General features: G+C 35.8%; 3 protein-coding genes and 1 non-coding gene across 16 annotated transcripts; 3 read left to right on the top strand and 1 right to left on the bottom strand.

Moving 5' to 3' along the window:
* The first annotated feature begins 20715 nt into the window (after window positions 1-20715).
* SLCO1B1 (solute carrier organic anion transporter family member 1B1) lies at window positions 20716-127062 on the top strand. Of its 4 annotated transcripts, XM_055358466.2 has the most exons (17): window positions 20716-20825; window positions 21556-21695; window positions 26551-26664; window positions 37007-37092; window positions 68459-68600; window positions 70394-70526; window positions 72595-72716; window positions 74400-74546; window positions 74746-74844; window positions 83003-83245; window positions 86548-86712; window positions 88533-88728; window positions 91926-92091; window positions 97133-97317; window positions 102314-102378; window positions 104695-104812; window positions 124975-127062. In XM_055358466.2, the coding sequence occupies exons 4-17, from the start codon at window positions 37009-37011 to the stop codon at window positions 125183-125185; spliced, it is 2076 nt and encodes a 691-aa protein (XP_055214441.1). In that variant the 5' UTR covers window positions 20716-20825; window positions 21556-21695; window positions 26551-26664; window positions 37007-37008; the 3' UTR covers window positions 125186-127062. The 4 variants fall into 4 exon arrangements, with proteins under 4 accessions (XP_055214441.1, XP_055214443.1, XP_030856583.2 ...); XM_055358468.2 differs by lacking the exon at window positions 26551-26664; XM_031000723.3 differs by lacking the exon at window positions 20716-20825 and having other exon boundaries at window positions 21294-21695.
* LOC115930380 (U2 spliceosomal RNA) lies at window positions 111242-111440 on the top strand. Its single transcript, XR_004067011.2, has one exon. It is a non-coding gene; the product is annotated as a U2 spliceosomal RNA (small nuclear RNA).
* A 23456-nt stretch (window positions 127063-150518) lies between the features above and the next one.
* SLCO1A2 (solute carrier organic anion transporter family member 1A2) lies at window positions 150519-285986 on the bottom strand. 9 transcript variants are annotated; one of them, XM_055358458.2, is made up of 16 exons: window positions 285888-285986; window positions 285620-285660; window positions 216762-216883; window positions 200938-201079; window positions 196701-196833; window positions 188929-189035; window positions 186474-186620; window positions 183221-183319; window positions 182399-182620; window positions 179442-179606; window positions 177634-177829; window positions 175980-176145; window positions 174216-174388; window positions 161259-161323; window positions 160373-160490; window positions 150526-155694 (listed from the first exon to the last, which is right to left on the bottom strand). In XM_055358458.2, the coding sequence occupies exons 3-16, from the start codon at window positions 216819-216821 to the stop codon at window positions 155475-155477; spliced, it is 2013 nt and encodes a 670-aa protein (XP_055214433.1). In that variant the 5' UTR covers window positions 216822-216883; window positions 285620-285660; window positions 285888-285986; the 3' UTR covers window positions 150526-155474. The 9 variants fall into 9 exon arrangements, with proteins under 9 accessions (XP_055214436.1, XP_055214437.1, XP_018894408.2 ...); XM_055358459.2 differs by having other exon boundaries at window positions 216762-216878; window positions 285888-285912; XM_055358461.1 differs by lacking the exons at window positions 285620-285660; window positions 285888-285986 and adding an exon at window positions 217001-217092 and having other exon boundaries at window positions 150519-155694.
* On the top strand, window positions 237295-260837 carry IAPP (islet amyloid polypeptide). Of its 2 annotated transcripts, none has more exons than XM_063694127.1 (3): window positions 237295-237349; window positions 255536-255630; window positions 260445-260837. In XM_063694127.1, exons 2-3 carry the CDS (start codon window positions 255551-255553, stop codon window positions 260632-260634), a joined length of 270 nt encoding a protein of 89 aa, XP_063550197.1. In that variant the 5' UTR covers window positions 237295-237349; window positions 255536-255550; the 3' UTR covers window positions 260635-260837. The 2 variants fall into 2 exon arrangements, with proteins under 2 accessions (XP_063550197.1, XP_004052899.1); XM_004052851.4 differs by lacking the exon at window positions 237295-237349 and adding an exon at window positions 255078-255180.
* Window positions 285987-288358: the final 2372 nt, after the last annotated feature.

Below are 288358 nucleotides of genomic sequence, written 5' to 3'. Positions count from 1 at the left end.
AATCAAGACCTAGAGAGGTTAAATAATTTGACCAGGGTCGCACAGTTGGTAGAGAAACCTTTGTCTATGGTCAAAGCTCAAGCTGCTAACCTGAACACTAGTTCTCTCTCTCTCCCACGTGCAACCCTAATGAGGAATGTCAGCACACTCAGTCAGCCTTGGTTCTCCTCACTTTCTTTTTACCACCTCTGGTTGCACCAGCACTGATTCTGGGCATCACACAAAAAGCCTGCATGGGCACTCCCCACAGCGCCAACTCAGCGTCAGGCCCACGACAGCCACTTAGGAAACACTTGGCTCGTTGTGAAGGAGTAAAATGCTTTAAATAGAGAAGTGTGGTGTGTGTGTATTGCTGTTTGTTTCCATTTTTCTTATTATTCCATTCCCCTTTTTATGGATCACCGAATACTGGCTGGAGCAAATCCAAGCAAGTTATTGACAGAAGGACAAGGAAACCAAAATGAAGATCATATTCCCCAAATAGGCCCCCACATGCCTTCTCCATCTCCTCTGGAACCTGGTGGATTTTTGAAGAGACAAAGCTCTTACATTTCTGTTATGGGGATGAGATTTAGGGCAGAAATTATGAGGCCTAACTGATGCAGGACATTCTCTCTGGCTTGGGGTGGGTGGGCTGTATTCCCAGCTGCTTGGCTCTTTCCTCTCTTCCTTGGTGACTTCAGACAGGCACTAAAGGAGCCCAGAGATATCTCCAGTGGTCACCTGAACCCCAGCTTCGGCGCCCACCTCTGTCACAAAGACACCGTGCAGAGAGACTTGATTGAAAAAGCATATGTTGAAACCTGATTGAACTTGCTAACCTAAAGAGGCATTAAAGTCAGGAAATGAAAAAGAGATGAGCTGTATTAGTTTACCTTCGGGACCCCAGATAGTATATTTATACAGTCACCATGAGGTAACAACATGGAAGGGTTCCAAGGCTTGGCATGATCTAACCTGCAAGTCTATTTTCTTGTTTTCCGGTCTAGAATCCTCTCCTTGTGGGGGCTGAGTGCTGTCTGGTGCTAAACGTTTCCAGCCAGAGAACTTCTAACCTCTCTCTAGAGACACTCCTGAATACATTAGTAAGTTGGATTCTTCTCTTTCTTTTCACCTCACTGCCACTACTTACATTCTTGGTACCAAGCTAAACAAGTCCCCACTTTGGTGGTTTACACGGAAAGGTATTTGCTGTTTGTTATCATGCTCCCTGAAGTCATTTCTGGGTCCTGGCTCTGTGTTTTTGGTTTCTTTAATCTTTCCTCATAAATCAGTCCCTCCGTTCCCTTCATCTTTTTATTGCCTTTCTCTGAGCTCTCTCCAATTTGTCTACATATTTCTAGTGCTGGGTGTCTAAACATAATTTGCTGGATGAAAAGTCATATTTGGAGGGACCTCATCAATTTATCTCTTGCCCTGAATCTTTTCAAGGGGTCTTGGGTATAGTTCTAAATACCACTGACCTGTTTACTCCATTAATTAATAATAAATATCCCCTAGAACAACCTGATAATGTTGTCATCAGACTGCATGGCCCAAGACTCCCTTAAAGAAGAGACTGTTGTTGGTTTTCTGTTTTGTTTTGTTTTTTCATATCCTCTGGTACACAGTAATTAACCAGCTTGGAGGGACCCACCTTACACCTTGGTACATTTTTTAATGAGTGGTGTTAAAGAAAGATTTCAGGGTATTTTTCACAGGCAACGACAAGCTGATGAAGGAGGGCTGTTTCTAAGTTGGCTGTTTAGATGGGACACACTTCCCTAGAGAAACTGTGCTGTTTGTGGTTAAGCTTAACACCTAGTTCACAAAATATATTTAATAAAGTTTTAAAATGTTCACAAACCCCATTGTGGCCAAGAGTACGGTGAAAGAGGAATTCTTACATACAGGTAATAACTGTGCAAGTTGGCACAACCTTTTGCAGGGTAATTTGGCAACATGTATCCAAAAGTTTTACAAGTACGTGCTCTTTGACCAATGAGTAACCAATGAGGTTACTTCTAGGAAGTTATCCTTAAAAGAAAATTGAAAAGGGGACAAAGGTGTATGTATAAGATGTTTATCCAAGTATTATTTATAGTAATAGGAAAATATTGACAATAGCCTAAAAGATTTTTTTAAAGAGTGATTGGGTAAGTAGAATGGAAATAGGCTACAAAGATGTACATACAAGGATATTTAGCATAGTATTATTTGTAGTAATATGAAAAATTGGAAATAACCTAAAAATTCAACATAGGGTGATTGGTTAAACAATTTAAGGCCTTCCCTTAAATTTTATAATCTTATAAGCACAGGAGTTCAAGGCTACAATAAACTATGGGATAATACCACTGCACTCTAGCCTTGGTGCTGGAGAGAGACCTTGTCTCTAAAAGAAAAAGAAAAAAAAACCTAGAAGCGTGAAACTCCACAACACCTACCCCTATCCCTGTTGGTGCAAACATTCAGTGCTGCCTTGGGTAACGACCCTCCAGCAGCCTCCCAGCTCCACTACCCTTCCTGTGTTGTCTTTCTTCCCTAGGCTTGTTTCCTCATGATTGCAAGGTGGCTAGAGCTCCCCATGGCTAGTATCCCCAGTTCAGAAGAGAAGAAGAAAAATGTCTTCTCAGAAAGCTTTGTTGTTTTATTTCAGAAGGAAATTCCTTCCTAATTAGCAAGCCTCTGCCAATAACTCATTGGCCTAAGGGGTAACCACTGAACTGTAGCCACTAGCAAAGGAGACATTCTTATATTTGCTTCTATTATTACATCAGTAAGGACTGGATTTTATTATTCCTCTTCATCAATCTGCAGTCATCATTTCTCACCAGGACCTGCATTAAAAGCATAGGCAAAAAAACTCTAGTTAGTGACTTACCGCATTTCCATAGGATTTGAAATTAACGAGCACTTTTACTTGTTGCTCTCTAATTCTTTTCTGTGTATATTTATTCATCCTAATAAAAAGATATCAATTTGAATTCTATATCTTACAGCCTAGTAAGTTACCACCTGCCTCCCATACCCACACCAACATGCCTATCCTCTACAATAAAGAAATGAAATGAAATGAAATGAGAAATCAGTTGTTCCATAAACATCTATTGGGGATCTTCAATAACTCTTATAATTTGGGGACTCAGTTTCTTCCCCTTTGATAAAATGCATTATTTCATTTATTATTATTATTTTTACTGATGTGAGGTTCTTTATAAACATGGTTATTATTATTATTAGAGATAGGGTATTGCTCTTTAGCCCAAGCCGGACTGCAGAGGCACAATCATGGCTCACTGCTGTCTCAGTATCCTAGGCTCAAGCAATCCTCTCACCTCAGCGTTCCAAGTAGCTGAAACTATAAGGTCTCATTATGTTGCCCAGGCTAGTCTTGAACTCCTGGACTCAACTAGGCTCAAGCAATTCTCCCACCTTGGCCTCCCAAAGTGCTGAGATTACACACACACATGAGCCACCATATCTGGCCAAGGTGTTATTTTTTAATAATTTTTTTCTGTACTAGAAAAAAACATCAAATGACACAAAAGGAATTGAAATGAAACACAAATGTTTTGTCCTGTGATCCTCCTTATGACTAGTCCAATGCCCAACAGACAAACACTTTTAAGCAGTTTTGTTTTTAGTTCCACTGGTAGTGAACTCCATAAATCTAATATATGTATACCACTAAATCTTTATTTACCAAGTTTAAAACACCTTTTAACTCCATGCCATAAAGTATTAGATATCGCTATTCCTCTCCTTCTATTTATATTTTTCCCAATTTTCATTTTTTGAAGTAGTTTTCAAATTACTGTAAATATTGATTGCATTTGGAAATATAAATAATATGTTAAACCACAGTTTTTAATGTCATTAACTTGAGACTTCTCATGATATTAAATTTAAAAAAAAAACTGACCCTTAACTTCTCACCACCTGTTTTGTTTCTCTCTTCTGCGTTTGTCTGCGGTTATTATCTCCTCCTTCATGAGGGTAGTGCCAGTGCTCAGAATAAGAAATGAACTCCCAGACCTCATGGATGCCAATGACAGAGATCATAAGGGATCCAAAAATGCTCCAACACCCACTTTCTCTGATCTGCTTTCCCCCACCAAGAAGTGTCAAAGGAGAAACCTATGCTTTCAGAGTAAAATACCATCTCCCCCATGAGGGAGTAAGAGTGAGCCCACGGTACTAAGTCCACCATCACGTCCCTCTGGGCCTACATTGCTGCATTGAGGGAGGAGTTTGAGTGGGTGAATTGTGCATAGAGAAAGACAGCTTTCTCCAATCACCTCAAACCTATCAATAGTGGTCAATAAAAGGGCCACAGGTGCTTGAATGAGTTACTACTTTTCCAATTTCCCTCCATGGCAAGGAGTTGCCAAGTAGTCCCGACATACTTACCCCAATATTGACACTCACCATGTCACCAATACTGACTGCCTTCAATCCGTAAGAATTAATCTCATTATGTCCTTTGCTCCCATTTATGTCAGTCACCTGAAAAGCTCCAGAATTGCAAGTTAGTTTTCATTCTTTTATAATTTCCATAACTCTAACCTCCATATACCTCCTATATTCCACCTTTTCTCCCAGCTTACAGTTCATAAATGAGCATTCTGTTCACCATTGCACACTCAGCAAAATCTGCTTCCTCTGAAACCTTATCATACAATGGGTGTTTACTTTGTCTTACAACTCTGTGGATAAAGGGCAAAACCTTGCTTCTCAGTTTAGCTTCCAGAACATTATTCTCGCTCCCTCCTTGCCCCCAACAAAAAGCAGCTTCACATTTCATGTCCTTAGACCTTAATACTATACCTACGTCAAAGTTACATTCCGCTTTTCCAATGATTTGAGCTCCTCTCCCTTGTTTCAAGGCTACCCTCATCTTGAATCTTGATTATTTTTAATACACTCAGAGATAAAGTTTCAAACTTCATGAACTTAAAACTTAAAATAGACATCTGTCTATTTTAAAAATGAACATTTTAATGTTAAATTTGCATAGGTACATAGTAGTTGTATATATATTTTATGGAGTACATGAGATATTTTGATACAGGCATATCACACATAACAATCACATCAGAGAATGTGGGGTAGACATCACTTCAAGCATTTATCCTTTTTGTGTTATAAACAATTCAGGTTTACTCTTTTAGTTATTTTAAAATATATAATAAATTACTGCTTACTATGGTAACTCCGTTCTGCTACAAAGTGCTAGGTCTTATTCCTTCTATCTTTTTGTGACCAATAGCCATCCCCACATTCCCTTAGTGGCACCCCACTAACCTCTCAAGCTTTTGGTAACTATCCTCTCTATTTCAAGAGTTCAATTTTTTTTTTATTTTCCCCTCCCACAAATAAGTGAGGACATACAAAGTTAATCTTTCTGTGCCTCATTCACTTAACATGATGACCTCCAGTTCCATCCATGTTGTTGCAAAAGACAGGATCTCATTCTTTTATACAGTTGAATAGTACTCTATTGTGTATAAGTACCACCTTTTCTTTAACGATTAGTCTGTTGCTGAACACTTAGGTTGCTTCCAAATCTTAGCTATTGTAAATAGTGCTGCAACAAGCATGGAAGTATAGACATCTCTTCAATATACAGATCTGCTTTCTTTTGGGTGTATACTCAGCAGTGGAATTGCTGGATTTTATGGTAGCTCTATTTTTAATTTTATGAAGACCCTCCAAACTGTTCTCCATGGTGGTTGTACTAATTTACATTTCCACCACTATATGAAGGTTCCCTTTTCTCCACATCTTTGCCAGCATTTGTTATTGCTTGTCTTTTGGATAACAGCCATTTTCACTGGGGTGAAATGATATCTCATTGTACTTTTGATGTGCATTTCTCTGATGATCAGTGAGGTTGAGCACTTTGTTGTATGCCCATTTGCCATTTGTATGTCTTCTTTTGAGAAACGTCTATTCAGATATTTTGCCCATTATGTAATTAGGTTGTTGCATTTTTTTCCTATAGAGTTATTTAATGTCCTCATATTCTTGTTATTAATCCCTTGTCAGATGGATAGTTTGCAAATATTTTCTTCCTTTTAATTGGTTGTTTCTACAGTTTTTTTGTCTTTTTTTTCTTTTTAAATTTTTTTTTTTTTTTCAATCAATGTGGACCAGGTTGGCCTCCAACTCGCACCCTCGCCTCCCCGAGGGCCCGAGGGCCGGCGCAACCGGCCGGAGCCACAATGGCTCCTTGTCTTTTTTTTCTGTATGAAAGTCCTTGAACTTGATGTGATCCCATTTGTCCTTTTTTACTTAGATTGGCTGTACTTCTGGAGTACTATTCAAAAAATCTTTGACCACTCCAATGTCCTGGAGAGTTTCTATGATGTTTTCTTACAGTAATTTCATAGTTTGAGGTCTTAGATTTAAGTTCTGAATGTATTTGTATTTCATTTTTGTAGATGTCAAGAGACAGGAGTCTAGTTTCACACTTCTGCATATGGATATCCAGTTTTCCAAGCACCATTTACTGAAGAGACTATCCTTTCCTTTCCAATGTATGTTCTTGGAAACTTCATTGAAGATGAGTTCACTGTAGATGTAGGGATTTGTTTCTGGGTTCTCTATTTTGTGGCATTGGTCTATATGTATGTTTTTATGCCAGTACCATGCTGTTTTGGTTACTGTAGCTCTAGTATAATTTGAAGTCAGTAATGTGATTCCTTCGGTTTAATTCTTTTTACTCAGAATATCTTTGGCTCTTCTGGGTCTTTTGTGGTTTCATATAAATTTTAGGATTGTTTTTTTCTATTTTGGTGAAGAATGTCGTTGGTATTTTGATAAGGATTACATTGAATCTGTAGATTGCTTTGGGTAATATACAAATTTTAACAATATTGATCCATCCAATCCTTGATTATTTTTTATTTTTTTTGGTATCCTCTTCAATTGTTTTCATCAGTATCTTATAGTTTCAATTGTAAAGACACTTCACTTATTTGGTCAAGTTAATTCCTAGATATTTAATTTTACTTATAGCTATTGTAAATGACATTTTTAAAATTTCTTTTACAGATTTTTATTGTTGAATTGTAAAAATAATACTGATGTTTGCATGTTAATTGTGTATCCTGAAACTTCATTGAATTTGTTTATCTGTTCTAATAGTTTTTCTGGTTGAGTCTTCAGGTTTTTAAAAATAGATCATATCATCTGCAAGCAATGATAATTTGATTTCTTCTCTTCCAACTTTCATGACCTTTATTACTTTCTCTTGTCTGACTGTTCTAGACAGGACTTCTAATATTATGTCTAATAGCAGTGGTGAAAGTGATTATCCTTCTCATGTTTCATATCTCAGAGAAAAGGCTTTCAGTTTTGCCCAGTTTGGCATGATATTAGCTGTGAATCTGTGGTACACAGCTTTGGTATACAGCTTTTATTGTGTTGAACTATATTCTTTCTATACTCTTACTTTTTAAAGTTTTTATCATGAAGGGATGTTGAATTTTATCAAATGTGTTTTCAGCATGAATTGAAATGATCATATGGTTTTTGTTCTTCATTCTCTTGATGTGATATATCACATTGATTAATTTGCACATGTCGAACCATCCTTGCATCTCTGAAGTAAATCCCGCTTGGTTATGATGAATGTTTTTAATGTATTGTTGAATTCGATCTTCTACTACTTGGTTGAGCATTTTTGCATCAATGATCATCAGGGATATTGGCTTATAGTTTCCTTTTTTTAATGTGTCTTTGTCTGGTTTGATTATCAGGATAATACTGGCCTCACAGAATGATTTTAAAAATATTCCCTACTGCTGTATATTTTTGGAGTAGTTTGAATAGGAGTGATTTTAAAAACATGTTTGGTAAAATCCATCAGTGAAGCCATTGAGTCTTAGGCTTTTCTTTGCCGGGAAACTTTATTATGGCTTCAATCTCTTACTTCTTATTAATCTGTTCAGATTTTGGATTTTTTCAAGGTTCAATCTTGGTAGGTTGTATGTGTCTAGAAATGCATTTGTTTATTTTAGATTTTCTAATTTATTGGCATATATTTGCTCATAGCTGCCTCTAATGATCTTTTGGCTTTCTGCAATATCAGTTGTAACATCTCCTTTTTCATCTCTGATTTTGTTTATTTGGATCTTTTCTTTATCTTAGTCTGGCTAAAACTTTGTCAGTTTTTTTTTATCTTTTTTAAAACCAGTTTCATGTGGTTGATCTTTTGTATTGTTTTCTTCAGTTCAATTTTATTTATTTCTTCTGTGATATTGTTATTTATTTCTTTTACTAATTTTGCCTTTGATTTGCTCTTACTTTTTTAATTCTTTAAGATGTATCATTAGATTGTTTATTTAAATTTCTTCTACTTTTTTAATGTAGTTGCTTTCCTCTTAGTGTTGCTTTTGCTATAACCCACAGGTGTTCTTATGTTCCATTTTCATTACTATTTGCTTTAAGAAATTTTTCAATTTTCTTCACATTTCTTCATTGACTTTCTGCTCATTCAGGACCATATCGTTTAATTTCCATGTGTTTATATATTTTTCAAAATTCCACTTATTGATTTCTAGTTTTATTCTATTGTGTTCAGAGAAGACACTTGATACAATTTCAAAATTTGTATGTTTTAAGACTTGTTTTGTGACCTGACATATGGTTCATTCTTGAGAATTGTTCATATGCCAAGGAGAAGAATAAATGTGTATTCTGCAGCCATAGTATGAAATCTTCTGTAAATATTTATTATGCCTATTTGGTCTATAGTACAGAGAATAGCTTCTACTGCTCTTTCTCACTTTTTTTTTTGGTTTTCATTTGCATGGAATATCTTTTTCCAACCCTTCATTTTTCAGTCTGTATGGGTCTTTATAGGTGAAGTGTTTCTTACAGGCAACAAATCATTGGGCCTCATTTTTTTCATTCATGGAGACACTGTATGACTTTGGATTGCAGAGTTTAGTACAGCTTCATTCAAAGTTATTATTAATAAGAAAATACTTACTCCTGCCATTTTGTGATTTGTTTCCTGCTTGTTCTGTCATCTTATCCTCCTTTGTTCCTTCCTTACTGTCCTCCTTTTAATGAATTGATTTTTCTGGTGGTATGTTTTAATTTCTTGCTTTTTATTTCTTGTGTATTCATTATATATTTTTTGATTTGAGGTTACTGTGAGGCTTGCAAATAATATAAACCAATATTTTAAACTGATGAGAGCTTAACATTGATTGCATAAACAAATAAATATGGAAAAAGAAAACTAATAAAAGCTCTACACATTAACTTTATCTCCCACTTTTACATTTTTGTTTTCTCTATTTTTTTATTTTACTTTAAGTTCTGGCAGCAAGCCACCATGGCACATGTTGTCCCTATTTATATCTGATTGTACCATCTATGTCTTGAAAAGTTGTTATAGTTATTATTTTTGATCAGTTCATCTTTTACTTTTTCTATAAAAGATATGAGTAGTTTATGCACTACAATTACAGTGTTATAATATTCTGTGATTTTCCGTGTACTTATTATTACCAGTGAGTTTTGTGCCTTCAGATGATTTATTATTGCTCAATTAATGGGTTTTTTTTTTCAGATCGAATAACTCACTTTGCCATTCCTTGTAGGACAGGTCTCATGTTGAAATTCCTCAGCTTTTGTTTGTCTGAGAACATCCTTATTTGTTCTTCAGGTTTGAAGAATATTTTCAGCAAAGATACTATTCTAGGGTAAAGTTTTTTTTTCCTTTAGCACTTTAAATATGTTACTCTCCTGAAGTACCATATTTGAAGCAAGGTTTCCACTGAAGAGTCTGCTGCCAGATATATTGGTGTGCCATTGTTGTCTTATTTCTTTTATCTTGCTGCTTTTAAGAGCCTTTCTTTATCCTTGATTTTGGGGAGTTTGACTATTAAATGCCTTGGGGTAGTCTTCATTGAGTTAAATTTGCTTGGTGCTCTATAACTTTCTTGTACTTCGATGTGATATATTTCCTTAGGTTTGGAAAGTTCTCTGTTTTTTCCCTTTGAATAAACTTTCTAACCCTATCTCTTTCTCTACCTCCTCTTTAAGCCCAATAACACTTACGTGTGCCTTTGTGAGGCTATTTTCTATATCTTGTAGATATATTTCACATTTTTTATTCTTTTTCTTTTGTCTCCTCTCACTATATATTTTCAAATAGCCTGTCTTCAAGCTCGCTAATTGTCTCATCTGTTTGAATAGTTCTGCTGTCAAGAGACTCTGATACATTCTTCAATATGTCAATTAAATTTTTCAACTTCAGAATTTCTGCTTGATTATGTTTAATTATTTCAACTTCTATTAAGAATTTACCTGATAGGATTCTGAATTTATTATCTGTGTTATCTTAAATTTTGTTGAGTTTCTTCAAAACAGCTATTTTGAATTCTCTGTCTGAAACATCACATATCTCTGTCTCCCTGGGATTTGTCTTTGGTGCCTTAGTTCATCTGATGAGATAATGTTTTCCTGAATGGGCTTGATGCTTGTGGATATTTGTTAGTGTCTGGGCATTGAAGAGTTAGGTATTTATTGTAGTGTTCACAGTCTGTCTTGGGTGTCGTGATCTAAATTTTTGGTCATTGCAGCCATAAAATCATTAGTAGGCACCCCAAGCTCAGTAATACTGTGGCTCTCATAGTGTCATAGAGGTACCATTTTGGTGGTCTTGGACAAGATCTGGAAGAATTATCTGGATTACCAGAGAGATTCTTATTCTCTCATCTTACTTTCTCCCTAACAAATGGAGTCTCTCTCTCTGTGCTAAGCTGCTTGGAGCTGGGAGATGGGTAACACAAGCGCCCCTGTGTCCACTACCATTAGGACTGTGCTAAATGAGAACTCAAACCAGCGCAGCCCTAGGTCTTGCCCAATACCCGCACTAACAGCTACCTGGCTACGACCTGTGTTTTCTCAAGGCCCTTGGGCTCTGCAGTCAGCAGGTGGCAAAGCCAGCCTAGCTTGTATACTTCCTTTTAGGGCCATGAGTTCATTTTGGCCACAGACAGGTCCAGAGATACCAGCCAGAAACCTGGGTCTGAAGTCAGAAGTCTTCAAAATCTACCTCTTTCCCTACTCCACTGCAGCTGAGCAGACACCCAAGCCACAAGACAAAATTATTTCTGCTCTTCCTCCCCTTTCTTTTCTCATGGCTACCACCATCTCAGGCCCACAGCAAGTATCACCTGGCTACCACCAGTGTTCACTCCAAGAATAAGGGCTTTTCAGTCAGCTCGTGGTGAATGCTGCCCAGCCTGGGACATTCCCTTCAGATAAGTTGGCTCTCCTTTGGCTCAGGGCAGGCCCAGAAATGCTATCCACAAACCAAGGCCTCCATCAGGGACCCCAAGGGCCTGCTTGGTGCTCTACCTCATTATAGCCAAGCTGGTACCTATGGTATTTTTTTTGTTCCTTATGAAGGTGCTTTTTTTTTTTTTTTGATAGTTTTTAAATTTGCTCTTGTGGAGAAGTCAATCAGTGAAGACTCCTATTTCGTCATCTTATTCCATCTCCTCACACAGACACTTGTTTTTAAGAAAGACTTTAGTGGCCAGGTTTGACTTGCTGGAAAAAAAAATTAACCATCTCTGCCACATGATTTTTAATAATCTGATTAAGTTGGTCAGTGCTATGAAAAAATAAGTAAATATGACATGACTAATAAAGAAAATAAAGAATTGAAAGCATTAGATGGCATATTAATGAGTAATCTATTATATAAGAATCATGTTTGGAATGAATAGGAAGAGTTAAAGAGCAGTTTCTAAATAGAATAAGGAGCTGTAGGCGTCTTTCACATGCAATCGATAAATTTGAATAAACTATTTAAATGTCCACATAAGCAGAAGGAGCATTTCAGTCTCTGAATAATCCTAATACCAAAGTACAAATTCAATGAAATTAAATAGATTTTAATAACAAAACATTTTTAGAAGTGTTTGGAAAACAAAATGTAGGAAACATACCCTTACATTACATGAATTAATAGAAATTGCTGTTTAACATAAAAATGAAGCTGGCTCAAAAGTTTTTTTAGGGGGTTGTTTCAAATGTTCCTCCTATCGAAATCTCAACTGCCATTGATACCTCAGAAATACCATTGGTGAACATGTTTATCTTGAGTTAAAAAAAAATGAGGTTCTTAAAGACAAAAAAATTACCTGCAGTACTTCTGTTGATTTTAAAAAACAATTAAGTTGCACCATGTTTTCCAGTTCTGAGAAGAGTAATATAATAGGGCATTACAGTTTAATTCTCAATTCATCATCATTCAAAACTACGGAATTTTGCTGTACTCATTTTACTTCCCTGTGATTTTTGTCTCTACAACTTCAGTTACTGAAGAGACATTTTCACCAGGTAGGTGACATTTTCTCAAAAGAATTAGGATCAATAAGACTGGAATAAAACTTGATCTTCTTAGTGCTCCTGACAATCCAAGGTAGAAGTATCTATTTTTTATAATGTTAAAACATATTTAATCTTACGTAAACCATGTGGTTAGTGCAAACTAACTTTGCTTACTTTTATAACGTTTAATTCCCATCAGGAATACACAGCTAATACTTTTATACGTTGATCTTGTTTAAGCTCCTTTGCTGAACTTTCTTATTCCAATGTTTGTTAAAATGTGTTTAGGTTTAAAAACATTTTCTATTGAGAAAAATCTAAATTTATTTTCATATTTTCTAATATTTTTTATTATTTTTATTATTTTCTGCACAGAATAGTACCTTTACCTTAAATTTAATACTGACAATAATAGCAGTTACATTCTAGTACTTAATAAGAATGCTTGCAACAAATCACCATTAATTATAATATATGCTTTTCTGGGTTTTTGATAACCTTAATAGGTTAAAGAAGATATTATTTTTACTCTGAATTTTCTTAAAGTATTTATCAGAAATTTGCATAGTATCACCAAATCACTTTTATGCATGTAGTTGAAAGAATATCCAATATTTTTCCACTTTCATTGTGTTAATAAAACATAATACACCAATCGATTTTTTCTGATGTTAGAACATCCTTGCATGCTTAAAATAAACCTTGTCAGTCATTTTTACACATTGTTAGATTCAATTCATTGATTTTTATGTAAAAATTTTTCATGTATGTGTGTAAAATCAGCCTATAATTTTTATATGTGAACTTGTCCAGTGTGATTATTAACATCAGATTATCTTTGTAAAATAAATTAGAATTTTTTATTTTATTTCTTGGAAGAACTTGTATAATATAGGAATCATCAGTCCATTGTAGATATGATATAACTTGCCTTACAAACATGGACTTGGTGTCCTTGGGAGATGGACATTTTTGACAGGTTTACATGTTTAAATAACAATGAAAACAATCATTTCTATATGTTATAGTAAAAATCGGCAATATATATTTGTCTAGAAAATTCTCCACTTAATATAATGTTTCCACATTGTTATATCTGAAATCCCTATATGAGTATTATAAGCATCTGTACTTATACTCCCTTTTCATTTTTTTTTACATTAAGTTCCAAAATACATGTGCAGAATGTGCAGGTTTGTTACATAGATATACATATGCCATGATGATTTGCCACACCTATCAACCCATCATGTAGATTGTAGGCCCCACATGCATTAGGTATTTGCCCTAAGTTCCCCTCTCATCCTTCCTCTCACCCCCTGACAGGCCCGAATGTGTGTTGTTCCCCTCCCTGTGCCCATGTGTTCTCATTGTTCGACTCCCACTTACGAGTGAGAACATGTGGTGTGTGATTTTCTGTTCCTGTATTAGTTTGCTGAGGATGATGGCTTCCAGCTTCATCCATGTCCTTGCAAAGGACATGATCTCATTCTTTTTTACGACTGCATAATATTCCATGGTGTATATATACAACATTTTCTTTATCCAATCTATCATTGATGGGCATTCGGGTTGGTTCCATATCTTTGCTATTGTAAATGGTGCTGCAATAAACATACGTGTGCATGTGTCTTTATAGTAAAATGGTTTATATTCCTTTGGGTATATAAATGTTTTTTCACTGGTTTCTCCTCATCTTCATGGATTTATTTAGCTTTGATCTTTGAGGCTGTTGACCTTTGGATGGGGTTTTTGTGGGCAGGTCTTTTTTGTAGATGTTGTTGTTGTTGCTTTCTGTTTTTTAGTTTTTCTTCTAACAGGCCCCTTTTCTACAGGTCTCCTGAAGTTTGGTGGTGGTCCACTCCAGACCCTGTTCACCCGGGTATCACCAGCGGAGGCTGCAGAATGGCAAAGATTGTTGCCTGCTGCTTCCTCCAGAAGCTTCATCCTAGAGGGGCACTGGCCTGATGCCAGCCAGAACTCTCCTGTATGAGGTATCTGGCAATCCCTGTTGGTAGGTCTCTTCCATTCAGGGGGCACGGACGTCAGGGACCCAGTTGAGGAGGCTGTATGTCTGTTAGCAGAGCTGGTGCACTGTGCTGAGAGAATTACCCTTGTCAGGATCAGAGCTGTCAGGCAGGAAAGATTAATTTTATCTGTAAGCCCCTGACTGCAGCTGCTGCGTTTCTTGCAGAGATGCCCTGCCCTGTGAGGAGGAAGCTAGAGAAGCAGTCTGGCCACCACTGCTTTGCTATGCCGTGGTAAATTCTGCCTAGTCCGAACCGCCCAGTTCGCTTAGCACTGTCAGGGAAAAACTACCCACTAAACCCACAGTAATTATGGTCATCCCACTCTCAACCAAGCTTTATCATCCCAGGTGTCTCCAGACTGCTGTGCTGGAAGTGAGAATTTCAAGCTAGTGGTTCTTAGCTTGCTGGCTCCATGGGAGTGGAACCTGCTGAGTGAGACCACTTGGCTCCCTGGCTTCAGCCCCCTTTCCAAGAGAGTGGATGGTTCTCCTGTCTCACTGGAGTTCCAGGTGCCCCTGGAGTACAAAAAAACTCTTGCAGCTCAGTGCCTGTCCAAACGGCCACCCAGTTTTGAGCTTGAAACTCAGGGCCCTGGTGGTGTAGGCTCATGAGGGAATCTCCTGATCTGCGGATTGCAAAAATCCGTGGGAAAAGCGTATTATCCAGGGTGGGTAGCACTGTCCCTAACCGCTTCCTTGGCTGGGAGAGAGAGGTCCCCAGCTCTGTGCACTTCCCAGTGAGGCGACACCCCACCCTGCTTCTGCTCGCTCTCCGTGAGTTGCATCCACTGCCCAACCAGTTGCAATGACATGAACTGGGTACCTCGGTTGGAAATACAGAGATCACCTGCCTTCTGCACTGATCTCACTGGGAGCTGCAGACCGAAGCTATTTCTATTCGGCCATCTTGGCCCCTCCCTGCCTTTTTAATTTTAATAGTGTTTATTTGTGCTTCCTCTCTTTCTTTACTTGCCTTTCTAGATTATTTTTATTGTTATTATGTTTTACCTTTTCAAAAACATAGTGTTTTATTTTTTGTTACCTCTGTTGTACATAGTCTATTTATTAAATTCTGCTATTTTCAGAATTTTATTTTATTATGAATCATTTCTGTAATATAGAAAAGACATTGGTGATTAGAGTTAAGTCATACTATAATCCAACATAACCTCATTTTAACTTTTAACTTAACTAATTCCATTTGCAAAGACCTTGTTTTCAAATAGGGTAATATCATGAACTTCTGAATGAATATGAATATTTTGAGGAACATGACTCAACACAGTACAAGGTGTTCTATCTCATTAATTAGATTATGAGATATTATTATTAATTAGATTGATTATTAATTAGATTAATTAGAAATTATGAATCTGGATTAATCTCTTCATTCCATATAGATACATTATTTTCCCTTTGGAAAATGATATCCCAGAAACCATTGCCCATTTATAGACTTAGAGCTTGTGCATTCAGCCTGTGAATTCAGTTCTGTTACTCCTTTATGTTTCTGTCTAATTTCTGGAAAACCAGATGTCAAGGACAATGTTTATATTGTCTTTGAACATAGATATGTCCCTGTGGAATTTTAAAAACATATTGTACCAATTATTCTTATTTGAGATAGAAAATATTTCAATATGTAATTGTTGAATTATTTATCAGGTTTTTCTACTTTTTTTTTTTTTTTTGAGATGGAGTCTCGCTCTGTCACCCAGGCTGGAGTGCCATGGCATGATCTTGGCTCACTGCAACCTCTGACTCCCGGGTTCAAGCGATTCTTCTGCCTCAGCCTCCCGAGTAGCTGGAACTACAGGCATCGCCACCACACACAGATAATTTTTGTATTTTTAGTAGTGATGAGGTTTCAACCATATTGGCCAGGCTGGTCTCGAACTCTTGACCTCGTGATCTGCCCACCTCGGCCTCTCAAAGTGCTGGGATTACAGGCGTGAGCCTCCATGCCCAGCTTCTTTCACTTTTAAAGTAGCTTTTTTCAAATCCTAAAGTACCAAATCATCAGGCTTTTAGGAAATAGAGGGAGTAGGCAATGCTCTATTACTTCTGTTCTGTTATGTTATCTTTTCCCCCTCTTTTCTCTCCCCTTTATTTCCCCTTCTTAGTCTCCATCACTAAGCACAATGTCAGAAACATTATAACTATTCACTGCATTGTATCTGTCATAATAGTTTTTATCAAAGTATAGACAATACTGTAATAAACATCTTTTTATGTAATTATTTGAATACATCTGTAGTTTTCTACAGTAAATCATCTTGGAACCACAATTACTGGATCAAAGAATTTAAACTTTTTGAAGTTCACTTTTCAAGTTTCTTTTCAAAAAGATTTTACCAAAAATAGTTTTTCTAGACAGATTGCCCCTGCTTATTCATATTTATCAGACATAAGGTTTTTTCAGTATTCAATAATTTATTCCAAAGCGGTATCTCACTGTTATTCATTTTTATATATATCTGATTATAGATGGCATTTATGCTAATTTGACAGGAATTTATGACAGAGTCCTCTAAAATATTTTGCATGATAGAAACTTTTCTCAACTCTTTCTAGTTCTCTTGGGCTCAAGTCTAGAATAATATTTTTTATACTCAATGGCTAAAAAATGTGTGCCCTCTTGAATAGCACCAATGTGACATTGGTTTACTCTAATAGAAATCCTAATTAGTGCTCAGTTTTTTGATATATGCTCAATAATATAGAAAACAAGATAAAGAGATTGTTTTCTGAAAATTTCAACTTTCTCATAGAATTCTGAAGTCATATATTCTCACATGATATAACAAAGACCAATCACAATACCTCATATTTTCTCTGGAGCAACAGCATTCTCCTGTCCTCAACTCCTGCTAATTAAGTGTCTCCTGAAATTCCAGTTGTGACCTGCTTGGATCATCTTGCTCATCTGCCTTCGACCTCTAAAAATGTGTTCCCTGTTCTGTGGACTGTAAGCCTTCTGAGATCCTCTTGGACACACTGGATATCTATAGCTGCCTAATAATTTTTATGGCACATTAAATATAAAAAACAAGTTTTTATAACAACCCAAAAGATCCCACTAGCTCACCAGCATCCAAAGCAAGCAAATGTGAATTGCCAGAAAAAGAATTCTGAAGGTTGATTATTAAGCTACTCAAGGAGGCACCAGAGAAAGATGTAAATCAACTTAAAAAATTTTTAAAAATTATAAGATATGGATGAAAAACTCTCTAGAGAAATAGATAACATAAATTAAAAAACAATCTCAACTTCTGAAAATTAAAGACAGAGAAATGCAAAACACACTGGAAAGTTTCAACAATAGAACTAAGCAAGTAAAAGAAGGAACTTTAGAGCTTGAAAATAAGACTTTTGAATTAACCCAATCTGATAAAGACAAATAAAAAAGAACTTAAAAAAGTGAACAGCCCTCAAGAAGTCTGGGACTATGTTAAATGACCAAACCTAAAAATAGTAAGTGTTCCTGAGGAAGAAGGAAAATCTAAATGTTTTGAAAATTTATTTGAGGAAATAATTGTGGAAAACTTTCCTGGCCTTGATAGAGATCCAGACATCCAAATACAAAAAGCTCAAAGAACACCTTGGAAATGTATCACAAAAACATCATCACCTAGGCACACAGTCATCAGGTTACATAAAGTGAAGACAAAGGAAAGAATCTCAAGAACCGTGAGGTAAAAGCATCAGGTAACCTATAATGGAAGACCTATCAGATTAACGGCGTATTTCTTAGCAGAAGCCCTACAAGCTAGAAGGGATTGGGATTCTATCTTTAGCTTCTTTAAACAAAATAATTATCAGCCTAGAATTTTGTACCCAGCAAAACAAAGCTCTATAAATAAAGAAAAGATAAAGTCTTATCTAGACAAACAAATGCTGACAGAATCTGCTACTACCAAGCCATTTCTACAAGAAATGTCAATAAGACGTTTTAAATATTGAAACAAAACCTCAAAATACACCAAAATAGAACCTATTTAAAGGATAAATCTCACAGGGTCTATACAACAATACACAATAAAGAAAAAATAAGGTATTCAGGCAGCAACTAGCACGATGAATAGAATAGTAACTCACATCTTAATACTAATGTTGAATGTAAATGACCTAAATGCTCTACTTAAAAGATGCAGAATGGCAGGATGGATAACAATTCACCAACCAAGCATCTGCTGTCTTCAAGAGACTCACCTAACAAATAAGGACTCACATAAACTTAAGGTAAAAGGGTGAAAAGAGATGTTCCATGCAAATGAACACCAAAAGTGAGCAGAGGTACCTATTCTTATATCAGACAAAACAGACTTTAAAGCAGCTGCAGTTAAAAAAAAGGCAAAGAGGGACATTATATAATGATAAAAGAAATAGTCCAACAGGAAAATATTACAATCAGAAGTATGTATTCACCTAACACTGGAACTTCCAAAATTATAAAAGAACTACTACTAGACCTAAGAAATGAGATGGACAGCAATACAATAATATTGGGAGACTTCAGTACTTCACTGACAGCATTAGACAGGTCATCAAGACAGAAAATCAACAAAGAAACAATGGATTTAAACTATACCCTAGAAAGAATATTTACGTCAAATGACCAAACCTAAAAACTGGACTTAACAGATATTTAGAGAACATTCTACACAACAACTGCAGAATATACATTTTATTCCTCTGCACATGGAACATTCTCCAAAATAGACAATATGATAGGACACAAAGAAAGTCTCAATAAATTGAGCTTCTGCACAGCAAAAGAAACTACCATCAGAGTGAACAGGCAACCCACAAAATGGGAGAAAATTTTCACAACCTACTCATCTGACAAACGGCTAATATCCAGAATCTGCAATGAATTCAAACAAATTTACAAGAAAAAAACAAACAACCCCATCAAAAAGTGGGCAAAGAATATGAACAGACACTTCTCAAAAGAAGACATTTATGCAGCCAAAAGACACATGAAAAAATGCTCATCATCACTGGCCATCAGAGAAATGCAAATCAAAACCACAATGAGATACCATCTCACACCAGTTAGGATGGCAATCATTAAAAAGTCAGGAAACAACAGGTGCTGGAGAGGATGTGGAGAAATAGGAACACTTTTACACTGTTGGTGGGACTGTAAACTAGTTCAACCATTGTGGAAGTCAGTGTGGCGATTCCTCAGGGATCTAGAACTAGAAATACCATTTGAGCCAGCCATCCCATTACTGGGTATATACCCAAAGGACTATAAATCATGCTGCTATAAAGACACATGCCCACGTATGTTTATTGCAGCTCTATTCACAATAGCAAAGACTTGGAACCAACCCAATGTCCAACAATGATAGACTGGATTAAGAAAATGTGGCACATATACACCATGGAATACTATGCAGCCATAAAAAATGATGAGTTCATGTCCTTTGTAGGGACATGGATGAAACTGGAAATCATCATTCTCAGTAAACTATCACAAGGACTAAAAACCAAACACCACATGTTCTCACTCATAGATGGGAATTGAACAATGAGAACACATGGACACAGGAAAGGGAACATCACACTCTGGGTACTGTTGTGGGGTGGGGGGAGATGGGAGGGATAGCATTAGGAGATATACCTAATGCTAAATGACGAGTTAATGGGTGCAGCACACCGGCATGGCACATGTATACATATGTAACTAACCTGCACATTGTGCACATGTACCTTAAAACTTAAAGTATAATAATAATAATAAAGAAAGTCTCAATAAATTTAGAAAAATCAAAATTATATCAAGTACTCTCTCAGGTCACAGTGGAATACAATTCTAAATCAACTCCAAAATCAACTCTCAAAGCCATGCACATACATGGAAATTAAATAATCTGCTCCTGAGTAATCTTTGGGTCAACAAAGAAGTTAAGATGGAAATTTAAAAATTCTTTGAACTGAGTAATAATAGTGATGCAACCTAACAAAACCTCTGGAATACAGCAAAAGTGGTGTTAAGAGGAAAGCACATAGCATTAAATGCCTACATCAAAAAGTCTGAAAGAGCACGAATAGGCAATATAACATCACATCTCAAGGTACTAGAGAAACAGGGACAAACCAAACCCAAGCCCAGTGGAAGAAAAGAAATAACAAAGATCAGAGCAGAACTAAATGAAATTGAAACAAAAAATATACAAAAGATAAATGAAACAAAAGCCTGGTTCTTTGAAAAGATAAAACTGAATTATTTGAAAACCATTATCTGTGCTTTCCCATCCTTTGGAAAGCCTTCTCATATTTCTGAGTGAATATCTCACATTGAAGGCCACTGGGATAGAGGATTAATAGCTAAGATAGAAGAGGAGATGCCAGATCTCTTTCTGTGTGCCAGACATGTTCAGAATTCATGAAGTTGATAATGGAGAGGTTTTTGAAGGCATAGTTGATTCATTTATTAAATGTATTCATTTTCTATAATAATAATTTATTATAATATTGTTATAAGGAACTTTATTATAATAAAGCTAAATTTATTATAATAAATTAATATTAATAAAGATTAAGTTCCTTTAATACATTAAGTACCTTAATTTATTTTAATATTAAGTTATTATAATAGTAAATTATTTTCTATGTATAATGATTTTTCTTTCTGATAATATGCCAAGCACTATACTAGAATCTGATGACTGATCAAAAAGATGAAGTTCCTGATCTTTTGTTGATCATATTTACTGGAGAAAAGACAACATACAAACATATTTCATAAAATCATGTAATTTTAAGAGATATGGGGGGTAGAGCAAGAAGGTAGAAATTTACAAATGTTACATTTTTAAGCAGGTCAGGGAAAGCATCTGCAAAGCAGTAATAATTGAGCAGAAAAACAATTGAAACAAAAAGTGGGCATCTGTTGATAAAACATTTCAAGTAGAAGGAAGGATCATGTAGCTTGCTCCATGGTCAAGTTTGACTCTTTAAACAAAATAAATTGTTGACTGCTTCCAATTTTTATCATATGTATTGATGATTGAATAACTGCTTTACATACAATTACAGTCAGCTTTCTTACCATTTTAAAATACTATTGCAGATTAAGTCTTTGTTTTTAACATCAGTTCATTGGTATGCATTTTTAAAATAGATATTTCATTTATTTATTTAAAAAATATTTATTGAGTATCTTCTAGGTATGAGACACTATTCTTGGAACTGAGTATACAGCAGTGAACACAGAAAACAAAAACCTATCCTTGTTCTTCTGGAGATTCCTCTGCAGTGTAACTTCATGGTTTTTGAGGCAAAGGAAGGCTGGCAGTAAACAAAATATGTAAGTAAAATTTATAGTATGATGGTGAGAGAATAATAATTGAGTGTCAAAGGGAGTAATATTAAAAAATTGTTAGAGAAGACTTCGCTGGGAAAGTGTCATTTGTGTGGGTACTAGAATATGGTGAGGGAGTAAGCTATGCAGCTATAGGGAAAGAACATTCCAGACAGAAAGAAAAATAGGAACCAAGATCCTCAGTAGAGGATCTATAACTTATAAGGCCTTAAAGCTGTTCTTTGGATTTTTGAGTGATATGTGAAGCCAATGGGGGATTTGAGCAGAGCTATGACATGGTATGACCCTCACTTATATGTTAAGATTTACACAGGGGAATGAGGTTGGGGAAGAGGGGCTGTGAGTGGTCAGGAGGAAAGCTGAGATACAAGTATGAGGGTATTGCAATAATTCAGGACCAGCCTGAAAGTTGTGGAGGAGGTGAGAAATCATCAGATTCTGGGTATATTTGGAAATTAGAGCCTAATGTGAGTGTGAGAAATAGAGAAGAATGATTCTAATATTGTATGTGGCTGTGCATGTGCACGCATGTGTGCAACTGGAATGACAGAATTACAAAGTATGGGGATTATTGTCTTCCCTGGACAATAATCCCTGAAAATGGGGATTATTACAAGAGGAGAGGTTGGGGAAGGGAAGACAAAGATACCATGTTAGAAAATATTAAGTGTAAGATGCCTATTAGAGATATATAGGAAGATGGTGAGAAGTCAATGGATAAATCTAGAGTTCATGAGTAACTTGGCTAGAGAAAAAATTTTGGAATTATCAACGTATGGATAAGATTTAAAAACATGAGAATAGATGAGCTCACAAACGCACACAGTAAGGTTATTGTCTGACATGCTTCAATTTAGAAGACAAAGATAAAGAATTTAGAGTAAATGAAGTGTAAATAAGTAAGTCAGTGAGTTAGAAGGCAAACCACAAAGGGTAGTGTGCTGCAAAGTTTTGCTTAGGGAGGGAATTCTCAGTTCTGAAAAATGCTGCTAACAGTTCAAGTCAGATGAGGACTATTAGATGTAGCATTTAGGTAATTTATGACTTAGGAAAAGTGGTTTCAGTGGAAATTTGGGGGCAAAAACCTGATAAGAGTGTGCTCAAGAGAGAATGTAGAGAGAGAGATTGAAAGCAATAATTAGACAAGCTATTTCTCTGTAAAAATAGCACAGAAATAGGGCAATATTAGGAAAAAATGGGATCAAAAGAGAGATTTTTGGAAGATGAAAAAGTGACAGCATGCTTACATGCTGATGGAAACATTTAAAAAGAGGATAGTGCTATCCTTAAAAACACAAGGGGAGGAGTCAATATCCTATGCAAGTGGAGATTGGCCTTAGTTTAAACTTGGGTAGTTCACTAAGGCAGACCATGTGGTACTGGGGCTTTACATAGATAAATGTGGTCAAGGGAGCTTTTGAAGTTTCTTCTTTATTTATTTATTTTTTCAGTAAAATAATTCATCAGCTGAAGGTGGGAAAGGGATGTATTAGAATTTCAAAAAAAAAAAAAAAGATGAAGGCACAAAATGCTCAGAATGCAAAATGACGTGAATGATTTCTTGGCAAAATGAAAGGTCCATTTGGGCTTCCTAATCATACGTTTAAAGTCAGCATGGTTGAGAGATTTTCCTCAGTTACATTTAGCTTCATAAGAGAAATGTGCAGAGTTATTTGAGAGTTAAATTTAATCAAGAGTGTGGCTTTGACATGCAATTAAAATAATGCAAAACGGTCAAAATTATATGAAGTTATATAGAAGAGAGTGATTACCGTGACCATTAAATTAACCCAGATGTATAGATAAGGAACACCGAAAACTCTGGCAAAATCAAACTGTAGGTTATACATCCTGGTCAGTGGAAGCATGTGGATCTAGGGTGTTACTGAGTGTGAGCTAGGAATGATAAAGAGTGGTGCTCCAATCTTTGATATTATGGAGAGATTACAGTGGTGTGAAAAGCATAGGATATGCCCATAGTAGTAGGTAGAAGCCAAGATCATTGAGGAGAAGGCTAAAAAATAAAAAGAAAATAAAAAGAAAACAGAGAATTAAAAAGATTCTCTTCATGGTCATTACCATCATGAATAATTAAAATAGTAGTAGCATTTTGAGAGAATGGCTTTGGATCGAGAGCTAAAATTGTCATGAAATGAGTGGGAGTGACTGAGCGTTGATAGATGATTTCAACAAGAGGAATAAGTGATAGAGTCTTTCAATATGAGATCCAAAACTATGGATTATGAGTGTAAAGGGTGGGGAAATGTAAAGAAACTAGCAAAGTGAGGCACATCGGAAACCAGCCCATCTGGTTTGCAGCAATATGGGGGCTAAGGCAACCCCTATGTATCACTGCTGCAGGAGAGCGAGTGTCTCAGGGAAGACCAATTTTTAAGTTCAAGGCAGAAGTGAAGCAGAATAACTCGGAGAAGAGGTAAAGGTAAGGGGAGTTTCAGTCATGACTAGTGATGGGTTCCAGAAAACTCAAGAGAAGAATTTCAGTCCAGGATTGGGAGAAAGAGAGAAGATGGGGGCAAACATAGGAATGTGCAGAGCTCTGTGGGGATTAGAGAAGAGGTGATGAGTCATCAGGGAATCCCTACCTTCTTATGGTGGTCACTACCATAAGAGCGATAATTGCCATGGTAATATTAGTCTTGATGATGCCAGAGCTTGGAGCATTGGTGGGTATAGAAACATGTTTGGAGAATAATATGTAGAATAGGGTTCTTTCCAGGAGAGTGTAGCTTTCTGGAGCTGTCTCTTAATCAGCACCAACAGAAGTGAAATGTTCGGGTAAGGGCGGATCTGCTCGGAGCCTGATGGTTCCCTCTTGAGGTGTGCCTGTGGTACGCACCTGAGAACTCTGGGGCTAAAACCTATTGGACATAGGTTTTACAGACCTACAGGATACAGATCTCAGAGATTTTATTTGTACTCATTTAATATAAATTAACTGCTTTAAAATTTATAATATGCAAATATCATACAATTAATCTAATTAGGTATTGAATCTATAATGTGCCAGGCATTATGTAAGGCACTTTACATACACTAAATCTTTATTCCAAATATAGACTTCTTACTTTATAGATGAGTGCACTGATGCTCAGAAATGGTAAATAACCCACTGATGTTTACACTGCTGGCAGGTAGCAGAGACATATCGGCATTTAAGTCTTTCAGACTTCAAAGGCCATGATATTTCATCAGAGCTGTGATAGCCGTTCCTGAAAAAAATATCAGCTGATTCTTTAAATCAATTTTTGTCATCTAACTGACGCGTGACTGTTAGCATAATATTGATCTTGAAAGATGTTTTGCAACATCTTTCCCCTGGTGTACTCTTGTTTTTCCACGATCCCACAAAATGAGCAGTCTAATTATTTACACAATTAGGAAGAGAAAAGGGGCACAGAGAATGCTCTTTGACCTCTGAAAATATTGAAGAATTTTACAATTGGCACCTTTAGCTCAGGATTATAAAGGTTGTTAGTTTGCACTGTTTTATCTTCATTGTATATAATATATATATTAGTCTCCAAACATGTTGATGTGTTTTCAATGAAATGGATGTCTGAGGAGAAAACCATTAGCCTGAGAAAACCCAAACTGTATTCCCATTGTGAATAAAAGGAAGTCCATAAAAATGATGGAAAATGTTCTGCATTCCTGCTCTGATACCAAAATCTGGCAGTACATGAAAATTTTTCAAAGTGCTTATTTAAAAGGCATAATCTTTGGTCTCCTGAGCCGGAATCTGCTGGGTATGGGACTGGATTGCTATTTTGACAACTCGCCAGTAGATTCTTACTCAGCAGAGTATTTGGAAGCCTTACTCTAATATTTTGGCCTTGGGTCTACATTTCTCAGTTCTGCACAGTCATTCTTCCCCTCTACACTCCTCTTTAGTTTGTCTCATGATTCCAATACTCTCAATAATTAACCAAGAATAGAACTAATCAATCAGATAACTGTGACACAGACATCAAATACATTTTGCGCAACCATATCAACAAATGTCCCATGAATGATAAGGGGTAACCATATTCTCATATATGCATCCTCACATTACCACATATATATATGTGCATAAGTGTATACAGGTAAATGTGTGTATATATGTATACATGTATGTTTGTGTGTATATACACACATATATCTTCACACTTTTCTGAAATATATATATTTATGTGAGAGAAGGGTCTGTGCTTTATTTCAGAAGAGAGCTTAATGTCCAAGGTATAATTGGGAGTCTAAAATGTTTGAGTTATTGAATTAATTAAACTTCATCTCTACTCAAGAAAACTTTTAACTGAGTTAAGCTCTTCCTTTCTCCAAAAGTCAAGTCAATAAAAGGAAACTGTGATATTAATAATTCTTTCAGGTTTTGATGTAAAGAATCTATCGCATAAAGCAGTCTTAATTTCCATCATTCAGAAAAATGGTCTTGCAGTTAATTGGGACTCTCTTATTCCAGATGGTATCTCCAGTCTCCATACATACCATGTTAGAACCATACCTATGTACCAAGCAAAGAGGGTATATTTTAATTTTTAAATGCCAATGTAACCTGTAGGCATATTTTTTATTTGTCTTAAATTATTTCCCATTTGGAAGTTTTAAATACCTGGAATAATTTATTGTACTCATATTTTTAAAGAAAAAAATCTTATGCCACCAACTTAATTGAATAAACAAGTAAAAGCCATTCCCAAAAGTAAGGTTTACTTGTTAAGATTAACAAAAAATAATGTGAGAATTCTGAGAAATATAATCTTTAAATATTGGCAACTGGAGTGAACTCTTAAAACTAACTAGGTTTTATATGTTTGACTAGAGCAATGACATAATAAGGTGGTTAATCATCACTGGACTTGTTTTCAAAAAGCCAACTACTTTAAGAGGAATAAAGGGTGGACTTGTTGCAGTTGCTGTAGGATTCTAAGTCCAGGTAAGAACCATTGAGATTCTCTAATTTTAACATATATTTTATGTAAGAAATTTTCACGGAAGAAGATTTTGATGGTCTTGAAAAATATTACAAATTTTATGCTCTGTGTCTTCCACACGCTTACATTCTGAGCCCTTAAAACATAGTAAATATTCCTTCTGGGAGTAGAAGAGCCTCGGGTTTATATACTGTTAAAAATAAAGTAGAGAAAATAATACCTTTATATATTTAAATATAAAGTTTCAAATCTTCGTCTTATTAATTTCTAAACAAATAAAAATCAAGTCTCAAAAATGAAGCTCTAGTTACCTTCTTAAAATATGCTACAGGATAATTATTTTTGTCAACTACATTGACTGATCACACTAGACTCCTTATTTCTTTGATGTCTTCTTAACTGGATGAAGGCGGCCAAGGGTGGGAGTAGAGGGAAGAGTTAATTGGCAAACATAAAAAAACAGGTGTCTCAAAGTCACATAACCACCTCAATCTCCTTGTTTCAACTCAAGTTTGATACAGGGTGAAGGGAAATATATTTTCTAGATAATTTATCTCCAATTAAATAAGCAAAAAGTCTTCTCAGTACAGTTTTTTTCTTTTTTTTATTTCATTATTATTATACTTTAAGTTTTAGGGTACATGTGCACAACGTGCAGGTTTGTTACATATGTATACATGTGCCATGTTGGTGTGCTGCACCCATTAACTCATCATTTAACATTAGGTATATCTCCTAATGCTATCCCTCCACCCTCCCCCCACCCCACAACAGTCCCCAGTATGTGATGTTCCCCTTCCTGTGTCCATGTGTTCTCATTGTTCAATTCCCATCTATGAGTGAGAACATGTGGTGTCTGGTTTTTTGTCCTTGCGATAGTTTGTTGAGAATGATGGTTTCCAGTTTCATCCATGTCCCTACAAAGGACATGAACTCATCATTTTTATGGCTGCATAGTATTCCATGGTGTATATGTGCCACATTTTCTTAATCCACTCTATCGTTGTTGGACATTTAGGTTGGTTCCAAGTCTTTGCTACTGTGAATAGTGCTGCAATAAACATACGTGGGCATGTGTCTTTATAGCAGCATGATTTATAATCCTTTGGGTATATATCCAGTTATGCGATGGCTGGGTCAAATGGTATTTCTAGTTCTAGATCCCTGAGGAATCGCCACACTGTCTTCCACAATGGTTGAACTAGTTTACAGTCCCACCAACAGTGTAAAAGTGTTCCTATTTCTCCACATCCTCTCCAGCACCTGTTGTTTCCTGACTTTTTAATGATCGCTATTCTAACTGGTGTGAGATGGTATCTCATTGTGGTTTTGAGTTGCCTTTCTCTGATGGCCAGTGATGATGAGCATTTTTTCATGTGTCTTTTGGCTGCATAAACGTCTTCTGTTGAGAAGTGTCTGTTCATATCCTTCACCCACTTTTTGATGGGGTTGTTTGTCTTTTTCTTGTAAATTTGTTTGAGTTCATCGTAGATTTTGGGTATTAGCCCTTTGTCAGACGAGTAGGTTGCAAAAATTTTCTCCCATTCTGTAGGTTGCCTGTTCACTCTGATGGTAGTTTCTTTTGCTGTGCAGAAGCTCTTTAGTTTAATTAGATCTCATTTGTCATTTTTGGCTTTTGTTGCCATTGCTTTTGGTGTTTTAGACATGAAGTCCTTGCCCATGCCTATGTCCTGAATGGTAATGCCTAGGTTTTCTTCTAGGGTTTTTATGGTTTTAGGTCTAACATTGAAGTCTTTAATCCATCTTGAATTAATTTTTGTATAAGGTGTAAGGAAGGGATCCAGTTTCAGCTTTCTACATATGGCTTGCCAGTTTTCCCAGCATCATTTATTAAATAGGGAATCCTTTCCCCATTGCTTGTTTTTGTCAGGTTTGTCAAAGATCAGATAGTTGTAGAGATGCGGCACTATTTCTGAGGGCTCTATTCTGTTCCATTGGTCTATATCTCTGTTTTGGTACCAGTACCATGCTGTTTTGGTTACTGTAGCCTTGTAGTATAGTTTGAAGTTAGGTAGGGTGATGCCTCCAGCTTTGTTCTTTTGGCTTAGGATTGACCTGGTATGCGGGCTCTTTTTTGTTTCCATATGAACTTTAAAGTAGTTTTTTCCAATTCTGTGAAGAAAGTCATTTTTAGCTTGATGGGGATGGCATTGAATCTATAAATTACCTTGGGCAGTATGGCCATTTTCATATTGATTCTTCCTACCTATGAGCATGGAATGTTCTTCCATTTGTTCGTATCCTCTTTTATTTCATTGAGCAGTGGTTTGTAGTTCTCCTTGAAGAGGTCCTTCACATCCCTTGTAAGTTGGATTCCTAGGTATTTTATTCTCTTTGAAGCAATTGTGAATGGGAGTTCACTCATGATTTGGCTCTCTGTTTGTCTGTTGTTGGTGTATAAGAATGCTTGTGATTTTTGTACACTGATTTTGTATTCTGAGACTTTGCTGAAGTTGCTTACCAACTTGAGGAGATTTTGGGCTGAGATGATGGGGTTTTCTAGGTATACAATCATGTCATCTGCAAACAGGGACAATTTGACTTCCTCTTTTCCTAATTGAATACCCTTTATTTCCTTCTCCTGTCTGATTGCCCCGGCCAGAACTTCCAACATTATGTTGAATAGGAGTGGTGAGAGAGGGCATCCCTGTCTTGTGCCAGTTTTCAAAGGGAATGCTTCCAGTTTTTGCCCATTCAGTATGATATTGGCTGTAGGTTTGTCATAGATAGCTCTTATTATTTTGAGATACATCCCATTAATACCTAATTTATTGAGAGTTTTTAGCATGAATGTTGTTGAATTTTGTCAAAGGCCTTTTCTGCATCTATTGAGATAATCATGTAGTTTTTGTCTTTGGTTCTGTTTATATGCTGGATTACATTTATTGATTTGCGTATGTTGAACCAGCCTTGCATCCCAGGGATGAAGCCCACTTGGTCATGGTGGATAAGCTTTTTGATGTGCTGTTGGATTCAGTTTGCCAGTATTTTATTGAGGATTTTTGCATCAATGTTCATCAAGGATATTGGTGTAAAATTCTCTTTTTTGGTTGTGTCTCTGCCTGGCTTTGGTATCAGGATGATGCTGGCCTCATAAAATGACTGAGGGAGGATTCCTTCTTTTTCTATTGATTGGAATAGTTTCAGAAGTATTGGTACCAGTTCCTCCTTGTACCTCTGGTAGAATTTGGCTGTGAATCCATCTGGTCCTGGACTTTTTTTGGTTGGTAAGCTATTGAGTATTGCCTCAATTTCAGAGCCTGTGATTGGTCTATTCAGAGATCCAACTTCTTCCTGGTTTAGTCTTGGGAGGATGTATGTGTCGAGGAATTTATCCATTTCTGCTAGATTTTCTAGTTTATTTGCGTAGAGGTGTTTGTTGTATTCTCTGATGGTAGTTTGTATTTCTGTGGGATCGGTGGTGATATCCCCTTTATCATTTTTTATTGCATCTATTTGATTCTTCTCTCTTTTCTTCTTTATTAGTCTTGCTAGTGGTCTATCAATTTTGTTGATGCTTTCAAAAAACCAGCTCCTGGATTCATTAATTTTTGGAAGGGTTTTTTGTGTCTCTATTTCCTTCAGTTCTGCTCTGATTTTAGTTATTTCTTGCCTTCTGCTAGCTTTTGAATGTGTTTGCTCTTGCTTTTCTAGTTCTTTTAATTGTGATGTTAGGGTGTCAATTTTGGATCTTTCTTGCTTTCTCTTGTGGACATTTAGTGCTATAAATTTCCCTCTACACACTGCTTTAAATGTGTCCCAGAGATTCTGGTATGTTGTGTGTTTGTTCTCATTGGTTTCAAAGAACATCTTTATTTCTGCCTTCATTTCATTATGTACCCAGTAGTCATTCAGGAGCAGGTTGTTCAGTTTCCATGCAGTTGAGCGGTTTTGAGTGAGTTTCTTAATCCTGAGTTCTAGTTTGATTGCACTGTGGTCTGAGAAACAGTTTGTTATAATTTCTGTCCTTTTCCATTTGCTGAGGAGTGCTTTACTTCCAATATGTGGTCAATTTCAGAGTAGGTGTGGTGCGGTGCTGAAAAAAATGTATATTCTGTTGATTTGGGGTGGAGAGTTCTGTAGATGTCTATTAGGTCCACTTGGTGCAGAGCTGAGTTCAATTCCTGGGTATCCTTGTTAACTTTCTGTCTCGTTGATCTGTCTAATGTTGACAGTGGGGTGTTAAAGTCTCCCATCATTATTGTGTGGGAGTCTAAGTCTCTTTGTAGGTCACTCAGGACTTGCTTTATGAATCTGGGTGCTCCTGTATTGGGTGCATGTATATTTAGGATAGTTAGCTCTTCTTGTTGAATTGATCCCTTTACCATTAGGTAATGGCCTTCTTTGTCTCTTTTGATCTTTATTGGTTTAAAGTCTGTTTTATCAGAGACTAGGATTGCAATCCCTGCCTTTTTTTGTTTTCCATTTGCTTAGTAGATCTTCCACCATCCCTTTATTTTGAGCCTATGTGTGTCTCTGCACGTGAGATGGGTTTCCTGACTACAGCGCACTGATTGGTCTTGACTCTTTATCCAATTTGCCAGTCTGTGTCTTTTAATTGGAGCATTTAGCCCATTTACATTTAAAGTTTATATTGTTATGTGTGAATTTGATCCTGTCATTGTGATGTTAGCTGGTTATTTTGCTCAGTAGTTGATGCAGTTTCTTCCTAGCCTTGATGGTCTTTACAATTTGGCATGTTTTTGCAGTGGCTGGTACCCATTGTTCCTTTCCATGTTTAGTGCTTCCTTCAGGAGCTCTTTTAGGGCAGGCCTGGTGGTGACAAAATCAGCATTTGCTTGTCTGTGAAGGATTTTATTTCTCCTTCACTTATGAAGCTTGGTTTGGCTGGATATGAAATTCTGGGTTGAAAATTCTTTTCTTTAAGAATGTTGAATATTGGCCCCCACTCTCTTCTGGCTTGTAGAGTTTCTGCCAAGAGATCAGCTGTTAGTCTGATGGGCTTCCCTTTGTGGGTAACCCGACCTTTCTCTCTGGCTGCCCTTGACATCTTTTCCTTCATTTCAACTTTGGTGAATCTGACAATTATGTGTCTTGGAGTTGCTCTTCTCAAGGATTATCTTTGTGGCGTTCTCTGTATTTCCTGAATTTGAATGTTGGCCTGCCTTGCTAGATTGGGGAAGTTCTCCTGGATAATATCCTGCAGAATGTTTTCCAACTTGGTTCCATTCTCCCCGTCAATTTCAGGTACACCAATCAGACGTAGATTTGGTCTTTTCACGTTGTCCCATATTTCTTGGAGGCTTTGTTCATTTCTTTTTATTCTTTTTTCTCTAAACTTCTCTTCTCGCTTCATTTCATTCATTTCGTCTTCCATCACTGATACCCTTTCTTCCGGTTGATCGCATCAGCTACTGAGGCTTCTGCATTCGTCATGTAGCTCTCTTGCCTTGGTTTTCAGCTCCATCAGGTCCTTTAAGAACTTCTCTGCATTGGTTATTCTAGTTATCCATTTGTCTAATTTTTTTTCAAACCTTTTAACTTCTTTGCCATTGGTTTGAATTTCCTCCTGTAGCTCAGAGTAGTTTGATCATCTGAAGCCTTCTTCTCTCAACTCGTCAAAGTCATTCTCCGTCCAGCTTTGTTCCATTGCTGGTGAGGAGCTGCGTTCCTTTGGAGGAGGAGAGGCGCTCTGATCTTTAGAGTTTCCAGTTTTTCTGCTCTGTTTTTTTCTCATCTTTGTGGTTTCATTTACCTTTGGTCTTTGATGATGGTGACGTACAGATGGGTTTTTGGTGTGGATGTCCTTTCTGTTTGTTAGTTTTCCTTCTAACAGACAGGACCCTCAGCTGCAGGCCTGTTAGAGCTTGCTAGAGGTGTACTCCAGACCCTGTTTGCCTGGGTTTCAGCAGCGGTGGCTGCAGAAGTGCAGATATTGGTGAACCACAAATGCTGCTGCCTGATCGTTCCTCTGGAAGTTTTGTCTCAGAGGAGTACCTGACCGTGTGAAGTGTCAGTCGGCCCCTACTGGAGGGTGCCTCCCAGTTAGGCTACTCGGGGGTCAGGGACCCACTTGAGGAGGCAGTCTGCCTGTTCTCAGATCTCAAGCTGCATGCTGGGAGAACCACTGCTCTCTTCAAAGCTGTCAGAGAGGGACATTTAAGTCTGCAGAGGTTACTGCTGTCTTTTTGCTTGTCTGTGCCCTGCCCCCAGAGGTGGAGCCTACAGAGGCCGGCAAGCCTCCTTGAGCTGTGGTGGGCTCCACCCAGTTCGAGCTTCCCAGCCGCTTTGTTTACCTAATCAAACAACTAACTCAGCAATGGCGGGCGCCCCTCCCCCAGCCTCGCTGCCATCTTGCAGTTTGATCTTGGACGGCTGTGCTAGCAATGAGCGAGACTCTGTGGGCATAGGACCCTCCAAGCCAGGTGCAGGATATAATCTCCTGGTGTGCTGTTTTTTAAGCCGGTTGGAAAAGAGCAGTATTAGGGTGGGAGTGACCCAATTTTCCAGGTGCCGTCTGTCACCCCTTTCTCTGACTAGGAAAGGGAATTCCCTGACCCGTTGTGCTTCCCGGGTGAGGCAATGCCTCGCCCTGCTTTGGCTTGCGCATGGTGCGCTTCACCCACTGTCCTGCACCTACTGTCTGGCACTCCCCAGTGAGATGAACCCAGTACCTCAGTTGGAAATGCAGAAATCACCAGTCTTCTGCATCGCTCACGCTGGGAGCTGTAGACCAGAGCTGTTCCTATTTGGCCGTGTTGGCTCCTCCCCTCAGCACAGTTTTTAGCATGAACTAAGGCCTCAATAAATATTAGTTCCCTTCTCCAATTCAGAAAGTTGTCTGCCTTGATAAGACAATTGTTTTTATTGTGAAAGTAAGGTGGAGATGGGGGAATGTCTCTCCTATAAAAGGTCTAAGAAGTTTGCAAATGCTGTTTTTCCTTTTTGCTCCTCAGTTGCATAAGTACATGGTAGAAATTGGGTCACTTTGCCTAAACCGGTTTTCTATAACCTATTAAGTATTAAAAGCTTGACACAGATAAGTAGAGGCTGATAATATTCTGTCCTGCACCCCACTCCTATCAAATTTGGAAGAACTGACCTCTTCAGGGAAGAATTGCAATGCTAAATCCAAATGCCTATGGCTCTGTCTTATAAACAAATGGTGTCCTCAAAATTCATTTATGTAAATCATTTGAAATTTAAGAAAAAAATATGTTCAGAGAAAAATATGTTAAATGTCAAGGTGAATTAGAAAGTGTGACATTTAGTCAAGCATAAATTAATATTCCAACTTTCTAGTTACTTTGTAGTAACTTATTTAACATTTTGGTGAAATGAGGAACAAAGTGTCCACCTTTTTTTTCTGAATATTTTATCTGAAGATCTAGGAGAGAGATGTGAAATAGTAGTTTTCTGGGGAAGTAGGGGAAATACAAAGAAAAGTAATGACTTCAGGTATATTCTCCACTGGTACAGCAGGGTGGGAGATATTATCAATAGGAGGTAAGTATGAAAATATTGAAGAGGTACAATTTGGATCAGCATTACAACCAAGAGATGGAGAATGACATTCAGGATTGAAAGAAACATACAAGAGGGCAGAAAGCTTTCTTCTTGGGACTGTGGTTTCATGTATCTGTGGGTGCTATGGGTATATTGAGAATGGTTCTAAAAACAGGGGCTTGGTTTAGGTTGTGAAGACCATCAAATAGAAACTGTGAATTTTATTTTGTGTCGTTAAAGGGATCTTTGAAAGATTCTTAGGATAAATATGATATGCATAGGATAGAAAGAAAGGTGGGAGACAGGACAAACAGAAGTTAATCAATTGAAATAAATCAGGTTTAGAGTGGTGGGACAATAGCCTTCAAGACATCAAGAATATTTGTTAGTAGAAAGAAAATCAAAGCCTAAAACTAAAGGAAGACTATCCACCTTGCAAGTCATACAAAGTTATTTGCTATTATATAATTTTTTTAAAAAAAGATTTCCTAATATTTAAATTATGAAGAAAGAGATAGAAACAGATATTCATGGAAAAAATGGGGTGAAATTTATCAAAGGGCAGCTTATTACCTTGAGACTAAACAGCCATTGACTTTTTTCTTACCTCACTGAACCCAGAAACCCGACATATCTAGGTACAGGCATGCATAAAACATGTACACACACAAAATGTAATAATTGGAGTTCACTTAGAGGTACACATGTATGGGTTTCTGTATTCAACCATATGTTGATATATACTCACATATATGTAAGTGATAATATCCTATTTATTACTTCCACATTTATGCACTATCCCTTAAATATGTATTATATATATTTATATTATTCAGAATCCATCAGCCCTTGTTGAATAAATTAGTGAATAAAATATAGAGTCGAGTCTCGTTATTCACAGATTCTATATAAGAAAATTTGTCTATTCACTAAAGTTCCTTTGTAACACCAAAATCAATACTGCTGGACTTTCATGGGCATTCACATGCATGTACAAAGTGGTGAAAAATTTGAGCTGCCATGTTCCCAACTAAGGTTGAACAAAGTGAAGCTCTGTCTTCTTATTTCTGCTCACATATGATAAAGAAATATCCTTTTCACACTGTATTTATTGCTACATTTTTGGCATTTTTGTGTTTTGTGTTTCTGAGTTGAATGTTTTGAATGGGCCCCAAAGATAGTGCTGAAGTGCTCTCCGGTGCACGAGAGTGTCCGAGGGAAAAGATACATATGCTGTATAAGCTTCCTCCAGGCCTGAACTACAGTGTTGTTGACAACTAATTCAATGTTAATGAATCAATAGTATGTATTAAATAAAGTGTCTTTAAACAAAACATACATAAAACACAGTTCTATATTGAACAATTTACCAAAATATTGTGACCAGAGGCAGACAGGCATATAACTAACCCCACATCTCTCCAAGGAACAATGGTTCAATATTTGCTAATTCAGTGTTCCCAGCAACTTTATAAAACATAACTACTGCAACAAGTATCAACTGTACATATAATATATATTAGACATATTGTATAATTACTGCCCTATTAAAAATCATGTATCTATGCTGTGTCTGCTTATATAGATATCTTAGATACATAAATATGTATTGTTTACATACATAGAAGCAAGAATGTATTTCTAAAACTCCATGAAGAACACATTATATTCTATATAAAACAGTCAGTTGAAGTAAAAAGTTAACTCATTTTACTAGTCTTTAAAGTAGGACTTTAATGACTCTCAAAATAACAATTTCTCTTATACATTGACTCCAAAACTTTAGTTGTTGAATTTATTCTGCAGATATGGCCACATAAAACCAAAATGGCATATGATATATTAAGAACATCTTTAATATAAAATGATTAGATACAACCTAAAAGCTGATGAATATAGAACCAGTTGCATATATTATGGACAACTTAATACCCTGCTACCATAAGAAAAATGAGAAAGACTTATTAAGATTAAGTATATAGAGAAGATAAAAAGGTAGAGAATGATGTTTAAGGTATGCTACTATTTGCATTGAAAAGGAAAATATTATGTACTTAATGAAAAATCCACATTATATTTCTGGATAATGGGACAAGAGTTAGAGGAAGAATCTTTGTTTTATTTTTTTAATTTGCATTTTCAACTATATGCATTTTCTCTTGGAAAAGAAATGAACAAAATCAAATAAAGTAACATCATGTTGGTGGTAAGGTCAAGCAATACCAGAGTTGCTCTGAGAAGTACTTGGAGTACACTTTGCTCTTTTTAACAAATCCAAATTCTGTTTGCTTTTTGAGCCTGATTCCAGTGGTGTCTCCTTTATAAAACTGAGGCCATTCTAATTTAATTCTTTATATTATTTTTGTATCCGTTTTGAATATCTACTCTGTGCAAGGGGCTAATAGGCACATTTTAAAACTAGAAGGATAAAGAAAACATATATTTGCTTTTATAAATTTTACAATATAGGTGTGTAGAAAAGATAATAATTTTAATTTCTATAATTTAAAATGTTCATGTAATCTGGTGTGTGATTCTATATTACTTACTTGTTTCAAATTTCTCTCCACAAATTTATTTTTCTATTAAATTATAATCTCCTTAGGCTAGAATTTATGTCTGTCTTTCCTACTTTTGTGTCCAGCATTGACCTAGCAGAGTGGTAAAGACATAGTAGACCCTGAGTGAATGTTAGTGAATGGTTGATTGATTGATGATGATCTTGTGGCTTTTCTTATTTCTAAATTATATATTGTAAAAATAAAATAAACTATACTTTTTCTTCCTTAATAGGTGATTGTTTCAAACTAAGCATCAACAACAATTAAAAACATTTGTATGATATCTATATTTCAGTCATGGACCAAAATCAACATTTGAATAAAACAGCAGAGGCACAACCTTCAGAGAATAAGAAAACAAGATGCTGCAATGGATTGAAGGTAGAACAAGTTTTATGTTTTTGAGCTAAAATAAGTAAATAGGGAACTTTAATGTATAGAAAGGCAAGTTGTTAAAAAGAACATTATATTTCAAATTATAATTTTTAATTGAAGCATATATTGAAATATTAACATAATGATTCATACCTTGATTTAAACCAGTCTTTTAATCTGATTAAGTATTTCTTTGGTGAAATTTTTGATGCTTAATAGTTTATCAATGCAGAAAATTTGGAAATATTTTGATAGCTTCTCTTTGGTTTTGGATTGATCACGAGATATTTACGAATGTGATTAAAATAAAAAATGCATAATGAATAATATTTTAAAATTCTTAGAATTGACATAAACTTAGAATATTAATTCTTGAGACTCACTTTGTGATACTGACTTATTTAAAAATTCTTTTTTAAAAAACAAAAAACAGCATTTAAAAAAGTTCTGATAAGTAATTTAGGCTCATGGAACGGAGGTCTATGATAGTCAAAAACCTGGCCAAAAGACCTGTTTGACGATTTAGAAAAGGCATTTAATGTTTTCATTTGCAAGCTGGTAAAAGTAATAATTCTGCCTTTTGCTTTTGGCACAAACTGTATTAAATGATACAGTTGAGGTATTAAGTGATGCTGGCATTTTTATAAACGGGAATGAGTACTCCTAAGCACAATGCTAAATGAGAAGCCAAGACTCAGAAAAGTTAAGAAATTTTCCTGAAGTCATCTACATTGTGAATTGAAAACCCTGGAACCCAAGACAAAGCCTTTAAATCCCCATACGGAAGTCTTGAGGAAATCAAGAAATAAGGGTCACCTTTTATCAATGTTTTAACTTTTTTATTTAGTCAAATTTGTAATCTTATACAGTTGAATAAAGGCCACCAAGATTGGAGTCAATTACAATAATGTTATAAAAAGTTCCTTTTAGCTTCTTCCAGGGAACATAAAATTTGTTTGTTTTCTGAGATTACTGATAAAGCCTTCTCTGATGAAATATTTGAGTAACATTTAGGCCAAATGGCAGTCATAAGGAAAAAGTATTGGTTAATGCAAGTGAATTATGTTCTATATTCTAAGGATAATATAATGTACTGAATTGTTTTTATTTTTAAATACTGAGTGTTACAGTAATTTCACTGACATGTGCATAGCAAAATGGCAGCAAACTGCCTGAAGCAATAAAATTTCCAGAGTGATCCCTTATAGCATATCTGGAGAAGCTGGGAGTTAGGGAATTAGCAGTGTGTGGAAAGGACATTAACTGCAGCCCAGTAAAGAAGACCAGAGCTAGAGGAAGATACTGGGATAAGACTGGCATCCCTAATGCTGGTATTTCAGAAACATTGCTAAATTGGTTAATCATGTCTACAAGTGATATTTAAAATAATATTTTCACTAACTTAAATTGTTAACATTGATATGTTGTTGAGAAAGAATATTAAACTCAACAATCATTTTACAATAATTCTGTAAAGACTTGTGTGCCTGTAGTCGAAGTTTGTTGCATTTCTGAGCTTACTTTTTATTCATGAGAAATGAAAACATAATGGGAGAAAATTTTTTAAATAAAGGGTATTTTAATTTTTTATGAAGTTTGGGACTTCAAAGTATTAAAAGTTGCTGAAAATATATTGACTTTTACTTTCATTAAATTACATTTTATCATCTAATTTCTTAATTTTCTGTATTTGAAATATTATGATTTAGAGATATCTCTATAGATAGAAAGATAATGAAAACAATAGTAAAACAAATGTAATTCAAGAGCATAAAAAAAGATGAGAGAAACCTTAATAATAGTAGCTAACATTTATTAAGCATTTACTATATGCCAGACATTGATTTAGTGTTTTACTTTTGCTAACAGATTTTTTCCTTACCATAATTCTATCAACTGGATGGTATTATCTCCCCTTTTCAGGTGAAAAAACCTAGATATAGGCAGGGCAAATGTCTTCTCCTAGGTCTCAAAGTTGGTAATTGGTACACTGAAGGTCTGAACTCAGGCAATCTGATTCCAAATCCTATGCTCTCAACTGTATTCCATATTGCTAAAATAAATGTGGATTTTTATAATATTAGTACCCTCAAGATGTTATGGCAAGCAGGGTTTTATAAGTGGTCTCTTTAATAACTTTCCTCATTCCATACTTCTAAAAAATTATCTTAAGGTTAAATTATTGAGTGTCAAGCAACCATGGATTCTAACACTTGCTAACATGCATGCATACACCCAAATATACATGTTGTTACTGACTTACATATACAGACACAGCAGGTGGCAATATATAAGTGCAAATTGATAATATATCCGTGGAAATACAAACAAAACTTTGAGAAATCAAATACTTGAATTCTTTTCTACCCCTTCCCCTCAATTTTTGTACTGAACTAACTACATTACATAGAACCTGCTAGTATACGTTTCATCATTACACTTGTCATTTCTTCTCTTCAAATTTAAACCCGACAAGATACAGGAGAAGATTTAAATGCAATCCAAAGAAAACAGGAAAACAATTCAAGATTTTAAAGATGACATAGTCATTTTAAGAAAGAACCAAAATTAACTTCTGAAATTAAATATTTTACTACAGGAATTTCATAATACAATTATAGTAATTAACAACAAAATAGACCAAGCTTAAGAAAGAATCTCAGAGTTTGAAGATTACCCCTTTGAATCAACACAAGCAGACAAAATTAAAGGAAAAATATTAATGAACAAAACCTCTGAGAAATATGGGATTATGTAAAGAGACCAAGCCTGTGACTCATTGGCATTCCTGAAAGAGGAGAAAGAGTAAGCAACTTGGAAAATGTCTTTGAGGATAAAGTCCATGAAAAATTTCCCAGTCTTGCTAGAGAGGTGGATATGCAAATTCAAAAAATTCAAAGAATCCCTTCAAGATACTATACAAGATGGTCATCCACAAGACACATAATCATCAGATTCTCCAAGGTAAACATGAAAGAAAAAAACCTAGAGAGAAGGGGCAGGTCACTTACAAAAGGAGCCTCATCAGTCTAACAATAGATCTTTCAGCAGAAAGCTTACAAGCTAGAAGAGATTGGGGACCTATTTTCACCATCCTTAAAGAAAAGAAATTTCAACTAAGAATTTTATGTTCTGCCAAACTAAGCTTCATAAGTAAAGAAAAAATATTATTTTCAGTCAAGCAAATGCTAATAGAATTTGTTACCATTAGACCTGCCTTACAAGAGATGCTTAAGGGAGTCCTAAACATGGAAATGAAAGAATGATACCTGTCACCACAAAAATAGACTTAACTACAGAGCCCACTGACATTATAAAGCAATTATGCAATCAAGCCAACATAATAACCAGCTAACAACACTATGACAGAATCAAATCCTCACATATCAGTATTAATCTTGAATGTAAATGGGTTAAATGCCTACACTTAAAAGGCATAGAATAGCAAGTTGGATAAAGAAGCAAGACCCAACCATTTTGTTGTCTTCATGACTCACATGTCATGACATCCATAAGATAGAAGATGAATAAATTGAAATAATATTTATCTCAGAGTTGTCAGGATATTTATAAGGTGCTTAGCACAGTGTTTCATAGAAACTCAATAAATTGGAAAGTTCCAACATAGTAGCATTATAGTTGCTGCACTTTTTTTGAGACAGGGCCTCTGTCACCCAGGCTGGAGTGCAGTGGCATAATCTTGGCTCACTGCAAACTCCACCTCCCAGGCTCAAGGGATTCTCCCAGCTTGCAAACTCCACCTCCCAGGCTCAAGGGATTCTCCCACCTCCTGAGTAGCTGGAACTACAGGCACATGCCACTTCACCCAGCATTTTTTTTTTTTTTTTTTTTTTTTAGTAGAGATGAGGTCTTACCTTGTTGCCAGGCTGGTCTTAAACTCCTAGGCTCAAGCAATCAGCCTGCCTTGGCCTCCTAAAGTGCTGGAATTACAGGTATGAGCCATCACATCTGGAAGCTGTTTCTTTTTAAAATGACTACATTAATTTACTTGATCACGAGTAATATGTAAATGAAAATTTGAGAATACATTCACTCCAATATTTGGAATTATGTGGCTTCTAGATTTTTGCAATTTAAGTAGGCATAAAATGGTACTTTGTTTTGGTATTTGTCTGTGCTCCTTGATTCTTATAAATATTATATTTTGTGAAATCCATTGCTGAATGCAAGTGGTGCTGGTTACATTTGCCTATTTCCAAGTTTTAGTACATTTATTTTTGAAATATATTTTATCAGTTTAAGGACTTGCTTGCAATATCTTTGTATGGTCTTGGTATTAGGTTAATGTTGGCCTCAATAAATGAGATAGGAAGTATTTTTTTCTGCTTCTAACCTCTGAAAAAAACTGTAGAGAATTGATATAAATTAATTCTTAAGTATTTGGTAGAATTCAACAGTGAAACCATGTAGGCCTGTTTCTTTCTGTTTTGGAAAGTTATTAAAACCAGTTCAATTTCTTAAACAGAAATAGTCCTTTTAATATTGTCTATTTATTCTTGTACAAATTTGGGTAGATCGTGTCTTTCAATATATTGGTCTATTTTATATAGGTTATCACAGTTGTAGGCAGAGTGATGCTTATAGTATTTCTTTATTATCCTTTTCATGTATATTGGATCTGTAGTTAAGTCCCTGCCTTTATTTCTGTTATTAGTAATTTGTGCCTTCCCTCATTTTCTTAGGTAACCTGGCTGGGTCAATTTTATTAATCTTTCTAAAGAATTAACTTGTGGTTTTGTCAATTTTCTCTATTGATTTCCTGTTTATAATTTAATTGATTTCAGGTCCAATTTTTATTCTATTTTTTCTTGTGCTTACTTAAAATTTAATTTGCTTTTCTTTTTGATTTTCCCAAGGTGGAAACGTAGATATTGATTTTAGTGTTTTCTTGTTTTCTAACATATGCATTCAGTGCAATAAATCTCTAAGTCTTGATTTTGCTACCTTTCACAAATTTTGATCACTTGTATGTTTAATTTTATTTTTTTCAAGATGTTTTAAAATTTTTCTTCAGATTTCTTTTGACTCATAAGTTATTTAAAAGTGTGGTAGTTAATCTCCACATATTTTGGTATTTTTCCAGTTATCTTTCTGTTATATTCTAGCTTAATTTCATTGTCATCTAAGAGAAGACACTATTAGTTTAAATGTGTTAAGGTGTGTTTTATGGCTTAGGCTGTGGTATATATTGGTGAATATTCCACGTAAGCTTAAGAAGAATGTGTATTCTGCTGTTGTTGGATGAAATAACATATAGATGTTTATTATATCCAGTTAATTGATGATGTTGTTAAGGTCAATCATGTTCTTCCTGTTTTTACCTGCTGGATCTTTCCATTTCTAGAGAGATGTAGAGTCTCCAAATACCATAGTGTATTCATTTATTTCTCCTTGTATTTCTACTGGCTTTTACTTCAGATAGTTTGCTGCTCTGTTGTTTGGTGCCTCTATGTTAAGAAGTGTTATGTTTTCTTAAGAATTGACCCCTTTAACATTTTGTAATGCCCCGTTTTTACCTCTGTTAATTTCCTTGCTTTAGAGTTTGCTGTGTCCAAAATTAATTTAGATTGTCTTGCTTTGTTTTGGTTATTGTTACCATGGAATGTTTTTCTCCACTTCTTTACTTTTTTAAAAAATTACACTTTAAGTTCTGGGATACATGTGCAGAATGTGCACATTTGTTACATAGGTAAACACATGCCATGGTGGTTTGCTGCACCCATCAACCCGTCTTCTACATTAGGAATTTCTCCTAATGCTACTCCCTAGCCCCCCAACCCCCAACAGGTGCTGGTATGTAATGTTCCCCTCCCTGTGTCCACGTGTTCTTATTGTTCAACTCCCACTTATGAGTGGGAACATGCAGTGTTTGGATTTCTGCTCCTATGTTAGTTTACTGAGAATGATGGTTTCCAGCTTCACCCATGTCCCTGCAAAGGACATAAACTCATTCTTTCTTTTGGCTGCATAGTATTCCATGGTGTATATGTGCCACATTTTATTTATCCGTTCAATTATTGATGGGCATTTGGGTTGGTTCCAAGTCTTTGCTATTGTGAATAGTGCTGCAATAAACATACATGTGCATGTGTCTTTATAGTAGAATGATTTATAATCCTATGGATACATTCAACAATGGTTGAATTAATTTACACTCCCACCAACAGGGTAAAAGCATTCCTATTTCTCCACATCCTCTCCAGCATCTGTTGTTTCCTGACTTTTTAATGATCGCTTCTAACTGGCGTGAGATAGTATCTCATTGTGGTTTTGATTTGCATTCTCTAATGACCAGTGATGATGAGCTTTTTTAATATGTTTGTTGGCCACATAAATATCTTATTTTGAGAAGTGTCTGTTCATATCCTTGGCCCACTTTTTGATGGCATTGTTTGTTTTTTTCTTGTAAATTTGTTTAAGTTCCTTGTAGATTCTGGATATTAGCTCTTTGTCAGATGGATAGATTTTAAAAATTTTCTCCCATTCTGTAGGTTGCCTGTTCACTCTGATGATAGTTTCTTTTGCTATGCAGAAGCTTTTTAGTTTAATTAGATCCCATTTGTCAATCTGGGTTTTTGTTGCCATTGCTTTTTGTGTTTTAGTCATGAAGTATTTGTCCATGCCTATGTCCTGAATGGTATTGCCTAGGTTTTCTTCTAGGGTTTTTATGGTGTTAGGTCTTACATTTAAGTCTTTAACCCATCTTGAGTTAATTTTTGAATAAGGTGTAAGAAAGGGGTCCAGTTTCAATTTTCTGCATATGGCTAGCCAGTTTTCCCAACATCATATATATTAAGAAAGGAATCCTTTTTCCATTGCTTTTTTTGGTCAGATTTGTCAAAGATCGGATGGTTGTAGACATGTGGCATTATTTCTTTTTTTTTTTTTTTTTGAGACAGAGTCTTGCTTTGTCGCCCAGGCTGGAGTGCAGTGGCGCGATCTCGGCTCACTGCAAGTTCCACCTCCCGGGTTCACGCCATTCCCCTGCCTCAGCCTCCCGAGTAGCTGGGACTACAGGTGCCCACTACCACGCCCGGCTAATTTTTTTTTTGTATTTTTAGTAGAGACGGGGTTTCACCGTGTTAGCCAGGATGGTCTCGATCTCCTGACCTTGTGATCCGCCCGCCTCGGCCTCCCAAAGTGCTGGGATTACAGGTGTGAGCCACCGCGCCCGGCCGACATGTGGCATTATTTCTGAGGCCTCTGTTCTGTTCCATTGGTCTATATATCTGTTTTGGTAAAAGTACCATGCTGTTTTGGTTACTGGAGGCTTGTAGTATCATTTAAAGTCAGGAAGCATGATGCCTCCAGCTTTGTTCTTTTTGCTTAGGATTGTCTTGGCTGTACGGGCTTTTTTTTTTTTTTTTTTTTTTTGGTTCCATATGAAATTTAAAGTAGTTTTTTCCAAGTCTGTGAAGAAAGTCATTGGTAGCTTGATGGGGATAGCATTGAATCTATAAATTACTTTGGGCAGTATGGCCATTTTTACAATATTGATTCTTCCTATCCATGAATATGGAATGTTTTTCCATTTGTTTGTGTCCTCTCTTATTTCATTGAGCAGTGGTTTGTAGTTCTCCTTGAAGAGGTCCTTCACACCCCTTGTAAGTTGTATTCCTAGGTATTTTATTCTCATTGTAGCAATTGTGAATGGGAGTTCACTCATGATTTGGCTCTGTTTGTCTATTATTGGTGTATAGGAATGCTTGTGATTTTTACACATTGATTTTGTATCCTGAGACTTTGCTGAAGTTGCTTATCAGCTTAAGGAGATTTTGGGCTGAGACAATGGGGTTTTCTAAATATACAATCATATCATCTGCAAACAAAAACAATTTGACTTCCTCTCTTCTTATTTGAATATCTTTTATTTATTTCTCTTGCCTGATTGCTCTGGCCAGAACTTCCAATACTATGTTGAATAGGAGTGGTGAGAGAGGGCATCCTTGTCTTGTGCCGGTTTTCAAAGGGAATGCTTCCAGCTTTTGCCCATTCAGTGTGATATTGGCTGTGGGTTTGTCATAAATAGCTCTTATTATTTTGAGATATATTCCATCAATACCTAGTTTATTGAGAGACTTTAGCACAGCTCCAGTGTGCAGCTCCCAACAAGATCAACGCAGAAGGTGGGTGATTTCTGCATTTCCAACTGAGGTACCCAGCTCATCTCTTTGAGACTGGTTAGACAGTGGGTGCAGCCAACAGGGGGCAAGCCGAAGCAGGGTAGGGTGTCACCTAACCTGGGAAGTGCAAGTGGTCAGGAAACTTCCTCCCCTAGCCAAGGGAAGCCACGAGGGACTGTGCCCTGAGGAAAAGTGCATTCTGGTCCAGATACTATGCTTTTCCCAGTCTTTGCCACCGGCAGACCAGGAGATTCCCTCGAGTGCCTACACCACCAGGGCCCTGGGTTGCAAGCACAAAACTGAGTGGCTGTTTGGGCAGACACTGAGATAGCTGCAGGATTTTCTTTTTAAACCCCAGTGGTGCCTAGGACACCAGCAAGACAGAACCCTTCACTCCCCTGGAAAAGGGGCTGAAGCTAGGGAGCCAAGTGGTCTAGCTCAGTGGATCCCACCCCCATAGAGCCCAGCAAGCTGAGATCCACTGGCTTGAAATTCTCCTTGCCAGCCAAGCAGTCTGAAGTCGACCCGGGATGCTCGAGCTTGGTAGGGGGAGGGGTGTCTGCCATTACTGAGGCTTGAGTAGGTGCTTTTCCCTCACAATGCAAACAAAGCCACTAGGAAGTTCGAACTGGGTGGAGCCCACCGCAGCTCCACAAAGCCCCTGTAGCCAGACTGCCTCTCTAGATTCCTCCTCTCTGGGCAGGGCATCTCTTAAAGAAAGGCAGCAGCCCCAGTCACGGGCTTATATATAAAATTCTCTCTATCTGGGACAGAGCACCTGGGAGAAGGGGCAGCTGTGGGCGCAGCTTCAGCAGACTTAAACTATCCTGCCTGCTGGCTCTGAAGAGAGCAGTGGATCTCCTAGCACCATTCTCAAGCTCTGCTAAGGGACAGACTGCCTCCTTAAGTGGGTCCCTGACTCCCGTGCCTCCTGACTGGGAGACACCTCACAGCAGGGTTCAACAGACACCTCATGCAGGAGAGTTCTGGCTGGCATCTGGCGGGTGCCCCTCTGGAATGAAGCTTCCAGAGGAAGGAACAGGCAGCAATCTCTGCTGTTCTGCAGCCTCTGCTGGTGATACCTAGGCAAACAGGGTCTGGAGTGGACCTCCAGCAAACTTCAGCAGACCTGCAGCTGAGGGGCCTGACTGTTAGAAGGAAACCCTACAAACAGAAAGGAATAGCATCAACATCAACAAAAAGGGTGTCCGCACAAAAACCCCATCTGAAAGTCACCAACATCAAAGACCAAAGGTAGATAAATCCACGAAGACGAGGAAAAACAAGTGCAAAAAGGCTGAAAATTCCAAAACCCAGAATGCCTCATCTCCTCCAAAGGATCATGTTTACTTTTAATCTATATGTGTTTATATATTTAAAGTGGGTTTCATGTAGACAACATATAGTTGGTTCTTGTTACTTGATCTACTGTGTCAATTTCAGTCTTTTAATTAATACATTTAGATCACTTGCGTTAAAAGTGATTACTGATATATAGTCATGTGCCGTTTAACAACAGGAATGCATTATGAGAAATGCATCGTTAGATAATTTTGTCATTGTGCAAACATCTTAGCGTGTACATACATAAACCTAGATATTATAGCCTACTACACACCTAAGCTTATGGTATAGGCTATTACTTTGATGCTACCAAAACCTGTACATTATTGTAGTTTACTAAATACTAATTACAACACAGTGATATTGGTGTATCTAAACATATCTGAGCACAGAAAAGATAAAGTAAAAATATGGTATTATAATCTTATGGGACCATCATTGTATATGCTCTCCAACATTGACTTAAATGTCATTATGACATGTGTGACTGTAGTTAGATTAGTATCTACCATAGTGGTTGCCTGGGTGTTTGCAAGATAAATTTACAAATAATTCAAGTCCACTTTCACGTGATGTCATACCGCTTCATGGGTAGTGTGAGTACCTGATAATAGCAAATTATTTCTAATACTTTCCTTCCATTTCTTGTATCATTATTGTCATTCATTTCAATTTTGTGTCAGCATACATAATCAAATACATTATAGATATTATTTTAAAAACAGTTATGTCTTAGATTAAGAATAAGAAAAGTAATAATTTATATTTTATGCTCACTTATTTCTCCTCCAATGTTTCCCTTGCTTTAAGTAGATCTGAGTTTCTGATTTATATTATTTTATCTTTCTGTAAAGAACTCCTTTTAACACCTTTCAAGGCTGATCTAAAGGCAAAACATTTCTTTCAGTTTCATTTCTCAGAGGAAGTTTTATTTCTCCTTCATGTTAGATGGATAAATACACAGGGTATGGGGAAGGTATTTTTTCCTCTGTATTCTTTTGGGATTTTTTTCCTTTGTCTGTGATTTTCTATAGTTTTAAAATGACATGACTAGGTGTAACTTTTTGGGCATTTATACCACTTGTTATTCTATGGACTTCCAGGATCTGTGGTTTGTTGTCTGATACTAATTTGGGGAAATTCTCGGTTGTTATTGTTTCAAATGTTTCTTTAGTCTCTTTCTATTTCTCCTTCTAGTGATTCCATTATGTATATGCTATACCTTTTTCAGTTGGCCCACAGTTTTTTGATACTTTGTTCTGATTTTTTGTCTTTGTTATTTTTATTTGCTTTTTAGTTTTGCAGATTTTAATTCATATATCCTGAATCTCAGATATCCTTTTTTCAGTCTTGTGCAGTATACTGATGTGTTTACCAAAGGCATTCTTCATTTCTGCTACAATGTTTTGACATTATAATTTTTTAATGAAATTTTTATCTGTCTGCTTACATTGCTCTGTTCTTGCGTGCTTCTTTATTTTACCACTAGAACACTTAGCATATTAATCACAGTTGTTTTAAATTCTCAGTCCAATAAATCCAACATCCTTTCTGTATCTGAGTTTGGTTCTGATTCTTGCTCTGTCTCTTCAAAATTATATATATATTTTTTCTTTTAGATGACTTGTAATATATTCTGGATATCCAGACATAATGTATTGAGTTTTGTAAAACCTGCTATACATAGGCCTTCAATAATTGTTGCTAAGGTGTGGGAGAGGAGAGGCTTTTTTTTTTTTTTTTTTTTTTTTTTTTTTTTGCCTCTGGACTGTAACCTTCTCAAGTGTTTTTTTAGTATTTTTTTTTTTTCCTTCTTAGTCAGAATGGGTTTGGTAGAGTGAGATGGATTTTGGTATTTTCCTTCTGTCACATGGAAGACTAGAATTGGCTGGAGCTGGGTATTTCCTTTCCCTTCGGTCAGTTAGGCTCTAATAACACACCATCTTATGAGGCTCTGATAAACTAGTTCTGCCTAAGGGCAAGCACTAAAAGTCCTATTAAAAACAGAGGGCTCTAGTCTACTTCAAAAATGAGTCTTGTCTCCTCATGCTACTGAAAGAACAAGATAATTTTTCTCCAACATTTACTATAAGAACCTGGTCAAGCTCCTGGAGGGAAAACTCAAAATGTGGAGGTCACCGACTGGGTTCCCTTGGAGTGTTTAGTGCTCAGACTTAACCACACTGAGTGAGACTCTAGCAGTTTATCAATTATAGTGAAGGTATTTCTACCTTGGCACTGGTTCCTGTGCAGTTTCTGTTCATGAGTCTCTACTGCTGTAAGCTGTGACACTTTGTAATCACCTATTTGTCTCTCCAATCTTGAAGGCAGTCGATTGCCATTGGTCCTCACCTCTTTTACAGATCCAGAAAGAGTTGCTGCATTTTAAACTGGTTCAGTGTTTTTCTTGTTGTTACTATAAAATGGCAAGCTCCAAGCTCCTTGAAGGTTTCCAGAGCCTAGAAACCAGAAATACCAGCATATATTTTTTATTGTATTTTCTTATCTCATGTCTTACAGTTCTACATTTTACTTAAGATTTCATTGTGATTGCTTGATTAATATACAAGTTATTTTAAAATAACATTTTCTTCAAATATTTGGAGATTTTTCGTAATAAATTTTTTGCCAGTAATATTTGTCATAATTGCATTGTGGAAGCTATGACAACTAATTTTTGAAATTAGTTGAGACTTCTCTATGTCCTAGTACATCATTGATGTTTGTAAGTCTCCCTGATGTACTTAATAAAAATGCATATTCCATATTCTTTCAATTGTTGGATGTATAATTTTATATGTGTCTGAGAGGTCAGTCTTGTTAATTGTGTTATTCAGATCTTCTATGTCCTTGCTAATATTTTAACTATTTCACTTATCATAATTGAAAGAAAGATGTTGAATTTTTTTCTTACAAAAGCAGTTGTATTGATTCTTGCTTATATATTTTGCAACTACTAAGTGTGTTATTATATAACCGTTTTATCTTTTAGGATGATATAATTCAATATATGGAGGACTTCTCTATCCTTAATGATGTTTCTATGTCTATTTGGGCTATTATTTATACACCTATAAAATTTTCTCTTAGTGGTTATGTTTTCTTATCATTTTACTATCATCACAATTTCTTCATGATTTAGGAATATCTCTTATAAAAAGCACAGAGGTAAATTTTGAAGAAAAATCCAAACTAAAAATTATCTATCTTTAAACTAGCAATTTTCTACACTTATGTTTATTGTATCTATTGATATAGTTAGACTTGCTTTTACTATCTTAGATTATTATGCCGATTTTCCCCTTTTTTAATGCTCCCTTAAAATTCTTTCTTATACTTTTTGAATGTATATGCCTATCTCTCTCATAACAAGACAAACATTCTAGCATGATTCTATGATCTGAATGTTTGTTTCCCCCGACATTTGTATGTCGAGTCATAATCACCAAGGTGATTCTATTAGAAGGTGGAGACTTTGGAAAGTGATTAGTTCATGAAGGTAGAGTCCTCATGAACAAAATTAGTGTCCTTATGAAAGAGACCCAATAGAGCTTCCTTGCCTCTTCTAACATGTGAGGTTGCAGTGAGAAGATGGTTCTCACCAAATACCAAATATGGTGGTGTCTTGATCTCAGATTTCCCAGGCTCCAGAGCTGCAAAGAGTAAATTTCTATTGTTTATAAAGTACACAGTTTTCTTATATGCTATATTTTGCTATATTTTCTTACAGCACCCCAAACAGACTGAGACATATGTTCACATACTCTTTTATATGCCTCCTTACCCTCTATACAATATGATGCTATCTGGATTTTCAATCTAAAATTTTAAATTCTAGACACTATGACTATTTTACCTCCTTTCCTGTTTTTAGTTTTTTTTAAGACATTGAGAAAATTTATCAAGTATTTTATTCACTTTGCTTTACAAATCTCATGCAACACCTTCAGAATTGAATTCTTCTTTTATTTAAGCAATTCTTCCAAAATTGTTTCCAGTATGTGTTTGGTTGCAGTATTTTTGAGGCCTTAGATGCTTAAGCATGTATCTCTTTATAGCTGAGAGGCTGTTTAGCTCAATGTAAAATTATGGGTTCAACGCTCTTTTACTTCAGTACTTAAAAAATATATTTCTTTATCTTCTGTGTACCCACTTTTGCTGTTAGAAAGTGATATACTTTCTTTCCTGAAAGGCCTCAATTTTTTTTCTTGTCTTTGATATTCATAAATTTTAATATACTTCTTCCAAATATGTCTGTGTTCTTACTTATCTCTTGTGTTGAGCATTCAATGGGCACTCTCAACCTGCATTTTTTTGTTTTTTTTAATCTTAGTAACTTATTCAAAAATTTTCATTTATTATTTCTTTAAATATTTCTCCTCTTCAACTTATTTTTTCTCATTTTAAGGCATTAATAATTAAATTATTCTCAATTTTAGTTAAAAACTATGTATATCTTAACCTTTTACCTATATATGCTTTCAATATTTTAAATGAAATAACCAATTTTATTTTCCAATTCTTTCTTGTTTTAAGCCCATGTATTATTTTATACTATTATACATCTTGTACTCCATATTTTCTACTTGTTCTTTTTTGTTATCTTATTTTGCTTTTATTTCATTTTGCTAATATTCTTTTCTTATATATTTTGTGTATTTGTAATGCTTAAACTCCTGTTAAGTGTTTTGTAAAACAATTACTCCTTATGGTGTCTTCAAACCAGTTTGCTTTTTCCTTTCTCTTTTGAAATGTTTTCTCAAAGACATCACTATTTTGCCCTGAAGTCACATTTACTTAGTTATGATAGTTTCTTTTTTATAGTAATTGCACAGGGGAAGAGCTAAAGGATAGAACTCTGTCACTGTGAACCCCGAAAGCTCAGAAAAAGGGGAGGGAGATGAGCCTCAAGGTGATGACCAGTAACCAATAAATCACGTCACTCTGCACTTTGACAAACATTTCTTTATCCATGGCTCCCTCAGTCCCCTGAATGCGAAATTGCTTTGAGGAGATTGTTAACTAGTACTGCAGAAATACTGAGGGGATTACCTGTAGAAGGGAATGCTCAAGGCTAGTCAGCCTTTCCTCCTTTGCTCAGCTGCTCTGATTCAGAGCTACTCTGATTTTACTCTGGAGGACACATGCAACCAATGTCTGAACAGTCATACTCAATCCCTGCATTGAGGTAGAAAGCACTGATTACTAGAGGCTGATCTGAATCATGCAACTGTATTGAAGGCAACAAAAAATAATAAAATAGCCATGTATTTTAATAGGGAAAGTATATAGTAATTGAAAAGAAAAATCAAAATCAATACAACTAGTATTGTGACCGAGAGACAAAGGTAAATTTGAAGATAGGTTTGTGATTTCATAATGGAGACCTTTGAATGCTAGAAGCTACCCCCTCCCTTTGTAAAGAACAACATTAGGTAAATGATTAAAAAATTATGTCAAAGTCTATGATTTTGAAACTCTACCATATTTGAAAATATTATATTAAAATAATGATACTAAACAAAGAATTTATGACAAATGTTCATCTTTTAAGTAAAAGAATCTTAAAATTTGTAAGCAGCTAAATCTAATGATATAGGCAACTGCTAGGATATCACAAAAGAATGGGATTTTTAATAGTGAACTTATACAATTTGCCTGAAATTAATCAAATCAGCACAGAAATGCACAGATGACAAACACTGTAAGATGTAAGAGGAATTAATCATAAGAAGTTTATTTGGCTAAAGTGACAATTGTTAAAGATCGAATTACCTAATGTTAGTTAATAACAGAAAAAATATCAGAAATTTTAAAAAGTGCTGTCTTAATCTATTAAAATTATATAAAGTTAAAGCAAAACAATGTAGGTTTATAAAAAAGAACCTTTAAAAAAGCATAATACTGATGCTTATTACAAATTTATATCTTGAGCTGGGGTACATCATCCAATTTATGCATGAGAAAAGTGTTTTATAATTTTTCACTCTGTAATTCATATTTTAAATTCATCTGAAGTGTATTTTACAGAGGTAATAACAAGCAACTTGGTGCTCAACTCTCTTCCTGTTCTTCTCCTAGTGCTAAAATAATTTGTGTAAATGAACTGTGAATGAATTTAAGTTTCAGAAATAAAATTTATATTAATAGAGAGAAAGAAGGATAAATCGATAGTCTTCCAAATATGATACATGTACAATACAATGATATTCACAAACATCTTCATGAACACACGAACATAATTTTTTTTGAATCTTACCATGACCTTCTAAAATAAGTAAGCTAAATATTCTATATTATACTACTATTTATGAGGAAACTACATTTCTGTGAATTGTGTAACTTTTTCATCTTTATAAGGTTAGCAAGCAAAAACAAACAAATAACAAAATAAACAAAAAACAAAAACTTGGCCCAGATCTGACTTTAAAGTACATTCACTTTTATTGTATCACATACGATCTCAGTCCACAGATGGGTTCCTGATTTAGCCAAGAATATAGTAAAGTGAGTGTTAAGTAGAAGAAAAAAGAAGGAAAATATTAGGTATAGAAACCTACATGAAATAAAATGAAATAAAGAGAGTCTACTCTTTCTGAAATGCACCAGTAAAATGTACTCCTATCTTGTGTATTAAGTTTATAATCATACATTCAATTCAAAATTTAACTAAAACTATGGAAACTGAGAGCTAATAATAAAACGATATACACAGCATTCTAACCAGAAAATCTTCTAAGCAATTGTACAATTCAGATAAGATGAAATAATTACAAATGTTAAGAAATTAAGATTAATTAAGACTGTATAATTTTTTTTTTTTTTTTTTTTTGAGACAGGGTCTCACTCTGTCACCCAGGCTGGAGTGCAGTGGCGCGATCTTGGCTCACTGCAAGCTCTGCCTCCCAGGTTCACGCCATTCTCCCGCCTGAGGCTCCCAAGTAGCTGGGACTACAGGCGCCCACCACCACGCCCACTAATTTTTTGTATTTTTAGTAGAGACAGGGTTTCATCATGTTAGCCAGGATGGTCTCGATCTGCTGACCTCGTGATCTGCCCACCTCGGCCTCCCAAAGTGCTGGGATTACAGGCGTGAGCCACCGTGCCCGGCCAAGACTGTATAATTTGTTCCTGAAGGGCAGGGAAAATGTAGTGGTAATTTTTCAAGATGAATTGGAAGATAAAGAAAGAGAGGTCACATTATTTGTGTTATTCAACTGAAATAGTTTTGAATTTTAATAAAACAAGCTAAGAAATGCCCTTTGTCATCAAATTGATGTGAAGAGTAAAAAAATTGTAAAAACTAAATTCTCTAAGATAATATGTGAAAATAAGATTATTTAAATTTCAACAAACATTTAACAAGTGTATACCCATCCTATGTTCCAGTTTTATCCAACTTCTTATCATTCCTAAGTATATTAATTAAAGTAATAGCTATTAATATGTTGACATCATTAGCAGAAAAATAACTTTGCAAATGATTAAGTGATGACAGTTGTATATCCATGTTATTAGATGTTTAAAATTCAAAAAATAATTAATTCAATAAATTTTTGAAACTAAATCCATAGAATAAAAACATAGTTTTTCAAAATGTATTTTTCAAAGGTAAAAATTTCTCACATTAGGCTAGATGTGTGGGTCATGCCTGCAATCCCAGCACTTTGGGAGGCCAAGGCGGGCAGTTCACGAGCTCAGGAGTTCAAGATGAGCCTGGCCAACATAGTGAAACCCCATCTCTACTAAAAATACAAAAATTAGCCAGGTGTGGTGGTGCCTGCCTTTAGTCCCAGCTACTCAGGAGGCTAAGGTGAGAGAATCGCTTGAACCCAGGAGGCAGAGGTTGCAGTGAGCCAAGACCACGCCATTGCACTCCAGCCTTGGGGGGAGAGTAAGAGTCTGTCTCAAGAAAAAAATATCCTCTCATTATTGTAAATACTATTACAATAGTTAACATAAATTCAAGATTTATAATTATTTTTTTCTGATGCTCATACAAATACACATTTTACTGGATCTTGGGTGTTGTAGTAAAAAACAATTTACTAAAACAAAAAAAAAGAATGTATACCTTAAATACATAGAATTTTATTTGTCAATCATACCTTAATATGAGAAAATAATGTTCTTCTTTTCCAAAGTAAAAAGAAATTAATAGAGCAAAGCTATATTTTACAACAATGTATATATAATCCATAATTCTGTCTAATACTTGATATTCTACTAACTGAATTGAAGCAGTACTTGCCAACATTTACATAGATATGAATAATTGAATTATAAAAGTTATGAGGTGCTGATCTGAATTACAAAAGTCCCTCTGCGATAGTAAACATATGCATAAATTAATTCTATAAAGTGTTATTGCATTTTCTCAAAATACATTGAAGTTCTGTAGTCAAAGTAATCAATAGAGAGCCAAAACTGTTTTTGAATAGTTTAGCATATTTTCATTATTAAAAACAAAACTTGCCAATAGATATAAGAAAAAGAGCTGACCAAATTAGAGTTTAAATAGCATAAAATAATAATTTTGAAATTCTAAAATTGTATTTTAGAAAATCATGACAGGTAGAAAAATTATTTTAATACAGGTCTCATTTGAATTAGATAAACTTATATTCTATACCTGAATAAAAAGTAATTGAAAATACCTATGACTTTGCAGCAATAAAAAATGGCAAGTGATAAAAAATTCAAATTTTCCTTACACAAATATTTGTGAAAAGGGGAAACTGAAGAGAGAAAATATGATAGTTTATTTAAAGTGAAACATTTACATAGTTTAATGTAGATAAAAGTAAATTGAGAAAATTCCTGTTTGGCATTATTTGCTGTGAGTTTACCAAGATAATGTTTTTCTCCATTTTAAAAACAATGGTCTATGGTCAAAAAGTAAGTCAAACTATCCCTGTTTGCAGGTGACATGATTCTATATCTAGAAAACCCTAAAAGCTCCTTCAGCTGATAAACAACTTCAGCAAAGTTACAGGACACAAAATCAATGTACAAAAATCACTAGCATTCCTATACACCAACAACAGCCAAACCGAGAGCCAAATCAGGAAGGCAATCCCATTCACAATTGACACAAAAAGAATAAAATACTTTGAAATATAGCTAACTAGGGAGGTGAAAAATCTCTACAATGAGACTTATGAAACACTGCTCAAAGAAATTAGAGATGAAACAAACAAAGAGAAAAACATCTCATGCTCATAGATAGGAAGAATCAATATAATTAAAATGGTCATACTGCCCAAAGCAATTTATAGGTTCAATGCTATTCCTATTAAACTACCAACAATATTCTTCACAGAACTAAAAAAAAAAAAAAAAACTATTTTGAAATTCATACAGAACCAAAATGGCCAAATAGCAAAGACAATCCTTAGCAAAAAGAATAAAGCTAGAGACATCACGCCATCTGATTTCAAACTATACTACAGGACTGTAGTAACCAAAACAGCATGGTACTAGTAGAAAAACAGACACATAAACCAATGGAACAAAATAGAGAGCCCAGAAATTAGGCCGCATGCCTATGAACATTTGATCTTCAACAAAGCTGACAAAAACAAGCAATGGGGAAAAAAAACCCTGTTCAATAAGTGGTTCTGGGATAACTAGCTGGTCATACACAGAAAATTGAAATTGGACCCCTTCCTTACACCATACATAAAAATTCTAAAAATTCAAATTATAAAAAAGGAAAAAAAAATCAATTCCAGGCAGACTAAGACTTAAATCTAAAACCTCAAACTACAAAAACCCTGGAAGACAACCTAGGCAATATCATCCTGGACATAGGAATGGCAAAGATTTCATGACAAATGACACCGAAAGCAATCAAAACAAAAGCAAATATTGACAAATGAGATATAATTAAACTTAAGAGCTTCTGCACAGAAAAAGAAACTGTCAACAGCATAAACAGACATCCTACAGAATGGGAGAAAATATTTACAAATATGCATCTAACAAAGGTCTAATATCCAGCATCTATAAGAAACTTAAATTTACAAGAGAAAAACAAACGGCCTCATTAAAAAGTAGGCAAAGGGTATGAACGGACACTTTTCAAAAGAAGACATACACATGGCCAACAAGCACTTGAAAAAAAGGCCAATATTACTGATCATTAGAGAAATTCAAATCAAAACCACAATGAGACATTGTCTCACGCTAGTCAGATTATTATTATTAAAAAATAAAAAACTAACATGCCTGGCAAGGTTGTGGAGAAAAGTGAACACTTATACACTGTTGGTGGGAGTGTAAATTAGTTCAACCATGTGCAAAGCAGTGTGGCAATTCCTCAAAGAGCTAAAACCAGAACTACCATTCAACCCAGCAACCTCATCACTGTGTATATACACCCAGAGCAATATAAATCATTCTACTATAAAGACACAGGCATGTGAATGTTCATTGCAACATTATTCACAATAGCAAAGAAAACATGGAATTAACCTATATGCCCATCAATGACAGATTGGATAAAGAAAATGTGGTACATACTATGGAATACTATGCAGCCATAAAAAGAACAAGATCATGTCTTTTGTGGAAACATGGATGGAGCTGGAAGCTATCATCTTTAGCAAACTAACACAGGAAGAGAAAACCAAATACTTCATGTTCTCACTTATAAGTGGGAGCTAAATGATGAGAACTCATAAAGACAAAAAAGGGAATGACAAACACTGGGGTCTAGCTGAGGTTGGAGGGTGGAGGGTGGGAAGAGAGAGAGAAGCAGAAAAAATAACTATTGAGTACTAGGCTTAATACCTGGGTGATGAAATAATCTGTACCACAAACCCCCGTGACACGTGTTTACCTGTACAACAAACCTTCACGTGTACCTCTGAACCTAAAAGTTAGAAAGAAAATATTAACAACTTTAAATTTAGTAATCATAAATGTCAAATTAAAGAAAAAAAGATTTTAGACTCACACTTATAATCATAGCACTTTGGGATGCCGAGGTGGGCGAATCACTTGAGGTCGGGGCTTTGAGATCAGCCTGGCCAACATGGTGAAACCCTGTCTCTACTGAAAATATAAAAATTAGCCAGGTGTGATGGCATGTGCCCGTAGTCCTAGCTATTCAGGAGGCCGAGGCAGGAAAATCTCTGGAACCTGGGAGGCAGAGGTTGCAGTGAGCCGAGATCACAACAGTGCACTTTAGCCTGGGTGACAAAGTGAGACTCTGCCTCAAAAAATACATATAAAATAAAAAAGATTTTAAATAATATTATAAATAAACTAAAATTTCTGGGAACAATTTTTTAAAATCAGAAAAATAAGTCATATGATAATACAGATACTCTCAAGAAATGCATAAAATATATGAATATACATGTGTACTTATTGATGTGCATGAAGATACACTAATATATCCAACAAGAATAATCACATCCATTATTTTATAATATTAAAGTAAGCAATAAAAGGAACACTTAAAAATATTTTCTTCAATTTAATTGACTATATTTTTTTATTTGGAAAACAATTTTAACACATATTTTAAATAGTTTAAATAGAGAAAAATGTAAATAAAGCTGTATTACAAAGATATTCATTGATAAACACTTCAAAAAATTTTTCAACTTCCTTATTTTTATCACGTATTTTGCTCTAGAAAATTTCCATTCCACATGATACATTTGTTGTATAAGAGATACAAAACAAATTCCTACTAGGGGAAATAAAGCTTCAGTAAGGAGGTGGCATTAAGCTGGGCTTTAAAATTCATGCAGAATTCCCGTCGCTTCAAATGGAGAGAAGCAGCAGTGTACCACAGATAAATGAAGTGAGACGTAATAAGGGTTTGGCTCAAGATAATAAGGAGATGTATAATACTTTTTTATGTATAATACTTTTGTTCCAATTCCCTTTATGCTTTACTTCAGTTTTGTTTCTCTAGTTAAATAACTTTGCATCTCTAAACTTTATTATTCTTATTTGTATAATGAAGAGAGTAACTTATGCCAGGCAAAGATTTTGCAGACACTAGAAATAATATATACAAAATAGTTGGAATAGTTCCTGAAAAATAGTAGGTTCCACATGATAACATGATTTATGCTTATGCTCTTTCTGTATTATTTGGAAAGAAATATGTGAAGTGCAGGAAAGTGTGTGAAGTTATTTTTGTGGGATATCTGGTGTAATCCTTCTCTTTTATCTATGTTATCAAATATTTTTCAAAAGCTATATTTCTCATTAGTGCTTTTTGTGAATAAATTAACTAGGAAAATTAGAAGAATGGCCACAATATACACCATAGAAAGGCATAGATTACAAAGAGAGTATATACACAATACCTGTCCAGAAGATGTGGTATAAGCCAATATTTTAATTATACTTATTTACTTCAGATATTGCAAATTTTTCTTATTTTTATACCTTCTTTCTTTTAATGACATTTCCTATATTTTCATTCACTATGACATTGTTTTCTTTATATCAATAGTTATGAAGAGAACTAACGATTCTAACTAGGGAGTAGTTAGACTAGTTATTTTAAAATACTTCATTAAAGGACTACAACGTGTGTACCATCTATGACTTAGTATTGGTTGATTGTCATTTTTCATGATCTTCATAAGTGGGTAATTTTGAACACTGTTATATTATTTCAAAGGGTGTTATTTGTTTGTTCAGATGTTTTACAAAGTAATTAACTTTGTTGGCTTGAAATTGCAAACTCTGTCTCTTGGTGTCTTAGTCAATTCAGGCTGCTATGACAAAAATACCACAGACTGGGTAGCTTAAACAACAAACATTTATTTCTCACAGTTCAGTAGGCTGGGAGACCAAGATCAGTGTGCCAGTATGGTTACCTTCTGGTGACAGTTCTCTTCTTGCTTTCCTGACATGGCTAAAAGAGAAAGAGAATGGAAGTAAGTTATCTTCTTAAAAGGGTACAAATCTCATTCATGAGGGTTCCACAGCCATTATCTAATCACCCCCCAAAAGCTTCACCTCCTGATACCATCACATTGGGATTAGGATTTGACATGCACATTTGAGAGGGACACAAACATTCATTCTATGACAGATGGTAATCGAAGCAAAGACAATGAATGAGTTTGCCCAGCAAGAGTATGTAGAGTAAAAAGAGAAGACGGTATGAAACAAATCACTGAAAAAAAAAATGTAACAGCCAGAATAACATGATCTAAGGATACTTGGGAGGAATTATGCAAAAAATAGGATTTGAGTCATGCAAGCAAACTCTTTAAATTTTTACTGGAAAAGACATGAGAGACAGAATTATGGAAAAGAAAGCATTTGGTGGAGGCAGATCCATTTTTTCTAATAAAATAAATTAATATGGATTAATTGTATAATCATTCCTTAGTAAATTTCAAAACTGCATCCAGGCAAATCTCTTATGCAACAGGCCTGCCTTAGTTGTGTCTACTGGGTACTTGTTTATTTTTAAGCATGTCAAATTCGACTTGTGAAAAGATGATTATATTGTCTTTAATGCTGTCTTCTTTTTCCCACCAAATGACAGTTATTCAAGCTAGAAACTATAAAACAAACATACAGTTATCCGAACTAGAAAACAAAATCAGAATTTACATTTTCTATTTTCCCCACCTCCTGTTGGTTCTCCTCTTAAACTTCTCCTTGTGTGTCTGTAAGCTTGTTATACACTTTTCATCTCTATTCTTTTATTTTCTGAAGTCGGCTTTCTAACAGATCTCTTTTTTGTAAGTTCTTCTTCATGGCTGCCAGAATTAACCCTCTAAAATTTAATTTTGTTATGTAACATTTTAAAATGCATATTGACTCCTCAATGTTGAACATATTTCTATCCTTACACTTCACCTACACAAATAATATTTCTGTTTTTCAAATAATCCGTGTTATTTCACTTCTTAGGGGCTTTTCATGTGCTTCCTATTTTGTTTTAAGTATTTTGTGTCTTCAGTATCTAAGCTTCTATAATCAACTGAAGACTTAGCCCCAGTGTCAACACATCTTTAAGAACTTTAACCTGTAAGGTCAGAATAGTCCCTTTTTCCTATCTGCTCATAACATTATAAACTTATGGCAATTATAGAACTCAATCCATATTATACTGTCATTATTGGTTTATTGCTGCTGGAGATTATAATTTTCAGTGCATTGATTATGTCTTATTTGTTTTTACTGACCTTGTTCCTGTTCCTCTATACCTGCCTCAACTACATAGCTTAGCAGAGTAACTGCTATATTACAGTTGCTCAATGAATGTTTCTTGAGTAAATCAGTTGAGTTCCAAAGCTAATCCAAGTTGTGCGTTTGACAAATTAGAAGCTTGGAACTGTCTTTTGACTTTAAGTTTAGAACTATTGCCATAATAAATTAATGACAGATCTGCCATGATTGCAGGCAAGTAGAGACTTTATTTCTTATCTCAATGTCAGTTGTCTCTTTCTGCCAATGCGCATTTTATTTGATGATTGTGCACATTTATATCTCTGGTTTTTATTTAAATAAATTTAGAACATATAGCTGGAGATGGTAGCTCAAACTGAGGATGAAAATAGACATTTATCAAGGTTATTATGTAGCTAACACTGCATGTACACAGAGGTATTTAGGGAGCCACACATATGTCCAAGGCAAGACATATGCTCATAAAACGTCTGAGAAGATTGTATTCTTTTACCTAATGCTAATCCCCAAGCTTAGAACAAGGCAAGTGAAAGGTCAAAGGGATAAAAAAATACAATAAACAAAATAAAAATTTACAAGAAGGTGTTATGGACTAAATGTTTGTTCCCCTCTCCCCAAAATTGTGTATTGAATTTCAAAATCCAATATGATAGTATTTGGGAGTCTTTGGGAGCTAAAGAGATCATGAGAAATTTGCTCATATAATGTGAGTAGTGCCTTACAAGAAAATGCTGGAGAGCTCACTAGATTTTTTTCTTCCATGTGAGAATACAAAGAGAAGTTAGCTGTTTGCAGCCTAGGAAAGGGCCCTCACCAGAAATTGACCATGCTGGCACCCTTATCTCAGACTTCTCACCCTTCAGAACTGTGAGAAATAAATGTTTGTTGTTTAAGCCATCCATTCCATCATAATTTGTGATAGCAGTCTGAACTGACTTAGACAAAAGTTCAACAGCAAATTTGAGCAGTTAGAACACAGAATCCACAAACTTGAAGATAAGACAATTGAAATGATTAGTCTGAGAAGCAGAAAGAAAAAAAAATGAAGAAAAATTAACAAAACCTACGGAACTGTGGGACACTATCAGGTGAACCAGCATAACAATTATAGTAGTTCCAGAAAGAGAAGAGACAGAGAAAAGGGAAGAAATAATATTTGAAAAAAAAGTGGCCGAGAACGTCCCAAATTTGATAAAATATATGATCTCAACATCGTAGAAGCATAAGAAAATCCAAATAAACTCAGAGATCCACTTTGAGGCACATTATGATCAAACTGTCAAAGGCCAAAAAATAAAAATAAATTCAGAATCTTGACAGCAACAAGAGTAGGAAATAATCATGGGCAAGAGTTCCTTAATAAGACTGACAACTGATTTCTCATCAGAGACCAGAAGACATTGAAATGATATATCCAATAAAGAACTGATATTCAAAAGTATGCAAAGAACATCTAAAACTCAATAATTAGAAAAATAACCCAATGATAAAATGAGGATGAGATCTGAACAGATGCCTCACTGAAGAAGATATAGAGACAACAAATGAGCATGTGGAAAAATGCTCCACATCCCGTCATTGGGGAGTTGTAAATTAAACAATAAGCTATGTCACTATATACTTGTTAAAAGGACTAAAATTCCAAACACAAAAATATACCAAATACTGGCAAGAATGTGGAGCAACAAGAACTCTTATTTACTGCCAGTGAGAATGCAAAATAGTGCAGCCACTTTGGAAAATATTCTAATAGTTTCTTACAAATTTAAAGATAGGCTTACCATACAATCAAGCATTTGTAGTCCTTGGTATTTACTGAAATAAGTATCAAGTGGAAAGCATGTCTACACAACAGCCTACAAAGAGGTGTTTATAGCAGCCTTATTGATAATTGCCATAAGTTAGAAGCAACCAAGGTATCCTTCAATATGAGAATGGGTAAAGCTACCTTGGTACATTCATGCAATAGAATAAGAATATTTTTAGTGATTAACAAGAAATGAGACATAACCAATGAAAAGACATGAAACATTAAAAGTATATTTATAAGTAAAAGAACGCAATATTAAAATGTTACCTACTATATGATTCCAACTATATGACAAATTTTATTTTATAAATGCTTTACCACAAAAGTTAATTCTAAAAATGTTTGAATGCCACCAAAAAACAAACAAAAAATATGGTGGAGATCATCTTTATAGTTTTTTATAATAATCCTCTTGATAAAGATTATATCATAAATCTTGACAGTTTACATTCAAGGATATGACATTTTATTTACAAATTAATGAAATCTAATAAAATGTGACAATGAAAATTTAGCTGAGTATAAAAGAACCTAAATTAGTAGACGGTGAGAGAGGAATGGGGGAGGGGATGTTTATCAAGAAGTTCTACATCAGTACAGAATTTCATAAATTAGTGGATAAGAGTATGGTGAAGAGCAATTGTAAAGCAAATGAAAATGTTGTGGAACTCTTATTAGTATCTGCAGCCACTCTGGCACTTTAAACATATCCAGTAGGAGAGGTTAATTCTCTCAGCAGGAGACCACTCACATTACTTTTTTCTCCCTATAAAATAATGCATCGTTTTGTCATGCTGGTAAAAAACACATAACATTAAATACACCTTTTCAACCAATTTTTAAGTGTACAATTAAAAAGTGTAAAGTACACTCACATTGATGAACAACAGATCTCTTGAACTTTTTCATTTTCCATTGCTGAAACTTTGTATCCACTAAACTATCTTCTCCTCAGTTCTAAGTAAGTACCTTTCCACTTTCTGTTTCTAATTTTTTGACTACTTTAAATATTTCTTTCTTTTTTCTTTCTTTTCTTTTTTCTTTCTTTTCTTTTCTTTTTTTTTTTTTTTTAAGATGGAGTCTCGCACTGTCACCCAGGTTGGAGTGCAGTGGTGTGATCTCGTCTCACCGCAACCGCCGCCTCCTGGGTTCAAGCGATTCTCCTGCCTCAGCCTCCCAAGTAGCTGGGATTACAGGTGCACACCACCATGCGCAAGTAATTTTTTTTCGTATTTTTAGTAGAGATGGGGTTTCACTATGTTGGCTAGGCTGGTCTCAAACTCCTGACCTCGTGATCCGCCCACCTTGGCCTCCAAAAGTGCTGGGATTACAGGTGTGAGCCACTATGCTTGGACTACTTTAAATATTTCATATGATAGAATCATACAGTATCTCTCCTTTCGTGACTGGCTTATTTAGCTTAGCATAATGTCCTTGAGGTTCATCCATATTGTAGCACATGATGTAATTTACTTATTTTTTAAGTCTGCATAATATTCCATTGTGTATGTGTACCACATTTTCTTTATTCATTCATCAATAGACATTTGGGTTGCTTCTACATCTTGGCTGTTGTTAATAATGCTGCATGAATATGCATGTACAAATATCTCTGCTAGATCCTGTTTTGAATTACTTTGACTATATACCCAGAAGAAGAATTAATGGCTCGTATGGTGATTCTATTGTTTAGTATTTGTGGAAACTCCAAACTCCTTTTCATGAGAGCCGAACCATTTTATATTTCCATCAACAAACATGAAGTTCCTAACTTCTCTTACTCGTTATTTTCTATTCTTGAAATAGTGGCTTTTCTGATGGTTGTGGGGTGATATCTCATTGTGGTTTTAATTTGCATTTCCCTGATAATTAGAAAGTTGAGCATCTTTTAATGTGCTTATTGGCTCTTTGTATATCTTCTTTGCAGAAATGTCTATGTAAGTCCTTGACCCATTTTTAAATTGGGTTGTTCTCTGTTGTTGTTTCCTTGGAAAAATCCATGTATTCTAGATATTAACTCCTCATCACTTATATTATTTGCATTTATTCTGTGCTATTCCATAGGTTATCTTTTCACCTGTTGTTTTCTTTTACGTGCAGATGATTTAAGTTTGATATAGTCTGATTTGTGTATTTTTAATTTTTTTGCCTGTGCTTTTTGTATCACATTTTAAAAATTGCCAAATTCAATGTCCTGAAGCTTTTCTTTTATTTTTTTCTGGAAGTTTAAGGTCTTACATTTAGGTATTTAGTTCATTTTGAGTTAATTTTTGCATATAGTATAGGGTAAGGGCCCAATTTCATTTCTTTGCATGTGGGTATCCAGTTTCCCAAACATCATTTGAAGAGGCTGTCCGCTTCCTTGTACTAAATGAATGGTGTTTTGCTGCTGCTTTTAAGAGTCTCTGTTTGTGTGTAACTTTTGACAGTTTGATTATACTGTGTCTTGGTATAGAGTTTTTTAGATTTATCTTATTTGGAATTATTTGAGCTTCTTAAATGTTTAGGTTCCTTTATCTCCTAAGATTTAAAAAATTGGGGGCCATAATTTACAAGTTTTCAGACCTTTCTCATTTACTTCTCTTCTGGTATTCCCATAATGCATATGTTGCCCTGCTGGATGGAGTCCCATAATTTCTTTAGGCTCTTCATTGTTCTTTTCTTTTTGCTCCTGTGACTCTAATTTTAGAAGTTCTGTCTTTGATTTTCCTGACTTTTTCTTCCGCCTAGCCTAGTTACCTGTTGAGTCTTTGTAGTGAATTTTTCAGTTCAGTTACTTTATACTTCAACTCCAGAATTTCTATTTGGTTGTTCATAGTTTATAATCTGTTAATATTCCTATTTTGTTTATTTGTTATGTTCATCATTTCATTTAATTGTCTGTTCATATTCTCTTTTAATTCATTGCACATACTTGACTAATTTCAAGTTCTATGTCTGGCAATTCCTATATCTTCATTTGTTTTTGGTCAGTTTCTGGAGATGTAATTTTTTTTCCTTTTAATGTGTGAGAATCCTTTCTTTCTTTTTATACTTTGTATTATTTTGTTGTTGAGATTTTAACATTTAAAAAATCAGTCAACTCTCCCAGATTTTGTGAGATGATTTTCCATAAGGAGAACTCTCCTCACTAATTCTGAATAGAGATTCTGTGGCCTACTCATGCTTTTTTTCTAGTATGCGATCCTTTCTTTCTCCTTTAGGCTTGTGTGTGTGATCTGTTTGAAAAGGTTTGTTGGTTTCTATAGAAGACCCTCCCCTGGGGCTTGAGGTACAGTGGCCTTTCTGGGGCTCCATTAAATTGTTGTACTGGTGCTCCACCTCGTGTCTCTGTCTGGAACTGCAGTTTTTGGTGTACCTTTGCTTGCAAAGACCGCATTTTTATTAGTACTTGAATATAGGCAAGTCAGAAGCCTGTCCTTGGGCAACCTCCCTAAAAGTCAAAATATTGAACATAGGAGATTTCAATGTTTCCATCCAATTGCATTGCACAGGGTGGAGTGAGAAAGACTCTAGTGAGAGAGACTGGAAACAATCATGATTTTTCTTGCCAGGTTGTTTTCACGATAGCCTGGAGGTTACAGAAACCTGGTAATTGGTTCTGAAGTTCTCACAGAGGCATTTAGTACATATGTTGTTAATATTACGTCTTGCTGTTGAGGTTCCAGGGCTGTTCTGCTCTCTTGCTGATGTCACTCTCTTCCACATTTCTTAGTCCTTTTTAATAAAATGATTTTTTAATGATTAGGACCTGAACAATTTTCATCACTATTCTATGGCACAAAGACTGCATACATTTTTACAAGATGTTAGAATTGACTATCTTTGAAGAAAATCTTCATAATTTTTGTCTAACTCTGTTGCCCCTTTCTCCTGTTTTATTCTTCCCATCATCAACTTAATACAACTAGTTTTGATACTCTTCTACATTTTATGCTGTTTCTTAGATAACTTTTTACATTTTATTTTAAAACTTTTAGTTATCTCTATAAGTTGTATCATTTAATAAATCTTTTGAATTCCTTTTATCTTCATTGATAGCATATATCATTTGACAGTTTCTTATGCAGAAAGGAACACACCCACATTTTGTCGGCTATCAAAGAGTTTTGTTGGGCCTTTTATCTCTGTCCCCCAAACATGGCCTAGGGCCAGACACAGAGTAGATTTTGGTTATATAAATGTTCACTCATTATTTTTTAAGCATCTTTGTGACAGACACTGTCCTAATCACTGGGGATGGAGCAATGAACAAAACAGACAAAAATCTATGACTTGATGGGGCTAATATTCTGCTGTGGCAATATAAAATAAACTCATAAAGGAATAAATGTATTGTGAGCAGAAAGGGGTGCAATTTTAAAGAGATTGGTCAAGGAAAACCTCACTGTGAAAGTTCCACTGAGCAAAACTCTTAAGGGTGTGAAGGAATGAATGACAGAAATACGACTATGGGGAAGAGCCTTTCACGTCAAGTGAAAAGCAAGAACAAAAAGCCTGGAGCAACATCATGAATCTGGAATGCTCAATATACAGCAACAAGGTCTAATGTAGCTGGAGGGGAATGACCAAGGACAAGAGTAACAAAGTATAAGATTAGAAAGATAAAGAGGAATATTTGTGGGGAGGTGGGTGTAAAAAAGAGGATAGGTTGTTTATGGTCTCATAGGTTATTGGAAAAACTTGATATGACTATAGGTTACATGGGAAGACAGAGGGGCAGCATGGTCTATTTCTGATTTGTAAAGGACTTCTTTAGCTACTTTGTTGAGAAGAGACTGTTAGGCAGATGTGCACAGAAGTAGAAACATGGCTCAGGAGGCTCTTGCAATAATTGAAGCTAGGCATGGTGGTGGAAACCACTGGGAAATGTAGGAGGTAATTAGAAGAGGTCGTTTAGTCAGTTCAGGCTGACAGAATAGAATAGACTTGGTGACTTAAACAACAAATATTTGTCTCTCACATTTCCGGAGGCTGAGAATTCTGATATCAGGGTTCTGGCATAATTGAGTTCTGATAAGGGCCCTATTCCTGGTTTCCAGAAGGCCATATCCTCGTTGTGTCATCACTTGGGGGTAGGGGAGAGAGACAGAGAAAGAGAGAAATAGAGAGAATCCCTAATTTCTTGTCTTATAAGGGCACTGATCTTATCAAGAGGGCTCCATTCTCATGACCTAATTGCCTCAAAAAGACCCTATCACCAAACATCAACACACTGGAAATTAGAGTTTCAATATATAAATTTGAGGTAGGGGATATAAACATGTAATACATAACAGGGTAAACATTAATAGTAGAGAGCCCAAAGAAATTTGTTTATGGATATAAATGTGAGCTGTAATAGAAATGATTAATTGATACATTTTATTAACATGAAATTGACAAATAAAACATCTATAACCACTGCATCTTACACTGGATGTCAGTCACTAGTGTTGGTCATAGAATTTTTCTTTGCCTCTGCAAAGTTCTATTTTTCAGCTGGCTTCCTGGAAATGCTGCTTTTGAGAATGTACTGCCACTCCCCTCCCAGTTAGCCAATGCTATTCATATGGAAATAAAGAATAGCTCACCATCATGGCCATCTGAGAACATGATGTAGCTTTCTATAAATCAGTTAATGAGATTAATTTAAAAATAACAACCTTAACTGTAATGCTCTAATATTTTGATATTATAACCAAATTAGAAATGATGCTTTATCAGTGTAGTGATAATAACATTTAAATGGCTGAGTAGTAGTACCTGGTAAAAGGGAAAACTAAGTAAGGTTTTTAAGATACAAATAATGTTTTTAAGTAAAGAAGAAAAGCTATTATAATTCCATGTGCCTATTGACATTATATAGTCCTTCGATTAACCATTTTCCCCCTTTCCTTCTGATTTTTCTTAGATGTTCTTGGCAGCTCTGTCACTCAGCTTTATTGCTAAGACACTAGGTGCAATTATTATGAAAAGTTCCATCATTCATATAGAAAGGAGATTTGAGATATCCTCTTCTCTTGTTGGTTTTATTGACGGAAGCTTTGAAATTGGTAACATTTATTTTCTATTTTAATAACCAAACTTGCAAAGTTAAAAAATATGTATGCTTTACACCACTGGTTATCAACTGGGGTAAATTTATCTCTCACAGGCAATTTGGCAATAACTAAAAACATTTTTGATTGTCATAACTGCACAGGGGTTGGGGGGCAAGGGAGGTGCTACTGGTATCTAAAGGTAGAGGTCAGGGTTACTGCTAAATATTCTATAATGCACAAAGAATGATGTAACTGAAGATGTTGATAGTGAGGATGTTCAGAAACCCTGATTCTACACAAATTCATTTTTTGCAAAGTAACGCCGTGTCATACTTTACCTCCCCTCTCTCAAGATGAAGAAACTTTGGGAGAGGACTGTTATTCTTAAGGAGAAAGGAATCTTTTCAGAGCAACCTACGTTAGACCTCTATTGTTTCACTGAGCACACAAAAATCTTTCCTTTGAAATATTGAAGATATTTTGTTGTCTTCATTTTATGTTGGATTTCTCCAATAACAGCTCGGGGAAAACATTTTCTGGTTCATATTTGTGTTTTTCCCTATTAGTAATTTTTTTCTAGATAATTTATAAGATGAATATTAAATTTTCTGGGAATTTTTCTCTTTGAATTTTTTTCTTCTAAATTTCCATTGTTTTTCTTTATGTTTCATTAATCTTTGATGCCATCATCCATCTTACCATATCAAGTTCTAATTTGTATATTTATCTGTATTTTATATTTACAACAGCACTTTATTATTCCCTTATTATTTTTAGGCTGCCAGTTCTGATTTTATGGATGCAATGTGCCCTTGTACCTGTAAAGGTACTAAATTTTTTATAAAGTAAAAAAAAAATTTACTCATTCATTTTGGTGCTTTTCTTCCAAATTATTTTTATGCTTTTTTTTTTCAGAAGTGCTCAGTTATCCTTAACTGCTATTTGTTTATTGCTATGCATGAGGCTCCAGATGGATTAGAAGTGGTCATGACTTTTTTTTTTTTTTTTTTTTTTTTTTGAGACGGAGTCTCGCTCTGTCGCCCAGGCTGGAGTGCAGTGGTGCGATCTCCCCTCACTGCAAGCTCTGCCTTTCTCCTGCTTCAGCCTCCCGAGTAGCTGGGACTACAGGCACCCGCCACCATGCCCGGCTAATTTTTTGTATTTTTAGTAGAGACGGGATTTCACTGTGTTAGCCAAGATGGTCTCGATTTCCTGACCTCGTGATCCACCCACCTCAGCCTCCTAAAGTGCTGGGATTACAGGTGTGAGCCACCATGCCTGGCCTCTGGAAGTTCTTAATTAAGTTCCGCCTTTCTGTGGTTTAATAGCACCTCTGTCCCTCTATTTTTATCATTAGTATGAAACTTCTTGAAGACAGATGCCATGGTTTATTCTTTTTCAAGTAACTTTCTTATTTCTGGCTCTGAGCTTCACGTCAGGTACATGTTAGAAATTTAAATAATATTAAGAATAAATAAAGAAATGCATGAAGGAGCACCTTACCCTCATCAGGAAGATTCATCTCCATTTTTCTTCATTCCAGTATAATCCAGTCAACTCCAAATTTTTCAATAAAATTTTACGTCACTAATATTGCCAAGTAATTCAAGTGCTTTTTTTTTTGTATTTAAAACAACTTTTCAATGAGTGGTCTAATGTAGGTGAATTCACCTTCTCAATTAAATCACATTGTCTTTGAGGGAAGGCACTATGTCTTGGACTCTATTTGCATCCATTCTGGGGTTTTCAATTCTAGACGCAAAATTGAACTAAGCTGTATCAACATAATTTTGTTCCCTTTCTAGGAAATTTGCTTGTGATTGTATTTGTGAGTTACTTTGGATCCAAACTACATAGACCAAAGTTAATTGGAATCGGTTGTTTCATTATGGGAATTGGAGGTGTTTTGACTGCGTTGCCACATTTCTTCATGGGATAGTAAGTGTTAAAAAAAAAAAAAATCTCTGTGCCACTATCAGTACCTTGTAAATTAGGAGTAGAATTTTATTATTATCCCTTTAAATAGGCAGTTACCTTTTGAGAAGATACCCACTAAGTGTGTACAGAAATGAAATAGTGTCTCTTTGTCTACATAATCATTTTATTTATCGTAGCTTTCATAGAATTTGAAATAACAAAAAGACTAAACTGTAGAGTTTCAAATGAAATAAATAGGCTTTTTATGAATTTTTAGTATAACGTATATACTGTACGTCTTTGCCTATAAGATTTTGATTATTTTTTATAAGACTTCAACACTTACACCCATACCCACTGAAGTATAGTTGTTCCCATCATTTCACTGAAGCTGTTATTCCTAAGGTCACTGTGTAGTTATAATTACAGTCAGATGCTCCTGAGAGAAAAGTTAAAATGGCACATGGGGGAGAAACTTATTTTTCACATTACAGTTAATGTAGCCAGTTCAAGGATGATATGATTCTACCTCTTTCCATCACAGTGCTATGCCTTGCATGGTCTTGGCTTCATGATCCAAATTGTGGCAATGTATTTCCAGGCAACAAGATAGAAGAAGAAAAGAATAAGAAGAAACAGACAGTCCACACAGGCTGAGGCTTAAGAAGCATTTTCAGAAGCAAAATATCTCTACTGACTTTACATTTACCAGATGTTAGTTACATTTCACACATAGATATATAAATGCTGAAAAAAATAGACATTATTCCAAGATACCAAGTTCCTGGTTAAAAATCCCAACTATAATTACTGTGGAAGGAAAGAAGAGAGGATATTAGGAGACAATGAGCAGTTTCTGTTAGAGACACCAATTACTTACTCATTGCCAAATCCAGCAATGACATCATTTGCTCACCATATTAAATCCATTCACCCACCATATTTGGCCCTTATAGGAAGTTTCTTCTTAGTGGTACCGCTCTAGCTTGTTTTCATCATAGTGCACTCTCTTGATTCATTTTCTATCTTTGTGTCTTCTTCATCATGTCCATTTTTTTCATCTGCTTTTGGCACCATACCGTCAGAGTCCTCTAATTTCCTTTTTAATCTTTATTTATGATTCTTCATGAGTTGTATGGAAAATAAACCTTAAAGGCAAGTATCACAGCTTCATCTTCCATTCTACCCTAAAATTAAGGACCACAGTCTAGATCAGCATTGCTCTAAATATGCCATAATATGTGACGCCTTTGCACCTGGTATTTCTACAGCCTTGGATACCTTTGTTTCTTTGTCTACCCTTCTATTCATCTTCCAGATTCGTTTTACCTGTCATTCTCATTTTGATGTCTTCTCTGATCTATTCCTGCAACCTCCAAGCAAAGTTGATCATATCCTTTGTCTTTGTGACAACTCAGGACCTTATATATTAAACTTATTATAACTTTCATCATCTATGTTTATACTAGTGTGAAATTCCCTAAGTACAAAAACTGTGTGTTTTATTTCTAGCTCTTTGAAGCTGAGCATAATGCCTGGAACACAGTAGGCTGCCTTTAGAGCTCACGTGGTACCTGATTATTTATGGATATTAACGTCTCTGTTATTCCTATCAAGTTTTCTCTCATCTAGTTGAAATGGATTAGATTTTATTTTTACTACATTTTGAAGCGTCATACATTAGAGCGTGTGTGTGAATATGTGTCCATGAAAGAAAATCTGACAGACTGATCATCTTTGAAGATAATTCAAAAGGATGAATGGTTACATACAATTAATAATTACTTTTTAAAAAGGTGAAACCAGGATATTTCATATCTTGACCAAGATATAACCACTCCTAGGATAATAGCAAGGTGATAACCCACTTAGCCTGGGGTGTACTGAACTATCTTTCTTGCTGGACACTCCCATTTCACTTTTACCCATCACATCTCTTAAAACACATGCTGGGAAATTGACAGAAAGTACTCTGGTAATTTGGGGAAGATAATGGTGCAAATAAAGGGGAATATTTCTCTGTATTTCTAGAAAAAGTGAAAATATTCAATAGATAGGCAAAATGTTTAGTTCAGTGATGTTCTTACAGTTACAGGTATTCTAAAGAAACTAATATCGATTCATCAGAAAATTCAACATCGACCTTATCCACTTGTTTAATTAATCAAATTTTATCACTCAATAGAACATCACCTGAGATAGTGGGAAAAGGTAAGAATTAATATTGACAGTAAAAAGTCTTCTAAAATGTATAAATTTAATTACATCTCTAAAAATTGTTGTGATATTCATTAGCAAAATTTAATTAAGAATGAATAGGAAAAACATTTGACTCTTACAGACATAATTATAGTGTTAATATACACAGTTCGCCCTTTAACAACACAGGTTTAAACTACGCATTTTCACTTCTATGCAAATTTTGTCCATCTGAACTGGATGATAAACCTGCCGGTAAGAATATCTGACATTTTCTGTATTTGGATTGAACAGGGCCAAATGCAGAACTTAAGTGTGCATGAATTTGAGAACACACAGGCAGCCCTGTAACAAATTCCTTAATATACCAAGGGATGACTGTATTATATGGAAAAGCATTTAGAAGTAGATCAGAAAAGAGAATATTTTCAATAGGAAATTGACAAAGAATATATGCATTAAAGTAAAACAGAAGGAAATGGTATAAATATGTAAATAATATAACTTTGCTTTCATTGCAAAAGGCAAACTATTATATCAGTTAAAGACTTTTTGCCTATTATAACAAATTATAAATTATAATTGCAAATTGTACTGCTAAAGATTTTTTTAACCTATTAAATAGAAAAAGACTAAAAATACATAGAGACGAGGTAGAGGCAAAAAAGGATTTCACATTTTATATATTGCTGGAAGTGTATACATTTGTAAATCTTTCTGGAGATTCATTATCAATATATGTTAAGAACAAAAATATACTTACCTACTTAGTCTGAAATTCTGCTATTATTGATTAATCTTAAGGAAATAACCAGGAAACTGCAAAAGGACTTATTTACAGTTATAGTCATGAATAAAATAAAACAACAATAGAATAAAACAACAAAAAAGAAATTAAAACATAAGATATTGAATAAACACATTTGGAAACTTATGCAGCACATTACTGTCCAGTCATTAAAGTTTTGATATTAAAGAAATCTTAACAACATGGAACAATTGTTATAATATGGTGTTAACTGTGTATACCATTTAATAATATGAACTGGATTTTTAAATATATAATGGACATAATGAATATAATGTATATATTTTGTGCAAATCTAGAAGATACATAAAAAAGCTTGAGGTGATCTTCTGTGTGTAATGTGATTACAGATAATTTTTACTTGTTTGTGCTTTTCTGTATGATATGGCTTGACTGTGTCCCCACTCAAATATCACCTTGATTGCAATAATCTCCTCATGCCAAGAGTGGGGCCAGGTAGAGATAATTGAATCATGGGGGTGGTTTCCCCCATACTGTTCTCGTGGTAATGAATAAGTCTCACAAGATCTGATGATTTTATAAATGAGAGTTCCCCTGCAAAAGCTCTCTTGCCTGCCACCACGTAAGACATGGCTTTGCTCTTCCTTCATCTTCCGCCATGATTGTGAGGCCCCCCAGCCATGAGGAACTATGAGTCCATTAGACCCTTTTCCTTTATAAATTACCCAGTCTCAGGTATGTATTTATTAGCAGCATAAGAATGGACTAATACACCATATTGTCAAAGTTTGCAAAGTGAATATAAATTACTTGTACTTGTAAATTAAAAAAAATAAGTAGAATAATTAAGAGTTTACAAGTAGTTAAATTTGTAATAGAAATGCTAAAATTAATGTTTAAAATGAAATACTCTCTTATCTACATAGGTTGTTTAAAGGAATCTGGGTCATACATGTGGATATATGTGTTCATGGGTAATATGCTTCGTGGAATAGGGGAGACTCCCATAGTACCATTGGGGATTTCTTACATTGATGATTTTGCTAAAGAAGGACATTCTTCTTTGTATTTAGGTAATGTACACAAAATATTAAATTGTATGATCACTTTCCCTTTGTCTACTTTTGAAATAGTAGAGTTACTAAACTTATTATTTTACCTATTAGAACATATATTTGGGTATATGTATTGTATCATATTTCTTTTAAAAACATGGTGAATAAGAACCATGCATTCTTGCCATCTAGTAAAATTGCTTTATAATATTTTCAGGTATATTGAATGCAATAGCAATGATTGGTCCAATCATTGGCTTTACCCTGGGATCTCTGTTTTCTAAAATGTACGTGGATATTGGATATGTAGATCTAAGTAAGTACAACCAGAACAAGGTACCATGATAATGTCTTTCTAAGCACACACGCGAAAAACATTTTTTCAAATAACTGAATTCACTCTTTCAATAGTCCTTTGCTTAATATAATTAGAAAGTTACAAGTAGGAAATAAATGCATTACTAATCAGAATAAATATAAAATCCAGCTCCTATTTATACTATCTTTTATAACTAAGTGTAAAATGAGAGAATGTAAACAAATTTATTTTCATGAGCTTGGTCCAAAATAACCAAATGTAAAAAGTCTCCCTCCCAAACTGACTGTCCAGTCAAGTAAATTTTATTTTTCAGTTGATGGTGGCTTGGATGTTGATGTGTACAACTTAAAGTTTGCTTTGCTAAAGTCTTCTTGTGGCTGCTGCATTGATTTATGGCTGGAGTCATTTGAGAGACTTCACTGTGTATTTTATGGTCATTTTCCCTGGTCCTAGCAGAGGGCTTGGGGTATGGCAATGTTCAGTAAGTACTTGTTGAACAAAGGAATAAAGCAGAGGACACATAAATAAAATCTATGATTTTCTTCTTCATTCTCAGAGCATACTTTCCTTCTTATCTCATAGATGAAAGAGATGCCATGTTATAAAAACTGTCTCAACTTCAGGCCCTTTTCCCTAAAAATATTCTTGCACCATATCTATCTTTATCTTCTTTTTCTTTTTTGCAGCTCTGTGGAAAATATATACATCTGTATCCAGTGTTGATAGATCTAGCTGGAGCTTAGATTCTCCCTTCCCGCTTCTTTATCTCCATCTTCTCTTTTATTCGGCAAACACACCCAAGTTATTTCCCATCTTTATACGTAGATACAGTTTTTTGTACCCCAACACAAGTTGGCCTGGCTGGTCTCAAACTCCTGACCTCAGGCGATCCAATTTGTCTTGGCCTCCCAAAGTGCTGGGATTACAGGTTATCAGCCACCGACTGACATATATAAAATTGTATTTTTATCATGTACACTCTAATGTTTTGAAATACATATATAAGTGGAATAGTTAAATTTAGCTAATTAACAAATGCATTATCTTACATAGTTACTTTTGTAGTGGAAACACTTAACATCTACTCTCTCAGCATATTTCAAATATACAACATATTGTGGTTAAGAATAGTCACCCTGCTGCATAATAAATCTCTGCAATTTTTTCCTCCTAATTGTAATTATGTATGCTTTGACCAGTATCTCCTCATGTGGGAGATCAGTCAGAGTGGTGGAAGAAGCTATAGGGAAGGAAGCAGGCCTTTTGAAAGGTCAGAAGGCTCTGCAAAACTTCAGGGGAGAATAAGCTGAAGATAGCTGTTCTCTTACCCTGAGGCAGAGCGCAAGAAATAGGTATAAGGAAGTATAGGGGAATTTATCTATATAGGCTTGTCTACCCATGTTGTCCAGAAACTGACCTTCGACCATCCGTACACGTGACTGTTCCCAGTAAGGGGGAACAATAATGTTAATTACACAGACTGTGTTGGCTCCAGGCTTTCGGCATTATGTCTGTACTAAATAAAAGTGAGCAGCTCCAGCTTGTCGGGACTGCTACTCACTCTTTGGCAGTCCCCTAGCCACTCTTTCACTGCATACCTGTGTCTGAGTACTCCTTTCATCTGTTGGTAGGCCAGGGTCTACCAGGATGGACCAGGCATCCTCAACTCCACTGTTCTCCCAACCACCTGGCTTTTGGTAGCCACCATTCTACTCACTAATAACTAATTAATTTTTATTTCAATAGCTTTTGGGGTAGATGTTGTTTTTCGTTACATGGGTGAATTCTATAATGATAAATTTTGATATTTTAGTGTACCCATACCTGAGTAATGTACATTGTACCCAATATGTAGTTTTTTATCCCTCAGTCCCCTTCCATCTTTCCCCTTCTGAGCCTCCTAAATCCATCACATCAATCTGTATGTCTTTGTATCTTCATGGCTTAGCTCCCAATGATAAGTGAGAACATACAGTATTTGGTTTTCCATTCCTGAGTCACTTCACTTAGAATAATGTCCTCCAGTTCCATCCAAGTTCCTACAAAATTTTTAATCGTTATTATTTTTTTGCTATTGAGTTGTAGGATTTCCTCGTGTGCTTTAGAAATTAACCCCTTTTCATATATAAATGATTTATAATATTTTATTTTATTCTGCATATTTCTTTTTTACCCCATTTATTGTCTCTGTTCTGTTCCATTGGTCTATATTTCTGTCTTTATGCTGGTACCATATTGTATTAATTACTATAGCTTTAAAATACATTTTGTAATTAGGAAATATGAGGCAGCTTTATTCTTTCTCAATGCTTTTTTGGCTATTTGATGTCCTTCTTGGTTCCGTATGTATTTTAGAATTGTTTGTTATATTTTTGTAAAAATACTATTGGGCTTTTGATAGGTATTGTATTGAATCTTTACATATATTTGGGTAGTATGGACATTTAATATTAATAAATCCTTCAATTAATTAACACAGAATGTCTTTCTAATTATTTATGGCTTCTTTAATTTATTTCCTCAGTGTCTTGAAGTATTTCATGCACAAGTCTTTCACCTTCTTAAATTTATTTTTGTGTTTTATTCTTTATGATTTTAGTGTAAATGGAATTGCTTTCCTAATGTCTTTTCAAATAGTACTTGGTTAATTCATAGAAATATAAGTAATATCTTATAATTATTTTGTATCCTGCAACTTTACAGAATGTGTTTATTCAATTCTAACAGGTGTGTGTGTGTGTGTGTGTGCGTGTGTCATCTTTAGGGTTTTCTATATACAAAATCATGCCATCTGCAAGTAGAGGCAATTTTACTTCTTTCTTTCAAGTTTGAATGTCTTTTATTTCTTTTTCTTGGTTAATTGCTCTGGCATAAAATGGCAGGACTGTGTTGAATAGAAGTGATGAGAATGGCCATTCTTCCTTTGTTCCTGAAAGCTTTCAGTTTTTCACTCTTGAATTTAATGCTAGCTGTGAGCTTTTTAAATATGCACTTCATTTTGTTGAGGCAATTTTTATATATTCCTAGCTTGTTGAAAGTTTTTATCACAAAACATTGTTGGATTTTATCAAATGCTGTTTAACATCTGCGTATTTGATCATGTAGATTTTGTCCTTTTTTTGTTAATGTGTTACATTACACTTGGTGATATTTGTTAAACTTAGCATTTCAGGTATAAATCCCCCTTGAACATAGTGTAGTATCCTTTTTATATGCTATTAAATTTGGTTTACTAGTCATGTTTGAGGATTTTCTCCTCTGTCTTCATCAGATATATTGGTTTGTAGTTTTCTTCTTTTTGGTGTCTTTGTCTGGCTTTGGTATCAGAATAATGCTGGCCTTATAAAATTAGTTTGAAGATGTTCTCTTCTCTTCAATTTTTGGCAAGAGATTGGAATGGATTGCCATTAATATTTCCTTTAGCTATTTAGTAACACGCACCAGTAAAGCCATCTGGTCCTAAGTTTTTTGTTGAGAGGTATTTGATTATTAATTCAATGTTTTTACTGGTTGTAAATCTCTTTATATTTTCTATATTTTCTGTGTTTTATGTCTCCAGGAATTTATTTTTTCTTTCTTATCTAATTTTTGATGTATAATTTCTCATAGTAATCTCTTATGATTGTTTTATTTTTCTAGCATCAATTAAATGTCTCCACATTCAGCTCTTATTTTGTTTGAGTCTTTTCTCTTTTGCTTAGTCTAGTTTAAAGTTTGTCAATTTTGCCTCTCTTTCAAAAAGATCAACACTTAGTTGTGTTGATATTTTTTCTAATGTTTTTTTCCATATTCTTTATTTTATTTATTTATTCTCTAATCTTTTTTTTCTCCTGCTAACTTTGGCCTTAGTTTGTTTTTCTTTTTATAATTTTGTGAGGTGTAAAATAGGTTGTTAGTTTAAGATAATTCTTTACTTTTTACTAGCATAATTATGTGATATTTATCAGTGTGTACTGAGAGCAAACAATGCCAGATGCTGCTAGTGACCATAAATTAGAGAAATAACCTGTGTTTTTTGGATATGGAAATGAAATTTACCCTACAAATGTAGATATTTTTTACTGAACACTTCCTCTTACTACTGTTCTTGCTGCATCTCACATTTTAGAATGTTTTGTTTTTGATTCTCTTTGTATCTAAATATTTTCTAATTTCCCTTTTGATTTCTTTGACAATTTAATTATTGAAAAGTTTGCTAGTATCCGTATTTTTAAAATTTTCTACTTTTCTTTTTGATACTAATTTCCAGTTTTATTCCATTGTAGTTACAAAAGATAATTGGTATGATTTTAATTTTAAATTTATCAAGACCTGTTGCATGATGTAACATGTGGTCTATCTTAGAAAATATTCCATTTCTATTTGAAAAGAATATACATTCTGTTTTTATTGAGTGAAGTATTCCCTATGTGTCTGTTACGTTCAATTGGTCTATAATGTTGTTGAAGTCCTCTGTTTCCTCATTGATTTTCTCTCTAGTCATTCTATTTATAATTGAAAGTGAGATATTATGAAGTCAGCCTACTATGGAGGGCTAACTGTAATACACTATTTTATATAAGAGACTGGAGCATCCTTGGATTTTGGTATCCATAGGGAGTTCTAGAACCATTGTTCACAGATACCAAGAGATGATTTTATTGTATTTCTCTATATTTCTCTTTTCAGTTCTGTCCATGTTTGCTTTATAGCTTTTGGGTCTTTGAGATTGGGTGAATATATTGGGTTGTATATTCTTGGTGAATTAACTTAAAAAATCATTTTATAATGTCCTTTTTGCAACTTGAGACAGTTTTTTACTTAAAGTCTTTTTCTTTCTTTGACAAATAGTTAGGTTGCAAATTTTCCAAACTTTTATGCTCTGCTTCCCCTTTCAATATAACTTTCAACTTTAGGTCATTTCTTTGCTCTTATATCTGAGCATTGCATGTTAGAAGCAGCCAACCTATATCCTTAATGCTTTACTGCTTAGAAATTTCTTCCATCAGATGTTCTAAGTCATCGCTCTTTTTTTTTTATTTTGGAGACAGAGTCTCACTCTGTGGCCCAGGCTGGAGTGCAGTGGTGCGATCTCGGCTCACTACAAGCTCCGCCTCCCATGTTCACACCATTCTCCTGTCTCTGCCTCCCAAGTAGCTGGGACTACAGGTGCCCACCACTATGCCTGGCTAATTTTTTTGTATTTTTAGTAGAGATGGGGTTTCACCGTGTTAGCCAGGTTGGTCTCGATCTCCTGACCTTGTGATCCACCCACCTTGGCCTCCCAAAGTGCTGGGATTACAGGCGTGAGCCACCATGCCCGGCCAAGTCATCACTCTTTAGTTCAAACTTCCACAGATCCCCTAGGGTATGAACACAATGCAGCCAAGTACTTTGCCCGACACCATGCCCAGCTTATTTTGTACTTTATTAGTGGAGACGGGGTTTCTCCATGTTGGTTAGGCTGGTCTCAAACTCCCGACCTCAGATGATCCACCCTTCTCAGCCTCCCAAAGTGCTGGGATTACAGGCGTGAGCCACCACGCCTGGCCTATTTTATTTTCTATAGCCTCATAACAGAGGTGAGACTAATGATTTTAGAGCCACACTTCCTGGCTTCTGTTTTTATTATTTTAATTATTTATTATTATTAATTTTGTTTTTTTGGGGGGGTTGTTTGTTTTGTTTTGCTAAGGCATAACAAGAGTGACTTTTGCTCTAGCTCCCAATAACTGTCATTTCCATTTGAGACCTTTTCAGCATGAACTTCATTGTCCATGTCACGATCTGCATTTTGGTCATAATCATTTATCCAGTTTCCAAGAAGTTTCAAACTTTCCTTCATCTTCTTATCTTCTTCTGAGTCCTCCAAACTCTTGTAAGCTCTGCTCATTACCTAGTTCCAAAGTCAAGGCCACATTTTCAGGTATCCTTATAGCAATGTCCCACTTCTTGGTAATAATTTTCTGTGTTAGGCCATTCTGGCATTCTTACACAAGAATGCATGAGACTGGCTAATTTATCAAGTAAAGAGGTTTAATTGGCTCATGATTCTGCAAGCTGTACAAGCATGGCACTGGCATTATCTCAGATTCTGAGGAGACCTCAAGGAGCTTTTACTCCTGGCAGAAGTTAAAGCAGGAGCAGGCACATCACATGTTGAGAGAAAGAGCAAGAGGGAGGCAAGGTGCCACACACTTTTTAAGCAATCAGATCTTCTCCTGAGAACTCATACACTATTGCAAGGACAGCACCAAGCAATGAAGGATCAACCCCCATGACCCAAACACCTCCCACCAGGCCCTACCTCCAACATTGGATATTACATTTCAGCATGAGATTTGAACAAGACAAATACCCAAACCATATCAGCCTCCAAGTCTTCATGGACTGGTATTGTATAGGAGAAAACTTTCTTCATTCAACCCAAGCAGAGTGTCTGTGGGCCTCTCAAATTTTGATTCTTTTTTAAACTGCTATCTTTTTCTTAGGAACTTTCAGAATCTAGAGTATGTAGGGTCTCATGTGCACTTTTAGACAGTGGACAGAGAAGTCCGTCACTTGGTCAACTCCCAGAAAATTTTGAATATTTCACATGCTATCCAATTTTTTCCTTCCCAAGGAGAATTTGAAAACTGAGGTGTTTTTGTTTTTTGTTTGTTTGTTTGTTTTTCTTTTCTTTTTTACCTCCTCACTCTATATAGATCTGGGAGCAGGGAGGAGCTGTAGCAAGTGCTCATGTGCTAATTTAAGCCACCATTTTTGTGCTCTTTGTAGCCCATTGGAAGCAAGCATATGCCTAGCCCCAAGATAGGCAAGACAATGACCAGCTGCTGGAGTTGGACACAGAAAAGATGAAATGTTAGGTTTGTGGTCGAAATACATCCCTCCCCATAGAGAAGCTGGAGTTAAGTTTTTGTTTCTAATTTTTTTTAGCTTGGTCACTCTGCCCTAAGCTATGGGCCAGGAGCTGCGGGAATGCTTACATACTAGTTCAAGCTGCCTTCTTTGTTTTCCATAGCCTCCAAAGGTCTGGTATATGCTGAGTCCTGTCAAGACTTCAAGATAGGTGATATAGAAGACAGTCGCAAGGGTAGTACCCGAAAAGTTACAATTTTGGATGCGCAGTCTCACTCTGTCTCTCCACAAGGATAAGCTGGAGATGCAGTTTTCTTACATTCAGTCTATGTTGAGCCAGGGAATAGAGCTATTGCAAGTGTTCATAGGCACTTGCAAATTTCTAGTTCCTCTTGAATGCATGGTATTATAATGAGGAGAGGAACAGCAAAGAGGTGTCTCCAATTTTCTTAAAAGTGTCAATGTAGCTAATATTGCACTTTCCTGGGGTACAATGGCCTGTCAACTAGCTTCTGGATTTTCCACTAATGGAATTGATCGCTGTATAATTGTTGAATCAAATATTGTTGAAAGAAAAAAGGGTCCAGTCCTTCCTATTAGGCTATCTTGCTGATAACTCATATTGGCTTTCTTATTACTTAGATTGTTTATTTTATACCTGTTAAAAGAGTGCATTTACACTTGAGATATAGCATTTACATAATACTCTTATTCATGATTTAAAGAAAAATATGACTGAAATAAAATGGTTAAATTATCCTTAACATTTAGAGTCTAACTCTTCAGGGTTACTTTTAAACTCATATTTTCACTGTATTTTCTTATCCTCTGTGCTGTCAGGAGAGTTGGAAATGCTTATTTCAGGCACGGTGGGAAGCCCCTTTATTGGCTCAGTAGATTTCTTGCAAACTGCTAAAATTTCATTGCTGACCCTTTCTTGATTTTATTAGCTTGTGCCAATAGACATTTTCAGATGACAATGAGATGTCATAGTTCTTCCACAGGTAGTTATTAAATGGTCTGCAAGCTTAAATGTCCAGTGATAGAAATTGTCCAGTCATGTAATCAGAAAAGCCATCAAGTGCACACAAGCTCAGACAATGACAACAATATCATGACTTGTTCCTAGACAGTATCTGTTGCATTATGTCATCAAATGTTAGACCGATCCTAGTCTCAGAGATGACAAAAAATTAAAAGAAAAAAATCGTTTCTTGGAATTGAGGAAATGTAGTTTACTTTCTTCATACCATTATTTCCCTGAATCTATTGTATTTCAAAATGATTTTTGACTGGCTTCTTTAATTATTTATTCTAGACACTGTCAGGATAACTCCTACTGATTCTCGTTGGGTTGGAGCTTGGTGGCTTAACTTCCTTGTGTCTGGACTATTCTCCATTATTTCTTCCATACCATTCTTTTTCTTGCCCCAAACTCCAAATAAACCACAAAAAGAAAGAAAAGCTTCACTATCTTTGCATGTGCTGGAAACAAATGACGAAAAGGATCAAACAGCTAATTTGACCAATCAAGGAAAAAATATTACCAAAAATGTGACTGGTAAGTATTTAACATTCATTGTCAGTTTGGAGTTGTTAATCTCAATGAAAAGGAAGAATGAGTATTCCGAAATAATAAAGCATACCCAACTCATCTGGAGTTGGCTTTCTTTTGCACTAAATTTAGATAAATTATTTTTCTAAAACTCCTGTTAAAGTTACCATATATGTCTTGAGCACATAACAAGTGGAAGAGAATTAGGTTTGTACTTTTTAGCAGGGAGAAACCAACAAAAGTTTACAGACATCCATTTTTTATGAGCCAAATAGTAAATATTAATTTTAGTATTATATGGTCTAAACTGGGAGAGTTCAAAGAATTATAATATTTCATTCCTTCATTTATTCTACAAGTAGTACCAGGAACTGTACTATGCCCTGGTAATAAAACATTACCTCTATTTTTCAAGAACCTAGTGGGTGATACTGAGAAATATATAGACAATAGCAATATAGTGCCTTAAGTATTATGGTGAAATTAAACTTAACTATTCTCAGGTGTAGAGATGGATTAAGGAGAAGGAAGTCGGGAGAAGTTTCTCCCTACGTAATTAGAGTAATATTTCTTTTGGTAATTATCTATCTATCTTATCTAAATATTCAAAATAAAGTGGAAGCAAAGGTGGTAGTTAAGATAATTAGAGTAAGTAATGTAAATTAGGATGCATCAGCATTTGACAGTGCCTCCTCTTTTGAATATAAGCCCTGGGACTAATGGAGAACCATTGAGAGTCAGTAAACAAAGAGAATGACTTGGCAGTAGCCAGAGCAAGATATGTGAATCAGTGAGGTGTTGACAGCAGTTTTCAGATTAGGGAGAAATGGTGAAATAGCCAAAGCAATGCAACACCTAAGCCCTCGGCATCTTTTTCAAGTTTTCTTTAAAGTAAGATGACAAATTCTGCAGTGTAGCCTACGTTCTTCCTTTCATCAGGTCTTTTACTTATTACCTTATTGCTATTTTCTTCTTTCTATCACATAACCCAAGAGCAGTGGTGTTCTGGTACTCTTTATATTGGCTCATAGCAGAGGACTGTTAAGTTTCAGCTACACTGGTAGGTTGAAATTGTTCATGGCAAGAGAATTACCATGATTTATTACCATGGAAATTGGGATATACTACAAGTAGAAGTTTGTTTTCCTAAGAATCAGATGTTAAACATTTATGTTTTTAAAATTTAACGTTCACACTAAAAGTACTATACCAATAATTTTCATTTTGTATATGATGTTTCTACTGTACCAAATCAAATCTTTAAAAAATAGATTGTCTAAACCTACAAGGAGCGGGGTTGACTGTGATCCAAAAAGAACAGAGAGGATAATGAAGTTGTAAAAATAGGACAGTTGTAGACATAATCTATATTATGAACAGTTTTTGTAGGTGTGACCCTAATAAAGAGGATCTTAAGTATGTATCTATTAGGAATGGATAAAATAAGAATATATAGTCAGAAAAAATATTGAATTTATTCCATATGCTCTTGAATAGAACTAAAACTGATTAGAATGAAAAGATGATTTCAGTTCATTACAAAAACAGTATGTAAACAATGAGAACTTTTCAAAAGTGGAGCAAATTGCTTCCTGAGGTACTTAGTTTAATGCCACTTAAGTTGTTTATTGATCCACTTATTAATGATATATAGTAGATCACGACTATACAGAAGTTTACACTGGATGACATTGAATTTCTCATCCTCAAAAATGCAATGCTTGTGTGAATGTATATACTCCATTTCTGTTGAAGAAAGGCCACAACTCACTTATAATACTTACAAATCAGGGACAGTTTTTCATGACTGGGGAGACCTGTGGAGAGAATGTGGCACTTTTGCCCAAGAATTTTAAATGTTGTTTATTCCCACTATACATTTTCTTATCTCTTCTTTTTTTCTTTTGTGTGTCTTTTCTCTAACTCCTTCTACTCCTTATTTCAAGCAGATGCAACTGTTTCGTAGCTGACATTAAATGAATGTCTTTGTTCTGACCGTATCTAATGAAAATCTTTAGAGATTTAAATAGAGAAAAATATTTCAAAGGCCGTATCATCCATCTCTCAGTAACCATATCTTGGCTCTGTCTTGATGAACTCTGATACTTCCTACTGTTTTTCTAAGTAGTTCCTTCTACTTTTAAGTCCTATTACAGCTAGTTGACCTTGTGATCACAGATCCAAATGACATAATTTCTACCATGAACAGAAGTTAGAAGTTTGTTACCACAGCTGTTTGTAGGGATAGGTGGTTGTATTATTACTACTATAATACTACTTGGGACACAATATTATCCCCTGGCTGCTTTCCTTGTATCTTAAGACAGAGGGTTAATAATATTGCCAAATTTACTGAGAAAGTATGTTATGGTAGAAAAGCTGTGTACTAGAGAAACAGGAGGTCTGAGTCCTCATACTAAATTAATCTTTAAGAATTTTGAACCTCAATGGTCTTATTTCTGTGAGTTTTGAATTATGCTGTGTTTACATTTCCATTTAATAGTTATATTTTTAATATAATACTTATATCATTAAGTACTAATAAATAAGAAACATCATATGTCTTATTCACTTTTTGTTTGTTTTTGGTTTTTTTTGTTTGTTTGTTTGTTTGTTTGAGATGGAGTCTTGTTGCTCTATTGCTTAGGCTGGAGCGCAGTGTCACCATCTCAGCTCACTGCAACCTTCGCCTCCCTAGTTCAAGCAATTCTCCTGCCTCAGCCTCCCGAGTAGCTAAGATTACAGGTGTGTGCCATCGTGCTGGCCAATGTTTGTATTTTTAGTAGAGTTGGGGTTTCACCATGTTGGTCAGGCTAGTCTCGAATTCCTGACCCCAGGTGATCCGTCTGCCTCGGCCTCCCAAAGTGCTAGGATTACAGGAGTGAGCCACTGTGCCCGGCCTTCACTTTTGTTTTTTGAACAATTAGCATATTGTCTGGTACCCAGTTGAAAACCTAACATTTGCTGAATGAATGAATAAGTGAATTAATATGTTTGCAATAGTATTGTAAAGTACCCAGGATAACCAAATATTAAGTGAAGAAAGCAAGTTACAAAACAGCACTTACGTATGACCCTATTTGAGGGTAAAATAAGCTAAACTAATAAATATTAATATTCATATGGAAAATATTGAAAGAATATATTTAAAAGCTGTGAACAGCCTGTGGTATTGCAGGCTATTCTCACTCTTTGTGTTATGTGTTTACAGAATTTTAAATCTTACATGACTTACGTTCACAAATTTTAGATATAAATGTATATTTAAGTTGCATTCAAATATTTTCTTTATTTTTACAATTTTATAGGTTTTTTCCAGTCTTTTAAAAGCATCCTTACTAATCCCCTGTATGTTATGTTTGTGCTTTTGACGTTGTTACAAGTAAGCAGCTATATTGGTGCCTTTACTTATGTCTTCAAATATGTAGAGCAACAGTATGGTCAGCCTTCATCTAAGGCTAACATCTTATTGGGTAAGATATTTTTTACTTGTGTGCTTAATAAGTGAAATACTACTAAATACTGTATTCCAAGTGATATTTTATTGTGAAAGTGATTTTGTATTTTAGTAATACAGGATAAGTATAATTTTCTTGTATTCTTTCTCAAATGTTATTAAACATATAAAACTTGTGATGTCACTATTGCTCTGCATTTGAAGTTGCATCTTGTTTTAGATGAGTTCCTGAAGAAAATGTTGCAAATAAATGGACAATTTAGAGGTAGTATCTGTATAATTGGATCTTATAATTTAGTGCTAAGATCTGAGACAAACCCTTTTGTAATTATAATCATTATAATTCTATAATTTATGGACTTTGAAATCAAGACTCAGTTACTTACAAAAATACGACACTAATAGTTCCAAAAAGAGTATCAATTTAAATACATCAAAATATGCATAATTCAAAACAAATATATTTTACAGAGTATTTTTTGCTACAATATCTATTTTCAATGGCACATTTAGATGTGCTTATTAAGGAAAGTTTCCTTGTATTATTCTTCCCACAACTCTAGTATTGTAGACACATTATAGAAATTCAATATAAATATATGATGAATTAAACAACTTATCATGTGGTATGTAACTAGGTCATAAGTAAACAAGAAAATGAATGTACTGAAGCAGGAGACCAAGCTTCCAGATGATCTCTTTGTTGATCTTAAGATAAAAGTTTAAAATCTAAAAATAATGTTTTGACTCCCAGTAACCTAGCCTGAGCTTTTTCCTAGAGAAGACTTCATCTTTGTTAACTCTTACTACTAGACAAAGATGTGGAAAAGTTATAGGAGGGATTAAACATTATTAATCCTGCATGTAGAGCGATTTGTCAATTCAGGTTCTGTATGTTTTTTAATAAATGACACAGATATATTAATTTTTTATGTTGTTAAGCTCTGGGCAGATTTAGTGTGAGTTACTGAGGGTTAGAACTCTATCTGAGAGAGGCAAAAGGCTTTAGATGAAGTTCCATAGGCAGAAAGATGGTGTTTTGTTGTTGTTTATTTCCAGAAAAACAAAATTGCCTCATAGAAATTATCTGCTCCAACAAATATCCTCAGCCACACTGCCTTTTGCTATTGAGGAAACCAAACTGTCTTCATTGGCAGGAACAAATTACACAGATCCCATACCACCATGCTGCTATGTCATTCTTCTTTTTAAAAAGTAATAAGATTGGCATTCTACTATAAAGATACATGCACATATATGTTTATTGCAGCACTATTTACAATAGCAAAGACTTAGAACCAACCCAAATGACCACCAATGATAGACTGGATAAAGAAAATGTGGCACATATGTACCATGGAATACTATGCAGCCATAAAAAAGAATGAGTTTATGTCCTTTGCAGGGACATGGATGAAGCTGGAAACCATCATTCTCAGCAAACTAACACAGGAACAGAAAACCAAACACTGCATGTTCTCACTCATAAGTGGGAGTTGAACAATGAGAACACATGGACACAGGGAGGGGAACATCACACACCGGGGACTGTTGGGGGGTGGGGAGCAAGGGGAGGAAGAACATTAGGACAAATACCTAATGCATTCAGGGGTTAAAACCTAGATGACAGGTTGATAGGTGCAGCAAACCACCATGGCACATGTATATGTATGTAACAAACATGCACATTCTGCACATGTATCCCAGAACTTAAAGTAAAATTTTAAAAAGAAGCAATAATATTGAATAAATTTGATTGACATACATTGTGTTTCATCTATAAAGACATATCAGAAAACTCATATATGATTACAAGTTTTTTTCTTTTTTTTCTAGGAGTCATAACCATACCTATTTTTGCAAGTGGAATGTTTTTAGGAGGATATATCATTAAAAAATTCAAACTGAACACCGTTGGAATTGCCAAATTCTCATGTTTTACTGCTGTAATGTCATTGTCCTTTTACCTATTATATTTTTTCATACTCTGTGAAAACAAATCAGTTGCCGGACTAACCATGACCTATGATGGGTTTGTATATATCACTATATTAATTGCATAATATGTTAACCATCAAATTAAGAGTCTCTGTATAAGTAATATAAGGCAGAAAACAATTTTAACTAAACTTTCTTTAAGTTAAGAGAAATTTCGATTTTAAAATTTTTAAAATGTCTGTTTCTTAAGACCTCAAACACATTCTTTTATTCCTCCACTAAAGAGGAGCAACATAGGTTGTAATAATAATAACTATTATTTATGTGGTACTTACAATTAGTAGTGGGTACTTTTATCATTATTTTATGAATGGGAAAAGTAAGGCTTAGAGAAATACATGGATTACGCAGCTAGCATTGTTAAGATTCTAACTCAAATTTGGGTTTTTTAAGTCCAAAACTCTTAGTCTTAACCACCACTGTAATCTTGGATGGATCATAAGAGTTACATAAATGGCATTAGCCAAAAGTGACTAAACAACTTTTATCTACAGTTCATATCGATGTTTAACAACTATCTTAACAAAAGAACACTTTTAATGTTGTACTGAATTTTCTTTTTTGCAAGCTAATATTTTTTTTTCTGATATTATCTACATTGGAAGTAGCATTAAGAAATATTCTATATATAATTACATATTAGACATTGAAGAATCTTTACTTTTCCATGATTACCACGTATAGCAAAGTATTTTTAGTGCAACAGTCTCCACCTCAAATCAAGGGCAAGAATCCTATGCAGTTTTCTGAATAGGATTTCTAATTTCCTGAATATAGCCAACAATTTAAGCTTAGGAAGGTTCACATTCAAGCAACAAGCAGAGATGCTCAGATCACAATTCAGTAACCATGTTCTTTAGTGCTGCTTACTACTGGTGCTGAGCTTTCAAAGTCTGGATCCCATGAGGTGTTGGTTTTAACTTGTCAAATATTCCCACATTTTCTTCTCTAAACATTGTGCTATTCTTGGAGGCTTGCCAAGGTTATCTGAAATTGTTTCCCTGCACACTGCTACTTCTGAACTGTTATTGGTATCTCCTATCCACCATCACCTACTGTAGTAAATTAAAATACATTGTCCTAGAATACTGAATTTTAGAGGTAAAAGAACCTTAGAGATGATGCAATCCAACCCTTGTATTATACTTTCCTTTATTATTGAAGAGTCAGAAAAAATGTAACATGTTGAAGTCACACAATGTCTTTAGACTCTAGACTGATCCTATGTCACACCCTTAGTTCAAAAGCCTTCTTGGTTGTAAGGACAGGCCAGTTTCTTGACAACAAGGTTAGTCACTGTACAAAGTATACAAAAGATGGCAGCAGAGTTAAACAGAATTTGTTTCATTTAATAAAATTTTATTAAGCCTTTCCTTAAAGGTAAATATTAAGGATATTTGTAGGATACATCAGTTCCCTCATGGGACTCATAATCTAATGATAAATAATATAATTAATGGATTCAACATTCATAAAATCCTGTGACTGGGATAAGTTTTTTTTAAGTATGAATTATTGCAGAGTTCTCGGAATGTGTTCTGAATATCTCTAAGGATCCCTGAGACTTTATCAAGGGGTGCACAACTTCAAAACTATTTTTATAATAATACTAAGACATTATTTGCCTTTTTATTCTCATGCTATCCTGACAGTATAGTGATATTTTCTAATGCTCCAAGGTATGTTATTAATTCATTAATCTGACTGCTAAAATATGTGTGCTTATGTACTTTTGTGTATTAAAATTTTCTTAGTATTACTTTCTAATATAGTACATGTCAAGAGGTACAACTTAATTTAACAAAATCCCTTTGGAACAAGCCCTCAATCTTTTATAAGAGTGTGAAGGACTTCTGAGAACCAATTTTTTTTCCAAAAAAAAAAAAAAAAACCCTGTGAGGTTGGCATTATTATCTATGACTTACAAATGGCAAAACTGATTTTAGAAAGAAGTGCCAGAATTAATATAAACACAGATGTGACTGATTGCAACATCTGGACTGGGTCATTGTCTTAGTCCATTCAGGCTGCAAAATTCTAGGTAGCTTATTAATATACAGAAATTAATTTTTCAAGATTCTAAAGGCTGGAACATGTAAGACCAAGGTGATGGCACGTTTGGTGTCTAGGAAGGGCCCATTTCTTAATTTATAGACGGTACCTTCTCATTGTGTCCAGGCATGGTGGATGGGGCAGGCAAAGGGTCAGTAATTCCATTCATGAGTACTCATCCTCATGACCTTATCACTTTCTAGAGGCCTGACTTCATAAAGTCTTCATATACGAGATTAGTTTTCAATCTATGAATTTGGGGGCCACAAACATTCTGACTATAGTAGTCATAAACCATTCTACTTAACCACTCCAAGTAGTATTTCCTCAAGCAGAATATGCTTTTTAATAAAATTATTGATAATGTAGTTTCTGAAGTATGAATCTTAGTTTTTCATTTAACTTATGTGCTCATTCAAAGATAACACATCAATCCTCAATTATTATCAAATTAAACATTTGAAAGAAAATAATTTTTTAAATGTTTAAGCAGAAATGAATTATACAAAAATATATTTTATGATTTTAGCTATGGTATAATCATATTTTATAATTTATAACCATTTCATAAAGGAAATCAGTATAAAGTGTACTATAGTTTTATTTCAAAAATATACTGAGCTTTTCTAGCCTTTTTCAACTGATTCTATTGTTCTTGATTTTTCATTTTGTAGAGGTTCTGCTTTAAGCATGTCTGTTTTTTTCTTACATATTAAAATAGAGATTTTTAAATTCAACCTAGTTAAATAGCATTCGTAGACTCACAAGACTTTACAGTGAGCTGAAAGGAATGTCAGTCTAATGTCATCACCTTACTGAAGAGAAACTCAGTCTCAGAAAAAAGATGTAACTTATCTAATGTGAAGTTTCTTCATAGAATTATAACAACTTCTTGTCTAAGTGTTACTTAACATCTTTGGTTTATTTTTACATTTTGCTTTTTCTAGGTCACAAGTCATGTATTGGCAAAGATGGAGAGCGTAAAATAAATAAGCATTAAAAAAAACTTTGCCATTTCGTCATCATCAAAGCAAATTTCTTCATATAAAGAAAAATTCTTTATCTACTTTTCCTTTTCCCTCTTTCTCTGCTTTCACTTTACTTCTTCCTTCTCCTCCCCTTCTTTGTCTTTTTCTTCTCTCTCTCTCTTTTTGATATATGTCTATCATATATTTCCAGAAATAATCCAGTGACATCTCATAGAGATGTACCACTTTCTTATTGCAACTCAGACTGCAATTGTGATGAAAGTCAATGGGAACCAGTCTGTGGAAACAATGGAATAACTTACATCTCACCTTGTCTAGCAGGTTGCAAATCTTCAAGTGGCAATAAAAAGCCTATAGTGAGTATTAGTTTTTACTTTCCTCTCCTTATTCAAAAGCACAGATTAGATTGAACAATTTTTTACCAAATATTTCTGTAACTAAGGACTCCATTAAAAAGATAAAAGAGAAAGTTCCCAGTATTATCTGTTATTGTGATGGGTGTGATGTTGTATAAACAAAGTTTTATATAAAAGTCTGCTTAGGGCACAATCAGGTTTTTCTGTTACTTGAATTCTAATTGGAGATCACCCCACTTTTTTCCTTTGAGATTGTAAGACTATGACCTTTTAGAATTTGAATGCATTTAGAATATCTAAGAAGCACCTCATTTGACTAAAGCCTATAATTTTCATTAAGTTGGAATTACTTTATCCCTCAGAATTCAGGAAAATGAGTTAACCCATTGTCAGCACTTCCTATCTTACTAAGACAACAGTCAATATGCAATGTTATATGCAGATTCTGATCTGTTTAGCTCTGGGATCACTACCCTTTTTACTTTCTAAGAAATTAATCAAGGCTTCATGCTCACTTGACTGCCCTATTCTTGATTTTCTATTTTGATTTTTCCAAAGCTGGCACTTCTACCCAAGATAATGTAGTATCCTGCTCACCTAATGTCAATATGTCCCATAGAAATGTCATTTATTCCTTCCTGCAAAACCTTTCTTTCCATGTGAACTACAGTTTTTCTCTAATCTCCTGGGTAGCTACCTGTCACTGGGAATGGGTTATGGTGTTTCCCATACCTACAATCCACTCAACATCTCACAAAGTTGTGTAATGTTTTCCTAGGAACTTTTATTATTACCAACATTACTAAAACAGTCAACTATAATTATTGCTCTCTGCCACACCCTTCTGTGTTTGATTTTTAAACATTCTCCATCTACTCTTGCCCATGGATCTACCTACCAATTGTAATAAGGAATGGCATGTAGAACTTTAAAGAATAAAGCATCCTGGACTTTTTGAAGAAAGGCCACAACTTTAATAAACTTGCACAAATATGGCCCAAAGACTACTTAAAAGCCCACATCTTAGTCATGGCAACAATGAATCTTTTGTGCAGTTGTTTCCTTTTCCTTTGCTGTTTATTTTTATTTTGCTGTTTTTTAAAAAAATAATTTAACTCTTATTTTAGGTAAAGGGGATACAAATGAATTTGTGTTAGATGGGTATATTGTGATAAGCTAAGGTTTAGGGTACAATCATTCCCATCCCCCAGGTAGTGAGCATAATACCCAATAAGTAGCTTTTTAGTACTTGCTGTTTTTTTATCTCTCCACTCTAGTAGTCTGTAATATGTATTTTTCCTGTCCTTATATTCATGTGGACCCAGTGATTAGCTTCCACTTATAAGTGAGAATGTGTGGCATCTGGTTTTCTGTTCCTATGTTAATTCACTTAAGATAATGACCTCCAGCTGCATCCAGGTTGCTGCAAGGGACATTATTTCATCCTTCTTTTGGCCATGTAGTATTCCATTGTCTATATGTACCACATTTCTTTATCTAATTCACTGTTGACGGGCACCCAGGTTGAGACCGTGTCTTTGCTATTGTGAATAGAGCTGTGATGACCATAGAAGTATATAAGTAGATGTGTTTTTGGTAGAATAATTTATTTTCCTTTGGGTATATACCCGGTAGTGGGATTGCTGAGTTGAATGGTAGTTCTGTTTAAGTTCTTTGGGAAATCTTGAAACTACTTTACACAGTGACTGAACTAATTTACATTCCTACCAACATAGGATAAGCATTCCCCTTCTTCTGCAGCCTTGCCAGCGTCTGTTTTTTTTTTAATGTTTTGAACCAGTCAGCCCTTCTGACTGGTGTGAGATGGTATCTCCTTGGGATTTTGATTTGCATTTTTGTGATGATTAGTGATGTTAAACATTTTTATGTGTTTGTTAGCTGCTTGTATGTCTTCTTTTGAGAAGTGTCTGTTCATGTCCTTTGTCTACTTTTTAATATTGTTTTTGTTTTTTGCTTGTTGAATTGTTCAAGTTTCTTATAGATTCTGGATATTAGTCCTGTGTTAGTCGCATGGTTTGCAAAGGTTTTCTCCCATTCCATAGATTGTCTTTTCACTCTGTTGATTATTTCTTTTGTTGTGCAGAAGCTCATTAGTTTAATTATATCCCACTTGTCCATTGTTTTTGTTGCAATTGCTTTTGAGAACTTAGTCACAAATTTTGTGCCAAGGCCAATATCCAGAATATTTTCTAGGTTTTCTTCAGTGGTTTTTGTAGTTTTAGGTTTTACATTTCAGTCTGTAATACATTTTGATTAATTTTTTTATATGAAAAGAAGGGGTCCAGTTTCATTTCTCTGCATACAGTTAGCCAGTTATTCCAGCACCATTTACTGAATAATGAGTACTTTCCCCATTGCATTTTTTTTTGCTAACTTCATTGAAGATCAGATGGTTTTAGGTGTATGGCTTTGCTTCTGGGTTCTCTATTCTGTTCCTTTAGTCTAGGTGTCTGTTTTTGAACCAGTACTATGCTGTTCGGTTACTGTGGCCTTGCAGTATAGTTTGATATCAGGTAATGGGATGCCTCTCACTTTGTTCTTTATGCTTAGGATTGCTTTGACTATTCAGTCTCTTTTTTCATATTGAATTTTACAATAGTTTTATTCTAATTCAGTGAAAAATCATGCCGGTTGTTTGATAAGAATACCATTGAATCTGTAGATTGCTTTGGGCAGTATAGACAGTTTAATGATAATTTTTCTACCAATCCATGAGAGTAGAATGTTTTTCCACTTGTTTGTGTCACCTATAGTTTCTTTCATCAGGGTTTGTATTTATCCTAGTAGAGATCTTTCACTTCCTTGGTTTAAATGTATTCCTAGATATTTAATTTATTGTAGTTATTCTAAATGGAATTGCATTATTGATTTGGGTATCAGTTTAACTGTTATCGGCGTATAGAAATGCTACTAATTTTTTTCCATTGATTTTGTATTCTGAAACTTTATTAAAGTATGTCGTCAGTTCTAGGAGGCTTTTGGCAGAGTATTTAGGGTTTTTGAGATATAGAATCATATCATAGTGCAGAGAGATAATGTGAGTTCATTTCCTATTTGTCTATGTTTTATTTCTGTCTCTTTCCTGATTGATCTGTCTAGGATTTCCAGTACTATGTTGAATAGGAGTGGTGAGAGTGGGCATTCATGCTTTGCTCCTGTTCTTAAGAAGAATGCTTCCAGCTTTTGCACATTATATACGAGGTTGGCGGTGGTTTTATCATAGATGGCTCTTATTATTTTGAGCTATGTTCCTTCAATGCCCAGTTTGTTGAAGAACTTTCTCATAAAAGGATGGTGGATTTTATTGAAAGTTTTTTCTGCATCTATTGACATGCTCATATACTGTTTATCCTAAATTCCATTTATGTAGTGAATCACATTTACTGATTGTGTATACTGGACCATCCTTACATCTCAAAAATAAAGCCTACTTGGTCATGATGAATTCACTTTTTGATGTGCTGCTGGATTCAGTTTGCTAGTGTTTTGTTGAGGAATTTTGCACCTATATGCATCTATATTCATCTATATTCACCAGGGATATTGGCCTGTTGGTTTGTTTTTGATGTTGTTGTTGTTTTTGTATCTTGCTATATTTTGGTACCAGGATGATTCTGGCTTCAAAAAAATGAGTTAAGAAAGAGTCCTTCTTCCTCAATTTTTCAGAATAATTTAGTACAGTGGGTACTCACTCTTTTTTGTATTTCCAGTAGAATTTGGCTATGAATGCATTTGGTCTAGGGCTTTTATTGATAGGCAGGTTTTTTCAGTACTGATTCAAATTTGGAACTCTATATTAGTGTTCAGGGTTTCAATTACTCTTTGTTCGTCTTGGATGGTTGTTGGATGGTTCATTTTGGATGGTTGGATAAGAATGACCCAGTTAATACATGCTCCCTCTTTGCACACTAGCGAAGGCCTCAAAGTGATATAATATTAGAACCCTAAAAAGAATTCTGTCTACCACAAGACATAATCTTCATTATACTGGCAATGACTATGCCATTTGGGGGCTACTGCAAAGTTTTTATTATTTATTTATTTGTGTATTTATTTATTTATTACTAAATCCTCAATAATGAACCATCACTTCTTAAAATAGTGTTCTTTGTACCAAAGCTTAGTTTTATTGACCAATACACTTGTTCCGTAAAAAATTCTTCTATATTATTCCTAGTGAAAAAAAAATAGTAAGAACTGTAAGTTTGGCAGAACTGTAGATGTATAGATTTAAATTCTTCTACAATTCTTCCTTCAATAATTGATCTTTAGCATTAATAGATTCAACGTGAGCTTCCCTTAAACTTTAGCCTAGATTTAGAACAGAATTTATTAAAGCCACCTATCTATATAAACTGTCCAACTGATTAAAAATCTGAAATCACTTGTTTCTACATTTTCCACTTCTGTGCTCTAAACACTAGTGGGTCATTCTGTTGTGTTTAACCTCTCTGGTAATAATATCATCTGTCATTTTATCCTTGGATTTTGTTTATGCCTGCTAAATTAAAATTTTAGCATCTCTACCTGTCTCTATTTTTCCTGGACTCAGTGCCATTTTCATGGGTGACTCCAGTTAAATTTTGATTACTCCCAAACTGCTAAATTATCTGAATTCTTTGGATAATTCCTCCTCAGGGCATGTCTCTGAAACTTAGAGATTGTCCAAAAGAGTATGTGTTCTGCAGAGGGTAAAAGGGAATGGAAAATAATTATTAAAGAGAATCTATAGTGATGAGAAAATTGTATACAGAGTTCTAGGCACTAATTTCTGTGTTTCTTAGTTTTAAAATTAAGCATGAACTAAATGTCAATCATGAATTACATTGTCTTATATAGAAAGAAATCCAGAAAACTATTTTACCTTTTATCTGTTAAGCAACTGTATTTTTAGAATCTTCTTACACTGTAAATATATTAGTTTGAACAAGTGAGACTTCACCAAATATAATGCAATGTATTTGCAGCACTGTTAGGTCTTGCAAATTTCTTATGTCATGTTTTATACACAACATTTAAGGTGTTTTACAACTGCAGTTGTTTGGAAGTAACTGGTCTCCAGAACGGAAATTACTCAGCCCATTTGGGTGAATGCCCAAGAGATGATGCTTGTACAAGGAAATTTTACTTTTTTGTTGCAATACAAGTCTTAAATTTATTTTTCTCTGCACTTGGAGGCACCTCATATGTCATGCTGATTGTTAAGTAAGTATGACTTTTAAAAACATTTTCATATGCATGAGACTATAAACACACCTAATGATATGCATATTTTTACATAATATACTGGGAATTCAAATTCATATTTCGTCAAATTTTAATTTTCTGAGAATTAATTTTATTAAAATTACTATGAACTCTCAGGGCCGTAATTAATAATTTTGCCTCTAATTCTTCCATTAAAAGTCCAGATTCCATACGTTTCTTCTCTTACTAAGAATCTGAAGACACAGACTGACAATTCTCTCAGTTGTAAAAGAATCACCCTAGGATTCTAAAAGAACCTTTTGAATTTTGAGTTGCCTTACATCCTAATGAGAGATGCCTTGCATCTCTCAGGGTAAATCTATTGATTTCACTAAAATAAAGCATTTGAAAACTAGATATAAAATATGCTCCATTTGATAACATTCCAAAACTTTTAATCAACTCACAGCATGACTTTTATAATACCCTTGTAGAAAAATAAAAAAATACACAAGAAGAATTAGTTCCTTTCTTGGCTCATTAGAAAAGATACAATGCTTGGTGAATATTACACGGTAAATGAAACCAATAAGATACTTGTTGTCATACAGCTTTCAAAATTACAGGAAAGACTGGTGTGAGATAAATAATCATAAAATCAAAGTACATATTTATAAATTGTTCTGAGTCCTCATCAGGAAAAAGATTTCCCTAAAAAGAAAGATTCAAAAGGAAAGTTAATTTAGGATTGAGGTGGGGGGCTGTGAAGAAGAGGATTCAGAGTACATCTCAAAATAAGTAACATTTATTCTAAAGGTCTAAAGAAAAAGCCAAATGAAAGGGTTTCCAGGAGAGGGTCTTGGTGCTGACTCCTTAATACAGGAAAGAGCTGGTATGTTTGAGAAATGAAAAGAAGCTGGCAGATTGAAACATACTGAATGAGAGGTTGTGACACATGATAAGATTGGAGAGTTAGGAAGGGTGCAGGTAATGCATGCCCTACTGGCCAAGTTGATTCAATCACCTAAAACTTGTAACATGTAAATAATTGCTTTTAGATCTTAAAAATGTACATGTGTAAGTATAGTGACCTGGGTTAACATTCAATTGTACTTTTAAAACCTACATTGTTGATCATAAGTTCACTGTCAGCCAACAGCATGACATGGTAGAGATGAAAAAAACAAAAGCATTTTTAACATGTGTTAACATTAATATCAACCTGTAAATTGAATTTACAGTTGTTTAATTTTGACCCTGACTGCAAATCTTATCAAATTATTTATACTAAATATTCCACAGATATAGCTCCATCTTAATATAAAATGTTGTCTACTCAAAAGAAGTCTTTCATATTTGCCAAATTAAATTCATTAACATATTAAAAATAACCTTAAAATTAAATAATAGTCTGAATATCAACAGGTTTTAGCTTTTTATTTTAAACTCATGAGTTTGAAAAAACACTGTTCCATCATTGATGATAGCAATATCATATCTATTTCAGAAATTGATTAAATCAGCATTACAACTTGTCAAAAATATTTAACCCTTGCTAGCCTTTGATTTTATTGAAATAAGCATTTTGTGAATATGACTACAGAATAAAAATATAAATTTCAGTTTGTTAATAATTTTCTAATGCTTACACTATGAAGCTATTTTTTAAACTTGATTAAGTAGGCAGAAGGACATCCATTTATTCAATATGTATTCATTTTTTATGTCAGGCATAGTTGTATGCACTGAGGATGCAACTGTGAACAAAAGTGATAGAACTTTATAAGCTTTTAGTGTGGGTGGGGAATGAAGGAATGAATGTGTGTAGCAGAAAAAACAGTAAACAAATAAGTGAGTAAATATCTAAAATAGAGTAAGTGTGAAGCACTAGAAAGATAAATAAATCAGAGTTAAGAAAATAGGAAAAAATGAGAAAATAGGTAAGAGATACTAGTTCAGATATTGTGCTTTGGAAGTCCTTTGAGTAAAGACCTGAATGAAGAGATAGAAAACAAAGGTACAAGCCATGCTAAATGGAGACATAGGAGGAACAATCCAGGCAAGGCAGAAGAAAGGTCAGCGTCCTGGTGTGAAGTATAATTGACATGTACAAGGTCCAAAAACGTGTGTGAGGAAGAGAGAGGTGACAAGTGCAGCAAGAGAGCTAGCCTAGTTCAGATCCTATGGGTCACAGGAAAGACTTTGAAATATATTCTAAATGTGTTGAAAGCCCAAGGGGATTTAAGCATTAGTATTTGCAAAGATGCCTTACATAACTAGAAGATCACTCTGGCTGTGGGTGGAAAGTATGTTTTGTGAAAACAATAGTGAAGTCAGGGAAAACAGAAGGCTCGAATTGTTCTTCTCAAGATGGAAGCTTGATTGAGAATGCTGATAGTAGGAAAATATGAAGTAAATGAAATGAGTAAATGAAACAAATATGAGTCTCAGTTGTTTTGCTTTATTTTACTATATATATTTATTTATTTTTGAGAGACAGTCTTGCTCTGTCACCCAGGCTGGAGTGCAGTAGCACAACCTTGGATTGCTGCAACCTCTGCCTCCCAGGTTCAAGTGATGCTCCTACCTCAACCTCCTAAGTAGCTGGAATTACAGGTGCACACCACCGTGCCTGACTAATTTTTGTATTTTTAGTAGGACCTGGTTTTACCACGTTGGCCAGGCTGGTCTCAAACTCCTGACCTCAAGTGATCTGCTAGCCTCTGCCTCTCAAAGTGCTGGGATTACAGGCCTGAGCCACAGCACCTGGCCTTTGTTTTATTTTTTAATGCAAAGCCAGTAGGGTTTGCTGAGACATTGAATGTGGCACGTGAGAAAGATAATTTAAGGATAATCCCAAAGTTCTGGCTTGAGTTCTGGAAGGATGGTGGTACTATTGAACAAAATGGGAAAGACTAAGAAAGGGTAGATTGGGAAAGTGAAAAAGCAAGAATTTGTTCTATCTCTATAAAGCTGAGCAGCCTGTTCAATATCTAGCAATGTCATATATGCAATCCAACGGGAGAAACCTTGATGCCAGAGCCATAAATTTTAGAGTCAGCAACGTACAGATGGTATTTATTTTTATTTTTACTTATTTATTTATTTAGAGACAAGGTCTCATTTTGTTGTCCAGGCTGAAGTATAATGGCATGATTATAGCTCACTGTAACCTTGAATGCCTGGATTCAAGCAATCCCCCAAGGCGGTATTAAAATCCATGGAACTAATGAGATCTTCTAGGGACTGAGTACAGATAGAAACAAGATCCTAGGATCAGTTCTCAATCACTCTAATTTAAAGATCAGTAATAGGAGAAACCAATAACGAAAACTGAGGAGGTTTCATGAGAAAAACTAGGAAAGAACGTTGTCCTTAAACTAATAAAGCATATGTCAAAAAGAGCATAAGTAACTGTGTCAAGGGCTGCTGAGAGTTCACAGGAGTTGAACCTGGGAGGTGGAGGCTGCAGTGAGCCAAGATCGCTCCACTGCACTCCAGCCTGGGAGACAGAGCAAGACTTGTCTAAAAAAAAAAAAAAAAAAAAGAAAAGAAAACCACAAACCAATATCCCTGATGAACGTATGAAAAAATTATCAATAAAACACTAGCAAATCAAATCCGATGGCACATAAGAAAAATGTTATAACATGATCAATTTGTTTTTATTCTAGGGATGAAGGGTTGGTTCAACATATATAAATCAATAAATGTGATTTGCCACATAGAATAAACTAAAAACCAAAACCATTTGATAAGACAAAATTAAAAACAAAAACCATATGATCATCTCAATAGATGCAGAAAAATTATTTGATAAAATTTAACATCTTTCATGATAAAAATCCTCAACAATCTGGGCATCAAAGGAACATACCTCAAAATAATAAAAGCTATGTATGACAAACCCACTGCCAACTTCATACTGAAAGGAAAAAAGTTGAAAGCATTCTCCTGAGACCTGAAACAAGACAAGTGTGTCTATTTTCACCACTCCTACTGCACATAGTATGGGAAGTCCTAGCTAGAGCAATCAGGCAATAGAAAGAAAAGGTATCCAAATTAGAAAAGAGGAACTCAAATAAACTCTGTTCACTGATGATATGCAACAATAACAACAAAAATAGACTAATGGGACTTAAACTAAAAATTTCCTGCACAGCAATGGAAATAATCAACAGAGTAAACAGACAACCTACAGGAAGGGAAAAAATATTTACAAACAATACATCTGACAAAGGGCTAATATCCTTAATCTATAAGAAATACAAAAAAACCCATCAAGAAAAAAATTATTAAAAATAGGGTAAATGATATGACCAGCATGTTTCAAAAGACAAACAGTCAACAAACAACAAACATATGACAAAATGCTCAATATCACTAATCATCAGAGAAATGAAAATTAAAGCTACAATGAGATTCCATTTTATACCAGTCAGAACGGCCATTACTAAAAAGTCAAAAAGCAAGATACCGGTAAGAATGTTGAGGAAAAGGAATGCTTATATACTGTTGAGAATATAAATTAGTACAACCTTTATGAAAAACAATGTGGAGATTTTTCAAATATCTGAAAATAGAAGTACCATTTGACCCAGCAATCCAACTATTGGGTATCTACCAAAAGGAAAGTAAATCATTTTATGAAAAAGACTCATGCTCTTTCACACTTACTATAACACTGACTAGACCACAAAAAATCAGTATCTTCAGAGGCATAATAAAGTCTGTTCTAACCACTTCCTCACAGGATTTTCATAAGTACCATATGAGAAAATATTTTTAAGCCATATTGAAATCATGATGCATTGAATAAATAAGGGAATAATTATTATTATTGCTCAAGTGTTTGCCTTTTAAAACAATTAAAATATAACTTTATATAATGAGGCCATTCAACTGTGAGCTTAATTCTATCATGGAGAAAAACAACACAGGAGAAGGCTTTAATGTTGTTTCGTTTTGATATTTTAATGATATTTAATGTTTCTTTGCCTTTATCTTGTTTCAGAATTGTTCAACCTGAATTGAAATCACTTGCACTGGGTTTCCACTCAATGGTTATACGAGCACTAGGTATGATGAAAAAATATATATATATATACACATACATATATTAAATTTAAGTTATAAATATTAATGTCAAGGATTAAAGACTGTAATGAATCTTTAATTATGATAGTAAATAAAATTAGTATCATTTCTATTTCTGTGATAAATAAAAACAGTAAGAGACAGAGTAAAATTGAGTGATCGACCTAAAGGAGAATTCGATTGTTAATTATACGTAAAGTCAATCTGTTAAGACTAAGGAATTATTGTATTTGTATTACACTCTTTCAAACACAAAGATAGATGGTCCTCCAAATTTTTCTTTTTTTTCAGAAAAATAAGAATACTTCCTCCCAGTAGGCAGAGTGAAGGGCCTAACTTCTAAACTGTGGCATGATTTAGGCAAGGCCTAAAGCTAGCTTGGGAAGCGTGGGAATCTGGTCAGAGAATCTGGCCAGGCTATGGCCAAATTACAATGAAGAAATTATCTAAGAAGCGTATTTGATGATAAAGTCACAAATCCTCAAAGTTAAAAAGAAGAAATATAAAGGGAATAGAAGAGAGGAAATGAGATGCTATAGTATTCCGCTGGTTTTCTTCCCTCCATTCCGTTTTGTGTGTCTCTAATCTCCCAGACTCTGTACATTCTGGCAGGTTTCTACCTTCAATTTCAATGGAGATACCTCTCTGCTAGAACCTGGGTGACAAAAGCTTAAAGTAACATCTGGGTTGTTAGTACTCCTTCTGATAGGTAGAAATGAGACCATGAGAATGGAGTAAAATTTTTTTAGCAATAGAAATAGGAAAAAAAATGAGTTTCACCATTCTAATTCTGAGTATCCTATTTCGATGTATCCAATCTGTGGCACGATGGAACCTAAATGCACCTATGGAAAAAACACACATTTAGTATAAAACTTTCAATTTGCAAACAATTGTCTTGAATACAATAAACGTGTAAATTGTGGAAGGCCTATATATTTATCTGAAAAAGTCATTTAGAAAATAGGTTATGAGTTTTAAAATTGTAGTGATTAGGACAAAGTTTATTACTTAAAACAATCCATTACATTTGTTCAAATCAGTGGCATTATGTGGGGAAAATAAATTGTTAGCATATATTTTTCATTTTTCAAAGGGTGGCTGTGATTTTTGAAACCTGAAAATTTCTCACTCATTTCCTCAGTACCTGGTTTTCTCAGATACATTGGCCTCAGTCCCTTGTCATTTTAATATTTCTCACTCTCAAAAAATTGAGACTGAGGAAAACTAAATGGAATAAGTAAAATTGTGATATATCAATCACTATCATTTTATCCATGGCAAAATAAATTCTGAAAATTATTCACCACAATACAAAAAAGAACAAAGTAAAGTTATGAACACTTTAGTTGCACCATCTTAAGGATAGTTCTCTACTGGCATGTCCCTAAAATTCTTTATCAAATTACCTTTGCCTAGAACCAGGAGTGAATCTCAGGGTTCATTAAAACAGCAGTGGAAGCAGATGGACACTTATTATATAAACAACATATCTGTCTGTGAAAAGCCTTGCATTCTGCTAAATCATGAGCTACAAATAAAAATTAACTAAGAAAAAGACCACTGAAAACTTACTCATCATTGTGATCAGAACACTAACACAAACAAAATTTAGTACCACAAGCCCTAACTTAGCCTAAGCTGCTTCAGGAGGTATTTACAAATGCACAAAATCAATTGTAGAAAATCACTGGACTGTGAGCTCTAATGACATCAATAAGTGGGAAGTAGATGTCTGAGCCCAGAAAAAAGTACAACCTGCCGAAAGCTAAGCACTCTCTGAAGCTCAGCCTATACTTATCTGGGGAGGGAGTTCTGATGAAGCACTCACTTTTAAATTCTCTTAAAATAATGTTAAAAAAAAAAAAAGTCTGCCTTTACAGCAGTTGAGCCAAGATCTTTTTCCTTTCCCCATAAAATTGTAATTCTATTCCATTTCAGGTTTCTTTGCCTAAGAAAAATCCCATATTAACCAACATAACTTCCAAGTTTTACTAACAACATTCTCCTTTTTACCATTCAGGCTTAAGTTAATTGCTATCATAAGAAGAACAGAGTATATATGCATGTATGTAGGGAGGGTACGAGTAGGTAAAAGGTGTCAATGACATTACTACATGATTTGGGTCTTTGAGATTTCTAATAATCTTTATTATTGGGTAGATGCAGAACAAAATAATAAACGAATCCTCCAAATTTTTGAACTTTTATTTAATCAAAATATATCAATGTGGAATATCACACAGTTACATTTAAAATATGTTCCCTAAACTGACATCTTCTCTTCTCCTATTACAGGGGGAATTCTAGCTCCAATATATTTTGGGGCTCTGATTGATACAACGTGTATAAAGTGGTCCACCAACAACTGTGGCACACGTGGGTCATGTAGGACATATAATTCCACATCATTTTCGTAAGTTGTCATAAATATATTTCATTATTTTTTCTTTGACTATATTAATTCCTACAAAATATCATTTTCATTATATAATAATATTAATAATGATAGCCACCATTTAATGAAAACTGACTTTGCATGCAGTATGGTATCAAGCAATCTGGTATCTCATTTTAGTACTCATAGAAACTATAGGAAATGGATATTTTCTTCTATTCTGTTATATACGAAGAAACTGTGATTCAAGGATAATAACCAACTTGTCAAAAATCAGAGATAATAGAAAATGGCTAGGATTTGTATGTGAATCTTTTTTGTTTCCAAAACTCTCCTCATGTTAGTATATGTAAGGATAAATATACACATGTAAATATAGACACACACATATATATATGCATGTGTGTGTATTCGATTGCCTCTTACTTCTCTAGAAAGAAACAGAATGACTAGCTGGGGCTCTGGTCATATGTCAATTAAGAAAAAAAGGGAAAATATGTTTCTATATTACTCTACTCACGGGGAGAGATATTCCATAAGTGACATGAAGATAACTGCATGGGCATCTGGAAAAAACAAAAAGCTACAATTATACTTTACCTCTTAAAAAAAACTAATTTCAAATTCATATATTGACAAATTATACACTTTGAAATGTGAAACTACGTGTATTAAAACTCATAGTATAATTTCTTTCAATTATCTACGAAGCAGAAACTAAGTATGACCCAAATGCCCAAAACCATAATAGAAAAAAAGACAAAATATTTATAAAATCTGCATCATTAAACTTTGAAAAGGAAATTTCAAAGTGAAAGTATAAATTAGGAGAATAATTTGCAACTTGTAACACAGACACAGGCAAATATCCCGAATATATACGGAATTCTTAAACATTAGCAAAAAAACATCCAATGCTGGCAAGGATGCAAAACAACAGGAATTTCCTTTAATTTTTCTTTCATTGCTGGTGGAAATGTAAAAAATAGTACAGCCATGGTAGAAGACAGTCTGGAAGTTTCTTACAAAGAAAAACACAGGCTTATGATACTGTTAAGTAATCACGCACCTAGGTATTCACCTAAGTTAGATGAAAACATGACCCCACAAAAACCTGCACTTGCATATGAAAAAATGGAAGCAAACAAGATGTCTTTCAATAGGTGAATGGATAGCCAAACTGGGGTATATTCATACAATAGAAAATTATTCAGCAATAAAAAGAAGTGACCTATCAACTCACAAAAAGACAAGAAAGAAACTAAATGCACGTAGCTAAGTGAAAGAAGGCAGTCTAAAGAAGCTTCTGGGCCTGGTGTGGTGGCCCATGCCTGTAATCTAGGCACTTTGGGAGGCCGAGATGGGAGGATTCATGAGGCCAGGATTTCAAGACCAGCCTGGACAACATGGCAAAACCCTGTCTCAACTAAAAATACAAAAATTAGCCAGGCACAGTGGTGCACATCTGTAATTTCAGCTACTTGGGAGGCTAAAGCACAAGAATCCCTTGAACCCAGGAGGCGGAGGTTGCAGTAAGCCAGGCTCATGGCACTGCTCTCCAGCCTGGCTGACAGAGCGAGACTCTGTCTCAAAAAAAGAAAAAAAAACATTAAAAAAAATTAAATAAGCTTCTGACTATATTATTCTAACTGTATGACCTTTTGTAAAAGGGCCAAACTATGAAGACAATGAAACATCAGTGGTTGCTAGGAGCTCAGTGGGGAGAAGATAAGGATGAGTAGGTGGAGCACAGGGCATTTTAAGGGTGGTGAAATGATTTTATATGATATTATCATGTTGGATACATGATGTTATGTATTTGTCAAATCTATGGACCCATACCCATACAACATACAAACCACATAAAAAGCAAACTCTAATCTAAAATATGAATTTAATAATAATGTATTCATATTGGTTCATCAATTGTAACAAAGTTACCACACTACTACAAACTGTTAATGATAGGGGAAACTGTATGTGTGAGGCGGGGAGTATACGGGACTTCTTCATGCTTTCTGTACAGTTTTTCTGTAAATCTAAAATTTCTGTAAAAAGTAGGTTCTATTAAAAAAAATCAAATATCTCCCAAAGAAAAAATCACGAATGGCTATTAAATATATAAAAAGGTGCTCAAATTAATTGATAATGACAGGATTGCAATTAAAACTCACCCAGATTATCAACCATCAAAAATATTAAGAAGACATTGTTTTGGCAAAAGTACAGAACTTTCAGCCAGCAGCAAACTTCTAGAAATTTATCCTACAGATAGCTATACTCCCAAATAGATAAAATGGCACATATATAAGATTACATACATGTGTATGGCAACATTGTTTATGATGGCAAAATATTGGAAGCAACTTAAATATCTTTTGATAAGGGAGTAATTAGATAAATAGTTCTACCTGCAGGAAAATGAATAGTCTGATGTCTTGAAAAAAGAAGAAAAAATTATTTGTTTACTAATATGGAACCTTCTTCAAGACACATTTTTATATGAAAAAAAGAACCATGAAGAACGTGTATGGAGCATGCTATCATTTATATGAAAGTGGAGGAGGTTTATTAGTTCAGGATACATCTCTGGAGTAAAGACCTAGGATCAAATTTACCAAACAGACTTTCTTCCATTTAATGTGTAAATTCACTATCTAAAATCCCCAGCAGATAAAATGACCAGCTTTTTCCAGAATTGTACCCCACAGGCATTCTCACAAATTTATTTAAATATTAATGACAGAAAATGTCTCACAAAATGGGAGAAAGAAATGAAATTACAAATGAAAACTTCATAAATTTATCTTAATGACTTTATTTAAGAATGTGTTCATTTTTTATTGAAATCATCGTGTATTTCCAGGACACCTGGCAAGATGCTCCTTAGAATTTCCCCAAAGCAATGACCACAACCTCAAGTATTAATGTAACATTTTGAGATGGCTTTATAATAGTTTGACTATAAAAAGACCCTACAACTATTTTTAAGCCATACTAGTTCCTTTTCGTTCAGTGAAGGTTTAGTTAGAACTAAAATGGAATTTAAAAATATTTTATGTTAATTGATTTATTAATGCATTCTTCTTGTTGAACAACTGTTATAGTATCCAAATTTTTAATATACTGCAAAGACCATTGTGATAACATTATATAGTGTATATGTGTACTATATATATTTAATATGCATATATATGCATATATAAGACAGACATATTATATATATGTTATTCTTGTGTACTTTAATTTATGCTCATCCCAAGACATTAAGATTTAAAGGGTCGGTCTTTGTACATCCCCACATATTTATCATTTTCTTTTCTCTGATTTCTTCTTGCATGTCAGATTCTATCTAGGGTCATTTTCCTTCTGATTAAAGTCGATTTTTAAAAATGTCTTTCAGTGAGCTCTTTAGTGGCAAATTGCCAATTTAAATTTCTCTGGAAGGAACTTTAGTTCAACTGTATACTTAAAGGAAATATACAAGGTATAGAATTCTAAATTGACAATTATTTTCTCTTGTCAGATTGAAGATATTACTCTATTGTCTTCTAAGTTCCATTTTACTCTTGATAAGTAAGCTGTTGCCTGTTTTCTTGTTCCTTTAAGGTAACCTCACTCCTCTGTGGATTCTTTAAATATCTTGTCTTAATCCCTGGAATCTGTAATTACACTATGTTCAGGTTGCAGATGGAATAAGTTTGCTAATTAGCTGAACTCAAGATAAGAAAATTATTTGGTTGGGCCCAGTATAACCACAAATATCCTAAAAAATAAAAAGAGGAGGTCAGAAGGATGTGATGTGAGAAAGGCTCAGTCTATTGTTGCTGGGTTTGAAGACGGAAGAAAGGGGCCAGGAGCCGAGGAATGTAGGTGGCCTCTAGAAGTGAGAAAAAGCGAAGGAACAGCTTATTTCCTGGAGGTCCCAGAAAGGAATATAGCCCTGCTGATACCTTGATTTTAGCCAACTAAGACAAGTATTAGGCTTCTAACTGCCAGGAAATGCTCCGGGCTTAGCTCACACACCCTTTTCTTTCGTAAAGTTCACACCATTCCAACCAGCTGGAAATGACCAACCCTCTTTGGGACTTACCACATTGTAGCTAACTCATGGCCCTTATCACTTTCCTTTTGGTCACTTGTGTTCTTTGCTTGATTGTGTAAAGTGGAATTTAAAAAAAAAAAAAGAGCAGTGCATTTACCAATGAATACATAAAAAGTTAAATTGTTACCTTAAGAATTTTTTAAATAAACTCATTTTTAGAGCAGTTTTAGGATCACAGTAAAATTGAGGAGAAATTACAGAGATTTCCCACATACCACCTGCCCCACACATGCATAGTCTATCCTACCATCAATGTCTCCCAACAAAGGGTGATACAGTTGTTACAAATGATGAAACAACATTAACACATCTTTATCTCCCAGAGTCCACAGTTTACATTAGGTTTCACTCTTGACATTGTACTTTCTATGGGTTTGGACAAATGCATAATGACATATATCTACCATTACAGTATTATACAACGTAGTTTCTCTACCCTAAAAATCCTCTGCTCTGCCTATTCATTCCTTCCTCCTCTAAAACCCCTGGAGACCACTGTGCTTTTTACTGTTTTCATAGTTTTGCCTTTTCCAGAATCATACAGTATGTAGCATTTTTAGACTAGCTTATTTAACTTAATCACATGCATTTAAATTTCCTCCAGGTGTTTCAATTGCTTGATAGCTCATTTCTTTTTATTGCTGAATAATATTCCATTGTCTAGATGTATAACAGATTATTTATATATTCACCTACTGAGGGCATCTTGATGGCTTCCAAGTTTCATGTTTCTCTGATGATATATATGAAGATGTTTGATTCTGTTATATTAACCCTGGATCCTGTGTCCTGAAACCTTGCAATAATTGCTTATTAGTTCCAAGTGTGTTTTTGTCTGTTATTTTAAACTTTCTACTTAGACAATTATGTCATATTGCAAACAAAGACAATTTCTTTCTTTTCGATCTATATACATTTCATTTTCTTTTCTTTTTAAAAATTACATTAATTATGACTCCCAGTACCATGTTGAAAAACAGTGGTGAGACGGGACGTTTTTGACTTGTTCCTGACCTTAGTGGGAAGACTTTGAGTTTCTCACTATTAAGTATGAAGTTAGATGTAGGGTTTTGGCAGATATTTTTGATCAAGTTGAGGAGGTTCTCCCCTATTCCAAGTTTAATGGGAGTTTTTATTATAAATGAGTGTTTGATTTTGCAAATTCATTTTTCTAGATCTATTGATGTGATCATGTCATTTTATTATTCTTCTTTAGCCTGTTAATGTAATGAACTGTAAGAATTCATTTTGAATGTTGAACCAGTCTTGGAAACCTGAGGGAAATCCCACTTAGTCATGATGTATACTATATTTATACATTGTTGGATTCAATCTGATATTTTTTGAGAATTTTTGCATCTATGTTCATGAGAGAAGTTGCTCTGTAGTATTCTTTTTTTTTTTTTTTTTTTTGAGACATAGTTTTGCTCTTGTTACCCAGGCTGGAGGGCAATGGTGCGATCATGGCTCACCGCAATCTCCGCCTCCCAGGTTCAAGCGATTCTCCTGCCTCAGCCTCCCGAGTAGCTGGGATTACAGGCATGCACCACCATACCCGGCTAATTTTGTACTTTTAGTAGAGACAGGGTTTCTCCATGTTGGTCAGGCTGGTCTCGAACTCCTGACCTCAGGTGATCCGCCTGCCTCGGCCTCTCAAAGTGCTGGCATTGCAGGTGTGAGTCACCATGCCCAGCCCTCTGTAGTATTCTTTTCTTGTAATGTCTTTGTCTGATTTTGGTATTAGGATAATGCTAGCCTCACAGAATAAAATAGGAAGTACTTCTGCTGCTGCTATCATCTGAAGAAGATTGTAATGATTTGGTATAATTTCTTACTTAAGTGTTTGATAGAATTCACCAATGAACCTATCTTAATTTGATGCTTTGTTTTTTATTATTATTATTATACTTTAAGTTCTAGGGTACATGTGCACAATGTGCTGGTTTGTTACATAGGTATACATGTGCCATGTTGGTGTACTGCACCCATTAACTAGTCATTTACATTAGGTATATCTCTCAATGCTATCCCTCCCCCCTCCCCCCACCCCACGACAGGCCCCAGTGTGTGATGTTCCCCTTCCTGTGTCCAAGTGTTCTCACTGTTCAATTCCCACCTATGAGTGAGAACATGTGGCATTTGGTTTTTTTGTCCTTGTGATAGTTTGCTGAGAATGATGGTTTCCAGCTTCATCCATGTCCCTACAAAGGACATGAACTCATCCTTTTTATGGCTGCATAGTATTCCATGGTTTATATGTGCCACATTTTCTTAATCCAGTCTATCACTGATGGACATTTGGGTTGGTTCCAAGTCTTTGCTATTGTGAATAGTGCAGCAATAAACAAACTTGGCTTTTTGGCTAAGATCAAGTATAGTATCTGTTCTTTTCAGTTTAGTTTGATGCTTTCTGTTTTAGAAGGTTATTAAATATGGATTCATTTTTAGAGAGTTCTATCCTCCTTCAATGCCTGGGGTTCCATGAGGAAATCAGAGCTTTTTCCCAAAAATGATACCTCCTATTTTTCCCAAGGACTCCTCGTCTGTTAGAAATGAACTTAGTTCCTTTCATGTGGTCATCAAGAGGGGCAAAAAGACAGACTGAGGAAATAATTCACTCAAGTGAGAAAAATAAATAAATAAAAACTTCTTCTCAAAAAAACAAGATCCAAGAAGAGAAAAAGCACAAAGGTCTTGTATATAGATATATACACACACAGACACACACACATATATATACATATATGTATATGTGTGTATATATGTATATGCTATATATACATGTATATATGTGTATGTATATATACACACAAACGTATATGTGTGTCTGTAAAGAGAGAGAGAGAAAGAGAGAGGGAGAGCGAGAGAGAGTATGGGAGAGCACTTGGATATCCATTTTTAATTAAGCTGACTTTTAGCTATAGTGCCCTTTAAAAAAAAATCCTTTATATCTCTTATTATCTGACTTTAGCAAGGCCAAACAGCCAGTATTTCTGGCTTTTGAACTTCTTTAGAAATAGTAATCTCCTAGGTGAAATAAATAAGCCTTAACTAAGGTTGTAACTTAACCATGAGTGTATGAGGTATTTTCAAGTAGGTGGTAAGCAGTTTTTACAAGATCTAGAATCTTCAAAGGTAACTCAGAGAAACGAAAATTCAGGAAGGGAAGCCAGAAGTTGGTCATGGAGGAGCAGAGAATCAACAAATGGAAAAAGCCACAAGAATATCAAATCAGAAAGCATTCATTCCCTGGGCCAAGAATTGAGTCCCAGGCCACCATTGTGAAAAGACAAACCCTTAGCTTCTGAGCTATAGCATTGGATAGTCTTCATTACCTTTCCCAGAAGGATTCCAGTGCAACCAATTTCAAGCTTGCAAAGTCTTTTAACTGCTCGAGATAATTTTTAGAGCTAACTATGACATTAACTACAAAATTCCTGTCCTCTAGATGGCAGAGACCAAGAGTAAGTACTGCCACATGGTTACAAGATCAAGCTCCCAAGGACATAAAACAAGATGAGAGGGAAACCTCATCCAGTATAGGTTTCAGGAACACACAGCAAAGTTTGTAACCGACCAGCCCAAGAGGCTGGCTTAAAAAGTAGGCTTATAGGAATCCTAAGCCTACTTTCTACATTCTTTCCTATGACACCCCTCTCCATTACAGAACAACACTAAAAGACAAATTCTTAGCACAAAGTACACCAGATTTGCTAAAGCCTAAGACTAGTCTCAAAAATTCATTTTTCTATTAATCAGACCACACACAAACACACACAGAGAGAGAGAGAGAGAGAGAGAGACAGAGAGACAGAGAAAGACAGAGACAGAGACAGAGAGACAGAGAGACAGAGACCAGAAGCTTGGCTGGTAACAAATTCTTACCCCTTTTGCCAGCATACCACGTTTCTGGGTTCCCTTCCTCTGCAGCTTCCAGAAGAATGAAGTGGCTTTTGATGACCCTGCTCATTGCACCATAGCTTTGGGGGCCAAGCCACTTTACAAAAGAAAATTATCCTTTTCTGTTTTATAAAACTATAGGCAAAAGCTTCTCATTTTTGCAAGATGCTGCCCAATGGGCTGCATGAGGAATCAAATTAACATTTTCCACCCCAGCCTAGCAAAATACACATAACAAAACAGACATTTGTCACCTCATTCAGCACCCAATATTGACCTGGTGAGGCTCAAACTTTCTTTCATTGGTCCCTATCATCTCTGATCCACTCAAGATTTGGAGGGCTAACCTCCAACTGAGAATTCAGGTCTCTGGGCAAGATGAAGAAGTGGACAGTCACCCCGACTCAGGCCTTTTGAGCTTCCTTCAGGACTCACTGAATGTGACCAGACAAATAATGAGGGTTTTCTGAGTTAGGTGTCCTAGACTTCCATCAGCAGTTCCTTTAGAGGTCTCCTCCACATATACAAATACACACAACAAAGACAAGACAGACAGAAGGCCTTCCAAACCACGACTTCTAACCAAGAATTCCGAGTCTTCCTCCCAAACGAACCTTCTGTTCTCCACCTGAGAATTCTCCCTGAAATCTTCTTGATTGAAGAGAAATCTCCTGAACCAAGACTTCCTACTAATTAGAGAGAGCAAACCAACACCTCCAAAGGAGCTGAACTGAGACCTCAAAAAAAAAAAAAAAAAAAAAACAAGAGCCCCAAAGGAGCCAAACCAAGGCCCCTAAAGAAGCCAAATCATGATCCCCAAAGGAGCCAAACAAACTGGGAGAAGAAAGGAGGTGTTGGCAGTGCCTAGAATACTCACCAAATTAGTTTGGAGACAGACATCATTTCCAGGAACTATTTCTCCATTGCAATTAAATCCATGCACATTGGGTCAGCAGCACCCTGCCAGTAGAGACAGTGCCAGAGTCAGCCCACAGTCCAAGAGAACTAGGCAGCCACTTGGGCTGGCCTCTGGATCCATCACCAGGGCAGGGCTACTGAACCATGGGCAGGTAGGCACAAGGGCAATCCCAGATGAGACCCCTAGTGTGTAACCACCTAACGGGTTCACCTTGCCCACTGCCTAGACAGAGCTTATTTATCAAGAAAGATCTTACTTATCAAAACAGAGAAATTGCAATAAAGAGTAATTCATGCAGAGCCAGCTGTGCAGGACACCAGAGTTTTGTTATTATTCAAATCAGTCTCTCTGAGAATTTGAGGACTGGAGTTTTTAAAGATAATTTGGTGGGTAGGGGGGCCAATGAGTCAAGAGTTCTGATTGGTCAGGTGAGAGATGAAATCATAGGGAGTTGATACTGTCCTCTTGTGCTGAGTCACTTCCTGGGAGGGGGCCACAGGATGAGATAGGCCAGTTTATCAATCTGGGTGGTGTGAGCTCATCTGTGAAGTTCAGGATCTGCAAAATATATCAAGTATTGATCTTAGGTTTTACAATAGTGCTGTTATCCTCAGGAGCAATTTGGTTAGAGTCAGAATCTTGTAGCCTCCAGATGCATTACTCCTAAATCATAATTTCTAATCTTTTGGCTAATTCGTTAGTCCTACAAAGGTAGTCTGTTTCCCAGGCAAGAAGCTGGTTTGTTTTGGGAAAGGACTGTTACTGTCTTGGTTTTAAACTCGAAGCTATAAACTAAATTTCTCCCAGAATTAGTTCGGCTTACACCCAGAAATCAACAAGAACAGCTTGGAGGATAGAAGCAAGATGGAGTTGGTTAGGTCAGCTCTCTTTCAGTCTCGGTTATAGTTTTGCAGTGAAAATTTCATAAGCATTTAGTGCAATAAACTTTCCACTTTATGCTGTTGAAGCTATATCCTACAGGTTTTAAAATACTTTGTCTCGATTTTCATTTGTTTAAAACAAAAAAATTGTGTTCTGCTCTAATTTTGTTATTTACCCAAAAGTAATTCAGGACCAAGTTATACAGACTTCTTGTAATTGTGTAGTTTCGAGAGTTGCTCTTGATACTGATTTCTATTTTTATTCTGCTGTGGTTCATGAAGATGTTTGTTATAACTCTGATTTTTTAAAAAATTTATTGTGACTTATGACTTAGAATGTGGTTAGTTTTAGAGAATGTTTTATGAACAGATAAAAAATGCATTTTCTCTGATTTTTGGGTGAAGTATTCTCTAGATATCTATTAGATCCACTTGGTAAAGAGTCTAGCTCAAGTCGAATTTTTTTTTTTTTTTTTTTTTAGCTTTTGGCCTTGATGATGTGCCTGTCTAGTGTTGTCAGTCTGGTGTCGAAGCTTATTACTCATTGTATTACTTTCTATCTCTTTGCTTAGGTCTGGTAGTATTTATTTTATAAATATGATTGCTTCAGTATTGAGTGTGTATATATTTAGATTAGTTAAATCTTATTGAATTAAATGCTTTATCATTATGTAATGCACTTACTTGGTTTTTTTTAAACTGTTGTTTGTTTAAGGTCTGTTTTATTTGATACAAAGAGAGGAATTTCAGCTTATTTTTGCTTTCCGTTTGAAAGATAGATCTTTCTTCATCCTTTTACTTTAAGTCTATGGATGTCCTTACATACGAGATGGATTCCTTAAGGGCAGCAGAAGGTTGCCTTTTTTTTTTTTTAATCCACTGTGCTACTCTGTCTTTTATATGAAGCATTTAGGCAATTTACATTCAAAGTTAATATGATATGTGAGATTTTGTACCTCTCATACTGTTGTTAGCTAGTTGCTTTATAGTTGCAATTGTGTAGTTACTTAATAGGATCTATAGGCTTTGTAATTATGTGTGCTTTTATGGTAGCAAGTATTGGTCTGTTTTTTCCTGTTTTGAACTCCTTTTAGCATTTTTTCTAAAACTGATCTGGTGGTGACATATTTCCTTAGTGTTTACTGGTCTGGGAAATATTTTATTTCTACTTTATTCACAAATCTTCATTTGGGAATTTATGAAGTTCTTGGCTGTCATTATTATTATTTTTCTTTTGTAAGTCTAACAATAGGCCCCCAATCTCTTCTAGCTTGTAATGTATCTGCTGGGAAGTTCACCTTTAGTCTAATGGTATTTCCTTCATAAATAATTTGGCCCTTTTCTCTAGCTGCCTTTAAGATTTGTTTTTTCATGTTGAACTTAGGCAATCTGATGACTATATTCATATAGTATCTGAATAGTTGTTTTGTATAGTATCTCATACTATAGTATGTTTTGTATAGTATCTCATACACTGTTGCATCCACAACAGTGTACGGTGGAGAGAGTGGGAAATTACCCTCTATCCAGATTCATTCCTGAGTGTTGGTACTGCCTCCTTTAGTAATTGGTGCTGTGCCCATGTTCTCTTTGTCCCAGGGGAAGCTATAGTGGGCTACAGTCCCCACTCTTTTAGGGGAAGAACACATTGAGGGTTAGATCTCCAGAGGTTTGCCAGGAATTTGGTGGTGTGGTGACTCAAAGATGGAGAATCCTCAGGCAGGGCAGTGGCATACCATAGATGTACAAACAGTATGGCACATCCTTCCTTTAGATAGAAAGGTGGTGCAGCTGTACCTGTGCAGGCTGGCCACCTAGTTGTCTATCCCTGGGGAGTTTCCAAATTGCCACCAATAGCATTACCCTGCGTCAAGAGGGCAGAGGAAATTCCTAACAATTTGGTGGTCTGCAGATTATCAGAGATGTGAGGGGAGCAGAGAAGCACTTTTAGCTACATTTTCACAGGGTTCTCTGGGGGTTGATTATTACCAGGCTTTTACCGCTTTTCTTTACTACACCACAGCTGCTTCTTATGGGCACTGTAACAGTTCCTGGCTCTCTTTCTCAGTTTTTTATTTGGTACTTCTTTATTCACCAGTAACTTTGATCTTCTTTCTAAGGAGAACTGTAATTTGATGTCCCTGGTCAGCCATCTTGAAAAGAACTTGACTTATTTTTTTATCAGTGGCAGCATGATATATCTTCCTCCATCTAATTACTTTTAATCTATACATCTTTAAAGTAGATCTCTTAGAGACTACATATAGTTTGTTTCTTCTTTTTAATCCTTTAACAAACTCAGTCTTTTAATTGGTGGATTTAGATCATTGACATTAAAAGTGACTACTGATGTTGTAAGACTAATGTTGATTATAATTTTACTATTGTCTATTTGTTATACTTGTTCTTTGATCCTATTTTTGTCTTCTATTCTTTTTTCTTCTGTTGTGTTCTTAACTAGTCTATATGACTCTGATTTTATATGACTATATAATCATAAATTTTTGTTACCTTTCTTTATGTATATCAAGTTTCTGACCTATATGAGTCTCTCTAAAAACTTCTCTTAACATTTCTTACAAGGAAGATGTACTGGAAAAATATTTCTTCAATTGTTGTTTGTCTGAGAATGTGTTTATTTCTACTTTACTCTTAAAAGAATTTCACAGAGTACAGAATTTTAAGTTGGTGATTTTTTTCTCTTAAGACTTTAAATATTTCACTCCACTCTCTTGCTTGCATGGTTTCTGAAGAGAAGTCTGATATATTTTCTCCCCTATAGATAAAATTTGTTTTTCCTTCTGGTTAGTTTCAGGATAAAGTTTTCTTTATCTTTGACTTTGTATAATTTGAAAATAACACACCTACATGTAGTTTTTCTGGTCAATAATAACTTATTTGTATATTTAAAAATAACTTAGGAAGTGCAGTTGAATTGTTTGTAACACAAAGGACAAATCCTTAGCATTTTCTAAGTTTCCTGAATCTGTGATATAATGTCTGACATTAATTTGAGAGAAATTCTTTTTTTTTTAATTGAAGAACTTTTCTTTTTGTTTTTTTTTTTGTTTTTTTTTTTAATTATTATTATACTTTAAGTTTTAGGGTACATGTGCACATTGTGCAGGTTAGTTACATATGTATACATGTGCCATGCTGGTGTGCTGCACCCATTAACTCGTCATCTAGCATTAGGTGTATCTCCCACTGCTATCGCTCCCCCCTCCCCCCACCCCACAACAGTCCCCAGAGTGTGATGTTCCCCTTCCTGTGTCCATGTGATCTCATTGTTCAATTCCCACCTATGACTGAGAATATACGGTGTTTGGTTTTTTTGTTCTTGCAATAGTTTACTGAGAATGATGATTTCCAATTTCATCCATGTCCCTACAAAGGACATGAACTCATCCTTTTTTATGGCTGCATAGTATTCCATGGTGTATATGTGCCACATTTTCTTAATCCAGACTATCATTGTTGGACATTTGGGTTGGTTCCAAGTCTTTGCTATTGTGAATAATGCCGCAATAAACATACGTGTGCATGTGTCTTTATAGCAGCATGATTTATAGTCCTTTGGGTATATACCCAGTAATGGGATGGCTGGGTCAAATGGTATTTCCAGTTCTAGATCCCTGAGGAATCACCACACTGACTTCCACAATGGTTGAACTAGTTTACAGTCCCACCAACAGTGTAAAAGTGTTCCTATTTCTCCACATCCTCTCCAGCACCTGTTGTTTCCTGACTTTTTAATGATTGCCATTCTAATTGGTGTGAGATGGTATCTCATTGTGGTTTTGATTTGCATTTCTCTGATGGCCAGTGATGGTGAGCATTTTTTCATACGTTTTATGGCTGCATAAATGTCTTCTTTTGAGAAGTGTCTGTTCATGTCCTTCGCCCACTTTTTGATGGGGTTGTTTTTTTCTTGTAAATTTGTTGGAGTTCATTGTAGATTCTGGATATTAGCCCTTTGTCAGATGAGTAGGTTGTGAAAATTTTCTCCCATTTTGTAGGTTGCCTGTTCACTCTGATGGTAGTTTCTTTTGCTGTGCAGAAGCTCTTTAGTTTAATTAGATCCCATTTGTCAATTTTGTCTTTTGTTGCTATTGCTTTTGGTGTTTTAGACATGAATTCCTTGCCCATGCCTATGTCCTGAATGGTAATGCCTAGGTCTTCTTCTAGGGTTTTTATGGTTTTAGGTCTAACATTTAAGTCTTTAATCCATCTTGAATTGATTTTTGTATAAGGTGTAAGGAAGGGATCCAGTTTCAGCCTTCTACATATGGCTAGCCAGTTTTCCCAGCACCATTTATTAAATAGGGAATCCTTTCCCCATTGCTTGTTTTTCTCAGGTTTGTCAAAGATCAGATAGTTGTAGATATGCGGCGTTATTTCTGAGGGCTCTGTTCTGTTCCATTGATCTATATCTCTGTTTTGGTACCAGTACCATGCTGTTTTGGTTACTGTAGCCTTGTAGTATAGTTTGAAGTCAGGTAGTGTGATGCCTCCAACTTTGTTCTTTTGGCTTAGGATTGACTTGGCGATGCGGGCTCTTTTTTGGTTCCATATGAGCTTTAAAGTAGTTTTTTCCAATTCTGTGAAGAAAGGCATTGGTAGCTTGATGGGGATGGCATTGAATCTGTAAATTACCTTGGGCAGTATGGCCATTTTCACGATATTGATTCTTCCTACCCATGAGCATGGAATGTTCTTCCATTTGTTTGTATCCTCTTTTATTTCCTTGAGCAGCGGTTTGTAGTTCTCCTTGAAGAGGTCCTTCACATCCCTTGTAAGTTGGATTCCTAGGTATTTTATTCTCTTTGAAGCAATTGTGAATGGGAGTTCACTCATGATTTGGCTCTCTGTTTGTCTGTTGTTGGTGTATAGGAATGCTTGTGATTTTTGCACATTGATTTTGTATCCTAAGACTTTGCTGAAGTTGCTTATCAGCTTAAGGAGATTTTGGGCTGAGACAATGGGGTTTTCTAGATATACAATCATGTCATCTGCAAACAGGGACAATTTGACTTCCTCTTTTCCTAATTGAATACCCTTTATTTCCTTCTCCTGCCTGATTTCCCTGGCCAGAACTTCCAACACTATGTTGAATAGGAGTGGTGAGAGAGGGCATCCCTGTCTTGTGCCAGTTTTCAAAGGGAATGCTTCCAGTTTTTGCCCATTCAGTATGATATTGGCTGTAGGTTTGTCATAGATAGCTCTTATTATTTTGAGATACATCCCATCAATACCCAATTTATTGAGAGTTTTGAGCATGAAGGGTTGTTGAATTTTGTCAAAGGCCTTTTCTGCATCTATTGAGATAATCATGTGGTTTTTGTCTTTGGCTCTGTTTATATGCTGGATTACATTTATTGATTTGCATATGTTGAACCAGCCTTGCATCCCAGGGATGAAGCCCACTTGATCATGGTGGATAAGCTTTTGGATGTGCTGCTGGATTCGGTTTGCCAGTATTTTATTGAGGATTTTTGCATCAATGTTCATCAAGGATATTGGTCTAAAATTCTCTTTTTTGGTTGTGTCTCTGCCTGGCTTTGGTATCAGAATGATGCTGGCCTCATAAAATGAGTTAGGGAGGATTCCCTCTTTTTCTATTGATTGGAATAGTTTCAGAAGTATTGGTACCAGTTCCTCCTTGTACCTCTGGTAGAATTTGGCTGTGAATCCATCTGGTCCTGGACTCTTTTTCATTGGTAAGCTATTGATTATTGCCACAATTTCAGATCCTGTTATTGTTCTATTCAGAGATTCAACTTCTTCCTGGTTTAGTCTTGGGAGAGTGTATGTGTCAAGGAATTTATCCATTTCTTCTAGATTTTCTAGTTTATTTGCGTAGAGGTGTTTGTAGTATTCTCTGATGGTAGTTTGTATTTCTTTGGGATCGGTGGTGATATCCCCTTTATCACTTTTTATTACGTCTATTTGATTCTTCTCTCTTTTTTTCTTTATTAGTCTTGCTAGCAGTCTATCAATTTTGTTGATCCTTTCAAAAAACCAGCTCCTGGATTCATTAATTTTTTGAAGGGTTTTTTGTGTCTCTATTTCCTTCAGTTCTGCTCTGATTTTAGTTATTTCTTGCCTTCTGCTAGCTTTTGAATGTGTTTGCTCTTGCTTCTCTAGTTCTTTTAATTGTGATGTTAGGGTGTCAATTTTGGATCTTTCCTGCTTTCTCTTGTGGGCATTTAGTGCTATAAATTTCCCTCTACACACTGCTTTGAATGTGTCCCAGAGATTCTGGTATGTTGTGTCTTTGTTCTCGTTGGTTTCAAAGAACATCTTTATTTCTGCCTTCATTTCGTTATGTACCCAGTAGTCATTCAGGAGCAGGTTGTTCAGTTTCCATGTAGTTGAGCGGTTTTGAGTGAGATTCTTAATCCTGAGTTCTAGTTTGATTGCACTGTGGTCTGAGAGATAGTTTGTTATAATTTCTATTCTTTTACATTTGTTGAGGAGAGCTTTACTTCCAAGTATGTGGTCAATTTTGGAATAGGTGTGGTGTGGTGCTGAAAAAAATGTATATTCTGTTGATTTGTGGTGGAGAGTTCTGTAGATGTATGTTAGGTCCACTTGGTGCAGAGGTGAGTTCAATTCCTGGGTATCCTTGTTGACTTTCTGTCTCGTTGATCTGTCTAATGTTGACAGTGGGGTGTTAAAGTCTCCCATTATTAATGTGTGGGAGTCTAAGTCTCTTTGTAGGTCACTCAGGACTTGCTTTATGAATCTGGGTGCTCCTGTATTGGGTGCATATATATTTAGGATAGTTAGCTCTTCTTGTTGAATTGATCCCTTTACCATTAGGTAATGGCCTTCTTTGTCTCTTTTGATCTTTGTTGGTTTAAAGTCTGTTTTATCAGAGACTAGGATTGCAACCCCTGCCTTTTTTTGTTTTCCATTTGCTTGGTAGATCTTCCTCCATCCTTTTATTTTGAGCCTTTGTGTGTCTCTGCACGTGAGATGGGTTTCCTGAATACAGCACACTGATGGGTCTTGACTCTTTATCCAATTTGCCAGTCTGTGTCTTTTAATTGGAGCATTTAGTCCATTTACATTTAAAGTTAATAGTGTTATGTGTGAATTTGATCTGTCATTATGATGTTAGCTGGTTATTTTGCTCGTTAGTTGATGCAGTTTCTTCCTAGTCTGGATGGTCTTTACATTTTGGCATGATTTTGCAGTGGCTGGTACCAGTTGTTCCTTTCCATGTTTAGTGCTTCCTTCAGGAGCTCTTTTAGGGCAGGCCTGATGTTGACAAAATCTCTCAGCATTTGCTTGTCTGTAAAGGATTTTATTTCTCCTTCACTTATGAAGCTTAGTTTGGCTGGAAATGAAATTCTGGGTTGAAAATTCTTTTCTTTAAGAATGTTGAATATTGGCCTCCATGCTCTTCTGGCTTGTAGGGTTTCTGCCGAGAGATCCGCTGTTAGTCTGATGGGCTTCCCTTTGTGGGTAACCCGACCTTTCTCTCTGGCTGCCCTTAACATTTTTTCCTTCATTTCAACTTTGGTGAATCTGACAATTATGTGTCTTGGAGTTGCTCTTCTCGAGGAGTATCTTTGTGGCGTTCTCTGTATTTCCTGAATCTGAATGTTGGCCTGCCTTGCTGGATTGGGGAATTTCTCCTGGATAGTATCCTGCAGAGTGTTTTCCAACTTGGTTCCATTCTCCCCATCACTTTCAGGTACACCAATCAGACGTAGATTTGGTCTTTTCACATAGTCCCATATTTCTTGGAGGCTTTGCTCGTTTCTTTTTATTCTTTTTTCTCTAAACTTTCCTTCTCGCTTCATTTCATTCATTTCATCTTCCATTGCTGATACCCTTTCTTCCAGTTGATCGCATCAGCTCCTGAGGCTTCTGCATTCTTCACATAGTTCTCGAGCCTTGGTTTTCAGCTCCACCAGCTCCTTTAAGCACTTCTCTGTATTGGTTATTCTAGTTATACATTCTTCTAAATTTTTTTCAAAGTTTTCAACTTCTTTGCCTTTGGTTTGAATGTCCTCCCGTAGCTCAGAGTAATTTGATCGTCTGAAGCCTTCTCTCAGCTCGTCAAAGTCATTCTCCGTCCAGCTTTGTTCCGTTGCTGGTGAGGAGCTGCGTTCCTTTGGAGGAGGAGAGGCACTCTGATTTTTATAGTTTCCAGTTTTTTCTGTTCTGTTTTTTCCCCATCTTTGTGGTTTTATCTACTTTTGGTCTTTGATGATGGTGATGTACAGGTGGGTTTTTGGTGTGGATGTCCTTTCTGTTTGTTAGTTTTCCTTCTAACAGACAGGACCCTCAGCTGCAGGTCTGTTGGAGTACCCTGCCGTGTGAGGTGTCAGTGTGCCCATGCTGGGGGGTGCCTCCCAGTTAGGCTGCTCGGGGGTCAGGGGTCAGGGACCCACTTGAGCAGGCAGTCTGCCCGTTCTCAGATGTCCAGCTGTGTACTGGGAGAACCACTGCTCTCTTCAAAGCTGTCAGACAGGGACATTTAAGTCTGCAGAGGTTACTGCTGTCTTTTTGTCTGTGCCCCGCCCCCAGAGGTGGAGCCTACAGAGGCCTGCAGGCCTCCTTGAGCTGTGGTGGGCTCCACCCAGTTCGAGCTTCCAGGCTGCTTTGTTTACCTAAGCAAGCCTGGGCAATGGCGGGCGCCCCTCCCCCAGCCTCGCTGCCGCCTTGCAGTTTGATCTCAGACTGCTGTGCTAGCAATCAGCGAGACTCTGTGGGTGTAGGACCCTCTGAGCCAGGTGCCAGATATAATCGCGTGGTGCGCCGTTTTTTAAGCCCATCGGAAAAGCACAGTATTCGGGTGGGAGTGACCCGATTTTCCAGGTGTCGTCCGTCACCCCTTTCTTTGATTAGGAAAGGGAACTCCTTGACCCCTTGTGCTTCCCAAGTGAGGCAATGCCTCGCCCTGCTTCGGCTCGCGCACGGTGTGCTCACCCACTGACCTGCGCCCACTGTCTGGCACTCCCTAGTGAGATGAACCCGGTACCTCAGGTGGAAATGCAGAAATCACCCGTCTTCTGCGTCGCTCAGGCTGGGAGCTGTAGACCGGAGCTGTTCCTATTCGGCCATCTTGGCTCCTCCTGAGAGAAATTCTTAGTAATTTTTTTTTTTTTTTGAGATGGAGTCTCACTCTGTTGCCCAGGCTGGAGTGCTGCAATGGCATGATCTTGGCTCACTGCACCCCCCGCCTCCTGAGTTCAAGTGATTCTCCTGCCTCAGCCTCCTGAGTAGCTGGGATAACAGGTGCCTGCCACCATGCCCAGCTAGTTTTTGTATTTTTGGTATAGACGGGGTTTCACCATGTTGGTCAGGCTGGTCTCTAACTCCTGATCTCGTGATCTGCCTGCCTCAGCCTCCCAAAGTGCTGGGATTACAGGCGTGAGCCACTGCACCTGGCCAGTAATTATTTTTTAAAAATGTTTCTTTCACTCCTTTTCTCTTTGTTTTCCTTCTAACCTTTCCATTACACACACTTATATAATTGTCTCAAAATTTTTATATGATTTCAATTGATTTACTTTTTAGTCTTGTTTCTCTTTGCTTTTCAGTTTTGGAGGTTTTCATTGATATATCCTCAAATTAGAGAGTCTTCATCAGTTGTGTTCTATCTACTAATAAGCCCATCAAAGGCATTCTTTATTTCTGCTACAGAATTTTTTATTTTTAGCATTTTCTTGGGTTCTTAAAATTTTTATTTTTATACTTACATTGTCCATCTGTTATTGAGTGCTGTCTACCTTATTGATTAGAACACTTAGCATATTAATCATAGTTGTTTTAAATTCCATTTTGAAAATTTCCACATCCCGGACATATCTAGGTCTGGTTTAAAGCTTACTTATTCTTTTCAATCTATGTTTTTTTTTCACTTTTGGTATGACTGGCAATTTTTTTCATTACAGTTAAGCATAATGCATTGGGTAAAAGGAACTGCTTTGATAAGCCTTTATTAATATGGTGTAAGGTGCTGGAGAAGGGGTAGCATTCTACAGGCCTACATTTAGGTTTTATTATTTTAGTTATAATCCAGTAACCTCTGGATTATGAATTTCAAACATACTTCTCAGTTTCTCCTCCCAGCTGTAGGTGGGGCAGGATGGCTTAACAGGGCTTGAGTTGTATATTTTTCTCGTTCTATGAAGAAGGCCAGAGGCAACTAGAGTATAGTTTCTATGGCTTCATAACCCTATTACAATAATAAAATATCTATCATTATGCCCCAATAAAAAGAATTATTAGAATTATTGTCTTAATATTTTATTTATAATTTTTTTTCTTTAGGATCTGGATACTGGAGAAAATGTTTTAAGTTATTACACACAATTTAAACTGATTTATTGTTTTATTTTCTCTATTTCTACAGAAGGGTCTACTTGGGCTTGTCTTCAATGTTAAGAGTCTCATCACTTGTTTTATATATTATATTAATTTATGCCATGAAGAAAAAATATCAAGAGAAAGATATCAATGCATCAGAAAATGGAAGTGTCATGGATGAAGCAAACTTAGAATCCTTAAATAACGATAAACATTTTGTCCCTTCTGCTGGGGCAGATAGTGAAACACATTATTAAGGGGAGAAAAAAAGCCACTTCTGCTTCTGTGTTTCCAAACAGCATTGCATTGATTCAGTAAGATGTTATTTTTGAGGAGTTCCTGGTCCTTTCACTAAGAATTTCCACATCTTTTATGGTGGAAGTATAAATAAGCCTATGAACTTAGAATAAAACAAACTGTAGGTAGAAAAAATGAGAGTACTCATTGTTACATTATAGCTACGTATTTGTGGTTAAGGTTAGACTATATGATCCATACAAATTAAAGTGAGAGACATGGTTACTGTGTAATAAAAGAAAAAATACTTGTTCAGGTAATTGTAATTCTTAATAAAACAAATGAGTATCATACAGGTAGAGGTTAAAAAGGAGGAGCTAGATTCATATCCTAAGTAAAGAGAAATGCCTAGTGTCTACTTTATTAAACAAACAAACACAGAGTTTGAACTATAATACTAAGGCCTGAAGTCTAGCTTGGATGTATGCTACAATAATATCTGTTACTCACATAAAATTATATATTTCACAGACTTTATCAATGTATAATTAACAATTATCTTGTTTAAGTAAATTTAGAATACATTTAAGTATTGTGGAAGAAATAAAGACATTCCAATATTTGCAAGCTGTGATTGTCAAACAACATATTACATTATGTGTTAAGTTTCCAGTGGGCCCACGGTAATGTATTAGGAAAAACTGACTTTGACTAATGTAGCCACTCTCATACTTACCTTAGCTAGATTTCCTAGATCATTTGCCGCACCTTCTACATCAGCACTTGCTTCTTCACTTTGTACTTAGATAATGAAACCAGCTTCTTTTTTTAAACCCCATGAAACAAATTCTACAGCTTTTTTTCTTTTGCAGCTTTCCCACGTCTCTTAGTCATCATAGAATGACAGAGAGTTAGGTCCTTGCTCTAGATTAGATTTGGCCTAAGGGAACATTGTGGCTGCTTTGTTCTTCAATCCAGGCTACTGAAGTTTTCTCCATATTAGCCATAAGTCTGTTTCACTTTGTTATTATTTGTGTGTTCACTGAAGTAGGACTCCTAATTATCTTCAAGTACTTTATTTTTGCATTCACAACTTGGCTAACTGCTGAATGCAAGATGCTTAGTTTTGACTTACCTTGGCTCTTGATATGCCTTCCTCACTAAACTTAATCATTTCTAAAATTTGACTTAAAATGAGAGATGTGTGACTCTTTCTTTCACTCAAACACCTAGAGGTCATTGTAAGGTTATTATTTGGCTTAATTTCTATGTTGTTCTGTCTCAGGACATAGGAAGGCCCAATGGGATGGAGAGAGATGTAGCAATAGCTGGTTGGTGGAGCATTCAGAACACACACAACTTTATTGATTAAGTTCCACGTATTATATGGGTATGGATAGTGGCAAATCAAATCAATTACAATAGTAACATCAAAGATCACTAACCACAGGTCACTATCACAGATACAATAACAATGAATAAGTCTGAAATATTGTGAGAATTAGTAAAATTTGACACAGAGACATAAAGTGAGCACATATGTTTGAAAAAATGATGTCAATAGACTTGTTTGATGCAGGATTGCCAAAAACTTTCAATTTGAAAACAAAAAACAAACAAAAAACCACCAAAATATGTGAAGTGCAATAAAGTGAAGTTCAATAAAATGAAGTATGCCAGGAATAAAAACTAGCAGGATCACAGGATCAACCTCTACTTAAAAGTATTAGAAATATGGAGATAAATAGAAGAAATAGCTAAAAAGAGTTGTAAATGCTTGCCTCTGGAAAGCAGAATAACAAGCAGAGAAAAACTCATTTTCAATATGAGATTTTTGACGTAATCTTATTTTTACAACTTTGTGCATAAATGGCTTTGGTAAAAATTAAAAATCAATCATCAGACTGGTATGTCTCTTATTAATCAACAATAAACAATAATATTGATACCCAGGTACTACACTGAGAGCCTTGGGTGAGCCTCCAAGTCTTGCTGGCTTCAGATACCAGAAAGATCACAGGGGTTAATGCACTAAGCAGACTCTTGAGGTCCCTGATTCCAGGACTTGACTCTGGGATAGCATTTCTGAACCTGCCCTCGGCCAGAGGGGAGCCCATTGTCCTGAAGGTTGAATCCCACGTCAGGCAGAATTCAATAGAAGCTGATTAAAGTGCCCTTGGGCCTTAAGGAAACACTGGCAGTAGTCTAGCAGTACTCCCTGTGGGCCTGAAGTGTTGTGGCTATGGGTTGAGGCTCCTTTGTATTTGGAAATGCGAGGGAAGAGTGGGAAAGACGGTCTTGTGGTTTGAGTGCCACCTCAGCCACAATATGATAGAACACCAGGTAGACTTTACGAGTTTTGGCTCTAGTCTCTGACTCCTGGATGGCATCTCTGGACCCACATGGGACCTGGGGGACCTTGCCACCCTGAAAGGAAGGACACAGGCCTTGCTGGCTTTTCTGTCTGCTGATTGTAGAGCCCCATGGCCTTGAGCAAACATCGGCAGTAGTCAGGGAATAATTACAGCAGACCTTGGGCAAGACTCATAAATGTGCTGGCTTCAGGTGTAACCCAATGTAGTCATAGTTCTGGATGCCACAGAGGTGCTTATGCCACTCCAAACCTAGATTTAGTTGGCTCAGAATAGAGAGAGAGACTGTATGTTTGGGAGATATTAAGCAAGAGAACAAGAATCTCTGCCTGGAAATCCAGAGAATTCTCCTGGATGTGGTTCAAGACCATCAAGGCAGTACCTCTACGAGTCTGCAAAAACCTCAGCATTACTGGGCTTGGGATGCTCCCTAAAGCAGACACAGCTTATTTCACAATAATCAAGTTATTTCAAATGCCTGGAAACCCTTCCCAAGAAGGATGGCTGCAAATAAGCCCAAACAGCCAAGGCTACAATAAATATTTTGCTCTTCAATGCCCAGACAGACAAATATCTACTAGCATCAACACCATCCTGGAAAACATGACCTCACCAAATGAACTAAATAAGGCACCAGGAACCATTCCTGGAGAAACAGAGATACGTGACTTTTCAGAGACAGAATTCAAAATAGCTATTTTGAGGAAACTCATAGAAATTCAAGATAACACAAAGAAGGAATTCAGAATTTTATCAGATAAATTTAACAAGGACATTGAAATAATTGAAAAGAATGAAGCAGAAATTCTGTAGCTGAGAAATACAATTGGTATACTGAAGAATGAATAAGAATCCTTTAATAGCAGAATTTATCAAGCAAAACAAAGAATTAATGAACTTGAAGACAGGTTTTTTGAAAATACACAGTCAGAGGAGATGAAAAAAAGAATATAAAACAATAAAACAAGCCTACAGAAAGTGGAAAATAGACTCAAAAGAGCATATCTGTTATGGGCCCTAAAGAGGAGGTAGAGAAAGAGATGGGGTAGAAAGTGTATTCAAAGGGATAATACCAGAGAACTTCTCAAACTTAGAGAGAGATATATCCAAGTACAAGAAGGTTATAGAATACCAAGCAGATTTAATCCAAAGAAGACTACCTCAGAGCATTTAATGATCAAACTCTCAAAGGTCAAAATTTAAAAAATGATCCAAAAAACAGCAAGATAATAGAAACAATTAAGAGAGAGTGGTGCTCCAAAATTCTGGCAACAGAATTTTTACTGGAAACCTTACAGGCACAAATGGCATGACATATTTAAAGTGCTGAAGTAAAACAAAACAAAACAAAACAAAACAAACAAACAAACAAAAAAACGCTTTTACCCTAGAATAGTACATCCAAGAAAAATATCTTTCAAACATGAAGAAGAAATGGAGACTCAGCAAGACAAACAAAAGCTAAGGAATTTCATCAATACCAGACCTATCCTATAAGACATGCTAAAGGAAGTGCTTCAAATGGAAAGAAAAGAACATTATTGAACAATAAATAATCACCTAAAGGTACAAGACTCACTGGTAATAGTAAGCATGCAGCATAACACAATGTCATAACCCCTTAACTGTGGTATGTGAACTATTATTCTAAGTAGAAACACTAAATGATGAACCAATCAAAAATAATAACTTCAACAACTTTTCAAGACATGGTACAGTAAGCTATAAATAGAAACAACAGAAAGTGAAAAAGCATGGAGATAAAGTTAAGGCATAGATTATTTATTACTTTGATTTTTGCTTGTTTGTTCATGTAAGTAGTGTTAAATTGTTATTAGGTTAAAAATAATGAGCTATAAGCTAGTATTTGCAAGCCTCATGGTAACCTCAAACCAAAAAGCATACAATAGATACACAAAAAATAAAAAGCAAAAAATAAGTTACATCACCAGAGAAAATCACCTTCACTTGAGAAGACCGGAAGAAAGAAAGAAGGATGAAAAGACCACAGAACAACCAGAAAACAAATAACAAAATGGTGGGAGTATGTCTCTACTAATCAATAATAGCACTAAATGTAAATGGATTAAATTGTCTTTTTTATTCAGTTATCTCACTGCTATAAAAAAGAACCAAAGATGGGGTAATTTATAAAGAAAAGAGGTTTAATTGGTTCATGGTTTCACGGGCTGTATAGGATGATCTATTGTCTTTAAGAAACACACTTCACTTATAAAGACACACATAGACTAAAAATAAAGGGATGGGAAAACATATTCCATGCAAAGGGAAACTAAAAAAGAGCAGGAGTCACTATAATTATATCAGACAAAATAGATTGTAAGACAAACGCTGTAAGAAGACAAAAACAAGGTCATTGCATAATGACAAAGCGGCCAACTCAGCAAGAAGATGTAAGAATTTTGAAAACATACGCATCCAACACTGGAGCACTCCAATATATAAAGGAACTATTATTAGAGCTAAAGAGAGATATAGGCCCTAATACAATAATAGTTTGAGACTTCAACACCTCACTTTCATTATGGACAAATCTTCCAGACAAAAAATCAACATCAGACTTAATCTCTACTATAGTCCAAATGAATCTAATAGATATTCACAGAAAATTTCATCCCAGAGCTGCAGGATACATTATTTTTCTCAACAAATGAATTATTCTCAAGGGTAGACCATATGTTAAGTCATAAAACAAATCTTAAAACATTGAAAGAACATGAAATAATGTCAAGCATCTTCTCTGGACAAAATAAAATAACTAGAAATCAATAACAATGGAAATTTTGGAAACAATACAAATTACATGGAAATTAAACAATATGCTCCTGTATGACCAGTGGGCTTTGAAGGAATTAAAAATAATCTTGAAAAAACTCTTAAACAAATGGTAGTGGAAACACAACATACCAAAATCTATGGGATAGAGGAAAAGCAGTACTAACAGGGAAGTTTATAGTTACAAGTGCCTACGCCACAGGAGAAAAAACTTCAAAGAAACTATCTAACAATGCATCTTAAACAACTAGGAAAACAAGAGTAAACTACACCCAAAATTAGTAGAAGAAAAAAGACAATAAAGGTCAGAGCAGAAATTAATAAAATTGAAATTATAAAAAACTATACAAAAGATAAAACAAAAAGTTAATTTTTTGAAAAGTTAAACAAAATTGACAGATGTTCAGACAGACTAAGAGTGAAAAAGAATATCTAAATAAATACAATCAGAAATGAAAAAATATATTAAAACTGATACTGCAGGAATTCCAAGGATCATTATTTGCTACTATGAGCAACTATATGCCAATAAATTGGAAAATTTAGAAGAAATGGACAAATTCCTAGATACATACAAACTACCAAGACTGAACCAAGAAGAAATCTGAAAACTGAACAGGGCAAAAACAAGTAACAAGATCAAAGCCATAACAAAAAGGCTCCCAGTAAAGAAAAGTGCAGGATCCAATGGTTTAACGGCTGAATTCTACCAAATGTTTAAAGAAGAATTAATAGCAATCCTATTCAAATTATTTCATATAATAGAAGAGAAGAAAATACTTCCAAGCTCACTCTACAAAGCTAGTATTACTGATGTCAAAAATGAGACAAAGACACATCAAAAACAAAAACTGCAGGCCAATATCTCTGATAAATATCAATGCAAAAATTCTCAATTAAATACTAGAACACCAAATTCAACAATAGATTTGAAATATCCATTTATTATGACCAAGTAGAATGTATCCCTGGGATGTAAGGATGTTTAAACATACACAAATCAATGTATTACATCATATCAACAGAATAAAGGATAAAAAACATATGATTATTTCACTTGATAATTAAAAAGCATTTGGTAATATTAAACATTTCTTTTATGATTAAAAGCTCTGAAAAAAAGCTTGTTATAGAAGCAACATACTTCAACATAATAAAAGGCATATACAACAGACCCACAGCTAGTATCATACTGAATGGGGAAAACCTGAAAGTCTCTTTTCCTGAGATCTGGAACACAACAAGAACACCCACTTTCCCTCACTGTTGTTCAACATAATAATGGAAGTCCTAGCTAGAGCAATTAAACAAAAGAAAGATATAAAGAACATCCAAATTGGAAAGAAAAAAAGTCAAATTTTACTTGTTTGCAGATAACAAAATCTTATATTTTAAAAAACTTAAAGACTCCACAAGAAAATTGTTAAAAGTGATAAACAAATTCAGTAAAGTTATAGGATAACAAATCAACATATAAAAAATCACTAACATTTCCATATGTCAACAGTAAACAATGTGAAAAAAATTTAAAAAGTAATACCACTTAAAATAGCCACACATATATATAAATAAAATACTAGGAATAACTTAACCATAAAAGTAAAAGATCTGTGTACTGAAAAATATAAAATACTGATGAAAGAAATTGAAGTGGATACCAAATAAAGAAAGATATTCCATGTTAATGGATTAAAAGAATCAATATTGTTAAATATTTATGCTGCTCAAAGCAATATACACATCCAATGCAATCTCTGTCAAAATCTCAACAATGTTCTTCACAGACATAGAAAAAACAACCCTATAATTTATCTGAAACCACAAAAGACTCAGAAGAGCCAAAGCCATCCTGAGCAAAAAGAACAAACTGGAGAAATCACATTACTTGACTTCAAATTATATTATAGAACGTAGCAGGCAAAACAGCAGGGCACTGGCATAACAATAGGCACATACACAAATGGAACATAAAACAGAATTCAAAAACAAATCTGCACACCTACAGTGAATTGATTTTGACAAAGATGCCAAGAACATACACTGCGGAAAAGACAGTCTCTTCAGGAATTAGGAAAACTAGATATCTATATGCAGAAGAATGAAACTAGATCCCTATTTCTCACAATGTCAACTAACTAAAATCAAATCAAAATGAATTAAAGACTTAAATCTATGACATCAAACTATGAAACTTTTTATTTCATGACATGTCATGCAACTTTTTGTAGTTTCATAGTTTGAGGTTCATAATTTCATAGTTTTGTAGATTCATAGATTTAAAGTTTCCAGAACATTTGTCTGGGCAAAAATTTCTTGAGAAACACCACACAAGCACAGGTAACCAAAGTAATAGGGGACAAATGAGATCACATCAAGTTAAAAAGCTTCTGCACAGCAAAGGATATAATCAACAAAGCAAAAAGACAATCCACAGAATGACAGAAAAATATTTGCAAACTACCCACTGACAAAAGATTAATAACCAGAATATATAAAGAGCTCAAACAACTATAAGAAAAAGTGTAATAATCCAATCCAAAAATGGGCAAAATTTCTGAATAGACATTTCTCAAAAGAAGACATGAAAATGGAAAAGAGACATGTGAAAAGGTGTTCAACATCATTGATCATCAGAGAAATGCAAATCAGAATTACAATATTATCTCACCCCAGTTAAAATGGCTTAAATCTAAAAGACAGGCAATAGCAAATGCAGGTGACGATGTGGAGTAAAGGGAACACTTGTACACTATTGGTGAGAAAGTAAATTAGTACCATCACTATGGAGAACAGTTTAGAGGTTCCTCAAAAAATTAAAAATTGAGCTACCATATGATCCAGCAATCTCACTGCTAGGTGTATACCCAAAAGAGTGGAAATCAGTACATCTAAGAGATATCTGCACTTTTATGTTTGTTGTGGCACTGTTTACAATAGCTAAGATTTGAAAGCAAACTAAGTATCCATCAACAGATGAATGAATAAAGAAAATGTGGTACATGTACACAATGGATTACTATTTAGCCATAAACAAATGAGATTCAGTAATATGCAACAACATGGATGGAACTGGAGATTATTGTGTTATGTGAAATAAGCCAAGCACAGAAAGAGATATATCACATGTTCTTATTCATTTGTGTATCTAAAAATCAAAACAGTCGGACACAGACAGTAGACGAATGTTTACTAGAGGCTGGGAAAGGTAGTGGGAGTAGGGTGTGGATGGGGATGGTTAATGAATACAAACAAAAACGGAAAGAATAAATAAGAACTAATATTTTATAGCACAACAGGATGATTATAGTCAATAATAACTTAATTTTACATTTTAAAACAATCGAAAGAGTGTAATTGGATTGTTTATAAACCAAAGGACAAACATTTGAGGGAATAAATAAAACATTCTCCATGATGTTCTTATTTTACATTGCATGACTGTATCAAAATATTTCATATACACCATTAATATATATGTCTACTATGTAACCACAAATAAAATAAAATAATTAAAAACAACACAATCTCATTGATTAAAAGTGTCTAAATAATCCTAAGAAGGAAATAATCTCAAATTTTGCCTGGTCCTGAGAATATTTACATGAGACTCAACTCCTTGGAAAGAATGTCCAAAATTCCAATTGAAAAAAATTGACAATAATGACTCTGTGAGTGGAAGTGAGAGAGCCACAAGCACAAAACAGATTGATGGAATAGAACTTGCATCTTCCCATTCCCATTACAGTTGAAATTATTCATTGAAATAACATACTTCAAGTATTAGTGTAATTGCTTTTCTATGAATAAATATCTGACACTACGTAATTTATGAAGAAAAGAGGTTTAATCGGCTCATGGTTCTGCAGACTTTACAGAAAGCATGATAGTGGTGTCTGCTTCTAATGAGGCCTCAGGAAGCTTACAATCATGGTGGAAGGTGACAGAAGAAGCCTGCATGTCACACGGTGAGAGCAGGTGCAAAAGGGAGAGAAGAGGGGAAATCCCATTCTTTTAAGCAACCAGATCTGATGTAAACTAACTGTGTGAGAATTCACTGATTACTAAGTGATGGTGCTAATCTATTTATGACGGATCAAATTCCATGATCTAATCACCTCCAACCAGTCCCCACCTGCAACATTGAAAATCACACTGTTACAGTCTCGCCAATGCACCACAATGTAGCAGTCTCTTGTTGCCTAAGGTAGTACCCAGGAGTTCTTTGTCTCACGACCAGGAAAGTTAAGGAGTGCAGACACCAAGGGTGATGTTGGAGTGAAAGCTTAGTAAGCTAAAGCAGAAGGCCCTCCACTGTGGAGAGGGGGCCTGGAAGAGTGTTGCCGTTTTTACAGTTGAATGCAAAGGCTTTTATAAAAAAAAAAAAAAATGAGGGGTGGGCATCTTATTTGCATAAGGCATAACTTTATGGTAGCTCCACTCCATCCTTTCAGCGTGTATGTGGGCCCTTAGCTTGAGTTGCTCCATCCGAAATCTTGGGATCTTGCTGTTCACAGAGATGTGGGCATCATGTAAGCTTATGACTACCAAAATGTTAATCTTAAATAGTCCTAAAGAGGGCAGTGTTTTAAAACTTTTTAAAAATTTACATTTCAATGATCTGGGTCAGCTATGAAATGACTTAGAGTTTTTGTCCATCTTTTGCAAACAGTAAGACAAGCATTCCGTATCTATACTGCCTATTGATAGGTTTTTATTAGATCTAACTGAAAATCATCTCAAGAAACAGCAGGTCCTGATGGGTTATTGTCATTAATGAGAACAAGAACAACAGAGTATCAATTTAAATTACATCTGTTGTATTAAGAATATATCCTTCAGTAATTAAATGAAATAGCACATTTAGCTTCACAGGGTGCTTTAGTGATGAATTCATCCTGTGAGAGTTCTATCAAAATACAGAGCTGCTCAATATCACATGTAAAGCAGGAGTCACATTACAATGATAAACATCTTACATGATAACGATGCATGGGTGTGTGCATGTGAGTGAGCATTTGAGTATTAGCATGAGGGGAATAGTGTGAGTGTACATCCATGTGAATGTAGAAGTGAGTGTGTGTGTGATTGTTACTGTATATGTATGTTACTATATCACACACATCCATCATTTCCACTGAATTGTTGAAGATTTTAAGCCAACTTTTAGGAAAATACTATCGCTACCTGCAAGTCCCCCAATTCTCCTGCATGCTAACCTTTTCCCTGGGTAAAAATAGAAGTTGATAACAAATGTGAGCTTGCCTCTTGTGTGTGTAGTTTGCAGACAGGGTACAACCACCACTGAAAATCAATTATAATGACAAATACATGTCAGGCACTTATCAGAGAACACAACCAGGAATGAACTGCAACCTCTCCCTTCCCAAAATCTCCCTTAGATAAGTTAACTTCCCCTTCCTGATGATTTCCTCTTGACAATCTCGTTATGAAAGAATCTTCTTCCTTAAATAGCAGACATGGCTTCACTGTCCTCAGTGCCCTCTACCGGGCTAACAAAGTGTTACTGTCCTTTGCAAAAGCACAGCTAAAAGAGTTTCCTTTTTTTTTTTTTTTTTTGGTCTCCTAAAAAATAACTATATGTTTAACTTTTATTATATTAAGGTTAACTTAATTTTTTGCCCCTTTTAATCTTTTTTTTTTTTTTTTTTTTTTTTTGAGACGGAGTCTCACTCTGTCGCCCAGGCTGGAGTGCAGTGGTGGGATCTCGGCTCACTGCAAGCTCTGCCTCCTGGGTTCACACCATTCTCCTGCCTCAGCCTCCCAAGTAGCTGGGACTACAGGCGCCCACCACCATGCCCGGCTAACTTTTTGTATTTTGTTTAGTAGAGACGGGGTTTCACCGTGTTAGCCAGGATGGTCTCGATCTCCTGACCTCGCGATCCGCCCGTCTCAGCCTCCCAAAGTGCTAGGATTACAGGTGTGAGCCACTGCGCCCAGCCACCCCTTTTCATCTTATAAGTGCTCTTGAATACTTTTGAGAACCTTAATAAATGGTAACTCTCTACAATCTTAAAGGGGAAACTACGTGTAAATAAAATTGAGGTTTACAGTGCTAGTTCATTGTGTTGAAGATTTTCATAACATATGAGATGAATATTATTATCCTCACTTAGCAAACAAGGAAACTGAGACTAAGAAAGGTTAAATGACTTACTTCTAGTCACTCAGTTGAGAGGAAGCATCATTTATCTCTTTATGCTGAAGAACATAACTAGCATAGCATCTCCTGGGAGGTGCTTAGTAACTGTTGAATGATGCCAGCTACTTACTCTGAAAAAAATACAGTCATCAAACAGTTCAAGGGGAAAAACACCTTTTCATCAGTTACTTCAATATTTCAGTAAAAATGGAATTTTAAATCTTGGTCATCTCCCCTACCCCAAACCATCTCCTCCACTACTGCACGATAATTTCATTTCACTTGGTAGGTGTTATACCAGGGATGGTAGCGACCTTCATTGACCACAGAAAAACAAAATTGTGGAAATAGCTTTCTAAATGCAAGAGTGAGTGAATTTCTAAGCAAGGATATAAATGTGTTCCTGGCCGGGCGCGGTGGCTCATACCTGTAATCCCAGCACTTTCGGAGGCCGATTCAGACCAGCCTGGTTAACATGGTGAAACCCCCTTTCTACTAAAAATACAAAAAAAAAACCGGGTGTGGTGGCTCGTGCCTATAATCCCAGCTACTCGGGAGGCTGCGGCAGGAGAATTGCTTGAACCCGGAAGGCGGAGGTTGTAGTGAGCCAAGATGGCGCCATTGCACTCCAGCTTGGGCAACAAGAGCGAAACTCAGTCTCAAAATAAATAAATAAATGTGTTCCTTACCTTTAAGATGGCAGTAATACACTAGACACTAGAATACAGAAAACGTTTTTGACTCCTCTGGATATATTGTGTAATTTATGAATCATATTAGTAGCTTTTACATTAACATTGATAACAGAAATAAGGTGGCAAAAAGAGGTCTGCTAAGATCTACCCTGAGAACAAATATCTGGTCTTTTCATATGAGCTATTGGGACTGAATAGACCATACAAAATCAGTGTTTTTAATGGACATAAGAAAGTCTGTTCTAAGCTTACAGATAAGATTTTCATAAGGAAATGTGAAAATATTCATTCAACTGTCTTGAAATCATAATGCGTTCAATAAAGAAGGAAGTAATAATTGTTATTATTATCATTCTAGTGTTTGCCTTTTAAAACAACTGATAATATAACTTTATGTAATGTGGGCCATTCACTTGAAGGATTGTATTCTATCGTGAAGATTAAGGATACTGAGAAATGTTTTGATGCTTAGTTTAATATTTTAATGATGTTTAATGTTTCTTTGACTTTATATTATTTCAGGATTGTTCAACCTGAATTGAAATCACTTGCAGTGGGTTTCCATTCAATGGTAATACGATCACTAGGTATGATGAATACATAGAATATAAATTTAAGATATAAATATTCATATCAAAGAATAAAGACCAAATGTAATTAATTTTCAATTATGGGAAAGTTAAAAAAGGAATAAGTAAGGTCCATTATTTTTTGCAATCAATGAAAATAAGAAGAGACAGAGGAAGTGTTACCTAAAAGAGCATTTTAATTGTTATTTCTAGTTCAAATCTATCTGTTAAGAATAAGGAATTACCATATTTTTATTACAGTCTCTCTAACCGAGTCTCTCTCTCTCCTATTCTATGTTAAGAATAAGAAATTATCGTATTTTGGTTACAGTCTAAACCACCGAAAGACAGGTGGTTCTCAAAGTTTCCTTCTTTCAGAAAGTTAAGAATATTTACCCCAGGTAGGCAGAGTGGAGGACCTTCCTTCTAAACTGAAACATTATTTAGGGAAGGCCTAAAGCAGCTTGGGAGGCCTGGGAATCTGGCCAGGCTAAGGTTGTGCAAAACGACGGGAGCTAACATTAACTATGCCACTTCCCACTGCCTGGTCCTGTAAGGCTGGGCAGCTAAGCTTTAGCAGCAGTTAATGCAAAAGGGAATGAGAAGTCAGACTCTAGAACTGGGGATTTTTGATTAAGAGAGGGTTCTGAATAAAGGAAAGCTAAGGAATCGTGTTTCGCTTGGCAAAGAGTAAGAATGTAGACTCTAGAGGCTAAAGGCTTGTTTATAAATATTTAAAGGTGATGAGAAAAATATTTAGGATATTACTATTTTTCTTGTTGCCATTTACCATTTTTAGCACACTGGTGCCTGTTATTGTTAAGTAATATCTAGTCTAATCTTTGTGATTGCACCTTTGTAAGAACTGTAAATGTTATGTGCTTATTCCTGGGAAGTAGAAAAAGGGCATCATTCATCTAGGGATTGGTGCAAAGGACTGATCCTGGCAACCTTTGATAGCAGAAGGAAAAGAAAATGGGAGGGGTTGATTTCTGGAACCTTTGCAAGTAAAGGAAAAAAGTATAACTCTGTGATGGCCAAATTACAATGGATAAGTTGTCCAAGAAGTATATTTGATGAGAAGGTCACAAATCCTCAAAGGTTAGAAAAAAAAAAGAAAGAAATATAAAGGGAATAGGAGGGAGGAGATGGAGATGCTGCAGTGTTCCATTGGTTCTCTTCCTTGTATTCTCTTTTCTGTGTCTCTAATCTAATCTAATCCAGCTTCTGTGTATCCTGGCAGTTCTCTACCTCCAGATTCAATGGAGATACCTCACTCCTAGCAGCTGGGCCACAGAAGCTGAATATAGAATCTGGGTAGTTAGCACTCTTTCTGATATGTGGAAATAATAGTAGGAGCAATATTTTTAGCAATATAAAATAGAAAAAAATGAATTTTACCATTCTAATTATGAGCATCCTATTTTGATGTGCTCAGTATATGGCAGAACGGACTCTAAATGCTTCTACAGGAAAAATACACAGAGCACCAAACTTCCAATTCACAAATAATTGTCTTGAATACAATATATGTGTAAATTGTGGAAGGCCTATAGTGTATTAAACTGAAAAAGTTATTTATAAAATGGGTTATGAGAAGTTTTTAAATTGAAGTAATAAATTGTTGGCATATATTTTTCAGTTTTTAAGGATGGCTGTGATTTTTTGATAACTGCAAATTTCTCACCCATTTTCTTAGTACCAGTTTTCTTTATATTCACTGGCCTCAATTCATTGTCATTCTAAGATTTCTCACTCTCAGAAAATTAAAACCATTAAAAGTAAATGGAATTAGTAAAATTGTGATATAAGCAGAGCGATACTCCATCTCAAAAAAAATTGTGATATATGGATCACTATGATTTTTAGGTGACAAAATAAAAGTATTCATCACAACACAAAAAAAACCCAAAATAGTCATGAATACTTCAGTGACACCATCTGAAGGACAGCTCTCCACTGTCATGTCCCTAAAATTTTGGTTAAGATTACCTATGCTAGGCTGGGTGCGGTGACTCACGCCTGTAATCCCAGCACTTTGAGGGGCCAAAGTGGGTGAATCACCTGAAGTTAGGAGTTCGAGACCCTTCCTATCCATGAGCATGGAAATGTTCTTCCATTTGTTTGTGTCCTCTTTTATTTCGTTGAGCAGTGGTTTGTAGTTCTCCTTGAAAAGGTCCTTCGCATCCCTTGTAAGTTGGATTCCTAGGTATTTTATTCTCTTTGTAGCAATTGTGAATGGGAGTTCACTCATGATTTGGCTCTCTGTTTGTCTGTTATTTGTGTATAGGAATGCTTGTGATTTTTGCATATTGATTTTGTATCCTGAGACTTTGCTAAAGTTGCTTATCAGCTTAAGGAGATTTTGAGCTGAGACAATGGGGTTTTCTAAATGTACAATCATGTCATCTGCAAACAGGGACAATTTGACTTCCTGTTTTCCTAATTTAATACTTTTATTTCTTTCTCTTGCCTGATTGCCCTGGCCAGAACTTCCAACACTATGCTGAATAGGAGTGGTAAGAGGGGGCATCCCTGTCTTGTGCCAGTTTTCAAAGGGAATGCTTCCAGTTTTTGCCCATTCAGTATGATATTGGCTGTGGGTTTGTCATAAATAGCTCTTATTATTTTGAGATATGTTCCATCGTTACCTAGTTTATTGAGAGTTTTGAGCATGAAGGGTTGTTGAATTTTGTCAAAGGCCTTTTCTGCATCTATTGAGATAATCATGTGTTTTTTGTTGCTGGATCTGTTTATGTGATGGATTTCATTTATTGATTTGCGTATGTTGAACCAGCCTTGCATCCCAGGGATGAAGCTGACTTGGTCGTGGTGGATAAGCTTTTTGATGTGCTTCGAGATTTGGTTTGCCAGTATTTTATTGAGGATTTTCGCATCGATGTTCATCAGGGATATTGGCCTAAAATTCTCTTTTTTTGTTGTGTCTCTGCCAGGCTTTGGTATCAGGATAATGCTGGCCTCATAAAATAAGTTAGGGAAGAATCTCTCTTTTTCTGTTGATCGGAATAGTTTCAGAAGGAATGGTACCAGCTCCTCTTTGTACCTCTGGTAGAATTAGGCTGTGAATCTGTCTGGTCTGGACTTTTTTTGGTTGGTAGGCTATTAATTATTGCCTCAATTTCGGAGCCTGTTATTGGTCTATTCAGATATCCAACTTCTTCCTGCTTTAGTCTTGAGACAGTGTATGTGTCCAGGAATTTATATATCTCTTCTAGATTTCCTAGTTTATTTGTGTAGAGGTGTTTATATTCTCTGATGGTGGTTTGTATTTCTGTGCAATCGGTGGTGATATCCCCTTTATCATTTTTTATTGCATCTATTTGATTCTTCTTCTCTACTAGTTGGAAGAGTTTAAATACCTTGAATAATCTGTTGTATTTGTATTTCTAAAGAAAAAAGAATCTTATGCTTAATTTAATAATAACAATTTAATAAACAATATAATACAAGTCATTCCCAGAAACAAAATTTATTTTTAACATTAACATAAAATGATATGTTAATTCTGAGAAATTAGTAATATAACCTTTAAAATATAGGAGCCTAGAGTGAATTCCTAGAATTAGCTAAATATTCTGTTGTCTGTTTACCTAGTACAACGACCTAATTGGGTAATCATCATTGGACTCAAAAAAAAAATGCTAACTCTTTAAAAAGAGACTTTAACAACAGAAAATGGATAGACTTGTTGCAGTTGCTGTAGGTTCTAAATCCAGGTAGGAACTATGGAGATTCTCTAATGTCAGCATGTCTAAATCCAGGTAAGAACCACTGAGATTCTGTAGTATCAATATTTCTTTTATATACAAAATGTTTACAAATTTCAGGGAGAAATGTTTTGATGGTCATGATAAATATATATTTTATGTTCTGTGTTTTCTACACACTTGTGTTCTGAGTCCTTAGTATTTTATCCTAAGATCTAGAAGAGAGGTGTGGAATAGTTATCTAGAAGACTAGGGGAAATATAGGGAAGAGTTATCAGTTATCACTATACACATATATTCTCCAGTGGTACAGCAGGGTGGGAGAAATTATTTAAAGTGGGGGTATCTGAGAAAATATCAAAATGATATTATTTGGAATAAGCCAACTCTTATGACCTAGAGATGAGGGAGGACATTCCAGCTTGAGAAAAATCATACAGCAGGGCAGAGAGCTTTTTTCTTGGAACACTGGTTCCATAAGTCTGCAGGTACTTACAGGTGAATTGAGAAATTGACTAAAAATAAGGGCTGGGTTTGGCTTGTGAAGACCCTCAAACAGGAAGTTTTTTTTAAGGCTGAATAATATTTTATCGTGTGTGTGTGTATGTTGTCTCTATATATATATACACACACCATGTATATTAAAATATATATATACATACATATATATATATAATGTTTTCTTTATTCATTCATCACTAGCCATTTGGGTTTCTTCTACATCTTGCCTATTGTAAATAATGCTGCAATGAACATGAATGTGCAAATAAATATCTCTTCAAGATCTCATTTTGAATTATTTTGAATATACACTCAGAAGAAGGATTAATGGTGCATATAATAATTCTATTTTTTACATTTTGTTGTTTTGGGATTTTTAAGTTTTATGTAGCCCCATTTGTGTATTTTTTATTTCACTGCCTGTGTTTTTGGTATATTTTAAAAGTTATTGCCAAATTCAATGCCCTAAAACTTTCTCCTTCATTTTATTCTGAAGTTTAAGGTCTTACATTTAGGAATTTAATATATTTTGAGTTAATTTTTGCATATAGGATAAGGTAAGGGCCCAACTTCATTGCTTTGCATGTGGGTATTCCATTTTCCTAACACCATTTGTTGAAGAGACTCTCCTTTCCCTATTGTGTAATCTTGGCACCTTGTTGAAAATTGTTTGTATATTCAAAAGATTGTATCTGAGCTCTCTATTCTGTTTCATTGGTTTATATAAATATATATTCATGCCAGTACAACACCATCTTAATTACAGTTACTTTGCAGTATGTTTTGAAATCAGGAGATGTGAAGCATCCAATTGTGTTCTTCAAGATTTTTTTTTTTTTTTAGCCATTCAGGGTGTATTAGGATTTTATATAAATTTTAAATGGGGTTTTCCTATCTTTATATAAAATGTCATTGAAATTTTCATAGAAATTGTGTTAAATCTACACATGGCTTTGGATAGCATGGATTTTTTTTAACAATATTAAGTCTTTCAATCCATGAACACAGAATGTTTTCCCACTTACTAATGTTTTATTTCTTTTATTAGTGTTTTAAATTTTTAATTTTTATGGATACATAGTAGGTATATACATTTATGCAGTACGTGACATATTTTGATACGTTCGTTATTCTTCCTGATGTTCTCACTCCTCCCACCCACAACCCTCCGACAGGCCCCAGTGTGTGTTGTTTCTCCCCATGTGTCCATGTGCTCTCATCATTTAGCTCCCACTTATAAGTGAGGACACGTGGTATTGGTTTTCTGTTCCTGCATTAGTTTGCTGAGAATAATGGGTTGCAACTCCATCCATGTCCCCGCAAAGGATATGACATCATTCCTTTTCCTGGCTGCATAGTATTCCATAGTGTATATGTACCACATTTACTTTATCCAGTCTATCACTGATGGGCATTTAGGTTGATTCCACGTCTTTGCTATTACAAATAGTGCTGCAGTAAACATACACATCTATGTATTTTACAATAGAATGATTTATATTTCTTTGGGTATTTTCCCAATAATGGGATTGCTGGGTCAAATGGTATTTCTGCCTCTAAGTCTTTGAGGAATCACCACAGTGGAACTAATTTACACTTCTGCCAACAGTGTAAAAGTCTCCCTTGTTCTGCACAACCTCACCAGCATTTGTTAGTTTTTGACTTTTTGATAATAGTTATTCTGATGGATGTGAGATGGTATCTCATTGTGGTTTTCATTTGCATTTCTCTAATGATCAGTGATGTTGGACTTTTTTCGTATCCTTTGTTGGTTGCATGTATATATGCTTTTAAGTAGTGTCTGCTCATGTCTTTTGCTCACTTTTTAATGGTTTCTTTTTTCTTGTAAATTTAAGTTCCTTATAGATGTGGGATATTAGAACATTGTCGGATGGATAGATTGCAAATATTTTCTCCCATTCTGCAGGTTGTATGTTTACTCTGTTGATAGTTTCTTTTGCTGTGCAGAAGCTCTTTAGTTTAATTAGATCCCATTTCTCAATTTTTGCTTTTGTTGCAATCACTTTTGGCATCTTCATTACGAAATCTTCCCCTGTGCCTATGTCTTGAATGGTATTGCCCAGGTTTTCATTGAGGGTTTTTATGGTTTTGGGTTTTATATTTAAATATTTAATCCATCTTGACTTAATTTTTGTATAAGGTGTAAGAAAAGATCCAGGTTCAATTTTCTGCATATGGCTAGCCAGTTCTCCCAGCACCATTTATTAAATAGGAAAGCCTTTCCCCATTGCTTATTTTTGTCAGGTTTGTCAAAGATCAGATGGGTGTAGGTGTGCAGTCTTATTTCTTGGTTCTCTATTCTGTTCTGTTGTTCTATGTGCCTATTTTTGTACCAGTATTATTCTATTTTGGTTACTATAGCCTCGTAGTATAATTTGAAGTTGGGAAATGTGATGCATCTAGCTTTGTTCTTTTTGCTTAGGATTGCCTTGGCTATTTTGGCTCCTTTTGGTTCCATATGAATTTTCCAATTTTTTTTTCTAATTCTGTAAAGAGTGTCAATGGCAGTTTAATGTGAATAGCATTGAATCTATAAATTGCTTTGGGCAGTATGGCCATTTTAACAATATTGATTCTTTCTATCTATGAGCATGGAATAGCTTTTCATTAGTTTGTGTCCTCTCTGATTTCTTTGAGCAGTGGTTTGTAGTTCTCCTTGAAGACGTCCTTCACTTCCCTTGTTAGGTGTATTCTTAGGTATTTTATTGTTTTTTGTGGCAATTGTGAATGTGAGTTCATTCATGATTTGACTCTCAGCTTGCCTGTCGTTCGTGTGTAGGAATGCTAGTGATTTTTGCACATTGATTTTGTATCCTGAGCCTTTGCTGAAGTTGCTTATCAGTTTAAGAAGCTTTTTGGCCTAGACAATGGGGTTTTCTAGATAAAGAACCATGTCACCTGCAAGCAAAGATTATTTGACTTCCTCTCTTCCTATTTGAATACCCTTTATTTCTTTCTCTTGCTTGATTGCCCTGGCCAGAACTTCTAATACTATGTTCAATAGGAGTGGTGAGAGAGGGCATCCTTGTCTTGTGCTGGCTTTCAAGGAGAATGCTTCCAGCTTTTCCCCATTCAATATGATATTGGCTGTATGTCTGTCATAGATGGCTCTTATTATTTTGAGGTATGTTCCTTCAACACCTAGTTTATTGAGAGTTCTTAACATGAAGAGATGTTGAATTTTATCAAAGGCCTTTTCTGCATCTATTGAGATAATCATGTGGTTTTTTTCTTTAGTTCTGTTTATATGATGAATCACCTTTGTTGATTTGCATATGTTGAACCAACCTTGCATCCCATGGATGAAGCCAACTTGATTGTGGTAGATACACTTTTTGATGTGCTGCTGGATTCCGTTTGCAAGTATTTTGTTGAAGATTTTTGCATTCAGAATTCCTATGGTTTTCTACATAAAAGATAATCTCATCTGTGAACAGAGATAATTTTACTTCTTACTTTCCAACTTAGACGCCCTTTCTTTCTTTTTCTTATTTAATTGCTCTGGCTAAAACTTTCAGCACTATGTTGAATAAATGTAGTGAAAGCGGGCATCCTTGCCATGTTCCCGACCTTAGAGAAAAGGATTTCAATATTTCACCATTGAGTATGATGATTGCTATGGGCTTTTCATATATGGCTTTTATTATGTTGAGGTAGTTTCCATTTTCTCTAGTGTGTTGAATGTTGTCAAATATTTTCTTCTGCATCAATTAAGATGTTCATGTGGTCTTTTTTCCTTCATTCTGTTAATGTGGTGTGTTTTTTTTCCATCAGTTTTCATATGTTGAACTATCTTTGCATTCCAGGAATAACTTCCACTTGGTTATGGTTTCTAATCATTTTAATGTTAAATGCTGATAAATTTTGTTCGCTAGTATTTAGTTGAAGATTTTTGCCTCAATGTTCATAAAGGCCGTTGGTCTTTAGTTTTCTTTGCTTGTAGTGTTTTTGTCTGGATTTGGTAGCAGGGTGAGGCTGGTCTCATAGAATGAGTTAGAAAGTATTCTCTCCTTCAAACTTTTTTGAAGAGTTTTGGAAGGATTAATGTTAGTTCTTTAAATGTTTGGTAAAATTCACCAGTGATGCCATCAGGTCCAGGGTTTTTCTTTATTTAAAAATTTTTGATTACTGATTTAATCTCCTTACTATTTATAGGTTGATTCACATTTTCTATTTCCTCGTAAGTTGGTCCTGATAAGTTTTGTTTTTCTAGGAATTTGTTCATTTCATCTAGAATATCCAATTTGTTGTTGTGCAACTGTTCATAGTACTCTCTTATAATCTTTTTTATTTCTGTGGAATTAGGATTAATAGTAATGTCTCCACCTTCATTTCTGATTTTAGCAATCTGAGTCTGCTCTCTGTTTTTCCTTGTCCATCTAGCTAAAGCATTATTTTTGTTGATATTCTCAAAGAATTAACTTTTGCTGTCATTGATTTTCTCTATTGTGTTTCCACTCTGTATTTCATTTATTACTGCTCTTATTTTTATTATTTTCTTTTTCTTCTAACTATGGGTTTAGTTTCTTTCCTTTTCTTATTTCTTAATTTGAAAAGTTAGATTGTTAATTTAAAATGTTTTCATGTAAGAATTTATAGCTATAAATTTTCCCCTTAGCACTGCTTTCACAGCATTTCAAACATTTTTATATATTCTGTTTTTGTTTTCATTTTTCTCTAAGTATTTTCTAATTTTTGTTAAAAAATTTTAGCTTGTCTATTTGTTGTTTAAGAGTATGTTGCTTAATTTCTACAAATTTATACATTTTCCAACCTTTCCTCTGTTATTGATTTCTAACTTCATCTTGTTTTCATTGGAGAAGATACTTCATATGATGTCAATCATTTTAAATCTGTGAAGACTTAATTTGTGGTATAACATATGTTCTGTCCTGAAAGATGTCTCGTGTGCACTTAAGAAGAATATGTATGCTGTTATTAGATATATGTTAGATATAGTTGGTTTATTACATTGTTTAAGTTCTCTATTTTCTTACATAACTTTTGTCTTGGTCATTCTATTTATTATTGAGAGTAGGGTATTGAAGTCTCCAACTATTATTGTAGAATAGTCTATTTCTCCATTCAATTCTATCCAAAGTTTTTGTTTCATATATATTGATGATCTGCTATTAGGTGGGTAACAGTTTATAATTGTTATATCATCTTGCTGTATTGAGCCTTTTATTAATATGAAATGTCTTCATCTTTTTTAACCTTTTAAAATTAAAAGTCTATTTGTTCTCATATTAGTATAACCATTCCTGCTCTCTTTTGGTTATTGTTTACCTATCACTCACTTTCAGTCTATTTGTGTCTTTGCATCTTATGTGAGTTTTTTGTAGACAACACAGAGTTGGTTCATTTTTTTTAATCCATTCTGCCAATCTCTGTCTTTTGATTGGGGAGTTTAATCTATTTAAATTTAAAGTAATTACTGATAAGGAAAGACTTATTTCTGTCATCTTCTTACTTGTTTTATATTGTTTTCTATGTTGCTTTTTTGTCCCTCCTTTTCTGAATTACTGTCTTCTTTTGTGTTTAATTTTTTTAGTAATTAAATATTTATATTTCTTTCTCATTTCTTTTTGTGTATACTGTATAGCTTTTTTGGTGTGGTTACTATGGGGATTACATTTAAAAATCTTAGAATTATAATAGTTTAATTTGAATTTATACCAGTTTAACTTCAATAACATACACAACTCTGCTTTTACAACTCCATCCCCAACTCTTTTGGTTGTTGACCACAAAATTACATCCTTATTAGGCATTGTGTACACTGTGTGCCCAAAACATAAACTAATAATTTTTTTTAAGACAAGGTCTGGCTCTATCACCCAAGCTGAAGTGCAGTGGCACAATCTCAGTTCACTGAAACCTCTGCCTCCTGGACTCAAGCCATGCTCCCACCTCAGCCTTCTGAGTAGCTGAGACCACAGGTGTGCACTGACATGCCCAGCTAATTTCTGTATTTTTTTGTAGAGACAGGGTTTTGCCATGTTTCCCAGGCTGGTCTCAAACTCATGAGCTCAAGTGATCTGCCCGCCTCAGCCTCCCAAAGTGCTGGGATTACAGGTGTTAGCCACCCCATCTGGCCAATAATTATTTTGAATACATTAATCTTTTAAATTTCATATAAAACAAAATGTGGAGTTACAAACGAAAGTGTCAATATAATTTTTGTATAATATTAGTCTCTTAAAAAATGTAGAAAGTTAAAAAGAGTTATAAACCATTGTTATAATAATGCTAGCTTTTATGATTGCCCATATATTTACCTTTATTGAGATCTTTATTTCTTCATACAGCTTCAATTTACTGTCCAGTGTCTTTTTATTTCACCCTGCAAGACTCCTGTGAACATTTCTTTCAGGGAAGGTCTAGTGTTAATGAACTTGCTCAGCTTTTGTTTATATAGGAATGTCTTAATTTCTCCTTCACTTTTGAAGGATGATTTTGCCAGATGTAGAATTATCAGTTCACAGATTGATTGTTTTCTCTCTCTCAGCATTTTGAATGTACTGGCCCACTGCCTTCTTGCCTCCAAAGTTTCTGGTGAGAATTCTCCTGTTACTCTCATTGAGAATCCCTGATACGTGATGAGTCACTTCTCTCTTGCTGCTCTTAAAATGTTCTCTTTGTCTTTGTCTTTCAAAAGACAAAGTATGGATCTCTTTTAGTTCATCTTACTTGGAGTTTGTTGAGCTTGGATGTTTATATTCATATTATTAATCAAATACAGGGAGTTTTCAGCTACTGTTTCTTCGAATATTCTCTCTTCCTCTTCCTCTCACTCTTCTCCTTCTTGGACTTCCACAATGTGCATGTTGGTCTGATGAATGGTGTCCCACAAGTCCATTAGGATCTCTCTACTTTTTCTCAATCTTCTACTCTTCTGTTCCTCAGACTCAATAATTTCCATTGTCCTGTCTTTAAGTGTACTGATTCTTCTACCTGCTTGAACCTGCCTTTGAATCCCTGTAGTATATTTTTCATTCCAGATGTTGTATTTTCAGCTTCAGAAATGTTTCTTTTCAAGTGTTCTATTTCTTTGTTGATATTTCCATTTTGTTTGCACATGATTTTTTTGACTTCCTCCACATCTTTCCTTAGCATCTTTAAGAGAGTTGTTTTAAAGTCTTTGTCTAGTAGATCTACCATCAGGTCTTTTCTAGGAACAACTCCTGTTGATTTATTTTCTTCCTTTGAATAGGCCATGCTTTTCTGTTTCTTTATATGCCTTGTGACTTTTTGTTGGAAGCTGGACATTTGAATCTAAAAATATTGTAACTATAAATCAGTTATTTCCCCTTCCTTAGGGTTTGCTGTTGTTGTTTTTAATACTTATATGCTGCCTCTGTGCCAGGGATCAGCATAAAGTGTAAACTTGACATCTCTGGTCTTTTCTGAGCCTGTGTCTTTTCCTGGCCATGTGCAGTACCTTTCTAATTTTCCCTATATATAGAGTTGCTATTAAATATCTTAGTCTTTAATGTCTGGCTCCCAAAGGGAGAAAAATTTAAAAAATGGAAGGGGGAACAGTAGTGCTGGCTCTTTAAATCCTCTGGAAATCACTTCAATTGATGAGGGAGGGGATTGCAACGAGGGGAGGTGCAAAAACAATGGCTGCCCATTTATGTGTTTGCATCTTTGTGGTTAGAAGCAGCAACCAGCATTCTGAGAACAGCTACCTGAAATTTGAAGAACAGGATGATTTTGCCCGCCCTGGCCCCCACACACTGCATGCAAGCTGCTCCTGGAACAAGTGCTCAGCTGCCTGCCATGGAACTGGCAGTGGGGGATGGGTAGTTGCTACTCTACTAATGGCTGAAATTGACCAAAATTAACCTCAATTTATGTCTAAGCCTTCCCTTGGAAGTTGTAAGCCTTCAATAGGCTCCAGAGTTTCAAAATAGTTACATAAGACATAATCTGCCAATGAATTTGTTGTCTAAGTAGGAAGACAGATTTCTGGTGCTCCCTACTCTGCTATCCTCCCAGAATCCTCTAGGACAAATTATTTTTACATAGATAATTGTTTTTGGAAGCTTCATCTGAGTTACAATAAAAAAGAGAAACAAAACCTTGCATTTTTATAATCTTCAAAGTAGTTTATATCTTATTTTATTTTCTCCTCTCCTTTCTTTCTTCCTATATTCTCTCACTCCTCCCTTCTGTTCTTCCTTCAAAACTAATTTAGTGCTTTTCCAGTTTGGGGGCATTTTACATTTGGTGAATTAACCATTTAATTCCTCCAATTCTTTCTTCTTGTCAACCTTTGACCATTTTCCTGTTAACCCTTCCATTGGAAGAGACTGGATGATGAGATTAATTGCTGACTGAGGTTATTATCACTGGATTCATGTTTCCCATGTTCTCTCCAGCCTTTCTCCCCTTTGAAGGAGGGGAGACAACTTAGATAACTGAAAGTGGAGTATATTTTTGTGACCTCTAGGGAAGAGGAGAAAGGAAGGGACATGGAAGAGAGAAGATATGATTAAGCCAATGTAAACATTGTTAAAAATTTATTTGCAATTTTTTTTGTTCATTTGTTAAGTAACATCATTCCTTAAATATAAAAGCAATCTTACAGGATTATGCAATAGTGTCTCACACAGAAATGACTCCAAAGCTCTCCTGGAAAGGTTGCCCCTTCTGGATTTCACGACCTTTCTTAAGGGTAAGAAGACACTGCCAAAGAGGCCTCTGACCACAGGATCATTTGATCATTACTAACTGTACAGGAATATTTACAACAGTAAGACTGTGAAGTTGTGGAGTCTAGAGGGGAAGGGGCAGAAGTGTGCAGAGGTGTGGGGAATGGTGACAATGGAGGCACTGCCCATCTTCCCATGACTCTCTGAAACAGGCATGATGCAGATTGGTTTAGGGGCATGAAGGTGGGTCTGAGCAGGAGGACATGAGGAGAGGAGGGATGGCAGAATTTTATCTGGAGCCTTTCACATGGAGGGAAGTTTTGTGTGGTAGCTCTGGTGTATTAAAATAAAACATCAATTGTATGAGTGTAATAGACATTCTAGTTCTTCAGCAGCTGGGGATCTGTCACTTTATTTCCTAATGAATTCATGTGTTTTTCCACAAGTTGTTTTCACCTGCTACCATTACAGACTGGTCCAGACCTGCTTATCCTTTTGTTTCCCACAGCCTATTTCAGTGCAAGGCCTCATTTCCATGAGACTCTGGGAGAACAGCATGCATTCTGGGCAGGGTGGGACACAGTGAAGGGATGGAATGTGGTCTGGCTGGGAAGTCAAGAGATGGATTCCAGGTTTGAGGATGGATTGCAGCTGGATGCATTGATGGCATAAGGCCAGAAAGTAGAAGGTGCTCACTGTGTTTGGGTCACAGGGGATGCCTTCTGAAGGAGCCCTCTGCACAGTACTGTGTTAACAAATCATCTGCCCTTGATGCTCAAGTTTGTTCCTCCAACCTAGAAACTTTTAAACACTGGTGTAGTTTCCCCATGTTGGGAAGGCTTAGGGGTTGGGAACTTGGTACAGGACCCAGTTACTCATCCTCTTTTATGCCTCTTGGGATTCTACAGAAAAGTGTTTTCTGCTCTCTTCTCCTGGCTAAGGGCTCAGGAGAATTTCCTCAAGGTGTCTTGAAACCTGCACTCTCCAGTTCCTTGGCAAGCAAACAACAGCTTACCCTACTGCCTGCTTGCCTCTTTTTCCTTTTCCCCTTGGTAATAAATTTGAGGGATCTAAGAATGCCAGAACAGGAATTCTCCAGGCCCAGTAAATAAGAACCATTCTGTCAATTTCTATATTTTCTTATATAGAAATCATACTCTTTTAACATCTACAACCTCTTCTACCAGGAGCTGTCTCTGATAATCACCTTGGTTCAAGGAGCCTGAGTGATTTTTAGATGGTGAACGTTCAGTCAATGTATGATTTATGCCAGGAGAAGTGGGACAGTACCCTTTTTGGAAGGGCTACAAAGCCAAATTATTTACATTCTGAAAATGGGGATGCATGAGAGGACCCACAAAGAGGACGTTCACCTATGAATCAGCCAGTATCTGATCTAACAGCTCTGGTTACATAACATTCCGGTTACATAACATTTCAAGCTTTTGGTTACAAAACATTTCGAGCTTGTCTTTAATTACTTAGTCTTTGTCTTGTCTTTCTTATTGTTAGTACAGAACATAAGAGAATTTCCATGGAAAATCCCACCTCAGACTCTACTCGGTGTTGAACTGATTTGTTATTCTTAATATATTTATTCAGCGGCAATCCCTAGTGTCCTTCCAGAGACTGATTAAAAGGCTTTTCTAATATACCAGAAAGACTAAGGGTCTTTACCACTTCGTGTGCTATTACTCAAATTTCTTAAAATTGTCTGAGGAGAAGTTAATGATTTTAGGAGGAGTAGTATTTTTTCAATGTAGATAAATAATATTTATTTCATAATAATAAATGATTCTGATGGCACTATTTCCACCCACGGAAGTCATTCTGGTTCTGTCTCCATGTCTATGTACACAATGATCGCCCCTCTGGGAGGAGGTAAAGTTCCTTATGGAGAGCTCAACCCCAGCCCTTGAACCTTAAGGGTGTGTATATTCTGAGGTGTTCGAGCATCTCCCCAATAATGTGGAGATCTAGCAGAAACCCATTTACCTGCTATAATGCTATCTGGCTCCACAAAGCAACATTTCATTGCTTTGCAATAAAAAATTAATTAAAATAAAACCATAGGTGGATTCACAAAGAAACTGGGTAAGCATCTGTAAATATAGGTTAATTTTTGAATTATAAGTAATATATTAAACCACTATTTCTAGTTTCATTAACTTTATGTATTAAGATCCCCACAATATTAAGTAAAAAAATTACTCACTCTCGACTTCTCACTACCTGTTCTCTTGTTTCTCTTCTCCACGTCTGTCTGCTATGCCATTATCTCTACCCTCATGAGAGTAGTACAAGTGCTCAGAATAAGAACTAAACTCCCGGGCTTCATGTATACCAGCAAAAGAGGTCATGAGGGATCCCAAAGCACAAGCACTCCAACACCCACTTTCTCTGACCTGCTTTCTCCCACCAAGAAGTGTCAAAGGAGAACCCTATGTTTTCAGAGTAAAATGCCATCTCCTCCATGAGGGGATAGAAGTGATGCCAAGGTACTAAGTCCATAGCCATGTCTCTCTGGGCCTATGATGCTCCATTGAGGGAGTTCAAGTGGGTGAATTGTCCACAAAGCAAGACTCAGCTTTCTCAGATCACCTCAAATCTATCAATAGGGATGATGAATGGGCCTCAGGAGCTTGAGTAAGTTTTTGCTTATTCAGTTTTGCTCCACGACAAGAGGTCATCAGGGAGCCCACCACCTCGCCTAATTTTGACACTCACGGTTTCACCAACACTATCTGCCTTGCATCCGTAAGAACTAACCTCATTATGTCCTCTGCTCCCATTTATGTCAGTCACCTAAATAGCCACAGAATTCCAAGCTATCTCTCATTCCCCTTCTTCTAATTTCCATAAATCTAACTTCCATATATATCCTATTTGCTTCTTTTTAGCTCAGATTCCAGTTCAGAAATGAGCATTCTCTTCACCATCACACACTCAGCAAAATCTGATTCCCCTGAAACCTTCTCATGCAGTGGCTGTTTACTTTTTCTTGCTGCTCTGTGAATATAGGTAAGTCTCTTCTCCTTGTTTTAGTTTCCAGGCCATTCTCCTCACTTCCTCCCACCACAAAGGAAGTGGCTCCAAATTTCATATCATCAGATCTTAATACGATATCTCACTGCTGCAGTCATACCTACATCAAAGTTAAACTCCCCCTTTCCAATGATTTTAGTTCCTCTCTCTTGTTTCAAAGCCAGTCTCGGTTTGAACCTTGGTTATTTTTTATATGCCCTGAGTTGAAGTCTCAAACTTCATGAAACTGAAACTTAACTTTTCATCCTTCCCCCTAAACCTGTTCTATACAGCCTTTCTCTTCTCATTTGCTTTCTTTTTTCATATGATGCATCTGATCATTTAGGAAATCATATTAACCTGTAAAGCCTTCATATTAACCTGTACAAAGTCCTTCAGTTAACTGGCCTGCTTTCTGTCCAGCTACCAGCTCACACTTTGAACTGGCAACTCAGTTTCACACTTCCATTCCAGGCTCCTTCTAGGTATATTCTGTATTTCAGCTTCCTCCACTCTGTTGTATCCCTGCAGACACTCTCACTCCATTTATAGTACACATAAATAACCATAGTGTATTGACACCCACTTCTCCCACCCTTCCTTACTCCATTCTCTTCATCCATTAGGGATTTATGTCATTCTTATATATTGACTGTCATTTCAACAGGAAGGAGAGTAAGGAGTAGACAAACAGGTATTTGTCTGTTCATTCTATTCTCTTATACCAGAAGCCCTATATTAATCAATAAGTCCTCTTCTATGTCTAAAATCCTTCAATTTTTAATTTTATCCATAATTTACAAAATAATAATATAAGTAGATTTAGCTTTTAATATGTACCTTAGCCTTTACTAACCTCTGTTTCATAACAGAAGCTATTGTCTAAGACTATTTTTGGAAAATTAGTGTTTGTGTTCTACCTTAGGACACAATGGGTGATATAAACATCAGTCTAAAGAGTCCTGAATCTTAGAAAGTGGTTCTTTGACAATATCTGACATTACAAACAGCCTTTAAGAACTGGAGTTTTTATAATATTGTCCTTTCATCCTTTGATTCAGGCACTTGTTTTTAAGAAAAACTTTAGTCACCGGATTTGAATTACTGAAAAAAAATCCAACAATCTTTGCCTCATGATTTTTAATAACCTGCTTAAGTTTGTCAGTATTCTGTACAAATTGAGCAAATGTATGAGTAATAAAGAAAAGAAAAAATTGAAAGTAGGAGGGTATATTTATCAGTAATCTATTATATAGGAGTCATGCCTAGAATGAATAAGAAGAGTTAAAGAACGATTCCTAAATAGAATAAGAAGATGTAGGCTTCTCTCACATGGAAGCGATAAACTTGAATAAAATATTTAAATCTTCACGTAACAGAATGAGAATTTAGGCATCTGAATAATTCCAATATCAAAGAACAAATTTAGTGGAATTAAATAGGTTTTCATAACAGAAAATTTTTAGAACTATTAGTAGAAGGAGATGTAGGAAGTACACCCTTACTTCGATGAATTAAGAGAAATTGCTGTTTCAACATAAAACTAAAGCTGGCTCTAAGAATCTTCTTTAGGGGGCTGTTATTGATGTCCCTCCTAGGAAAACTCAAGTGTCATTGATACCTTAGAAATATCATTAGTGAACATTTTATTATTTTGAGTTAAGAGTTTTTTTAGGTTCTTAAAGACAAGAAAAAGTTATCTATTATATCTCTATTGATTTTTAAAACAATTAAGTTGTACAGCATGTTCTCTAATTCTGAAAAAAGTAATATAATAGGACAATTACAATTTAGTTTTCAATTCATCATCTTTCAAAACCGTGGACTTTTGGTATATATCTTTGCACTCATTTTCCTTCCCTTTGACTTTTGTCTCTATAAGCTCTGTTCCTGAAGAGGCATTTTCACCAGGTAGATGACACTTCCTCAAAAGAATTAAGATGATTAAGGCTGGAACAAAGCTTGATCCTCTTAGTGCTGCCGGCAATCCGAGGTAGATGTATCTATTTTTTTAAAAGTTAAAACATATTAAATATTACATAGTGTGGTTAGTGCAGACTAAATTTGTATATCTTTGTATTTTATTCTGATAAAAACAGCAGCTGATGGTTTTGCATGCTGATCTTATATAAGCAACTTTGCTAAACTCTCTTATTAATTTCAGTATTTGTTAAAATATTTTATGTTTTTTTAAATTTTCCCACTGAGAAAATCCAAATTTATTTTCATCGTTTCTAATGTTTTATTATTGTTGTTATAACTAGTTTTTCATTGAGTAGGATCTTCACCTCAAAATGAATACTGGTAGTGATAGCAGTTTTATTCTAGTATTTAGTGAGAATGCTTCCAAAGAATCATCATGAATTATAATATATACTCTTGTGAGTTTCTTTAGATGACCTTGATCAGATTAAGGAAGTTATTTTCTATTATGAGCTTGCTCAAAGTTTTAATCATGAATGTGCATAATATTACCAAATAACTTTTCTGCTTGTAGTCGGAAGAATATGCAAAGTTTTCTACCTTTATTGTGTTAATAGCATCTATTACACCAATAGATTTTCTGATGTTGACCTATCCTTGCATGCTTAAAATAAACCATATTTGTAATTTTTATACATTACTAGATTCAATTTATCAATTTTTATGTAGAATTTTTGCATGTATAAGTTTAGCCTACAAATTTTTTTCTTGTACTGAACTTGTCCAGTGTGATTATTAAGATTGTACTAGCTTTGTGAAATGAATTACAAAATTTTCCCTTTTTCTGTTTCTGAGAATAACTTGCATAATTTACGAATGAATCATTGGTTCATTGTAGGTTTTTTCAGACTTTCCTGAAAAATATCTGAACTTGGCACCTTTGGGAGATGAGCACTTTTGAAAGTTTTACATTTTTAAGTAACCATAAAAATATTCATGTTTCTATAGGTTTATAATAAAATCTGGTAATATATAATTGTCTAGAAAAATATCTATTTAATATGTTTCTAAATTGTTATATCTAAAATCCCTATGTGTTATAATATCTGTACTTATATTAGCTTTTTCATCCTTAATGATGTTTTATTTGTGCCTCCTCTCTTTATTTGCCTTTCCACAATATTGTTATTAGTAATATCTTTGCACCTTTACAAACACATAGCTCTTTACTTTCTTATTCCCTCTATGGTATATAGTCTATTTATTAATTTCTTCATCTATTTTTATCTTTCTACTTCTAAAATTTTCTTTTACTATGAAACATTACTAGGATTCAGAAAAAAATGGACACCAGTGACTGGATTTAAGCCTACGGTAATCCAGTATAACCACATTTAACTTAACTAACTCTACTTGTAAATGCTCTATTTGCAAATAAGGTCACATTGTGAAGTTCTGAGTGAATATCACATTTTGAGGAACACTAAATCCTGTAAAAGGTGTTTTACCTCATTAATTGGATTAAAGCATTGAATCTGAATTTAGTCTCTTGACTTAGAAGTACCTTATTCTTCCTTGGAAGCTGATATCAGAAACCACTGCCCATTTTGAGACATAGAGCCTGTGAATTCAGCTTTGTTTACTCCTTTATGTTTCTGTTTAATTTCTGAAAAACCAGATGTTTAGGATGATATTTATATTGTCTTCTAATCAAGAAAAGTCCCTTTTGAATTTTAAAAATATATTGTTTCAATTATTCTTATTTGAGATAGGAAATATATCAATATGTAAATTTTTGAGTCATTTATCAGGTCGTTCTACATCATTTGTACATATTCTATTGTTCTTTTTCTAAATTCTGAGTTCATTAATTTTCAGCCTTTTATGTGTAAATGTATATATGTATATATTTATATACATATTATGTTTTAAATGTATAAATATATACATCTTTATATACATATGTGTATATAAACATATATACCTATGTGTATATACATGTGGATATATATTGCATATGTATATTTACATATGTAATATATCTATACATATGTAAATATACATTATATACATATGTAAATAAATATGTATATATGTACTTATATGTATTAATATACATATTTATATACATATATTTGTACTATGCAAATATATACATATGTGTATATATATTTATACATTTAAAGCTCTAAAAATCCCTTTGATTACTGGTTGGCTTAGCTTCATCCCACAAGTTTTCTTATTCAGTGCTTTCATTGACATACAGTTCTAATTATTTAATTATGTTTACTGTAATTTATTCTTTTAACCATGAGTAATTTAAGACTGCATTTCTTTCCACTTTTCAAACATTTGGGGTTTGGGAATTTTTTATTATATAGACTTTCATCTCCATTGCATTGTGAACAGAAAACAGGATTTATGTGGTATCGATACTTTTTTTAACTTTTTAGTGGCATAGGTGCTGGTATTTTGGTTAACAATTATCCATGTATTCATGTAGAAATAGATATAGATGTATTATAGATTCATACAGATTATATATGTTTATACAGAATATACATTTATCTGTATATTCAATTACTCTTGTACAATTTGAAGTTGAAATATTCTATATTATCACTCATTTTTGTCTGTATTTAATATTCATTTGTGGGACAAGTATATTGAAATTTTCCATTCTGTAGATTTATTCTTATAATTTTATAAATTTTTGTTTTGTATTTTTGTTTTGTATATTTGAGGTTATGTTGATAGATTTACATAGGTTCATAATTTTTCTATATTTTTGTAGTGTTTTCCTTTTATTATTAAGTAATAGCTCTGTTTAACCCTATTAATTTTTCCCCTTTAACTTATATTTTGTTGAAATCATTAATATAACTACAGAAGTTGATTTAGTATGTGTCTGGTAGATCTTTTTAAAACCTTATCTTCAATCATTTTATATTTTTGATCTATCTCTTACAAACAACATCTAGTTCAAATTTTGAAAAGTCCAATATAAAAATTACTATCTTTTAACCAGCAAGTTTAACCAATTTGCAAAACCACTTAGGCTTATTTTTTAACTTATTTGTGTGGGTTTTTTTCTTATGAATTACCACTACTGCATTTTCTCCCCTTCTATTGGTTGGAATAAATCTAATTAATCATTTTCACATTTTTAGGAAAATTTAAAGGTAATCAGAAGTTTGTTCTCAAGAATTGTAAAAGAGTCTAAGATTTTACTTCATTTGTAAGCTAACAGGCTAGCCTGCCACAGTTTCAAGGATGCTAACAGAAGATACAAGACTCATAGGTCAGGGACAAAGGACTTTTTTTACTCACAACACAGCAGTCAGCACAAGCTTCATGTTCAAGTTGATTTTCCTTACCCTCCAAGTCCCAAAGTGGTGAGACAGAGGGAGAACCCAGGTAAACGTTGTACACACAGTGAATTTGGGCCGCAGTTAGAAAGTCCTGAGTTTAGGAAATCCCAATCTTTTAAATGGGCTTCAAAAAAATCTGCCCAAACTTTGCCCCAAAGGGAGACAGACATTTTCTAATCATCATGGACAACAAGCTACCTGCCCTCTGTCCTTGAGAGAGACACTATTTATATCTTCCAAGGTCATTTACTGTTCCAACATCCCTGAAAATATAGTCCAGAAAAAATGCTCTCAGTGTCCCTGCTAACAAGAAAAGCAGAAATGTAGGGATCCATGGAGAATTGTCTACCAACAATATTTACCCTTATTTCTAGAATATCTTGGCTTCTGGTAGATTTTTCTCATGGATACACCATTTCATTGACCAGTCTAATTGGTCTGACTAACAGAGAATGGAGCCAAGTCTGTTTAATGTGTCTTAAGCACCATTTAATTCAGGAGACTATCAACAAGAATCCAAGTAGCAGGATGAGGCCAACCCTCAATAGTGACCCTTGGGGTTCCTCAACTGTGGTAGAAATCCACCGCATACATAGCATGTAGCTGAGCTTCCCTCAGCATCACTCCTGGGGAGCTCTGGGGGAAAGGGGAATAGATGCGGAGATGAATCTCCTGCTGTCTGCTCTCCCCATACTTCTTGATATGTGTCCTTTTGCTGATCAACATCAATATCTTAGAATGCTTTAAACAATGGTAAATTGTTTTATATTGAATGAAGTAGCTTTATTATTGCCCCATCAAGAGAAGTTAATTCAAATTTAAACAAAACTCAAATTTCCAAATGAAAAAGAACATGAAAATAGAAATAACAAAGAGTTTTATTCAAAATTAGATTTGTATTTACCAAAGAGAAGGCATTAAGAGACATGAAGAAGACTGTTTCAGCAAAATTTAAAGAGGGAGAAAAGATATGATTTTGGAGACCAGAGACTGGTGGTGAGAGGAAGTGAGGCTTCAGACTCGTGAGATGATGAAATCATGCAGGATAAAACAAGAGCCTTTAGAGAGCAATATAAATTGGATAGGTATCAGTGTACAACCATTACCTTCAATATTGTGTTGACTGCTAAGAATTTAACAAACAACACTTTGAAAGCCAAGGTTAGGGAAGCCATGTATGCTTATATTTACGAAGCACTTGAGAAATAATGGGAAAATACGATTCTGGTATGCAAATAAGGAATGGAGATATAACATCAGTATCTCTGCTGGAAATAAACACAAAAGTATTCTTTTCACTTGACAAAGAAAAAGTTACGTATGAATGGTGCTGCGTTATGCACAGTCTATGCTTATAAAACAATTTTAAACAAATTATTATCTTTACCTGAAGGTGGTGGAATCATATATCCTGCATGCCCCTGACTCACCACATTTCAAAGTTCCCCAGTGTAAACATGTGTAATCCATTAAAGCGCCAAAATATATAGGTGCAGGAATGCCAGCTACAATTGACAGGGAAAGAAAAATCTATCAACAAGAATTAAGTTACTTGATTTATTCGGAAATATTTCAATTTTCTTTATTTGTACTGCAAAGTTTATCAAAAAATAAATCTAATGGTCTAAATTTTATTTTTAGAAATGATGAATTACTTTTACTGTAAAGTTTCTAAATTATTAAAGATAAGTAATGTTATGGTCAAATGCAACATAATTATTAGTAGAGTAAAACATTGAATTAAAGATTCTGAACTTTATATATTTTCTTAAATGTTTTGGGCCAGTTATATGTACATTTTATTTGGGCAGAGCATTTTCTTTCATTTTATTTTCAAATCTTCAAACAAAGAATAGTGTAATTAAGGTCAGACAGGGCCTTTTCAAGTAAAAGAGATTCTCTATCTCTTTGTGTGCTGCATTCTCATATTTATAACGTGCTTTTTACATACAGAAGGGACATTTGCTAGACTGTTTTTCTGAAATAATTACCTTGTTTATCTAGTATTTAATATTGTTCTGCACATGGACACAGGAGGGGGAACATCACACACCAGGGCCTGTTGTGGGGTGGGGGAAGGGGGGAGGGATAGCATTAGGAGATTTACCTAATGTTAAATGATGAGTTAATGGGTGCAGCACACCAACATGGCACATGTATACATATGTAACAAACCTGCACGTTGTGCACATGTACCCTAAACTTAAAGTATAATTAAAAAAATAATAATAATATTGTTCTGATAGGATGTGGGAAAAAATAACTATTTTTACCAAATACTCTTGTGCAAAATGTATGTAATCCCACACCAAGGGACTTCTCTTCAGATTTCATACACCTGAAAAGTAAATAAGTTTGTAAATAAAAGAAAAATAAAGATTTAAAACTATCATATTGTCTTGAAAAGGCCAGTTGTAAGCTAGTCACACATAATGAACATTCAAAATTTTACTTTCATGCTCACTTATTGGTTAATTAGGGCTTTATTATCCAGCTGGCAGCCTACACAGGAACCCATTTCTGGTCACTGGCACTTTACTCATCACTTTTTCTTATTAATACCTATTTTATTGGTCAGGCGCAGTGGCTCACCCCTGTAATCCCAGCACATTGGGAGGCCAAGGCAGACGGATCACCTGAGGTCAGGAGTTCGAGACCAGCCTGGTCAACATGGTGAAACCCTGTCTCTACTAAAAATACAAAAAATTAGCTGGGTGTGGTGGTGGGTGCCTGTAATCCCAGCTACCCGGGAGGCTGAGGCAGGAGAATCACTTGAACCTGGGAGGCAGAGGTTGCAATGAGCTGAAATTGCGCCACTGCACTCCAGCCTGGGTGATAGAGCTACACTCCATCTCAAAAAAAAAAAAATTGTTTTTAATAACACAGAAATTAGATACACTAAAAATCTGCAGTAAGAATAACAATAAATAAATTTTATATAGTTCTTACTAAGATTAGAAAAGAACAAGAATACTCACTATCACAACTACAGTTAAATAAATCGTGGAGGCTTTAATTTACGCTATAAGAGAATTTTAGAAGTCTCAGATGTGTAAGGTTTGGAAGTGAAAAGACAACACTTGTCATATTTGCACATTGAAAAACCTACATAGGAAACCTAACAAAATCAACAAATTATGGGAACAAATAAGAAAGGATGCTGTATAAAAAGTAAATTTTTAAAAACAGCAGCATTCCTCTAAACCAGCAATAACCAACTAGAAAATATAAGAGAAAACAGTACCACACATATACATATATACCTATCTTTACTTATGCGTAGAGATGATAGAGATAGAGATAAATATGGACACACACACACACACACACCCACAGACCTATCTGTCCAAAACAGTGCAATAATTTATATTTATAAGGGAGGGGTAGAGCAAGGAGCTAAATAGAAGGCTCCACCAATCATCCCTCCTGAAGGAACACCAAATTTAACAACTATCTACATACAAAAAAAAAAAACACCTTTGTAAGAACGAAAAATCAGGTGAGCACTCACAATACCTGGTTTTAACTTCATATCACAGAAAGAGGCACTGAAGACAGCAGGGAAAATGGTCTTGAATTGCCAACGCCAGCCCTCCCATCCCCCAGCAGTGGCCACATGGCATGGAGAAGGAATCTGAGCACTTGGGAGAGGGAGAATGCAGTGATTCTGAGACTTTATTAAATCCTGTGCTGCCCTGTCACAGTGGAAAGCAAAACCAAGCTAAACTCAGCTGATTCTTACCCATGGAGGGAGCATTTAGACTAGCTATCACTGGAAAGTAATCACCCAGCCCCACAGTTAGAACTTGAGTTCCAGCAAGCCTCGCCACCATGGGCAAACGTGCTCTCCCTAAATAAACTTGAAAGGCAGTCTAGGTTGCAAGGACTACAACTCCTAGGCAAGTTCTAGTGCTGAGCTGGGCTCAGAGCCAATGGACTTGGGAGTCACTTCCCTACTGAGACACCAGCCAGGGAAGCTAAGGAAGCGCTTGTGCCACCCTTCACCCAACCCCAGGCAGCACAGCTTGTGGCTCCAAAAGAGATTCCTTCCTTCCACTTGAGGAGAGGGGAGGAATGAGTAAAGAGGACTTTGTCTTGCATCTGTGATACCAGCTCAGCCACAGTAGGATAGGGCACCGGTAAGGGTCATGAGATGCCCATTCCAGGCCCTAGCTCCTGGCTGGCATTTCTAGACATACCCTGGATCAGAAGGGAACCTGCTGTCTTGAAGAGAAGGACTCAGTACTGGCAGGATACATCACATGCTGGCTAAAGAGCCCTTGCGGCCTCAATAACCAACAGCTGTACTCAGGTAGTATGTTATGGGCCGCAGGTGAGACTCAGGTGTGCTGTATTGAGATGAGACTCAGCACATTCAGAGCTGTGGCAGCTGTGGGGAGAGACTCTTTCTGTTTGAGAAAAGCACAGGCACAGGAAGCAAAGGGAATTCTGTCTTGCATCTTAGGTAACAGCTCAGCCACAGTGGGGTAGAGCAGCGGTTCCCAAACATTTTGCACCAGGGACTGGTTTCATGGAACGCAATTTTTCCACTGACCAGGCAGGAGTTGGGGATGATTTTGGATGAAATTGTTCCACCTCAGATCATCAGGCATTAGTTAGATTCCCATAAGGAGTGAGCAGCCTAGATCCCTCACATGTGCAGTTCACAATAGGGTTCACGCTCCTATGAGAATCTAATGCTACAGCTGATCTGACAGGAGGCAGAACTCAGGGGGTAATGCTCGCTGCTCCCTCCTGCTGTGAGGCCAGATTCCTACGAGGCCAGGGTCTGGTAATATTTGGTGGCCCAGTGTGGGTAGGGAACCCAGGGGTAGAGCACCAAGCATGTTTTTGCAGTTCCAGATTCTGGGCCTTGGGTGTTGGATGGCATTTCTGAACCTGCCCTCCTGGGCCAGAGGAGAGCTAACTGCCCTGAAGGGTGAGTCCTGGCCTAGCAGCATTCACACAGGTTGGCTAAAGAACTCTTGTGCCTTAAGTAAACATCAGTGGTGGCCTGGCAGTATTCCCTGTGGGCCTGTGGTGGTGGTGGTGGCCATGGGGTGGGGCTCCTCTGACTTTGGAAAAGGGAGAGAAGAGTAAAAAGGTGTTTCTCATAGTCTGAGTTCCACCTCAGCCACACTAGAATAGAACATAAGGTAGATTTGTATGATTTTTTACCCATCCCAGGCTCCTGGATGGCATCTCTGGACCTTCCTGGGGACTGGGAAAACTCACAGCTCTGAAGGGAAAGACAAAAACATGGCTGGATTACCACTGGATGATTGTAGAGTTGGGTCTTGAACAAACATAGGTGGTAGCCAGGTAGAGGTAACAGTGGGCCTTGGGTGAGACTAGTGCTGTGCTGGATTCCAATCTAACCCAGCACAGTCCCAGTGGCGGTGGCCACAGGGGTGCATCACCCTACCCCCAGTTCTGGGCAACTTAGCACAGAGAGACTCCATTTGTTTGGGAGAAATTAAGGCAAAAGAACAAGAATCTCTGCCTGGTAATCCAGAGAATTCTTTTGGATCTTATCCAAGACCTCCAAAGTGGTAACTCTGTGAGTCTACATGAACCACAGCATTATTGGGCTTGCAGGCCCAAGTCCTTTTGAATACCTGGAAAGCCTGCTCAAGAAGGATGGCACAAACAAACCCAGACTGTGAAGACTACAATAAATGCCTAACTCTTCAATGCCCAGACATCAACAAACATTGACAAGCATAAAGAACATACAGGAAAACATGACCTCACCAAAGGAACTAAACAAGGCAGCAGGGACCAATCCTGGAGAAAGAGAGATATGTGACTTTTCAGATTGAGAATTCAAAATGGCTATTTTGAGGAAACTCAAAGAAATTCAAGATAATACTGAGAAAAAATGCAGAACACTATTAGATGAATTTTACAAAGAGATTGACATAAATAAAAAGAATCAAGCAGAAATTCTACAGTTAAAAAAATGCAATGACATACTAAAGAATGCCTCAGAATCTCTTAATAGCAGAATTTATCAAGCAGAAGAAAGATTTAGTGAGCTTGAAGATAGGCTATTTGAAAATACACTGTAAGGGATACAAAAGAAAAAAAGAATAAAAAAAAGTGAAGTGCACCTACACGATCTACAAAATAGTCTCTAAAGGACAAATCTAAGAGCTATTTGCCTTAAAGAAAAGGTAGAGAAAGAGATAAGAGTAGAAAGATTATTCAAAGGGATAATAGCAGAGAACTTCCCAAACCTAGAGAAAGGTATTGATTCCAAGTGCAAGAAGGTTATAGAATACCAAGCAGATTTAACCCAAAGATTACCTCAAGGAATTCAATAAACCCCCAAGGTCATGTATAAATAAACAATTCTAAAAGCAGCAAGAGAAACGAAGTGACTAGCATACAATGGAGCTCCAATACAACTGGCAGCAGACTTTTCGGTGGAAACCTTACAGGCCAAGAGAGAGTGGCATGACATATTTAAAGTGCTGAAGGAAAAAAACTTTTACCTTTATATCTGGTGAAAATATCCTCCAAACATAAAGAAGAAATAAAGATTTTCCCAGACAAGCAAACACTGAGGGATTTCATCAATACCAGCCCATGCTATAAGAAATGCTAAAGGGAGTACTTCAATCAGAGAGGAAAGGATGTTGATGAGCAATGAGAATTCATCTGAAGGTACAAAGATCACTGGAAATAGTAAGTAAGCAGAAAAATGCAGAATATTATAACACTGTAACTGTGATGTATAAACTACTCTTAACTAGGAAGACTAAAAGATGAACCAATCAAAAATATTAACTTTTCAAGACATAGACAGTAAAATAAAATAGAAATAGAAATAACAAAATGTTAAAAATTAGGAGGACAAAGTTAAAATGTAGAGTTTTTTTTTAGTTTTCTTTTTGCTTATTAGTTTCTTTATGCAAGCAGTTTTAACATATTATCACCTAAAAAATGGGCTATAAGATAGTATTTGCAAGCCTCATGGTAACCTCAAATCAAAAAACATACAATGGATACACAAAAAATAAAAAAGCAAGAAATTAAAGCATACCGCTAGAGATAATCACCTTCACTGAAAGGAAGAAGAGAAAACCAGAAAACAAATAACAAAATGGCAGCAGTAAGACCTTTCTTATGAATAAGATTATTTAATGTAAATAGACTAAGCTCTCCAATAAAATGACATAAAGTAGCTGAATGGATTTTAAAAAATACCCGATAATCTGTTGTCTACTAGAAACACATGTCACTCATAAAGACAGACACAGAAAATAAAGGGATGAAAAAGATATTCCATGCCAATAGAAACCAAAAAAGAGCAGGAGTAGCATTACTGATATCAGACAAAATAGATTTTAAGAAAAAAACTGTAAGAAGAGACAAAGAAGATCATTATATAAGGATAAAAGGATTAATTAAGCAAGAGGACATAAAAGTTATAAATATGTATTCACCCAACATTGAAGCACCCAGATATATAAAGCAAATATTATTATAGCTAAAGAGAGAGATAGAGCCTAATACAATAATAGCTGAAGAATTCAACACCTCACTTTCAGCATTGGACAGATCTTCCAGACCAAAAAAAAAAAAAAAATCAACAAAGAAACATTGGATTTCATCCAAATTATAAACCAAATGAACCTAATAAATACTTACAGAACATTTTATCCAATGGCTACAGAATACAAATATGAATCCAGCACATGGATCATTCTCAAGGATAGACCATATGTTAGCTCACAAAACAAGTCTTAAAACATCCAAAAAAATTGAAATAATATCAGGTATCTTCTCTGACCATAAGGAAATAAAACTACAAATCAATAACAAGAGGAAATTTGAAAACTTAAGAAGAAAATTTAAAAATTTCTTAAAACAAATAATAACAGAAACACAACATACCAAAACTCATGGGATACAGTGAAAGCAGTACTAAGAAGGAAGTTTATAACTATAAATGCCTACATCAAAAAAGAAGAAAAACTTCAAATAAACAACCCAATGGGCCAGGCGTGGTGGCTCACACCTGTAATCCCAGCACTTTGGGAGGCTGAGGTGGGTGGATCACAAGGTCAGGAGATCAAGACCATCTTGGCCAACATGGTGAAATCCCATCTCTACTAAAAATACAAAAATTAGCTGGGTGTGGTGGTGTGAGACTGTAGTCCCAACTTCTCAGGAGGCTGAGGCAGAAGAATTGCTTAAACCCAGGAGGCAGAGGTTGCAGTGAGCCAAGATCGCGCCACTGCACTCCAACTTGAGCGACAGAGTGAGACTCCGTCTCAAAAAAAAAAAAAAAAAGAAAAGAAAAAAACCAATAATGCATATTAAAGAATTAGAAAAGCAAGAGCAAACCAAACACAAAATTAGTAGAAGAAAAGAAATAACAAAGATCGGAGTAGAAATAAATGAAATTGAAATGAAGAAAACAATACAAAAGATCAACAAAACAAAAGAAATAGTTATTTGAAAAGAAAAACAAAACTGATGACCCTTTAGCCAAAATAACTAGGAAAAAAGAGAGAAGACTCAAATAAATAAAATTATATATGAAAAAGAAGACATTACAACTGATACCACAGACATCCAAAGGATTTTAAGATATAATTGTTAAACTATGTTAAACTCAAGGCTATTATGAACAACTATATGCCAATAACTTGGAAAACCTAGAAGAAATGGATGAAATCCTAGACACATACAACCCATCAAGATTAAACTATGAAGAAATCCAAAACCTGAACAGATCAATAAAAAGTAATGAGATTGAAGCTGTAATAAAAAGTCTCCAGCAAAGAAATGACCCAATGGCTTCACTGCCTAATTCTACCAAACATTTAAAAAGGAAATAATACCAATATACTCAAACTATTCTGAAAAACAGAAGAGGAGAGAAGCCTTCCAAACTCATTCTATGAGGCCAGTATTATCCTGATACCAAAACCAGAAAAAGACACATAAGAAAAAAAAAAAAAAGGAAAACTAAAGGCTAATATCACTGATGAATACTGATGCAAAAATCCTCAACAAAATACTATCAAACCAAATTCAACAACACATTAAGAAGATCATTCATCATGACCAAATGAGATTTATCCCAGAGATGCAAGAATAGTTCAACATATGCAAATCAATCTATATGATACATCATACCAAAAGAACAAATGAATAAAACCATATGATCATTTCAACTAATGTGGAAAAAACATTTGATAACATTCAGCATCGCTTTATGGTAAAAAAAAAAAAACTCTCAAAAAACTGCGTATAAAAGGAACATGGCTCAACATAATAAAGGCCATATATGAGAGATCTATAGTAAGTATCATACTGAGTGGGGAAAAACTGAAAGCCCTTCTTCTGTAATCTGGGACATGACAAGGATGCCCACTTTCACCATTGTTATTCAAGATACTGCTAGAAGTCTGAGCTAGAGTAATCAGACAAGAAATATAAACAAAGAGCATCCAAACTTGAAATTAAGAAGTCAAATTATCATTGTTCGTAGATGATATGGTCTTCTATTTTGAAAAGCCTAAAGACTCCACCAAAAAGCCATTCAAAATGATAAACAAATTCAGTAAAGTTGCAGGATACAAAATCAACATAAAAAATCAGTAGTGTTTGTATATGCCAACAGCAAACAGTCTAAAAAAAAGTAATTCTATTTACAATAGCTACAAATGCAATAAAATCACTAAGAATTACCTTAAAGAAGTGAAAGATCTCTACAATAAAAACTGTAAAACATTGGTGCAAGAAATTGAAGAGGATACAAATAAATGAAAATATATTATATGCTCATAAATTGAAAGAAACAATATTGCTAAAACCAAACAAAGGAATCTGCAATCTACAGATTTGATGCTATTTCTATCAATAAACCAATGACATTCCCCACAGAAATAGAAAAGGTAATCCTAATATGGAACCACACAAGATCCAGGATAGCCAAAGCTATCCAAAGCAAAAAGAACAAAACTGGAGGAATCACATTACTTGACTTCAATTTATATCACAGACCTATAGTAACCAAAACAGCATGGTACTGGCATAAAAACAGACACATAGACCAATGGAGCAGAATAGAGAACTCTGAAAAAAAATCTATTCATCTACGGTGAACTCATTTTTGACAAAGATGCCAAGAATGTACATTGGGGAAAAGACAGTCTCTTCAATAAATGGTGCAGGGAAAATGGAATATCCATAAGCAGAAGAGTGAAACTAGACCCATATTTCTTGCCATATTCAAAAATCAATCAAAATCGATGAAAGACTTAAATCTAAGACCTCAAACTATCAAACTACTGCAAGAAAACATTCAGGAAACTCTCCAGGACATTGGACTGAACAAAGATTTCTTGAGTAATACACCACAGGCACAGATAACTAATGAAAAAAATGGATAAATGGGATCACATCAAGTTAAGAAGCTTCTGCACAGCAAAGGAAACAACAAGATGAAGAGACAACTCACAGAATGAGAGAAATTATTTGCAAGCTACCCATCTGACAAGGGATTAATAACCAGAATATGTAAGGAGCTCAAACAACTCTATAGAAAAAAATCTAATAATCCAATTAACAAATGAGCAAAATTTGAGACATTTCTCAGAAGAATAAATACAAATGGCAATTTTATGAAAAGGTGCTCAGCATCAATGATCAAGAGAGGAATGCAAATCAAAACTGCAATGAGATATCATCTCACCCCAGCTAAAATGACTTTTATACAAAAACAGGCAATAACAAATACTGGTGAGGATGTGGAGTAAAGGGAACCCTCCTACACTGTTGGTGGGAATGTAAATTAGTACAACTACTATGCAGAACAGTTTGGAGGTTCCTCAAAAAACTCAAAATAGAGCTACCATATGATCCAGCAATCCCACTTCTAGGTATTAATATATACCCAAAAGAAAGGAAGTCAGTGTATTGAAGAGATATCTGCACTCCCATGTTTATTGCAGCACTATTCACAATAGTCAAGATTTGGAAGCAACCTAAGTGTCCAGCAATAGATGAATGGATAAAGAAAATGTGGTACATATACATGATGGAGTAATATTCAGCCATAAAAAAAGCATGAGACCCTTTCATTTGCAACAACATGAATGGAACTGGAGGTCATAACGTTAAGTAAAGTAGGGCAGGCACCAAAAGACAAACTTTGCATGTCCTCACTTACTTGTGGGAGCTAAAAGTGAGAACAGGCTGGGCACGATAGCTCATGCCTGTAATCCCAGCACTTTGGGAGGCCAAAGCAGATGGATCATCTGAGATCAGGACTTCAAGACCAGCCGGTCCAACATAATAAAACACTGTTTCTACTAAAAATACAAAAATGAGCGGGTGTGGTGGTGCATGCCTGTAGTCCCCGCTACTCAGGAGGCTGAAGCAGGAGGATCGCTTGAGCCAGGGAGGCGGAGGTTGCAGTGAGCCAAGATTGTGCCACTGCACTCCAGCCTGGACAACAGAGTGAGACTCTATCTGAGAAAAAAAAGAAAAAATGAAAACAATTGAACTCATGGAGATAGAGAGCAGAAGGGTTGTTACCAGAGGCTGGGAAGGGTAGCCTGGGTGTGGCGGGGAAGTAGAGATAGTTAATAGATACGAAAAAATAGAAAGAATGAATTAAACCTACTATTTGATAGTGTATCAGAGTGACTATAGTGGAAAATAATTTACTCGTACATTTTAAAATAACTAAAAGAGTATAAATGAATTGCTTGTAACACAAAGGATAAATGCTTTAGGGAATGGATACCCCATCTACCTTAATATGGTTATTACACACTGCATGCCTGTATCAGAATATCTCACATAACCCATAAATATATACACCTACTATATACCCATAAAAATTTAAAATTAAAAAACTATATTTATATATGATTATATAATTTTTTAAATCTAATTTTTACTTCTGATTTATGTATAATTTTAATTATATGCTATGTAATTATAATCTAGATATAAAATTTATATTTGTATATGGGGAAATGATACACATATATACATATACATACAAAATACCATGTACAATCACATTGATAATCACAATTATTTACAAGCAATACAAATATAAATTTAAATATATTTAAAATCAATACAAATATAAATCAGTTTAAAATCACATATACATATTCATATCTCTATATATTTGCAATCACAAATATTTACATGTGGATGGATATATATGTATATTGTACATTTGTGATGATAATGGTACCATTCTGTGTGTGTGTGTGTGTGTGTGTGTGTGTGTGTGTGTGTGTGTGTGTGTGGCATCACTAGAAATATATTTGGTCTTTGTCCCTAGCTCCTGACACGTGTCCTTGGAGTTCTTGGAATTCCCTTGGAACGTCCTGAGTGATAGGAATGTATTTTGTCATTCTTAAGGAGATTGTTTTGATCACACCTGAGTCTATAGTAATGAGACGACAGGGTGGGCTCCCAGACTGAGGTTGGGACTGGTCACCAGAAAGACCAAATTATTAGAAGATCGGAATTCTCAGCCCCACACTCAGACCTCCGGGAGAATGGAGTGGGATGTGTGTGCTGAAGATCAAGCTCCCTAAAAGCTCTTGAACTAGGAGATTTGATGAGCTTCTGAGTTGGTAAACATATCCACATGCCAGAAAGTGGCACACCCCAACTCCACCCTGGTTTCCATTTGTGTCTTTTATAATAACCTTCATAATAAACCAGTAAATGTAAGAAAAGTGTTTCTTCCCTGAGTTCTGTGAACCATTCTAGAAAATGGAGGCATCAACCTTAATGCATAGTTTGTCAGTCAGAAGCTCAGGGTAAAAAAAAAAAAAGGCAGCCCAGGGTGTCTGGACTTGTGATTTTGTGATTGACATCTAAAGTGGGGGCAGTCTTGTAGGACTGAACCGTTTAACTTTTGCCATCTGATGCAAAGTCTATGCAGATAGCACCAGAATTGCATGGAACAGTAGAACACCCTGTTGGTGCTGCAGAATTGAACAGTGTAGGAAAATAATACACACATCTGGCTATCAGAAGTGTTCTGTTTGAATAGAGAAACTGTTTGTTTTTCTCAGTGTGTGTGTGTGTGTGTATGTATGTGTGTGTGTATGTATCTGTGTGGCTGTATGTACATATGTGTGTGCATATAGAGACGTATATGTATATATATGTGCATATATAATTTATATATTTATATATAGTACTTAAGAAGAAATCTAATGGCACATCACCGTTATCAAAAATTTTTAAGAACTTTAAGGATACAAAGGAATATTTAAGCAAATGAGAGGATATTACATGTTCAAAAATATTTGATGTCAGATTTTCTCCAAGTAATCTATGGAATCTACACAAACTCAGTCAAAATTCTTATGAAGATATAAAGATCCACAGACAGCAAAATCAGTTTGAGAATGAAAGAATAAAGGAAAAGTGAAGATGGCAGGTGGGTGAGGAAAAGTTACCATATGAGATATTAACATTTGCAAGGCCAAAGTAATTAAATCAAGGTGACGGTGGTATGAGAACAGGCAAATAAATCTGTGGAGCAGAATAAGGATGAAAAATAGACTCACGTTATATAAAAACTTGAGATGGTGGCACCACAAATCAAAGGAAAAAGGATGTATTATATGCGCTATGATTTTGGAAAACAACTGTATTATTCGGAGAAAAATAACACTGGATATCTATGTCCCTTAAACCACATATAAAAATAGATTTGAGATGGCTTAAAAAACTATGCAAAAGGTAAAGCTGGAAAGCTAGGGGGGAATAAAATTTAAGGGAATATTTTTATAAGTTAGAAATGTGGAAGCAATTTTAAAAATGTGACTTCTCTTCCAAATACACAAACACTAAGGTAAGAAACTTGTTAGATTTTAGTACAACAAAATTTAGGATTTCATTTCATAAATGGCACTGTAAAAGTTAAAAGAAAGAAGACAGACTAAGTGAAGATAATTGTATCATATAAACAGTATTACATTAATATCTGTAATTTACATAGTAATCATCAAATTCATCAAGAAAAACACAGGATGCAGGAAATATAATGAGTAAAATGGGTAAAATAAATTGAATAAGCATCATGAATAACTTTTAGCTACAAAGTTATTTGAAGAGATGCTTAAGCTCAGTATATCAGGACATCACATATTGACACGTCAATGAACTATCATTAGTATTTTACACCGATTGGATTAGTCAACATCACAAAGTTAGATAATTTCAACTCTCATGCAGTGATGATATAAAAATTACTCTAAATAGGACTGGTGAATTTATCTATGCATCTACCTTATGAATCAGAACAAGACTTAATACCACACAACCATTGGTGTGAATATAAAAACATATGCACACAAAAAATTTTAATATTTTACAAAGGAAATACATATTTAAGACATCTATCTGTCATACTTAAGTGAGCAGCTATGGTGACTGGAAGTAGGGAATTGAATAGAAATAAATAAATAAATAAATGAAGTAAAATAAGAGAGAATCCTTGCACTGGCCTATGATGATAATGTGTTATGACTTGAGCATTGTGATTAACTTAACCCTACTTTCAAGCTCCAAAAGAAGAAGAAAAAGAGAGAAAAAATGCAAACTATGTTCAGGATTGTTTACTAGGCACAAAGACTGGTGTAGTTGAAAGAAGATTTATTTAATATACCTAAATTTGAAAACTAGCTCTGGAATTTCCTAGTTTTAGAAAGTCTTTCAGCATTGATGTCTCACAGTAGCCTTGTAAGAGAGCCAAGTATTTATTATTATGCCCATTATTATTAAAGAAAAATGGAGCTCAGAAAGATCAAGTGACCTTAGCGAGATGGGGGCTTCTGACAGCTTTGCACTGCTGTCCTATAGGTTGAACCCTAGGAAATGGCTGCTAGGCACCCACTCTTTACCTATCAAAATGGCCATTTTATATGGCCTACCCTAAGATATAAATGTGTCCCTTTTGTCACAAAATGAGAGGTCCACTCATTTAACTCTAAGAAATAAGGAAGAAAAATAGTGAGGAATAGGAGTGAAATGCCAGCAGATGAACATGTGCATTGCTAACTTTAAAATTTTGTGAAATTCAACAATGCTTAATACAAAACCCTTAATAAATGGTACGTTAGAGCACTGAGTTCTTAGATACTGAGTCCTGAGTGACTTTCTTAGAACAAGCTACCTTAATAAATGACCCCAAAAAAATCTAAATAAAGAAAATAATTTTGTACCTCAAGAGAACCATATATCCAGGTATGGCAGCCAAAGAATAAATGAAACTGCTCATCGCTGACAAGATGAGGAAGTACTGGAGCATCAAGGAACAGTCAGGTCCTTTGTCGCACAGCCCAAGAACTGCAGATGAATTTCCTGGTGTTTGAATACAGCTGCAATTTTGGAACACCTGCCAAAAAAGAACATATTATACTAAGAAGTAAAAATCTTGAACACAAATTTTAAACATTTTCTACACAGCCAGTTGGATCAAGATGGAGACTGCTTGTTCCCTTTACTCCATCTCCATTATGATGTCTCTCAAGATTACAGCATGTAACAAAACTGGAAGGGTGATTTCAGAAAAATGGTATATTTTTCTAAATATGAATAGTAAATTTGTAATAACTAATAAGTTACCCTAAAGACACACTTTTTTATTATTTTATTTATTTATTTATTTTTTTGAAACAGAGACTCACCCTGTCGCCCAGGCTGGAGTGCAGTGGTGCGATCTCGGCTCACTGCAACCTCTGCCTCCCAGGTTCAAGTGATTCTCCTGCCCTAGCCTCTGGGGTAACTGGGACTACAGGCGCCTGCCACCATTCCCAGCTACATTTTGTATTTTTAGCAGAGATGGATTTCACCATGTTGGCCAACTGGTCTCGAACTCCTGACCTCAGATGATCCACTGGTCTCTGCCTTCCAAAGTGCTGGGATTCCTAGGTGTGAGACACTGCGCCCAGCCAATACACTTTTTAAAACAGTGTTTTGATACAACACTACATTGGACAAACAAAATCTTTTTCAGAGTGCTCAACTGAAATATTTAGATGCTTACAAATAAACAAAGCTTTGCTTCAAAAGAAATAGTTTATTTCAGCAGGGCGCAGTGGCTTACGCCTGTAATCCCAGCACTCTGGGGGGCCAACACAGGTGGATCACAAGGTCAGGAGTTCGAGACCAGCCTGACCAACATGGTGAAACCCCGTCTCCACTAAAAATACAAAAATTACCCGAGCATGGTGGCGTGTGCCTGTAATCCTAGCTACTCGGGAGGCTGAGGCAGGAGAATCGCTTGAACCTGGGAGGTGGAGGTTGCAGTGAGCCGAGATCATGCCACTGCACTCCAGCCTAGGCGACAGAGTGATACTCCGTCTCAAAAAAAAGAAAAGAAAAGAAATAGTTTCTTTCAAAAAAAGAATTGTCAACCTTTTTTGAATTGTTACATGTTTCCAGGTCTTAATAAGAATCAAAATTTATAGTTTACTTTGATCACCAACCAACGTTATATTAATATTACAATTGTTGTTGTATTATATTGCGATATCTTAGAGGCAAGAGAACATTCCTAATTCTAAATTCTCAAAGAACTGTCAGAATGTGAAAAACACAGAAAGCACATCCATACATATACACAGAAAAAAAATATATATATATATAGCAAAGCAATTAGCTGGACAATTGAAATCAAAACCACCAACTTTATTTCAATGATAAAATTTTTTTAGTCCAGAGTATTTACAACCCAAATTATTTGAGTAATAATATAAACTTCTTGGAAATTTCAGATCACTGTTCAGATGCTATGGAGGTTTCACATAAGATCTGGGAAATAAAAGGTAATCAAGTGACCATCATAGAGTTATTTTTCCACAGACAAAAAAAAGTAATTTGGTTTTGAGGAAACACTGATTTTACTTTTATTAAATATAGGCCCAGTTCATAGTTGGGAAGTACCAATGCAACTCAAAAAAGTTCTGTCAAATAGGATGTCTTACCATGTTTATTCCCGTTCCAATGGGTGTCTCACAACCAGCAAGACAAGCTGACAGATATGACAAGCCATTGTTTCCACACACAGGATCCCATATTTTAGATGGACAGTTGCAATCCACATTGCAATCAGCAAAGATGTCATTTTCCACATATAAATCTTGTGGAATTCTGAAGTGATTTAAAATAATGCCATAGATATTAAAAGAGGATTCAATCCTTTTTTTCTTCTTTTCATCTCGATCCCCAGTTAGATTTCCTCTCCTCCCATGAATAGAAAGAGAAATTTTCCAGTCATCAATGTGTGACCTGTTTACTATAGCTTTGGTATAAAAGAGACCTGCTTTGATGACCACATAGCCACTCTTTCAATGATTTATCTCAGAAGAATATATAGGCAATAAACAAGCATTAATTGAGCACCTACCATGTGGAGTCATGTTTTCACATACTATTAGATCTCAAAAGATGAAGATGAACTAATCTCTGTGATTCATCCATTAGGTAGCAAATAGCAAGACAGGATTAGCATGAAGATAAAAATCTGAAAGTTCCATTTGTAATATAGATAATACATTTAGCTCCAGAAACATAGGTATTCGAATTAAAGAAATACATTCTACTAATATAAAAAGTGACCAGTGCTTGTAATATGATTGAAAGAGCACTTGCATAGCAGTTTAGAGACTACATTGAGACTAGATCACAGTGCGACTTTCTACACATTCTGTCTGGGAATCAGCATCATTGGAGATGGAGGCAATCTTTAAAATTTATTCCAATTTTAAAATCCATTTCTATATTGATGTGGTTGAAGAGATTTGAAATGAACTGCTTATATCATTAAATCTCTCTGAATCTCAATTTAATCTGTAAAGTGGAGATAATAATGCTTATCTTAAATGAAGCTTATGAGTCTCAAATCAAATAGCATATGTAAAATTATATTACGATTTTACATTTGAAATTATTTCAATCTAATAAACCTTGATAATTTTGAAAAAACATTTTAGGATGTTCTTTATTTCATTTTAACTGATAGCTTGATTGTCAAAATACGCCCTACAGGTGAATTCTTTTAATGTACATCACTATGGAAAACATTTCAGTAAAACCCAAATAACCTTTAAAATACAAAATATGAAACTATTCAATATTTTAGACATAGCAATATAAATGAAATATATGAATTATATATTAATTAATTTATCATGTATTATGATTTAGTTATGCCAAACTTAAGCCCATTGGGGAAACATATAAAGGCCATTTTGACTGTATAATCAACTCTTAGTTTTACTCAGTTATGGGAGTATAAGATATATGGATAACGTATTTTAATACAACCTGAAACTGTAGGTAGTTTCTTTCATAGGATAATGTCTACTCGGATATCACAAAGACAATCATGCACACACACCCACATGCACATACAATCATAAATTCACTCACCCTGTGATATGTTCCCAACCTCATTAATAAGCCTAGAGCTTGGATAGATTGGCTTTTGATTGACAGATGGAGGAAAGATACGAGAAAAGCATGGATTACTATCATTAACTCCAATAAGAAAATGATCTGATCATGCATTGCCATTGTAAAAAATATCATATTAACCATTTGTTGAAAGATTCTCACATTCATTAGAAAACAACATACCCTTCATAAGAGGTATTTATTCCAACAACTGAAGAATTTTCACAAGTCATGAGAAAAGATAAAAAATAGAGAAGATACTCAAGTAAGGATAACCAACATCCTATGTGGGCAGCTTGTTTGACAGTAATCTTGAACTTCTTCATAATTAAACCACCAATTATATATCCAATACATATTGGAGGTAAGTTATAAATACCTATAAATGCAAATAAAATATTATTTACAAAATGACTTACCAAAGGAACAAATATGTTATCACTTTTATGTAATATGCCTTATATAAGTAACTATTTAGGTCCAACTCATAGTGAAGAAGAATGATTTAATTTTATCCCCACTTAGTTACACATTACCCACAGGGAGATTTTGAAATGCCCCCATAATGGGGAAGTATATTTTGGGAGACTCTTGTTATTATATTATCATTCATTTAACTCATTGCAGTAGCTTGTGAATTTCTTATAGGCAGAGATCATGATAAAAATCTCTTTTCTTAGGATCCAGGTAGAAGTGGCAAGTCAAAATTGGCCAGTAATTTATTCATTTATTACCCTCTATTCTGTGTAGTGAGAATATATATATACAATTTTTCAGTTACCTATCCTCACTTTGGTTGTGAAGAATTAGACTCCTCTCAAAGTGCTTTTTCTTTTCTTTTTTTAGAGACAGAATCTTTATTGCCCAGGCTGGAGTGCAGTGATATGATCATAGCTGACTGGAGCCTCAGCCTCCTGGGCTTAAGAGATGCTCCCACCTCAGCCCTCTAAGTAGCTGGGACTACAGGTGCACACCACCACACCTGGCTAATTAATTTAAAAACAAAAATTGCAGAGACAAAGTCTTGCTATGTTGTCCAGGCGGGTCTTGAACTCCTGGCCTCAAGTGATCCTCACTCCTCAGCATCCCAAAGTGCTGGAATTAAAGGCATGAGCCACCACACCCAGTTCAAGGTACTTTAGAGAGTCACTTTGCTGAGCCTGTTGCTGTCAGGTGTATTTACATTTCATGTCTTGCTGCTACTGGCCAGCACTCTTCCTCTCTGAACCCTTCCCAATAAGTGAAAAAAAAAGAACAGAAAAAGGAGAAGATAGCCCTAGGTTCCATCTATACAATGTGAGCATCTGTCTCCCCTAATCATATTATTGAGAGAGCTTGTTAAAAATCCATTCCAGAGCCCCACGCCCTAGAGTCTGATTCAGTGTGTCTGAGGGGGAACCCCAGGTATTTGAAGCTTTCACAGGCACTTTAGGTAGTGTGGATACAAGTAGCCTGGGATATTGACTTTTCAAAACAGTGGAAAGATCCCAGGAAAAACCCAAGTTAGGCTAAAACCACTGAGGTTAGTGTGGTTGCAGGAAAAGCCGAATGTGTGTGGCTGCAGAGACACCTAAAACCACTAGGGGGACCAAAAAATTAAATTAGGAGGAACATAGAATCCTTGAACTGGAACCAAAAAGAGTAAAATTTGGTAGTAAAATGCAGAATCCTATCTGAAAATATGTAATTTTTGCACTCCCAAATATTTGCATTAATATTATGAATTCACATTCTGACTTCAGAGAGAAGAAAATCAAGGTATTCCTGACCTCTTCCCTTCCCTACCCTCTTTCTTTCTTTCTTTCTTTTTTCTTTCTTTCTTTCTCTCTCTCTCTCTTTCTTTCTTTCTTTCTTTTTGAGATTAGAAGGAAGAAATCCACCAGAGACAAAAAATATCCTAAAAGACTTCAACTTAGGAGTTTGCTACACCCGCCATCACACTGTTTGTGGGGGGAAAAGTGTGCTAGTAAGGCAGAGAAAAACAAACATACCCATTAGAAAGATTGCATCTGAAGATGATATTCCATATTGCTGTTCTAGGTATTTAGGCATGAAGGAGATCATGTTAACGAATGCATTGAACTGTATCACACTTACAAGTATGAAAAGCATATAAATTGGATTGCAGGAAAGACTTTTCATGAATGGTAGAAAATCTGAAATGAAAGAATGACAACTGTGTCAAACGAACTTGGCTTTGCATTTTGTGACTGGCTTTTCCTGAAACATCCACCTCCTCAACAAATTATGTTTTTTACTATTTTGTAATATGTATTGTTTGCTAATTCTTTTTTCCCCTTGAAAGCTGAAGTCATAGCAATGTTTTGGTGGCTTCTGGAAGTCAGTGATGTAGCTGACTGGGTAGGGATCAGAACACAATAGTTTTGCCCTCAATAAGTCACTATTGAGTCTTAAAGATCAGTAAGCAAAACTACAAAGTGACCAAAATATTGTCTACCTCCACAGCATTTTATTTCTAACCTTTTGTTCTTCTATTAATATATTCTTTTTTCTACAGCTCATTAGAATGAAAGATGCTTGTTCTGTTCTGTAAAGTCTGGAGGAAAATCAAGTTGATAAAGAAGATTTCACAAAAATATTTATTTTATCACTCCCTGAACATTTGAAATAAAGATATGTGGGAATTAATGAGATATGAATGTTCTCAAGTATCCAGAATTTTTTTTTTGCTTCTTCAGAACAACAGTTTCAGTGGTTCTGCCATTGGTTCTCAGCAAGATCTACCTGGAGATATTTTTTAAAATACCAACATCCAGGTCCCACCCTCAGAGATGCTGATTCATTTGGTACATTCTAAGGACTATGTAAATGATTTAATCAAAAATGATTCCTGTTAGAAAAAGCACAGAGCCAAATGTGTGGCCTGCCTCTAGTAATGTTTGGCCTGCCTCTAGTAATGTTTGGCCTGCTTCTAGTAATGTGTGGCCTGCCTCTAGTAATGTGTGGCCTGCTTCTAGTAAATGTTCTTGGTCACACTGCTACCATTCAGGCTCAAGTTCTCACTTTTAATTTCCTTTCACTTTTCCTGTCCACATGTTCTCTGTCTTGACTTTCTTATATTGCACAATCTTGGTTTGCTTAATAAACTGCTCACAATTCATTCTGGAACAAAATTTCAATAAATAAACAATTTAGAAGAGGAGGACACACAGATTAATGCAAACAAATGAGTTATAATTGTAAAATTTATATTTATGAATTGGGTACCTGACAGGAGAGAGAGTTATCTGAAGATTTTTAAGTCACCCATGTTTGTTGACATCCCTGTCCTAATAGATGAGTTTCAGTAGCACAAGTTTCTTTTCTATGTCTTGCAACAAGCTAAGCTCTTTCCTAATTTTGAAAATGGAACTGATCTTGCAGACCACAAGAGGTCTATCAGTCCGTAACAATCCTTTAAGAAGAGTTTTTAATATCATCAGAATGATTCTGAGAATTTGCACGATTCTGAGTTGGCTCCTAATGACCAAAGATGTATTAAATTATGCTCAATTATGATTTAAGAGAATTTACAATTGTTAAGAAAAATTCTATGCAAATTGACATTGTAACTTATGGGTGATGATAGAAACAACAATGACAACATAAAAGTACTAACACTAGTATCAGTATTAATAATAATGTGTGCTAGAATGTCTTTTACCTTCACACAACAATTCTATAGTAAGTACTATTATTATCCCCATTTGACAGAAAACTGAGACCCTCACCATCCATCAAATAAACATTTTTAAGTTCCAATAGCCAGGCCACACATCCACACTAATTAAATCTGACCTTTTGGGAATAATACAGAACTTTCAGGCATCAATCATTTTTAAAATTTCCTAGGTGATTCCAATGTGCAGCCAAGTTTGAGCATCAGCGCTCTTGAGTACTAAATACTTAGGCTATCTTAGTTTCGTTTCCCACAGAAAAACCTTCTGTAAATTATACTTTGAGCTTTTATTGAGGTTCTGTACCAAAAAAAATGTTACATGCAGTTTACCCTTTCATTTGCTGGAAAACCACTGTGTGGCTCAATATTACCTGTATCATATATCATATGATCATTTTTAAATTTTTTTACAATTTCTTCCTTGGAGAACTGCTTCTGTTTATAAATTATTATTCTTCCCTCTACCAAGTATAGAGAGGTGGGTCACCGATCATGTTTTTTTTTTCTTTCTGATTTAACTTCCAGGAAGCTCTTCGTTAAACTAACACATTGGTTACAAAACTATACTACCTATTAAGATTAGAGTATACTTTTTCCTACTTTTGTTCTTAGTTTAAATTTGCTTGTTCATTTTGTTTCAATTCAACCTATGTTCTCTGTAAAATCGGTTTTTTGAGCAAATGGGACCATATATACGTGTGTATATACACACGTATATATACACACACACATATATATATACACATATATATGTGTATATATATATATGTGTATATATATATACGTGTGTATATATATATACATGATCCTCTCCTCTCTCATATATATGTGTGTGTACATATATATGTGTATATATGTGTGTATATATGTGTGTGTACATATATATGTGTATGTGTGTGTGTACATATATATGTGTATATATGTGTGTATATATATATGTGTATATATGTGTGTACATATATATGTGTGTGTGTACATATATATGTGTGTATATATATATATATATGAAAGAGAGAGAGAGAGGAGAGTGCCAAGACTGACATAAAAGTTTACACAAATGCTGATCTGAAATATTTCAGCTTCCAAATTATATTTATTTTCAAGTAGTACCATAGGAAGAATTGGACTAGTTAGGTATTCTTGACTGGTGACTGTTGATGACAAATTGTCTCAACACAGCATAGCATATCATAGTGTTAGACTAAAATACAGACATATCTATATGAAATAAAAGGTCAATTTCATAGTATTTAGAATATGTATATTTGCCTTTAGTGATTCCATATTTTTCCTTCTTGACCTCTTCTTTTTGTTTGTCTTCATTTTCATTTTTAACGATGTCAGCATTATTCTCTAGTCCTTCCTTTGGAAGTGTGTTGGGCAAAAAGAAAAAAGGAATGGCAGTGAGCACGTTAACTCCTGCACAAATCAGAAAGCCGAACCACCATGCACCAACCCAACGAGTGTCAGTGGGAGTTATGATCAGATCATCTGTAAAAAAATACACACACTGTTATTAGCTTAAGTCAGTATTTTCTGTATGAACTATAGAAAATTATTAAAATTAGAATTATCGGGTCCCAACCAACTATAAAATTGGCTTATAATTCAGACACTGATAAAATTTTTCTAATAATATGTGGTGTTATAATATTGTCTAGTAATAAATTAGGCTGGTTATCTGTCTATCATGTAAGGGATTTAAAAGCAGGTATTAACTAAACGCTACAAGTTCTATTTCATCATCAACAAATGATTGCTTAAAGTTCTATTTCATCATCAACAAATGATTGCTTAATTGAAATAAATTCAAACCTACATGCTTAAATTTTGTAAAACCAAGAAATATAGTTGAAGTGCACTAGAAATAGCATGTGATTCTGTGTCAGATTAGCATTTTATTTTGCACTACTGCTTTCTGGTTTGGAATATTTTAAAAGTTATTTAAATTCCTCCACTAGAGTTTCTCACTTTTAAAGTAGAGATCATTTATCAAATTGAAGGTCAAGTAAGGCCATGATTATATATGATAACATACCTGAGATGCTTTGTATAGTCTAGACACTGTACAAATAGATTTTATTGAATTACCTGTGTTCACAAATCCAGTGTCAACATAAACATTTGCACAGAATGATGCCAGCAAAAGTCCAATCAAAGGACCAATAATAGCTCCTGTTTCTACAAGCCCTAAAAATAAATAAAAGTATAAGGTTATAGTACAGGTATATGCCCACATAAAGAGTTCTAGGTCTATGAAAAGCCTGAAGATTGAATATTTTTGCCTTGGATACTTTTGACTAGATATACAATTTATATGAAGTTAAGCTTGATGTACGTATAAATGATGGTTGTTTCTCTAAATGTTGAAAAAGAAGCCTCATAATTTAAAGCCACTTTCCCCGGCCTCCAAATTCCCTTTCATGCTCGGTCACAGGTAGAGATTTGCTGTAACAGCACAGGCAGTCCCAGCTGGGATCATGCCGTTGACTAGGTCGTGATATAACCAAGGTCCTGTTAATTCATCCCACAGGCATGTTTTGGGAGGAATTCTAAAGCAATACCATCTTATAGTGGATTTCTCATGGCACATTCCTCAAAAAAGTTTCACTCTCAGATCTGCAACTTGAAACTTCCTTCTGGCTATGTCCTCATTATTATTATATGATACAAGTCTTTGATTTTATCATGTTCTCCTTCCTTTACTTCCACAGTTTTATTTTCCATGTCCATCAGTCCTATCTGTCTTCACTTGAATTCTTATCCATTAAAATTTCATCATCAGCTGTCTCATCACTTGTCTACAATTCAGAACCTATGCTGAACCCTCCCTGATCTCTGAAAATCCAGACACGAGCTTCTTCAACTTTCTTCCTGTTCACTTCAAAATTTGGCTTTGCCTATTATCTCTGCCTTCTCCACGGTTCTTGGAGAACCCACCCTATACACACCTAACTTCTTGGTTCCAACCCCTTCTATCTTCTCTAAGGTTTTGCTCTACCAAATACTCCCTCTCTTGTGCGCGTTCAATTTCCCCATAGCCAATGATTCTACAAAATCTCAAATCCACCCTGCTTTCTCTCCTTTCACTATACTCTCTGCCTCTACTTCCTCACCTCTCACTCACTTTACTCAAATCCTTTTACATTCTCCTCCAAATACTCTCAGGTAGCCCCAGTGATCTCTTTGTCACTAATTTAGTGTCTTTTTTTGGTCTTCATCATCCTAGCTTTCTAGGTTATTTGACATTGCTGGCCAACTCCTCTTTTTACATTTCTTCCTAAGAGTTTCATTAAACTATACGTGTATTGTTTCATTGTGTTCTTATGACTATTCCTTCTTTGATTTTCCTTTCTCCTATTCTATTTACTAAGTAAAAGTCTTTCCCAGTATTTTATCCTAATATCTCTCAGTATATATATGTTCTTCCACAGCAACCTTATTTCTCCCTCTTGATTTCATTTATTACCTCTCCATTTTTTTTTTTGAGATGGAGTTTCACTCTTATTGCTCAGGCTGGAGTGCTCGCTGCAACCTCCACCTCCCGGGTTCAAGTGATCCACCTCCCGGGTTCAAGTGATTCTCCTGTCTCAGCCTACTGAGTAGCTGGGATTATAGGCACATGCCACCACACCTGGCCAATTTTTGTACTTTTAGTAGAGATGGGGTTTTATCATATTGGACAGGCTGGTCTCGAACTCCTGACCTCAGATGATCTGCCTGCCTCAGCCTCCTGAGTAGCTGGGATTACAGGCGCATACCACCACACTCGGCTAATTTTTGTGTTTTTAGTAGAGACGGGGTTTCATCATATTGATCAGGCTGGTCTCGAACTCCTGACTGCAGATGATTTGTCCGCCTCAGACTCCCAAAGTGCTGGGATTACAGGCATAAGCCACCACACCTGGTCAATTCTCCAACTTTTAACCTAGTTTTTATATTCTCTTCTAAACTCCAGAGCCATACATGGAACTGTTTTCTTGGTGTAGAGCTATTTGGTTTATAGTTATTTGGTTATGGATACACACATGAACACACACTATATATGTATATACATATATATACACACTATATATATATAGTACTAATAATTATGTAGTTCATTTACTAACCTTGTATGGACCACATCATCCTCATTTTAATATGTATAGAGATTATCACAGCTATATTTACATATAATACACCCTAGTATTTGTTGAATAAAGAAATAGACATCATAGCAAGGTGTTTGTTAATTTATTGTAGGAGAGTGTTTGCATTCTTTTAATATAAGTTTGTGAAGGAAGTTAAAAGGACTGAATAGAAAATCACTGAAAAAGATTATTGCAAAATTAATGAGTTGCCAAAATGTGTGAAAAGTCACTTGGGTTAATGATCCCTCAATATTTTCATCCATCTGGATTATGTGTAATCATTTCCATCTTCTCTCACCCTCTTTGACTTTTTTAGTTTTTAAAAGATATGCCTACATACATTAATGGCAAAATGTCCCTATACTAAACGTTATGAGTTTATGACCAACTATTGATAGAATAACAAAAAATATAAGCAAGTCGTGCATAATAAATTAAGAATATTTCAGAGATTGGAAGGCAGCACAAGAAGGTGGGTCTTAAGTTGGCTATTGTTCCAGGTGACCTACATGGATTTTAAAATGGTAATTTCAAGAAACATAAACAAAAAGATGAAGACGTATTTGTGAAAAATATGAAGAAGCCTGACTATATGGAGAGATCATTAAGAAGAGAAACTGTATAGAAACTAAGTAAGTGAATGTCATGCAGAGCCATGAGTAATAAGTGGACAGATCAGATTTAATAAATGAGGAGCTTATATGTGTCATAAATATAGTAGAGAAGACATGATTAAAACAATGCTTGAGAAAAATTATATTGCAAGAATGTTTCTTAAAAACTGAGAAAATAAAATTCTGAAGAGAAAATAATTAATAAAGAGAAACTACAGACAAAGTAATGAGAACCTCAACAAAAACAGAGGTAGTGAAAATAGCGAGGTTTTGAATGCACAGAACATTTTAGAGAAAACATTTGCAAATCTCTTAACAGATTGGATGTAGTGTAGTGCCAAGCAGATGAAAGGGTCACCTCTAGGGGCACTAGACTTGTGGTATTTCCAATAGTAGAAAGTAGATTTATTAACAAAGTGGCTCATTGTCATTTAGCATATCTCATCTCCATTCAACAAACTTTTATGGAAGGCCAACTGTGCCAAGACACTCTACTCATCATTGTGCAAATCACTAAGACTACAAAAATATAACTAATTTCTAACCTCAAGGAACATATTGCCCTGAAAAGAAGCTAAGGTAGATTTCCATACTTACCAATATATAAAGGAGAATTTTCAAATTTGGCAAAATCTTCTATATAGGAAATACCCAAAGGCAGGATGGGAGTTTCACCCATTCCACGTACAATATTGCCTACTAGGACGTACACCCACATTAATGATTTAACTTCCTTTGTACACTCTGCATTAAAAAAAAAGACATGACATTAGCGCTTTGACGATAAAGTGTCAGTAATATTAATTCTATGTTTTCTGTAGGCATTTCACAGTTATATGACCATGGCCCCTTGTCAATGATTTATATTACTATTCCAGCAGTGACTTCTCAGGGCACCCCTAGTGCATTTTCTGACAGTGGACTTGAGTATGGACAAGTGTAAGTGATATGCTGGAGCCAGTCCCTACTGAGTTGGGAGAGATGAGTATACACACCTCCTCCCAACTCAGTGTTCAGTGACACCTCATTGGTAGTTTCATAGCAGTGTTACACCACAGAAATTGGCAAACATTAAAAATCAAAGAGATTCAGTTTCTCCACAACTCCTGGACTCATTCAGCTGCTACAAGTGCTTCCCCATTCCTACCCAACTTTGGGGAGACAAAAATATATTTCTCTACAATTGGTACTATATTTATAAGATTTAAACAAAAATTCGCTAAAGTGTGAATTCTCTACAGCTCTAATTATTTCATAGAAACTAAAAATATTTAATTGGGTAATCATCATAGGTTCTCTATAGAGCATGTTGTATACTGTAACCACCAAATAACTTTCAATACAGAAATCCACTCCAATCCTTGGAGCCGCAGCTGCTTAGTAGAGTAACAAAGACTAGACCAAAGGGAATAGAAACTGAGAAAGATAGGGAGATCTCTGAAGGATTCTGTAAATCTCTTTGCCATCTATGTTCTAAGCCAAAATAGCTGGTAAGCTGTGAGGAAGCTCTGTGGAGTCCCGTTTTCAGGGATCTGAAGGACGATGCACTCTCACCTCCTATAAATTTGCCAGGTGAGACTGTGAGGTCCTGACCACAGCTGAGTCCAGGAATTTCTTGTGAGTGCTATCTCTCCATTATTTCCAGTCAGAAAATAATAGTCTCTATTTCTACGTATTCAGATTTTTTTGTGTGATGCACAAAGTGATTTGTGTCTAGAGATCACAGGCAAACTCTAGGCCTATTCTAGGGCAAAATTGAAAGCATCAATCCACCTTCCTGGAGATGTGCCAGAATTGGAAGTTTTTGCTATATCCGCAATGAAGCCGACTAGCACCTGGGTCAGTCTTTGGCAATAGCCAGCTCAGGAAGAGAACACAGGCCACTGTTAATGTCATTGTTTTCCTTTGTTTCCCCCATGGGGGTTCTTTGGCTTCTTCTGAGACAGATATTTTTCAAAATTTTGAAACTGTTTTGGTTTCCTGACTCAATGATGGTCATGAAATTCCCACCCTTGTGGACTACTGCAATTTCCACGAACATGAATCCAGAATAAAAATGTCCCCATAAAAATGTTGAGTCATCAGAGTCATCTCCAGACCAAGTATAACCAGAAGATTATACAAGTCTCTTAGCAGAAGGGACAGAAGGGGCAGAAGCCAGTACATTGGTGCCTAGGGCTACCAGAAGCTGAAAGAAGCACTGCTGTTGTGTAGAATTTTAAAGCACTATCTCCAGTAGAGGGGGAAAAAAAAAGAGCAGAAAGACAAGTTCCTAAGTCAATAGAAAGGGAATAGAGTAATTCAGAACTATAGCGTACTTGCCTGTTTTCCCTGCTATTAAAGATCAGTGATAGAACACAAATCTCTTGAACTTTGTTTCTGTCTCTAGTTCCTATTTACATAATCATATACACCAAATCATCAGCATAAATCCATCCTTCTAAGATGTTTTCCTCTGTGGGATGAACTTAACAGTGGTCCTTGGATAGATGTCTTTGACTCTCTTTTTTTTTTGAGACAGAGTCTCACTCTGTTGCCCAGGCTGGAGTGCAATGGCGCAATCTTGGATCACTGCAACCTCCGCCACCTGGGTTTAAGCTATTCTCCTGCCTCGGCCTCCTGAGTAGCTGGGATTACAGGTGCCCGCTACCATGCTTGGCTAATTTTTGTATTTTTTAATAGAGGTGGGGTTTCACCATGTTGGCCAGGCTGGTCTCGAACTCCTGACCTCAGGTGATCCATCCATCTCAGCCTCCCAAAGTGCTGGGATTACAGGCGTGAGCCACTGCACCCGGCCCTTTGACTCATTTTTAGATAACATGTTAATAAATAAACAAGGAACTCTCAATAAATACATTCAAATATAAGAAAAATAACATTCTTTATTATTAGCTATTCTTATTGCCCATTGTAACTCCTTTGGAAGTTCCTGGAGAGAGAACATACCTTTGTTTATTTATCTAACTCAATCAATATCTCATTCAAGCCCCTCAGCAGAAAGTGTTTAGTTATAAGTTCGCTGAACAAAAGTCAATACAATGAAGTAGACAACCTGATGTATCCTGCGTTGGTCTTAAAATCTGGGTTCCATTTTCCATACACAAGAAACTGTTTGAGGACAAGTTGCCTGAAACTGAAACTGTAGATTCATATTCATATCTGTATAAACACAGGGAAAATGAGTTTATTTTAAGAAAGTAATGAGGACAATGTGGGCAATGTGCAGATTGTTACCTTCTGCTTCCCATACAACACAATATCCAAATCCAGTAAAAATGGCTTTTCATCCTTGGCATCCAAGTTATCATAAGTTAATATCATCAAAAAACTTGCCACTTTCTGTAAATGTACAATCTTTTTATACTTAGCTTTCAATAATCTGCCTGTGGATGACCTACCTTTAGATTATCAAATATCAACCTTCTTTGATTTTTAGGTTATCATTTCCTGGATATAATTATTATGAGATAAGGAACACAAACTTTAAAAAATGTGACATTCAATAATGCATAATTAAGAAGATAAATGCTTTGGAAGGAATAACAACAAAACAAGCCTTCAACTTGGCATTCTCTAAAGTTTGCTCAGAAGAAGCGAAACCTCCAGTTTCTAAGAAACTCTACAATAATTCCTCCATGCGTTTCATAAACCCCTAAAAAAACCAAAATATTTGTCCATCATAATGAGAGGCCTTAAGAGAATCTCAACCACCATGACACATAATGTAATGACTTTTTCTCTTCTCATAAGAACAAATGGATTAATAAACTATGACCATTTAATTTAAGCAAATTACCACAAGATCCACATGCTTTTCCTCAGAAAGTAAATTACATGCTGTAAGATGGAAAAAAAAAGTATGTTCAAAGTATGTTCAGTGAAGTCTCTGTTTGTTAGAAATAATGCTGGATTGTTTTCTGTGTTTCTATTAAATAAGGTAGTCAGAAGAAAACTTGCCCTTCTGAGTTCTACAAAAGCTAGAGTGTTATGCTTGGATGCCACTGATAGTCTTAATTTCTGTGCTATAGGATATAATAAAAAGGCTCAAAATACCTTCCCCTTAGAACAATTGCTCAGTGATGCCCAAGGAGTTTGGCTGTGAACTATAGACAAAGGCTTCTGTCTCCATACTCACAATCCTATGAGACATGACAACCTCAAGGAAATAACACATTTGGCAGATGGTAGAAAGAAATGTATACAGTAGCTGAATATTGCTTGACATTGTTTTGGATAGGCTAAGAAATAAAAGAAAAGGAAAGACTCTGCTTAGAAACTCTGATCCCTTCAAAAATACTTTAAAAGAGAAAATATGTTTTGTTAATTTATCCACTAAAAATCCAATAACTCAAAGTCTATTCATTCCCAAAGCATCAGCAAAATGACGGTAAATAGATTTTCAAACAGAATGGGAAAAGGCATGATTCCACAAGGATAAAAAAAATAGGGAATTCTACAATAAAAGAGAGCTCAACAAGATTTTCAAAATGGAAAAGCAGGTAACTGAGTGGTCACTGAAATAAAAGATATGAGAAGTGCAACTGTAAGTGCCTGCAAGGAAGCAATGCTGCAAAGCCCAGGAACATTCAGGCAAGATACTTAAATGCAAAAGTGAGTATGACCCAAAACAATAAGAGTGCAAACATTTTGGTTTAAAGTTTGTTTAAGAAACATTCAACTCCCAGAGACATCCCCTGCCACTCCAACTGAAAATGTTCATTGACTCCAGAGTCTGGAGAGGCACACTGAGCATAGAAAGGCAATACAAAAAAATTGGGGGTATTAAGTTAAAAAAATCTACATATCTACATATTAAACAGTGAGATTCCAACTTCCATTTGGCTGGTAGCTAAGCTTCTACCTCCCAAGGAACAGATTGAAGAATCCCTGTCTAGGATAACAGGTTATCTGCAATTCTGAGCCATGTGCGAAACAGCCAGTCCCTGCGCAATGACTCTACAAAGATGTCCTCCTTTAACCAAGTCCTACACATGTTTACAGAACTTCCACCTGGCTTCTTGTTGTTGTTATTCCTCCCTCTTAAATGTGAATAGATAACAAACCACCACCAGATATATGAGAGAAGTCTGTAACAGTAAAGACAGCTACAAACAAATAAAAAAATGGTACACTTGGAGGAGCCAGAGACCAAGAAGAAAGATGAACAAAATTTAGATAAGAAGAGATAATGCATTCTTGAAAGAATAATATGTTCCTTAAAAAGGGACATTCAAAGAATAAGAGCCCTTAAAAATTAAAAATGTGGTAGCATAAGCTAGAAAGCCATTCAAAGGCATGGAAAATAAAGTTAAATCTCCCAGAAAGTAACAAGAAGACAAGAGGACAAAAAAGTAGGGATAAAAGATGAGAAAAACATAAGGTTAATACAGGATGTCCAATATTCAAGTAATAGAAGATCTAGAAAGAGAAAACAGTGTTATGAAGGAAGGTATAGGGGAGATATTATCAAAGAAATAACAAAAGTAACTTTTCCAAATGTCCAGATTGAAGGCTCCTGGCACAATGGAGGAGACAGATTTATACCAAGACAATTATCATGAATTTTGGACTTGGAGCTTAAAAGAAAATTCCAATAGTTTCCACTGAAAGAAAACTGATCACAGAGATTAGAATGGCATAGGATTCTGAATAATAACACTTGATTACAAGTGTTAGATAGAGCTAGAAAACATTGGGAAAAATGTCTTCAAAATCCCTAGGGAAAATATTTCCAATCCAGAATTTTATCCAAGCCAAAGTAACAATCAAATATGGGAGTAAAATAGGAGTATTTTCAGATATACAAAGTCTTACATTTTATATTTCTCCTGTACACTTTCTTGGAAAGCTACTAGATTATTTTCTTCACAAAAACAAGTGAAGAGGAAAGAGGAAAGCAGGAGACATGACATCCCAGAAAATGAATAACTGAATGTATGAAACAGGTAAAAACCAAATTCTCAAGGATAATAATGAGAGAAAATTCCAAGGAAACAGCAATGCAGCAGGCCTAGAGAATTCCAAGTTCAGATTGCAGATGGAGAATTCAAAGTGATATGCGAGGAATCTCCAAGACAAAAATAATACACTGTGATATGGATAAGAATATTAAGGAGACATTTGCCCTACCAGTGGAGAATTTGGTGATGAATTCGGTGATGAATTTGTGAACAACACAAAGAAAGCTAACCATATGATAAAATGAGGTAATTATTAAATCTAGGGAAAATAAAAAGTTATATAAGAATGATAAGCGCATGGTTCAGTGGTAAAAAAGATTTACATAATTTTACAAATGTAAATAGTAAAAATGATTTTATAGCAGGAATTCAATACATATTGTGTAACACTAATATATAGACATATCTCAGAGACATGGCACGCTTGGTTCCAGATTGCCACAATAAAGTGAATATCACAATAAATCAACTCACATGAATTTTTTTAATTTTCTAATGCATATAAAAGTTATGTTTGCACTATATTGTAGCATATTAAGTGTGCAATAGCATTATGTCTGAAACACAATGTACGCACATTAATTGAAAATGTTTTATTGCTAAAAGATGCTAACAATCATCTGAGCCTTCAGCGAGTCATAATCTTTTGCTGGTAGAGGCTTTAGCCTCCACGTTGATGGCTGCTGGCTGATCAGGGTAGCGGCTGCTGAAGGTTGGGGTGGCTGTGGAAATTTCTTAAAATAAGACAGTGATGAAGTTTCCTGTGGCAATTGACTCTTCCTTTCACAAAAGTTTTTTCTGTAGCACATAATGCTGTTTTGTTGTTGTTGTTTCTTTTTGAGACGGAGTCTCGCTGTGTCGCCCAGGCTGGAGTGCAAGTGGCACGATCTCGGCGCACTGCAAGCTCCGCCTCCCGGGTTCACGCCATTCTCCTGCCTCAGCCTCCTGAGTAGCTGGGACTACAGGTGCCCACCACCACGCCTGGCTAACTTTTTTGTGTTTTTAGTAGAGACGGGGTTTCACCGTGTTAGCCAGGATGGTTTTGATCTTCTGACCTCGTGATCCGCCCGCCTCGGCCTTTCAAAGTGCTAGGATTATAGGCGTGAGCCACCGCGCCGGGCCGCACATAATGCTGTTTGATAGCATTTTACCCACAGTAGAACTTCTTCCGAAACTGAAGTCAATCCTTGCAAGCCCTACTGCTGCCTTATCACCTAACTTTGTGTAATGTTCTAAAACATTCGTTGTCATTTCAACAGTTTTCACAGGATCTTCATCAGTAGTAGATTCCATCACAGGAAGCCACATTATGTGCTTGTCCATAAACAGAAAGTCTTCATTTATTCAAGTTTTATTATGAGATTGCAGCAATTAAGTCACATCTTCAGGTTCCATCTTAAATTCTAGTTCTCTTTCTCTTTCCACATCTGCAGTGACTTCCTCCACTAAAGTCTTGTGACTTCCTTCACTGAAATCTTGAACCCCTCAGGGTTATCCAAGAGGATTTGAGTCAACTTTTCAAAATTCCTGTTAATGTTGAGATTTTGCCCTCCTCTCCTTTTCCTAGTGGAATGTAGAATAGTGAATTCTTTCGAGAAGGTTTTCAATTTATGTTACTTAGGTCCATCAGAAGAATCACTATTTATAACAGCAATATCCTTACAAACTGTGTGTCTTACATAATAAGAATTGAAAGTCCAAATTACTCCTGATTTATGGCCACACAATGGATGTTGTGTTAGCAGGCATGAAAACAACATTCATCTCCATGTACATCTCCATCAGAGCTCCTGGGCAACTAGATGCATTGTCAATTAGCAGTAATATTTTGAAAAGACTTCTCCTCCCTATATCTGAAAGTCCGAGATGGCATCTTCTTTCAAAAGAAGTCTGTTTCCACTTCGGGAGGCCGAGGCAGGCAGATCACCTGAGGTCTGAAGTTTGAGACCAGCCTGACCAACATGGTGAAACTCCGTCACTACAAAAAATACAAAAATTAACTGGGCGTGGTGGTAGGTGCCTGTAATCCCAGCTACTTGGGAGGCTGAGGCAGGAGAATCACTTGAACCCAGGAGGCAACGGTTGCAGTGAGCTGAGATCATGCTAGCCAGGCGTGGTGGTAGACTCCCGTAATCCCAGCTACTTGGGAGGCTGAGGCAGGAGAATCACTTCAACCCAGGAGGCAAAGGTTGCAGTGAGCTGAGATCATGCCACTGCACTCCAGCCTGAGCAACAGCATGAGACTCCATCTCAAAAAGAAGGAAGAAGAAGGAGAGGGAGAAGGAGAAGGAGAAGAAGAAGGAGGAAGAGGAGGAAGAGGAGGAGGAAGAGGAGGAAGAGGAGGAGAATGAGAAGAAGAGGAGGAAGGAGGAGAAGAAGAAGAGGAAGAAGAAGAGGAGGAGGAGAAAGGAGAAGAGGAAGAAGGCTGTTTCATCCACACTGAAAATCTGTTATTTAGTGTAGCCACCTTCATCAATTAACTTAGCTAGATCTTCTGGATAACTTGCTGCAGCTTCTCCATCAGCACTTGCAGCTTCACCTTGCACTTTTATGTTATAAAGACAGCTTCTTTCCTTAAACCTCATGAACCCACCTCTCTTGGCTTAAAAATTTCCTTCTGCAGCTTCCTAATCTCTCTTAACTTTCGTAGAACAGAAGAGAGAGTCTTGCTCTTCTGGCTCAAGGGAATGTTGTGGCTGGCTTAATCTTCTGTTCAGACTACTCAAACTTTCTCCATCTCAGCAATAAGACTGTTTCACTTTCTAATCATTTGTGTCTTCCTTGAAATAGCACTTTTTCCTGTGTTCACAGCTTGGCTATTTGGTGCAAGTGGCTTAGCTTTGGGCCTATTTTGGCTTTCAACTTGCCCTCCTCGCTGAGCTTAATGATTTCTAGCTTTTGATTTAAAGTGAGAAATGTGCAACTCTTCCTTTCACTTCAACACCTGAAGGCCACAAGAGGGTTATTATAATAATTGGCCTAATTTCAATATTTTTGTATCTAGGGGAATAAGGGGGCTCAAGGAAAGGGCAAAAAATGGGGCAATGGCTGGTCAATGGAGCAGTCAGAACACACACGACATTTGTTGATTACATTCACCATCTTAAGACCAGCACGGTGGCTCACACCTGTAATCCCAACATTTTGAGAGTCTGAGGCAGGCGGATTGCTTGAACCCAGGAGTTCAGGACCAGCCAGGGCAATATGGCGAAATCCTGTCTCTACCAAAAAATATATATATATATACAAAAATTAGCCAGGCATGGTGGCACGTGCCTGTAGTTTCAGCCACTGGAGAGGCTGAGGTGAGAGGATCACCTGAGCCTGTGGAGGTCAAAGCTACAGTGAGTGAGATCGCACCACTACACCCCACCTTGGGCGTCACCGTATCTCTAAAAAGAAATACATAAATAAATAAATCACCATCTTAAATGGGCATAAGTTAGTGGCACATCAAAACAATTACATTAGTAATGTCAATGATCACTAATCACAGATCATCATAACAGATACAAAAATAATGCAAAAGTTTGAAATATTGCAATAATTATCAAATATGACCCAGACACAAAGTGAGCACATGCTGTTGGAAAAATGATTCTAATCTTCAACATAGGGTTGCAATAAACCTTCAATTTGTGAGAAATGCAATATCTGTAAAGTGCAATAAAGTGAAATGCAATAAAGCAGGGTATGCCAGGATTCAAAACTAATAGAATAACATTTAGTTAGAAATACAGAGGCAAGGCTGGGCCAGGTGGCTTATGCCTGTAATCCCACACTTTGGGAGGCCGAGGTGGGCGGATTGCTTGAACCCAGGGGTTCCAGACCAGCCTGGCCAACTTGGGGAAACCCCATCTCTACTAAAAATACAAAAATTAACTGAGTGTAGTGGCATGCACCTATAATCCCAGCTACTCGGGAGGCTGAGGCAGGAGAATCACTTGAACCCAGGAGGCAGAGGTTTCAGTGAACCGGGAGATGGCGCCACTGCACTCCAGCCTGGGCGACAGAGTGAGTGAGACTGTCTCAACAAAAATAAAAACAAAGGCCGAGGCGGGCGGATCACAAGGTTAGGAGATCGAGACCATCCTGGCTAACACAGTGAAACCCCGTCTCTACTAAAAATGCAAAAAATTAGCCAGGCATGGTACCTGTAGTCCCAGCTACTCAGGAGGCTTGAGACAGGAGAGTTGCTTGAAGCTGGGAGGTGGAGGTTGCAGTGACCCGAGATCACACCACTGCACTCCAGCCTGGATGACAGAGCAAGACTGTCTCAAAAAAATAATAATAAATAATAAAAAAAAGACAGAAAAAAAAAGAAAGAAATTGGTGGCAAATACAAGAAAGAGCTAAAAGTTATAAGCGCTTGCCTCTGGAAAGCAGTAATAAGTGACAAGGGAGAACTTTTTGTCAATGTAAGCTTTTTTGTAATAGTTTTTATTTTTATGACTTTGTACATAGTTACTTTGGTAAAAATTAAAAGAAAAATCAGCCTTCAGACTGGTCTGTCTCTTGGTGATCTGCAATTAAGCAGAATCTCATTATTAATTAGAAGTATTTACATGGTCCTGAGAAGGGAATAATCCCAAGTTTTGGCTGGTCCTGAGAATCTTTTCACCAGACTCAACTCCACAAGAAAAGGTCCCAAATCCCCATTGTGTAAATTGACAAAACTGACTACTTAAGTGGAAGCGAGGCAGCCAAGAGCACCAAATAGACAGATGGAACAGAATGTGCATCTTCCCTTTCCCATTACAGTGCCCTATGCTGTTGGAAAGCATTGCTCCTAGAGAGGAAAGTGCAACTTCATTTCCTGCAAGTGAAATTTGACCACCCAAAATTATCAGACTGGAGTACTTACTGGTTCATGAGGAAATGAGGTAGTGATTTTAAGAAACAGCCTAAGCCCATAACCACACATCCAATGCCAATCATTATAGGTCTATGCAGTTTGGTTCCAAAATAACTCACAAATATAATCAACAAAAGATTTCCTAGGAAAAAATTGAGAATAATCATTTTAAAAAGTATGAACAAAGTCTTAATTAAGAGCCTCACCCAATCATTTACATTCTAGCATTTACTGCATAACAACTATCTTAAATACTTGGATTTGTGCTAGGGTTGCATTAAATAATAAATGAATATAACACAATCCCTGCCCTGAAGAAGGGTTCTGTTTTGCAATGTAGACAGATACAGAAACAGATATCTCTGAAACACCAACATTTACAGAGGGGAGAAGAAGAGAAGCCGGTGAAAGGGACTAAAGAATGGTTCTGGGAAATTTGGAAGGCTCTATTTGTGACTATCTAGACTTGGGAAATGAGGTTCAAAAGAAGGTGTCAGCCTGCATGTGACCTCTGGCCTCTCTCTCAATGCCTACTCCATAGAACATTATCATGTTTTCCTATGCCCAGAAAGAGAAGCAAAAGTCAAATTTAGGTAGCTGAATGTTTTGTAACTCATTGTTTAAAAATATCTTCATTTTGGTCAACATGACGAAGACAGGGATCTATTTTTTTTCTACTTCTTTCCCTAGATCAGACAATGCAGTTAAGTAAAAATTAGTACACCCCCACTTCTACTCGGTCTTCAGTGAGTCTGGATTTGAGGAATAAAAATGGCAATGAAAAATGTATCCACATGTCTTAGGACGAAGCTTTAGAATAAAGAAACTAATGGGGGAAGGCCCATCTGATGGACACATCCTTGAAGAGTGTGGAATAAAGATTTGAAAAAAACAAATATACGAGTAAGTTTTTTGCAAACCATACATTTTTAATTCAGTAAATAATATCTACCTTGCCCCCACTATATATAAAGAATGCCTCTGCAATGACTCAAGATTATAAAAATTTCAAAATTTTTTTTCCTCAAGGAGTTAATAATTTTCTAAGTGGTGTATATTTTGAAAAGTTTTCTTTCCACCTGTATTTTTCTCTAGTCTGCCTTGTGTGTAGAAGATATGTCCATTTGTCCATTATTTTATATGGAGAGCGCCCCACCGCAATAACTATATCAGCCACATTGACCTCTCTAGGTTTCTAAAATCTCATCAGCAAGGCCATCCGTGTTAAAGGTAGTGTCTCCAGAGGCCATTGTTTGAAATCCATATCTATTTTTTGAAAGGAGAAGAAAGGAAGAACTTTCCTTCTTCACGTAAGAGTGAGTTCATGTTTTAAACTGCCTTGCTCTGTCAGGAAATAATTGCAATGAGAAAGCATGGGAAAAGGTAAGTAATTTTTTTCAAAGGTATGGAGAATGCTGCCTGTAAAACTGACTGGGGAAATATAAGCTAAGTGATATGTTTATTGCCATTTGTAAATTTCACACTATTTCTAATCATCATTCTCCTCAAGCTACCTATCACCACCCACTAGTGGTAGAAATTGTTAATATATTCTACTTTATCAAGAAATTTGGGGCAATCAAATATGAAGGCATTTGAGTTTTCCACCTGATGGCCTTACCACGTTCCTTCAGTTTGAGAAGTTGTGGTGCCCATCTGACCACCCAACACTAAACACATCACCAGGGCACTGCCATTTTCTTCAGCCACTTACTCTAGTAATTAAAATCTCTCATATGTATTTTAAGCCTTTCTCTCTCTCAACTAGACTTTAGCCTACACATATTCTCTAGTTTCTCTCCAAACTTCCCAGAACATTCATCCATATTCATAGATTCCGCTTTTCCCCCCTCCCTAATCCCCTATCGTCGCTCCTACCTTCACTGCTTCCTAGCGTCTAAATTTGTTAGTGCCCTGGCAAAGATCATCAGTTATCTCCATATTATGAAACCCAGGGAATAGTTCTTCATCCTTGTCTAACTGAATATTTCTAATGCTTTTCACACTGCTGATACCTTTTTTTTTTCAAATTTCTACTCCTCTGTTTTTCATAATACCATTTTCTCCTAGTTCCCCCTCTTGTTTCTCTGACCATTCCTTCTCTTAACATAGACTCCTTTTCTTCTACCTGTGCCTTAAATGTTCGTGCAGCTCAAGATCTATTCTTTGTCCATTGTAATTATCACCCTATATCCTCTCCCTGAATAACCTCATAAATTCTCTCTCTAGTTTTAGCAAACGCCTACTTACTTGCTAATCAATAGCTCCAGCCCAGATAGTTCCCCAGTGCTTCAGACTCACATAACTGCAATGTGAACATATAACTTTGTCACCAATTGTCACCAATAGAAGTTACAGATATGTTCAGATGACAATATGGCTGTTGCAAACAATTCAAAACATTGACACAATAATTACTTTAAAATTAGTAACTTTTTAATTTAATGGGTTGATTAAAAGTACAAATATTACTATATAAAAATTTGTTTTAATATTTTGATAATTCTACTTCAATATAATTGGCTTCCTTTGCACCCATATAGTTTTTTTTATGCAATTAAAATTATTACTCCGGGATCATATGGTGTTAGAATGCTAAAAGGGTCCTGGGCACAGAAAGGTTAATAATCCCTTCCAATCCTCAGTGACACTCCCTCATCTAGAAAATTAAAAAGTAAATGCCATAGCAGGCACACAAAGCTCTCATTAACGCATTTCTCACCCCTGCCCATTTCTGCAGGCTCACATCCTAATCGTTTCCAACTTTATCTTGGCTAGCCAATATTATCAAGCTGAATGTTGCTTCTCACATAGGCTATTGCGCTGCATCCTTCTTAGGCTTCTTCTACTGGAATTTTCCTCACACTTGCTTAACCTCATTTCTTCTCCTAGAAAATTTTAGTTATCCTCCGAGAGTCTGGCTTCCCTAAATGAGTCTGTGTTTCTTCTGTCCCTGGAAGACCTTGTATATATCTATGCTACCAAACTTACTTCATTCAATTAATACTATTATTATCTGCATCTCTACCTTCCGTTAGATTATGAGCTGCGTCAATTCGTGGGCTATACATGGAGTTAGTTCTAACTCTCTCACTGGGATCAGCACACAGGTGATACAGGCTAAGATCTAAGGGAGTTGAACACTAGTAGACAAGATCAAGAATCACTTGTTTCAGTTTTGCTTCTCCTCGATCCTGATTTTTTAAATACATTTATATTAAAGGAAATGATCACCTTGAAGAAAGTGGAAGCTATTATAAAACTAGAAAGGAGTGACACACATATTTCTATATAACTTTTTTCATGGAAGAAATCTTTCTTTCCCTCATTCTCCGTCTCTATGGTCACATATTCCCAGTCATCCACAAAAATCAGAATCTATGAGTAGACTTTATTTTTCTCTAGAGGCTGCCTCTGAAATGAATTCAGAGAGCTATAAAAGCAGCCTTTTCTTCTCTCTGTACTTAGAAAAAAAAATTGTCAACCTCTCAGACCAAATAGCAGAAAAATATTTGCATTTTCATTTGTAAGGCAATTTCCTTGATCTCCAACAATATCTTCTACATCTTCTAGGTCTTCTACCTTTTTTTTTTTTTTTTTTTTGAGATGGAGTCTCACTCTGTCACCCAGGCTGGAGTGCAGTGGCAATCTCAGCTCACTGCAAGCTCCGCCTCTCGGGTTCACACCATTCTCCTGCTTCAGCCTCCCAAGTAGCTGGGACTACAGGCGCCCGCCACCATGCCTGGCCAATTTGTTTGTATTTTTAGCAGAGATGGGGTTTCACCATGTTAGCCAGGATGGTCTCGATCTCCTGACCTCATGATCCACCCATCTCCGCCTCCCAAAGTGCTGGGAGTACAGGCATGAGCCACCTCGCCCGGTGGTCTTCTACCTTTGTATCTTCTAAATACAAAGATGGAACCCTTAGTATCCCTTAGGGTTATCAAATGATATTTAAATATAAATACTGTAAATACTCTGCTACTCATGCTACATAACTAAGAAACTATTAGAATAAAAAGAACAATGGTAGGATATGTGGCAATATTTAGGTGTTAATATGAGGTAATATTTAAATGTATTATTTCCGAGCATATTCTAAGCTTAGCTAATCAATTAGTTTTAGAAAACTTATAACTCGGTCAGATTAAATGACCTAAAACAGCAAATAAGGAGAATAAAATTCAGACTAGCTCCACAGATAAGACAAAATACAAAAAGAAGAAATGCAAAAATAATTCATTACCAATCTCAAAGCTTCCATTAATAAATCCAACTAGAGATGTTGGGATGTTGAATTGTCTCTCTATTTGTGTGAGCATGGAGTTCATATAAGATCCAGATAGTGTTTTGGATACAAATGCACATGTTATTGCCAACAGAAACATCTAGGAAAAAAATATAAGAAAACATAGAAAAAATTATTTTTAAATTGTATACTTGCCGTCTGTTGACAAAATGCCTTCCACCATAAGACTGATTGTCTCCAACTTAAGTAACCTTTGAATTTGCAAGAAACTGTAAAGTGTAGTCTGTTCCTTTTGTCTGTCATACTGTGATTTCTCTCTGAAAACTCAAAGTGAGACTAATTTTGTAGGCAGTTGCAGCCTCAATATTGTATAACATACTGGTACATACATAGAAACAAACAGTCATTCTAAGTAATACATAGCTGATGACTTAAACATGTCTTCAGAGGTACAATGATATCTAAAGTACAAAAGAATTCATACATATACTGTAATGAAAAGAAAGAATGCAGAATTATACAAAGACATTATTTCGGTAGCAAATATGCTTAAGTTCTCTCTGCAGGACAATAGGTCCCCAGATTACCTTGGCCGACTCCACTCTTTCCTGTTCTTGCTTGCAATTCTTGGTCAGAAACATTCTGCATTCTCAGCAATTAGGGAAATATCCAGAACAATCTGAGTTATGCCCTCATTCTTCCCGTAGTAGGATGCTCTGCAACCCTTGAGATCAGCAATCCCAGTTGTGTCTAAGGCATATAAGCCCAGGACAGAGTATTTTCAGGGTTTCTCAGCTGCAGTGTAAATGGAGGACCACACAAAAATGAGACTCCATTTATTTTGGGAAGCTTTCCTGAACCTTGGAGAATCAGCTCACCTGGACCATTGGCTTCTGTTTATCCTTACTGCCTGCCTAATATATATACTATAAATTTCCATAGGTTTTATCAATCATACTTCCTATTATTGGTATAGTTCCAGGAAACAGTGAGGTTGATGCAATCCATAACAACATCAGGGATGAGTTCACAGATAGAACCACTGTAATCACCAGGAGCTACTATGGTTTTACTGAAAATATGAAAAGTTAAAATTCATATTTTAAAATTAAATTTAAAAAGATAGCTTTTAGTAAGAGGTTTTAAAATAGGAGCACTGTATACTGGTAATAGTATAGTTAGGTAGATTAATTACTGCTTCAAAATGAACAAATTATAGATAGATTTACATCAACTTGAATGGTAGTCTTCAGTCACATGCCATACAGATTTTTGCTTGGTCCTATTAAAGACAGTTTCTGATGACACTTGCAACCTGGGAGACCATTTGACCTACTATTTACCTAGCACACTCAAATTCTTAAAATTCTCGCACCTTCCACCTTCCACACCTCCAGCCTTGAGCCAATCACACAACTTATTTTCTACACCTCACATATTCCTTTCAAGTTAACTCACAACCTTTTCTGTTTCTCAGTCTCCAACCCAGCCACATTCTCTTTCTTCATGATCAGCAAATGATATCAGCAACTTCACCTGCAAACTTACCTCTATCCCTACCTTCTCTAATTTGCCTATGTCTTTAGAAAGATTGGTGTCCCTTTCCTGTACATAAAATCCCTCCAATCTTGCTCTTGAATCCATTCTTCCCATTTTTGAGATTCTAATTCATCCGTTATTGCTCTTTTCTCTATTTTTTTGTATTGCTTTGTTTTGTTTTGTTTTGTTTGAGACAGAGTCTTACTCTGTCACCCAGGCTGGAGTGCAGTGGCATAATCTTGGCTCACTGCAACCTCCACCTCCCGGGTTCAAGCAATTTTCCCACCTCAGGCTCCCAAGTAGCTGGGGCTACAAGTGTGTACCACCATGACCGGTTAGCTTTTGTATTTTTAGTACAGACGGGGTTTCACCATGTTGGCCAGGCTGGTCTCGAACTCCTGACCTCAGGTGATCCGCCCACCTTGGCGTCCCAAAGTACTGGAATTAAAAGCATGAGCCACCGTGCCCAGGCTTTTCTCTCTATTTTCAACCTCACGCCCTTTATTGCTTGCTTCCCCACTAGCTTATTAATATATCCAAGGCATTTCTTGCCTTTTGAGAAAAAAACAAAATGAAACAAAACAAAACACCTTCCCTCAGCCTTGATGGTTAGCTACTCTAGCTACCACAAAGCTGTTTAGAAGAATGGTCTAGACTCTAGACTGTTTAACCTTCCATCCACCCTATAGTCTGCTACAGGCTGGTGTTTCTTGAAACTACCTCCATAAAAGGTCATAAACAACTTCCTGATTCCCAAATATCCCAAATCCACAAGCTATGTCTGAATTATCATCTTACTTCGTGACTCTCAGTCATTTGATACTATTGATCTCTCTTTTCTTCCTGAAATTCCCTCCCCCATGCATACCTATATCTCTGACTAACTGCTCGATTCTTTCTCTCTTCTTTGGTCAACCCTTTCAGGCCTCTGTCTTGCACTCCCTACCCTTTTGCTATGCATGCTGTCTTTAGGAAGTTCATGCCCATCCATGATTTTAACTACCACACGTATGATGAAACCTCTCATATGTATGAACAGTTTAGCTCAGACAATTGAAATCCTGTTTACTCTCCTCTAGCCTTGTCTACCTCCAACCTCTCTTTCACATGCCACCTCCACTAATTTGGATCATAATTTTTTGTCAAATAATTAATAAAATACATAGTTAGCAAATTCTACTTCTTAAAACTTTTCAGTAATTCCGATAAACAAAAATCTCTGATTTTTAAGATGGTAAACAAAGCCTCATCTATATTTCAGTATCATCTCCTGTTGCTTGTCCTTAGACACAGTGTTCTACATGTAGCTGTGTTAATTAACCCTGCCATTTTATAGGTCAGTGCTTTTGTATAATATTCCTCCAGTTTTAATGCCTTTCTTCCCTTTGTTCATCTGGTAAACATATAATTCATTCTCAAGACTCAGGTATTTTATTACTTCCATTGTGAGGCCTCTTTTGCCTCTGTGCTCCCCAGGTAAGCCCTAACCATTCATTCATTCTTTATCTTCCCACCCTACTGTGTGCCTAACTTGATTACAACCTCTATTACAGTGTACTTTATTTATGGATTCAGATGTCTATACGTTCCTCTCTCATTATTCTGAGAGCAAGTCAGAGACAGGAGCCATATGTTATTTACCCTTGTGGCCCTGGTGCCTACTAAGTGCCTGACAAATAGCAGGCACCCAATACAAGTTTATTGAATTAATGACAGAATAAGTATCAAAAACATCTTGAAGAAATCAGAGCTGAAAGTAAAATAAAATCGAATAAGATTAAATATACTGTTTTCATCCATCTGGGCTGCTACAACAAAATACCCTAAGCTGAGTGGCTTATAAACAACAGAAATGTAATTCTCATAGTTCCAAAGACTGGAAAGTCCAAGAGCAAGGCACTAACAAATTTGGGTTGGCTGATGCCTGTGAACCCAAAAGTATCTGAGACAGTTCTCAATCAATTTAGAAAGTTTATTTTGCCAGGGTTAAGGATGTGGCCATAACACAGCCTCAGGAGGTCCTGACAATATGTGCCCAAGATGGTCAGGGCACAGCTTGCTTTTATACATTTTAGGGAGACATAATACATCAGTCAGTACATGTAAGATTTACATTGGTTCAATCTGGAAGGGCAGGACAACCCGAAGCAGGGGGTTCCAGGTCATAGGTAGTTTTAAAGTTTTAAAATGTGCTGATTGGCAATTGGTTGGAAGAGTTATTATCAATAGAAAATAATATCTGGGTTATAATAAGGGCTTGTGGGGACCAAGGTTCTATCATGCAGATAAAGCCTCTAGGTAGCAGGCTTCAGAAACAACAGATGTAAATGTTTCTTGTCAGACTTAAAGTCTGTGTTGATGTTAGTTCTGGTTGGTTTTTTCCTGAATTCCAAAAGGGAAGAGGGTACAATGAGGCGTGTCTGGCCCACCCCCCCTTCCCATCATGGCCTAAACTTGCTTTTCAGGTTAATTTTGGAATGCCTTTGGCTGAGAGGAAAGGTCCATTCAGATGGTTGGGGTCCTCAGAATTTTATTTTTGCTTTACATTCTCCCTCTTCCACCTAAGATTTGCCAGAGGCAACAGCAATGTCTACCAAATTTTTATTTTGTCTCACACTATTGTCGGGGTGGCATGGCTGCCTGCTTGAAATCCATCCTGTCCCTCAGTGGGACCCCCTATGGCCAAGGGACTTAGAGTCAAAAGACTTATAGCAAATTAAATGTTTTAGGCCAGATAGGAATGGACATGGACAAGCATTCATTATCCCTTTAATTTTTTTCAGTAAAAAGTCAACAAACAGAAAGCCAAAGGCCAGGTTACAAAACTGACTTATCTTTAACTTCTATGCATTGAGCTACTATAATCTTGGTTTTAGTTATGGACTTATAGCAATTAGCTGCACAAAACATAAGCATTGCTCTGAAAAATAATTTTTTAATATATACTGACCAGGCACCATGGCTCACATCTATATTCCCAGGATTTTGGAAGGCCAAGGTGTGTTCATGACTTGAGCCCAGGAGTTTGAGACCAGCCTGGGCAATATGGCAAAACCCTGTCTCTAAAAAAATACAAAAAGACAAAAAGCTAGCGAGGTATGGTGGTGCATGCCTGTAGTGCCAGCTACCTGGGAGGCTGAGGTGTGAGGATCACCTGAGCCCAGAAGGTCAAGGCTGCAGTAAGCCATGATGGCACCACTACACTCCAGCCTAGGTGACAGAGTGAGACCCTGAGTGAGTCTCAAAAAAGAAATAAATAAATGAAAATAAAATTTAAAAATACATATCTATCTATCTGCACAGCTCATAACTGGGAGTCTTATATCCAGAAGGCTTTGTCACGAGGTATCTTTATCCTCTCAGTAGTTATTTTCTTTTAATTCTACAAATAGCATGACATTCTTCATGGTTGGGCTGGATGAAAAGATGCCACATAATAGCTCAGAAGGCAAAAAACTTTGTTTTACCAGCTGTTTAGGCATCATGTATCCATCCTTGGTTTGGATGATCTGAACTAATTCACTTCCTCAAACCTAGCCCTTACAATCTCACACACCCACCTCTTCCGCAACAGTCCTTAGGCCTAGAGGGAGGGTGCTTGTATAGTCTTAACAGAACAGCATTTGCAGTGAAAAACTGATCGGGCTCAGTGGGATGACAAATGAGAGAGATTTGCATCTCTAGTCTTGAGAATACCATCATTCCAGTTTCCTTGGAAGTAAACCAAGGAGAGATAAATAACATTAATATTTTGACAATCAAAAGAGTATTTGTGTGTCAGAATGGAAAATGGAAGCTATCTCATTAGGGATTCAACTAAAAATATAAAGAAAAACTATAATCTGCTATCTCTTTAGAGGATTATTATAGCCAAGAAATAATTCATGATTCAATCTGCATTCAAAAACAAAAGTCAGGGCTGAAATCTAGTAACCAGTGTTAAACTTTTCCTTTGAAACAATTTTTCTCTCTCTCTAGCCCTCCTTTTCTATTAAAGAGAAATTATAGTAAGATCAGTTTGTGTGTAAAAATAAGTTTTAGGCTTATTATACTTGGCCTGATTATTTGCATAAAGTGCAGCAAGAAATTGACTGACCATATAGGCTCTTTTTAAGTTGGCTTTGCTGGAAATTTACCTGCAAATATGTTATTCTAGTCAAAGACTTGGTAAAATAACCAGTGCCTCCAATTGTCCTGTTTTAAAACAAAAGACTCTTACTAAACTTATGCAAATAACTATATTGTCATAAAACCAGAATACTCACGGTTTCCAAATTTGGGAGAACTTGGAGAGAAAGGTAAATTTGCTCATAAAAACATACTTCACCCAATTGCTCTAAAGAATAAATAATTTAAAAGAAAAAGATTCTCTGGACTCTTTAACCAGAGCATCAGCCTTCCAAACAACATGTCCTTTGTTCACCTTGAATTGCCATTCACATGCTAAGCAGTTCTGGTTATATGAGAGCTGTTTATCAGGCACTGTAGAATCTAGCAGCTCCTTACAGAGTCAGAGTCAGCCCTAGGGGAAAAAGAATGCTCTCTGCTCATAAGTATCTCCTCTTCGCATCCTCAGGTAGCAAGATCCTATGCAAACAATTTTTATTTTATTATGGAACTCTTTGGGGTACCATTATTTCCTTTAGCAAAGGGGTAGCTTCAGTTAACATTCCATAACAAGGCAGTAAATGTCCCTCAACTGGAAATTCTCCAGTCTAGTATTTGTCATTGGGAAGTGCTCCCAGTCTTTTACCATAAGCCCTAATAAATGCTCCACAAACGGATATGAAGTGGAGAATTTGTCCCTACTAGCCCTTCAGCTTCTACCCTACATTGTGTAGGCTCAGGCAATCTTACTAGTTTCCATTTAGTGTGTCCAATTAACATTCCTCAAAGGGCACATTTACATAACTTCAGTTTCATAGTACTTGATAGGAGAAACATCCCCCAATCAGATACAGTACCAATTTTCACAAGACATTTAGGTGAAGAAGTTAAAATTACCTTACATAAAGGCTGTTTAGACATCTCAAATTTCATAATCTTATCAACCTGTACATTTTTATGTTCTGGTTTGAGAACTTTTCTTTTCTACCCCCAGACCATTTTACTTTTTCTGGTGAAAAATGGTTTGAGTTCCCAGCAAGGGATCGAGCCAAGGGACTTGGGCTCTTTTTTCAATCTTCATCTTAATTTGCTTCAGATTTGCCCCAGGCAATTTCAGCTCCCTCATTATAACCTTTGCCTTTTGCTGTTTCTTCAATTTCCCCAATCTGGGGCAAATGCAGAAAACTGATATGGGGCCCTTTAATGTTGGAGGATCAGTAGGGGTTCCCTTTGGTCCACTCAACCTTTGATAGTGTTGTAAAGACCTTTGTTTCAACCCCATCAATTTTCATTTTATTTATTTCACTTCTTATAAAATGTCCAGATATTTTAATCACCCTCTGGGGTGAGTCCTCTGACTCCCTTTTGCCTTTTTCATTATTCTTTGTTAATTACCCCAATATTTTATTAAGCATCTGTAAGACCCATGAGGACAGCAAATTTGATCAGTCTGTGATTCTGTGGTAGTAATGCCACCTGGAGTGCCCACGTAGCACTTAACCTCCAAATTTACCATGTGATATGGTTTGGCTGTGTCCCCACCAAAATCTCATCTTGAATAGTAGCTCCCATAATCCCCACATGCTGTGAGAGGGACCCACTGGGAAGTAATTGGATCATGGGGGTGGGTTTTCCCATGCTGTTCTGTGATAGTGAATAAGTCTCACAAGATCTGATGGTTTTATAAAGGGCAGTTCCCTGGCACATGCTCTCTTGCCACCATGTAAGACACGCCTTTGCTCCTCCTTCATCTTCCATCATGATTGTGAGGCTTCCCCAGCCATGTGGAACTGTGAGTTCATTAAACCTCTTTTTCTTTATAAATTACCCAGTCTCAGGTATTTTTTCACAGCAGTATGAAATGGACTAATGCAGTAAATTGGTACAGAGAGTGGAGTGCTGCTGTAAAGATACCCAAAAATGTGGAAATGACTTTGGAACTGGGTAACAGGCAGAGGTTAGAACAGTGTGGAGGGCTCAGAAGAAAATAGGAAAATGTAGGAAAGTTTGGAGCTTCCTACAGGCTTGAAGGGCTCAGAAGACAGGAAGATGTGGGAAAGTTTGAAACTTCCTAGAGACTTGTTGAATGGCTTTGACCAAAATGCTGATAATGATATGGACAATAAAGTCCAGGCTGAGGTGGTCTCAGATGGAGATGAGGAACTTATTGGGAACTGGAGCAAAGGTGATTCTTGCTACGCTTTAGTAAAAAGACTGGCAGCATTTTGCCCCTGCACTAGAGATCAGTGGAACTTTGAACTTAAGAGACATCATTTAAGGTATCTGGTAGAAGAAATTTCAAACTAAAGCTTTCAAGAAGTGACTTGGGTGCTCTTAAGAGCATTCAGTTTTATTAATTCACAAAGTTATGGTTTGAAATTGGAACTTACGTTTAAAAGGGAAGCAAAGCATGAAAGTTAGGAAAATTTGGAGACTGATGATGCGATAAAAAAGAAAAACCCATTTTCTGAGGAGAAATTCAAGCTGGCTGCAGAAACTTGCATAAGTAATGAGAAGCCAAATGTTAATCACCCAGACAATGGGGAAAATGTCTCCCGGACACGTCAGAAGTCTTCACAGTAGCCCCTCCCATCACAGGCCCAGAGGCCTAGGAGGAAAAAAAATGGTTTTCTTGTGCAGTCTTTGGACTTGGTGCTCTGGGTCCCAGCCATGGGACCCAGAAGGAGCCAATGTACACTCAGGCCACTGCTTCAGAGGATGCAAGTCTCAAGCTTTGGTTGGGCCTGCAGGTGCATAAAAGTAAAGAATTGAGGTTTGGGAACCTCTGCCTAGATTTCAGTGGATGTATGGAAACACCTGGATGTCCAGGCAGAGGTGTGCTGCAGGGGCAGGACCCTCATGGAGAACCTCTGCTAGGGCAGTGTGGAAGGGAAATGTAGGGTTGAAGCCCCCACACAGTGTCTCCACTGGGGAACTGCCTAGTGGAGCTGTGAGAAGAGGGCCACCATCCTCCAGATCCCAGAATGGTAGATCCATCAACAACTTGAACCGTGCACTTGGAAAAGCCACAGAACACTCAACACCATCCCATGAAAGCAGCCAGGAGAGGGGCACTGTACCCTGCAAAGTCCCAGGGGTGGATCTTCCCAAGTCCATGGGAACCCACCTCTTGCATCAGTGTGACCTGGATGTGAGACACGCAGTCAAAGGAGATCATTTTGGAGCTTTAAGGTTTGACTGCGCACTGGATTTCAAACTTGCATGGGGTCTCCATCTTCTTCATTTTGGTTAATTTTTCACATTTGGAATGGGTTTATTTACTCAATGCCCGTACCCCCATTGTATCTAGGAAGTAACTAACTTGCTTTTGATTTTTTTTTGCTGGCTCCTAAGTTAGGACTTTTGGGTTAATACTGAAATGAGTTAAGACTTTGGGGGACTGTTGGGAAGGCATGATTGGTTTTGAAATGTGCGGACATGAGATTTGGCAGCAGCCATGGGCAGAATTATATGGTTGGGCTGTGTCCCCACCAAAATCTCATCTTTAATTGTAGCGCCCATAATCCCCATGTGTCATGGGAGGGAACTTGTGGGAGGTAATTGAAAGATGGGGGTGAGTTTTTCTGTGTTTTTCTCATGATAGTGAATAAGTCTCACAAGATCTAATGGTTTTATAAAAGGCAGTTCCCCTGCACATGCTCTCTTGCCTGCCACCGTGTAAGATATGCCTTTGCTCCTCCTTTACCTTCCATCGTAATTGTGAGGCCTCCCCAGCCATGTGGAACTGTGAGTCCATTAAACCCCTTTTTCTTTATAAATTACCCAGTCTCAGGGATATCTTCCTTTGAAATAGATACAAAACAGTTTGAAAGGTGGGGGAATCTATGGGAAAGAGAAGAGAAATGGGGAAAGGACTCAGTCTTTTTTTTTAATACCAAATGACTCTGGCCTGAACCAGAAATGCAGTTACAAATGAGAATAACTTAAATTATCTGATAATTACAGTATTTACAACAGAAGGGGAGGGAGTCACCTAGTGCCCCTCTTCCAGGCTGGACAGACATCAATCCTACTGCTAGGCTGGAAAGATGCCTATTCACCTTACTACTTGTAGGGGTCTCAGGCCTCTAGGCAGTTATGGATCCTCCTGACATGAGCAGGTAGAGGTGGTGGGATTGCCTGTTTTATGCAGTGTCCTAACCTTGGCCCACCACCCTGCCCTACAATACCACGAGGTCTCTGGAGCTCTTTCTGACTTGGGGGCCTTCCCTCTTTCTGTGCTGAACTACCATTGGCCTTTGGAGTATTCTGTACAGTCCAACTGCACTTAGGGCAGGAGGGATTTCCCCCACCCAGTTTCCCCTGAACTAGTCCCAAGACCAAAAAAGAATTACTTCAGAGGCCAGTGCCACTCCAGGACAGTGAGCAAAGGGGAGGGGAGAAGTCACAGGGCACTGAACTGGATACTAGTCATATTCAATGGGAGAATATCCCAGTTATAAAGACAGTTTCACATGGCTTGCATATGAAGCATATCAACTACATTATCTGGGGTGCTCCACTTGGCATTTTATACGGATGGTTGGGAAGTCCCATTTCCAGAGTAAACAGACCTTACAGTAGCAATTATCCAGTCAGTTAGGCAGGTTGTTCTCTTATGAATAACCTCCTACACATTTGGATCACATATACTCATCAGCAATTTCATAGTGATTTGTGAATCCTGCATCAACCCAAACAAGGTCTTTCATTTTGTAGCCTTCAAAATAAAGGATTCTTTCCTTAAAGTAGTTAAGGTTTCTCAAGAAGCTGATTATATTGATCTACAAAATGGAACAATTACTTTGCATTATACCCTCTGGTTTTAATAGTTACTTGGTTTTGCCCTTCCCACATATTGACTATCTTCTTGGTAACCACAGCTCTCACAGGTAACTTTTGTTGCCCTGGTTTAATTTTTCTTTCTGTGGGTAGCTTGGAGTCTAGTGGCCTGAGCTGGGACAGACCCACCTCTGGGCCTGATCCAGCCTTAAGGATCAACCCAGCATTCTTGTACATTCATTTAGCAATTACAGATAACAATAACCAAGAGATTGAATATTTTTGCTTTTTTTTTTATTAGCTTGCATCTCCTTATGCATTTAGAGAGCATAATCCATCTCTAAATTCTAATGAATTTTACCTTTTGTAATTGAATGTAGCTCAGCTGCATCTCCCTACCATAGGTAACCACATGGCCACCCTGGAGTCAAGGTTTCTCCTCACTCATCTTTTAATTTCTCTCTTTATCCATTTAGTTTTATCTATATAATATTTTTATCTTTATTTAAAATAACTCTTAGAAAAAAAATTCTTTAGCAAAAGCTACATCGTTGTATTTTTATAAATTTTACCAAAAACACTATTTACTCTCCTACTATTTTAACTCTTAGTAACCCAGATTCCCATTGAAAAAAATAGGAGTTATTTAATTTAACATAACATGACTTTAAGATGTTAAACTACTGGAGGTAATTTTGAGATTAAATTTACCAAATTAGTCTTACCCAAAACTACTAAGGTCATATGAATTAAAAGGCATCTTTGGTAGCTTCCTTCGGTCTGAAAAGCACTTACTTTTCTTTTAGCCAAGTGATTAGAGGTCTTTAATATAATTTGGTAGTGAAATATTACTTCTACATGACACATATAAACATATAGCTATAACAGACATACAGACAAAAGCAGATCCAAAATATTTTTCATTTGCCTATTTTCAAAAATTCTGTTTCTTAGTTTCAACTATTAACTTAAAAAGGCCAGACACCATGGCTCATGCCTGTAATCCTAGCACTTTGGGAGACTAAGGCAGACAGATCATTTGAGTCTAGGTGTTCGAGACCAGCCTGGGCAACATGTGACACTCCATCTCTATAAATAATACAAAATAAATAAATAAATAAATAAATAAATAAATAAATAAATAAAAAAGCTTGGCTTTGTGGTGCACACTTGTAGTTCCAGCTACTCAGAAGGCTGAGGGGAGGATTTCTTGAGCCTGGGAGGTTGAGGGTGCAGTGAACTGAGATTGTGCCACTGCACTCCAGCCTGGGTGACAGAGTGAGGCCCTGCCTCAAAAAAATAAAATAAAAAAAAAAAGTAAAAAGTTACAGGAGCCAAAAAAAGTTGAAGGAGAGAGTTACCATTCCAGGCCTTCTCAAAAGAGAAAAAAACTGAAGCAGTAGGGCACAGGTTCTGAGATATCAATCTAAATAATTTTAAAAAGAAACAGATTATAGAATTCAAAAATTTTAAAGTTCTTCCATTAAGAGTAACTCAACATTTTTAATAAATCTTGTTCTAACCAGTTCTTTAGTGTTGCATGAGTGTACTTTTAATATCAAAGTTCAATTTTTAGAAAAACTATTATAATTTCCTTTAATTGTAGCCAACTGAATCACATAACATTTTAATAAATTCCTGTTTTACTAACCTTATTACAACTTACACAGACCATTTACAACATGCTTGGACTTTCTGGTTTGACATAAATATTTCTCTTTCTTGAATGAGTCATTTTATCTTAGGACAAAAATTCATCATGCAAGATTCTTTCTCATATAAAATTACTTTTCTTTTAAGCTTTCTTACCAAAAATACCTCTTTATAACTTTCTTTACATCTCTTATTTCCTGGTCCTTTTTACCTCATTTTATATATAATCCTTAAATAACCTCTGAATTAGACAAAAATTATTTACCTTTGAATAAGAACACTTTAGACCTTAAGAAGAATCTGCCCATGACTCTTGAAACTCCACAGAGAAAGAAAGGGTGAGTGATGCCTTTGTTCTGAGTGTTTTAAGGGGTTCAAGTCATTTGATGGCTTCTCTAGTTTTTTTTGGTACCAGACAGTGAAGGGGGAAGGAGAAATAGTGTGGAAGAAAAGAAAATGAAAGAACAATTGTGTTTTTAAGACAGGAAGCTGCAACAGAAACCAAGCGCATAATTTGTTTGTTTTCTTTTTTTCAGCTATGAGGAATTTTAGCAACTTCAGAGGTCTGGCTGCTCATAATTTGGAATTCTCATTTGAATTTGGCCAAGTTGGGTAGAGTTGGTCAAATCTGATGGGAGAAACACCAGAACAACAAAAAACCCCAACAATATGATTACTGAGCACTCTAATGCTAAGGAGAAATTAAGACTAGCTGGCTGTCAATTCTAATTTTTAGTCATTAAGGAGAATCCCTGAGACAAAAAAAAAACCCAACTCAGCTACTTATCTAGGAATGAGACCCTGGCTCAAGACTGCTGTTTACCATCTTACAGGCAGGAAAAAAAAAGCTCAAACTTGCCTTCCCTGTTGGAAATTAGCTGAACCTCCAGAAAGGAGTTGCCCATGCTCCATTGTCATGGAAGCATGAAAACTTGCCTTCTTTGTTGGACACAAGTAAAACTCAAAAACAGGAGTTGTAGAGAAAAATACATTTTAGATCTTAACCAAATTTAGGGGATTGGGGATTCTCTGGAGTGGGTGGGGGCTCCCAGGCCTCAGCAAATTGTCCTATCAGTTTGAGCCATAAGGATAGCTCAGGCTGGTACCAAGTACCCACAGGAGATTCATCAAAGGTCAGGGGCACCTCCACTCAGAATCCTTTCATGGCTGCTAATTTGTGAACCCAAAAGTATCTGAGACAGGTATCAATCAATTTAGAAAGTTTATTTTGCCAAAGTTAAGGCATGCCTACAGTATAGCCTCAGAGAGGTCCTAAAAACATGTGTTCAAGGTGGAGTACAGCTTGCTCTTATATATTTTAGGAAGACATAATGCATCAATCAATACATGTAAGATTTACATTGGTTCAATTGGGAAGGGCAAGATAACTCAAAGCAGGAACTTGCAGGTCACAGGTAGATTTTAAAATGTTCTGATTGGCAATTGGTTGGAAGAGTTATTATCAATAATAAAAAATTATTTCCTGTTTACAATCAGGGCTTGTGGAGACCAAGGTTTTATCATGCAGATAAAGCCTCTAGATACGCAGTCTTCATAGAGAATGGATATAAATGTTTCTTATCAGACTTAAGGTCTGTGTTGATGTTAATGATGGTTGGTTATTCCTGAATTCCAAAAGAGAGGAGAGTATAAAGAGGCATGTCCAACACCTCCTTCCCCTCACAGCCTAAACTTGTTTTTTAGGTTAACTTTGGAAGGCTCTTGACCAAGAGGAGGTCCATTCAGTGCTGGGAGCAGGGGGTGGGAGGGTTGAATTTTATTTTTGGCTTAGAGGCTCCATATACTGATTCATAAACTACCATCTTTCTCACTGTGTCTTCACATGGCAGAAAATGCAGTGAACCTCTCTTAGTCCTCTATTATAAAGCCACTGAACCCATTCATAAAGGCTTTACCTTTGTGACCTAATCATCTCTCGAAGGCCCCACTTCCTACTGCCATCACCTTAGAAATTAGGATTTCAACATGGGAATTTGGATGGGACACATTCACACCACACAATACATCTAAGCCAAAATTTATCAATTATTTTTGTGAAACCTAAATAGAAATTTATGTGAAAAGGACCTAGAAATTTGAATAGCATTCTTAATATGAATCAAAACTGTGATTGACTACAGCATAGTATGGCCATATCTCTAGCTATTTTTTATATTAAATACCATTTGTGGATATTCTCTCTTCCCACTATAAACCTTCTCAGAGTATATTCTTAAGAGTAAACTATTTTCACCTAGTTTTATAAATCAGATTTTATATTTAAAAGCAAGTCCTACTAAATCAAGTACAAATCAAATTTGGAAAAATAATTTATTCTACTTAACATGTTAAGAAAGGAAATTAGATGGATCATGACCTCATTGCTTTTTCCCTAAAACACATGGGTTGCCTAACTAGTTTGGTTTTATTCACAGAGTGAAAGAAATCAGTGGCTATTCTGATTCATGTCTAGTGCTAAATAATCTCTGTATTTATAAAGCTAGTCCTACTAGCTTTTAGCAATAATGCCCTTTCAACTTATTTCAACAACAAAGTTTAAAGCAAATTTGTTGAAAATAGTTCTTTCATGCTTCCTAATGAATTTTGCTTAATGAGTATATTTCTAAGTTCAGAGAAACAGAAACCTAACTTGCTGTTAAGCAATTGCCTCTCACTTTTACCTGATAAACTTGTGCTTACAGCATTTTGTCATAACATCCACATCAATATCTAACCTTGCTAAACTCCAAAGCAATCAAAAATTAAAGCCCTCTTGTTTATAAATACCACTTGACTTTCCTCCACAAACGCTGTTAATATTAATAGCTAATATTTTTTGAAAGTTTACAATATTCCAGTCATTGTTTCAAACATAAAAGAATCCTATAAGGTGGGAATGTTGCTATTACCCTTTTCAGATGAGAAAACTGAAGCACAAAAAGTTTTTCTTAATTAACATAACATTTCAGGCAAGTCTATTTTTTTTAGATTTATATCATAATTCTCCAATTTTGTATACATGTTTAAATTTCCCCAACACATATATAAATAGAAAACAAACTTCTGATAGGGAGAAAATGAGTGACAGTGTCTTAGTTTTGAAACCACTTGCAGGCACTAGCTATAGAATCAGGAAAAATGTCCAGATCCCTTGGTTTATAATAAATTCAAATTTTGTTTGAATATAAATGACTTTGAAGCTAGAAAACAGAATTTTCTCTGAAATGGAAAAAAAAACATCAGAACAGCTGACAAAATGGCCATTTTTCTTATAGGAAATTATTGTTATGTTGCCGAAGCTTAAAGAAAACATTTGTTTTGCTGGGTAATTGCATACAAATCTTTGCATACAAATCAACAAAGCATTTCTGTGCAATGAGCCATTTTCCGAGAGTGACTCCCACATTTCTCTGGGTTAGAAACCCTGCAAGAGTGAGCATGGCCTTTGATCCAGAAAAATAAATCCTGCCACAGTAGGTGTGCCTGGAAATTTTTAGGATCCTGTCTTCCATTTAAGTCCCTCAAAGCCATTTAGGACTAACTTGCCTGAATCAATAATCCTGTGTAGACACACCCTCAGTTATAAAACCAACTTCTTTAAAGCAAGAAATTATCAATAGAACAGGCAATATGGCATTAATGTTAGATCACTTCATGCAGATAGGAGCAATTTTACCAGGACTGTCGTATTTTAAAAACTAGTGTACATGCACATATATCCACATACAAAAATTCCATACCTTCAACTTGGAAAGACATCTTATTCTATGGGTTTCAATTCTTTTCTCAGTTTCTCCCATGTTGCTCTTCAGGGTGTTCCAAGCTATTTATGTTTTAAATCTTGATATGTCTTACTTCTACCCTTTTAAGCAAACAAAAAAATATGTTAAATTAACTACAAAATTGTAAAGCATCATTCTTTTGAAGTAAGTGCTGAAAATGAACAACATAATTGAAATCCATTGCATTACAAAAATACCTGGAACGCTTTTAATACAGATTAGAAAATCATGGTGTTAGAGAAGATTTAGTTGTTGGTTTTCTATTTCAAAAGGTACATCAAATAACTTTAGTGACTCTTTAGTGAGATTAAAGATATTAGAATTGTTTGTTATGATCTTGCAAAATAATGGTCACATGGTTAAAAGAAAGCTTTTCACTTCTCTAGCCAAAACAAATAGTACCAAAAGACTTCCATGAAAATAGCTGCTTTTAATAACACACATACTTTGAGTTGTGTTTGTGCTAAAAACCTGCTTCAGTAACCCTACCAAGGCTCAAAAATCTTTTTTTGGCCAGGCTCTCTTTTCAAGTTATTTGCATTCCAAGGCTTCCCTAGAGTCTCAGGAAGGGAAACACTTTCTGGGGCACTGCTGATACATGGAAACCTGGGGAGACATGGAATTTTAATCATGAAAACAACCTAGTAAAAATAACAAACAATTCTATGATCTGGAAAATAATCCCACGATTGCAAACTAAGATGTAAGACTTAGGAGATTAAACATATAAATGGGTATCTATATGTAGCTATACGTAATAGGTATAGATATATGTGGAAATATATGTACAGATGTATAACATACAGGCACACATTTTTATATGTAAAACAAAAAGTTGAATTAAACTCAAATAAATTCTACTAATCCCATCAAAGATTTTGTTTGTTTTACATCTTGAAACTAAGGCAATATTTTGTATCAAAACCAAAGTGTTTCACTTTGGCAATATTTATTCTAGTTTCTAGAATGATTTCTTAACAGTATCCCCAGCATTAATTAATTAAGTCCTTTAAACAATATATATTTAACAAGTGATCCTGAATGGCACTAATTTTTTAAAAAACCAACTGCTTTACCTCTACAAATGTGCTGAATCCCAAACACACACACATTAAGGCATAGTCACTGCACTATTATGTTTGAGTTTTGTTATTTTAACACATTCTCTCACAGATACAACAAATATTTATTGAACATCTACTCTGTGCCAGTCATGGTGCTATGCACCAGCATTCAGCAGTGAGCAAGAAAGCCAAGTACGTGCCTACAGAGAATATAAACTAGCGAGAGAAATATGTTTCTGTGGAAGATACTTGTACCCAGATTCCAAGGAACTTAAACTTTTATTGGGAAAGATAAAACTTTTAAATAAAACACATTGGAATAGAACCAGACAGTGTAGAAGGAAATGCAATTTGCTTGGTATGTAAGTGGTGAAAAAATTCATAGGTTATTGTTCTGAACTGCCCTCGTTTCTTTCCTCTCGTGCATTTAGAACCCAATCTCTCTCCCCTTTTCTCTTCTCTCTCTCCTAACCATTATCTTAGCCCAATATAGTCACCGTATCAAACACTAAGGGAGAGAACTTATTCTTCTCCCTCGTCAAAACTGCCTTCACTCTTCTTTGTGGCTAAAAACATTACTATATTAAATGTCTATTTTTTCATATATAGCCAGAGGGCATAAAAGCTGGAGGTAGTGCCACAGAAAATCACCATATAGGGGAATTCTATATAGTTCCCTCCATGAATTGTGACACTAAGTAACCATCTAGAGCAGGTTTTTTCACCATGTCTGGAAGATTTGTTTCAAAATGTTTTAACATATTGAAAAAAGGGGTTAAAAAACTATTGTCTTAACTGAAGTAAGAGGTAATATTTAAGGCTAAGCACTTGAAAAGAATTACATGGGATTAAATTAACCCTAAACTTTCCCTAGTTTTCCAACTTATATGATGAAAATATTTTGTATTTTCAGATACATTTCGAACATTTTCATGGAGGAAAATAAACAAATTAACAAAATCTATTCCATTTATTCAATAAAAATCCATAAAATCCAACAGTTAATATCATAGTCATTGTTGTCCATCTTGGCCCCAAATCAGGAAATTCCGTGTGCTGTCTTTTCATCTTCTCGAGGTTGTGCTAGTGCCAGCCATGTGAACAGTCCTCTTTTGTTAGCACAGCATTGTTTACACAGTGACTTCTGCTCCCAGGACCACACAGTGTCACCAACAAATCCCTGTCAATCATCACTTCTAATGAAAAAGACGTGCTGAAGTTTTATTAAGTGGAGAATCATGGTATTTCCCTAACTCTTTCTCAGCATTCAAATGGGAACAGGTAATGCTTCAGTATGCTTTCTCACACAAACGTTGGATTTCTTCCGTGCCTGCTGGTCATAGCTCTGTGTTGTGTTGTTTTTCTGTTTGACTGGGATTTTAAAAAACAAACAAATAAGAGGAACTCTACTCTCTTACATTTTTAAGTGCACAGTACAGAATTGTTAACTATATACACATTGTTATGTAGCAGATCTCTGGAACTTGTTCATCTTGCATGACTGTAATTCTATATCCATTGAACAGCAACACTGGGGCTTTTGACACCTGCTGGTTTCCAGCCCCTAATGATGTGTCTCAATCACAAGATAATACAAAGTTTTATAAAACAATAATACAAAGTTTTATAAAACAAATATAAAACAAATCTTGTTTGTGCTCTTGCAGTATTAAACAAATTGATATAGTTTGTGATTGTTAGAAATCAACTGGCAAAAAATGCTTGTGTTTAATTTTACATTATTCTCTACTCTCGAATTAATGAAATAAAGGCCTTACTTTACAGCAAAGCTAGTAGTACATACATGAAGAAGACTTAGGAGATCATCCTTTCCCTGGGGAAAAAAAAAATTTACACCAGCAAAAATCTTATGAAAATCACTTATTTCCAGGATCTTGAAATGGCTCCTAGCTCTGTGAGACAAGAACAGCCTCTTGGGTGGTATCCAGCTGAAACAATTTCAACCAATACTAATCCAAGCAAGTACGTGCCAATGAATTACTTGTAGAATCAACAATGGCTTTTCGTATTTTGTCTACCAAATTATTTTACTTCTATTGGTTCATTTTCACCAGAAACTAAAGAATAAAATAATGAATTCTGCAATTCAGTCTTATAAATATAAGTATTATTTTACTTTCTAGATTCAGAGGAGGTACTAAGAATGTATTGCTTGGAAAAACTATGGGAGAAACTTAACCGAGCCATAAAATGTTATCCATACATGTGATTTCACCATGCAAAGCAAAGACTGGAACTCACAAAAACACAAGTAAACATTTTCATCAACAATCCATCAGTAAAATTACCTACCCTATCACTTTAGATAATGTACTAACTCTAGATAATAGACCAAGCAACAGAAAATAAAGTTGAAACCTGAATTCTGTGTTTAGGGGAATTGGTTGTAAATATCATCAATGTCACACACCATACCAAGTAATTCTAGAGAATGAGTAGATAATCATGTGGATAACCAGCATTTTCCACACTTGATAACAGGATGAACTCCTTTACCTAAGTCTAGTTCTGACTCCTCTATGCGCTCTAGGCCTCAGTCTTGGTGTCCAACCCTCTACTGCCTAATTGTAGTGAGAATCTTGCTAAGTCTGTTTGGAGAGAATCCCTCACTCTTGATATCTGATCATCTTGATATTTGATCAAATTCTACATCCCCCGGAACCCCCCAGGCGATATCTGATCATCCTGGCCTTCAGTCAGTAAAAATTCTGTCACATTGGTTTAGCCACAATCCATCCTCACTCCCGATGTTTCCTCTTAGTAATTTTCCATCCCCTGGCCCCCACCCTGCTCCTTGGCTAAAAATCTCCATCTGTCCAAGCTATATTCGGAATTGAGCCCAGTACTACACTGAGGTCTCTTTTCTCCTATCGCAGTAGTCCCTTAATGAAATCTTTTACCACTTTACTGTCCAGCTCTGATTTTAGTTTGGCAGCAATATCAACTATGTCATTTCTTCAGATTATTATCCCAATTCTTATTTTCCTTTTATCTGCATAGACTAGGTAAGTACAAACATATGTATTTCCATTACGTGCCAATATATGGCATGTAAACACTGAGCTGCTCCTTTTTCTCATAGAGACAAGACTTTATCTGTTTATAAGGCTCAAAAAAACCCTGAAAATTCAATAAAATGCTTTGAGTTTTTTCCAACACATTTGTTTATGTATTTTTTCACATAAATTTATGTAGGGAGGCAGCTAGACATAGTCAAAATAGCAGACCTTGTAATCCACTTAGCCTAGCATTAATAGCAGATTAATTGTGAGCTGTTTAAACTCTTTGAGTCTATTCCTCATCTCTGATATTGAAATATTTATGACTACTTTGCAAGATTGTCATGAAGATTGAGTTATAAAATTTACATAAGTCTCCTTGCAGGGCTGCTGAAATAAAATAGTCACTCTGTCAATGACAGTGATTACTACTCATTTATTCTACAAATATTTATTAAGACTCCACTACATTCCAAGCACAGTAGTAGGTACTGGGGATACAAAGATGAATAAAATGTGCCTGCTCTCAAGTGACCTTATAAACAATTGGGAGAGATAGATAGTTAAGTGATGATGATAGCTAGTTAGTGCCATAATGCAGACAATTTGAGCTAAGTAATAGAAAGAGGTGATTAATGAAAACTATTCATTTGGGTATTCATTTGAACTATCACTTGAATGCAGCATAGTAGTTCAAATACTTGGGCTTTGAAATTAGGTACAACTGGTTTGAAAGCCTGTTTTTAAACTAGCCGTGTGTTTTTGTACAAGTTACTTAATATTTCTACAAAATGAAGACAGTCTCTATCTTTGTCAAGGTCCTGATAGGAAAATAGAACTCACAATAGATAATTTAATAGATGGATATTATATGGAAAACTAGTTATAATGATATAAGAAGAGCTAAAAAAAAATTGTGGGATTGTGGGCAACTCAGAGATTTACAGCAGTGGAAAGTCACTCCCACTCCAAAGGCTATATCAGAAAAGGGAAGGGCTGACATGCAGGAAGCTGTGAGAGGCAGAAATACCTTGCTTTCCCCTTCTCCACAACCCCAGTCTCACACCAGTACTTCCCACTGACATACATAAAAGGAAGTCAGGTGGCATTGGAGTGGAAAACTTAGTTTGCAGGAGTTATTCTCTTGGGATACAGAGAGGATCAGAGGGTAGGAGAGAATGGGTGTGAGGCCAGATAAACAAATGACCAACACAACCATAATCATTGCAATAGAGTTAGATGAAAGATGTATGGTATATAAACGTATAATATAAAACTAGCATGCAATCAACATTGAATGAAGGGTCGCTATTCATATTTAACAACATAATTTCAGTCCTCAATGCTCTTCTGATTCTCAGTAAGAAAAAAATTCAGGAGATTTACAATGTGCATAATTGGTCAGCTCCCCACTTTACATATGCAGGCATTGCAATTTCTATGTCATACCAAATAAAACAAAATGTTGTTGTCAAATCAACTGATTTTTAACCAACCTGCATACATTAACTAATCACTGTTGCATCATGTAAACAGTCATAGTCACCAAGTCTTCACATAGCAAAATATATACAGTTTGCTTATTTAGGTTATGTGTGTGGGGAAAATGTCCAAGGACTGACTTGATGATACATACACCGTATTTGTTACCATTGCTTTGTTACCAATGCTTCAGCAGCCAGATTACAAACAGTACATAATTTTGTAAGGCATATAAAAATCAATAGTAAAATGTTTCCACGGTGGAAGAAGAAAAAGAGAAAAGGAAAAGATTAATACTGTTTCTCATTTTTAGTATTTGCCTCCGCGTATATTTAGCTCCATTAGCACAGCACGCCTTTCCTCTCCATACCCCAGTCACTCATGTGGGTAACACTGACGTAATCCAGTGACCACATGGAAAGTCCTTCTATTTGGAGTTTCACTATGAGGAAATCCACTTGCCATTGGATCCCCTAATTTAAGCCACATTTCCTACTATGAGCTTGCCTAGTGGTAAAATTGACACTTTGGACTCCACGTGCAATACTTGTCTGTCTCGGGTTCAAAATGATTTACAATTAAGATGGAGAAAGAAAGTTGGTATTTATTGAGCACTTTCAAAGACCCCAACATATAAGAAAAGGATGAAGAGGCAGATGTTCCTAAAGGGCTAGCACCAAGTTGGAAAGACACAAGCTTTAATATAACATACAATGTGATGTTGCTTTTTGTAAAACTATATACAATTAGAGATAATAATAAAAATATAAACAATATATACTGCTTTCCATATTCCAAGCACTGTTCTAGGGGCATTGCAGATATCAACCCATTTAATTCTCCTAAAATCTTATGACATAAGTATTATTCCCAACTTTAAAGATGTAAAAATTAAAGCACAGAGAGGTCAAGTAACTTGTACAAAGTCACACACCTTATAAGTGGCAGAGCCAGGATTCAGACTCAGGAAGTCTGGCCCTAGAGAATCTTAACTACCCTAAGCTACCTCTCCACAGGTGTGTGTGGGTGTGGGTATGCCTATTGATGTATTCATTTAGATAAAACACTGGAGGACCTAAACCAGAATTTTAAAAGTGGTTATTTCTGTATAATCTATAGTTATCCAGAAAGTGGATAATCCTGTGGTTGATTTTATTTTTCCTTTAGGAATTTCTATGCTGTTTTCCACAAGGATCATTATGTTTTCACCAATTAAAAAGTCATTAAAAATCATTGGAATTGATTCTTTAAAAATGTAATAAGAATATAGAACACTTTGATCCATGTTAATGCTGTGTTCTTGACTACTTCAGGTTTTGGTATGTTTTCTTGTTTCTCTAATTATTGTATTTTGTGTTCTCCAAGAACCTCTGTCAGTCTCCAATTTTTCTGCCTTTTTTTATTACTTAGAGTGTAATTTAGAAAACTGGCCTGAGGCAGCCATAATGTTCCTGACTGGAGTCACGAAATATTAGTTAGAGCTAGGACGCATCCAGCGTTGATTCCCAGAACTTCTCAAACTGGCTGCATGTGGTTCAAGGTCGGGATAGTATCCATTCAGATTTCTACTTTGGGACGAGCCAATAATCATTTAAATCATATAAAGGAAACAGTTAGGAGCTCTATGTATGTATAAAATGGTTCAAGGTCGGGATAGTGTCCATTCAGATTTCTACTTTGGGACGAGTAAATAAAATGATGATTTAAATCATGTAAAGGGAACAGTTTGGAGCTCTGTGTATGTATAAATGAGGCATGGGATGAGGTTTAATCGATGAGCATGTGCATATGATTCACCTCTCCTTCGCTTTGCCACTCAGCTGAATACCGTTTGTCAGCATGGTGGTTTGGATCATTAGACAATTTTAAATGATCTATATTTGTGGTTATATGCTGTTTTATTTCTACCTCTAATGGACCATGGCTAAAGGCAGGAAGCATAAAGAGCACTGGTCTCAAAATATAACCTAATGAGGAGCATAAAATGATAATGTTATACATTTCCCTCAAGATTGCCTTCATCTGATCAGTAAATATCATTCACCTATTCAAAATATTTACCTACTACCTCATGTTATTTTTCCACTGCTTCAAGACCTATTTTTGAAAAAAGAGTAATAGGATGGAGAATTTTACATAAGCAGGCTTTTCATATTTAGAGAAATATGCTGATATAAAACCTACTCTTATTTCTTCCATTTTAAACTCCAACATTATTAAACAAGTGTATTAATATATTACACTTTTAAAATATTTTAAGTATAAAAATTCCAAACATAAAAAATCAGCTTCCTCTTATTTTAACAAATTAAAACATATAGTAAACTCCAATCTACAAATATGACATAATGTCATCTATAAATTTATTTCTTAACAGGCCATGCTTTTTCTCTCAACATTAATTTAACATAAGGGGTGTATGTCACAAATTAAATAGCACGATATATAAGACAAATAATACTGTCTTCATGTTTAATATTACCAAATGTCATAAATAAGTACATTTTATAATTATCTACAAGCATATCGATCTAAAATTAAACATTTTAGATAGAATCATCTATTCGTAAAAAATAAAACCTTTTTTGAGAATTAATTAATATTTGTAACTAACATCTTTAGTGATTACTGAATATATGGCATGAAAGAGGAGGAGGAAGTATCAAAGATGATTCCTAGGTTTCTAGCTTGATAGTACCAGTACTTGCGATAAAAAATTAGGACAGAGAGCAGCTCTAGAGGGAAAAGTACACTCAATTTCAACATGAACATACGCTCATACTTATGCTCAGACATGACCTGTGCGTCACATCCAGGTGGGTATGTCCTGTGGGCAGTAGGACATGAGTCTGAAGCTCAGGCAAAAGGCTAGAGTTACACATTTTGGAATCTTCAGTTTAGCAGAGGACTGTGGCACCAGATGTGGAAAGGCAGGGAGAGAGACTTACTTAATTGACCTGTTGCTTTGGGACTCTGTAGATACAAACTTGTCATGCCATTAGGTTCATATTTTCTTGGGCCACGGAGATATGGTTGCCCATTTTCTCTGACATCTCCTTAGAACATTTTCAGAACTAAATATTCCCAGTCCTATGATCATTTCTACTTGCGCTGAGAACTAATTACAAATGACACTTAATATCTCTTCACATATAGCATTCATGGCAAGGTCTTGTACATAGTAGGTGATCAATAAATGTTTGTTCTTATTGCTTATATTCATCTGGCTCTTCATGTACAAAATTGGCCCCTTTTTTCTTGCAGGACCTTCCTTCTTGCTTCTCCAGTGTAACTTCTTACAGCTTTCTAAGACAACTTCAAGGTTAAATGCAAGTGGGCTGTTCTTAGTAGGTAGCTGTCTTCCATTCATCAAGATTGAATGTTTGCATTATCACCACAAATTGCTTATTGCAGGATTTGTGAACATCTATTTCTTATCTTAGATATCCCTTGAGTACCTCATTTTGCTACTTTTCAGCATGACATCAGCTAACCAAAGAACATTCTGATTAAGGGATAACTAATCCTCATCCTCCTTTAGAGAAAAAAAAATATGTATGTTTATAAAACACAGGAGAAGACTCTCCCCTTGCTTACCTCATGCAAAGAGAAAATGTTAATAATGGACATTTGCATTGGAATGGAAATAGGGCAGAGCAGAATGAAATTTTGCAATACCTTTCAAATCACACCCATTAGATGGACACTTACTGTGTCTACCCTCAAGACCAGTTGTTATGCAGAAAGTATGAAGAATGCCTATTAATGGCTGAAGAAAAGCAAAGGAATCATATGGGTCCAACATATTCCTTTTGCCTGATAAATAGTGTCCTTTAAATGTGATAAAATTACTGATGAGCAGTAAAAACTTGAACTTTCATAAGTGAATTCATGAATCTTCAAAAATTAGATAAATCTTGTTTACTGAGTGACCATTTGCATGTAGCATTGATGTTACAGGTACATTAAGCAACTTTATGAGCTATCAGTTGTATCTATTAAAAAACTATATTTCCTGCCTTTTGGGAACTTCTACAATGACAGAATCATAAAATTTTAGTATAATAAGAAGCTGAGAGACAATATAATCCAAGGAACAGCCCTCTCTCCTTAATCCACCATACCAGAAACCTCTGTTTCTGATACTCGGCTTCATGGAGGCCCAAGTTACAGTAGTTCACCTGACTCACTTTCCATAGTGTTCCATACCTTGGTTCTATTCTAGTTGCCAGAAAGCTAATCCAATTAATAAATTCATAACAATAAATTACCACTTCTTACTTTTGAATTTGATATGCTCCTCCCAGTTAGATATATATTTTAATAGGGACCTTTTGTTAGTTTTTTAATTAAGGAGACTGGCTCACATGTTAGAAATTTTAGCACACTTGAAGCCAAAGAGGCACATATATGTAGTCTGGGAGACCTTTTAGGACTCTTCATATAATGCTGTGAATTTCTTATCTGAATGAATGTAGCAGAAAATTATATGCATAAGAGAAAGACAAGATAAAGGAAACATATGAATTAAAGTCCTGCTCTATTCAATTTAACAATGCATTTGATTCATCAAGTTACAGACAAATGAGATTTAAAAAAAAGAAAAGGTAACAGTTTGGGATTTTAGATTTAGAATGGGTTTTTTTCTTTACATTGAATTCAAATGTTAGTAAATCCTAGCCCTATTTCTTAAATAACTAATTGCAATACTGCTTCTACCTTTTCTTGATAAAATCACTGTTAATAATAAAGGTTCTTTCCCCAAAATCTCCTATTCCATATTTATATAAACCCAAGGAGTTTATTCATATAAACTCCATAGGAAAGAGTGGGTAAATGTTACTTTTCGTTATCATAAAAATACTAAAAGCCATAATAACACAATAAAAGAAGCTGGTTAATTTTTAATCTTCAAGCATTGGAGGGCTTTGTTTTGATTTTGATCTCTTTTTGTTTCCTGTTTGGTTTTGCTAAGTAAAATTGCAGATTTTTTTTACACTTCTGACGTTTATGGTGCAAATTCAGTTCATTCTTCTGTAAATCTCAGAAAATAAGGGCTAAATACATGTGAAAGTAGCATGTTCAGATGGAATCTGCTTTCTCCTTGCAGTAGAAACAGCAAATCATTATAAATCTGTGACTCAATTCTTATGGTGTAAGCATAGTAGTCTTGAACTAAGAATGGTCCAGGCTATTCTAAAATGTTAGAACCAGAGAGAGTGATGGGTTCGTTGGCATGCAGGGTTACATCTTTTGTTTTTCCTTTGGGCAAAGACAGTAACTCTGCTCATTCATCTTAGATAAATAACTAATCCTAAAAAAATCAAATCATTATCAGTTCTAGGAATAGGTTTACAGTATCTTTTTGAAAATTATAATTGATTTTAAATTGGTTTTTATTACATCATCATAGAAGCCAAGTTGAAACGGCTGAATGAAAGCTATGAAACAAAAATGTATTTTTTCCATTTTAAGTCTTGAAAAACAATCACAAATTATGCTTTCTTAAGTAAGTAAATTGATAACAGAATTAAACCCGAGGTCAGTAACAGCATCAATTCACCAAGTGACAATCTTGCCAAATTCACCAAATTTGCAAATTTACTAAAATTTAGTATAAGAAATATTATTTTTAAATATACACATTCTCATTAAATACATTTTAAATAATGTTCAGTTTGCCAGAAGCTGGATCCTAGGCTTACTGCTTTTTTGTGAATATTGTTAACAAATATATAGAATATATAACATGTATATATCTTAATATAGTCGAGTATAAATATGTTAATAAAGAGCATGTTCCAATAAAGCAGTTCTACAAACATAATCAAGAAGAATAAATTAATGAATATATTCTTATATGTGAAAAATATACTCTAAACACTACAATTAGGAAGAATGCATTTATGAAGAATATATTCCTGCTGAATATGTTCTTCAGTAGATTATTAAATATATTCAAGAAAAAAATCATACTCATTTAATATAGTAAATAACGTATGTTTAAGAGAAGCCATATACAAAATCACTCAATATGATCATGCAGATTAATCCGTAAAACAATATTCTTGGTAAACTAGTAAATTTACTTAATTCACGATTCCAGAGGTGGCTTTCAGTGTCTTGATCTTCGAAGAATTCACCCACTTCTGCAGAACTGTCGGTGAGAGAGAGTTGTGCTGAAGAGCAAACACGGATATATTTTTACTGAGCACAGGATACAGATCCATGATGGATTTTTGTGTTCAGAAGAATGTCCATTGGTAGTGTGTACAGTTCAAATCAAGCCATAATTGTGAACTATGTGACCTTATTTTTAGAAGATATGTTCGCAAAAAGAAAACATATGTGGAACAATGACTAGGAAAATGACTTTTGTCCTTGCTTCAGCAAAAGCCCCTGGCATAGCCACCTTCCCAGCAATGATAAGTACCAAGTTACAGATTCCCAAGTAATTTTCCTTTGATTGGAGTTTGACATGTTGTGTGACCCAACCTCCAACATCATCAGATACTACATATCTTGAATTTGCAGACATAACTGAGACTGTCTGCTCTACTCCCCCATAAAAGTAACACTCACACTTCCCATGTACTTCATTTGGAAACAAGATGAATTACAAGCCATACATACACCATTGGTGCCATTAATAGTAGGCTCATTTGTATTTAACAGTAATTTCCAATGAAAATCCACCTACATAAAGAAGAACATTTCCTTCACTCCTTGTGAAAGCTCTTAGTAACATGACTGAGTCTATGTTCGGATTTGTTTCAAACATCCAAAAAAAAAAAAGCCACTATTTATAGCCCATCTGTCAAGACTGCATTGTTTTGTAAGATGAAGTGTGTTTTAACATACAGAGGAGTCATTCTTTTGATAAGCTGAATTAAAAAGAAACTTATTGTTTAAAGTGAAACAACTTTAAAGAAAACTTGCTGAGAAAAAATTAGAAAAAAAATTAAATTTCTACTTCCTTCCATACCCCAAAGGAAATTCCAAAAAAGTTCTGGACAAAAATGTTGTAACTATTTATAGGCTATGATGGAGGCCTATTTATAAGCCTTTCTAAACACAAAACCAGAGGCAGAATGCCTATATCAAAAAGTTAAAATTTAGAGAAACAACAACCAAGAAAATAAAATAAAGTCTATTAATAGTAAATTAAGAATCTGGGGGCCAGGTGTGGTGGCTCATGCCTGTAATCCCAGCACTTTGGGAGGCCAAGGGGGGGTGGATCACCTGAGGTCAGGAGTTCAAGACCAGCCTAGCCAACATGGTGAAACCCCCTCTCTACTAAAAATACAAAAATTAGCCAGGCATGGTGGCGCATGTCTGTAATCCCAGCTACTCAGAGGCTGAGACAGGAGAATTTCTTGAACCCAGGAGGCGGAGGTTGCAGTGAGCCGATATCGTGCCACTGCACTGCAGCCTGGGTGAAAGAACAATTCCAACTCAGGAAAGAAGGAAAGAAGGAAAGAAAGAAAAAGAAAGGAAGAAAGAAAGAAAGAAAGAAAGAAAGAAAGAAAGAAAGAAAGAAAGAAAGAAAGAAAGAAGAAAGAAAGAAAGAAAGAAAGAAAGAAAGAAAGAAAGAAAGAAAGAAAGAAAGAAAGAAAGAAAGAAAGAAAGAAGGAAGGAAGAAGGAAGGAAGAGGGAAGCTGGGGAAAACTGAATCATATAGAACAAATTTAATAGCATTATATAAATAGCACTTATATGTCAAAAAGTAAAAGATACCACCAAAGAAAAAAAGGACAAAAAATAGAAACAGATTTACAAAGAATAAATAGCAAACCAATTAATGTATTTTAAAATAATAAACTTCAAAGAACTTTTAATAGAAATGCCTGTAATTGCCATCTTTAATTCTTCATCTCATTACTCAACCCCTGTGGCTTCCAGCCAAACCATTGTGCTATGCTTCTTCATCAGGAAGTCCAATGAACTTTAGTGTTGCTAAATTCAACATCCACCTTTTAGTCTTTCTCTTTTTCCATATTTTAGCAATAGTGGACAATAAGGACCATTCCCTTTTTTAAAACATTTTTGTGAGTACATAGTAGGTATATGTTTATGGGGTACATGAGAAGGGGTACAGGCATGTAACCTAAAATAAGCACATCATGTAGAATGGGGTATCCATCCCCTCAAGCATTTAACCATTGAGTTGCAAACCATCCAGTTACACGCTTTAAGTTATTTTAAAATGTATGGTTAAGTCATTTTTGACTATAGTCACCCTGTTGTACTATCAAATAGTGGATCTTATTCATTCTGTCTATTTTTGTAACCATTAACCATCCTCACCTCTCCCTCACAGCCCCCCATGACACTTAACAGCCTCTGGTAACCATCCTTCTACTATCTATGTCCATGAGTTCTACTGTTTTGATTTTTAGATCCCACAAATAAGTGGAAGAATATGTGATGTTTGCCATTCTGTGACAGGCTTATTTCACTTAACATAATAATCTTCAGTTCCATTCATGTTGCAAATGACTGGATCTCATTCTGTTTTTACTCTCTTTTTTAAAAAGGGTTCTCTTCCCTTGGCTTCTATAACACCACATTCTGTATCATCCTCACCCTCATTTTCCATTGCACTTTGAGCCATTTATCAACCACAAGGAATCAAAGCCAGAAGACATCTTTATCATTTAAATTTAATATCTATTCAATTCAGCCATTTGTTATTAATAGTCATACTATCTTCCATGGAGCACAGGGGATTTTTAGGGCAGTGCAGCTACTCTGAATAATACAATAGTGGGCACATGTCATTATACATTTGTCCAAACCCACAGACTATACAACACCAAAATGAACAACTTATGTAAACTACGGCCTTCGGGTGGTAATGATGGGTCAGTGTGGGTTCACCAGTCACAACAAATGTACTACTCTGGTAGAGTATGTTAATGGAGGAGTATATACAGCTGTGGGGGTAGGAGGCATATGGGAAATCTGTGTACCTCCAGTCTATTTGATGTAAACCTAAAATTCCTGTAAAAATTAAGATCTATTTTTTAAAAAGGGAGGAGAGAAGATCTGTCCCTTTCCAGATGGTGAGGCAATAATATTTGTATTACAAGAGTCACCTCTGGCCTTGTTTTCAGCCATGTGGAGGAAGTCAGTCTGAGATAATTAGTTTGAGATATAAAGAGAAGGATAGAAAAAAGATGAATAAGAGAAGAGAACAGGAAAGTTGGGGAGGGGGAAAGATAGAGACTATTAAGAGCACTGGAGTCCTGGGTTTCTATTCTGCTGAGAGGCCCAGATGAAACTTCTACTTTTCATGTTTTGGTTATAAGAATCAACAAATTCTCTATTTTGCTCAAGCTGGCTTGAGTTAAATTTCTATCACTTGCAACCAAGGAGTTCTGAATAACATACACTGCAAGCCGTTGTGGTCCACACTGTTGCCTTCCATCTGGGCTCCCCATACGTATCCTTGCTCTCTTTCACTCAATTCTCAAACTTCAATCAGAATTATCTTCTAAAAATGAAACATCTAACCCTCAAAATGAAGTCCTCAATCTTAACATACCTTCCAAGGCCTTATGGGATCTGACCCCTAACTACCTCTCAAACTTCATTTTGAATCATTCTGTTATACTCCACGCACTAACCAAACTGTTTTCTTCCGTTTCTCCAGCATCGGCCAGTCCAGAAAGATTTTACTTCTGTGCCTCCCTGCATTGCCCTCCTTTCCCACCTTGGCTAACTTCAATTCATCTGTAAGTGCCACTTTAGGAGGCTTAATCTAACACCCTGAACCTAGAACATAACCTTAAATGCTCCTTATCATCACACCTTTAATTGCTACTTGTTTAAAGTTGTTAGACTTTAAGTTCCATCAAAGTAGAAACTTGATCTGCCTTGCTCACCTCTGAATGACTTCCCCTTCCCAACATTCAGTGACTGGAACAGAGGAGATGCACATTAGTATTTGCTGAATTAAAAATAAATTTTGAAATACAAATTAGTTGCCATTTTCCAATTATCAAATTGTCAAAGTGTTCTTTATTATGATAGGTAACATTGGTAGAGATCTTAAGCTCACTGATGATGAAAGTATAAATATTTCAATGGCAATTAAGTAGTAAGCATAAAATCTTTAAAAATGTATATAGTCTTAAGACTTATGTATATAGTCTTAAGACTTATGTATATAGTCTTAAGACTTATGTATATAGTCTTAAGACTATAAAGTCTTAAGTTATTCTTTTTAGAATAACTTAAGAAAAAAATTGACAAGAGATTGTACAAAGGAATATTCACCACAGCTTTGTTTTAGTAAAGTACAAAAAAAAGAGAGAAAAAATTAAATGTCCAATATTATGGAATTGTTTATTTTATACAAATACAATAAGAATAAAATATGGTTATTTAAAGTTACAAGGTAAAACGTTATTAATGTGGAAAAGTATTCATAGCATGTTCTTTAAAAAAAGGCACACACAAAAATGATCTGAATGGCACATTACTTAAAATTGACATGCAAATAAATATAAATTAAAAATTAATGTTTCAGGCCGGGCACAGTGGCTCACGCCTGTAATCCCAGCACTTTGGGAGGCTGAGGCGGGTGGATCACGAGGTCAGAAGATCGAGACCATCCTGGCCAACATGGTGAAACCCCGTCTCTACTAAAATACAAAAAAAATTAGCCGGGCGTGGTGGCACGCACCTGTAGTCCCAGCTACTCAGAAGGCCGAGGCAGGGGAATCACTTGAACCCAGGAGGCAGGGTTTGTTGAGCCGAGATGGTGCCACTGTACTCCAGCCTGGTGACAGAGCAAGACTCCGTCTCAAAAAAAAAAAAAAAAAAAAAAAAAAAAAAAAAAAAGTCATGTTTCTCTGGGAGGTGAAATTAGATTGATTTTTATTTTAATAGTTTTCTTACATATATTTCTGGGTTTTTTTAATAAGCATATACTGGGTAACTTAAAATCTCTTGTTACTTAGTGTTATAAATGAGGAACTAGAGATTCAGAAATATTAATTTGCTCACAGCAACAACACAGCCTGTATTCCAACCCAGTTTGTCAGTCTCTAAAGCCCTGGCTCTTAACCATCACACTGTAATAACACGGTGCCTAAATGTGTACAAGGCACTGTGGGGAGGCACTGAGTAAATAAGAAGTTAGCAGCTTGGAAACCAATAGATAAGAAATATAGACAAATATGTGACATGGCAAAATGTTTTGTAACCTGAGAGGTACAAGCATGGAGGTCACAAAGTTCAATGTTTGCTTGGAATAAAAAACAGGTCAGTTGTCCTGTTTTACTAGTGCAGTTTCTCCAAGTGTGGTCTATAGTCCACCTGCAACATATTCCTAAACAGACCTGTTAAAGAAAAATCTCCATGCAGCTCAAGAAAGTTCAAATCACCTCCAGGAGCATCATACATTTGGTGCCTTGCATTTTTTTTAGATGCCTTATAATACTTATAAATACTACTAGTAAAATTTTAGGACAGGCGCAGTGGCTTGTGCCTGTAATCCCAACACTTTGGGAGGCCAAGGCGGGTGGATCACCTGAGGTCAGGAGTTCAAGACAAGCCTGGCCAAAATGGTGAAACTCCATCTCTACTAAAAAATACAAAAAATTAGCCGGGCATGGTGGTGGGCGCCTGTAATCCCAGTGACTCAGGAGGCTGAGGCAGGAGAATCGCTTGAACCCAGGAGGCAGAGGTTGCAGTGAGCCGAGATCACGCCATTGCACTTCAGCCTGGGCAACAAGAGCAAAATTCTGTCTCAAAAAAAAATCATAAAAATAAAAATGAAAGTTTAGGAATAGACCATTATTGAAGGGAATACACAGTGTGCCAAGACCAGGCTTTGTTACGTTTCCAAATATCTGAGGTCAGATAAATACTACACAAGCTCACCAACATCCCCTAATCCTTTGGGTCCCAGTTTAGACTGACTTGAAATTGCCCTTAGGAGGACTTTTCCTGAATTTCAAAGAAGGTTAACAGTGTGTGGCATAAACGAAACCTCGGGATAAAATCTGAAGGACAGATTGAAAGGAATTCAAGATGCCTCCAGGGTCCCATACTCTCATGGAAGATATCAAACACCCAATTGCATCACCCCCATACTCACTCAAAAGGTCTGCTATTTTATTTCATAGGTTGAAAGGTTAGAATTGGATCTCACCAAGCATTTCACTACAGACCAACATCCCCTAAACTGAACTGATCTCTGGAAATGCGAAGAGAGGAAAAACTAGGACAGGTGGATGGCAGCAGTCAGACAAAATTCTATGAGGTTTGAGCCATTAAAAGCCCTATAGGGCTTTAGTCTTACAACTCCAATGTCATAGTGTCTGTAAAATCTCAATTAATCTCATTCTATTTTTGCATAACTGGCTTATTACCATAGTTCCTCCCTTCACCTGATTTCAATAAGATCATCTGATTGAGGAATCCTCTAATTGAACATTTATTTGAATCTTCCTATTAATAGTGCTACTACAGCTATGTGTGTTTGTGTCTGAAAATACCAGCCATGAATCAAGAGTCCGTCAAGGCTGCCTACATATGAACACACTCTTTATTCATTAATACCTGTCGTCTGTTGTTTATAGACAAAACTTTGTTGCTCTGGGCCTCTGAAACTCAAAATATTTGTTCAGAATACACAAGTGTTGGCTCTTCCATCCACAGCCAAAAGCATGAAGCGAGAAATATCTTCAATCCATTTATGCTGAAACATTAAACTAAAAAATGTTTTTTCCTTGTTGCTTTACATGTTTGTTTAGTTCATTGTTTGGTTGATTGTTCTTGTAGGAATTGGGGGAAGTACATAAGGTGTACGCAAAAATATCTCAGTAATCTTGGCCAGTTTGTCCCGCTCAATTTACATTTAAAGTGAAACCACTGATCTTCAAAGAAACTTTTGGCACAAGTTATTAAACTTTTAACAGTGGTTATAAAATAGTTAGATTTCAACTTTAATTATATGCTACCTCTCTGAGCAGTGCTACAACAAAATAACAGAATATTCCCCCTTAAATAATTATAAGGTCTGTTTAAACATTCAAATTTGAATCAGAATTCCTTTGACTAGACACATTACTGCTTAAAACCCCTACTATAATTTTAACCAAATACAGTATTCATTACCAAGAATTTATAACTAAGAGAAATAAATATTTGGAGCCGGTTAATTTTATCATATCTACTTAAGTTGGAAGTTACTTAGCAGGAGATCAAATTGCAATACAATTCAAACATAAACAACAGAAAGTACTAGTATTTTTAAAATGTTCCTAAATATGGAGCAAAACAAAATATATAAAAACAGAGTTTCAAAGAGCTAAAGATCTTCTGAACCAACATGAACAGTAATATTGCATAGAGGGAAAAAATGCTTAATCCTAAGACTTCTACTGTATGGAAGGTTCGTAGCCTCTTTATTTTTTGGATGGTGCTCAGAAAAAAAAAAAAAGAAAGAAAAGAAAAGAAACAAAAAGGCAAGGCTCAGTGGCTTTGGTAGGAGATAGCAGATTGCTGTGATGCACCTGATTATATCCCATTTGTTCTCCCTTTTGGTTTAGCTCATATGTGAAAATCTCCTGTGGACAACTTGGTTTTTTCCCAGAAGCTTGGTCCAATCCCTGCTTCTAATGCTGTCAGCATGAAAGGGACCAGGCAGCAGGGCCAAGCAGTTGCAGATCTGTGTGGATACTGCTTCAGGTGATGAAAGGGACATTGCTGACAAGTCAGTAGAGAGGAGAAAGCCAGGCTAATGGCTATTCTCAAGTGGTCATTCACAGCTATTTGCCAGTGAAAATTGAAACTTAAATTTCCCTAATTTACCTTCCCTAGAACTTCAATATTTCTTACAGAAAGTAATTTTTTAACTTCTTTATAACTCTCCCAGCAGTGTGGCAGCTTTGGTGTGTGACAAATGGAGGTTAGATTCTCCTGCTTACCACTTTCGAACATGAATTTGAAAAAGTTACTTAACCTCTCTAAACACTCAAATGCTCACTGTAAAAGGTAACATTAGGGTTGTTTGAAGATTATGGGAGATATTGCATAAGAATGTTCTAACACAATTCATGACATAAAACAGATTCTGAATAAACTGATATTTCCAAAGTCCACGTCCCTCCTCCCTAAAACACTCATGTCTCCACTGCACTCATGATCCCAGTACCTCTCAGTCATCTGGGGACACTGTGCTGACAATTATATTTTTCCTCTTCTTTCCTGGTGGCTACTGAAAAATCAACAAGCATTCAATGAACATGTGTTTAGTAAGAGCCAGGTATTTTTTTACATGTTACCTTAACCTACCCCTATCCTCTCCTGAAGGTATTGGTATTTCTCCTTTCTGCTGTGATGAAACCTCTTAAATTAGGTGACAATAAGAGAAGCCAGATAAAGATAGTTGTCAGAGGAAATGTGAATATCTAGATATTGCATTCAATATTTAGATTGTGTGTGCATGTGAGCATTTTCCAGAAAAAAAAATCAATTTTTTCCGTCATAGTCTCAAAAGATCCCTGACTCTCAATATGTTATGATACATTGAATCTACATTAGTAGTTGTTCAGGACTGTCCTGCTATTCCATTGTATCTGTTTCTGTCCTTACCTGAAAGCAGTGTAGCTATGGTTGTAGGGAAACCTTTACTTTTAAATTCAAATTTCTGTTTTTTAGCCTTCATCCTATGTTATTTATCTTTATCATGTAACACTCATAACAACCTTTCTTTCTTTGAATTTTTTCTTCATTTGATTGCTGACACTACTGATATCTCCCAATAAGTCATCCTTGAGCACTTCCATATCTTTCTTTGGCTCCTACTTCTCAGTATGACTCATGAATTCTGATGTTTCCTGGGATACTCTTTGTCTTAATTTACTGTTGTTGCACATGCACTCCTTGGATTATATACTCTATGGGCAAAGCTTTGCACATCCCCAGGTCAGATCTATCCTAATATCTACATCTACATTTCCAGGTAACTAGAAAGTAAATGGCACATATGTTCAAAAATACACTTTAAATCACTACTATAAAAAAATCAACTTAACACAAAGATACTACTTTTCTTTATCATATGATCCATGTATATTATTTTATTATAATTTCCCGTGTTGGCAATTTTAAGAAGACCAGAGCCACTAAATCATTTCTAGAGGAGTATGGATTATTACGACCTTTATAGAGTAGAATTTGTCTATATAGCTCAGAAGTCTTTAAAATGTGCATACACATCACTATTTCCTGAAGTATGACTTTATCCTGAAGAGTCCTCCCACTAAAAGACAACTAGAACTTAGATGAGTTAAGACAAACATATTTTTATGGCTAAGCTCACAGAAAGGAAAAGAAATCTCGAAGTGTGAGGGGGTAGGCAATGAGCTAAAATCTGAGCAGAGAGCCATGAGTAATCAATAAGTGAGAGGAAGTTGTTCTGGGAGAAAATACTGATACAAGGCCTAGGATCTGGGAGACCTAAACTTTGAGTCTGTCTCAAGGTTAGGGAGCTGATGTGAGTTTCCTATATTACCCTTAATCCCCCATGGAGCTAAAGTGATCCTAGATGTTAGGGAATTCTGTATAGTGGCAATGCAACCAAATCTTTTCTCAGGGAATATTTCCAACATAAACACTTAGGATTCTTACAGATTAAGTTAAAAAACACATGATCTTATAAACAAAAATCAAACTACTGTAACTGAGAGTTCTCAGAAACAAAATACAGATTAAGTTTAAAGAAAATTTGTATGCTGAAATTATCAGATACACAGTATAAACCAACCATATATAAAATGGTTAAAAGATTTTCAAACTGATTATTTCTAATTAACCAAAAAAGGCTACTTAAAATGGCCAAGAAGTATTTAGAACTAAACTAACTTAATCTTTGATATTAAAATAGTATTGAATGAGTAACAGCATATCAGATACAGATGAAAGGGATGATTTGTGAACTTGAAAATAGATTTTAAGAAATTATACAGGATTATCACAAAAGGCATCAAATAAAGACCCTGTATAATGTAGTGATAGAGAAAAAAATTCAAGAATCAGAATAAATTTGAATCACAGCTCTATAAGTAACTAGCGCTGTGTCTTTGAGTATGTTACTACCGTCTCTGTACCTCAGTTTCACCATATATTTTCAAATGATGGTTTATGTAAGAATTAAATTTAAAATATTTATATATAATTCTTGAATAAAGTCTGGTAATATTAAGCACTATGGAATAATTATCATTATTAATATGACAGAAGTAAGCCCAAACATACCTATGATATTAAGAAATATGCAGGCTTAATTTACCTCCTAAAAGAAAGAACTTTTCAGATTAACTCCCAAAACAAATCTCAATTATATGCTGTGTATGACAGAGACACACTAAATACAAATTTATACCTAAAGATAACAATAAAAGAACGGGCACAGTGGGATACAAAAGAAAAAAAGGGAGAGAGGAAAAGGAAGGAGAGAGGTAAGAAAAAAACGAGTCATTATCATAATATTTGAAAAGGTAACATTCAGAGCTTTTGAAAAAGCACTAAATGTGACATAGAAAAGTACTTTACATATACTAAAGGGAACAATTCACAGTAAAGATATGAGTGTTATACATTTCTATGCACCCAATGAGTAAAACAACTTCATGAAGCAGAAAACACATGAGATGCAAAGACAAACAGGCAGAAACATTTAAATAATAGTAGCTTAATTCTCATGCAGTCCAAGTTCTAGTAAGGTAAAAAGTATAAAGAAGGATTTGTAAGACTTAAATTACATTTTTAATAAAGTAGATTGTATGGAGATCTATAGAGTGGTGAGAACTTTTGTATCTTAAACAGAAAATATGCCTTTTTCAGTGCTCGTGGAACCTTTACTAAAATAGATTATATACTAGATTACAAATATAAATTTAATAAAGTCTCAAATAGCAATAATACAGAAAATATTGACCACAAAACAGTAAAAGAAATAATTTCACTGAGAAAGATTTACGAACAAAATCTATTGAGCTAAAGAAAGGATAAAAACAAACAAAAATTATAGAATGCCCAGAAAACCTTTATGGGTTGAACCGTGTCCCTGCAAAATGCATCTGTTGAAGTCCAAATAGTACCTCAGAATGAAACCACATTTGTAAACAGAGTTATTTCCAAAGTAATTATTAAGACGAAGTCATACTGAGATACTTTGAGACCCTAGTATAATATAACTGGTGGACGTATAAAAAGGGGAAGTTTGGTCACAGAGACACACACACAGGGATAATGCCTCATGGGAATAAAGACAAAGATAAGGTGATGCTGCTTCTCCAAACCAACAAGATTGCCAGCAAACTACCAGAAGCTAGGAAGAGGCATGCAACAGCCCTCAGATAGAACCAACCCTGCTGACACCTAATCTTAGACTTCTTGCCTCCAGAACTTTGAAACTATAAATTTCTGTTGTTTAAGCCACATGGTGTTGCAGCATTTTTTGTCCCAACTGGTTGGAAATGTCATTGTTATTTTCCCATTTTTGACCAAATCTCCAACTAGACTATATGTAAGGATTTAGTGTCCAATAGATGCTGTAAGTATTATTGAATGAATAATTCAAGCATTATGGGAGAGTTAAATTATTCTTAAGGTTTCTTCTAACTCAGCGATTATTTTTCATTTGTTTCTGTGGTTTTTTTTTTTTTGTTTTTATCTGGAGAAATCATCAAGACTTCCTAAAGCTCCTAATCTGTATGTCTGAAACAAGATCTCAGGAGTCCTTAAAAAATGCATTTTCTTTTAAAATATGAAAACAGCATTAGAAAACACGTTCTTGCTTAAGAAAATTTATTGAGAAGTTTTTAAAATATAAACATGCAAACCATTAAATACAGAATTCTCCATAAAAGCACACAAAGAAAATTAAGCTCTAAGTGAGAGGGCACTGCTCACTCTTACTCAGACTTCGGTGGGTGGGTGGTGTGAGGTGGGGCAGGGTGGAGTGAGTTGGTCTCCTGTCTCTTTTCAAAACTTTACTCACATGTTTTGAATCTGGTAAAAGGAGATATGAAAAGAGTGTTGGAATAGGCATTTTTCACTTAATAAACTTAAAAATATCTGTGCTACATTTTAAAGGATGGTAGAAAGAATAATTTTTTAAAAGACAATTCTAGATGGTTCTCTAGCAAAGTGAATCTGTGATACAAAGAGATGAAAGTATGCTGGAAAAAATCATTAAGCTTGCTAATTTGCAGCTTTTTACATAGAAAATAGTGTTCTTTAAGCATTCTTAGTGGAATGAAATAGAAAAAGTATTGTTTGATACCAACCAGCACAGATTTTAAAACACATATTTTTCCTCTCCAAAAAATGTTTAGAACAATACTACTTTTAAACTATGTGGCAATCCATTAACGAGATGGTTTTAAAACTATGTAGCAACATTAAAAATGCCTACAGAAATGTCATCCATGGCTTAGTACTAACACAAAAACTATTATAATATTTTTGTTTTATTTTATTGTATGCAAATATTGTGTATAGTTCTATCATCATATATAGATAATTTTGTGTCATATTTTATCACTAGTTAATAATTCTCAATTTTTAGTTCCTTTCTAATTTTTTATAATTAAAAATTAACTTTGAAACATGAAAAGAAGTCTACAAACAATAAATGAACAATATTGAAAAAATGAAAAGAAAAATAAAAAGCAGTTTGTTGGAGACACTTTTAAAACACAAAGATGCAAACCATTAAATACTGAATTCTAATACATAAGTCTAAATACCTACCAAAGCCACAAAGAGATTCCTGAAGGAATAAACATGTAATCTATACTTCATTTAACCATGGCAATATTAAAATGAAAACAAAGAAATAAAAAGAATACACGGACAAAAAGAATGAGAGAGGAAACAATAACAGGCTGAAGATATTCACATATATTTGGAAGGTGGCAAAAGACTGAGGAGAGATAATGACTTATCTTCAGAATCCTACGCTTAGCTAAGAAAGCAATGTTAACAGGAAGCAAGCTGCTACTCCAGTGTCCCTGCAAGTCTAGGGATTTTTAGACCCCAGAAAACTCAGAAGCAAGGCCATGGGATAAGACTAAAAGCTAGAAGATTTTTATATACTTTAAGACTATGGACTTTAAGAAAGACCATCCCCGCATACTTCCTTCCAAGCATCCAGGTAACAACCTTCTCTAACCCTAACGACAGTTTAATTTCTGGATAAATTAAACTTGATAGACTCCAGGTCTGTGGAAACCAATCACCATAAAGGAAAGAAGAAAAACACTAGTTTAAAAACAGGGAAAATCAACTAAATTGTAAACCCTCTTCCTCAACTTGACTATTCACTCCTTGTGGAAAACATTAGTGAATTAAAAAAAAAACAAACCCACAAACCTGAAATTGCCTGGCTAAAAGAACCACAAATACTGATATTTGGGAGTCTCCCAGATAAATGGTCTTCTTCCTACCCAATAACCTTGCAATGAAATCCACCATTTGGCAAGCCATGTCCAAGCATGACACCCAATCAACATTGTAGTGTCTCACTAATAAAAATCAATGGACTTCTGATTAGCTAGGCGTGGTGGCAGGTGCCTGTGGTCCCAGCTACTCCGGAGGCTGAGGCAGGAGAATGGCATGAACCTGGGAGGCGGAGCTTGCAGTGAGCCAAGATTGAGCCACTGCAGTCCAGCCTGGGTGACAGAGCGAGACTCTGTCTCAAAAAATAAAAATAAAAAATAATAAATAAATAAATAAATAAGTAAATGGACTTCTTACCTCTCCTTACATATTTAAACAAGAGAAAAGAAGAAGCATGTGTCAACACAAAGACTTGTACCTGAATATTTGTAGCAGCTTCATTTGTAATAGCCTCAAACTAGAAATAACCCAAAGTCCATTAAGAAAATGGCTAAACATTTTGTAATATATTCACACAATGAAATACTACTCCACAATTTAAAATATGCACATGGATACAGAATGCAGATAAATTTCAAAATCATTATGCTGAATGAAAAAAAAGTCAGGCAAAAAGGAATACATGCTATACTATCTCATCTGTATAGAATTCTGGAAAATGCAAACAAATCCATAGGAACAAAAAACACAACAGCAGTTACCTGAGGAGGGGTTTGGGGAGTGGAAGGAAATGAGGAAGTGTAACAAGAGATAAACTAAAAAAGCTTACAAGACAACATTTTAGGAGGATGGAAATGTCTGTTACATTAATTGTGGTGAGGGTTTCAGGGGTGTGTGCATTGGCCAAAACCAGTCAAATTATACGTTTTAAATATGTGCAGTTTATTGCATTTTGATAATCCTTAAATGAAAGTGTAAAACGACACCAATATAAAAATAAATAAATGGGCCAATAAGGATCATCAGATGTTTAAAGAAAGCTCCAATAAAAAATATAAATATCGGAGGGTGGTGCCAAGATGGCTGAATAGGAACAGCTCCAGTCTGCAGCTCCCAGCATGAACGATGCAGAAGACGGGTGATTTCTGCATTTCCAACTGAGGTACCAGGTTCATCTCTGGGGCTTGCCAGACAAGTGGGTGCAGCCCACAGAGCAGGGCGGGGCATCCCCTCACCCAGGAAGCGCAAGGGGTCGGGGAATTCCCTTTCCTACCAAAGGGCAGCCATGACGGATGGCATCTGGAAAATAGGGACACTCCCACCCTAATACTGCACTTTTCCAACAGCCTTAGCAAATGGCACACCAGGAGATTATATCCCGTGCCTGGCTCGGAGGGTCCCACACCCACGGAGCCTTGCTCACTGCTAGCATAGCAGTCTGAGATGGAACTGCAAGGCACCAGCGAGGCTGGGGGAGGGGCGTCCGCCATTGCTGAGGCTTGAGAAGGTAAACAAAGCAGCTAGGAAGCTTGAACTGGGTGGAGCCCACCACAGCTCAAGGAGGCCTGCCTGCCTCTGTAGACTCCACCTCTAGGGGCAGGGCATAGCTGAACAAAAGGCAGCAGAAACTTCTGCAGACTTAAACGTCCCTGTCTGACAGCTTTGAAGAGAGTAGTGCTTCTCCCGGCCCACAGCTTGAGATCTGAGAACGAACAGACTGCCTCCTCAAGTGGGTCCCTGACCCCTGAGTAGCCTAACTGGGAGGCGCCTCCCAGTATGGGCCGACTGACACCTCATACAACTGTGTACCCCTCTGAGACAAAGCTTCCAGAGGAAGGATCAGACAGCAACATCTGCCGTTCTGCAATATTTGCTGTTCTGCAGCCTCCATTGGTGATACCCAGGCAAACAGGGTCTGGAGTGAACCTCCAGCAAACTCAAACATACCTGCAGCTGAGGGTCCTGACTGTTAGAAGGAAAACTAACAAACAGAAAGGACATCCACACCAAAACCCCATCTATAGGTCACCATCATTAAAGATCAAAGGTAGGTTAAACCACAAAGATGGGGAGAAACCAGAGCAGAAAAGCTGAAAATTATAAAAATCAGCACACCTCTTCTCCTCCATAGGAACAGAGCTCCTTGCCAGCAATGGAACAAAGCTGGACGGAGAATGACTTTGACGAGTTGAGAGAAGAAGGCTTCAGACGATCAGTAATAACAAACTTCTCCGAGCTAAAGGAGGATGTTCCAATCCATCGCAAAGAAGCTAAAAACCTTGAAAAAAGAGTAGAAGAATGGCAGTGTAGAGAATAGACCATGTAGAGAAGTCCTTAAATGACCTGATGGAGCTGAAAACCATGGCACAAGAACTACGTGACACATGTACAAGCTTCAGTAGCCGATTTGAGCAAATGGAAGAAAGGGTATCAGTGATTGAAGATCAAATGAATGAAATGAAGTGAGAAGAGAAGTTTAGAGAAAAAAGAGTAAGAAGAAATGAACAAATCCTCCAAGAAATATGGGACTATGCGAAAAGACCAAATCTATGTCTGATTGGTGTACCTGAAAATGAGGGGGAGAATGGAACCAAGTTGGAAAACACTCTTCAGGATATCATCCAGGAGAACTTCTCCAACCTAACAGGGCAGGCCAACATTCAAATTCAGGAAATACAGAGAATGCCACAAAGATAATCCTCAAAAAGAGCAACTCAAAGACACATAATTGTCAGATTCAACAAAGTTGAAATGAAGGAAAAAACGTTAAGGGCAGCCAGAGAGAAAGGTCGGGTTACCCACAAAGGGAAGCCCATCAGACTAACAGAGGATCTCTTGGCAGAAACTCTACAAGCCAGAAGAGAGTGGGGGCCTATATTCAACATTTTTTTAATATACTTTAAGTTTTAGGGTACAGTTGCACATTCTTAAAGAATTTTCAACCCAGAATTTCATACCTAGCCAAATTAAGCTTCATACGTGATGGAGAAATAAAATCCTTTAGAGACAAACAAATGCTGAGAAATTTTGTCACCACCAGGCCTGCCTTACAAGAGCTCCTGAAGGAAGCACTAAACGGGGAAAGGAACAACTGGTACCAGCCACTGGAAAAACATGCCAAATTGTAAAGACCATCAATACTAGGAAGAAACTGCATCAACTAATGAGCAAAATAACCAGCTAACATCATAATGACAGGATCAAACTCACACATAACAATATTAACCTTAAATGTAAATGGGCTAAATGCTCCAATTAAAAGACACAGACTGGCAAATTGGATAAAGAGTCAAGACCCATCAGTGTGCTGTATTCAGGAAACCCATCTCACGTGCAGAGACACATATAGGCTCAAAATAAAGGGATGGAGGAAGATCTACCAAGAAAATGGAAAACAACAAAAAGCAGGGGTTGCAATCCTAGTCTCTGATAAAACAGACTTTAAACCAACAAAGATCTAAAGAGACAAAGAAGGCCATTAGATAATGGTAAAGGGATCAATTCAACAAGAAGAGCTAACTATCCTAAATATATATGCACCCAATACAGGAGCACCCAGATTCATAAAGCAAGTCCTTAGTGACCTACAAAGAGACTTAGACTCCCACACGATAATAATGGGAGACTTTAACACCCCACTGTCAACGTTAGACAGATCAACGAGAGAGAAAGTTAACAAGGATATCCAGGAATTAAACTCAGCTCTCCACCAAGCGGACCTAATAGACATCTACAGAACTCTCCACCCCAAAACAACAGAATGTAAATTCTTCTCAGCACCGCATCACACTTATTACAAAATGGACCACATAGTTGGAAGTAAAGGACTCCTCAGCAAATGTAAAAGAACAGAAATTATAACAAACTGTCTCTCAGACCACAGTGCAATCAAACTAGAACTCAGGATTAAGAAACTCACTCAAAATCGCTCAACTACATGGAAACTGAACAACCTGCTCCTGAATGACTACTGGGTACATAACGAAATGAAGGCAGAAATAAAGACGTTCTCTGAAACCAACGAGAACAAAGACACAACATACCAGAATCTCTGGGACACATTTAAAGCAGTGTGTAGAGGGAAATTTAAAGCACTAAATGCCCACAAGAGAAAGCAGGAGAGATCTTAAATTGACATCCTAACATCACAATTAAAAGAACTAGAGAAGCAAGAGCAAACACATTCAAAAGCTAGCAGAAGGCAAGAAATAACTAAGATCAGAGCAGAACTGAAGGATATAGAGACACAAAAAACCCTTCAAAAAATCAATGAATCCAGGTGCTGGTTTATTGAAAAGATGAACAAAATGGATAGACAGCTAGTGAGACTAATAAAGAAGAAAAGAGAGAAGAATCAAACAGACGCAATAAAAAATGATAAAGGGGATATCACCGTCAATGCCACACAAATACAAACTACCATCAGAGAATACTATAAACACCTCTACGCAAATAAACTCGAAAATCTAGAAGAAACTGATAAATTCCTGGACAAATACACCCTCCCAAGACTAAACCAGGAAGAAGTTAAATCCCTGAATAGACCAATAACAGGCTCTGAAATTGAGGCAATAATTAATAGCCTACCAACAAAAAAAAGTCCAGGACCAGAAGGATTCACAGCTGAATTCTACCAGAGGTACAAAGAGGTGCTGGTACCATTCCTTCTGAAACTATTCCAATCAATAGAGAAAGAGGGAATCCTCCCTAATTCATTTTATGAGGCCAGCATCATCCTGATACCAAAGCCTGGCAGAGACTCAACAAAAAAAGAGAATTTTAGACCAATATCTCTGATGAACATTGATGCAAAAATCCTCAGTAAAATACTGGCAAACCGAATCCAGCGGCACATCAAATAACTTATCCACCATGATCAAGGGGGCTTCATCCCTGGGATGCAAGGCTGATTCAACATATGCAAATCAATAAACATAATCCATCACATAAACAGAACCAAAGACAAAAACCACATGATTATCTCAATAGATGCAGAAAAGGCCTTTAACAAAATTCAACAACTCTTCATGCTAAAAACTCTCAATACACTAGGTATTGATGGAAGGTATCTCAAAATAATAAGAGCTATTTATGACAAACCCACAGCCAATATCATACCGAATGGGGAAAAACTGGAAGCATTCCCTTTGAAAACTGGCACAAGACAGGGATGCCCTCTCTCACCACTCCTATTCAACATAGTGTTGGAAGTTCTGGCAAGGGCAATCAGGCAAGACAAAGAAATAAAGGGTATTCGATTAGGAAAAGAGGAAGTCAAATTGTCCCTGTTTGCAGATGACATGATTGTATATTTAGAAAACCCCATCGTCTCAGCCCAAAATCTCCTTAAGCTGATAAGCAACTTCAGCAAAGTCTCAGGATACAAACTCAATGTGCAAAAATCACAGGCATTCCTATACACCAATAACAGAGAGAGAGCCAAATAATGAGTGAACTCCCTTTCACAGTTGCTTCAAAGAGAATAAAATACGTAGGAATCCAACTTACAAGGTATGTGAAGGACCTCTTCAAGGAGAACTACAAACCACTGCTCAGCGAAATAAAAGAGGACACAAACAAATGGAAGAACATTCCATGCTCATGGATAGGAAGAATCAACATTGTGAAAATGGCCATACTGCCCAAGGTAATTTATAGATTCAATGCCATCTCCATCAAGCTACCAATGACTTTCTTCACAGAATTGGAAAAAACTACTTTAAAGTTCATATAGAACCAAAAAAGAGCCTGCATTGCCAAGATGATCCTAAGCCAAAACAACTAAGCTGGAGGCATCATGCTATCTGACTTCAAACTATACTACAAGGCTACAGTAACCAAAACAGCATGGCACTGGTACCAAAACAGAGATATAGAACAACGGAACAGAATAGAGCCCTCGGAAAGAATACCACACATCTACAACCATCTGATCTTTGACAAACCTGAGAAAAACAACAAATTGGGGAAGGATTCCCTATTTAATAAATGGTGCTGGGAAAACTGGCTAGCCACATGTAGAAAGCTGAAACTGGATCCCTTCTTTACACCTTATACAAAAATCAGTTAAAGATGGATTAAAGACTTAAATGTTATACCTAACTCCATAAAAACCCTGGAAGAAAACCTACGCATTACCATTCAGGACATAGGCATGGACAAGGACTTCATGTCTAAAACACCAAAAGCAATGGCAACAAAAGCCAAATTTGACAAATGGGATCTAATTAAACTAAAGAGCTTCTGCACAGCAAAAGAAACTACCATCAGAGTGAACAGGCAACCTACAAAATGGGAGAAAATTTTTGCAACCTACTCATCTGACAAAGGGCTAATATCCAGAATCTACAAAGAACTTAAACAAATTTACAAGAAAAAAAACAACCCCATCAAAAAGTGGGCGAAGGATATGAACAGACACTTATCAAAAGAAGACATTTATGCAGCCAACAGGCACATGAAAAAATGCTCATCATCACTGGCCATCAGAGAAACGCAAGTCAAAACCACAATGAGATACCATCTCACACCAGTTAGAATGGTGATCATTAAAAAGTCAGGAAAAAACAGGTGCTGGAGAGGATGTGGAGAAATAGGAATGCTTTTACACTGCTGGTGAGACTGTAAAGTAGTTCAACCATTGTGGAAGACAGTGTGGCAATTCCTCAAGGATCTAGAACTAGAAATACCATTTGACCCAGCCATCCCATTACTGGGCATATACCTAAAGGAGTATAAATCATGCTGCTATAAAGACACATGCATACATATGTTTTATTGTGGCACTATTCACAACAGCAAAGATTTGGAACCAACCCAAATATCCATCAATGATAGACTGGATTAAGAAAATGTGGCACATATACACCATGGAATACTCTGCAGCCATAAAAAAGGATGAGTTCATATCCTTTATAGAGACACGGATGAAGCTGGAAACCATCATTCTGAGCAAAGTATTGCAAGGACAGAAAACCAAACACCACATGTTCTCACTCATAGGTGAGAATTGAACAATGAGAACACATGGACACAGGGTGGGGAACATCATACACTGGGGCCTGCCGGTGGGTAGGGGAGGGAGGGATAGCATTAGGAGATATACCTAATGTAAATGACGAGTTGACGGCTGCAGCACACCAACATGGCACACGTATTCATATGTAGCAAACCTGCACGCCGTGCACATGTACCCTAGAACTTAAAGTAAAATAATAAAATAAAAATAAAAAAGAAATATAAACATCAAAAGATTTTTTTAAAAAAAAAGGGATCTGAAGGAAATGAAGACCACAACAGGAGGAGAATTTTAAAAAGAAGCCAGAAAAGAGAAAGCTGTAAATAGTATCATCAGAGATAAGGATGGATATTACATCAATGAAACAAAAGCAGGATGCTATTAAAGAAGATTCAGAAAGCAAGATCTCTTGAAAATTAAAAATATGATTGTAAAAGTTTTTTTATGGAAAAGTTGGTAGATTAAGTTTAGGAAATTTCTAAGCAGTTAAAGAATTAAAGAGATTTAAAAATAGTGAAAATATGTATAAATAAATACAAGATTAATAAAAGCTTTTTGGGGGAGGAAAGCAGAGAAAATGGAAAGGAAACAAATATCAAGAAAAAATTCAAAAGTACTTTTCAGAGCTAAGTAACACAAATTTATATATTAAAAGATACACTGAGTTTCCAGCTCAGTCAATAAAAAAAGATCCACACCAAAGCATATCAGCATGAATTTAAATATATCAGGAATACAGAAAAGATCCTAAGGACTTCTACAGAGAGGTTGTAAACAATGAAATATAAAAAATCAAAAACTGCTTTTCTTTTAGCCACATTGTGGTTAGAATGCAAGGAAATAATGCCTTTATAATTCTCAATAAAAATAATGTGTTTAGAACTAAGCTCAGAAACAAAAGGTCTCAATCTTTCATGTGTCCATTCTCAGGAAGCTACTGCAGTATATGTTCCATCGAAATAAGGATGTAAATCAAGAAAACTAGACCAGTGTATTTAAAATAGAAGAATGGTGGGAGTATTTCTCAATATGAAAGCAAAAGGATAAAAACAACTATGTAGCAATCCTAGAAAGCAATCAGTTTGGAAAAAAGCAGAAGGTCAGAGGCTATAGGAGAAAGACTTCCATGAGAATGGGCAATGAGAGGGGAAGTTGGAAATAAGAAGGAAATATTATCATATGAAGAGTGGTCATATCATATTTTATCATTCTCTGAGACAATTTGCAAACCTAAAACTGAACAATCGAAAAAGAGGCAAATGTTAATTAGGAGAAAAACAAAAGGTTAAATAAGAAAGGAAAATACTCACAGCATATTACTCAGTTCAATAGTAATCAGCATTTAGGTTGTCATAAAATCACGCCATTCATCAGAAATTAATAAAGCTACCAAAGTACTGAGACTACAAGACATAGAAGGCAACTGGAAGGGATTCCTGTTGATCCAACATGGGATAATTTTAATATGAAAAAGACGAAATCAAAATACATATAAAGTATATTTCAAAAAAATGAAAAAAATCATATATCTTGCCTTTCATTTAAAACTACCTCAAGGTAATCAAATAGTTAACAAGAGATGTTCTCTTTCATTGAAGAATTTCAACTAATAAATGACAAATGAATGACAGAATTAGACTAGCACTATTTTTCAACCCCTAATAAAAAGGATTTCAGGCAATTATCAGCAAAGATTGCTAAAACCAGTAAATGAAAGGCTGATAGAGAACTCAGAATGAACAACTTGCCTGCTATTTGAACCCACTGATCATTTTTAACCTCATAAAAGATATTACATACCCCTTGATATAATGCAATAGGAAATAAACAGCATCACGTGAGACATATCCTTACCAAAATAATGGAAGCCGAATCATATCAAGCCTCTAGACCAAACTACAAGTATAGAAGAAATGCAAATGAGAAAGGAACGTGTTAAATGATACCACACGTATGCCATCAGCAAAATCCAGGATGTGGGAAATTCTACACAACAAATGCCCCCATTTTTCAAATATTAGTAATGAGAAAAATAAAGGACAGAAAATTGTAAATTAAAGAGTCACACAGAGCAACCAAATGCAATCTTGTTTAGATCCTAAATCCAACAAACCAGTTAATTTTTTTTTTTTGTAGACAACTGGAAAACGTGAATCTGAATGAATATTTATATTAAGGAATTCCCATAAATTGTATGTTTAGATGGGATAATGGTTTTATAGCTATGTTCTATAAAATGTCCTTATCTTTTATAGCACTAAAAAACGTACAGTTAAAATTATGTGCTCTCTAGGATTTGTTTTAAATAACACAGTGGGAGGTGGGAGGAAAGTAGGTAGGAATATAGAGTGAGCAAGATAGATCATTTGTTGATAATTGTTCTAATTTTATATACATTTGAAAGTTCCCAAAAGAAACACTTTAAAATGTAAATAGAAAAAAGATGTACACCTAATATTGATATAATTCAAAAAAATTTATTAAACTATTTTACGATAGTGGTAGAGAAGAAAAGTGAGGAGAGCTGAATCTTCTTCTTCTAATATGGGATATCAACATATAAAATGTAAATTTAATAAATCAAGAGTGTCCAGAGAAGTAAATATTTTTGAAATGTAGAAACAGCTAAAATAAAGAAATGTAGAAACACCTAAAATAGTTAAAACTGAGTGCCCATGGAGAGCAAAATTTATGGGTGGGCAGAATTAAGGCAAGGGACTACTGTGTTTATTATTAGTCTTCTAATACCATTTGAACACATACAAATTTGATAAAATGTAAAAATTATTTTTAAAATGATATATAAAACATCTTTTACTTTTAAAATTTGATAGGAAGAAGTCCATTAATACATATTATGAATTATATCCTAACCTGACACTCATTTTTATCTTCAATCTCTTCTCATTTGTTCCCTTTATTCATGTCATTGTCAAAGCATGCTATGATTATGAATATGACTTGGAGTCATTTACTTCTCTAACTCCTCAGCAACCACCCTGCTCTAAGGCCTCATCATCTCACTGACATCGTCTGCTAATAGATTTCCTGTTTTTACTCTTGCCACCCTCTAATTCATTCCACAAATATCCTGGTACAGGCAGATAAGAATTTGTCTTTCACTCTACCCTTGAGTAGCTCTTTTACCTTAAGCAAGTCGCTTATATTCTTTGAATCTCAGTTTCACTATCTATAAATTAGAGCAGATGATAACCACCGTAGAGGTGTGAAGATGAAGTGAGATATCACATATTATTCCACATCCAGACTGATGTTTTAAAGATGCGGGACAGTTTTTCTCAAACTGTAGTGTGTATGCAATCACTAAGGAAAGATCATTTTTGAAATGCAGATTTTGATAGAGTGGATCCAAGGTGGGGCCTGAGATTCTTCATTTCTAATTAGCTCCCAGGTGATGCAAAAGCTGCCAGCACCTTATTCACACTTTGACTTAGCAAGGCTAGAGGAGATACCAAGATAAGTGATAGTGATGCTTGTCCTTTAGAAAGGAGATTATGCCCTTGTAAAGATAATCTAAATATCCACATACCTTCACTTTCATTAGTGCTATAGGGAGCATGTAAACCCTGAAGCTATTTGAGATTGGGATAGATGTTGATTTTACTAAACATTATATGAGACCAGCATAAGGTCACATCTGGCTATAACAAAATCATTCAAGGTGTTATAACAAGATATACAACTTAGAGAAAGCAATTAGCAATTTAGAATATGAAAACATAGATCCTTTTTAAGAAAGAAACAAATATCCTAGATCAGACAGATGAGAATGTGTCTTTCACTCTGCTCCTGAGTAGCTCTGTAACCTTAAGCAAGTCACTTATATTCTTTGAATCTCATTTTCATTATCTATAAATTAGAGCAAATGATAACCACTGTAGAGGTGCAAAGATGAAGTGAGATATCACATATCAATTATATGACTATGCCTGACATATGGTAGTCCTTATAAAATACCAGGTCTTCCTGTTCTTTTCTTAGATAGAAGATTTTGCTTATAACACTAGGGTAAGAGAGGATCCATTTTCAATGTTATGTTTGGCACCCTTAACATCTTAGAGGAAAAAAAAGGTTACAAAAATAGGATAAATAACAATATAGGTACTAAGCAAGTATTTTTGTCTAAATGAACACTAGACCATGAGTCAGAAAGCTAAGCTTTGGTCCAGGATTCAGCATTAACTAGATGTTTGATGTTGAACCTTATTTAATGTCACTGGCCCTCGTATGCTTTCTACATCACTGTATTTAACGCAGAACAGGTGAGACCCAAACTGAGGCTTAGCCCTCAACGGTTCTTGGCTTTGTTCATGAAAGAGTTCAGGGGCAAGTTGGAGGTAGAAGAAAACAGCTTTATTGAAGAGGCGGTGTTACAGCTCTGGCATTTATAACTCTGTGACTGCTCCTGCAGGGCAGGGCTAACCCATATGCAGAGAGTAGCAGCTTACGGCGGTTTTGCAGTCATATTTATACCCACTTTTAACTACATGCAGATTAAGGGGTGGTTTATGCAGAATTTCAAGGGAAGTGGTAGTAACTTTTGGGTCATCCGGTCATTGCCCTGGAAAGAGGCAGTAACTCCTGTGTGTTGTTATAGCAATGGTAAACTGACATGGCACACTAGGGGGCGTGTCTTATGGAAAGCTGCTTTCCATTGGCCCTGTTTTAGCTAGTTCTCAATTTGGTCTGGTGTTCAAGCCCTGCCTCTGGAGTCTAGTCCTGCCTCCTACCTCATATTCACCTTGTTAAGTACATTATCTTCTTATGGAAATGCATTATCCTTCCATTTCTTTTGATTTTTTTTCTTTTGGAATATCAGTAAATTTCACAGAAATATTAAAATTGTAGAATCATTGAATAATTAGAACAAGGATTCTAAACAAGTTTCTTTCCTCCTGAAATCTCTACCAAACACCTTCAAACAATGTTACAAAGCTTTTAAGAAGTATATGAAATCAATGAACTAATGTTTCTAGTTAGAGAACTTCAATTTTTTTAAGATTACACAGGCATGCACATTTTCACTGACAATTGAAATTTCTTTTATTTGCTTTACATGACACTAAGTTGTTCTATTAATAACTAAGATACCAAATATAATTTAGAAACACAAAAAAAGAGGCTGGGTGCGGTGGCTGACGCCTGTAATCCCAGCACTTTGGGAGGCAGAAGTGGGCGGATCACCTGAGGTCGGGAGTTCGAGACCAGCCTGACCAACATAGAGAATCCCCGTCTCCACTAAAAATACAAAATTAGCCATACATGGTGATGCATGCCTGTAATCCCAGCTACTGTGTAGGCTGAGGCAGGAGAATCACTTGAACCCGGGAGGCAGAGGTTACAGTGAGCTGAGATCGCACCCTTGCACTCCAGCCTGGGCAACAAAGAGTGAAACTCCATCTCAAAAAAAAAAAAGAAAAAAAAAGAAGGAGAGAAAGAAATACAAAAAAAAGAAAGAGCAATTTGGAGAAAATTTTAAAAAGCAAATCATTTTAAAAGACAAACTACAAAGTACTGTGTGAGCTAAGCCATTCATAATGTTCTCATGGAGCTAACGGGAAACAAATCTGTTCTTTCAAAATAATTGTAAAATTTCTGTGTAAGAATGAATGGAAAAGGTCATCCAAAAACTACTTGACTACATATACCTATGGATCTCTATCTAAGTGCTGAAAAATGAATTTTTTTATTCATTTGGTTATGTAGCAGTTGTTCATTCTAATTTTGTTTTGTTCCCTGTCATATCTCTGGTACCTAGAATAATCCCTACCACAGAGTAGGTCTTCCATTACTCTTATGCTTTTAAATCTCCCCTCACCTCATTGTAAATGACTTTTGATTTCTCTTTTATGCCCTTTTTATACACCTTCCCCTTATATCTCCATTTATTCCTGAAGCTTCATGGGATTCAGCCATTGAGGTCACTTGGGTTTAGATATACCAAAAGTCTGTGATTTCTCTGTTTGCATATATGCACATTTGTTGTTATCCTTACCCTTTTCTATCAGTTCCTTACCATAACATACACTTAATTCTTGGAAATTCACTCATGTCCTACAAAGATGGCAAATTCAAACTTCTGCTGTGTATGACACACCATTAACTGCACAAGGACACTGTGTATTTGCTACATTAATATTTACTCATGAGTTAATGTAATAATGACCCATCTGCTTCTGCTGCCTGTGAGGTACTTTCTATCTATAGGGATGGAAATTAATAACAGAGGCTCTCTGAGCTGCCTGATGTCAGAGCTGAGAAAGGTGTGAGGGGTATATAAGAGCTGGATTACTAGTTAGCAAATGAGGGGGTAAATATTCCAGTGGATACAAGCTTGGACTCTTTTCTTGAAGCTTTCTTTCTATCAGAAGCATTTGCTGATATTGCTGACATTGAAACATTAAAAGGTAAAGAATTTCCTATTTCTGGGAAAGTTTTATTTATTTAGAGAAATGCACACTTGGTGTTAAATTCATGGTTTATTTCAAAGAAAGGCTAAAGGGAGAATGTATTACAATATAAATGTTCAGATTGCTTAGAGAAGGAAATTGGGAAAGTAAAAATATCGAAATTACTTGAAAAGTGGACAGTATTAAGGGACTGTATCAATAAAAATTTTGTATCAATCAAAATAAAAATTTTGATCCTTGTAAATTACGTTTTAAAAAGATGTTTCTTTTAAAAACTAAGCTCTAATTTAAAATTACATCAATTACAACTGTAAGAAATCTCTTGATTTCAGTGCTGGATTATTCTTTACAGAAAATTTGAGAAGCAATGTGCATCCTGAAGCTGCAAGTATTTCTCATTGTGCTCTCTGTTGCATTGAACCATCTGAAAGCTACACCCATTGAAAGGTTGGTAACTTTAAAATCCTGTTTCTTTTGTAACTTTTGTAAAGTGTGAGAAAATTAGAATTAAATACTGTCAAATAACTACAGCCTTAGATTTCTGACTATATCATGCTTAAGAACAGTACCTTCAGCTATTCCATTGTTCCTTGAATTCTGTGTTCTTTAAAGAATAACACCAGTGGCAAATAAATATCTTTGATGGAACTTCTGACAGACAGGAATGGATAATTCCAGTTTTGTCAAGAAATATACTCTGGGAACTTAGAGGGGCAAAGCCAGAACATGAAGCAGGAAAAAAATCAAAAGGTAGTAATTTCTCCTATATTAACCTGATACTGAAACAAACCAGAGAAACTTAACTAAAGCATATATTTTTATACCAAGTGGATTCTTTTTGTATATATTACTTAGATTTTTGTTTTCCTCAGATGTCTCTGGAAATGTTAAAAACTTTTACATCTTCTGGAAATGGAAATGTGTAGAAATAATCAGGAGCAAATTAATGTTTTTAAGAAACAAAACCTAAAAGAAGTAGTTAAAAAGCCATTTGCTGTTGGGGGATTTATTCTATATTGCTAGCTAGCTATTCTGTGAGTGAAACAGATTTATAAAAAGTTATTCTTCATATTACTTCTAAGCTGCTATAAACTTAATGCTTTTTAAAATTACCTTCAATAGGTAGCATGTATGTCAGGATTTCCTGGGAAGTCTTATTATGAAAGGTTTCATGTCATTTAAATGGTAATTAAGGACATCTAAAAACTATGTCACGTAAAACTCTTAGAGTAGTTAAAATTTTCAAACTGAGATTTTAAAACCGTAATTTATTTAAAGGGTTATTAAGTTCAAATATGTGCATAAGTCATAAATAACATAGTGAGGATTTGTTTGTGCCTAAATTAGTTTTGCTCCATATAGTCTTATGGGACTGAACTTACACACTCTTTAACACCAAGGAGAATTAAGTTTACCTTCGTAAAGAGTGTGCATTGTCATATTATAACTATTCTCATTAGAATGATCGTCATCTTGTCTTTGTTTTCCTTCGAGGTAGTTTTTCTTGGAAGCCCATAGCAATATGCAAAGATTTCTACAGCACCTACGTATAATAAATAGCAAGAATCATTATCAGAGGCTTTTTGTCATTTCAAGGCTTATTTAGTTTACAGGGTGTTCTTCTCAGAACTGACTGTAATTTTCTATTTGCTTTTTCTTGGATAAAAATAACTTTTAAAATGACATGAAGCTTCTGATAAGCAGAATATCTGAATGATGACAGGAAAATCAGTACTATTTCCTAGTATATCTGTTTATATCTTGATACCTCCTTTCAATAGATATAGAAATTTACTAAGCACTTTTACCCTCTCTTTTTTTATTTTATTTTGAGACAGGGTCTCTCTCTCTCTCTCTCTCTCTCTCTGTCACCCAGGCTGCTGGAGCACAGTGGTACAATCATGGCTCACTGTAGCCTTGACCTTCTAGGCTCAGGTGATCCTCCCACCTCAGCCTCCCAAGTAGCTGGGACCACAGGCACCTGCCACCATACCCAGCTAATTGTTTTATCTTTATTTTATAGGGAAAGGGTCTCCCTATGTTGCCCAGACTGGTGTCAAACTCCTGGGCTCAAGCCTTCCTCCTGCCTCAGTCTTCCAAAGTTCTGGGATTATAAGAGTGAGCCACTGAACCCAGACCATTATGTTTTTATAGATGTTTGTTTATTATGAGAGAAACTTCACTTAGAAATAGAGCAATATGTAATATAATATTACTTATTATAAAATTATTTTGATGTTAGTCTCACAATCTTTAACTTTGAATTATTAGAAATCTTGTAAAACATTCTTCAAATTGCTTTTTAATACGTTGCCTGAAATGAGTATGTTTGAACATTTGTTAAAGGAAGTATGATTTGTCATGCTGAGATGTTAAATCATGTACTATTCTACATATCTCACAGAAAGCTAGGAAAATCTATGTGGAAAATGTGTCAAATTTTAAACTCTTTTTAAAAAATAAAACTAACATTATTCAATGTCATTTTCCTCACAAAATTTAATCATCTCATTTGAGATTTTTTCAATTTGTAAATGTATGAAATAGGATAAAAGGATCACATACTTTCCCACCAACTTTTTTACACTCCCTTGTAAATATCTGCCTGGCAGGTAATCAAAGGATAGTTAAAAATATAATTACATAGATGCCAAGATGCAATCACTAGGATCTCCCTGCAGGAGCTCACATACTTCCACAGATGAATGTTAAGAGCTGAGAGCAGGGACTCACTTTAAAGTCATTTTGAAAACTCTGGAGAGACAATTTAAAAGAGAGGCAATTTAAGAGTTATACTTTGGCTTATTGTCATCTCTGTTTAAACTCTCTTAAAGTCAAGAATTTCCATGTGTGTATGTGCCTGTAAGTGGTCAACAGCTTTAATGTTTGTTACTAGCTCGTATGTTACCTGTCCAGGTAGTCAATGAGAAAAAAATGCCTGAAACCAGGGAGGTAATGCCTTTTATTAACCATTTCAGACATCTTTTTCCATCCTAAAGATTGCTTTAGATAGAATCTTATATATACTGAATAGTATATTTAGATGAAAAGTCTTTTTTAGAAAAGCAATTTCACAAATATGATAAAAACATAAATGCTTTTACTATTTCTTCTAAGTGGAATGATGGCCCATCTAGCTAACTCAAATAAGGTAACATTTTATTTAGAACAATTTTAAATTATATTATTGACCTTCCAACCAATTATCAAAATACCACTCAGCATTTAGCATATAAAGTATTTCACACTGTGCTTCAGTCATATGCTAAACATATCTTGGAACAGATATTACCTTTGAACCTTCTCAATTTGACCCATAATTTTCCTTTATTACTTTTTTTGAGATGTTTGGACCAAATTCCAATTTTTACTGTTTTTCAAGAAAAGTTAGTATTTTAGAATTCAATGCAAATGTATGAAATTACTAGTTCAATCCTTAAAGCATAAATCACTCTTTTGAAATGTACATTGGTCATATTTATGGTACCTTCAAAAATAAATAATTGAACAGATAGTGTGAATGAGATTGATATAAGTTAAATAATTAGATCCCAAAGTGGTTTTCTTTGCCCAGATAATTTGTTCAAACATTTGTCAGCATACACTTACATTCAACAAGTATCCAGTTCACCTAATGCTGTAAGGAGTTTTCTGTACTTAGGAAGAAATATGGGAGTAAAATTAAAAGAACAAACAGTTTCACATGAGATTATTAAATATTTACTCTTAGGCTATCTCTACTTAGAGATAGAGATAATGAAATACTCCCCACACAAGGTAAACACAATGAGATAAATCCATTGCATTTGAGTCCCAGATTATGCATATCCACTGGCTCCTGGACATTGAGTTTTTAGCCCTATAACTATTTCATTTTCCATTTACCCTAAGTTTCACCAATATTTTGATTTCTGTGGAGCTGAAAACTAAAACATTTCTCTAACTTTCCTAATAATCAGCAAAGAGGAAGCAATGCTATTATTCTGCATCCATTTCCGATATCGTTTTAAAAGCACCTTGAAACAAAAGGCTGTCAAAAAAATGGAGTTGGTATACAAATAAATGTCTTAAATAAAAACATAAGTTAAAATTAAATGAATTATTTAATGTGTGGTTATGATTTCTGAGTTTATAAGTATTATTATGCACTTCTTCCAGGTGGCTAGAAAAATGTGATGAATATTAATACCATTGACATAAAAAAGTCTTTTGGTTTTAACATTTAACCTAGTCTTATCATTAAAATTCTTGAAAGCAGAAGATCCAAGCAGGAAAATGTATTTATGCTAAAAGTAATAAAACTCTCACATTGCAATAGAGTACCTGAACAGGTGATAGATTTGATTCTTTTGGAGACTTTATGATATTCTCTTTTTTTTGACATACTTTTTATGACATTATTTTTGATTTTATTATATTTCATTTTATTGTTTTAAGAACAAAGCATGATATCTACCCTTTTAACAAATTTTTAAGCATGCAATACATTATTCTGGATTATGTGCAAAATGTTGGGCAGCAGATCTCTAGAGCTTAGTCATCTTGCTTGACGGAAGCTGTATGCCCAATGGTTAGTAACTCCCTATTTCCCCCTCTCCCTTGCCCCTGATAACCACCATTCCACTCTTTAACTCATGAATTTGACTATTTTAAATACTTCATATACATGGAACCAAGTGGTATTTATCTTTCTATGACTAGCTTCTTTCACTCAACCTAATGTCCTCAAGGTTCATCCGTGTGTTGCATATTGCAGAATTCCCTTATGACATTTCTTGCATAACACTCCTGATTCAATTATCTCAAGGAACTTCAAGACTAAGTAATGCTGCTTTGTTCTTATTGGAAAGATGTAGAAATAATTATTTTTAAATTTCTTCATATTTCAGATTACATATAAATTTTACCTTCTAAATTCTTTTTATATATTAAAAATAAATTCTTCAAGATTTTTAAAAATGTAAGACAAAGACACTGTTATTTTGATTATATGTAATGTATTCTGAATTTCCAAAGGAAGACTTTTAACTAAGAAATGCAACATTGACTGTAATGAAAGATGTTATATGATTTTCAATTGTCATTTCAAGGTGTCAAAAAAAAAATCTCAGTCATCTAGGTGTTTGCAAACCAAAACACTGAGTTACTTCTGTGAAAATTGTTTCTTTGGTTTTCATCAGTACAAGATATTTGATGTCACATGGCTGGATCCAGCTAAAATTCTAAGGCTCTAACTTTTCACATTTGTTCCATGTTACCAGTCATCAGGTGGAAAAGCGGAAATGCAACACTGTCACATGTGCAACGCAGCGCCTGGCAAATTTTTTAGTTCGTTCCAGCAACAACTTTGGTGCCATTCTCTCATCTACCAACGTGGGATCCAATACATATGGCAAGAGGAATGCAGTAGAGGTTTTAAAGAGAGAGCCACTGAATTACTTGCCCCTTTAGAGGACAATGTAACTCTATAGTTATTGTTTTATGTTCTAGTGATTTCCTGTATAATTTAACAGTGCCCTTTTCATCTCCAGTGTGAATATATGGTCTGTGTGTCTGATGTTTGTTGCTAGGACATATACCTTCTCAAAAGATTGTTTTATATGTAGTACTAACTAAAGTCCCATAATAAAAAGATAGTATCTTTTAAAATGAAATGTTTTTGCTATAGATTTTTATTTTAAAACATAAAAACGTCATTTTGGGACCTATATCTCAGTGACACAGGTTTAAGAACGAAGGAGAAAAAGGTAGTTTGAACCTCGGTAAATTGTAAACAGCGAATAATGAAGTTATTCTTGACATTAGAAAATCAGTAATTGGACCGGGCGCGGTGGCTCATGCCTGTAATCCCAGCACTTTGGGAGGCCAAGGCAGGCAGATCACAAGGTCAGGAGTTCGACACCAGCCTGACCAACATGGTGAAACCCTGTCTCTACTAAAAATATAAAAATTAGCCGGTGGAGGGGCGGGTGGCACGTGCCTGTAATCCCAGCTACTCAGGAGGCTAAGGCAGGAGAATCGCTTGAACCCAGGAGGCAGAGGTTGCAGTGAGCCGAGATTGCACCACTGCACTCCAGCCTGGGTGGCAGAGCGAGACTTGTCTCAAAAAAAAGAAAGAAAATTAGTAATTGTAAGTACCCCTGATAAGCAAATTAGTAATTGTCAGTACCCCTGTTAAGCAACTCCTTTTGCAGTAGATTTCTGAAATGACAGAATGCTGTTTTAAAAACAAAGAAATAAAATCCTGCTCCTGACTCGGTCAAAATATTTTTTAAAGTCTATTGTTTGTTGTGCTTGCTGGTACTAAGAGGCTATTTAAAAGTATAAAACTGCTTTGTATCCATGAGGGTTTCATTGTGTGTCAGCAGCAGTGAGCTTCTATTAAATGTATATGCTGTTTATTTTGTTTAAGTGGCTTTCAGCAAACCTCAGTCATATTCTTATGCAGGGTATTGCAAAACAACTTGAGTTCTATTAATCGTGTCTTCAATTAAAAGACCACAGACTTCTGGAAACTCTTTGCTGTATAAGAATTATTTCTTTTGTTTAACAAATTAGACATTTCTGGCAGAGGTTATGTGTATGATACACTTTTTTTGATAGCAGCTGCAATGTTGGACAGAAGATGAAATGCTTTGCTTTGAGTCAGATTCTTATGAATATCTGCTTTTCCCTGACTTTGAGTTAGGTAGCTTTGGAAGTAGCATTAATTCAGATAAACTGCCATCATGCTGCGTTATGCCATTTCTAAAGACACTCAACTTGTACTTTTAAAAAAATAGAAAAAATAAGCATTTCAATCTAAGTGGAAATTTGACTCATTGACTTACATTTCTACATTAAAATTTCCCTTTATGAAGTGTGCCTTAGGTTACCAAATTGTAGAGGCTTTTGTTGGTGGTGGTAAGTGGTAGTGGTAGTGAGTGTATAGAGGCAGGGAAATATATTTATAATAAATTCTATGTCATGAATTACATATTGAAATAAATAGGTGAATATACAAATTTATATTTGTGATGCTCAATTGTTGGTCCTTCTTTCAAAGTGGACTCAAACCCAACATTTCAAATTGAATAAGGTACAATTAAATTATAATCTCTCAAACTTATTTGAAAAATTTCCCACAATAGTCTATAGTTTTATTGCATATCACACCTATATATGATATAAATATGTATAACAAAATATGTAATTCATAATATGTCAATTTATAATATCAACATTATATTTAGGTTTATAAATATTACATATATGGATTTGTTATTTAACATTATCATTTATTTCAATTCCCCCATCTCTCTTTCTAGTGTTAACAAAATTTTAATGAGTGCATATCATGTTCAAGGACATTGCCTATGGTAGCATACAATTCCCAGGAATTAAACAAGAAGAATTATGAATAGTAACCCAACAACCTCTGGTGCTAGGGATTAAAATATAATTAGAGTGACTCTATAACACAAAGGTTATTATATGGATACAGCAGATATTAATCGAAGATTTTATTCTGAAGTTTATTCATTCGATTTCTTACGAAAGTGAAACATTTAAACAAATTCAGCATTATTTCCTTAGTTAGGTTGGTATTTGCAGCTCAGTAAGGAATCAAATACGTAAAGACTGAGAATACCTTACTGCCAGGGAGCTTACTGAGTGTGTTCTCTGGTTTCTCACAATTACTTTGGGAAAAAAATAATGAGAATAACTAAATTATTGTAATTGGAGGTACCAACAGTAAAATTTTGGTGACTACGTTTATCTTAACCTTTCTCATTGTGTCTAGGTACGTGAAATCATAGGTACCCTTGAGTAACCTGAGTGAGTTAGGCTTCCAAGTGCTAGAATGGGTAGCTAGGCAACCATGAGCAGGGAAGAGAGGGCCCCCCAACCCAACCCACACCCCCATGCCCCCACTGCCCCAGCCCCCGACCAAGAATTATCAGGCGACTATCAGCTGATGATCAGGTGATTGTTAAATTGTCTCTCTAAAATAATAACTGGTCGTAGCCAGCACCAGGGAAAGGTAGACTCCCAATAGGTAGAAAACACCTAAAACTGATGATCAGCAGCTTCCAGATAAGATCTCAGAAGTTGGGTGAGTGGGGTTAAGTATGTACACTAAGAGAAAAAATTACAGAGTTTAACTGGTATATGATCCCAAAAATAAATGCAACAAAAACAAAAATAAATAAATGGGATGTAATTAAACTAAAAAGCTTCTGCACAGCAGGAGAAATAATAAACAGAGTAAACAGACAACCCACAGAATCGGAGAAAATATTTGCAAACTACACATCCGATAAAGAACTAGTATCCAGAATCAAAAAGGAACTCAAACAAATCAGCAAGAAAAAAATAAATAATCCCATTGAAAAGTGGGCAAAGGACATGAGTAGACATTTACTTAAAAAAAGATATGCAAATGGCCAACAAACATGAAAAAAATGCTCAACATCACTAATCATCAGGGAAATGCAAATCAAAACCATAGTGAGATACCACCTTACTCCTGCAAGAACGTCCATTATTAAAAAGTCAAAAAACAGGCCGGGCGTGGTGGCTCACAGCTGTAATCCCGGCACTTTGGGAGGCTGAAGCAGGCAGATCATGAGGTCAGGAGATGGAGACCATTCAGGCCAACATGGTGAAATCCCATCTCTACTAAAATACAAAAAATAAGCCGGGCATGGTGGCATGTGCCTGTAGTCCCAGCTACTTGGGAGGCTGAGGCAAGAGAATCGCTTGAACCCGGGAGGCAGAGGTTGCAGTGAGCCAAGATCACGCAACTGCACTCCAGCCTGGCTACAGAGCGAGACTCCGTCTCAAAAAGAAAAAAAAGAAAAAAGTAGAAAAACAATAGATATTCGTGTAAATGTGGGGAAAAAGAAATGCTTACACAATGCTAGTGAGAATGTAAATTAGTACAACCTCTATGGAAAAGAATATGGAGAATCCTTAAAGAGCTAAAAGTACATCTACAATTTGATACAGTAATCCCAGTATTGAGTATCTAACCAAAGGAAGTCATTATATGAAAAACACACTTGCACATATATGTTTATAGCAGTACAATTCACAGTTGCAAAGGTGTGAAGCCAACCTAAGTGCCCATCAACTAATGAGCGGATAAAGAAAATATGGTATTTACCCACTATGGGATACTACTCAGCTATTAAAATGAATGAAATAATGTCTTTTGCAGCAACTTGGATGGAGCTGGAGACCATTATTCTAAGCGAAGTAACAACAGGAGTGGAAAACCAAAAACTGTATGTTCTCACTTACAAGGGGGAGCTAGGCTATGAGTTATGCAAAGGCACACAGAGTGATATAATGGACTTTAGAGATTCAGAAGTGGGAGGGTGAGAGGGGGCCAGGAATAAAGAACCATCAGTCAGATATAATGTACGCTTCTTGGGTGACAGGTACACTAAAATGTTAGAATTCACCACTATATAATTCATCGGTGTAACCAAAAACCACTTGTACCCCAAAAGCTATTGAAATAAAGAAATGATAATAAATTTTTAAGAAAGAAAATGGCTGATGCGGTGGTTCACACCTGTAATCCCAGCACTTTGGGAGGCTGAGGTGGGCGGATCACAAGGTCAGGAGTTCAAGACAAGCCTGGACAACATGGTGAAACCCCGTCTCTACAAAAATACAAAAATTAGCCGGGAATGATGGCGGAAGCCTCTAATCCCAGATACTCGGGAGGCTGAGACGGGAGAGTCGCTTGAACCCGGGAGGCAGAGGTTGCAGTGAGCCAAGATCATGCCACTACACTCCAGCCTGGGCGACAGAAGAAACTCCGTCTCAAAAAAAAAAAAAAAAAAAAAAAAAAAGAAAGAAAGAAAAGAAACGAAAAAAGAAAGAAAGAAAATGAGCTGACTTATCTAAGATCACATAGTCAGGATGGATTCAGGATTGAGACTCAGGTATATTGACTCTGAAGTGCAGACAATTTCTCTACACCATGTCCAAATAAAAATATTTTTCTTTTACTCCCACTTTGCACTGTGTTTTATTAAATGTCAGACCATGCCAAATCAGTTTGTCTTGAAACTGGACACACAGGTCAGGCAAAAGAAGAATGGGACTAAAATAGTTATTCACTTTGTCTGATATTGAGAATAACAATCTTTACCCTACCCATTATGAGATACTTTTGCTTTGTTTTATTTTGTTTTTTAAGGTTTTAACTGGAAGAAAGTTAAAAAAAATTCAATACACTTATAAATATTTCCAACACTGAAAGATTGCTGGTAGCACATCTTTTTTTTCTTCCAAAATCCAAATGGGATTGTCCTATTTTCTTTGTTCCATATACAACTAAGAACATTTTCTTCTATGGTTCAATAAAACCTCTGCCGACTAAATAGACCCACATCCTATAGCTGGTCCCTTAACGTCCTCCCCATGGAATTTTGGTCTATATTTTCATCTGCCTCATTACTGCTTCCCTTGTGCATTAACCATCCCATACCCCACACTCACCTGCCTCCACGTTCTTGCTTATACAACTTGCTGCCTTGAAATATCCTTTCCTCACCTCTGGGATCTATACTGTACCCTGGTTCTGCTCAAAGACCACACTGTCCATGGAGCCTATCATGATTCTTTCCATCATACATAGATAACAGTCTCACACAGATAAGAGTCTATGTAAATACAGGTTCTGAATTTACATAGACATTCCCTCAGTCACTGAACATGTTTAGTGAGCTTATTTTTATATTTGATATGATATTAGTGGTTGGGATTTTGAGACCACCTAGAAGAAGTTCACAGGTTCTACCTTATTTTTTGGTTATGTATGCTCAAGTGTTATTTCCCCATCCAGCCTGTAAACTAACTGAGGTGAAGGATGTATGAGTCATCTCTGTAATCCCCACAACATTTAAGCCCATTACGTGCCTATAACAGATGCACAATACATATTGGTTGAATACATTTACTCTAGGAATAATGAAAAAACAAATTATTTTAATATAAATTTGTAATTTAATACAGTGTGATTAAGTTGATAGAGTGTGGCATCTTATACTCCCTTTGTAAAACAGGGATAGTAATATCTATCTTGAATAGTTTTCTTGAAGATTAGAAATAAAATATGCAAAGTATCTGGTATATCTTTAATGTCCAATCAGTGATAACTGAATTAACAACGATAACTACACAAACCAAAGAACAGTATGGTATTACAGTGGGCACTTTTTAAATTCATTTTATTAAGAATTTTAAAAGAGACAGAGAAGAAAAAAAAGTCACAAAAGCGGGTACAAAACAATGCAGAGAAAGCTTCAAAGATGAACAAAAAGGGAAATAGAATAATGAAATTAATCTACCCAAATCCTAAATGAGATTTGCATAAGTAGATACCTTCCCTGCTCCAATAACAAAATGACACAAAGAAACTTGTACCGTACAACCGCATCTAGAATTACGAAATGTTTAAAGAACCACAAAGATACTGGCTCTGAAAATCCACCACTTCTCTGTGGGAACATTCCTTATGGTATTTAGAACAAAGGTTATCATCAGTAAGAAGTGGCACATAAACCCTTAAAAGGATATCACAGACAATATAGAAACAGCATATCTGGTAAATTTATCAGGGTTGTAAGTAGATTAGAATAGCAGGAAGAAAATCTAAAATACTAAAAAGGTATAATTTAACTAGTTAGAAATCTTACCACATAGATAACAAACTGCATTAATAAACTTTTTAAAACTTGAAATCATGGAAAGGCATTATAAAAAGAAAAATTAAATATATCAAAAAATATGTCCACTTAGTTTTTCTTTCTTTTTTTTTTTTTTTTTTTTTTGAGTCGGAATCTCGTTCTGTCGCTCAGGCTGGAGTGCAGTGGCGCGATCTCGGCTCACTTCAAGCTCCGCCTCCCAGGTTCACGCCATTCTCCTGCCTCGGCCTCCCGAGTAGCTGGGACTACAGGCTCCCGCCACCATGCCGGGCTAATTTTTTGTATTTTTAGTAGAGACGGGGTTTCACCTTGTTAGCCAGGATGGTCTCGATCTCCTGACCTCGTGATCCGTCCGTCTCGGCCTCCCAAAGAGCTGGGATTACAGGCGTGAACCACCTTGCCCGGCCAGATTTTTTTTAAAAACTCTTTTTTACCTTCATGGACATAATGCCCTGATTATCATATAAATATATAAATATGAAACCTCTGCAATTTAAATGCTGAAAATTTAGTATAAGTTTACGTGAAAGCTAGGAGGCTGTGGTCCCACATACAGCTATAACTGTTATAAAACTCTCTTCTGGTTTCTGATCACTCACTTCTTTGTATTGACTCCATGCCTCCACTTTGTAAATACAAATAACCTGATCAAGCAACAGATCTTGAGCAGAAACTCTGTCCAGAATTTACTCCATAACCTTCTATAATTTGAAATTCATTCTTGTGCATAAGTGCTTTTTAGTTGAAGAATCTCTCATTAAAAGACAAATCCTTCTTGAAATAAAAACTCTCATCAATATCAACTAACAGTTGAAGTTAGCTAACAGCTGGTTAAGAGCAAAGCTCTAAGAGAACAGGATAGGCACCTTAAGCAAGAACATTGGTAGAGGACTGGTAGGGGTAAACTGTGAGGAAAGCAAAACGGAAAAAGAGCAAAAGAGAAGGGCATGAAGGAGTCCTATTACCGTACAATGTCTCTGGTTGGGCTTTGAGACCCATATACATTTGCAATCACTTTTCTTCACACAGCTGGGTGTGATAAGGATTTAAAGCATCTATTCCACTCTGGTTTTGAAATCCTAATATGTTAACCTGGAGGATGGGTAGAGGAGGCTGGCATGACAAGACAGGGAAAGGAGCAAGACAACAGAAACAGATTTGTTTTTCTGAAGCTTCATCAGCCTTCTGAAAACAGTATTTGATCCTTACGAGGTGCTTAGAAACCATATTTTTCCAGAACCCCTCCCGCAGAAAAGCCACTGGAAAATAAAAGAGGATATGAACCAGAACCAAGCCCTTGGAGTACCCAGATATTCAAACTCAGTTTTCAGAGCTTTATTTGATTTCAAGTTTATGATTATTATCTGGCTATGCCAAGAGATATTGTCTAAGTGTTTTCAACTTTCATATTGAAGTAAAATTTAAAATGTAAAGAATGTCCTGCTTTGATGCTGAAGAGCAAAAAGTCAATAGGACACTGAAAGATACTATAGTAGGGTCATTGGTGCAATGGGAAAGACAGGATTTTTGGAATCAGGCAGACCTTTGTTAGGATACTTTTTTAAAACTTTGAATACATTTCTTGGCTTATTTTTGCTTCAGTTTTCTTATTTATATATTAAAAAAACAATATCTGCCTTGCAAAGATATGAGGATGAAATAATGTATAAAAAGCCCTTAGCATATAACAATCCCTAGTGATACGGTTTGGCTGTGTCCCCACCAAAATCTCATCTTGAATTGTCACTCCCATAATCCCCACATATTGTGGGAGGGGCCAGGTGGGAGGTAATTGAATCATAGAGGTGGGTTATTCCCACACCGTTCTCATGATAGTGAATAAGTCTCACGAGATCTGATGGTTTTATAAAGGGCAATTACCCTGCACTTCTCTCTTGCCTTCTGCCATGTAAGACATGTGTTTGCTTCTCCTTCACCTTCTGCCATGATTGTGTGGCCTCCCCAGCCATGTGGAACTGTGAGTCCATTAAATCTCTTTTTCTTTATAAATTACCCAGTCTCAGGTATTTCTTCACAGCAGTATGAAAATGGACTAAAGCAGTAAATTGGTACCGGGATTAGTGGGGCGCTGCTGTAAATATACCTAAAAATGTGTTAGCAACTTTGGAACTGGGTAACAAGCAGAGGTTGGAATAGTTTGGTGGGTTGAAGAGAAGACAGGAAAATGTGAGAATGTTTGGAACTTCCTAGAGACTTGCAGGGCTTTGGAGACAGGAAAATGTTGGAAAGTTTGGAACTTCCTAGAGACTTGTTGAATGGCTTTGATCAAAACACTGATAGTGATATGGACAATGAAGTCCAGGCTGAGGTGGTCTCAGATGGAGATGAGGAACTTCTTGGGAACTACAGCAAAGGTGACTCTTGCTATGCTTTAGCAAAGAGACTGCTGGCTTTTTGCCCCTGCCCTAGAGAATTTTGAACTTGAGAGAGATGATTTAGGGTATCTGGTGGAAAAAATTTCTAAGCAGCAAAGCATTCAAGAGATGACAGAGCATAAAAGTTTGGAAAACTTGCAGCCTGACATTGCAGTAGAAAAGAAAAACCCATTTTCTGGGGACAAATTCAAGCCAGCTGCAGAAATTTGTGTAAGTAACAAGAAGCCAAATGCTAATCACCAAGATGATGGAGAAAATGTCTCCAGGACATGTCAGAGACCTTCACAGCAGCCCCTCCCATCCCAGGCCCTGAGGCCTAGGGAGGAAAAATGATTTCCTGGGCCAGGTCCAGGGCCCTCCTGCTGTGTACACCCTTGGAACTTGGTGCCCTACATCCCAGGCACTCCAATCACGGCTAAAAGGGGCCAAGGTACAGCTCAAGCTTGGCTTCAGAGGATGCAAACTCCAAGCCTTGGCAGCTTCCATATGGTATTGACCCTACGGGGCACAGAAGTCAAGAATTGAGGTTTGGGAACCTCCACCTAGATTTCAGAAGATGTGTGGAAACACCTGGATGTCCAGGCAGAGGTTTGTTGTAAGGGCAGGGCCCTCATGGACTCCTGCTAGGGCAGTGCAGAAGGGACATGCGGGGTTGGAGCGCCCCCACAGAGTCCCCAGTGGGATACTGCCTAGTGGAGCTGTGAGAAGAGGGCCACTGTCCTCAGACCCCAGAATGGTAGATCCACCGACAGCTTGCACCGTGCACCTGGAAAAGCCACAGACACGCAACACTAGCCCATAAAATCAGCCAGAAAGAGCACTGTATCCTACAAAACCACAGAGGTGAAGATGCCCAAGGCCATGGAAGCCCACCTCTTGCATCAGCACGTCCTGTATGTGAGACATGGAGTCAAAGGAGATCATTTTGGAATGTTAAGGTTTAATGACTGCCCATTGGATTTTGGACTTATGTTGGGCCTGTAGCCCCTTTGTTTTGGCCAATTTCTCCCATTTGGAATGGGTATATTTACCCAATGTCTGTACCTCTATTGTCAATAACTTTTGAGTTAATGCTGAAATGAGTTAAGACTTTGGGGGACTGCTGGAAGGGCACATTGTGTTTTGAAATGTGAGGACATAAGATTTGGGAGGGACCAGGGGCAGAATGATATGATTTGGCTGTGTCTCCACCCAAATCTCATTTTGAATTGTAGCTCCCATAATCCCCATGTGTCATGGAAGGGACCCAGTGGGAGGTAATTGAATCATGGGGGCGGTTTTTCCCATGCCGTTCTTGTGATAGTGACATTTCACAAGATCTGATGATTGTATAAAGGGCAGTTCCTTTGTACTTTTCTCTTGCTTGCCACCATGTAAGATGTCCTTTGCTCCTCCTTCTTCTGCCATGATTGTGAGGCCTCCCCAGCCATGTGGAACTATGAGTCCCTTAAATCTCTCTTTATTTATAAATTGCCCAGTCTTGGGTATTTCTTTACAGCAGTATGAAAATGGACTAATACATCTAGCAATACAACACTAATTTTTAACTGTAATCATTACTAAAATTCTAGGGTACTGTGGCATTGACCAAAGCATGAAATATTAAAAAATATTATGCCACTTCACTACTTTCATATATGGCCCTTTCTTGATTCTAAGACTTCTGAAAAAAAAATAAGAAAATATGTAAGCCCACAGGTTAAGATATTTAGGAGATTCTAATAGCTGCAATTGGTAAAATGCTGCAAGTGTAGGATTTGTCTTCCAGAGTATATGCAAACATAGACCTAGACCCTTTTGTACCTCATCATTGTAAATACCATAATACAGCAATCCAATGGATGCTTAAATGTGACTATTTTTAAGACACAATGTACTGAGCCTCTTCAATAGCTTTAAAATCTCACACATCTGTGGTACACGTTGCCCTGTCAATATTTGCGAGTTTAGGAGCTGAATAACCTAAAATGGGTAATGTACTACCTTACAACCAAATATGAGTTAGGGTCACTGTGACCAGTAATCTGAGGTAAATTGTTTTTTCATCTATAATAAAGGAAGGCAACAAGATATCAATTTACTTGTCAAAAATAGTTATAATTATTACAGGTACATTGTACTATATGTTTGTATCTGGAAATTAGCCTCTGCAAAGCTTATGTTATTACCGCCTACACATTTTTCTTTCTCACTTTTCTTAGAAATATATATTTAAAACTTAATTTAGTCTGTAGAAATACCCACAAATATGGTCAAAATGTTATGCAGATAAGACTCATTAACAAGCTAAGATCCAGATGCAGATAAGACTTATTAAGTCTTATCCAATGCAGATAAGACTTATTCACAAGCTAAGATCTTAAGTTAACAAATGATCAATGTCCCAACTGGAAACCAGAAATTCAAAATACAGTCTAACCGCTGCACTCTTATGTATCCATATGAAGAACTTATTTTTTCATGTAAATGGAACAAAATATAGCAAAATCAAAGATTTTTTGACATGACATTATAGTTCATATTGAATTTAGATATTAGACAGACCAACCAATGGGTCCCATCTAGGATGGATTTTAACACCAAGATTTACAGCATAAAGAGTAGGCACACACATACAAATCACAAATGGCATAAGTGCCACTAAGAAATGAAGAAAAAGACTCATGCACCCACAGAGATACAAGAAAGAAAATGAGTAGGAAAAATAAACTATCTGGTTTCTTCTTCAAAATAAAATGCTTCCTATGGGTTTTTATTATATAATTCTATTATATTACTAATTATATTATATAATTATAGTATATTACTAATATACTTTTATGTTAAAATTAAATTACTTTTAATGGCAAAAAGACACAATTACTTTTGCACTAGCCTAATACTTACATACTGCTTCTTCATTTTAAAATGCAAATAAATGTATACTGTTACACTACATCACCATGTTATATTCTTATAAAAATAGATGGAATTACACAGTTACTATCAAAAATGAGTAACTTGTAAGACAAAAATGTTGGTGAACTATGTTCACATTACCAACTATTTACTGCTAGAGTTTTATAGAAAATTTTAAATAACAGAAAGATATTTGTAGTGTCAGGAGGCATCTGACCATATGGCCAAACTTAAATAAACTTAGATAGATATGAGTTTCTAAATTACTGTTGCATACTTTATTTTACACAACGAACATTGTCATATGGACCTTAAACAGTGTCTAATGTCTACAAAAAGGAAAAGAAGGTAAACTTTTGAAAGATAGCCTTTTAAAAATCTGAAATACAAATATATTTATAGTTAAAATGATGATAAGGTTTGTAAAATGTGGTTGTGGAAGAATAAAGATACTATTTTCTTGTCCCTCAACTTCTCAATCCCCCCAACACATTTCCTAGTCTACATTTTCCTATTTTTTTTCCTGTCTTGCAAACATTTACATCATATACTGTACTTGGATGACATTTTGGAACACCCAAGCTGCTACTGCAACAATGGAATTGATACTAACTTTTAAATCCAAATAAGAGAAATATTTCTAATGCTTTGGTGATTGCCAAGGGGCCATCTTGGTAGATCTCTTAGGCTTCCTAGAATTGACTCAAATAGGAGATATCTAAATCTTCTTTTGCTGAATCCTAAAAAGATTAGATATCCACATAGCATATAAAAAAAGAGATAAATTATGTAAAGTCCCTCTTAGAGAGCCTGAAATGTTATAAATTTCAATAATTGGTAGCTCCTGCTGCTAGACAAATTCACTGAAAAGTTGTCAGCCTTCAGCTCTGTCTTGTCTTTGTTCTGCCTCTGAGTAGCTGTATTAAGTAACCCCTAAGCCACATTCTATTTTCCGTCCTCATTTCAAAGGTGGGACATGTCTTTGAACGCTTACTTGTTTTCTGTCTTACAAGAAATAACTATTTTGAGAGATTTAAAATGTGTAAATTTCTGAAATTTTCCATGTAAATGTAACAACATATCACAGCAAAATCAAAGATTTTTCTGACATTATAGTTCATACTGAATTTAGATATTAGACAGCCCTACCAATGAGTCCCATTTAGCATGGATTTTAACACCAAGATTTACAGCATTATTATAAGTGATGAATTCTCCTTTAAAAATACCCATTTATAGAGAAGCCCAAATTTGATTCAAATGCTTTGACTGTCCTTATCAATTTCAATCTCGTGGAGCTGATGACATGCCTCTGAAACAAAATCTATTGTATGATTCATGAAGTTGTCTGTTAGTTAAATGGCAAAATATATATATAAGCTGAAAAACTAGTAACAGCATGCTGAAGTGAAAGGAGAGTTGCAGGAAGGAAAAATTATAATCCTGGTGTGTTTCTGAGCATAATGTATTATTGAAAAATACTCAAAAGTTGCGATAATGTACTGTTGTTGTACTCCCAAGCAATATTTACATTTGAAAAGGATAGTAAGTGCAGGTACCTTGAACAAATGGGATTTATGTGGTGACATCAGAAAAGAAGCTAGTTCTTCCTCCACTGCCTATCAAATTCATTTTATAGGTCCATTTTTTTTTAATTCCACTGACACTGTAATCTCAAACAGGCTGCACTACTTTCCGTTGACATTCAAAAGAAAAAAAAAAAAAAACAAAACACCCTCTGGTCACTTTTAGTTCCCCCAAAAGGCACAGTTCTGGATTAATATGTCTAGTTCACTTTGCACTTTACGTAAACCAAATCTCCTTCCCTCCCACTACATCAGGTCCAAAGCCTACATTTGAGAAAGAGGGTCTAGGTTATTTCTCTGTTTTTCATCCTAGTTTCTCTCCTTCTGCCTTCCTTTTTCTCCCACAATTGAACAAAGCTGCTCTATCTCCTCTAGAGTTGAAATTTAAAGGGGAAGAGTTAATGAAGGAAGAAATGTCTTCCTTGATTCCTTTGCCCAGGGCAGTATTTAAAACTGACTCTTTCTCTTAAGGCCACTTTCTTGGATTCTTTGGAGATTCCACCCCTCATTCATGGTCTGACATCTGCAGTATCTTTGGTGGGGTCAATGCATCTCCTCTGACTAGTCACATACAATTTCTCCCTGCAACTTTAGATATTCAACATACAGTTTTAGCCTCTTTCTACTAAACTCTCATCACCACTCCATATGATCCAACCATTCTAGATGTAAGAGCCCCAAAGTAGCTCTGGGTAACCTATCGCTGGCTGGGGTGAAGCTCCTTTTCAAATGTAGCCCTCTCTTCAATTCACCTCCTGGCAGGTGGATCCAGCCACAGCCTTTTTGCCTTTTAGGCTTCTTAAATTTCCTAAGTATGAATTGGACACCAGTCCCTTCTGTCTCCCAAACTGCAGAGGACAAATATAAAGCACTCTGAGCAAACTTAAAGTCATGCTCACTAGGCTTTAAATCAGAAGAAAGAATAGCTTACCTCCCCCTAACAGAAGTGAAAGTGGGACACACAGCACAACTCTCTCTACAGAAACGACTTTTATTTTTATCTCTACCCTTTGATCTCTAGTGCACCTCTCTACCTCTACAACCTGTTACACATGCTGGCAATGAGAGTTTTCATAAAACCTATTCTTGTACATTTCTTTTACAAGTTCCCTAGGTGGTCTAAAACAGGTTCTCCAAACCAAGGTATATGAATATTTAGAATGCATAAAATTTTCCAAGGGATACATGAACATGAATAGTTTTAAGAGAAGTCACTTTCAATTCTTCATTTTCCATGTAGACCCTTTTGAAAAGCCAACCTCTCTGAAAATGTATCTTAAGTTTAGTCATCATGCTAGTCCTTCTTTCCCAACCCTTGACCCCTGCATAATTTCCTTTCCAAATGTTACAAAAGGAAGGACTTATCTCTCACCTATTCTAAATCTTACTGTGGCACATTTCATCCTCCTCTCCTATTATCAAATAATTCATGCCTCCTGGGGCAGAATCACATGAGACCATATTTCTCTAAGTCTCTTGTTTAGCACTGGCCAAATACCTTATGTTTTGTAGTTAATTTTCTAACAGAAGATTTCATTGTACATTTAAAATCAGAATATTTATATATATGTATATGCAGATAAAGATCAAGATCACATAATAAGAACAGAACTGATAATAAACCTTCTATCAATCTAGCAATAAGTAGAACACAGCCATGGTTCACACTGCACAGTGATTTTCATTGCTTCCCCAAAAGCAATCTAGGTAACAATGCACTAAACCTTAGAAAACCAGTTTCCTTTATTTAAGATTAATTACTCCTGTTCAGAGAATGATATACTCTGATTCTATTAGATGCATAATAAGAAACATAACCATTTTCAATTGTGAAAGAAATTCTAATCAATATAGATATAAAATTCTCAAAAATATTTATTTCTGTTGCTCTGTCAAGATTTTTGAAGCTGCTTAGAGACCAGCCAGATTAAAATTTTTTAATTTGGCAAAGATAAATAAATCTTTGCTCAGCTTATCAAAGAAAATTCTGCAATAGACAATGCCCAATTTAATTTTTTTAGGCTGATATAATCTACTTGTAGCTTCAAAAACCAGATGACTGTAAGAGATAAACAGATACGGTTAGTAATCCTTTTTTCGATCTAGATAAAATTGTAAGGTATATATCTCAGAAATTGGCAAAATGAAAGATTCTAATAACTAACATATTCTTCTGTAAAAATTTTGATTGTTTTCAACAAACTTGAAAGAAAACCAACTTATCAATTGACAGCAATTTTTGATATTGCAACACAATTTGAATTTTGACATGTAACTATAGAGGGTTCAAATAACCAAGTGACATTACTGTAGTAAAATGCCTTCCTTCAACAACATCTTCATGTAAACATATTTCCTAGTGCTTACCTCTATAAAACAATAACAGAACTGATAATAAACCTTGTATCAATCTAGCAATAAGCAGAGCACAGCCATGGTTCAATATTGCACAGTGACCTTCATACAGACAAGATAAAACTAGGGTTTCTGTAAGTGAAAACTGCCTTTCCAGATCAGGTGCTAATAGATTTCAAGAAAGAAACACGGGCCCATGCACAAGACAGTGCTTCAAAAGACACTGTCTATGTATGTCTTTCTTCCCATTCTGGTCAGCTTGCCTTAGTGGCTCAGCAACAATATGAAATGTTGGGTCAGTGCAGTGGGCTGTGATCCCAGCACTTTGGTAGGCCAAGGTGGGCAGATTATTTAAGTCCAGGAGTTTGAGACCAGCCTTGGCAACATGATGAAACCGCATCTTTACACACACACACACACACACACACACACACACACACACACACACACACACACACACATTAGCCAGAAGTGGTAGTGCATGCCTGTAGTCCCAGCTACTGGGGAGGCTGAGATGGGAGGATCTCTTTAGCTCAGGAGGTAGAGGCTGCAAGTGAGCTGTGATCGTACCACCACACTCCAGCCTGGGTGACAGAGAGAGACACTATCTCAAAAATAACACACGCACACACACACACACACACACACACACACACACACACCAAAAAAAAAAAAAAAGAAAAAGAAAAGTGCAGGGAGACATACTGCAGTTAGAGCAAGCTATTCCTGAACAAGGTGATACGGCCACCTCCACAAAATCTACTGTGCACAGAGAAGAAAAAGTGCTTAGAATGCTGGTCCTGGGGAATAGTAAATTATCCCATCAAGAGGCTTGTATAACAGTTTTTTTCTTCAGATATTTAGATATTTCTCAACACCTCGGAGTGGGTGGTACACTCAAGCCAATAATATCAATTGCTAAAAAGATTAATTCACATAAAATAACAGATCCTTCCACTAGTATTTCACTAACAATTGCTTACCATCTCGTCAGGAAGATGATGATAGTAACATAGCAGGCACTTCACAAAGCACCGTAAGTGTGCTGTGAAATAACCAAGCTAGTCCCATTAAAATCAGGAACAAGGGGAGAGGAGCCAAGATGGCCGAATAGGAACAGCTCCGGTCTACAGCTCCCAGCGTGAGCGACGCAGAAGACAGGTGATTTCTGCATTTCCATCTGAGGTACCGCGTTCATCTCACTAGGGAGTGCCAGACAGTGGGCGCAGGTCAGTGGGTGCGCACCGTGCGCGAGCAGAAGCAGGCCGAGGCATTGCTTCACTTGGGAAGCACAAGGGGTCAGCGAGTTCCCTTTCTGAGTCAAAGAAAGGGGTGACGGTCGGCATCTGGAAAATCGGGTCACTCCCACCTGAATACTGCGCTTTTCCGACGGGCTTAAAAAACGGCGCACCACGAGATTATATCCGGCACCTGGCTCGGAGGGTCCTACGCCCACGGAGTCTCGCTGATTGCTAGCACAGCAGTCTGAGATCAAACTGCAAGGCAGCAGCGAGGCTGGGGGAGGGGCGCCCGCCATTGCCCAAGCTTGATTAGGTAAACAAAGCAGCCTGGAAGCTCCAACTGGGTGGAGCCCACCACAGCTCAAGGAGGTCTGCCTGCCTCTGTAGGCTCCACCTCTGGGGGCAGGACACAGACAAACAAAAAGACAGCAGTAACCTCTGCAGACTTAAATGTCCCTGTCTGACAGCTTTGAAGACAGCAGTGGTTCTCCCAGCATGCAGCTGGAGATCTGAGAATGGGCAGACTGCCTCCTCAAGTGGGTCCCTGACCCCTGACCCCCGAGCAGCCTAACTGGGAGGCACCCCCCAGCAGGGGCACACTGACACCTCACACGGCAGGGTACTCCAACAGACCTGCAGCTGAGGGTCCTCTCTATTAGAAGGAAAACTAACAAACAGAAAGGACATCCACACCAAAAACCCATCTGTACATCACCATCATCCAAGACCAAAAGCAGATAAAACCACAAAGATGGGGAAAAAACAGAACAGAAAAACCGGAAACTCTAAAAAGCAGAGCGCCTCTCCTTCTCCAAAGGAACGCAGTTCCTCACCAGCAATGGAACAAAGCTGGATGGAGAATGACTTTGACAAGCTGAGAGAAGAAGGCTTCAGACGATCAAATTACTCTGAGCTACGGGAGGACATTCAAACCAAAGGCAAAGAAGTTGAAAACTCTGAAAAAAATTTAGAAGAATGTATAACTAGAATAACCAATATAGAGAAGTGCTTAAAGGAGCTGATGGAGCTGAAAACCAAGGCTTGAGAACTACGTGAAGAATGCAGAAGCCTCAGGAGCCGATGCGATCAACTGGAAGAAACGGTATCAGCGATGGAAGATGAAATGAATGAAATGAAGCGAGAAGGGAAGTTTAGAGAAAAAAGAATAAAAAGAAATGAGCAAAGCCTCCAAGAAATATGAGACTATGTGAAAAGACCAAATCTACGTCTGATTGGTGTACCTGAAAGTGATGGGGAGAATGGAACCAAGTTGGAAAACACTCTGCAGGATATTATCCAGGAGAACGTCCCCAATCTAGCAAGGCAGGCCAACGTTCAGATTCAGGAAATACAGAGAACGCCACAAAGATACTCCTCGAGAAGAGCAACTCCAAGACACATGATTGTCAGATTCACCAAAGTTGAAATGAAGGAAAAAATGTTAAGGGCAGCCAGAGAGAAAGGTCGGGTTACCCTCAAAGGGAAGCCCATCAGACTAACAGCGGATCTCTCAGCAGAAACCCTACAAGCCAGAAGAGAGTGGGGGCTAATATTCAAATTTCTTAAAGAAAAGAATTTTCAACCCAGAATTTCATATCCAGCCAAACTAGGCTTCATAAGTGAAGGAGAAATAAAATCTTTTACAGACAAGCAAATGCTGAGAGATTTTGTCACCACCAGGCCTGCCCTAAAAGAGCTCCTGAAGGAAGCACTAAACATGGAAAGGAACAACTGGTACCAGCCACTGCAAAATCATGCCAAAATGTAAAGACCATCCAGACTAGGAAGAAACTGCATCAACTAACGAGCAAAATAACCAGCTAACATCATAATGACAGGATCAAATTCACACATAACAATATTAACTTTAAATGTAAATGGACTAAATGCTTCAATTAAAAGACACAGACTGGCAAATTGGATAAAGAGTCAAGACCCATCAGTGTGCTGTATTCAGGAAACCCATCTCACGTGCAGAGACACACATAGGCTCAAAATAAAAGGATGGAGGAAGATCTACCAAGCAAATGGAAAACAAAAAAAGGCAGGGGTTGCAATCCTAGTCTCTGATAAAACAGACTTTAAACCAATAAACATGAAAAGAGACAAGGCCATTACATAATGGTAAAGGGATCAATTCAACAAGAAGAGCTCACTATCCTAAATATATATGCACCCAATACAGGAGCACCAAGATTCATAAAGCAAGTCCTGAGTGACCTACAAAGAGACTTAGACTCCCACACATTAATAATGGGAGACTTTAACACCCCACTGTCAACATTAGACAGATCAACGAGACAGAAAGTCAACAAGGATACCCAGGAATTGAACTCAGCTCTGCACCAAGGGACCTAATAGACATCTACAGAACTCTCCACCCCAAATCAACAGAATATACATTTTTTTCAGCACCACACCACACCTATTCCAAAATTGACCACATACTGGGAAGTAAAGCTCTCCTCAACAAATGGAAAAGAACAGAAATTATAACAAACTATCTCTCAGACCACAGTGCAATCACACTAGAACTCAGGATTAAGAATCTCACTCAAAACCGCTCAACTACATGGAAACTGAACAACCTGCTCCTGAATGACTACTGGGTACATAACGAAATGAAGGCAGAAATAAAGATGTTCTTTGAAACCAACGAGAACAAAGACACAACATACCAGAATCTCTGGGACACATTCAAAGCAGTGTGTAGAGGGAAATTTATAGCACTAAATTCCCACAAGAGAAAGCAGGAAAGATCCAAAATTGACACCCTAACATCACAATTAAAAGAACTAGAAAAGCAAGAGCAAACACATTCAAAAGCTAGCAGAAGGCAAGAAATAACTAAAATCAGAGCAGAACTGAAGGAAATAGAGACACAAAAAAACCTTCAAAAAATTAATGAATCCAGGAGCTGGTTTTTTGAAAGGATCAACAAAATTGATAGACCACTAGCAAGACTAATAAAGAAGAAAAGAGAGAAGAATCAAATAGACACAATAAAAAATGATAAAGGGGATGTCACCACCGATCCCACAGAAATACAAACTACCATCAGAGAATACTACAAACACCTCTATGCAAATAAACTAGAAAATCTAGAAGAAATGGATAAATTCCTGGACACATACACTCTCCCAAGACTAAACCAGGAAGAAGTTGAATCTCTGAATAGACCAATAACAGGATCTGAAATTGTGGCAATAATCAATAGCTTACCAACCAAAAAGAGTCCAGGACCAGATGGATTCACAGCCGAATTCTACCAGAGGTACAAGGAGGAACTGGTACCATTCCTTCTGAAACTATTCCAATCAACAGAAAAAGAGGGACTCCTCCCTAACTCATTTTATGAGGCCAGCATCATTCTGATACCAAAGCCAGGCAGAGACACAACAAAAAAAGAGAATTTTAGACCAATATCCTTGATGAACATTGATGCAAAAATCCTCAATAAAATACTGGCAAAACGAATCCAGCAGCACATCAAAAAGCTTATCCACCATGATCAAGTGGGCTTCATCCCTGGGATGCAAGGCTGGTTTAATATACGCAAATCAATAAATGTAATCCAGCATATAAACAGAGCCAAAGACAAAAACCACATGATTATCTCAATAGATGCAGAAAAATCCTTTGACCAAATTCAACAACCCTTCATGCTAAAAACTCTCAATAAATTGGGTATTGATGGGACGTATTTCAAAATAATAAGAGCTATCTATGACAAACCCACAGCCAATATCATACTGAATGGGCAAAAACTGGAAGCATTCCCTTTGAAAACTGGCACAAGACAGGGATGCCCTCTCTCACCACTCCTATTCAACATAGTGTTGGAAGTTCTGGCCAGGGCAATTAGGCAGGAGAAGGAAATAAAGGGTATTCAATTAGGAAAAGAGGAAGTCAAATTGTCCCTGTTTGCAGACGACATGATTGTATATCTAGAAAACCCCATCGTCTCAGCCCAAAATCTCCTTAAGCTGATAAGCAACTTCAGCAAAGTCTCAGGATACAAAATCAATGTACAAAAATCACAAGCATTCTTATACACCAACAACAGACAAACAGAGAGCCAAATCATGAGTGAACTCCCATTCACAATTGCTTCAAAGAGAATAAAATACCTAGGAATCCAACTTACAAGGGATGTGAAGGACCTCTTCAAGGAGAACTACAAACCACTGCTCAAGGAAATAAAAGAGGATACAAACAGATGGAAGAACATTCCATGCTCATGGGTAGGAAGAATGAATATTGTGAAAATGGCCATACTGCCCAAGGTAATTTACAGATTCAATGCCATCCCCGTCAAGCTACCAATGACTTTCTTCACAGAATTGGAAAAAACTAAAGTTCATATGGAACCAAAAAAGAGCCCGCATCGCCAAGTCAATCCTAAGCCAAAAGAGCAAAGCTGGAGGTATCACACTACCTGACTTCAAACTATACTACAAGGCTACAGTAACCAAAACAGCATGCTACTGGTACCAAAACAGAGATATAGATCAATGGAACAGAACAGAGCCCTCAGAAATAACGTAGATATTTCTGTAGTTCAGAAATGTCTACAACTATCTGATCTTTGACAAACCTGAGAAAAACAAGCAATGGGGAAAGGATTCCCTATTTAATAAATGGTGCTGGGAAAAGTGGCTAGCCATATGTAGAAAGCTGAAACTGGATCCCTTCCTTACACCTTATACAAAAATCAATTCAAGATGGATTAAAGACTTAAATGTTAGACCTAACACCATAAAAACCCTAGAAGAAAAGCTAGGCATTACCATTCAGGACATAGGCATGGGCAAGGACTTCATGTCTAAAACACCAAAAGCAATGGCAACAAAAGACAAAATTGACAAATGGGATCTAATTAAACTAAAGAGCTTCTGCACAGCAAAAGAAACTACCATCAGAGTGAACAGGCAACCTACAAAATGGGAGAAAATTTTTGCAACCTACTCATCTGACAAAGGGCTAATATCCAGAATCTACAATGAACTCAAACAAATTTACAAGAAAAAAACAAACAACCCCATCAAAAAGTGGGCAAAGGACATGAACAGACACTTCTCAAAAGAAGACATTTATGCAGCCAAAAAACACATGAAAAAATGCTCATCATCACTGGCCATCAGAGAAATGCAAATCAAAACCACAATGAGATACCATCTCACACCAGTTAGAATGGCAATCATTAAAAAGTCAGGAAACAACAGGTGCTGGAGAGGATGTGGAGAAATAGGAACACTTTTACACTGTTGGTGGGACTGTAAACTAGTTCAACCATTGTGGAACTCGGTGTGGCGATTCCTCAGGGATCTAGAACTGGAAATACCATTTGACCCAGCCATCCCATTACTGGGTATATACCCAAAGGACTATAAATCATGCTGCTATAAAGACACATGCACATGTATGTTTATTGCGGCTCTATTCACAATAGCAAAGACTTGGAACCAACCCAAATGTCCAACAATGATAGACTGGATTAAGAAAATGTGGCACATATACACCATGGAATACTATGCAGCCATAAAAAAATGATGAGTTCATGTCCTTTGTAGGGACATGGATGAAATTGGAAATCATCACTCTCAGTAAACTATCACAAGAACAAAAAACCAAACACCACATATTCTCACTCATAGGTGGGAATTGAACAATGAGATCACATGGACACAGGAAGGGGAATATCACACTCTGGGGACTGTTGTGGGGTGGGGAGAGGGGGGAGGGATAGCATCGGGAGATATACCTAATGCTAGATGACAAGTTAGTGGGTGCAGCTCACCAGCATGGCACATGTATACATATGTAACTAACCTGCACAATGTGCACATGTACCCTAAAACTTAAAGTATAATAAAAAAAAATTAGGAACAAATAAAGGTTCCCAGCTAATATCATTATTATTCATCACTGTTTGGGTATTTCTTGCATTAGCTAATACAATGAGAAAATGAGAAAATGAAAATAATACATAAATATAGTAAATTAAAAAACAAAATATATTTAATTATAGACAATTACTAATACTTGTAAATCACAAAAAAGTTCCTATATTGTAATTAGTAAAAGAATTTGATACAGCAACATGATACAAAGTATATAAAACCAAAGGCTTTTCTTTATACTGGCAGTATAATACAAAAATTAAAATAAAAATAAAATATCATTCACAATAACAATCGAACTATAAAGTACCCCAGAAAACTTTAACAAAAATGTTCAACTGTATGAAGAAGAATACAAAATTTTATATTGAAGGTCATCTTGCATGAATTAAGAAAAACTATCATGCTTACTGGACCAAAAAACCTCCATAATATTATTAAAACCTTTATCTTTCCTAAATAAGTAGAAATATGTAATGCAATTTTAATCATAATTTTATTGAGATACTAATTTTTATTTGGATTTTCCTTTATAATTTTAAATGATTTTTAATTTTAATCATTTTTTATTTTGTTTATTTCTACTTTTTTGTTTGACTTAAAATTTTATACGGAAGAATAAATATGTAAGATTTACCTAAAAATATTGAAAAAGATGATCGCTACCTGACATAGGATACTAAAGCCCTCTGTGATACTAATTTGATTACAATAACATGTTATGACCACAAAAAATGTACTAGTTACTGTACAAAACTGAGTTTATAACTGTATCCAATATAAATATAAATGAAAATGTATTATATGATAAACACTTCAGCAGAAATATACATATACATAATAATTATATAATAGCTCAGCAGAGAAAGTATAGCTTCTTTAATAAATGATTTTATAATTATAATTAGATCTTCATTCAGCAAGAAAATAGTAATATTCCTGCATAATGCCATGTTTAAAGATGAAAAGGAGCAATGGATTAGGGATTTTAATGTTAAAATAAAATGTAAAAATTATGTGAAAAATAAGAGTAATGTTAGGTTAAAGAAAAACTTTTTTAAAAAAGACAAAAAAAAAAACAACCAAGAAACTATAATGGAAAAAAATTGTGGAGTCTACTTCTTTAATAGTACAGATTTATACAAAGGCAAAAAGTACCATAAATAAGTTTTTAAAAAATAGAGAACATGTTTGAAACGTATATGAGAGGTGAGCCTTATAACTCTAATGTAAAATAGAGAACTTCTGCAAATTGAAAAGAAAAAGCAAACATGGGTAAATTGTATGAACTGGGGTTTATAAGAGAGGAAAAAGCAAATAGACAAAAATTATTATAACCTTTTTATAAAAGATGCTAAATCTCACTGGTATTCAAGGAAATGCGATTGAAAAGTAGCACAATACCCTTATTTTTGCATACAGTTAATTAAAAATTTTTTGAAAGATTTATCACATACAATGGAATGGGGTGGAGAAGTGATGGGATTGCATATTGCAGTACACAATGTTTCTGGCATTCCACTTTTGGAAATCCATTCTGCAGAAATAGATATTCTTATCTGAGGATTTAGGGACTAACCACGATTTAGATATACATGCTGACCTAGAGGGATGTCCATAGTTCATAGTTAAATGATTACAGCAACAAGTCCACATATGTAGGTAATGATGATCCTGTATTTGTGAGTAAAAGTTGTGGGGGAGCATATGTGTAAAATTACATAAATCATGTATGTTTTACATGAGCATAGAAAGAAATGTAAAAAGATACGCCCAAAATTGACTTTTTTATATACTCTTCTGTTACTTAGCTTTGAAAAAATAATGTTCTCATTTTTGAATTTTAAAAGAAAACTCCAGTAAAATGTGTATATGTGAGTGTTAAGTGTGTAGATATGTATGTTATAGACAACTAATGTTCTGAGATTTCCAGAGAGAGAGAGACATGTGAAGAACACGGGGCTTGATCAGAATTTGAACGATGGTTGTGGAAGAACTGGATAAACAAAAAGGGACTTTCCAGGCCAATGACAAGGCAGGAGGAAAACAACATTATCCGGAATCATTTAAATGTACTTCTAACGCTCCAAGCCACTTGTAACTACATATTTGAAAACTCAAAATGTAAATCTGTATCTGTGCATGCATAAACAAACAATATTATTACTACCGCACAAAACAAATCCTGCATTAAATACAATTGTCATTGCTGTCAGGAATGTATAAACAAGATAATTAGAAAACCCAAAGAATCTTATACTTATAACTAAGCATTAAATCTCCTTATATTTTTCCAAGTACAAATGACTGAATTGCAACCCACAACAACCCAAATAAATGAAGGACTTTTACCTTAGCATTCACCAACATCACCATTCATTTTTGCTTCCATACTGTAAGACAAACAGATTTTTTAAAAATTACATATTGAGTAGCCAGTATGAATAAGGCACCTCAAATGTGTAAGCTGCAGCTTCTTGTTCATCAGAGAAGCAGAGTTGTAAATAAAAGAATCTTTGTTTATGTAAGTTTTAATCCTTTGGTTAAGTTTCTTTGGCTCTGATGGTTGCATAAAGCAGGTTATAATCTTGGGAACAGGTTCTAAGATTACTGTACTCACTTGGAACCAGAGGCTCCTCCTTACTGGGTTTTTTTTTTTTTTTTTTTCCTGGTGGTTGTTTTTTCAAACAGTTAACTCTTACGTGGCTTTGGCTCCAATATCCTGTTGAAAAACCTCAGTTAATGGCACTAAACTTTGCTGAGCCTCAATTTTCTCAGATTTTTTCTTTGGTGATTAAGGCACCTTTAACAAGTCTCTTGTAAATCAAAGATAATATGTTAATTTACTCATTGAGTAAACTGACACACATATATTTGAGCATGAGTTCAACTTTCAGTGTAGCTGGATATCTAAGAAAAAATGACATCAAAATGGGAATAAGCTTGAAAACAGAGTTGATTCGGACAAGGATATTCATTTCTATGGGATACCACTGACATTTTTGAACAGTAGACTGAGATGCGAAAACCAGTGTCTATAGATTATTGTATCAGTAACTTTCTAGCTGGATGGGATGAGTAAAAGATTAGGGGCTATGTAAAGTAATTAGGTGGTCATATCCAGGTGTAATTTGTAATGGAGTGGATAAGATAGTTGGATTGATTTATTTTATTTTATTTTATTTTCTATTCCAGGATACATGTGCAGGGCATGCAGGTTTGTTACATAGGTAAAAATGTGCCATGATGATTTGCTGCACCTATCAACCTGTCACCTAGGTATTAAGCCCCACGTGCATTAGCTATTTATCCTGATGCTCTCCCTCCCCGCTCCCTGACAGGCTCAAGTTTGTGTTGGTCTCTTCCCTGTGTCCATGTATTCTCATTGTTCAGCTCCCACTATTAGTGAGAAACATGTGGTGTTTAGTTTTCTGTTCCTGCATTAGTTTGCTGAGGATAATGGCTTCCAGCTCCATCCATGTCCCTGCAAAGGACGTGATCTCATTCCTTTTCATGGCTGTGTAGTATTACATGGTGTGTATATACCACATTTTCTTTATCCAGTCTATCATTGATGGGCATTTGGGTTGATTCCATGTCTTTGCTATTGTGAATAGTGCTGCAATGAACACACAAATGCATATGTCTTTATAACAGAATGATTTATGTTTGTTTGGGTATATACCCACTAAAGGGATTGCTGGCTCAAATAGTATTTCTGGTTCTAGATCTTTGAGGAATTATCACCGTGTCTTCTACAATAATTGAACCAATTTACATTCCCACCAACAGTGTAAAAGCATTCCTATTTGTCCACAACCTCTCCAGCATCTGTTGTTTCTTGACTTTTTAATAATCACCATTATGATTGGCATGAGATGATATCTCAATGTGGTTTTGATTTGCATTTCTCTGATGATCAGCGATGTTGAACTTTTTAAAATGTTTGTTGGCCGCATAAACATCTTCTTTCGAGAAGTGTCTGTTCATGTCCTTGGGTCACTTTTTAATGGTTTTTTTTTTTTGTAAATTTAAGTTCCTTGTAGAGTCTGGATACTAGACCTTTGTAAGATGCATAGATTGCAAAAATTTTCTCCCATTCTGTAGGTTGTCTGTTCACTCGGATGATAGTTTCTTTTGCTGTGCAGAAGCTCTTTAGTTTAATTAGATCTCATTTGTCAATGTTTGCTTTTGTTGCAATTTCTTATGACGTTTTAATCATGAAATCTTTACCCTTGCCTATATCCTGAATAATATTGCCTAGATTTTCCCCTAGGGTTTTTATAGTTTTGGGTTTTACATTTGAGTCTTAAACTACCATTAACATTTTTCACAGAATTCGAAAAAAAAACTACTTCAAAATTCATACGGAACCAAAAAGACAAGTATAGACACATATAGCCAAGATAATCCTAAGCAAAAAGAACAAAGCTTCAGGCATCATGGTACCCAAACTTCAAACTATGCTACAAGGCTACAGTAACCAAAACAGCATGGTACTGGTACAAAAACAGACACATCGACAAAGGAACAGAAAAGAGATCTCAGAAACAAGACCGCACATCTACAACCATCTGATCTTTGACAAACCTGACAAAAACAAGCTATAGGGAAATGATTTCCTATTTAATAAATGGTGCTGGGAGAACTGGCTAGCCATATGCAGAAAATTGAAACTGGACCCCTTCCTTACACCTTATACAAAAATTAACTCCAGATGGACTAAAGACTTAAGTAGATTGATATTTTAAAGGGAGAAACAAGATGCAATGCTATGGAATGTTTAAAAGCACTAGCTGAACCCAGCACTAGCATGAGTAGCTGTTATCTTGGACAGGTTAATTAACCTCATTTTTAAACATATACCACAGGATAATCATAGCACCTACCTCAAAGAGTTGCTGATGTTCTTATTTCATTCAAGAAATATTTATTGAGCACCTACTCCATGCCAAATATTTCTAGGTCCTAGAGATATTGTTATAAGCAAAAGATTTTTGTCATGGATTTTTGTCTGGTTGAAGGAAGAAAGAAAATAAGTCAACAATTAAGATCAAGAGGGAATCCTTTTCTTTTGCTAGGTTGAATGAG

The sequence above is a fragment of the Gorilla gorilla genome, chromosome 10 (genome assembly GCF_029281585.2).
Source record: "Gorilla gorilla gorilla isolate KB3781 chromosome 10, NHGRI_mGorGor1-v2.1_pri, whole genome shotgun sequence".
NCBI lineage: Eukaryota > Metazoa > Chordata > Mammalia > Primates > Hominidae > Gorilla > Gorilla gorilla.
The sequence above is the reverse complement of the archived record's forward strand: the minus strand, read 5'-3'. Positions and strand labels throughout refer to the sequence as shown.

What these genes read in the sequence shown, in the direction of transcription:
- SLCO1B1 (XM_055358468.2), top strand. Translation starts at nt 37,009, where the DNA reads ATGGACCAAAATCAACATTTGAATAAAACAGCAGAGGCACAACCTTCA. An exon ending in TATTACCAAAAATGTGACTG is followed by an intron (nt 83,246 to 86,547) that starts GTAAGTATTTAA and finishes ACAATTTTATAG; the next exon opens with GTTTTTTCCAGTCTTTTAAA. An exon ending in TAAGGCTAACATCTTATTGG is followed by an intron (nt 86,713 to 88,532) that starts GTAAGATATTTT and finishes TTTTTTTTCTAG; the next exon opens with GAGTCATAACCATACCTATT.
- SLCO1A2 (XM_055358458.2), bottom strand. Translation starts at nt 216,821, where the DNA reads ATGGGAGAAACTGAGAAAAGAATTGAAACCCATAGAATAAGATGTCTT. An exon ending in ATTTTGCACAAGAGTATTTG is followed by an intron (nt 160,491 to 161,258) that starts GTAAAAATAGTT and finishes TGTCAATTGTAG; the next exon opens with CTGGCATTCCTGCACCTATA. An exon ending in TATGATTCCACCACCTTCAG is followed by an intron (nt 155,695 to 160,372) that starts GTAAAGATAATA and finishes TTAAAAAAATAG; the next exon opens with ATACATCTACCTCGGATTGC.
- IAPP (XM_063694127.1), top strand. Translation starts at nt 255,551, where the DNA reads ATGTGCATCCTGAAGCTGCAAGTATTTCTCATTGTGCTCTCTGTTGCA. An exon ending in AAAGCTACACCCATTGAAAG is followed by an intron (nt 255,631 to 260,444) that starts GTTGGTAACTTT and finishes CCATGTTACCAG; the next exon opens with TCATCAGGTGGAAAAGCGGA.